This window comes from Marmota monax, unplaced genomic scaffold (genome assembly GCF_021218885.2).
Source record: "Marmota monax isolate L192 unplaced genomic scaffold, Marmota_monax_Labrador192_F-V1.1 WCK01_AAM20220418_F8-fsc00040, whole genome shotgun sequence".
In the NCBI taxonomy this organism is placed as follows: Eukaryota; Metazoa; Chordata; class Mammalia; order Rodentia; family Sciuridae; genus Marmota; species Marmota monax.
Window position 1 is genome coordinate 5,777,282 of NW_026692782.1, and position 202,379 is coordinate 5,979,660.

The 202,379-nt window shown below is 38.7% G+C and overlaps 2 protein-coding genes and 1 long non-coding RNA gene across 5 annotated transcripts; 1 reads left to right on the plus strand and 2 right to left on the minus strand.

The window, feature by feature from the left end:
• The first annotated feature begins 10,294 nt into the window (after positions 1 to 10,294).
• On the plus strand, positions 10,295 to 29,094 carry LOC124094880 (uncharacterized). Of its 2 annotated transcripts, none has more exons than XR_009227058.1 (3): positions 10,295 to 10,480; positions 10,580 to 10,698; positions 26,064 to 29,094. It is a non-coding gene; the product is annotated as an uncharacterized LOC124094880 (long non-coding RNA). The 2 variants fall into 2 exon arrangements; XR_006852357.2 differs by lacking the exon at positions 26,064 to 29,094 and adding an exon at positions 15,540 to 16,040.
• An 11,784-nt stretch (positions 29,095 to 40,878) lies between these two features.
• Cpe (carboxypeptidase E) lies at positions 40,879 to 159,962 on the minus strand. The gene is made up of 9 exons (XM_058580378.1): positions 159,457 to 159,962; positions 66,467 to 66,663; positions 64,164 to 64,331; positions 55,154 to 55,275; positions 53,802 to 53,980; positions 51,324 to 51,463; positions 48,358 to 48,457; positions 44,404 to 44,522; positions 40,879 to 41,672 (listed from the first exon to the last, which is right to left on the minus strand). Exons 1-9 carry the CDS (start codon positions 159,761 to 159,763, stop codon positions 41,574 to 41,576), a joined length of 1,431 nt encoding a protein of 476 aa, XP_058436361.1. The 5' UTR covers positions 159,764 to 159,962; the 3' UTR covers positions 40,879 to 41,573.
• Positions 159,963 to 182,021: 22,059 nt separating this feature from the next.
• Msmo1 (methylsterol monooxygenase 1) lies at positions 182,022 to 196,507 on the minus strand. 2 transcript variants are annotated; one of them, XM_058580379.1, is made up of 7 exons: positions 196,371 to 196,484; positions 193,103 to 193,196; positions 191,863 to 192,148; positions 187,735 to 187,883; positions 186,263 to 186,389; positions 184,393 to 184,547; positions 182,022 to 183,052 (listed from the first exon to the last, which is right to left on the minus strand). In XM_058580379.1, exons 3-7 carry the CDS (start codon positions 192,115 to 192,117, stop codon positions 182,860 to 182,862), a joined length of 879 nt encoding a protein of 292 aa, XP_058436362.1. In that variant the 5' UTR covers positions 192,118 to 192,148; positions 193,103 to 193,196; positions 196,371 to 196,484; the 3' UTR covers positions 182,022 to 182,859. The 2 variants fall into 2 exon arrangements, with proteins under 2 accessions (XP_058436362.1, XP_046303809.1); XM_046447853.2 differs by lacking the exon at positions 193,103 to 193,196 and having other exon boundaries at positions 196,371 to 196,507.
• Positions 196,508 to 202,379: the final 5,872 nt, after the last annotated feature.

Below are 202,379 nucleotides of genomic sequence, written 5' to 3' on the forward strand. Positions count from 1 at the left end.
AATTTTATACTTGTTATGTACCAAATAGGCAACTTGTATAAGCAAGTCCTTGCTAATAAGTCACTTTAATTGGGCCTAAAGGAAATATCCTATTTAGGGGATATAGTCCTTTAATGTCTCTTCTGCTTCTGACTTCATAGCAATAAGGCGAATGTTTCAGGTACTGTGGCCTCAAACACTTTCCTACTCACTACAATGCAGAGTTTCTGAGAGATGATCATGGTAAAGGGAAGGCATAAGCAACTTCTTTCCATTTGATGCATGCGAATAAAAGAATTGTAATGCATTCTGCTGTCATATATATAAAAACATTTCTGCTTATTTTCTAGCATTGACTATAATGATAAAATGCCTAAACTATGTAACCTTACTTATCTTATAATAAATTTACACAATTGGACTTATCTGACTCTTCATTTAGTTAGTTAGTTGTCAATGGACTATATTTATTTATATGTGGTGCTGAGAATCAAACCCAGTACCTCACATATGCTAGGCAAGCACTCTACCACAACCCCAGCCCTTATCTGACTCTTAATTCTGTAAAAATGGCTACTGAGTTCTTGTGAGTAATTTAAAAAAAGATCATAAGATTATCTTCAGGATTAGAATAGACTCCAGAGCATCCTATACGACCATAAAAGCTGGCGAGAACTATGCTCTTTCTCCCAAATAAGCCCAAACTTCTAGCATGTTACTTTCGTTTCTTACCACACTTACTTTGTATAGTAAATGTGACTTGTCCTCTAGATTGACATCATCTTTTTTGCAATAATTCTCATTTTTTTCTAAAGATAACACAGAAAGAAACTGTATGATGCAGACATTGGAATGTATTCATCAGAGGGGCGGGCAGTGCAGGGGATGGGACCCATAATAAATTCTTGATGAACTGGGAAATCTTCAGAGATAAAGATGTTTGAACCCTGAACTTACCAATAAGTTATTAGGTATTGCCAAGAATGCTGAACGGACCAGTTCCTCAGGGGAATTTTTCCATTTCATAGAAAAACAGAGTTTCCAAGTCTCATCTCTATCAGTTTGCACACCAGGCTCTTATCTCTCATTGGTTCCTATCATCTTTGGTAAATTGCACTGCAGTTGTTGCAAAAATGCTCCTCACTCACATATCCATACACACAGTCGCCAATGTGCATAAACACACATACAGAGGCATATTTGCACACCTGCATATATGGCTTCTGATAGCAAAGGGTAGACGTTTGTACGTGCATGTATTCACCGAAGCAAAGCAGCACACAGAGAACCCTGGTACAGATGCATGGATACACACATAGATTCACACAAGGCCGCATCCTATCCCAAAGGAAAAAGCCAGTTCGTCCCTCCAAATAAGCAGTCCCCAAATTATTCTGAGGATGTTAAGAGATGTTATGTGACAAACAGATACAAGATCAGATAAATTTGAAAAACACTAGTAAAGTGTTAAATAGCTGCCTTTAATCTGTATCTTCAAGCACACTGCTCTGCAACAATTTCCACACAAATGGGAGAGATTTGTAAAAATCAAAGTCCTGGTCAAAGATTAAATAAACATTTTACTTTGATTCTTCAGATCCAAATACAAGCAAGGATTCATCCCATTACTGCACTGAGCAGATGTGAGAGATTTCTTCTTTAACCATATCTTTACAGAAATGCTGAAGTTACCAAGGGCAGAAAAAGTCAGGATAAATTGGGAAGAGGAGCAAGCAGGTAGCCAATTTCTGCACCCTCAGAAACGTGACAACACTTTGGCATAGCAAACTTTGCCTCTGACAGTGGAGAACGTAATATCCCTTTCCCTCCTCTTAATGGGACAGTGGTGGTTCTACATCCTGGACATAGTTGCTTCTATTAGTGCTTCCACTCTTCCCAAACCCAGTTAGTGGCTCACAGCTCTGGGCTCCCACAGCACTTTACACAAATCCCAGTGAATGAAACTGCTCTCCTATATTGTTCTTAGTTTGGAGCCCAGGTGCCTGTGGTCTCTCTCCTCGAGGCATGGACAGTCTCTTGCCTAGCACTTGGTGATTACCTAATAAATGCTTATGAATAAAAGAAAAAGAGGGAGGTTAAAATCAGCTGGAATGGCTTAGTTTTCACCCAAGAGGACCCTTCTAAGAAAGAAGATTATTGATGCTGTTCTGGTGACAGGGTGAGCTTGTGCAAGGAAGCCTGGTTCTTACACTTAGAATTCAGAATTATTAAGGACCCATGGGAATGAGTTTAAAACTAAGCATTTAGCAAGCAATAATTGAATCATTAAATCATGTTGTATTACAGATTGAGCTGCTGGAGACAAAGTCACACCTATTGTTGTAGGTGACAGAATATATTTATGTGTATATGAAGAACTGCACCCATTACCACTGCTACCACTGCTACATCTGCTGCTATCTATTATATTACTACTATTACTAATTGTTACTGATGATAACAATAGTAAACCTTTAATCCCTTAGTATGTGCCAGGTATGGTACTACTGGTTCTTCTTGAAATTATTTAATCCTTACAAGACTTCCATTAGGCAGGAAGCCAACACAAAGGGTCATGTTAATGAATCCAACCCTCATGACTCAAAGAATTTACCCAATGTCAAGCTTTACTAAGAATTTTAAGGATACAAGCAATCAAGAGTCACAGGCAAAGCAAGGACAAGTCGGAGGATTCTCAAGTGCCCCCAGATCTCTCTTCATGGTAGCAGATACTTACTGCCACAGTGAAGTAGGTGAGTTTTCTGATCAGGTTTTCAAATCACCTAACAAAGCAGAAAGCATTTAAGCCACAAAGCCTTGTGCAACCCAGAGTGCTGTGCAGCTTGCATGATGTCACTCAGGGAGCCATGTCTCATCAATCTGTAGATACATTTACTATAAATAACCTTAAACCAGAGACAACTCACGCAGAGCATATAGTAGATAAGGGCTATTCCTCTTAGCAAGTATCACCAGTCTATTGCCTAGTGGTCTAGTATTATGAACTAAATGTTTGTGTCCCCCTCCCAAATTCATATGTTGAGTCCTGCCCTCTAATACTATGATAGGAGGCAGTGAGACTTTAGGAGGTAATTAAATTATGAGGGTGAAGACCACATTATTGAGATTAGTGGTCCTGTTTTTAAAAAGAAAAAAAAAGACCCCAGAGACCTCTCTAGCCCTCTTTAGGCCACTTGATAACAAAGCAAAAGAAGACAGCCATCTAGAACCAAGAAGTGGGCTTTTACTAGGTATTAGATCTTCCCACCCTAGATTTTGAAGTTCCTCACCTCCAGAACTGAGAGAAATAAATGTTTGTTGTTTAAGCCACCAGCTAATACCACCTGTGGTATTCTTTTACAGTAGTCCAAATGGACAGAAATACCTGGAATGATGTTCATAAGAATTTCGGACATGGTGACCCCCTTCTCTTGTTTCTCTGTGTATTTCTTTAGTAAGAAGGAGTAGAAGCACCCATGTGCCAGCTACTCTAACTCTGTCCTCAGCAAGCTACAAACCAATATTTTACATATTGACTTTAGAAAAATAAGCTCATGTGGTGAATGCAAGATCCAGAGCTGATACTGGAGTCCCCAGAACCACTACACCACCTTTCCTAACACAGAACACCCTAGATGTGCTTCAGTCGATCAAACACTGTGAGTAAAGGAGAATAGGGCATGGCCTCCGCCATCAAGCTTAGTCTGGAGAAATAAGAATATAAACAAAAAATGAATGAAGTGTGAGACAGTCGAAGAGAGAGTCAGAAGACTGTGAGAGTACAGAAACACTGAATAATTCAGGAAGCAAAGAAGTCCAGAAAATTCCAAGTAGAATAACAGAAAGAGAATCTCTGTTCAAAGAGATAAATAGTAAAGACTCTCTCTCTCTCCCCCTCTCTCCCTCTCTCCTTCTCTCTGTTTTAAAACATTATGACATTTCTAAACATATTTAAAGGCTTTCAAATGGTTTATGTGTATTGGGATTGTAACCAAAGCTGACTTTTTATTTGTGGTTAAAGACTCTTTTGGAGTTGCTCTGGACATTAGAGAAAGGAAACCAATAATTCAGGAGGCTCTAATCTTTTTAACTGGAGTTGGTCAAGATTCCTTGCACAAGGCAGCATGGGGCAAGATGAGGATAAATGGACCCGTGAGAACCGACTATGAAATAAACTGGAACTGATACGGGAGGAGAATCTAGTCGGCAAAAAACTCTTGAGAAAGATTTGGATAAATCGTCTGCTTTTCCAAAATTCCCACTTCCTGTGGGGAACCCTGAGGACAGCACACACTCATTTCTGGAACAATAACAATGAGTTGTTGCTATACATTACACTTAGTATCACAGGTAGAACCTGTCTCTCAATGAAGGAAGGGCAGGAAACTCACCTGTCCCACGTACCCCACTGGAAGCCATCTGCTGCTCTTGAGAGAGGAATATGGGCAGAAAATCCACCTATCCAACCCCCTGATACAAGGCAGTGTTGCCCTGCCCAGGAGGAGACCTGAGAAACCCACCTATACTCCAGACCATGTATTAAGAAGGAAACAGGATGTTTGCTATGGGAAGGATTCTGAATTTTTTTTTAATTCCTATCCCTGAGATTCAGGCATATAAGGAATAAGAAGGAAACTAGAACAGGAAAACCAAGAAACTTCCCTCTCTCCATTGCAAGCCTTATACCCAACACCAAAGAACCATCATCTATAAATAACAAATGGGCCTGAAGAAAGACCCCCTCCAAGACAGACTTAGACTAGAGCTACTGAAATCTGAGGCAGAAAGAAAATACTGAGAGAAAATCTCTTGGTTCATGTCTCATATGAAGCACCAGACAGACAGTGGTGGTTACCCCCACTTAAAGGAGTTAAAGACTGTTCCACTAAAGCACCCACTAAACCCAATCCCAGCTCAACTGCAGTCTAGACCGACTCAGCCTCTCCCCCTCCCCCAAATGCACACACAGATGGCTTTACAGAAGAGGCCCACTTGTTCCTGGGCATCCATATCACTCACCCCATCTTTACTGTTCTTTTACACAATGTCCAGTGTTCAATAAAAAATAGATACATCTAAAAGAAGAAGAAAAAAAGACCCATTGTCAAGAAATAAAGGAATGTCATCTAGACAAATGATGAGTTAACAGAATCAGACTCAAAAATGGCATTATCAACAGGTTCAGTGGTGAACACCTGTAATCCTAGCAGCTCAGGAGGCTGATGAGACAGGAGGATCTTGAGTTCAAAGCCAGCCTCAGCAATAGTAAGGCACTAAGCAACTCAGTGAGACCCTGTTTCTAAATAAAATACAAAAGAGGGCTGGGGATGTGGCTCTGTGGTTGAGTGCCCCTGAGTTCAATCTTGGCCACTCTCCCCAAAAAAGGCATTATCAGGTTGAGACTTTAAAATAACTGTGTCTAATATGTTGGATGATCTAGCATAGCAGGTGTATGGTATGTGTAAGTAAATGAAGAACTTCTGCAGAAAGATTGAACCCTTTAAAAAAAAAAATGAGCCAAAGGGAATTGCAACAAGTGAAAAACAACAAACCAAAAAGGAAAAATTAGAGGAGGGGGATGAGAGGAGAAAAAAAAAATTTTTTTAAAGATGAGGATTTCCAAAAAAAAAAAGAAAAGAAAATCAGTTCTGGGCTAGCTGTTGTACTGCTGAAGTTCTCTGGTATAATCACTCTCACCCATGTCATATCCCCTTCCTTAAGTTGAGGCTGGATGCTAAAAGGTTCAACAAAGTTGAGTTGCACTCTCCTTTGGAAGTGAAGGTAAACTCCATGGCTAGATGAGCAGTTTTACCACATGTCATCAGTTGATGCTGAGTCCAAGATTATGTCCTCAATCACTAGTACTGTGGTGCAGGCAGAGATCAGAGCAAGCAGAGTTCAGAGCAATCAATCAGGGGTGTGTGTAAGAGAATGGGTGCAGTGAACAGCTAGCGTCATCATTTTTGTAAGGATTCAGTCTATTGTAAACAACTTCAATTACATTCCGCTTGCTTGCCAATTCACCCCCTGGTGGGAGGCTGGGGATGTTCTCACTTGCTAATGTGCGCATCACATGGACTAAGTCGGGGACGCCTTCTCCCTGCTTCTTTATGATTTCTTCTACTCTGCATTCCAGGTACTTGTCCAACTCTGCCTCCTTCTTCACTGCTTCTGGTGATACTTTGGGTGCATTTGGAAAACAGCAGCTTCCTACATATAGTAGGAGACTGCCACATTTTTGCTATCATGATTGGCTGGGCCTGCTGCTGTTCCTAGTAAGATATTCTGAATTCCATTTTATCAATAAAGCTTGATTTAACAAACAAGAAATTTAATCATGTATGTGTAATTCCTCTTTTACCCCGGCCTTTTAAAACACCATACCATTGTAAATGAGATGTTCTCAAAGGGAAAGATGTTAGTCTCTTTTAATTTGACAATACTGTTTTAGTCACCGATGAAATTGTTTTCCTTCCATTAGAAAAACTTAAAAGATTTAAGTCTCTCTTGTTCCTTAATTTGTTTTTCAAAATAAGTTTCTTTCAGGCTGCTTACTTTTCATTAAGATGTACATCAGCTTGATTTTGCCTACTGTTTAATTAAATAATTGTCAAAGTTTGACAATCTAACACTCTATGGTAGGTATGTGTGTGTTTGTGTGTGTTTGCCTGTGACTTTTAATTGGCCCATGTCTTTAGAATCCAAGTGGTTAAGATGTATTTGTGATTTGAAATATAGCATGTTGATAATATTTAGCTGTTGGCCTTTAAAAATAAATTTCAAAGCTTAAGGAATTGTAGATATAAACATACCTAATTTAATTTAGGCTTAAATTTTTCTGATTAAGCATGTGAAAGTAAGTTTTACAATCTGTCACATTAAAAAGACTACTGTTCTGTGCCCTTTTGTATTTTTGTCTTTCTAGGTTGAATATTGTATTTATTATCATGTAAATGAATCAGTTAGTAAGCAGATTCCCCACTAGAAAACTACTAAAATGTAAGATTAAAATACAGCATTAAATACAAAATCAAAAAAAAAAAAAAAGATGAGGATTTCCTTTGATGGGCTATTGATAGCAGGGGGAAAAAAGGAAAGAAAGAAACTTGAGAATAGACCACAAAAAAATCATAAAAATTAAAACACAAAGACGAAAAAAGGAAGAAATTAAAAGAAAAAGAGTATTTAAGATCTATGGGACAATATTAAATAATCTGGGTGGTGGGGGGACAGGTAGTTGGAGCCCCTGAAGAGGACGAGAATATCAGGGCAGAAGAATTATTTGAAAATATAGTGGCCAACAATTTTTCAATATTAGTGAAAGATGGCAGCCACAGAAAAAGCTCAAAGAACTTCAAGCAGGGTAATACAAAGGAAATCTCTGTTAAAAGAGATGATGAAGACTCTCCAGAGATATTGAAGATATTCTCTCTCTCTCTCTCTCTCTCTCTCATATATATATATATATATATATATATATATATATATATTTGCATTTATTTTAAAACATAGTAATCCTTCCAAACATACTGAAAAGCTTTTAACTGGCTGATGTGTACTGGGATTACAACCAAAGCTGACTTTTCATTTGTGGTTAAAGACTCTCAGAACCACTGCGGACATCACAGTAAAGAAACTAATAATTCAGGAGCCCCTACTGCTCATCAGACATCCTGTTACAATCTTGATCCACCTAACCTCTTTCAGTCACCACAAATCATTTTCATTTACTCATTCCATAAATATTTATCAAATGCCTACATTTGTGCCAGGCAAGGCATCTCTGGGAAAGAAATATAAAACTGAAAGTTTAAATATAAAACTGAAAGTTTAAAGTTTAAAACCACCATGAGAAGATGAATGGTGGGGGGTAAAAGGCAGAGGAAACAACATCCTCAGATGTCCTCCAGGGAGAAGGAGCCTAGAATGTTCTAGGAACCAAGAGGGCAGAGTGGCTTCGATGCAATCGGCCAGGTCAAGAAGGACAAAGGGTGAAGCCAGAGCCCTTGCAAAACAGCAAGGTCTTTAGCAGGGACTTGAGGACAGACCCTCCCAACTCCTCGCCTGGTTCTGACTCTCTAGGTAACTACTAACATTTTTAGAGCTTTATGTTCTTAACACGTCCATACTCCTGTGTTTGAGAGCCCCTCCACTGAATGGTTGATCCGGGGCTATGGACTCTTTCCCCTGCTAATACCACAGCTTTCCTGCTGAAACCTAAGTACTGACAATACTGACGAGAGCAATAAGCTGAGAAGCTTGCCAACTTTGAACCAAATGCTTCATTGATTAATGTCATGGGTGATAGGGATTTTACAACCCAGTCAGTTGCCTGTGCATGGTGTTTTAACACACCTCTCCCCCCACCCCAAGAAGTTATATGACCAATGGACCCTGAATTAAATGCTTTCCAGACATGATGCCATAAAAAATCATTTGTATTTCCCTGTTTCCTGTCTTGAACAATATTCTGACCACAAATCCTACTGAGCAATACCATGGAAGCAGCTGCACATCCACAGAGGCTCTTATCACTATAAATCATAATATTTACATTAATCTCAGTAGCCACTGCAGAACAGGCACGATCCCTAGATCCTTAATATTGAAATTATTAAAACTTAGAAAGTTGCAGGAGGGAGCCTGCTGTTGATAATTACAACTTCCTTCTTCTATTTCTCATTCTGTGAATTTTTTTCCCCCTTAACCTCGACTTCTGTTGGTTGGTGATTTAGCTTCTTCGGGGTACTATGAAATTAAAATATACCTTAGACTAGGTCATTTATAAACAACAGAAATATATTTCCCACAGATCTAAATACTGGGAAGTCCAAGATCAAGGCACTGGCAGATTTGGTGTCTGGCAAGAGTTCCCTTCTTGGTACACAGATGACACCTTCCTGCTGTGTCCTGATGTTGTATAAAACAAGGAAACTGATCCCCTTCACAATAACTTCACCCCTCATTTCCAGAATCATTGGTAATTCATATTTGTACATTAAAAGAATCCATCTTACAGAAAGGGAAAAATTAGATACATAGCTCTCAAATCATTCAGAAAGATAGTTAGATTAATAAAGTGTGTGTGTGTGTGTGTGTGTGTTTTCCACGCTTATCCTACCTTAGCACACTGTGATATGATCATCAAGTTACCTCAGACCCAACCAAGATACATACTCAAGGACAGGAATTTTGAGGATGAAGGGAGTCACTAGAACAGAACTCCCCAAGGCAGGATGTGGTCTGTTATGCTCAGTGTCGTAGCTCTGGATCCTGGAGCAGTCTCTGAGACATACAAAAATAGACAAGTGTCTCCATCTCCTGAGGGAAGGATACCCTTTGGCAGTAGGCAGAACTCAGTGAAAAAGGAAGGGTTAGGTGAGGTTGTGAAGTGGGGGTTAAGAGTGCTAAATCTAGCAAGCCAGTCTAAGTTAATAGTTATTACTACATAACCAACATCATAGAGCAGAACCCATCTCACAGTGAAACCCTGAGCACACTGTAATCTGTTCATATTCGAGAGGAAAATGCAACACAAATCTGAGTGTAAACTCTGTAACCGACAAAGGAATCACAAGTAAACCACTGCAGTTTATAAATTGGAATCTCCTACAAAAAATGAAAAGACATTGATTATAAAATCCCCCAAATATCGATCATATAACCCATATTTTGTCTAAGGAGAATCAATGGTTGGACAAATCATATTTAGTTAATACTTATTGAATTTATTTATTTAAGTCCTAGGCATTTGAATGATCAGAGAAAAACCGACTTATTAAAAATAAAATACATACACACACACACACACACACACACACCCATAAATCACAAGTTTAGATCATATCTCAGAATTTCTTACTTAGATTCTTAAATTAGTAGTGCCCTGAGATAGTGTGATGGTGTAACATATTTCTTAAATACATTTATAATGGATAGACAGTACGGAATAATTGGAAGATCAAGATGTGGTAGCAGAAAGGTCTGGACTTCAGTGCTGTCTCTGCCATATTTTTTATAACCTTGGGCAAATGACTTGATCTGCCTAAGCTACACTTTTGTTATCTGTAAGGCAGGCATAATTATACATACTCTAACAGGCTATTGTGAGTACAAAATGCAGCAGGGAAAGTGCAGAGTATGCAGTGAGCACCAATGATATCCCAACCCCCATGACCACACACACAGCCCTTTGATACTTTCCAAACCCCCTTTACTTGCTAATGTAGTCAATTAACTCAAATGTTTGCTTTTAACAGAGCAAACATTGGGCTAAACTGACTTTTGTGTGTGTGTGTGTGTGTGTTTACTGGGAACCGAACACAGTGGTACTTTACCACTGAGCTACATCCAGTCCTTTTTTATTTTTGAGACTGTTCTCGATAAGTTGCTTAGAACCTCACAAAGTTGCTGAGGCTGACCTCAAACTTGTAATCCTCTTGCCTCAGCCTCCTGAATAGCAGGGATTATAGGTGGGCACCTCCTCACCCAGCTAAACTAAGTTAGTCAAAATCGTTAAGCTCACAACTTATGAAAAAATTCTTAATTTTAGAGAAGATTTTAGGGAGGATTAAAATTGTTTCTGCTGTTCTCTTTGAAGCGGAGAGCATGGTGCGGCCGAGCACAGATCCTCTCAGTGATCCCGGGCAATTTGGAATGTGAAACTTGTGGAGAGTGAGTGCTTTGCTGTGCTGTAGCACATCTAACATCAACTTCGAGGTGAGCACTGTTACTACTCTACTCTACTCCTTTTGCTGCAATTTTGAAATTTCATGAGAAAACTAGCAACAATTTAGGGTCCATGGGGGGAGGGTAGGTGTGGCACTTTAATCTCATAATTCATCCCACTGGGTTGGAATCGCCCAGAGACCTATGGATATGGGCGTAATCCAAAGATGGGGTGTCTGATTGCCATTTCTGAACCCAAGAGCTCCTGGAAGAAATGCTAGAGAGGCTGAGGCACTTTGGCTTCCTAAGCTGGGCCTGCCAGCACATGTGTAGGTTACAGTTTGAGAAGCAGTACCCTGCCGCCACCAAAGGCCCCCTGGGCCAATCCCAGGTTCTCCCATGTACTCCTGCTTGGTCCTGCTGCTTTGCCGGCTGGTGGGCTGAACCCTCTGCATTTCCTTCCATTGTTCGCATCCTACTTTCTAGGTGCTCCAGTTACCTCTGTTTCTCCTGAAAGATGCCTCAGAAAGGCCTGCATAGTTGGGACATTCCTGATAGCGTACACTGGAGCAAATGACTAAGTGCATTCTGTGTTATGAATAATATACTTATATGACTGTTATAATCATCCAAACCCCATTTCTGGCTCTGGCTCTGGCTCCAGTGACTTGGAACAGGTTATTTACCCAAAGTTTGCTAGACTGCAAAGTTCAAGGGCACAGTGCTCCAGAATGCCTGGTCTGCTCAGCTCTGACACCAACTGCAAGGGGTTAAAGTCCAATTACAAATCTAAAAGGGAGAGTTCACACTAGATCACCCTCACTTCTGATACCTACTGCAAGTTCAGGGGGCTCACGAAACCATGCTCACATTCTCTAATTCACTAGAAGGACTCATGGTACTCACTTGAAGGCTATCATACTCATGGTTATAGTTTATTATAAGGCAAGGACACAGAGGGTTCCAAATGTCTCAGGATATGGTACCTTCTCAGTGTTGATATATATGACTATAGAGAGAGTATTGCCAACCAAGCAAGTTGAACCAAGTCTCCATGTGCAGAAATTTTATTAGGGCTGCATTAGATAGGCATGACAGATTGATTGCCTACATAGTAGAAACTCAGCCCCAGGTTGGCAGATACATGATACAAAGGCCCCACCCTAAAATCACATGGTTGGCATTTCTGGTGTGACCAGTTTCTACCCTAAGATTGCCAGGCATGGCCAGGGCCCTCCACAGAGACATTACTATCAAGTATAACATGAATTAACTTCCAGAAACACAAGCAAACTCTCTTTGAGCAAAGTCAAAATTTTTTTTTTTAATTTTAACACCTGTATTTACTTATTTGGGGTCAAATTCTTAACTATACTTCAATTAACATCTCTGAGCCTCAGCTTTTCATCTCTAAAATAAGGTGATAATCATCCCACCCTAAGACATTTGAGCTCTAATTCATGAAGAGATGCAGCAATGATCCAGATTCTAAAACTTTCAGCTAAGAGGAGACTTTCAGTTTTCTGGCAAAATGGGCTAGTTTCTGTGTCTGATTCAAGTATCATCAAATAGTTCTGTCGCCAAGTCACTTAACTTCTCTCCTCATGTGGATAATATGTATACCTGTGTGCTCTCACAAGGTAGTGATAAGATCAAACAAATGTCAAAATTAATGTATATGTATATGGAAATGCCCACTCATCCAATTTTATCCTAGATAAGGCTTCATCCCACAGGTGCTGCAACTTCTGTACCCCAAGAGAGTGGCTCTCTGAAGTGCTAAAGAAGTGACTGATGTGACAGTATGAAGTGTTCTTAGGTCACATCCAAATAAATGGAAGAGTTGAAATAGGTCTGAATGTGTATGTCCCGCAAAATTCCCCCATATTGAAAGCTAACATGTGATGAATTAAGAGAAAAAGCTTTGGGAAGTGATACAATTATAAAGCAGAGACCGTGTGATTAAGATTAGTACCTTTAGGAAAGAGATATCCTCACCCCATCCACCACATGAGGACATAGCAAGAAGATTCTGCTGTGAGGAAGCAAGCCCTCCACAGACACTGAGTATAGTGGCACCTTGATCTTGGACTTCCCAGTTTCTCAAACAGTGAGAGATCGATTTCCTTTGTTCATAAGCTACCCTGTCTACGGCATTATCTTATAGCCACTGAAAAGGACTAATATGATGAGTAACTGCATATTCTCCCCCAGAATACTCTCCACCAGAGTATTTTTATATGTTTTCCATTTCTTGGTTAAGTTTCTCTAGCAGCAAATACACCCAGTTGGAAGGTACAGTTGGCAAAGATATTTTTAGATTATGCAATACTTGGACTGCTGAGGTTGGGAATCCATCCTCCTATGTGACTTTTATGCCTTCAGGAACTCAGAGACTCCTTTGTTGATGGAACCTGACTCTAGCCTCATTTGCCCCCCCCCCCCACTCCCTGAAACAGCGCACCTCCCACTAGCAGGCCTTGCCTTCCAGCCCTGCTTCCTTTCCTGCTCTGGTGAGCTGGCTGCACACCCGGGAGGGAAGGATTCTCCTGAGCCTTAACAGACAGCTCCTGTGTCTTTTCCAACAGGTCCTGACAAGCATGTTATTATCCATAGAGCCAAACAGACTTGAGAAGGAAGAGAGAGGAGAGAGGGTACATTCAAAGGCCCCCAAAGCCCAGGAATTGCCATAAAACCAAAGATTTCAAAAATCTACAACCAAAGTTCCACAAGCCCATAAAACTTTAGAAAACACTGCCCCACCATGCTATCTTCATTCTTGAGGACCTGGAATGTCTTTTCTACTTCCAGAGTTCCTTTCTCCCAGCCCCATTCCTCCCCTGTAAAATTAGGGAAGATGGGAAAGAAGAACATGAATATTCATCATCGCTGCCTCTCCATGAGTAAGGTTTTCCTTCTTTCATGCTCCCAGAACTTCTTCTGGGGAGATTCCAGTGAATGGGGTCAGTTGTAGCTCCACCCTGGTACCCAAGGAGTTCCATCCATTCTTGGAGACCCTGAGGGAGCCCCAGAGCCCCCGATTTGGTAACACATTACAATGGAGAGTTGCTTAACGGCACCCTAAGTGCCTAAGATTACTATGGACCTACCCAGAAATGCAAGTTCTTTCCATTTTGTTGAATGATTCATAGTCTCTAAATGGTGTGGTTCCAAATGGCAAAGAGGCCAATTTCCTCACCTGTGCTCTGCTGCAGAGGCGGGAAAATAAGATTTCATAAGCAAAACACAAGACAGATGCAAACATGAATTGTTCCTGAAAGGAAAGACTGTTCTCCACACTGTCTGTGCACAAAGACCAGTGCAGCTTCACTAAAATCAATCCAAAAGACTAGACAGGAGGAGACTGTGTGTCTCCAATTGATGTGGCCCAGAGCCAACCTGTCAGAAACTTCATCTGCTCATTTAAGAGATAGGAAAACTATGAATTTGAAACACAGATTTTTTTTTGTAATTTAAACAGGCAATCGCTGACATTATTTCTAAACAAACTATTGCTGTGTTTAGTATTGTAATCCATCAGGGTCTGGCAGAGAAGAGAGGGCAACTAGCTAAGGAGATAGTAACAAAGGGGTGGAAATGCTTGGGAGAAGCCAACAAAGATGACGCACTGTTATGGCTAACAACAGCAGACCCTGAGCCTGGGGCAAGGGAAGATGGGAAAAGCAGCTATATGAAGGTAGCCACCTGACAGGAGATGTAGGACTGGACAGAAGACTATGCCAACATGCAAAGACAGGGCAGGAAGTAGCTCAGGGAATAAATACCATAATCTCAATTCCTGCCTTCCAGTCTACTGTTGATGCATTCCACTGGCATCACCCACTCGTAAGTCTGAGGATAAAGGAGTCATAGGTGCAATCCAGACCAGAGAATGAACAATGGAGAGTGGATTTGGAAGTAGAGGGAAAAGGTAGTTTGCACCAGGGTCCTTTATATGTTCAATGCTATGTGGGCAACCACCATGGTTTCTGGGTTGTTTTAGCATCTATCACATCTTTTAAGTCTTCTAACCCTCCAGGTCTGACCTACATGGCACAAGTGACTCAGTAATATTAATGCTAAATAAATAACCAGTCCTGGCTATAAACTGGCCCACCTTTGAGATTTAAATCATTTAATAAATTACTAAGCATTTTTTTAATATTTCTTTTTTGGAAGCAGAGTTTGAATATATATCATCCTTCTGAACAGGTCATTTTTTGTGTATTTAAACATGCTAAAAATAGAATCTCTTAGTCATGGTAGATTTGCCTAGAATGTTTTTCTTCTTTTTAGCCAAGGTCTTGGAAACCCAAACACTGACATGATTACAAAATTATACAATTAAATTAATTAGAAATGACTTGAAGAGTTATCTAACCGATTCCACTTCAGACAAAATTGTACCCAACTCATTTCCAACAGATGAAAATCTACCCTGAGACTTTTTCTGTCTTTAAATTCTGTCACCTTTATAGTGGGTTAAACAGTAGCCCTCAAAGGATATGCCCATTTCCTAATCCTCAGACCTGTTAGCTTCCTTGAAAAGTAGATATACTAAAATTAAGGACCTGGGATGAAAAGATTATCCTGGATTAACTGAATGTGCCCTAAATCCCAATGACAGATGGCCTTTTAAGAGACAGGCAAGGAAAAGGTGATACAAAATAAAAGCAACACGGCTTCATTTCTGCCTCCTAGCATCCTCCTCACATTTATTCAAGCAATAGGTAGAACTGTGTCCCCCAAAAAAGATGTTCAAATACTAGTTCCTGGTACCTATGATGTGACCTCATTTGGAAATAGGGTCTACACCCTACACTGATGTCATCAAGTTACAGTGAGCCATACTGGATCAGAGTGTGCCCTAATCCAGTGACTGTTGTCCACAGAAGAGAGAAAAGTGGAGACGGACAGACACACATGGGGAGACGCGAGGATATAACTACAGAGGAAGAGATCAAAGGGACATGTCTCAAGCCAAGGAATGACAAAGCTTCTTAGCAACCCCAGAAGCTGGGAAGAACCAAGGAGTGATCTCATCCGAGTCTTTGAAGAGACTCAGCTGTGGCTACACCTTGATTTCAGGCTTTAGTCTCCAAATTTGTGAGAGGATAAATTCCTATTGTTTTAAGTCTTCCAGATTTGTTGCAATTTGTTATTGCAGCCCTAGAGAACTAACGGACCACGTGCACAATGTGTAAGAGTGTTTGTGTCCATGTCAACAAGTGTTACTATTACAAATGAAAAAGTGCCTCCAGATGCCAGGGTTTCAGGAGGGAGGACAAAGGACAGTGTCACTAGTACTCACAAGTTTTATGGTGACCACTATACTAGATAACCAATACTTGGGTAATACAAGATGATTCTATAATTAAACTGTATGTGACATTTTTGTGATTCGTTCAAAAATTTTTCTAAAGATGCCAAAGCAGTGGTTCTCAGCCAGGGGCTATTTTGCACCTCAGTAACCTTGTCCATGCCTGGGGACATTTTTGGCCATTACAGTTGAGAGGTGCTACTGGCGTCTAGTATGTTGCGGCCAGGGATGCTGCTTATCATCCACAAACCCATAACAGTACCTCTACAACAAAAAATGATCCATCCCAAGATGTCAATAGCATCAAGATTGAGAAACCCCACTCTAAAACAGTATTCCAGGAACGTGGGGCAGGAAAACAATGTGTAACTGTAAAAACAATGAGATAATCCAGATTGACCCTAGTAATGGCTATTAGTATAGGGGACACAAGGGCACATCTTAGAGGTGCTAGGTGCCTACTGCTCACTGGGAACCATAGACCAAAGCTTCCTGTTCCACCTCTCAGTAGTGAAACAAAAATGTTTTCAACTGTGATTGGCTTTCCCATTTTGAAATGGGGATTTGAAATAGTACATAGATTATTAGGAAAAAGGAAAGGAGAGAATGTAGCAAATATGCTCAACATGGCCCCGGGGGTCCACAGTAAACCCTCCAGTCATGGTGACTACCATTACCATCCACTGTCACCGGACTGTTATCATGATTGTGACTAATCATGACCAATGGAGGCCACCTCTTCTTTACCTTGAAATATCCCTCTCTTCTGATTTCTGAATTTTCTGTTTTGACATTACCTGATTCCATGTGATCCTTGGAAAAATAAGTTGCTGATCTTGGACAAAATGTTGAAAACCAACCCAAAATTCACTCCACAAAAATATATGGTAATGGAACTAAGTGAAAATAGAAATCTTATTTTATTTGAATTACCAAATATCATTACCAACACATAAGCTTCTCTTCTCTATTTCTTTATTTTGTGAAGAAAAAGAAAAAAAAAATCCTGATCCTTTATTTGGTTTTCTTTTGGTTTGGCCAGAACGGTGCTGGATTTTTCACTACCCAGCTCTGTGTCTGAGAAATGTTTCAATTATTTTATGTAAATTAAGCTGGTTCCACAGTTCTATAAACATATTTAATTATGTTTAGTTTATCATAGCTCTTTCTAAAAGGCAGATGACTGCTTTCCCTAAATCATGCATCAGCCCAGGAAAAAGACTCTGATTTTGTGCACCTGATCTCAAGTAAGTCACATAATGACCAGGCAAGGGAGGTGTCTTTATTTTTGTTTTTAGATTATGAAGCTAAATCTCTGAGGAATTAAACAACATGCCAAACATCATACAGTCTATAAGCAGCTAAGCCCTGGATTTGAACACTGACATGACCCATTCCAAAGCCCCCACCCTTCCCATGACTCATCACACTAGCAACCAGCAATCTGCTCCCTGGCACCTCAGTCTGCATGTAGAAAGAGCAGCTATTAACCACTCAGGACACACTAAAAGGTCATTGAAGTAATTATTCCTCCATGGGCTCTGTTGGGTCCAGAACAGGGTTCTGCCTAATCCTTTTGTAGCCAAAATCTTATAAAAAGCAGTCACTCCGCTCATTATATCTGCATCACTAACAATTTTGATGAGTCAGGAGGCTGAGGCAGGAGGATCTCAAGCTTGAGGGTAGCCTCAGCAACTTAACAAGGTGCTAAGCTACTTAGGGAGACCCTGCCTCAAAATAAAAAATAAATGGGCTGGGGATGTGGCTCAGTGGTAGAATGCCCATGGATTCAATTCCCAGAAAAAAAAAAAAAATTCAAACCCTCCCCATCCTTGCCCTGGTGCCAAATCTATAGCTCCTGTGCCCCTTTCTCTTCATGGGCTATTTGATTCTTGGACTCACCCCTACACCTAGTTACTGATTGTCTTTGAACTCAGAAAGAAAAAAGTATCTGCTGGAGAAAATGTACCAAGCAGAATGGGGAGGGGAGGGGAGGGGAATGTTCCTCTTTCCCTCATGCTCTCAGATGGCCACACCTGAATCCATTCTCTTCCTGTTTTACTTCTGGAGTTGTAGCCAAGGCTCATTTTCCTGATGGTCTCTGCAACCCTTTCCTTCGTACATATCATACTTCATTGTTAAAAGTCTGCAATAAACTGAAGACAGACTGAACAGGTAGTACTTATGGAGCACTCACTGTGACCCAGTCACTTTCCTTAGATCATCAACACATGTCCACATGGAAGAAAGAGGAGAGTTGGAAGGATAGCCTCTGACTTCAGCAAATGTGAAGTGCCAAAAGCTACCTACCATCAGGGTTCGCCTGCTGTGGGATGAGGTTTATATTGGCACCCTGCAATATTTAGTCACCAGCTATCCAGCATCCCCTGGCCGAGTTCTTGTCTCCTAAATGATGGCCTTTAAAGAAAATGAAAACAAGAAAAAAAAAGAAGACATTCACAAGTTCAGTACAAAGTCTGGCATTTGAAAAGTATCAGAAGTCCATGTAAATGGCAATATTTTGAAACTAAAAGGTTGCGTGATCTCAACGCTGCGGGGAGTTGGAGCATAAGGAATATTTGTGGCTGCGTGTTACCACAAAGCAGCCTGAGGCACAGCATCTTTTTCTTGCTTATACGCTGGTGCACCCTTGCTTTTGTCTCTAAGCAAAACAACCCAGTCAAGAAAAAAAATTAATAGTCCTTTTAAAATGCAGGAATACTTTTTCCCTAAGCAATTATGCACAATTTTTCCCCAAAGCACTTAACTGCTTTGCTGTTACTTGGCACATAAATACATGGAAATACACACATCATCATCTCACAAGTACCAGCAGAGGACTAGCCTTTTCATATAATCGGTTCTTCTTTTACACATTCTGTAAAATAAGAAGAAAGCTATTTCCAATACTTCCTAAGTTACGGGGGAAGTTGAAAGACACCTTATTTTGGCTTTCTATAAGAATCGGTCATTCTTAACAGGAAATTATTTAAAAATGAAAAAAGAAGCAAGTCTACCTAATATAGAAAATTTAAAAGGCAGAGAAGCATCTGCTCTCCTAGTCTCTCCCTTCCCACCTCTGACTCCTGGATCCATTCCTGTCCCCTGTATGTGTGGCTGATAATGTAGGACTGCTACCAGCTACTGAGCACAGCGGGACACACAGATACACAGGCATAGAAGGGATTGATAAAACTCCCATATCAAAAGGATATCACTCTAATTTTAGGGGTTTTTTGTTTTGTTTTGTTTTTGAGGAACCTCCATACTATTTTCCATAATGACTGTACATTCCCATGAACAGCCTTTAAGAGGTTCCCTTTCTCTCCACATCCTCCCCAGCATTTGCTATTATTATCTTTTTTTATTTTAGTTGTTGTAATCAGGAGGAGATGTTATTGTGGTTTTGATTTTCATTTTTCTGATAACTTGTGATGCTGCCTGTTTTTTCATATTGTTGGCTCTTTGTAATCTTCTTTTGAGAAATATCTGATCAGATCACTCACCCATTTTTAATTGGATTATTTGGGGGTGGGGGACTCCCCTCCTCTGTTGAGCTGTTTGGATTCCTTGTGTTTCCTGGATAACAATCCCTTCTCAAATGAATGTTTGTGGATATTTTTTCCCATTCTACAGGTTCACTCTGCTGATTGTTTCCTTTGCTGTGCAGTTTCCTGGTTTGATGTGATTCCATTTGTCAATTTTTGTTTTTGTTGCCTCTGCTTTCAAGGGTTTTATCCAAAAATATACCAACATCTTGGAGTCTTTTCCCTATGTTTTCTTCTAATAGTCTCATAGTTTCGAGTTTTACACATAGGTCTCCATCTATTTGAGTTGTTTTTTATATATGGTGAAAGATAAGATCTAGTTTCATTCTTTAGCATATGGATATCCAGTTTTCCCAGCACCATGAATATCCTTTCCTACAAAGTGGGGTTTTTTTATGTTTTTGTCAAAAAATCAGTTGGTTGCAGGCACATGACTTTATTTCTGAGTTCTCTATTCTGCTCTCTTGTTGTGTGTCTGTTTTTATGCCCTTTCCATGCTGTTGGGTTGTTGTAGCTTTTCAGTGTGTTTTGAGGACAGGATTGTTTCAGCTATTCAAAGTCTTCCCCATGAATTTTTTTTAATATTTTTTAGTCCTTGATGGACCTTTATTTAATTTATTTATTTGTAGGTGGTGCTGAGAATTGAACCCAGGGCTTCACATGTGCCAGGCAAGCACTCTATCTCTGAGCCACCACTCCAGCCCCTTCCCTATGAATTTTTAAGATTATTTTTTATACTTCTGTAAAGAATGCCAGATACATTCCTAAGGAAATTGAAATCAGTGTATCAAGGAGACTTGTGGTTTTGATTTTCCTGTGTTTACTGTGGCACTGTTCTCAATAGTCAAGGTATGGAACCAACTGAGGTGTCCACCAACAAGTGAACAGATTTTTAAAAAAGCATTGTGTGTGCACTGTGGAATACTATTCAACCAAAAATATGACCCAGCCATGAAATTTTGTCATTTGTGGCAAAATGGATGGAACTAGAAGACATCATGTTAAGTGAAATAAGCCAGGCACAGGAAGACAAATAGTGCATGTTCTCATTAATAGGAAACTAAAAAAGTAGATTTCATAGAAGTAGTTGAATAGAATAATTGTCACTAGAAGTTGGAAAGGGTAGTGAGGAGGGAGAGAGAGGAAGCTTGAGGAAGCTTGGATAAGAGATGCCAAAAAATAGCTACATAGGAGGGGAAAGTTATAATGTTCCACAGCACAATTTAGAAAGTAGTTTACAAAAAAATCATATATATATATATATATATATATATATATATATATATATAGAGAGAGAGAGAGAGAGAGAGAGAGAGAGAGAGAGAGAGAGAGACTAGAAGAGAGAACTTTGAAACTACCCCACACAATACAATGACAAATGTTTAAGGAGAAGAAATGCTAAGTACCCTGATTTTATCATTATACATTGTATATATATATATGTATCAAATTATCACATGGTACTCATAAATATGCACAATTATTATGTGTCAATTGTTTAAAAATCAAAAGAAGGAGAGGGAGAAGAAGAGGAGAATGGGGAGATGGAGGAGGGAGAGGAAGAGGTGGAGGAGGAAGGAGAGAAGGAGGAAGAAGAGAGAAGGAGGTGGAGAAGAAGAGAAGGCAGAGGAGACGGAGAAGGAGAAGAGAAGGAGGTGGAGGAGGAGAGAAGCAAGAAGACGAGGAGGGGGGAGAAGAAGAGGAGGATATGGAAGAGAAGCTGCAGCAGGAGGAGAGGTGAAAGAAGAGGAGGAGGACATGTAGGAAGAGAAGGAGGAGGAGGAAGGGAGACTCTGGCTGACAGGCTCTTGCTCTCTTGCCATGGGTGCCTTCCACCATGTTATGAGGCAGAAAGGCCCACCAACAGCAGCCCGTTAATCCCTAGGTTCCAGAAGTATTAGCTGAATAGATTTGTATTTTATGTAAATTTTTTTTTTAGAAAAGATAAAGTTGGATGCTGAACACCATCCCACAACTGGACGTGACCCCAACAGCAGGTTCCCTGTTGGTTCTCTGCCTGTTCCCACCACCTTGCTCCCTCCTGCCCTTGCCCTTGCCCTCTACCATCAATGCCAGTTTCTCTGCTTCCTCCCCATAGCTGTTACATCTCACCCAGAGTTTCTTTTGTATTCCTAAAATTCACTCTGTGTGGGGCATGGCCTTGGGGAGGCCATGTCTGAGGCCTTGACTCTCTGTCTTTCTCAGGGAATCGACATTACTGATACTTAAGAGTCCCACCTTTTTATGGCCAAGTTTTGTGTGTAGTATGACACTATTTCTGAGTCATGGTACATTTTAACCCTACTTAACACCGCCTCAAAAAGATTTTAGTTTGCCTTCCATTTTGACTTTCTCTTACATTCCACAGGAAACCTCTTGTGTAGACTGACAAGATTATCAGGAAAAGTACTTTAAAGAATATCTTAATAGCAGATCTACTGTCTTCTAATTAAATTTGTAGAGCTGCCAACCTCCTTTATTAGACAACCTGTAACTGCTGCTCAAGTCTTGTGAGACTAGTCCAGGGCACTTTCTACTCCCCCATACTGCCTGATCTCCCAGGTTAATTCTTTCCTAGATTCATTTACTGGTTGTAGTTTCACATACTTGTCAATAGTGAGGAAAGCAACCTAACTCTGCTAAGTTTCTGTTTCACTCAGGAAACCTGATTTTATATACACCCGGGGAAAACCCAGAGTTAGGGCCTGGACTCTGGGGGTCAGGACTGTGGTTGGGTAGTATTACGGTTTGGATCTGGGATGTTCACCAAAAACTCACATGTTGAAAACATGATCCCCAGTGCACCAAGGTTCAGGGGTGGGGCTTTAGGCAATGATTGGATCATGAGGCCTCTGACCTCATTAGTGGATTAATCCATCAAATTGATAGCTGGATGGAGTATTGAGAGGTGGGATCTAGTGGGAGAAAATAGGTCACTGGGAGTGTGCCCTAGAAGGTTTTATCTTCTCCCTCAGCCCCTTCTTCTCTCTCTGTTTCCCAGCTGCCATGAGCTACCCAGCTTTTCTCTTCCATACCCTTCTGCCATGATGTTCTGCCTCATCTCAGGTCTGGGGCAATGGAGCCAGCCAGCCATGGACTGAATCCTCTGAAACCAAGAGCCAAAATAAATTGTCCTCCTCTAAGTTGTTCTTAGGTATTTTGGTCACCGTGACGAAAAGCTAACTGACACAGGGAGTTGTAAGGGTTGCGTGGAAGGCTTGGGGGCAGTTCTCTAGAAAGCAAGCTGCTTTGAGAGAGTCTGGGGGCAGAAGATCCTCTTTTTAAAAGGGCCCTTCCAAAGGGCGGGCCTATGGGAAGAAAAAAATAATAAGAGAGCTTATGCTGGTTTTCTTCAGACTCTTTCCAAGGCTAAAGTCAGCCATGACAGAGAGAGTCCAGAGAGGCAGAGGCAGTGTGTGAAGGAGGGAAGTCAGATCAAACAGGAAGAAAAGAGGAAAGGGAAGACGTAGAAGCTTCTGACAGATAAAATACCCTGAGGGACAGGTGGCTAGGGAAGTGGTGGAAATGCAAACAAAATGGTCACATATCTTATTTTGAAAAAACATCTCTTAAATATAATATGTGGTAACTTGTCTATGGTTTGAGTGTGTCCTTCCACATGCTGGAAGCTTAGTCCCTAATATGGCAATGTTGAGGTAGTATGGAACCTTTAAGAGATGGCACCTAATACTAGATGATTAGTGCACTGGCCACATGCCCTCAGGAGGATTTAACACGTTCTTCTGGGAGCCTCCTTAGTTCCTGCCGTATGGTTTGTTATAAGAGAGCAATTGTGACCCCACCCCACTCCCCGGCTTCCTATCTTGCCTTGGGATCCCTCTCACAAGCGCTCCTGCCAGGATGCCATTCACCATGCAGTCTTCACCAAAGCCCAGCTGATGCTAGTACCATGATCTTGAACCTCTAAACTGGGAGCTAAATGGTCCTCTTTTAAAAAAAAAAAAAGTAACTAGTCTCAGGAATTTTGTGATAGCCATGAAAACAGACTAATACATAATACTACTAGATTTGAAAGTGATTCCTGAATGGAAAAAAAAAAGACTTCTGCTTTTCCATTTTGTTGTTCTTGTTATCATTGTTTGGGTACAATCTCAAAGAATCTGGGGTGTCTACACTGGACACATTCCCCATTCATCTACGTGGGCTACATAGAGATCATATGGAAGATCACTCCCTGCTACCCCAGGTAAGAAGTTAAGTGTTCAGAATCTTGTGCTGTGATTATAGGGGCCATACCCTCACTTCTGTATTTGTGAATAAAAGGCAGAAGATACAACAAAACTAAGTTTGTGCAGGCTGAGCCTCCAGGATCATTCACCTAGTAAAAGACTGAGCCAACAATCCAGCATCTGATCCTTCCTTTCACACCTGCCCATCAGCTCAGCTTGTGGGCACCTGGATTGACAAAGAACACGTGGTGGTGTGCAGCTAGAGGTGTACACATAAAGCTGGCCCAGTCTTCCTTTAATGACACACATTCTTGGTTTCAAAATACTTCTGTGTATTCAATGCACAAGGAAGTGTATTTTAGGTTTTAAGCAATGATGCTGCACCACCCCCTGCTTTAATCCTCTCTGATGAGACCTCGAATCCCACAGCAGTAGCTCATGTAGCCAGGTAAGCCACAGCCACAAATTGATGGAGCTCTTGTTAAATACTATTTCCTCATCACCTCTTCAAATTTAAGGTTTAAAATAAACATAGGGGGAAGCTGGAGTGGAGATTCTGGAGAAAAATACGATCATAGACAAATGACTAGCGCCAGCTGATTTTCAGATAGTTCCACTGCAAAGACAAGGAATAGAAATGGGCCTGGCAGTGCCAGGCTGATCTCTCAGAAATTTCTAGAATAAGCATTAGTGTCAATGTAAGTAGAAAATACAATGTAGCCAGACAGTTCACTGGAAAAGTTGTAAATCATCTAAGCAGTATAATAAGAAGAATGCATTATTACAACATTCACACTCACGAAATTTGACAAAGTCAAACACTATTCAACCAGCTATTCAAAAACAAAAAAAAAAAAAAACCATAGTATCATTTTCTGTGTTGTGTTTTGTTTTGTGGTAATCAACTAGTGGTTTCTTAGGAATTCATTAAATATCTGCTCATTACAGTTTTCAGTCCATGAATAGTGTTTCTGCTAGATCAATTCTAAAAGCCAGTAATGATTTAATTCTGAATCATGTAGAAAGAAAATATGAGAAAAAAAATCACATTTCTTTCAGTTCTGTAGCAATTGCAGCAGGTAAATTTTAAATGTTTAAAAAGTAAAAGGGTTATGAACTCCCATTTTTACCCCGTATACAGATTGCAGCATCACATCAGTTACACATCCACTGTTTTACATATTGCGATACTAGTGTCTGTTGTATTCTGAATCAAAGTGTGAAATATGATATGTCAAGAACTATGTAATGTTTTGAACAACCAACAATAAAAATTAAAGAAAAAAATTAAAAAATAAAAATAAAAAGTAAAAGGGGCAAAGTTATGGCTACTTCATCAGCACGTTCTTTGCCCAGTAAATTTTCTAAAAGCATCAGATTGTTTGCTGTTGGGAAGGTTCTGATTTTATCAACAGTTCATGAGAAAGCATTTTTGCTCAGGTATCCACAGCTCACCTTTCACCCTGTGCCCGCTCCTCCAACAGCATTCATTCCACAAATATCCACGGGCAGATTCACATTCCAGTCACTCAGAGCAAAAATATCTGGGCAAAGTCCTCTGTCTTCACGCAGCATCACCTCCACACAGGCATGACATTTCAGAAACAAAAACTGTTTCCATCAGCTTTTAACAATGCAGGTGGACACTAATCTCAAAAATCTTCAAGTATAAATGCATTATGTTTTTATTTCTCTTTTTTTCTTTTTATCATCGTGGTCTTAACACTAAATGGTTGGCCATTAAATAGCAATGAACACAAATAATTATTTTAAGTAATTTTTAACTTATTCAAGAACTACTATGGTTGATACTGAAATTATTACCAAAGAATGCCCTTTGGTATGAAGCCCAGCCAGCGTCCTCACCACATTGTCAATGCTCCCCACTGAAGGCCACGAGCAGATACAAGTCCAGTGCAAGTCCCTAGACTCATCTTGATCTAAAATAGGGATAATCAGACCCCAAATTTGTTGTAACCTAATTTTATTCCATCACTCTTCTGATAACTAGGCTTTTTCACCTCACATGTAAGCACTGGTCGCAGTTGTGGGTCTGTAACTGGGTTTCTTCAGGTTCCTAAGTACCAAGTCGTTTAACTTATCTTGTAAACTAGCACTAATAATAAAAATAGCAACATGTCTTTGAGTAAGAGCAACATATTTTTGAATAATAATAATTACACCTCTTTCAAGTGATAATTATAGCAGTAATCGCATTCATGAGCACCTATTTCATGCCAAACAGTTTTTTATTTGTTTGGTTTTAGGTCCTGGGAATTGAACCCAGGGGTGCTTTAACACTGAGCTACTATCTCAGTTCTTTTAAATTTATTTTTATTGTTTTTTATTTTGAGACAGGTCTCACTGAGTGTCCAGAGACAGGATCTTGACCTGTTGATCCTCCTGCCTCAGCCTTCCAAATCACTGGGATCACAGGCATGCGTCACCATGCCCAGCTCTGCTAGGCAGTTTTTTTAAGTGATTTTTAAAATTCAATTAATATGTGCCTATGGTGCCCTCCTCACCAGCCTTACATCTGCACTGCCATTGTATGATGGCCAGGAACCTTTGTCCACGAGCAAAAGCCTCCCTCTGCATGGACAGCCTCCTTGATGCTAAGGATCTCTGTCTCTTTATTTTCAAGTCTCGTCTACCTCGGCCTTCCACCTGACCTCAGCACCCCTGATACTTCACTTTGTACCTGCCACTCCACCTAGCCACAGTTTTCCCTGACTCTACCTTCAAGACCCACTGAACTTCAACAACCAGAACCTGCAGCCAGGCGGCTTCCCAGGAAATCCCTCCCCTCATTGGGAAGTTGGGGGAGAGAGTCGCGCTGGCAAGTCCTGAAACATGTCTCTCTGCAGCATTAACGTCAAAACCAAGCACAGCCACTGTGCCAAACTTCACAGTATCTACAGGGAACTCGAGCAACATAATTGGATCCACAGTGATTCCATGTGGAAAGAAGATATAAAAGAGGTGTTTATTGCATCTATTTGAGCAATGTTTTAAAATCATCTTCTTTTAGAATAGGTAGTAAGTACTTTCCTGAAACCCAAAATATAGCAATTAGCATCTGTCAAGTAGTCAACAGAATATAAAATACAGACACATATGATCAAGAAGAATCCAGCTCTCTCTCGGCTGTGCTGAACAAGGGAGGGAAGGTAGAATTAGGATGGGCTTGAGGTCAGGCAGACATGACTTTTAATCTTGCTCTGCCCTTCACGGGCTGTGTGAGGTAAGGAATTTAACTCTGAACCTCCTTCTTCATCTGTGGCATAGGAATGCTGCGACACTTCTTACCTTACAGTGCTGCAATGGGGTCTCAAACTGCCTGAGTTCAAGTGCCTCATCCAGAATGTGGCACACAATATATGCACAGTAATGGGGAGGGTAACAATCATGGTGTTGATGGAGATTACAGTGACAGTGGTGACGGCCAAAACCCACAGCAGTGTGCTATTCAAATCACTGGTAGAGAACACAGGGTTAGAATTTAGTCATTTGCTGGACAAATCTTCAAAAGAAAAGAATGGAAAAGGAGAAAGGAAACGGATGAAACTATTAGAGTTAAGATACCCTAACACCTAGAAGAGGGAGAAGAAACTATAGCATCCTGCAAAAACTTACATTAAGCCTCTGTTCTGGGGCAGACTACTCAGAAAACATACCAAGTCCATTTTGTCCAAATTGGAGAGTCTTTATTTAGCCGGCCAGCCAGTGACTGCTCCCAGCAGGACCCATAACTGTCTCTGCAAGGAACAGCCTTGAGCCTGAGCATTTTAGGGTCTTTAAAGGCAAACACCACAAAAAACACATCTGGGTTGACATAGCTGCAATCAAGCAAGGGTACAGAAGCTGAATTGTGCAGTTAGGGAAACAATGCAATGGATACATTGGTATTTCCCACAGGACTTTCCAGGTTGGCATAGCAGCAAGCAAGCAGAAGAGAAGTGGGTCAAAATGACCCTAATTGAGTACGAGTTAGAGAATGGTTACTAAAGCCTAGACAATCATCAATCTCTGACAGGGTACATTGCCCAAGAAAAATGGAAACCAAAGAAAACAATTTTACATTGTATAAGAATTGCCATTTTGTGTTGCCAACATGCTATGCTAAGCAACTATTGATAGGTGCAGAGGTGAGGTGTTCCCATGGGAGAAGCATTTCTTATATGACATGGAGTCTTGGGGTAAAATGGAGTCTGTTTGGTCATTGCCTATATAGCATGGCCCATAACAGCCTCATCAAGGTAATATTTCTCTTCTGAGTCATCATTACAGACCATATTTAGTACTAGAGTAAATGGCACTGATGACCCTTAGCCCAACAAAGCCTCAGCCTCCCAAGCTGTTGGGATCATAGGTATGTACCACCATGCTCAGCTTGCCCTGTTTTTGTTTTTGTTTTTGTTTTTTAATTTTTTCTTTTTAGATATGCATGACAGTAGAGTGTATTCTGACATATTATACATACATGAAGTATAACATCCCATTCCTGTGGCTGCACATGATGTGGAGATACACTGTTCACCTATTCATATATGAAGATAGGAAAGTCATGCCCAATTCATGCTACTTACTGTCTTTCCTGTTCCCATCTCCCCTCCCTTCCCTTCATTCCCTTGTCTAATCCAGTGAACTTCTACTCTCCCCCATCCCTCCATTGTGTGTTAGCATCTGCATATTGGAGAGAATATTTGGCCTTTGGATTTGGGAGATTGACTTATTTCACTTACCATGATAGTCTCCAGTTCTATCCATTTACTGGCAGACGCTATAATTTCATTCTTCTTTCTGTCTTAAAACACTGTTTCTTGGTGAATTTTACAGTGATTTAAATTAATCACATAAAACTAGAGTTATATACTACCCTATAAACTCAAGTCAAGATTGAGCTGATTTTATAGTCATCCTCTAGCAGGCAGGAAGGAAGAGAGAGAGAGAAGGGAGAAAGGATGGATGGAAGGAAGGAAGGGGAACACAAAGAAAAAGTGTAAAGAATCGGAGCACGGATAAGTACTTAGAATGATGTTTATTTTAATAACAAAACCAGAATGTGATCTATATACAAGGTGAGATGTAAAAGTCTGGGTCTATTCTATCTTGACATTTTTGAGGCAGAAACTCCAAATGCCATCGAATCATAACCACAGAAGACAATCCTCATGAGAATTCTGCGAAAGGAAGTTGAGTAATATGTTGGAACAGATGATGGCTTTTTCAGCCTCCCACAACACCAAATCATGGAAAGCTTTCAGAGGTTGTCTGTATAAATAAAATATGAATATCCAAGTTCAGAGTTCCCTTTGTGCAAATAATGTTTATCTTTGTTTATGTGAAGAATTGGCAATCAAAATATGAGTTAAGGTTGGCCATTCCTTCCATACTGTGTCTGGTTTTCTTTGTCAATGAGAGAGAGGGAAAAAAAAAATCACCAAAGTTCAAAATGTGTTATTTCATTAAAATCAGCTACCCAGGCCCCTCCATACTTTTGTTGCCTAAAACAATTTGACTCTGCTGTTCATAACCCAGATCTGTTTAACCCTCAGATGCATATCCTCCATGTCCTGGCCCTTCAGTTACAAAACCACATCAAAAATCTCAATGCAGAGTTTCATTTATGCTAATTTCATATAAAGCAACAGTATAACATAACTTCCAACAAATGCTCTATATTAAGAGAAGTACAGTATTCAAATGAGAGAGCTGTTGGTCTTTGTTTCTTGGGGGGGAGGCCACACCTATGATACTAAAGTATCACACCTCTTAAAAAGTTTAAGAATTCAACATAAGATATCCATTTCTCCTATTCCTATGTTCAGAACCAGTTGAAAAATAAGACTAATCAGAGACCTGAACAGGCAGGTTAAACTGTCCCCTTTATTACTGGTAAATTATTGGAGAAAATGATGTGAGACACCAACTCCCTACTCTGTCCCAACACAGACCCAAGTCTACCTCAGCACCCAAGGGAAAGGCTGGAGCTGCCTCTGGGGAGCGAAAGGGGAAGTTTCCACCCCTTCAGCAGATTTGTGGCACCTGATTTGCACCCCTGTCACCATCTACCAAATAGGTAACTGAACTCTCAGCAGGAAGGAGTAAGTAAATGAGTGTTAGGACTAAAAGCCAAGAGTTTTATTCCAATGGAGCTCCTCTAACAAAAGAACATGAAACCAGGGAAAAGGAGTTTCCCTCCTATAGCTCTCAGTTGATACCTCCTTAGGTAAAACAGGAGCTCGGTAAGAGTGTGACCAGAGGAACGAAGATGGTGGGCCAGAGGGAGGCAGCATTCCGTGTCGCTCTGTGATCCAGATCTCACCTGGTCGGAATACTGCATCTCTGAGAACGTTAGAGGACCCCTATACAGCTGATTTCCACAGAAGTCACCAGCGCAGGGCTCTGGGCCTCAGCGTTGGAGCAGAACTCTGGACTCCTAGCTCCCGACACCCTAAGCCCAAGTTCCAGCAAATGTAGAACTAGGGAGCACCATAGCAGAATCTCCTCTCAGCACCTCTACAGAACTCCCAGACGTCGCTCTGCTCCCAAACAGGTCACTCAGCTGCTACCTACCCACAGCACAACACCATCGCCTGGCTCCCCCACCTCAGCAGACACCCCACGTGGGAAGCAGACCGCCTCCATCTTGGCTCACCTCCCTCGCCATGTTTGCTGGGGGCAGCTCCCAGATCTGATCTCCAGCTGGCCAGGTACCAGGTTTCCAACTTCCCCCTCTCCTCCCCAGCATGAGTAACCTAACACACTAACTGCCCAACTCAAAACAACTCGCAGTTGGACAGGTGTGCAGTGCGATCAGGAGCCCTGGTGTGAGAGGTCCCACAGTTGGGAACTGCTAGGGGAGAGGGAGATGGGGCTAAAGTTTGGAGCCTAACAGAGAGACCAGGAACTGGGAAATCTCCAGGCAAGAGAGTGAGATAGTACCAGCCGCTCAAGTCATATGAGCCAGCGGTCCCAAAAAGAGACCCATGAAGTGCAGCCTCCCTGCAGGGACTAGCAGGTACCACTCCCCACTTCTAGGAGCCCTGCACTAGGACCAGTCTTCCCACCTGCTTGCCTCCACCATCTGGAGGGCAGAGACACCAGCTTACAACAGACAACCCCACCTACTGGGTGAGAAGAGAAGCAGGAAAGATATGGATCTCTAAAACTAGCAACAACCCTGGTTTTTTCCTTCGAGTTTTTTTTTCTCTTCTACCCCTCTATCCTCCAGGCCTCACATCCCCAACATTTGTGGAATCAAGAACTTTGCATGAAATAGGATTCTGAGGACTGAGTCATCTGAATAATATAATATAGAGGTGTTGTATATGCCCTTTTTTTCTCTCTTTTTTCTTCTTTCATTTTTCTTTCCCCCTCCAAATTTTATTATTTTAACATCCTGTATTTTTCTGAATACATATATGTGTTTATTTTATGTACTGTACTGTCTTCCCACATACTTGCCTACCCTAAATTACTTCCTGTCTATTCTCTTGCTACCAACCCTCTTCATTAGATTTATCTTTCACATTCCCTAAGATATATTAACTCTATATCCTCACATCCTACCTCCTCAGCATATTGTCCTATGCCCCACCCCCAGTTCATGGTCCACTGTCAGAAACTGTAAACCCTTTTATAAAACTACTGATTATATTATAGACAATAATTGAATCCAACATTTATGTACATTGAGACTAAACTGTAAACGTCTTAATAACAACAAATTGTTCTTAGGTGGTATATTGTTGACATTGGGATCTGATAACATTCTCCTTCCCCAAAAAGGAGAGGTCTTGGAACCCTACAAGAGCACTACAAACCTATAGGGTAAAAACAATAACACCCCAGACCCACAGAGCTGGAAAGGAAGACACACAAGCAACATGAAAAAACAAGGGAAGAAAGTGCCCCAAACAAATCAAGACATCACATTATTAGAATCATAGGAAGCCACAGCAGAAGAAATAACAGAGAAGGAGTTCAGGATGTACATGGTTAAAATGTTCTATGAACTCAAGGAAGATAGAGCAAATACAGGCAGTGAAAGTTCACTTCAACAAGGAGCTACATAAACAAATACAGGAAGTAAGAGATCACCTCAACAGAGAGATACAGAGGTTCTTTAAAAAAAAAAAAAAGAAATCCTTGAAATGAAAGAAACAATAAACCAGATTAAAAGCTCAAATGAAAGCATCACCAACAGAGTAGACCACTTAAAAGATAGGACATCAGACAATGAAGACAATATATATAATCTTGAAAAGAATGTAGACCACACAGTGATAATGGTAAGAAACCACAAACAGAACATTCAAGAAATATGGGATAGCATAAAAAGACCAAATTTAACAGTTATTGGGATAGAGGAAGGCATAGAGGTCCAAACCAAAACAATGAACAATCTATTTAATGAAATAATGTCAGAAAACTTTCCAAACATGAAAAATGAATTGGAAATCCAAATTCAGGAAGACTACAGGATGCCAAATGCCAAAATCACAACAATCCATTATAATGAAAATGCCCAACATACAGAATAAGGATAGAATTTAAAAGCCACAAGAGAAAGGAATCAGATTACATATAGGGGAAAACCAATTAGGATAATAGCAGATTTTTCAACCCAGACCCTGAAAGCTAGAAGATCCTGGAACATATATCAAGCTCTGAAAGAAAATGGATGCCAACCAAGAATATTATATCCAGCAAAGTTAAGCTTTAGATTTGATGATGAAATAAAAACCATCCATGATAAACAAAAGTTAAAAGAATTTATAGCTAGAAAACCGGCACTACAAAACATCCTTGGAAAAATATTCCATGAAGAGGAAACAAAAGACAACAATAAAAATCAGCAGAAGGAGGTAGTACCCTAAAGGAAAAACTAATCAAAGAAGAAAATCAAGTCAAGTTAAATAAACAAATATGGCTGGGAATACAAACCATGTCTCAATAGTAACCCTGAACGTTAATAGCTTAAACTCACCAATCAAAAGACATAGGCTAGCAAATTGGATTTTAAAAAAGACCCAACAATATGCTGCCTCCAGGAGACTCATGTGATAGGTAAAGACATAGACAGACTGGAGGTGAAAGGTTGGAACTAATCATACCACTCACAAGGACTGTGGAAGCAAGCAGGGGTTTCCATCCTCATATCAAATAAAGTAGACTTCAAGCCAAAGTTAATCAAAAGGGATAAAGATGGACATTACATACTGCTCAAGGGAACCATACACCAACAAAACATAACAATCATAAATATGTATGCCCCAAACAATGGAGCAGCTATGTTCATCAAACAAATCCTTCTCAAGTTCAAGAGTCAAATTGGCCACAACACAATAATCTTGCATGACTTTAACACAACTTGCTGACCACTGGGATAGATCTTTCAAACAAAAGTTGAATAAAGAAACTATAGATCTCAGTAATACAATTAATAACTTTGACTTAACTGACATATATAGAATATTTCAACCTGCATCAAGCAGATACACTTTCTTTTCATCAGCACATGGATCCTTCTCTAAAATAGACCATATAATATGCCACAAAGCAACTCTTAGCAAATACAAAAAAGTAGAGCTACTACCCTGCATTTTATCAGATCATATGGAATGAAATTGGAAATTAATGACAAAATAAAAATTAAAAATTACTCCAACACCTAGAGACTAAACTATATGCTACTGAATGAACAATGAGTTGCAGAAGACATCAAGGAGGAGATTAAAAAATTCCTAGAGGTAAATGAGAACATAGACACAACATATGGAAATCTCTGGAACCCTATGAAATAAGTACTATGAGAAAAGTTCATTGCATGGAGTTCATTCCTTAAAAGAAGAAAAAGGGCTGGGGATGTGGCTCAAGCAGTAGCATGCTGGCCTGGCATGCATGGGCCACTGGGTTCAATCCTCAGCACCACATAAAAATAAAATAAAGATGTTGTGTCCACAGAAAACTAAAAAATAAATATTAAAAAAATTCTCTCTCTCTCTCTCTCTCTTTAAAAAAAAAGAAGAAAAAGTCAACAAATAACCAAGCTAACATTACATTTCAAAGCCCTAGAAAAAAAGAACCAATCAAAAGCAGTAGAAGACAAGAAATAATCAAAATTAGAAATAAAATTGAAACAAAAGAAACAATTGACAAAACAAAAAGTTGGTTCTTTGAAAAAATAAATAAAATTGACAGACCCTTAGCAATGCTAAGGAAGAGAAGGATAGAGAAAACTCAAATTACCAGCATACATGATGAAAAAGGTAATATCACAAACAACAGGCACTACAGAAATACAAGGATAGTTAGAAATTATTTTGAAAACTTATACATCAATAAAATAAAAGATATTGAAGGCATCTACAAATTTCTTAAGTCATACAATTTGCCCAGATTGAACCAGGATGATATACACATTTTAAACAGACCAATATCAAGTGATGAAATAGAAGACACCATCAGAAGTCTACCAACCAAGAAAAGCCCAGGACTGGATGGATACACAGCCAAGTTCTACAAGACCTTTAAGGAAGAATGAATACCAATACTCTTCAATTTATTTCAGGAAATAGAAAAAGAGGCAGCACTTCCAAACTCATTCTATGAGGCTAATATCACCTTGATTCCAAAACCAGGCAAAGACACATCAAAGAAAGAAAACTTCAAACCAATATCTCTAATGAACATCGATGAAAAAATTCTCAATAAAATTCTGGCAAATCAAATACAAAAACATATCAAAAAGATTGTGCACCATGATCAAGTAGGATTCATCCCAGGGATGCAAGATTGGTTCAACATATGGAAATCAATAAATGTAATTCATCACATTAATAGACTCAAAGATAAGAATCATATGATCATCTCAATGGGTGCAAAAAAAGCATTTGACAAAATACAGCACCTCTTCATGTACAAAACACTAGAAAAACTAGGGATAACAGGAACATATCTCAACATCATAAAGGCTGTCTATGCTATGCCCCAAGCTAACATCATTCTAAATGGAGAAAAATTGAAGGCATTCCCTCTAAAAACTGGAACAAGACAGGGATGCCCTCTTTCACCACTTCTATTTAACATAATTCTTGAAACACTGGCCAGAGCAATTAGACAGATGAAAGAAATTAAAGGGATACACATAGGAAAAGAAGAACTCAAATTGGCACTATTTGCTGATAACATGATTCTATACCTGGAAGACCCTAAAAGTTCTACCAGAAAACTCCTAGAACTAGTAAATGAATTCAGCAAATTAGCAGGATATAAAATCAACACCTATAAATCCAAGGCATTTCTGTATATCAGTGGCAAATCCTCTAAGAAGGAAATGAAGAAAACTACCCCATTCTCAGTAGCCTCAAAAAAAAATAAATAAAAATAAATTAAATACTTGGGAATCAACTTAACAAAAGAGGTGAAATATCTATGCAATGAAAACTACAGAACCCTAAAGAGAAATCAAAGAAGACCTTAGAAGATGGAAAGATCTACCTTGTTCTTGGACAGAATTAATATTGTCAAAATGACCATACTACCAAAAGCGCTATACAGATTTAATGCAATTCTGATCAAAATCCCAATGGTATTCCTCATAGAAATAGAAAAATCAATCATGAAATTCATCTGGAAAAATAAGAGACCCAGAATAGCTAAAGCAATCCTTAGCAGGAAGAGTAAAGGAGATAGCATCACTATACCAGACCTTAAACTGTACTCAGAGCAATAGTAACAAAAACAGCATGGTATCAGCACCAAAACAGACTGTTAGACCAATGGTACAGAATAGGGAACACAGAGACTAACTCACAAAATTACAATTATTATCTTATGTTAGACAAAGGTGCCCAAAAGATAGCCTCTTCAACAAACGGTGCTGGGAAAACTGGAAATCCATATGCAACAAAATGAAATTAAACCCTATCTCTCACCATGCACAAAACTCAACTCAAAGTGGATCAAGGACCTAGGAATTAAACCAGAGACCCTACACCTAATAGAAGAAAAAGTAGGCCCTAATCTTCATCATGTGGGATTAGGCCCCAACTTCCTTAATAAGACTCCTATAGCACAAGAATCAATAAATGGGATGGATTCGAACTAGAAAGTTTCTTCTCAGCAAAAGAAACAATATGTGAAATGAATAGAGAGCTTACATCTTGGGAGCAAATTTTTACCCCTCACACATCAGATAGAGCTCTAATTTCTAGGGTATATAAAGAATTCAAAAAGCTAAACACCAAAGAAACAAATAACCCAATCAGACACTTCTCAGAAGAGGATATACAATCAAACAACAAATATATGAAAAAATGTTCATCAGATCTAGCAATCAGAGAAATGCAAATCAAAACTACTTTAAGATTTTATTTTCTTTTATTGCTCCAGTCAGAATAGCAGCTATTATGAAGACAAACAATATGTGTTGGCCAGGATGTAGGGGAAAAGGGACACTCATACATTGCTGGTGGGACTGCAAATTGGTGCAACCAATATGGAAAGCAGTATGGAGATATCCTCGAAATCTGGGAATGGAACCACCATTTGACTCAGCTATCCCTCTCCTCAGTCTATACCCAAAGGGCTTAAAAACAGTATACTACAGGGACACAGCCACATCGATGTTTACAGCAGCACAATTCACAATAGCTAATCTGTGGAACCAACCTAGATGCCCTTCAGTAGATGAATGGATTAAAAACATGTGGCATATATACATAATGGAATATTACTCAGCAATAAAAAAATAAAAGCATGGCATTTGCAGGTAAATGGGTGGCTTGGAGAAGATAATGCTAAGTGAAGTTAGCCAATCCTAAAAAACAAATGTTTTATCTGATATAAGATGACTGACTTATAGTGGGGTAGGGAGGGGGAGCATGGGAGGAAAAGATGAACTCTAGATAGGACAGAGGGTGGGAGGGAAAAGGAGGGAGCAGGGTATTAGCAAGGATGGTGGAATGTGATGGACATCATTATCCAAAGTATATGCATGAAGACACGAATTGGTGTGAACATACTTTATATACAACCAGAGATATGAAAAATTGTGCTCTGTATGCGTAATAAGAAATGTAATGCATTCCACAGGCATTCATTTTTTAAAAATCATTTAAATTTTTGTTTTAAAAAAAGAGTATGACAAGCAAATGGTGAGCTTGGAACCCCAATATCATGACAAATGGTTGCAAAGGCAAGTCTATGGATCTGATACCTCCTTCTGACGGTAGAATGGGTGGGAAGTCCACTTGGCACTACGGCCTGTGGCAGAGACTCTCCACATTTCCTGCATTCTGTTCACTTAATCAAGGTCGTACGTGTGACTAATCATTTTCAGACTCAGGCAATGAAAAGTCCACTCTCTTGTTCCCCCTCCAGTGACTGAGGGAGGGAGTGCCCCACCTTCCCAGCCCTGCAGGGTGGGGCCTTGATCAACCTGAGTCCTGAGTGAATGAGAGAGAGTTCAAGAGAGTGAAGTGTTGGCCATAGAAAATAAGAGAAGGAAGCTCTTCTAAAGAGTAGGATCAATTCTGATACCAGTAATGTTTTCCACTCCCAAAACAGAGAGCCTATAAAACCTCTGCTCAGAAAGATTTCAGAGTTGCTATAGACTGGGGAGTGTATGCACCTCTTTTTCTTCACCACTTCAAAAGGGAGTACTGCTGATTTTGTCTTGACCCTATTCTACCACCATGTGTTTGACGTGAGGAGTACATATAGCCTATTTAGTTCCTAGGTCTCGGAGGCAGGAGTGGCCACATGCAGACCTGATCTAAAAAGACTACCATGACACTATCACTCAGAGATCCAAAAATCATAATTGGATTTGACTTTAAATTGCCTCCCTTGTGGGATAAATCCTGTATTTGGGAAACAGGAGGAAAGTTGTGTTGGCAACCAGGATTGGGGACCATGGCAGTGATGTTGTGGTTCACCAAACATTATTGTTAAGCAAGACTGTGGCTAGTTCTGGCCAGTAAGCTGTGGGCAGGAATGACCCCATTCATCTATCCCTGTGACCAAGACAACGGATCATGTGAGACGGCAGAGCCGCAAGGTGGAAACATTCTAAATCACCAAGCAGGACAAATTTCCTGGAAATCTACATGAACCTATAGAGTTCACAAAATATGAATTATTGTTAAGGTTATATAACACTGAGATTTGGGAGTGCTTCTAACCATAACAAATATTCTGTCGTATATAAACCACCACGAGAAAAATTTTGAAGTTCTTCAAAGCTCAGTCCAGACCCTACTTTTCTTCTCACTTAATGGGCTCCTCCTAGGACATTTTATAGGTTCCCATAGCTTTAAGATCACTTATATGTAAGTGACTATTTCCAGGCATTCCCTGGACAGTTCTAGATAATACCTACTATGATGACATAATTAAGTGTACCATTTTCATTCTCAAAAGTGCCCCAGTGTGGACGAAAAAGTTATACGGCCACCTTATCTATATGCCAATATATCCAAATCTCTATCCCCAACCCCAAATTTCTTTTTAGAGCTTCACACCTAACCGTAGCAAACCCAACCATCCACTCAGCACCTCTACACACAGAAAAAGCACCTCAAATTTAGCATTTCCTATACTGAAGCTATTTTCTTCTCACTTCCCCAATCTGTTTTTCCCCCCCCAAAGCACCCAGTTGCTCAAATTAGAAACACGAAATCATTTTTGACAGCTGCCTCTCCCTCATCCCCCACATCCACTTCCTCACCAAGACTTGTCCATTCTACCTCTGAAATATGTCACAAAACCACCTACTTCTCATCTCTACTATCACAACCTGGTCCAAGCCACCCCTCTTTTAGACCCCTGCAATCCCGCCAGGTCTCTACTCTTTCTTCTACTCTCTACACAGGAGCCAGAATGATCTTTGACACATAAATTAGATCATGTCCCTTCCAAGCTCACAAACCTTCAGTGATTCTAAAACAACATCCTAAACCCTCAATCCCGGTCTGTCAGACCGTGCATGATTGTGTTCCTATCTACTTCTTGGACCTTATTTCCCACCTCTCACAACTCTGCCCTCCAAGCATTCTTTATCTAAAAGCCTCCGACAAGCTGTGACCTTTCCTCCCCCAGTGCTTTTCTGCCTGCTGTTCCTTCCATCTGGCAGAGACACTTCAATGATCCCCCAAAGTCCACTATCCTCACCTACCCGAAAGCACTGCTAGACTACACTTCCTGTGCTCCCTCGCAGTCCCCTTGGCTGGGAACCCAAGTCTAAGCAGTGTAAAGCGAGCATGGGTAATGTACACCATTTCCAACCCCATGATGAAAACATCCCCCCGCACCGTTTCTTCCACGCACTTTCCCCTTTCCCATTGGCTGCATGGAGATGGCCACCAGCGCCACACTGATGCACACAGGTGGAAGGTGGCCGATCTTCTGTCAGAATGGGTCCCAGAAGCCAGAGGTGGTGGTGCATGCCTGTAACCCCAACAACTGGGGAGGCTAAGGTAGGAGGCCCACTAGCTTGAGTGCAGCCTCAAAGATTTGTCTCATAAAAATAAAAGAGGCTGGGAGGCTGGATCAGTGGTAGAGCACCCCCAGGTTCAATCCCCAATTACACACACACACACACACACGCACACACACACACATACACATACACAAATAATAATAACAATAATAATTATAATGATAATAAGAGGTCACAGACTATATGGAGAAAAGCTACCTCATCTTTGTCTTCTGCCCAGTACAGTTATCTAAACAAAAAACACACTTCAGTGTGTCTAAGCCATTATGTATTCAGGGGATTACTATGACAGCAGTTGACACTATTTTAACAAAACTTTTACCTGGAGCATTGATCGACCATACCAACACACACACACACTCACACACTCACACACACACACACACACACTTTTTTTCACATTTTTTATTGACGCTTACAGTTGTACATAATGATGGCATTGTTGTCACCTATTTGTACATGCACAAAACATAGCAATACAGTTTGGCCATTGTCGCTCCCCAGCACTTCCTCCCTCCTCCTATCCTCCCACCCATTGGTCCCTTTCCTGTACGGATCTCCCTTTGATTTTCATGAGATCCATTCTCATCTTTCTTTTCCTTTATTCCTCTCTAGATTCTGCATAGGAGAGAACACATATGACCCTTGACCTTCTGAGTTTGGCTTACTTCCCTTAACATGATGGCCTCTAGTTCATGCATATTCCCGCAAGTGACATATTTCCTTTTTCTTTATGGCTAAATAAAACTCCACTGTGTGTACATACCACATTTTCTTTATCCATTCATTTGTTGATGGACACCTAGGCTGGTTCCAGAGTTGGGCTATTGTGAATTGTGCTGCTTTAGACACTGGTATGCATGTATCACTGTAGTATGGTGACTTTAGTTCTTCAGGACAAATACCGAGAAGTGGTATAGCTGGGCCATATGGTGGTTCCATGCCTAACCTTTTGGGGAGCCTCCCTACTGATTTCCAGAGTGGTTGTACTAATTTACAGTCCTACCAACAATGTAAAATTCTTCCTTTTTCTCCACGTCCTACTATTTATTATTATTTGTATTCTCCATGGCTGCCATTCTGACAGGTATGAGATGAAATCTGTGTAGTTTTGCTTTGCATTTCCCCAATTGCTAATGACATTGAACATTTTTTTTCATACATTTGTTTCCCATTTGCAGTTCTTCTTTTAGAAGTGTCTATTTCATTCATTTGCCCATTAATTGGGTTTTTTGGTTCTTTGTCACACACATTTACTCTGCACTGCCCTCACCCACTCCCATTTTAGGTCTAGACTTTACATATATTTAAAAAAAAAAAAAGTCCTAACCATCCTCATCCGGTCCAGTTTAAGTCATTCTGTCATCCTTTCTCTTCACATCCTATTCTTTCTTTTCACTTTATTCATCACAATGCATAATTACATATTAATTTGTTTATATTATTTAAAGTCTGTGTCCACAAGAAGATCCATAGAATCAGAACCTTTCATCCAACACAGCAATGCACAGCCTGCACACTGCTTGGCATATTGTAGTCAATAAATTTTTAAAATGCAGAAGATAAACAAATGAGAAGACATTCTCAAGGGAATACCACTTTTCATATGAGACCACAACTTTTGACCAAAAATCATAGTGAATTAAGATGCACACCTGGAAATGTGTTTTAGCCTTTATTCATTCACAAAGCAATTCTGAGCCAATCTACGACCAAGAGAAAACTCTAAACTCTGAAGGAGTGTTAACAGGCTGAACAATAAAACAATATTGCCCCTACAAGTACAAGCAGAAAGTCAATTTTCATTCTGTTCATAAAACCTTTTGGTAAACATACATTTTCTTTCCATCAAAAATGCATTAATAGGATCATGCTTATATAGCTAGTCAGCACAAGAGATGAATGACAATTTAAACTGAACTATTTAATTCTTGCAGTAGAGTGCTCACAACTCCAAGCTTCATCTGTTGACTTTCTCAATGGCATTCATTCTGTGGCATTGCCACCAATTACATTAAAGAAATCACCAATTTTTAAAAGCTAGAACTACCCAAAAAGTTCCAAACTGTAAATAATATCTGGAATAATGCATTTAAGCCTAAAATGGCAAGATTATTTAAATCTCTTCTATAATCATTTGTGTAATATACGTAGGGAAATGAATGCTATATATGAGAATGAAATAGATTAGGTTCTTATATTTTTACCTAAGAGTCTATTTAAGTAATATTGATTAATATTTAGATGAGTAAAAAATAAATCAATGTTAAATATTAACTGCACAAAATCTAAAATAAAATGGCCACATTACATCCTACATTATATGACAGATTAAAAGCAGCTAGTTTGAAGACTTTTTAAAAGTTTAAAGTTTCTGACATCATTTTCCACCATTCCATCAATTCTTCCTTCTCCTCTTCTTTCCTTTCAGAAAATGACTCCAGTTCAAAATCAACCTAAAGGAGAAAAATTAGTAACATGTTGTTATCAAACTGCGTATTTTTAAAAATTGAAATAAAAATAATTAGAGCAGCTTTAGAGTTTATAAAATACACTCAATACAGCCACCTAAATTAAAGTAGACCCTTTAAAAGTTTTATTTCAACAAAATATACTTTCAGAAGATAAAAACAAAAAGCAATTAGGCCTCAATTGTGCTTTGATCTAATAGCATTAAGGACAGATATGGTTCAACAAAAATCCCCTCCCCAGCCTCTTCCACTCATAAAAAGATGTAACTATAGTGAATTTTATGCCTTTGACATTTAGGGAGCCCCTTCTGTCTGCAGTGAATTTTCTCCTGATAGGAGGGGAATACAGAACACAGTTCAGGGGGCTGGTATCACAGTCCACCAGGCCCTGTTTTCCCGAATTGTGAATGTGTTAAAGAAACTAACAGATGCACATATCTCCACACCACTCTCCCTGGGATGTGGGGGTCTTCATCAGGTCTGTAGGGAATCCACACACTCCTGAATGAAGGGCAAGTCCAAATGTGCAGCCCCCAAACCAGTCCACCTCAGGCTCCCATCCCAGGAACTAAGAGTTCCTTGATGTGGCCACTGGAACCCTGGAATATTTTGGAATGGGATTATGTACTCACTACCTCCTTGGACGACAGCATATTAGAAAAACTAAGGAGTGTCATAGTTGAACATTTTACAACCTGTTCCTGGTTTATTATTTTTTTCCAGATTTCAGTAGCCCAAATTTACTTCCTGATCTTAATACTCATACAGCCCAATATACACATAGACACAACCAAAATCAAAACACCAGTTGAAACACTTGAGATATTTTGTTTGCAAAAATAAAGCACTTGTACTCCAAACTTTGGGTGCATAAACTAAAATATAATACATTTTTCTCAAGTAAACCTTTTGATTGGAAATCCTATTGGCCACCCTACAGGATTTTGACAGCTGTTAAATCCTGCTCTAGAAATTTAGCCACTATCACCACCACCTTCTTAACAAAATTAACTAGCTCTACTTAAATAAGTTATAGTTTTTGACAGTGCTTAGCTCATAGTATATTTTATTTGTTCTTTTTAGGTATACATGATAGTAGAGTTTATTTGACATATTATACATACATGGGGTATAACTTCCCATTCTTGTGCTTGTATATGATGTGGAGTTTCACTGGTCATATATTCATATATGAACACAGAAAAGTTATGTCCAATTCATTCTACTGTCTTTCCTATTCCCATCCCCAATCCCTTCCCTCATTCCTCTTTATCTAATCCAATGAATTTCTATTCTTTGCCACCTGCATCTCAGAGCATTAATCTCCAGGATATATAAAGAACTGAAAAACCTTGACACCAAAATAAATAAACAACCCAATCAATAAATGGGTAAAGGAACTCAACAGACTTCATCGAAGAAGAAATATGAATGGTCAACAAATATATGAAAAAAATATTTAATATCTCTAGCAATTAGAGAAATGCAAATTAAAACTACACTGAGATTTCTTCTCACTCCAGTCAGAATGTCAATTATCGAGAATATAAGTAACACTAAATGTTGGCAAGGATGTGGGGAAAAAAGTTCACTCATACATTGCTGGTGGGACTGCAAATTGATGCAACCACTTTGGAAAGTAGTATGAAAATTCCTCAAAAAACTTGAAATGGAATCACCATTTGACCCAGTTATCCCACTCCTTGGCATATACCCAAAGGACTTAAAATCAGCTTCTATGGTGACACAGCCACGTCAATGTTTATAGAAGCTCAATTCACAATAGCTAAGCTATGGAACCAACCTAAATGTCCTTCAACAGATGAATAGATAAAGAAAATGTGCTATATATACACAATGGAAACTTACTCAGCCATTAAGAAAAATGATAGTATGGCATTTGCCAGTACATAGATGTTCCATGGAGACTATCATGCTAAGTGAAGGAAGCCAGTCCCCAAAATCAAAGTTTGAGTGTTTTCTCTGATATGTGGATGTTAATCCATAATAATATGGTGGTAGGGAATAGAAGTTTGTAGTATGTTCTTTTTTTGTTGGGGAAGTACCAGGCATTGAACTCAGGGGCACTCAACCACTGAGCCACATCCCCAGACCTATTTTGTATTTTATTTGGAGGCAGAGTCTCACTGAGTTGCTTAGTGCCTCACTTTTACTGAGGCTGGCTTTGAACGTGTGATTCTCCTGCCTCAGCCTCCCAATCCCCTGGAATTATAGGTATATGCTACCACGCCCAACCATAGTATGTTCTTAATAAAGGTCAGTTAATGTCTAAAATTACCTTGCAGCTGTCATATTTTTCAAATACTTATTAAGTAAGGTACTATGCTAGGTGCTAGACATAAAAAGACAAGGGGAACAGAATTCCACTTAAATTGAAACCAAGGTTAGCAAATAGAAAATTAAATGTTTTTAAGTTATTTCATTTTCTTGGGAATCTCTTCAAAATTTGAGAAATGGTAATAGAGTTTCACACCAAGTGGTGTTAAATCATCCAATTAGATCTTGGGCCAATCACTTAACTTTTTAGGCCTCAGTTTGCTCATCTGTTAAGTGGCTATAACAAGGATGGAAACTACCTCACAGGGCTATTATAAAGATTAAATATGTCGCTTAAATATGCTGGACAGTGGTGAGTGCTGAAGTCTTATTGGCTTAATAATAATTATAGTCCTTAGCTATTATTATGATCACTTACCCCAACAGCAGGGCTATAAGGAACTGCCACTTTCTTTGTTATTGCTAGATAGCCCGGAGCTGAGGCTGTAAGTTTATAGTTCCCAGGTACAAGCAGTCTCCAGTAATCACCATCCTTTGCTGTAGGAAAAACAGAACATCAAACCACCAGGCAGGTGCACAAGCAAAATGCATAATTATGCCATCCAAGGAATCTTCACTACAGCTCAGTTCAACGTCTTTGAGTCCCCATTTCTAAAGCAGATACATGGCAATGTATGGGCAATGAGATGAAATTCTATGGAAGGAGGCGTGAGGCTCTCCCTCCAGGCCTCATTTCTTAAAACTACGTTATAGACCTTAATGCTAAATTGTCTAATAAATCTTCTAAGATTGTGGATCTTCTACTCATGTCAGGAGTCACACAGATGAAAAAATACACACAGTCCTCAAAGCAGTGAGGTCAGAGCATCTGGACACCATGATTTGATTCTTTCAGGGGAAGATCAATGTTTCACAAAGTATGGCCCAAAGGTAGTCTCATCACAATCCCACAGGCACGGTCAGAAATCTAAATTTCTATAGGAGGGAGACCAGTAGAGGAAAGTGAGGGGGTAGGGAGGCACTGAGGAATGAAATTTACCAAATTATGTTATGTGCATATATAAATATGTCACAATTAATCCCACTGTAATTATAATGTACCCATAAAAATTAATTAATAAAAATCAAAAAATAAAAATTATCTATGAAATAAACCTTTACTAAATTTTATAAAAAGTAGAACTAAGCTTGGCGTCTCCCTTCAACAGGGTTTCTCAACATTGGTGCTATGAAAATATACCCAAATTGGCTGGATAATTCTGTATTGGGGGATCTCCTGTATACCACAAAAGTTTTTTTTTTTTACTATTGTTTTAAAATATTAAATTTTGTTTTTTGTTTTTGGTAGTAAGGATTGAACTCAGGGGCACTTAACAACTGAACCACATCTCCAGCCATTTTATTTTTAGACAGGTTCTCTTTAAGTTTTTTAGGGTCTCACTAAGTTGCTGAGGCTGGCTTTAAACTTGCAATCCTCCTGCCTCAGCCTCCTGAGCTGCTGGGATGACAGGCATGAGCCACTGCTCCCGGCCAAAAACATTTAGATTTCTAAAGATCCAGAAGAATCTGTTAGCCTGGTGCACTTTCCAGGAACCATGTTATCAACAAGGTCTCCAGAGAATTGTTAAGGAAACCTATGATCTAGGCTCCTTTACTCCTCTGGGTTCCTTCCCAACCTATTTTGAGTTCCACGGCCCACCATTATATCACATGCCTTCACCTCACTCGCTTTTCTCCCTTGGCCATACACACCTAGCAAATCACCAGCCTTGGACAATTTCCAACTCCCTACCTCCATGTGGCTAGAAACACACACCCGTGGTGATATTTCTCCAATTTCTAGATACCAGACCTAGGTAGTCATGGTATATTTCTTCTTCACCTCCCTGGCCCATTCAGTCTCCCATTTTCCTAAATCACCACTTGGACTGTAACAGGGATCCACTTCAGGCTTTAAATATAAACCTTGCTGCTCAACCACTGGTAGTTTATTCTAAAGCTGACATTTTATTTCCTTCCTCTTTTTCCTGTTCCCATCCCTAACTTCAGGGGAAGCAAGACTAACATTCTGCCCATCCTAGGCCAAGTTATCTTTCCTTTGGCACACTGACCACAGGAATGAAGAAATCTAGACTTGGGAGATGGTACCAGTGGATCAAAGAAATGGCCATCTCTCGAGCCTACCACTTGAACATGAATTATGAGTCCTGATAGGCACACCTGGAGTTTAGCCTTTGCAACCCCTCTTTAAAGCCCACTGTTCCCCTGGCAGTTAGAATCGCGATCTCTGAGACAGGAGTCCCCTGTCTCATTTCTCATTTGCTTGCTAACCAGTAACACCTCTTTTTCTTTTTTTTCAAAACCTTGTCCTCTTTATTGGATCAGCAACTGAGACAAGGACTTAGCTTCTGGTATCAAGACATAGGTGCACCTCAATAACCCAGGAAACCTGACAAAAGGCACAATCTGATTCACTAGCTCTGGGGTGAGGGGCGAGATTCTGCGTTTCTACCCTCCAGAGTGAAGCTGAAGCTGCTAATAGGGACCACACTTTGAGTATCAAGGTTCTAGTGGTCAATTCATACTTTCTCCTTTTCCCTAAGTCTCTAACACATCCTCATCCTCCTCACTCTTCCTTGGCACTTTACATCTTATTTCACTGTGAAAATAGATACAATCAGGAAAAAAAATTAAGCCCTCATCCCCACATCTTCCAATCTACCTCTAGATCACTCTCCTTTCAGCTAGTGCAACATTTATCTTCTATGCTCAATGCAAAATTTCTGGAACGACTGTCACTATTCTGTGTCACTAAAAGCTCTCTTTTCTTCTCTCTTGGACCCACTTGAATCAGACTCCTACCGCTTGCTCTCCTGAAGTAGGTTTTCTCAAGATTCTCCATACTGCTAAATCTATTCGTTCACTCTCAAGAATCATCTTACTTGGCACTTTTTATTACTCCCTCCCTCCCTCCCTCCTGAAACACTTCCAACCTTCCAGGACCACACACTTTATTTCTATCTTTGACTTCATTGCTAGTTCCTTCTTATTACCCTGCCCTCAAAAAGCTGGAGATTCCTAGAACCCTCAGAAATCATTCCATTCCACCCAGTTATTCTCTCCACTTTTAGATTTTCCTCAACTTTTTAAATCATGGAATGCAGAGAAAATGGTATTTACATGGCACTCCTGGGATAACAGAGAGATCAGGTTTCCGGGAGCCAGAAGGTATCCATGCCTCAGTTCCACCCTCCCTGAGGACTAAGGGGATGAAAGAGAAGTAGCATTTTGGCACAGATGCTGGAGCGCTGGTTGAGAAAGCATGCTGGTACTTAGCGCGATGTTGATAAATATTTGTTGGATGAGTGAATAAACGGAGGTTTAGAGAACAAATGTTAAAGGTTAAAAAAAAAAAAAAACTCCAAGCTATAAGTGTGAAAGTTAGAAAAGAAGTAATGATATACAGTGCTTTGGAAAATAAATCAATGATTATTTAATTGTAAGGTTTGAAAATAGTATTAAAAGTTTATGGCTAGAAAAATATTGTTATTGTTTTAAAAAAAATCCCAATAAGTAACAGTTCAACTAAAATGAATAAGTATTTAACAGCAGGGCTGGGGATGTGGCTCAAGCGGTAGTGCGCTCGCCTGGCATGCGCGGGGCACTGGGTTCTATCCTCAGCACCACATAAAAGGAAAATAAAGACGTTGTGTCCACTGAAAACTAAAAAACAAAAATTTTTTTAAAAAATCCTCTCTCTCTCTCTCTTTCTCTCTCCCTCTCTCTCTCAAAAAAAAAAAAAAATTAACAGGAGTAGGTAGATCTTCTGGGGAAATACACCATATTCTCCAAACTGAGAAAATGAAGATGATGCTTTAAACCTAGAAATAACTAACATCACAGCCCAATTCTATAATATCCTGTATCATCCTGAATAACTCTAGATTTATTTTAAGGGTTAAACAAAGAAATGTGTGAGACATACAATATGTTGGGAGTTACCTTACCTTCTACTCTTTTCACTCCCTCCCGACTCACAGCTCTTTAGAAAAGCCACTCGTGGCTTTACTCCGGCTAGTTCATTTTCCTCTGAACAACTAACTGCAAACCTCAGGCAGTGGACAGCACCAACTCACAGCTCTGGGTGACAGCTGAGGACAGGGCGCCACCTGCTGCACTCAGATTTTTAAACGCAGCATAATTTCACTGTGCCTGACCTGCTCCCACAGCCTACCTAGGTCAAAGCTGGGCAGAGACTGTGTAAAGAGATCTGAGGCATCTCATTGTGTTGCTTATAGTATGAGTTATAATTATGATAATTAAAAAAACATTCTCTTGTACATAATGCTAGATCATGGCAAAGAACACCCACCAGATGTAATATCATGGTCTATTCCTTCCACAGAGATGGTTGCATTGGCAATTGGGTTACCTTGAAGGTCTCGGACAAATCCTTTAACTCCTCGGTGTATCTGTGGAGGTCAAGAACAACCAAAAATCTCATATTAGAAATGACCTAAAAAATATGTTTTATCTTAAGCGTCTTCTTATATTCCTGCCCTGCAGGGAATATGATTCAATGATAGGTCAGGAAACTCAGGAACCTTAGAAGATTCTGATGTGAGTGCCCAGGAACAATTCTCTGGAGAATTTTGAGAATCAGCTTATTCCAAAGATAGAAATGGGAAGCTCTTCTTAGCAAACTATTTACCCTAATTAGCCTGACAATTCTAGTTTCTGCAAACATTCCTTTGAGATTTCCTCTCAACCAATTACAGAATTAGATGTCCAAATTATCTATTTTCTATGAGTTCTAAACTAGTCTTTGCTTAGATTTTAGAACCAGGTGTTCAATTACCATTATCGCCACCATTATCAAGAAAATAGGCCCAAAGCAGGACTTGTGACTGTCTACACTGATCTTCGATCCCCTGACTGCAGTATTCTGGGATGCAAGCAGCTGCATGTGCTCTCATTGTAACTCCATTCCCACTGCTTCTACACAGCCTGCACCCTAACATGATGTTATCTCAAGACTGATCACATAGATCTGTGGACAGAACAAATTTTCATTCAGAGTAGCTTAACGCAGGACTGTGTAACTTTATCCCTCTTCTTTTCAGCTTATTTCTACTATCAGACGATTGGATGCATGTGTACCTGCCACCATAAAGATGACAAATATTATCCCCTGTCCTGATGGCATGAATATGTGTTTTATTTTGTTTTATATTGTGTTTTTCCTCAAGAACTGAGACAACTTAAGCAAGGTGATGATCTTATTAGCACCAACTATAGTAAATCCTATTTATAACTCCAAGAAGCCTTTTCTGAATTCCCAGGACTAGGTCTGGGAATCTTCTGTGTCCTGCCATTGTAGTTAATTCTGGTAGTTAGTCTTTATTTTTCCTTATGATTAGATATTCATGTTTCTGATCCCACTAATATGAAGCCTTGAGAGGATGGTCACTAGCCCCAGTGCCGGGAATATAAAAGTAGCTCAAAACATTTTTTGTAGAAAAAAAAATATGTAAACAAAATGACATTATTTGATATCTAAGAAAACACACCAAATGTCCCCATCTTGCTTCCTTTAACCAAAAGTGCATTTCTTCCGTTAACTTTGCTCTTGTAGGATCCAGTTAAATACAGCTCTCCTCAAAAAAGAAGTTCTATAGGGATTCCCACCAAGGTTATTCTAGAGTTAATATGGTTAATTATTCTTAGCTTTGTGGCAAAAAAAAAAATACCCACCAGTATACTAACACACAGCAGGAACCCACTAATTGAAAAGGTCCTGTGGAGCGGTTGTTCTTTAATCAGGACCTATCATCGGTGGATCTATTCCACAGTAGTTCATTGGTAAGGTATTGTATGAATATATGACATGCATAGAACAATTCTTAAGCTAATTTTACTTTAAAATAAAAAAAGAAGTGGTCTTATACATGTGTGTGCATAGCATATATAGCATATATACAATATATATTCACAAGAGGTATACAATATAAATACACTATATATGTATATCATATATATATATATATATATATATATATATATATATATATATATATATATATATTTAAAAGCATTTGTTTTTGACAAATTGGTTTAACAGATTTTTCTGGACTATTTGCTGGCAAGTAAAATCACATCACTCTACTTAACTTTAGGCCTAAGTGGTCACATACAGAATAGAATTTAAAGATGGTCAAGGCATTGCAGGCAATACACTGAGCCTTTAGATCTTTCACCACTGCCCTGATGTCAATGCCTACCATACTACAGAGAGGAGAAATTTGGCAAGGAGTGACCAATCTAAGTAGGTGAGATATTTTATTTTGACGGGTTGTGAGATCCCCCAAATTCTACACAGATCCCTCTGGAATGATGACATAGTGACCGTGGTACAGATCTAGGATTAACTCATGAAAGGGGGTAGGGCATGGAGATTCCACAACCACACAACCTGGATTCAAATTCTAACTGAATAACTCCAGAAAAGCTGCTGAACCTCTCTGAGCCTCTGATTTCATTTTTTTTTTAATAATTTTTTATTTGTTTTAATTAGTTACACATGACAGTACAATGATCTTGACATATCATACATTTGAACCAGATGGGATATAATTTCTCATTTTTCTGAGTGTACAGGTTGCAGAATCACATTGGTCATGCAGTCGCGTATATACACACAGCAATCATTTAATTCCCAGGTGATAATGGTGGTGATAGTGGTGGTCATATATCCTCCTTCTCGGGTTGTCGTGAGGCTAGGCACATAATTGCTACATGTAAGGCATTACATGTATAACAATAATGATAAATAGTAAATGCTCAATAAATATGCATCGTTGTTATTATTATTACCTGGCCTCTAGCTGAATCTAGGGGAAGAAAAGTGAGGCACCAGGGCACTGAAGGAGACACTCTCAGGAGCTGATCTCATGTTTGTGTGACCCTGAGAGTGAATTTTTCCTTACGTTATGTACCCTAAGTGCCTCATTTCCTCACTCTTGTCCTGCCCTTCCTGGGGTGCCTCATAGGGCCACTGAGATCAGGCTGGGACGTGATCTTAGGACTTCCCTCACCTGCAAGAGTTTGGCTCACTTCTCCACAATTTTCCAGTGTGGTCAGTTCTCAGTGAATAGTCATGAGCCACAAGGTCTATGACAGGTGAAAGGCAAATTGAATATACTGACACCTGCTTTCCAATGACAGGATCTTCACCCAGGCTCAGACGGACCTCCCTGGACAGGACTGCTCCTAGAAGACTATTACACCACAGGTCTAAATACTCCTAAGTATTCATTTGATGCTGGACACTCTACTTACCTGCTCAAGGTAGCTAATGAGGGAGTTTTTGTTATCCTCCCAGTAGTTCTTCAGAGACTCCTCAGGTGGGAACTTTTCACAGCTAAGCTCCACAGTGATCTCAAAACAGTTGCTGCTCAGGTAATTGAAGTCTTGCATTCCTGCAGAAGCAACAAATGACACGTCAATATATGCATGTGGTGGCTAAAACACACAGGCGATTCTGCTGAACTGAGCTAAATAAAAATGTACCATCCTGTGCCATCTGAGGGAGCTCCCTGGGAAACCACAGGGAAATCACCTTCCATAGGGGATCTGAAAACATACTTGCAAGATTAATACATTAACTCTGCTTCCATAGAGCGGAGGGAATTGTCAAGAGGCTGGCCAGTCTGAGGAGGTGAAGTGCTTTATTTTGGCAGATCATGAAATCTATAAAATTCTATATGGACCCCACTGGAATGGCTACATAAGTAATTATTTAACTTAATGCATTGCTGTTGCAAAGTGCAAAAGCAGATGTCAGCCACGGTCCATGTTGCTGTAACAGGCTTCAAAAAAGACAAGGTGAATGACTCGATCCCTACTGACCTAAAAGAAATGCACATCCTTCAAAGCCTTCAACGGAGTGTGAGATGATCTAACATACTACTCTCTCCCTATGTCCAACCAGTACCATAGTGTACACCTGAGGGACTAGGAATCCTGATAATGTACTATATATTAATTCAATAATCATTGAGTGTCCATATAAAGGTCATAAACTTTAATGATACTTCATAACTCACCAAAGATTCTGTATCCAGATAATTTTCATTGAAATTAAATCTAATTCATATTAATAGTGGATACTGTTGGTGCCCACCAGATCACTTTTATGGAGCCAGGGCACCCACCTCAAGCTGCTATAAGTGTGGGCTGTTAGGAGTTCACAAAGGCTGTTCCCCTTTCCTGGAGAATGCTTGATAGGAGCCACCTAATTTGGAAGGTTACACTCTCCCATTTCTCACCCTCACTTCTTTCTGGCAGCACACAACCAATGGCTAACTGGTATGCAGTCACCAAAGACTGTACCTTTACCAGAAAAAGATGACCCTGCCTGTGATTTATGCTCTGGACCCTTCTCCCAATGGCTTTGGCCTAGGCTACACCTCACCTGAGACATCCTTGTTCAGCTCTATCCTTTCCTTTTCTCTGCTTCCCTAAGGATTTTCTTAAAGTGTATTCCCTCAATAAACATCCAAACCACTGTCTCAGTCTCTGTTTCTAGAAAACCTCACCCAAGACATTGATTTTATTCACTATGTGGAGAACTAAAACCATCAAAGCTTCCTTTGACCTTTTGATTACTGTGGAACATAAGCATTAACTAATACTAATATTATTATCATTGCTATTGCTATGCTAATATGATCATCAGTATTTTACTAATATAGTTTATCTGATATTGTATAGACTGTATATATTTGTTCAAAAGTGACTGCACAAGGAATTGCTAAATTTTTATGAAAGCTGACGTATATTTTACTTCCCATCTGATGTATTTGATTTATTCTAAATCCTAAATCTGACATAGACCTTTGTTCACAAGTTACAAAAAAACAAAGTACTAAAACTGGTCTGGTCAAATGCAAACCGTAAATAAAAACAGTATCAACATATACCAGAAAAAAAAAAAAAAAAACAGGAAGAATATTTTTCTCAGGGCATAATGCAACAAAATTAAACATATCTAACCAATCCCTGAAGTCACTGGATGCTGCCCTAATTCTCTTTTTTGTTTCCAGGTTGGCCATAGCAAAATTTTCTTAGGCAAAGTGAAAAAAAAAAAAAAAAAGTATCAATATCTTCACATCTCACCCTCATCCTTGGTCGAGGCCAGTAGCATCCTACAACTGTTATTCTTCTGGGTGGTTACAAAAATATGAACTCTGTAAAGTTCATGTTGGGACAAGGGAAGCTGCCTTGATGGGCAAAAAGGGATTTCCTGCACAGGGCCTTCTCTCTCTTTGCAGACTAAACCCTACCTGATCTGACAGTGTTTACTACACTAGTGAATATAAACTACATAATCCACGTCACATAGTCTCTTTAGTCCACCATTTAAAAAAAATTGAAAGATGTATGCACCAAGATGTGCTAAAGGCCACAGGATGCCCTCTAAAATACACATTTATCTATTGTAAAAGCAAGACTCGTTTATGATAAGGATGCTACCTTATTACCTAAAGCCTGAACTTGAAAAATAGAGCAATTAACAATATTCAATTTATATTTTCCCACTGAATACTTCAGTTTGTTTTCTTTATTTAGCATCTCAATTTTTTTAAATCCACAAGAAAAAAAATTACATATTATTCATGCATAAAATTAATGGAGGAATTAGGGGTTCAGCCTACTTCTTAATGACTGAAGAAGACTGAAGAGTCTCTAGGTGGAAATCGCTCTGTAAATCTAAGGAAGTCAATATCATAATCAGAGAACAAAATGGAAACTCACCGCCAGGTACACTGTACCAAGCGCCACCGTTGGTTGTTCCATCTACAAAGCTACTGTCATCGTCATTCTTGCGACAGGGAGGTCTGTTGGAGTCAGACATGGCCGGGTTGAAAGAAGAGTAGGCCCGAGCCACGCTCTTGAAAATGGCATCATCCGGGCAGGAGCTGTACTCATGGGCACTACCTAGAAAACAAATCCAAGAGACGGAAGGATTTGACACAGATCAAAAGGCAGCACTTGTTTTCTGAAAAGTAATTTGGTGTTGAGCTATTGCTGATGTATTTTTTAGCTACATTGCTAAGGGGAAGAGGTGAAGATTTAACTACCAATTACACTTAGTTACATAATTTTCATTCCTAATACCAAAAAAAAAATGTAAAAATCAGTTAGACTGAACATGCTACTTATGAACTGAAAGTTCACAAGAAAAAGGTGATATGGTTATAGAAGATTGGACCTGGGAGAATAGCAGGATTTCCATTGTTTAAATTTTTCATTTCAAATATGCACACATATCAACCTAATAGCCACTATGAACTACTCTCACACATGCTATTCAGCGTTCGTTCGATTTTAATTCTTTTTTTAAAAAAAATCCCCTATATGTGTTGTATGAGCAAATATTAGGTCTTTTGATCTCATGTATTCTTACTCCTATATTATAAATATGCTTGGCCTACTAGTTTCCCAGCTATTGACAAATCACAAAATCTCTAAGTATATTTAACAGTGTTTTTTTAGCCAGGCCTTCTTCAAATCTCAAAGTTTCTAATATCTAAGATCCTTATCCTTGTTTACAAAGAGCTTACTCTTCAAAGGTCCCTAAGACTAGATTCAAAGCAGGAAATTTCCTGAAGCAACAAAAATTAAGCTGAAACTGTCTATTTGGTTAAAGGGTGCCTTGCGTGAAGCTTAACTAAAACTAGTTAGAAGAAAATAAAGGATCACTTCCCCTCCCTGACACCCTCCGACACGAATCCAATGAAAAAATGCAAGGGATGTTCAAAAAATGTACATGGGCCCTGATGAAGGACCAGAGACTGCTTCCATTTTTAGGCTGGTGCACAAAATTACATGACCTCTGTAATCTCTCCATTTTACCAGGAGCCGGGACTGAACCAAGTTCATTCTGTCTTCTCCCTTTCTCTTCTCTAAGTGTTCTCTTAAGGTCATGTTTCTCTTCACCTCAACTTCAAAGAAAGTTACCAAGTATGCCAACACTACGTGAAATAGGGTATGTATGTTAAACACATGTATTTCTATCAGCAAAACAAGACTACTTCAGAGTCATCTTCTAAACCTTTGTATGGTAGTAGTAAGCCTTAAACCGCTCAGAGAAGCAGGAAGTATACCTACCACTCCGAGTCTCATCGTATGGATAATTGGCGACAAGGTCTCCTCCATGGAGATTGGCGGAAAGCACAAAAGGAATGTCCATAATCCAGTGAATGACAGCCTTGGTCTCAGGGGCAAGCTGTATTCAAGATTAGAGATTAAAATGAGTATTAATTTGATGATCATTGGTTGATCACTTGACAGAAAAGACAGAAAAGGTGAAAGAAAGAGAAAAAGAAAAGAAAAAAAACCCTCAAAATCATTCATATTGAGCCACTTTGTGGCTGTTTTCATAGAAAAACAAAAGTTCCTGTAAGAGCAGCATTCCCTAGGCCTTTCTCAGACTTGTAAAAAAATTGTTCAATCACATTTAAATTTTCTTCAAAGTTCTACTTTTGTGGGATGCCAGTTTTCTCTCTTTGTAGCTTGGAAAACAGCAGGCAAATCACTCAGGGACATCATGTGATCTGTAATGGCTCCCAGGTCTTCATGATTAACAGTTAAAAATAAGACAAGGAGAAAAAAAAATGGTTGGATCACAGAACTAGATTCAACCTCTGTGATGGTTCAGACATGTGGGAGATTTTATTTCCAATTTCAACTTTTGCTTACTATTTTTCCAATTTCCTTCAACTACTTCAAATATTGTTCTCCTATTGTATTTGGTTTCTTGCAGAGCTGACTATAAAATATCAGTTTACTTCAGAATGCTCATCTTAAATTTTGAAACAAAGGCAACGGTTTCAGGAATTCATGTTGTCTTTTGAATGATTCATAGTCCCTCATAACTTGGAAGCAAAATAAAAGAGGGAAAAAAAATTTATACCAAAGAATTAATTTGCAGCCAAAAACTTGATACTTTTATGTGATGAGTTTTTAATAGCAGCAAGAAAGACTATTAAACTCTAAGTACTTCTTTGATAAAAAGAAAAGCTTTTAACGGAGATGTGATCCATACTGTTCTTTTGGACAGAAAAAAATCTAACAGCAATAGCATTTGATGGCTATGAAAAGATCTTGCATTTGTCTGTCTCTGTTCTGTTTAAGAATGGCTTTCACGTGCATTATTTTATGGAGCTTCAGAGCATACCCACTTCATAGAGAGGAATTTGATGGTTGGATGTGTTAAACAACATGTCCAAGTTCACATGGCTAAGGAGTCAAAATCCAGGCTATGAACTGATAAGCCCCACAATATTTTTAGCATATCAGCGTTACTGTATTAAAACTGTCCTATTTTTCACATAATTATAGGAAAGTGTGATTTAGAATAGGTGTTGTCAACAGATACCAAAATAGAGTTACATAGGAGAATCAGTTCTAATGTTCTACAATAAAGTAGGGTGACTATAGTTCCAATTTATTATATATTTCATAATTAACTAGAAGAGTTCGAAGGACAAAGAAATGACAAATGTATAAAGAAATGGAAATGCTAATTACCTAATTTGACCATTATACTTCATATGCATGTATTGAATGGCCACACTGTACCATATCTATATCTCCCATATTTACATTTATATATATATATATATATATATATATATATATATATATATATATATACACGCACACACACACACATTCACACACAATTATGTGTCAATCGAAAAATAGAATGGGATGTTGGTTTTATCAGTTATTTGGTTGGTGTATTTTATCCTTGCTACAAATTAATTCTCATTGTAGAAAATGTAGAGAAGACAAATAAGCCCCAAGAAGAAAATTAAAGTTACTTCATCGGTTTACCATCTAAAAATAGCCACTGCTAATACTTTCATATATGTGCTTTTGGTCCTTTTTCAATCCACTTACATAATATTTAAAATGTGATCATTTACATGCCCTTTTATTTACTGTGTTTTTTTCCTGCTCAACAAAAAATAACATACCATTTCATATGACTGAATACCTTTCTATAATGTATTAACGGCTGAGTAGTAATTATCTGATGTGTGCATCTAGCATTCATAAATAAAATCAATAACATTAATAACATAATGTTAAATACTTTTAAAATATAAATATTAAACACTTTCTATGTGACATGTTGAATTCCCACACCCTCCCAATGAGATAGGGAGTACACTTTCCCCCTTTTATAAATGAGTAAATTGAAATACTGAGAAGTTAGGGAACAACATGACGTTACTCAACTGGTAGTGGTGGAGCCTGGCCTCAAGCCCAGTTTTAGCTGCACAACTACCACTCTAGCACTAGTAATCCCTAATTGTTGAGTATTGGGTTATTTACTATGAAAATTTTTTAAATATTATCAATACCCTCATAGTAACCCTTTGTACAGATCTACACTTTTCAGGGGGAAATCTCTTGAAATAAAATGACTTGACCAAAAGCTAAACACAATTTTTGCTTAAAAAAAAAAAGTTTAAATAAAATTTTATTTTTAACTAACACTGTTTAAATTTTAAAATATTCCAAATTACCTCCCCATAAGTTATAGCAATGTAGTCATCAACATCATATTAAACCTTGTATTTCTAGTCACTCTTGGCAAGAGCACATTTCTGGTTTTTTTTAAAGTTTGGCACTCTAATCAATAATTATTATTGTTATTAATCAATAACAAAAATTTTAATTAGCCAGAGAAAGTTTTTATGTATTAGTTGCTAATTTATATTTAGTCTTTCATGACACATTTATATATGTTTTAACTGATTTTTCTAATGAAATGTTTACCTTATTAATTTATAATAGTTATTTAGTAAAAACCTCTACTATATATTACACATATTTTTCAAATTCGCCATGTGCCTTACAAATTTTGTAATTAAAATGCAGACCATAAAGATATTTATGTTATGAATGATAATATCAAATCTATTGACCTTTTCTTTATGGTCTCTTCCTTTGCTTTTGCATTTCATTCATAGTTACAAAACAGTAACTTTAGTGACCATCATATGCCTATTTCTACAAAGGGAATTTTAAAAGTTCTGTCCTCTTCAAAAATTACATATCTGTTTTTTGTTTTGTTTTTTTTTTGTTTTTTCCTCACATCGTCATATGTATTCTGTATAACAATGAGGGTCTCCTTCCATCTTCCATGCAATTCCCTTCTCCCTCCCTTTCCTTCCCACCTCTCTTCCCTATTTAGTGGTAACCTTTTTCTCATGCTCTTCCTCCCTACCCCATTTTGAGTCACCCCCCTTTTATCAGAGAAGACATTCAGCCTTTGTTTTGTAGGGATTGGCTAACTTCACTTAGCATAATCTGCTCTAATGCCATCCATTTCCCTGCAAATGCCATGATCTTGTTATTTTTTAGTGCTGAGTAATATTCCATTGTGTATAAATGCCACATTTTTTTTTATCCATTCATCCATTAGATTGGGTAGAGAAGTGATGGGAGGGAAAGGGAGGGGAAGGGAGGATAGGAAGGACAGGAGAATAAAATAGACATTATTATTTCTGTATGTATATACTTGACTGCATGACCAATGTGATTCTGCAACCTGTACACTCAGAAAAATGAGAAATTATACCCTATCTGATTCAAATGTATGATATGTCAAGATCATTGTACTGTCATGTGTAACTAATTAAAACAAATTTTAAAAAAAGGAAAAAAATTACATATCTGCCAAAGTTCTCTTTTACTGGTCTCCTACACTTTATATTTAAATTATTTAAGTTGAATGCATCTAGAATTTATTTTGATCTCTGCTATTTGTGAGATGGATCTGTCTCAATTCAATTAAATAATCCTTTCCACATTGATCTGAAATCTGCCCTCATTATATACTAAACTTTTATACATAATTACATCTATTTCTAAAGTTCAAGTAGTTTAAACTAGATCCACTATAACTTTTGATTAAAATAATCTAAAAATAACTTTAAAAGAAATTAAATTTAAAATTCTATAATGCACATTTTTATAATGAATTTATATATTTAAGCTCAATACCGACCTGATATTAGTATTATATGGTATGAATCTAACATAAATTCTTCCATAATATTTTGTTCAAAAGTTTTTCTTTTGCTGCTAAATTTGTTTTCAGTCCTCTTCCATATACAGCTTTCATTCTCTATTTATTCAAATCCAGTGATTGGTCTGACCAATGAATAGAAAAGGCAGAAATCACTGAGGTTTGGAGAATTATTGAGGACTTCAGGAAAGGGGTAGAACTTAGCATGTCTCAGGAAGGAAAAAATAAGATAGGATTTGGATAGGAGGAGAAGGAAAAAAAAAGAGAGAAGTTAAAGTCAAGAAGGAGGGAGGGTAACCTGGCCATCTTTGGGAAGTAAGCATAATATTCCCTGGGGTGAGGTGTCAGTGTTAACAGGCGCTCAGGTGCAAAGTCACTCTGCAACTGACTATTTTGCTATTCATTATTAACCTGCAAGTGTTCAAAACTGTTTGCACAACATACTGCCGTGCGTTTATAGAACAATATTCACATAAAAATAATTTTGAAGGACACATACCAAAATATGAATTTTGCAATAATTGTTTTTATTTTTTAATATTTTTTAGTTGTAGTTGGACACAATACCTTTATTTTATTTATTTTTATGTGGTGCTGAGGATCAAACCCAGGGTCTCACACGTGCTAGGCGAGCGCTCTACCACTGAGCCACATCCCCAGCCCCACCATAACTTTTTTTTTTTTACAACTGCTTTTTGAAATAAGTTCAAAGATACAGTCCTGAATACACAAAGTTGTATAAAGCTCCTTGGCTTAGTTCATTGTTAGTTCTTGTATCTTACATACACCACTGCTAATATTCATGTTACAAGTATATTCAAAAGTAAGCAAGTCAATTCCACAATTTGATAAATTAAAGATGAGTTTCTCTTTGACTCTGAATAGCCTTTTAGGCTGACTATATACTTACTGTAATTATAGGTTTAAGTGATCTACAGAGTGGACCACAGTGGAGCATCCCTAAAAGCAAGGCCCTGATAGTCTCTGAAACTATTTGTGACCTATTTTTAAAACTTCCATTTAAAGACTGTAAGTATAGCTCAAATGTTATGCCCTATAATTAGATGGCTTTGACTCTTAAAATATGTTGAAGCTATATTTATTCTATTTTCTTCACAACTCCAGCCATTAAAGGTTCAGTGTAATCTTAATAACTTATGAAATGCATTTTAATCCATGCTGTTCTCAAGCAATCAAGGCCAAGGTTCACGTGCTAAGCCCAGATCACAGTGAGATGACCAGGCTCACAAGCTCGGGGGCAGATGAGAAATGGCAGCAGGAAGAACTGGGAGTATAGGAAACAGCTTTTATACTCAAAGGTTCAGAAGAGCAGGAGCACATGAGTCTCAAGCATGTGTCTCGAGAGAACGTCACAGCATCTGACGGATATGCCACAAGGTGCAGGTTCCTTCTCACCTCCTCCCCTACAGCACACACAGCCCAGAGCTCCTGGATCAGCCATCACAGGATTCTGCATTCCTAAGCCACGATTCCCGACATACTCAGCAGAATAACCCTTGAACTTTACAAACCTTTACAAGGAATCTAGATATCGGGCTGAGAAGAAGAATTAAGAAAAGGGGAATATATAGCAGCATTAATGAATTGTCTATGTCTCTTACCAGAAGGCTCTAAACACTGTCTCATTTATGATGACAAAAACAGAAAAAAGAGATGAACCGGACACAGGCAATGTGACCTCACAATTGTCAAGCAGATTTACGGGAGACTTGGAACAAAGTCAACAAATACTGTTAATGTTCCAAAGAAGGGTCTAAAAAAATAATTTTCATATTTCTCTTTGGTTTACCTTTATCTAGAAAAAAGTAGTGGCATCAAGATCTTTGAAGTAAAAGTTGTGATTTAAAAAGAGTACCATGAACATCTTTTAATCATATTGCTTAAGCTAAAAATATGAAAACACCTCGTATGGAGAAGGTGCAAAGATGACACAGTTTTAACAGGAAGGAGAAGGTCATGCTGTCTGGAAATAATGGCACCTACACAAAGTTGCCAATCAACCATCTTGTCGACATGAGCTCATTCGCAGTTCTTCCGTAGCAGGTGATAGGAATTATTTTCCTCATTTCTTTAACAAAGATGACATTGACAGGGTAATGCAAGCAACGGGGAGTTTGTGTGCTCATATCGGGACTCGGCTTCCAGAACAGTTTTTCATTCTTGTTCCAATTGCTCATAGTTTATCACTCAGAACTTCCCTCTTTTTCATCCAACCATGGCCTTCGGGCTCTCCCTTCTCCCTGAAGATGGTTGTCAGGAGTGCATGTGAGATGCAGAAGCAGGAAAGTTTTCCTTTTCAAATATTTTGATTTGTTTGCAGGGTTGGATTGTACTTTTTTTTTCTTTTTTTTTTTTTTTTTTTTGGTACCAGGGATTGAACCCACGAGAGCTTAACAACTCAGATAAGAATTGGAATTCCTGCAAGCAAGGGACTGAAAGTGAGAGTCAAAGGGAAAAGCATATGTATAAACAACTACGTATGATATAAACTTGTATGTGACAATAAGCACCCTACTGGGATATATATATATATACACACACCGTAAGGAAGGATTAATAGGATCTGTTTTGAAGAGCAGAGGAAGATCTCAGAGATGAGGAGGCATAGAAGGACAAGGAAGAGTATTCTTGACAGTTGGAATAGCCACTTATACGAAGACATAAAATTATCAGAAAATTATACATGTGAGTACAAATAGAAGATAGGACTATTGGAGCCAAATTCAGGAATGAGTCAAACAGGAGTTTCCAGGGGCCAAGAGACACTTGAATGATCCTGGAACTGGAATGAAATGAAGAAATCATACTTTCTGGTCTCTTAGTTAGGAAAGGCACTAAAAATAATTGACCCAACGGGGCTGCATGTCCTGGAACAATAGAGAAGGGACTGAGAGCTGCTACCAGACATCTTCCACCTGTCCTCCATGACGGGCTCAGTTTCTCCACAAATAATTGAAAGCAATATTGCCTTGAAGGTGCAACAGGGGTTTAGTAAATGCGAACTTGTGTCCACCTCGCCCCCAGGTAACTAGCAGGGAATACTGAGAGAGAATGCTGAGGCAGTAATAATAGTCCTGGGTCCTGAACTCAAGTACTTTGGCTTTAACTTTTTAACTTTTGGCATTAACTTTTTCAATCCTTATAAACATCCTATGAGGCAGACAGTACTATCATCTCCATTTTCCAGATAAGAAGCTGAAGCACAGAAGAATTAAAGAACTTTACAAGTTTACACAGCAAGTATGGAGCCAGGATTTGGTCCAAGGTGGCTGTGTCTAGAATCTTCATGCCTAACCTTCACACTATGCTGCCATGTTAAGTTTTCACTTTATCCTCTGGGCAGTGGTGAACTGGTACGATTTTTTAAGCAAAAGAGAAATAATTTGTGTTTGAACAGATCACTCTGGAGGAAATGAGATGATTGTTATAGTTTGAATGTGAGATGTCCCACTAAAAGCTCATGTGTGAGACAATGCAAGAAGGTTTAGAGGAGAAATGATTGAAGTTACAAGAGCCTTAACCCAATCAATGAATGGATCCTGTGATGGCATTAACTAGTGGAAACTGAAGGTGGGTAGGGTACAGCTGGAGGAGGTGGTTACTGGGAGCATGCCATTGGGGTATATATTTTGTATCTGGTAGATGGAGTCTCTCTCTGCTGCCTGATCATCATGTGAGCCAATTCCCTCCACCATGATGTTAGACCTCACCTTGAGCCCTGAGGAATGGATTTGGCCGTCTGTGAACTGAGACCTCTTGAGCCCCCAAATAACTTTTCCTCCTCTACAATTGTTCTGATGGGGTCTGTTAGTCACAGCAGTGAGAAAGCTGACTAAAACAAAGACTGAATGGAGTTGGGAGAGAAGGGACTCGAAACAAAAATAAAAGGACACGGGGCCTGAACTACAGCCATGGAATAAGTTTTGCAGAGGAAGGGAAGATGGGAGGGAAAGGAGTCAGAGAGGTCAAATAACTGGGAAGTAGGAACCAACTGACAAAGTTGGAAATTCCATGGTTTTGGTGATCAGGATAAATGAAACAATAGTGGTTCTAAGAGAATACTTATTTCTGGACAGTCTGAACCTCAGTCCCAGGTACCACCAGATAAAGGGACCCAGTGAGCAAGTAAAACAGAAAATCTATGCTCCTGGAAGATCTAGAATTAGAGAAATAAGTCTTGGAGACCTGGTATAACAGCTAACATTGCAGGTTCAGGAAAGGATGGAAACCTAGTGCAGCAGAGAGAGGTATCAGATGGGATCCTGAGGAAGGCCAGTATGAAGCCAAGGTAGAAGAAGCAGGGAAAGAAACCAAGCAGTGATTTGAAAGTAGGAGAGAAAAGAGTTTTGTAAAGCAAGAAAGGAAAGAAGAAAGTTCTGTAAGAGAAAAAAGTCCAACAACGTGGAATACTGCTGAGTTGCTAATTAGATGCACTGACAAAGGACCTCTGAGAGGGCCCTGGTGACTTCTCAAGATCTACAACTGGCTTCCTTCCTCCTGTTCCTAGCCCAAACTTCTACTCTACAACCCTCAGTCAATCCTAGGGAGCAAACCTAATATCTAGCTAGGCTCCCCTTCCTCCAGCCTTGGCTTTTGTAGTGATAGGTAACTGCCACATACCAGCATTTATTACTCCTGCGTCCTTCACTATGATAAAGATACTCAAACTTACTTTCTAGGTAGAGGACAGAAGTGGGTCATTGGGGGCATGCCTTTGGGTATATATTTTGTATCTGGAGAAAGGATTGTCTCTCTGCTGTCTGATCATCATATGCACCAAAATTCCCTCCACCATGCTCTTCCACCATGATGCTAGACCTCACCTTGAGCCCTGAAGAATGGATTTGGCCGTCTGTGAACTGAGACCTCTGACACTGTGAGCCCCCAAATAAACTCTTCCTCCTCTACAGTTGTTCTGGTTGGTTCTTTTAGTCACAGCAGTGAGAAGGCTGACCAAAACAGTGACTGAAAGGAGTTGGGAGAGGACAGACAAGAGGTCTGAACTAAAGCCAGGAAATGACCCCAAGAAAACTATACAAGTTCTCTACCTTTGTATTTTGATCCACAATTTTCTTCAGATTTTTTAACAGGTGGTTATTTGGACCACCTTCTTTCTCATTAACATAAACTATCCTATCCAGGTCTGGAAAGTTCCGGTTCAGATCTATTCCCTGGGCATTGCTTCGTCCCACAAACCAGTCCTTGAGTTCACCAGGCTAAAAAAAAAAAAAAAAAAAAAAAAATCAGAGAAAAATCAGTCATTTACTATTATTGTCACTATTTAAGGTCTCAATTAGTGTTTCTGAAAATAATTTACTAAGATTATTTATTTCAACAATATCCTTCCACAATGTCATTCTTACTGTTTTACTGATATAAACATGAAGGTATCAGATTTAAAGGATATTTTATGGGCATCTTAAAAATATTTTCAATGAATAATATTTTAAATATCAATAATAATATTTAAGAGATATTTATAAGATTACAAAAAAGTCAATACATATTCACTAGTAATAGAAGACCTTCTCAAAGCATGCCACTCTAATTCAATTTTAATAAAATTTTCACTGCCTCTATAAATGACAAGTGGCATATGTTTAAATAATCAAAACAATAAATAAGATTAGAAGCTTAAAATGAATTAACACAAGTTTTTATATATTAATAATATGTATCCCTCTTGTACTTTTCATCAAAAAATATATGAGTTTTATTTCAAACTCTGTAAGAAAGTATTTTGAATGTTTTCACCATATGAAATGATAAATGTTTGAGGAGACAGATATATTTACTCTGATTAAACATTACACAAAATATATGTATATCAAAGCCTCACATCATAACCCATAAATATGTATAATTTGATACTTTAAGTATCAATTAAAAATGAATTCTAATTTTAAATAATAATCTTTTAAAAAGTTCTAGAACTTTGAACAAAAATTCTAGGGTTTTGTCTATGTGGGTTTTTTTGTGTGTGTGGAGGGTGGGGAGGGGACCAGGGATTGAACTCAGGGGTACTCAACCACTGAGCCACATCCGCAGCCGTACTTTGTATATTATTTAGAGACAGTGTCTCACTAAGTTGCTTAGTGCCTCACCATTGCTGAGGTTGGCTTTGAACTTGTCATGCTCCTGCCTCAGCCTCCCCAGCTGCTGGGATTACAGGCGCTGGGTGAGGGCTTTGTGGCTGAGGAATTTCTGTTCAACTTAACCCTTTTGCTAATGGTACAACCCGAACAACTGACGAACTTCTAAGACATTCAATTTTACTTTACAATGTGAATTTTGTTGTTTTACTATTAAATTATGTCAAATCTTTGATATAAACAAAGCAATCATCTTTTTAAGCCATGTAAGCTAAGATACCTCAGATGGAGAAATAAAAATCTATATGACAGAAAATAAATAGCAAAACAATCTTTTGCTCACTTACAATTCTGAAACTGACCTCAAATTATTAAATAATTTGATTTTATGTTACTAGAATTTTTCTCTCATAACTTTAGAAATCATATCAATGTTACACTTTATAAAAATTCACTGGGTTTCTGACAATATTAAACTACAGGATTACTGGCTTCACTGTAAAAAACATTATTTAATGTGTCCCAATAAAATAAGAAAATAATTTCAAGCTGTAGACAGCAGCAGATATAATGTTCCCATCCCTTCCTAACCAAAAATGGATGTACAAACCATATTATCTTCTCTTCAAAAGTGGTTAATTTCCAGCCTAAGAGTTAAAATGTAATTTAATAAACTTATTAAAAATTAAAATATAAAATATGAATCAAAATTTATGCCATAAAATTATAACTTAAACTTTATAAATTACTTTATGTTTACAGTTGATTGTTTTTTCCTTTTGATTTTTTAAAATTTTATTCAACATTCAAAAAACTAATGATTAAACATCAGTTGAACATTGATCGGGCCGAAAGTTTTTCTTCTTGATTTCAGTAGAGGGCGCTATGACATCGGCTGATCAGATACAGCCATAGTATTTATTACACTACAGTAGATATTTTCTGAAATTTTTTAGAAGGAAATTTACCAGATCACAAATATGTATACATAAATTATTTATTTAGAAATACAAACAAAACATTATTAAAATATTAACCTATTAACTAAATTTCTTATTTGCAATCTCTGCTGAAAAAACTCTCTTCCCTTCATTCTTAACTCTTTTTCTTACCAACAAATTGATCATGTATCACTTACACTCTCCACTGAACTTTCTATAAGCTTTGTGCCAGGGTGTGATGCATGTATAAACACATACGTGCAAACATACAAAGACACATGAAGAAAGCACGCCCAGCCCAACCTGCCTGTCACTCACCTGAGATGCTGCCTTCTCAAAGCCATCCGGGTTCAGGGAAGGCATGATGTGAATTCGGGTGTTATGGATCAGGTTGACAATTGTCTCATTCCCCTTCTGGTACTCGTTACACAGGTACTGGGCTAAGAAAATGAGCAGTTCCCGTCCAACTGCCTCATTACCATGCATATTCCCAATGTATTTAAATTCCGGTTCACCTAAAAGAACAAAAACAGATAGTGTGAAGACATTTTCTGCAACACCAAAGCAAGGGCACACGGTACCCGATACATAATTTATCTACTAATTTATTATGAATAGGCAACAATTTCTTTTCCCTCTGGAATTGTTGCCTAAGAAAATCTACCTTACACATTAGAATACGCCAAACATCCCTTCCATCTTTCCATCCTGTTCCTCTCTTCCTGCTGCCCACTTATTATGAACTGAATCGCATCCACACAAAATACACGTTTTGGGGGTCTAACACTCAACATGACTGTGTTTGGAAATAGGGCTGTGGGGGAGATACTCAAGGTCAAATAAGGTCATAGGAGTGGGTCTCCAGTTGAATAGGTCATGTGAGGACACATCAAGAAGGTAGTCTGAGCTTGTACAGGAGGAGGGAAGATGGCGGCGAGGGGAGTGCATTACCCCCGTGTGCTGCTTCACTGTGTGGGAGTATGACAAGTCAGGACGGCTAAAGGATATCTTGTTAGGAATTTCCAGCAATAGTGGGGTGCGCCGGAACCTGGAGGAAGGATTTCCATCGCACGAGGATCGGCTACGGGGACTCAAACGCGAGAGGTTTGTCGCACGGAGGGTAACACTGCTTATTAAGCAAATCGCCCCGTGGCTAGAGTCTGCAAGGCGCGCTGGGATAGAGACGCAGGGTTACAGCGCTGCAGTTTCTGCCAGACGCGCAAGCACCGCACTCAGGGCTGAATTCTGGGTTCGAGACGGGGGAAGGAAGCGGTCCATCTCGGTTCTCCACACCGGTCAGACCACAGAGGAGGCCAGCAGCCACCATGTTGGTAAACTGACGTCACCACACCTGTTTTTGACTGACCGCAGCTCATTCAGCCATAGAACAGGTAATTTCAGGCTGCAATTCGCCTGCGGCTTGCAGACAGATTGCTAGGGTTCAGCGCCTGGGGGCTTCTTAAAATCTGATCTTATCGGAGTGAACACGGAGCGCGGGGCGGCCAAGTCCCGGCTCCCGGAACCGTCCCGGAACCGCCCTGGCTCAGGGCTGCGGAGCCTGCGGAGGCTGCTTCTTGGACCCTGCTACTATCAGAGCAAACACGAAGCACCAAGAAGCCGAATTCCAGCTCCCGGAACTGAGCCCGCGGGGACTGCTTCTTGGAGCTTACACTTATAGGAGCTTACACCGAGCACAGAGCGGCCGAGTTCCGGCTCCCGGAACCGTCCCGGAACCGCCCTGGCTCAGGGCTGCGGAGCCCGCGGAGGCTGCTTCTTGGACCCTGCTACTATCAGAGCATACACCAAACACTAAGCGGCCGAATTCCGGCTCCCGGAACTGAGCCCGCGGGGGCTGCTTCTTGGAGCCTACACTTATAGGAGCTTACACCAAGCACGGAGCGGCCGAGTTCCGGCTCCCGGAACTTCCCTGGACCGGGGCTAGGAGCCCGCGGAAACTGTGTCTCGGTCCGGGTCCTGCTGAGGGCAGGTCAGGACTCACCCATTGCTTGGGTTGCCCGGCAAGGGGAACGAAATGCTGCCATTCGCATAGGATACCAACATGGCAGAGATCTGATGTCAGCAGAAAGCGGTGGAGGAGAGATCTTCATCAATACCAGCGGTGACATAAGCAGTTGGTCTCCTGGTAAGGGGGGTGAGGCTCAGTCACCCGAGTCTCCTCAATTTGTCCTCGAGCCAGAGGGAAGGAGCCGGGCCGCTGCCAGCCCCCGGAGCAGGCCCAGCGGCTCGCCAGCGTGGTGACCGCGTGACCCCAATTGGAGAGGGGGCGGAGCGGAGCCGCCACCCACACCCGCCAGGTGGGCAGACCCACAACCCAGTAGTACATGGGCGTGGTAGGAGGGGCAGGGCAGAGCCGCCCTTCACGCTTGCAAGGTAAACAGACCTGTGACAGCCTGGCGGGTCAGGCCCAGTGGCCTGCCAGTGTGGTACATACGTCACCCCAACTCGAGTAGGGGCAGAGCAGATCCTTATCCCACGCCCGGATCAGGCCCTGCCGGTGTGGTGGTCACGTGACCCCAATTGGAGTGGGGGTGGAGCGGAACCGCCACCCGTGCCCGCAGGGTGAGCAGACCAGTGATCAACCTGCAGATCAGGCCCAGGGGTCCGCAGGCGTGGTAGGAGGGGCAGGGCAGATCCGCCGCCCGCGCCTTCAAGGTAGGCAGACCTACAACAGACCGGCGGATCAGGCCCAGGAGCTTGCCGGCGTGGTACAAACACCACCCTAATTGGAGTAGTGACAGAGCAGAGTCGCCTCCCTTGCCAGGAACAGACCCAGCATCCTGCAGGCGGGGTAGTCACGACACCCCAATTGGAGTAGGGGCAAAGCAGAGCCTCCACCCGTGCCCGAAAGGTGGGCAGATCTGCGACCGACCAGCGGGACAGGCCCAGTGGCCTGCTGGTACGACAGACACGTCACCCCAATTGGAGTAGGGGCAGAACAGAGCCGCCACCAGCTCCCAGAACAGGCCCAGTGACCTGCCGGCGTGGTAGCCACGACACCCCAATTGGAATAAGGAGAGAGCAGAGCCGCCGCCCGCACCTGCAGGAAAGATACGCAAGCAGTATGAAAAGACAAGGAAAGAAAGGACCACAAGCAATGCAGGTCAACGCAACTTTAGAAGAGGTAACAGCTGCAGCAGATGGAATGTCAGATAAAGAATTCAGGATATACATGCTTCAGATGATCTGGAGTCTCAAGGAAGACATTAAACAGCAAAATCAGACAATGAAAGATCACTTCGACAACGAATTACGCAAACAAATCCAGGAAGCAAAGGATCAACTATACAGGGAGATAGAGGTTATAAAAAACAAGCAATCAGAAATCCTAGAAATGCAGGAAGCAATAAACCAACTTAAAAACTCAATGGAGAATACTACCAACAGAGTAGAACACTTAGAAGATAGAACATCAGACAATGAAGACAAAGTATTTCAACTGGAAAAGAACATAGACAGCTCAGCAAGACTGTTAAGAAACCATGAGCAGAACATCCAAGAAATATGGGATAACATTAAGAGACCAAACTTAAGAGTCATTGGGATACAGGAAGGTACAGAGCTCCAAACCAAAGGAATGAGCAGTCTATTCAATGAAATAATACAAGAAAACTTCCCAGACTTGAAGAATGAGACAGAATCCCAAATCCTAGAAGCCTACAGGACGCCGAATGTGCAAAATCATAAGAGATCCACACCTAGACACATTATAATGAAGATGCCCAACATACAGAATAAGGAGAGAATTTTAAAAGCTACAAGAGAAAGGAAGCAGATTACATTTAGGGGCAAGCCAATCAGGATAACAGCTGATCTTTCAACACAGACTCTGAAAGCTAGAAGATCCTGGAATAACATATTTCAAACACTGAAAGATAATGGGTTCCAACCAAGAATTGTGTATCCAGCGAAATTAAGCTTCAGGATGGAAGATGAAATTAAAACCTTCCACGATAAACAAAAGTTTAAAGAATTCGCAGCTAGAAAACCATCTCTTCAAAACATCCTAGCCAAAGTATTACAGGAAGAGGAAATGGAAAATAACAATGAAAACCAACAGTGGGAGGTAGGACAGTAAAGGGGGGGGGAAACAATCAAAGAGGAAAACAAACCATGTTTAGTAACAGAAATAAACAAATATGGCTGGAAGAACAACCCATATCTCAATAATAACCCTAAATGTTAATGGCTTAAACTCACCAATTAAGAGACACAGGCTAGTAGAATGGATCACAAAACAAGACCCAACAATATGCTGCCTACAGGAGACGCATTTGATAGGAAAAGACATACATAGGCTGAAGGTGAAAGGTTGGGAAAAATCATATCACTCATATGGACTTCGGAAACAAGCAGGAGTGTCCATACTCATATCAAATAAAATAGATTTCAAGCCAAAGTTAATCAAAAAGGATAAAGAGGGACACTACATACTGCTTAAGGGAACCATACACCAACAAGACATAACAATCATAAATATTTATGCCCCAAACAATGGTGCAGCTATGTTCGTCAAACAAACTCTTCTCAAGTTCAAGAGTCTAATAGACCACCACACCATAATCATGGGAGACTTCAACACACCTCTCTCGCCACTGGACAGATCTTCCAAACAAAAGTTGAATAAGGAAACTATAGAACTCAATAACACTATTAATAACCTAGACCTAATTGACATATATAGAGTATACCACCCAACATCAAGCAGTTACACTTTTTTCTCAGCAGCACATGGATCCTTCTCAAAAATAGATCATATATTATGTCACAGGGCAACTCTTAGACAATATAAAGGAGTAGAGATATTACCATGCATCTTATCTGATCATAATGGAATGAAACTGAAAATCAACGATAAAAGAAGGAAGGAAAAAGCATACATCAATTGGAGAATGAACAATAGGTTACTGAATGATCAATGGGTTATAGAAGACATCAAGGAGGAAATTAAAAAATTCTTAGAGATAAATGAAAACACAGACACAACATATCGGAATCTATGGGACACATTGAAAGCAGTTCTAAGAGGAAAATTCATTGCTTGGAGTTCATTCCTTAAAAAAAGAAAAAACCAACAAATAAATGATCTCATACTTCATCTCAAAATCCTTGAAAAAGAAGAGCAAAACAACAGCAAAAGAAGTAGAAGGCAAGAAATAATTAAAATCAGAGCTGAAATTAATGAAATCGAAACAAAAGAAACAATTGAAAAAATTCACAAAACTAAAAGTTGGTTCTTTGAAAAAATAAACAAAATCGACAGACCCTTAGCGATGCTAGTGAAGAGAAGAAGAGAGAGAACTCAAATTACTAGCATACGGGATGAAAAAGGCAATATCACAACAGACACTTCAGAAATACAGAAGATAATCAAAAACTATTTTGAATCCTTATACTCCAATAAATTAGAAGATAGTGAAGGCATAGATAAATTTCTTAAGTCATATGATCTGCCCAGATTGAGTCAGGAGGATATAGAAAACCTAAACAGACCAATATCAATTGAGGAGATAGAAGAAACCATAAAAAGACTACCAACTAAGAAAAGCCCAGGTCCCGATGGGTATACAGCAGAATTTTACAAAACCTTTAAAGAAGAACTAATACCAATACTTTTCAAGCTACTTCAGGAAATAGAAAAGGAGGGAGAACTTCCAAATTCATTCTATGAGGCCAACATCACCCTGATACCTAAACCAGACAAAGACACTTCAAAGAAAGAAAACTACAGACCAATATCTCTAATGAACCTAGATGCAAAAATCCTCAATAAAATTCTGGCGAATCGGATACAAAAACATATAAAAAAAATTGTACACCATGATCAAGTAGGATTCATCCCTGGGATGCAAGGCTGGTTCAATATACGGAAATCAATAAATGTTATTCACCACATCAATAGACTTAAAAATAAGAACCATATGATCATCTCGATAGATGCGGAAAAAGCATTTGACAAAGTACAGCATCCCTTTATGTTCAAAACTCTAGAAAAACTAGGGATAACAGGAACATACCTCAATATTGTAAAAGCAATCTATGCTAAGCCTCAGGCTAGCATTATTCTGAATGGAGAAAAACTGAAGGCATTCCCTCTAAAATCTGGAACAAGACAGGGATGCCCTCTCTCTCCACTTCTCTTCAACATAGTTCTCGAAACACTGGCCAGAGCAATTAGACAGACGAAAGAAATTAAAGGCATAAAAATAGGAAAAGAAGAAATTAAATTATCACTATTTGCAGATGATATGATTCTATATCTAGCAGACCCAAAAGGCTCTACAAAGAAACTATTAGAGCTAATAAATGAATTCAGCAAAGTGGCAGGATTTAAAATCAACACGCATAAATCAAAGGCATTCCTGTATATCAGCGACAAATCCTCTGAAATGGAAATGAGGACAACCACTCCATTCAAAATATCTTCAAAAAAAATAAAATACTTGGGAATCAACCTAACAAAAGAGGTGAAAGACTTATACAATGAAAACTACAGAACCCTAAAGAGAGAAATAGAAGAAGATCTTAGAAGATGGAAAAATATACCCTGTTCATGGATAGGCAGAACTAACATCATCAAAATGGCGATATTACCAAAAGTTCTCTATAGGTTTAATGCAATGCCAATCAAAATCCCAATGGCATTTCTTGTAGAAATAGAGAAAGCAATCATGAAATTCATATGGAAAAATAAAAGACCCAGAATAGCAAAAACAATGCTAAGCAAGAAGTGTGAATCAGGCGGTATAGCGATACCAGACTTCAAACTATACTACAGAGCAATAGTAACAAAAACAGCATGGTACTGGTACCAAAACAGGCGTGTGGACCAATGGTACAGAATAGAGGACACAGAAACCAATCCACAAAACTACAACTATCTTATATTTGATAAAGGGGCTAAAAGCATGCAATGGAGGAAGGATAGCATCTTCAACAAATGGTGCTGGGAAAACTGGAAATCCATATGCAACAAAATGAAACTGAATCCCTTTCTCTCGCCATGCACAAAAGTGAATTCAAAATGGATCAAGGAACTTGATATCAAATCAGAGACGCGCCGTCTGATAGAAGAAAAAGTTGGCTACGATCTACAGTCGGTGGGGTCGGGCTCCAAATTCCTCAATAGGACACCCATAGCACAAAAGTTAATAACTAGAATCAACAAATGGGACTTACTCAAACTAAGAAGTTTTTTCTCAGCAAAAGAAACAATAAGAGAGGTAAATAGGGAGCCTACATCCTGGGAACAAATCTTTACTCCTCACACTTCAGATAGAGCCCTAATATCCAGAGTATACAAAGAACTCAAAAAATTAGACAATAAGAGAACAAACAACCCAATCAACAAATGGGCCAAGGACCTGAACAGACACTTCACAGAGGAGGACATACAGTCAATCAACAAGTACATGAAAAAATGCTCAACATCTCTAGCTGTCAGAGAAATGCAAATCAAAACCACCCTAAGATACCATCTCACTCCAGTAAGATTGGCAGCCATTAGGAAGTCAAACAACAACAAGTGCTGGCGAGGATGTGGGGAAAAGGGTACACTTGTACATTGCTGGTGGGACTGCAGATTGGTGCAGCCAATTTGGAAAGCAGTATGGAGATTTCTTGGAAAGCTGGGAATGGAGCCACCATTTGACCCAGCTATTCCCCTTCTTGGTCTATTCCCTAAAGACCTAAAAAGAGCATGCTACAGGGACACTGCTACATCGATGTTCATAGCAGCACAATTCACAATAGCAAGACTGTGGAACCAACCTAGATGCCCTTCAATAGACGAATGGATAAAAAAAATGTGGCATTTATACACAATGGAGTATTACTCTGCATTAAAAAATGACAAAATCATAGAATTTACAGGGAAATGGATGGCATTAGAGCAGATTATGCTAAGTGAAGCTAGCCAATCCCTAAAAAACAAATGCCAAATGTCTTCTTTGATATAAGGAAAGTAACTAAGAACAGAGTAGGGACGAAGAACAGGAGAAGAAGATTAACATTTAACAGGGATGAGAGGTGGGAGGGAAAGGGAGAGAGAAGGTAAATTGCACGGTAATGGAAGGAGACCCTCAGGGTTATACAGTGGAGGGGGTAGAGAGAGAGGAGGGGAGGGGAGAGGAGGGGAGGGGAGGGGAGAGGTGGGGAGGGGGGAGGGTGGATGATGGGAAAGGCAGCGGAGCACAACAGACACTAGTATGGCAATTTGTAAATCAATGGATGTGTAACTGATGTGAATCTGCAATCTGTGTATGGGGTGAAGGTGGGAGTTCATAACCCACTAGAATCAAAGTGTGGAATATGATATGTCAAGAAACTTGTAATGTTTTGAACAACCCACAATAAAAAATTAAAAAATAAATAAATAAATAAATAAATAGCTTGTACATGTAAAAAAAAAAAAAAAGAAGGTAGTCTGCAAGCCAGAAGAGAGGCCTCACCAGAAACCTACTTTGCTGGCACCTTGACCTTGGACTTACAGCCTCCAGAACAGTGCAAAAAGAGACTTTTGCTGTTTAAGCCACTCAAGGTGTGGTATTTTTTTATGATAGTCCAACCAGGCTAATACATACCCCAACCCAATAACTAGGAATAATAATATACTTTATGTGCCCTTTACTGGTTAAACATTGTGCTTTGCATTTTTTCTTATTTAATCCTCACCAAACATCTAAAAGGCAAGCGCTATTACAAGCCATCTCCATTTTATAGATGGACAAACTGAAATTCTGACTGCTTAAGAGACCTGACCAATTCTGAAGTCACAATTCAAAGGCTGATCTTCTGCCTTAGTTAAATGTCTGTGTTGTTTGTTTCCAACCAGAGAATTAAAAGGATCCAGAATGCAAGGTTCCAACCTTGTAGCCAATTCTTACTGACTAGCCTTGAACAAGTACTTCAGCTCTCTCTGGCTTTGTTTCCCCATGTAAAAAATAGACAGGATAGGTTCTACCTCATACGGAAGGTTATGCTGATAGAGTTAAGTAGAGCTGAGCACAGTGATGCACACCTGTAATCCCAGCAGTTTAGGAGGCTAAAGCAGAAGGATCACAAGTACGAAGCCAGCCTCAGCAACTTTGCAAGGCTCTAAGCATTCATCAAGACCCAGTCTCTAAATAAAATATTTAAAAAGGAGTGGGGATGTGGCTCAGTGGTTAATTGCCCCTGGGTTCAATCCCTGCTACAAAAAAAATAATAATAATAATAATAATAACTAAGTAGAATCGTGAATGTAAAGGTTTAGAACCTGGAAGTAGCAACTCTTCTATGTGCTTGCTCTACTTATTTTTTAACATTAGTATAATTACATCACATTATCATTGTGAGGTGTTTGTACCTAATCTAATCTTTACAACAGCCCACTAAGTTGTGGAAGGAAGATATTTTTATTGTCATGATGGTACAAATGCAGCCCAAAGAGGATAAGCAGGGCTGAAGGGCTCAGATGGAAATATAAATCAGGCTGCCCACGGCTGCTGCCTCAGTTGCTTTTGGAGAGGCACTGTGGGACTGCAGAGAACACGATTCCCATTCATCCTGCTGTTCTGCTCTTTCGGCTTCATCTATCCCATGGGCTCACCTTCTGCCAGGAAAAGCATTCTCCCACTTATAAAATCACTAGAAAAGAAGTTGGACTTATTTTTCTCCTGGAAATGTGTTATCTAACCATTCTTTGCGTGAGATTCCTGCATGTCTGGTTTAATTGACCTCTCAACTGGGCTTTTGCTAATCTTAATCTTAGTGGAAGCAGCATCAGCGCTATTAATACCCCCCTGTGTTTATACTTTGAAGGAGAGTCTCTAATAATAAAATTACCCTCCTCAGGTCTTGCCCAAAAAGCATGAGAAGAAGTGTTTTCTTTGTTTCTGGTTTGAAAAGTGACAATACCTTTCCCCTTTCTGTTAAATGCATGCCTTTTAAACCTTCCCTTACTGGTTGCATTCATTTGACTTGACAGAGACACAGGGAAAATTGCAACAGCCCATTATTTAAGAGAGAGAGAGAGAGAGAAAAAAAAAAACCAAGCAAGCAGAGGGATATTAAAAACCCACTTTGTAAAGTCGTCTGAGAGACTCACAGCAAGAGGTTCTCTGCTCCCTATCCCAACACAACTTTGGAGCACCAGGTCACTCAAAAGAGTGAGCATGGCCCACAATACATAAGAGTAGATGAGCACAATGGATTCTTTTAAATTACTTATCTCATTTTAAATTTTTAAAAATCATTTAAAGGAGAAATAGCAGCCTCACAGTTACATAGCCAAATTTGGCCCCCAGATGTTTTGATTGACAGAGTGCATTTTGCTTTTGAATGTGAATATTTGGGGGGGGGGGTGAGAATGTGCCCTCCCCAGTTCTGCCCCAGGCCACACTGCTCCCTATTGCTTCTTTACTCATTTATGTATGCAGTTCCAGAATTTCCAGAAAAATTCCAAAATGATTTCTCTTCTTCTTCAACTCTGCAAGAACTTCCTCTCAAAAAAAAAAAAAGAACTTCCTCTCAGAACTAATCTCCCTCAATTTGTCTGTTCTATCTGTGAGGAGATAGTAATAATAATAATGACAATAACCATGTTTTAGGTTGACAAAAACAGCAAAGGTCATTATACTGAAGATACTGATGTCGCAAAGTAAGATTCAAGGCACATAGCACTTAGCAAAAGAAAAAGCAAGTGTATCCTTGCCTTCTTTTATCCACAGGAATAACTTAGATGGCTATATAATGTTACCAAAAGAATTCACAAAAGCTGTGAATTCTGGTGGTAACATTATATAGCCATCACAAGCCTGCTGACATGTCCATGAGATGGAAAAGAGCCATAGCATTTATTCAAAGCATATACACAAATCCCAATGTGAGACACGAAAGGGGGTCAAAGAGCAAATAAGGCAGCATTCCTAAACTCAAGGAATGTCGAATCTGGGAGGAGGACACAGACATGCACATGAACAATGTCAAGAGTGAGGCAACCATGAAGGAATGTTGGATATGTAACTATCCAGCTTCAAGGTTCTAAATTAGAATATTTCCTCAGCCTCTTTGGCTTCCTCTCAACCCTCTTCCCTCCCATAGCCAGAGTTATCTTTTTAAAACACCACTCTCACCAGGTTGTCTCTACCTAAGATCCCACCTATAACTTCCCGTTTTTGCTCATGATCCAGACCAAAATTCTCTGCAAAATCCTTAACTTCCACGTGGCCTGCCCTTGACCACCAACTCCCTACAGATGCCACCCTTCCCTCCTGTGTCTCAGCCATGCTTCCTACAGTGACAGGGCTCTTTCCTCCCACGTTATCTCCTTCTTGTGCACATGTTGTGTTCACACCCTTCTAGTTTTGGATAAATATGGCTCCTTCTTTATTCCCAGCCCTGCTCCCTTGTTAATTTTAATACCTCATTTTGAAAGTATGCATTAATCAGTGGGATTATTTGATTAACCCTCCCACCCTCAGAATGTAAAATCTGTTGGTCCTGAGGTGGTTTCAATTTTAGCTCACTAATGTAGCATCCATGCCCAGCACAGAGTCTGGAGCATAAAGACACAATAAATATTTACTCCATACATTCATGAGGGAGGGATGAATGAACAGCCTTGCTTTTAAATCCCCTCCTCACACTCCCTTGAGATGCAGGTGCAGCTGCAGCCGCCTGAGGAGATTTCTGGAACCAGGAAGGGAACAAATGAATAACTGAAGGAGACTTGAGGAGCGTCAAGGAGTCCGCAACCCGTGCAGAATACCTAGAAGCCTCCATGGCTTGCTGTTCTACCCGACAGCCCCTGGCAGGAATGGAAACTCTTCTTTGAGAATCAAGGCCGTCGTGCTGTGAACAGCTGATTTCCCATGAAGAAGATTAATCTCCATGGTCACCACAAAACCTCTCCAGGCAAGTGCCTCTCTAAGGCTATTTTTGTTGTGCAGTCTAAGCAACTGATTCTGAAGAGACTTCAACTTCAGAATCTCGAATGCAGAAATAGAGGTACTTTGGATTTTGAATGACCTTCTCTGTGTCCGTTTCCCTTCGATTTTTTTTTTTAATGACAGCTTTTCATTATCACTTAATTTTCTTCCGCTAGGAAGGTGACGTGCACAACGGGCTGGCTCATGGATGACATATGCCTTCCTTTGTGCAGTGTTTACATAGAAAAACAAATCCCAGGTGGAACAGGTTGGGACTGCCAGGTACGTCATTGTCATCACTGGTGGATAGGCTGGTGATGCTCGGGGAGCTGTGTGCTGCTCATCTCTCTCCTAGCAACAAGACGTGAAAGGAAGCAAGAAGCACTCTTCTCAGTACGCGTGGGGACGGTTGTTTATATCCATCTTACTTTCGTCACTTACTACCAAATTCATTTTCCTTTTTAGGCAGTAATCCCAAGTTCACAGTCTTGCAGTTGAAAAATGATCCTATGAGCACAAGTTACATTGCTCACATTAGGAAGTACCATTCTCCTGTTATATCAATTTTCCCACAATTTTGCGTAGCTATCAGTATTCTAGGTATTTCACAGGCACATAATTATCAATCAATAGAATATTAAAAGAGAATCATCTCACAAAACTAATCTAACCTGGCTGGGCCAAGTTTCTACCTTTTTTCCATTGGTAACACAGAATACATAACGTACCTGACGAGATTTGCATTCTCAGCAGAACAAGGCAAGAATAATTTCTACCTTTTATAAATGAGATCCACAGTTTTAATGAAGTCAGAAATAACTATAAATCATAAACCAGAGCAGGCAAAGGATTTTAAATCTGTACTTATATTTCTTAATTTGCCCAAATTATGTAATAATATGATTTGAAATAACTTTAAAAACATGTAAAAAAAAAAAAGAAAAAGAAAGAAATTCCTATTTCCTCAAAAGTAAAATGTTAACATTTTGTACCCCAGAAATTCATACCTATTAGGCTTGGCTTGTGGGTGACATTTAAAGCAGAAGGCAAGGTAGCAATGTTCCCAAAGGAAATTTAAAGGTAAAAGGAATTTATACCTCAAAGTGATCGCAGCAGTTCAGAGGACCACTCTGTTGAGGATGAAAGAAATGACCAAATAAAAAGGCAAGTAGACAAAGACATTGTCTCCCTTTCCTACAAAAAAAATAAAATAAAATAAAAATCACTCCTTTATTTGGCCCAGTGGTCTATCTCCCTATCTAATAGTTTCTCCCCCTGGAAACAGTAGGCAGACTGACCTCTGGATATGGTAATTGGTCAGATAGCTTGGAAGACCCCTTTCTAATCTTAGAGTCACTGATTCAATGACCTTGATACAGAAAGAAAACAACAGAGGGAAAATAACTAATGGAAAATGATATGAAAACTAATATGAAAGTGGATTGGAAATTGCAAAATTCTATGCAAGTGTAGCATCATTATTTAGAAAAAATAAGAAACTTATAGGCATTTTTAAGAAAACAACCACAGTAACAGAATTCTCCTTTCAACCTGAAAACAGATGAAATATAGAGATGAATCTATTCTTGCTCCAACATCAAATTTTTGCTAACATATAAGTCCACTAATTCCTTCAGAAGGTATAGTCATCCCTCTGTATCCAAGGAAGATTGGTTCCAGGACCCCATCCCATAAAATATTCCCAAATTTGAGGATGCTCATGTTCTTATATACATGGTATATAGTTTTTATATATAAAACCTAGCCACTTCCTCTCCCATACTTTAAATCATCTCTAGGTCACTTATAATACCTAGTGCAATGCAAATACTTTTTAAACTGAACTGTTTAAGGAATAATGTCAAGAAAAAATTCTGTACGTGTTCCATAGAGATGATTATATTTTTCAAATATTTTTGATCTGCAGTTAACTAAGTCTGCAAATGCCAAACCCATGCATATGGAAGACTGACCATATGTATTTAATTCATTGATTATATAAGTCTTAGAACTGACGAGAATTTCAAAATATATGTTCCCGGTATATGTCTTATACTAAACATAACAATAATATCCATGAACAAAATCCCATTTCTCAAAGCTATCAGGATAAAATGTACACATAAGCAACAATTTTGAGAAATAAACTGAACCAATCGGATTTACAAACTGCTTTGCAAGCAAGTGGAACATCTTTGGAACAGATGGGCCTTTTAATCAATGAGCTTCCTCCCTCAGTGGTAATCTGGGGTAAAGACATTAGCTACTAATTGTTCCCACTTGTTTAACATTGTAACCCATTACATATAGCCTGCAAATCATTCTCACAGAACCCTGTAAACTTCCTAGAATTTGTCAAGAAGAAAGTCGTTAATCAACTCATGTTTTAGCACACTTTAGCAGCCTAAAATGTTGAGCATATTCTTAAATGCAAACCTCCAGGGTTCAAATAAATAATAGATAGGTGTGGTTATAAAAACAGACATCTCCTCTACTTAAGAAATGGAAAAAAATAATAATGAAGGGAAAGAAACCTAGAAAAGACAAAAGAACAGAAAATGGATGCAAAAGAAGTTGCAGAATTTCTTCTCATGTGATATTCTCTCTTCTTGCTTCTTACTTCTTTGGAGTCCTTGTTTTTTTGTCTGTTCGTTATACTTTTGAGGTTGGTGGTGGTACTGGAAATTGAAAGCAGGGGAGTTTTATCACTGAGCTACATCCTCAGTGCTTTTTGTTTTTTACTTTGAGACAGGGTTTCAACAAGCTGCTTGGGTCCTCACCAAGTTGCTGAAACTGGCCTCAAATTTGCAATTCTCCTGCCTCAGCCTCCCAAGTCACTGGGATTATAGGCATGAGCCAATGCACCTTCCTGCAGTCATATTTAAACTAAGTTAATATGACATCTTAAAAATGAAGCCTTGACTTCATCTGATTTTTTAATAGACGATCAGAATAGAATACATTACATAATTATCCTGCAGAGATATATTACAGAATCATTGTTTCAAATATTAATTATGTAACACACATAAGTACAGTTAAAGTTATCTTAAACATGCCATCTAGAATGTTTCTGGTAAAATCCTAAGTGAAGAAAGAGGTCTAAACAAAAGAACAGATGATATTTTCAGCCTCAGAAGTCTATAACAATGTCAGAGTTCCAATATTAACAGAAATGACTTCAATTTTTAAAAATGAAAGTATCTGATGCTTTCACAAAAGTATTCAAGAAACTTCAAAAATACCCATACTCACTGGTTTGCAGGTAAGATGTTCATCATCACCAACTTAAGACGCAGTACTGCTTATTTCCCTGGTGTAAACACTCTTACCCTGGCCAATTTGAAGGTATGAATGTGAAATAACTTGGTTCACAAATTTCCTAAAATTAAGATTTCATCTCACAGGCCAGTACAAGCCTACTACAACACACTGCTGCATACAGAGAACTATTTGGAATAAATAGATTCCAGTGTTTCCATAGGTTCTCAAAAAAGTGAACTGAGGTTTAAGAGATCTGAAGACATTTCGTGTGACAGATATTATCAGACTAACCTCTACCCAACTGCTTTTTTTTTTCTTTCTTTACTAATTTTTAATTTTTTAAATTAGTTATACATGAAAGTAGAATGCATTTATGCACTTTTATATACATAGATGGGGGTATAATTTCTCATTTTTCTGATGTATATGTAGAATCACATTGGTCATACAGTCATATATATACATAAAGTAATAATGTCTTTTTCATTGTACTATCCTTCCTATCCTTCCCCATGTTCCTTCCCCTCCCCTCCCTTCATTCCCCTCTACCTAATCTAAGGTAACTCTGTTCTTCTCTGGTACGCCCCACCCTTATTAAGAATTAGCATCCACATATTACAGAAAACATTTGGCCTCTGGTTTTTTGGGATTGACTTATTTCACTTAGCATGATATTCTCCAACTCAATCCATTTATCGGCAAGTGCCATAATCTCATTCTTCTTTAAAGCTGATTGATATTCCATTGTGTATATATACCAGATTTTCTTTATCCATTCATCTATTGAAGGACACCTAGGTTGGTTCCATAGTTTAGCTATTATGAATTGAATGGCTATAAACATTGACATGACTGTGTCACTGTAGTATGCTGATTTTAAGTCCTTTGGGTGTAAATGAAGAAGTGGGGTAGTCTCACCCTGCACAAAAATCAACTCCAAGTGGTTCAAAAACTGAGGCACTAGAACAGAGAGCCTGAGCCTAATAGAAGAAAAAGTAGGCCCAAATCTTCACCATGTCGGCCAAGGATCTGACTTCCTTAATAAGACTCCTAAAGCTCAAGAAGTAAAATTAAAAATCGATAAATGGGACGGATTCAAATTAAAAAGCTTCTTCTCAGCAAAGGAAACAATCAATAATGTGAGGTGTGAACCTATGGATTGGGAGAAATCTTTACCACATGCAGCTCAGATAAAGCATTAGTCTCTAGGATATATAAAGAACTCAAAAAAACTTAACACTAAAAAAAAATAATAATAATAACCCAATCAATAAATGGGCAAAGGAATTGAACGGATACTTCACAGAAGAAGAAATACAATTGATCAACAAATATATGAAAAAAATGTTTAACATCTCTAGCAATCAGAGAAATGCAAATCAAAACTACAGTAAGATTTCATCTCACTCCAGACAGATGGCAATCATCAAGAATACAGGCAACAGTAAATGTTGGTGAGGATGTGGGGAAAAAGTTAAACTCATACATTGCTGGTGGGACTGCAAATTGGTGCAACCTACTGCTTTTAAGTTCCGTTTCATTCTGGAAGAATTAATAGAAGTTTGTTTGGTTTCAAGTTGTTGTTATTGTGAGCCAGGTGCGGTGGTGTATGCCTGTAATCCCAGCAGCTCAGGAGGCTGAGGCAGGAGGATCAGGAGTTCAAAGCCAGTCTCAGAAAAAAAAAAAAAAGAAGGTGCTAAGCAATTCAGTGAGACCCTGTCTATAAATAAAATTTTTAAAAAACAGAGGGGCAGGGGATGTGGCTCAGTGGTCGAGTGCCTGTGAGTTCTATCTCCATAACCACCCGCCCCCCAAAAATCAAGTTGTTGTTATTGTTTTGTTTTTTTGTATTGAATCATTATCAATTCAACTTAGGAGGAAGGAAAAGTAAAGAGGACTAGGGAATTATTTTGGACTGAGTTAATGAGTCTAGAAGACGATAATTCACCAGATTTTATCACCCTTTGCTCTAAAATTAGCCATAATAAGCCACTGAAGAAATTTTAACCTAATAAGGAGATTTTTCTAAAGTATCTAACAGTAATAATATCATATATCCAAAACACCTTCTTGGTCTCCCCATTAACAAGACAATCTTCATAAAGGTAGAGGCAATAGTAATTTTTATGCCCATTCACAGAAATTCCTAACTTCAAATTCACAGAAATAAACTACTGAAGATTATTAATGCAAACACTTTATTATCGCTATGCAAGAAGAAGTTGAATGTCTTTAGATACAGAAAAACACTAGACTTGTCTAAGGATATCTCACATGAGCAGAAATAAGTTTTAATATGCAAATCAGATAAGACAGAACTTGTCCTACAGACAGAGCCTCATGATTTGAATTCTTCCTGTAGATATTAATCACCAAGAAACACCAAGAAGCATTTATTAAGTACTATAATAATTATAGGGGCTGGGGATGTGGCTCAAGCAGTAGCGCGCTCGCCTGGCATGTGTGTGGCCCGGGTTCGATCCTCAGCACCACATACAAACAAAGATGTTGTGTCCGCCGAAAACTAAAAAAATAAATAAATAAATATTAAAATTCTCTCTCTCTCTCTCTCTTAAAAAAATAATAATTATAGACTTCATCAGAATGCCTCTGTGAATGTATTACTGAAGAGGCTTTTGGGATCTTGTATCTTACAGCAGTATCAGTTTCTAATTATTTTTGATAATTCTCTTAAGAAGATTCTGCAATCTTTCATGAGTATGCTTATCAAATCAAATAAGATGTAGAGAAAATTTTATCTAAGAAGTCAAACATGAAACAGTTTAATGACTGGCTCTAGACAGTGCAGAGAGAAAACACAAGTGCACTTGACTTATGGCAAGTATTATGACCCAGGTCTTCACTGATTTCTCTCATTAATATATTTCGTGTTGGTCTGTATGCCCACTTGTGGAGTTTCATTTCATAGCTTGAGAACTAGAAGTGGCAGTGTCAAGTTCCCAAAGGTTCAAAGTCCCTCAAGGTTTGTTCGTTTGTTTGTTTTTAATATTTTTAGTTGTAGATGAACCCAATACCTTTATTTTATTGATTTAGTTTTATGTGGTGCTGAGATCAAACCCAGTGCCTCACAAGCACTCCACCACTGAGCTACCACCCCAGCCCTCAAGTTTTTGACAGTTGTAATGTGGGGCCAGATTTGATTTCTTCTGCAAAATTCCAGAGACTAAACTAGAGACAGTAACTAGAAGGTTCAGAAACTGAGCATTTAGCACAGCTGAAGAACAAGCTTTCTTTCAGTTACAGCTACTCAGAGGCAGAATGGCTGCGGTGAAGCCATTAACTCCCACACAGGCAGAAAGGTATCTAAGAAAAATGCTACAGAGGTTTCAATGATCTCTTAAATTCTATGATTCTATAAAAGCAGGCTTTATATCTTTCGTTTGACAAACTAGTGGTATTCAAGCTCCCATAAATGTCCTATACAAGTCATGCTTCTTAATAAATGTGGGTTGACAATTTTGATAGTTCTCTGGAACCAAGAGAAAGCCACAGATCATCACAGTGTAAGACATGATTGCAAAATGTAATGGAAAAACACTAGTCCATTGCCACTGATCATCCTGCTTTCTGCTGGTGAATGAACAGCTCATCCATTCAAAGGTAAATAGGCAGGAGATGAGTAAAGGTGATGTCATCAGAGCCTGTGTGGGTGGAAAACGTCAAATGGTTCCAAGAGACATAGATAAATTGAAGAAGAAAAACTTCAATTTGCTAATAAGCAGATAAAGAGGAAGTACAATTAACTACCTAAAATATAATCAATGATTGTAAAAGCTTATTTGAACAATCTCTTCTCAAAAGATCCTTAGAACATTTTTTTTCAATTCTCTCAGGAAGAAGATAAAATAAAAGTCAAATTGATTTGTCAAAACATCTTCAGGATGTTATTTTTCCAACATGGTAATTAAAGTCTTGCAATGTTGAACATAGACCAGTTTTCATACATCAGCACTTGGCTGGCCATGAGTTCCCCATGGAAGTGCTGGGCCTACCCTGGGCCTCTCTCCAAGAGATCATTCCACATCAGGGCAGGCACGAAGCATCCTCTTTTGTTCAAAATTTGTAAAGAAAATTGTGCTGACTTACAGCACTCCAAGTGAAAAGAACTTATGGAGCTACTTACACATGCAGCTTTCGGAGCTCCATTCGCAACGATCAAGTTCAGAAGGTCCCAGAAGAAGCCCAATAAAGACTTGAGATTTGTGATGCTATAATGTTTTTATTAGGATCTGTATTCTATAAAAGGTCTACAGGTGATTGTGATGTCCTGCCGGGATTGAAAAGGAATGATTTGGGAGGGAGGCACCAGGAAAGTCTAATAACGGTTGGGTGTGTAGTAACGGCAGCAGACAAGTGGGAATTCCAACAGCTGAGGGTCACTGGGATATGGGATGAGTTGGGTGATGGTTCAAACAATTTGTGGGTCATGACCTTTTGTAAAAGTTTGACTTAAACAAAATTATGAATTCTCTCCCCCACAAACACATTTGTAAAAAAAATCACAAATTTTGATAAAGATTTTACTTATTTAGGGAACTTTATACTAGACATTTGCAAGACAGAATCAAGAAATAGACACATCACAGCCACCATAAATATCAACACACAACTAAGATATAGGTTTGTTTTCTAATCCCAGACAAATGGGAGTCTCCTTTATCCCCTTATTTCCTGCAAGTAGAACAAAGCACAGACTTCTGTGAGACAGACTTGGCTTCGAATTTCTGCTCTAACATTATATATCTAATCTTGAATAAGAACCCCTTTCTATTATCCTAGTTTTCTTTTCAACAAATTAATTTATTAAAACCTCTTCTGTTGAATTGTTAAGGGGATTAAATAAGATATAGATGAGACATTCTGCACCATGACCTACAACCAGTGAGTAACCAATAAATGGAAATGATAGTGCCCATGACTCACACTGTGGATAATGATATGGGCAATCTTCCCTACCAAAGACACAAAGAAATAAACTTCCACCGGGAATATGAGGAGTCCCTGGGATCTTTCAAAAAGCTAGCCACCCTAAGTGAGTTTGTAAAATTAATCCTTCCAGGAATATAGACAATAATCTTAGCCTGGTCTTGATCCATCCCATATGGCAGGCCTTCTCCCACTTGGATGTGCACATGAATGCCCTGAAGATCCTATTAAAATGTGGATTCCAATTCAGCAGATGGGGAATGGGGCCTGCAATTCTAATAAGAGCCCAAGGGAACCAGGCTGCTAATCTGTGGACCATAGTATGCTGCAGGCCTGTGGATTGCTCTTGAGTATAGAAAGGCTATTTGAAAATTCCAAAAATCAAGAGTTGGGGCAAGAGATACTGACTTTTAAACAGTGGGAAACACACAAACTTTAAAAACTCAAGTGCATTTACTTATTTTTGGCTACTCTAACCATTACCCAAAGGTACAATTTTAGAGGTCACTACATGGCTTCAAATCTAAGACTCACTGTAAGTGCTAACCTCCATAATCAAAAAGTAAGTATCTGCTAATGTATATTAAATCCAACATTAGATGCAGCATAGTGCATACTGACATAACCCCATAATGCATCAAAACTATCCACACTACAGGCAAGTGTATTGCTCTTCTCCATTTTAAATTCAATATTTAAATTTTAAATATACATTAAATAATTATGCATGGTTTTACATTTTTAATGTCTTTGTGAATAAATCATGAGTGATCATGGATCCTTATAGGAGACAGACTAACATATTTTGTTTATGATTCTCTCAATAAAGTACTTGAAAGGCTTTTACCAATTGCAACTATTCTAATTTTACCTCCCATTCAATCTCATCCATCTTCTGCTTTTCTTTTATTTATTTCTTTGGGGACAACAGTAAGATCTTTAGAGAATTTATTTTCCCAGCAAAAGAGGAGTGAATATTAAAACTAAGGACAAAATCTCTTACAATGTCAAGTAGATAACTAAGCAGATTCATAGTTCCCCCAATAAAGACTTGAGATTTGTGATGCTATAATGTTTTTATTAGTTTGTATTAGCATTTTACCTGTCCCTTCCCTTGGAGATCCTTTAATGTTAAAGATAAATCCTATAAAGCATTCAAAACTAAAAATAATATTGAAATGCTTTGCTAAAAATTAAACCCCCTGGCTTCAATGAAGAAAAACAGTTACTAAATATTAACTAATAATCTTTGATTTCATGTTTCCCCCCAAGTAAACATTACATACTATCTTAAAACATCAACATAGAATTTTATACTGACCCTCATGATTGTTTTTGCTAATAAGTTCATGATTCTTTTAAAGCTATTTAGGAATCTTTATTTGGATAGTTTGATATCTACATAGATGTACTCAGCACACATCTCAACTTGGAAGGTAGGAAATACCGTCATTTTCTTCAGGTCTATCACCCTATTTTCAATGCTCACTTCTCCAGTTTATGGATCTCTTATCTCCACCACATCCACAAGATAAAAAGACATGCCTCATAAAGCAACAGAGACAGTCATGGACATCAACTGGAGTCACAAAAGAATTGGGTCCCTCCTAAAATATGCATGTCAGCATTCAAATGTTTCTGAGCCTCTAATTCATCTGACCCTTCTTTAAACTCATGGTGTAAATACATGCAGGTATTACTGCAACAGTGGTGCACATGGAACAATCTTGACAAAGTAAACCATCGTCTTGGATCTAGACTCTGAGGGATGGTGTCAATAATAATAATGACCTGTGTGTACTTGGGCTTACCCTGGGGCAGGCGCTATCCCAAGCGCCTCTATGAGTGAATTCATTACACACACATACAATACACACACACACACACCTCTATGGGTGAGGAACTCTTTTCATCTACATTTTATAAATAAGGAAATAAGGGACACTTAGAGCTTTGCTTTCCCTTTACCAGAGTTTACTGAAAGTGGTCATGGGATTAGACACCCCACGGTTTGGCTGCACAGCCAAAGCACTTAACTGACTTCTTTCTTTGCCTCATTAATTAAGTTTTAAGTGCTCGCCTCTTTCCATTCTGGCTTTCCCTGACTATCCAAATTCCAGTTTACAGAAATGCAGAAATCCCCTGACTAGTGCTCTAAAGCTCATCTGCATTCCATCAAATATATCTTGCCAAATCTCAAGCCTTGCCTATCATGTTGTTTTTTTTTTTAATTTTTCTTAGTGTTTTATAAAATCTCATTCCATGTTAAGTACATTGAACTTTTGTTTGTCATGCAGTTTGGCAAATATTTTCTCACTCAAAGCTTTTATATTTTTTACTTTTTCCATGCATTTTTCAACATAGAAATTCATAATTTTTTTAAATTAAAACCATCTGTTTTCTTAAGTAGCATCAAGATTTTTCCTGTTCTGGTTTTTTTTTTTGGGGGGGGGGACTAGGGGTTGAACTCAGGGGCATTAACCACTGAGCCACATCCTCAGCCCTATTTTGTATTTTTTTATTCAGAAATAGGGTCTCACTCAGTTGCTTAGTGCCTCGCTTTTGCTGAAGCTGGCTTTGAACTCACAATCCTCCTGCCTCAGCCTCCCGAGCTACTGAGATTACAGGTGTACGCCACTGAGCCTGGCTGTTTTTTAAGAAAAGTTAAATAAATACAATAATTTTTTTTCTCCTATTATCTTATATTTTAATTTTTACATTCACATCTTTATTCCATATTCATGCACGTGTGAAGTGGTAGCTTCACTTTGTCTTATTCCGACTGGAAGCCAACTATACCAACATTATGTTTCCTCTAAATTTAAATTCTACCTTTATCATAAATTAGATTTCCATATATACTTTAATCTATTTCTAGACCTTATTCTACTATTATACTTGCTTCTTCCTAAACCTTATACCAGCTATTTTGATAAAAGAATCTTAGCAGTACATAGAAATAGCGGATAGGACTAGTATTCCACTCTAAATATTTTCCCTAAGATTGTCTCTAAAACTCACACAGTTATAAATTTCAAATAAACATGCAATTAATTTTTTTCATTTAAAAAATATAAGATTGGAATTTCATTAAATTAACAATAATTTTAGAAAAAAATTGCTATTTTCATGATAAGCCCTCCTGTGAATTCAATTTCCACTTATTAAAATTCTGTCAACAAAGTACATCTTCTTTCACATGGGAGTTTCACCTTTTGTGTTAAATCTATTCCTGGGTATACAATTGTGAAAGGAACATTTTCCCACTTCTATATCTAACTTGTTATTGCTACTATTTTTAAAAGCTGCTTTTTTTTTTTTTTTTGGTCATGACACTTTTTCAAATCCAAGGAAAATACCAAAATCCACCATAAGAAGGTAGGAGTAGAGATTTTAAAAGCTGAAGGCCAAAATTGACATTTTTAAAAACATTAAAAAAAAATGTAGAACACCAATAAAATAGAAATAACATTAAAATAGAATAGTTCCAATCGTAATTAAGGAGAAAAAATAAAGAGGAAATTAAATGTACATGCTATTAGAGGAATGGAAATGGCATCATAGGAAGAAGTTAAAATAATTTTTTATTCTTTTTATTAAGAGAAAACAAAGTAGAGAAAGCTGCCCAGCTTCCAATAATGAGGACTGGGGTTCTCCGGTTGCTACAGCCATCCTTTATTCAGATGGCCGGGGGAAATGAACTTTGCCATGGCCCAAGGATCACTCACCAGAAGTTTCCTTCTCCAGATAAAACTGGGGAAAGGAAATGAAGATCCGAGAGAGAATACGGCTGAGGTAGCAGGAACTCGGGGAACTGGAGTTGACAAGTGTGACCAACAATAGAAGCCAGTGACTACAGTGGCAGTACCCAGCCTCCTGACCTGGCCATCAGCACCCCAGCGCTCCACCTCAGTATGGCTCTATTCTTTCCTAATTGGTTCAACCCCACATGGATTGCCAACTTAATGAAGATCCAATTCCTCTTCAAGGTGTTTAAAAATGCAAGCTCTAGGTCACACAGGTTGGATTTCTATTTATGTTCCATCATTTATCAGCTGTGAGACTCTGAGCAAGTTATTTATCATCTGGGCCTCAATTTCATGCTAAGGTGTAACTAATAATAATACTTCATAGGTGTTATGAGCTAAACTGTATTCTCCCAAAATTCATACTTTGAAGACAGTCTTAGTCTCATTTGGCTGCTATAACAAAATATAAGATACATAGCTTACAAAAAAAACGAAATTTGTTTCTCACAGTTCTACAGGCCAACATGTCCAAGAACAAGACACTGGCAGATTCAGTGTTTTGTAAGGACTTCATTTCTGGTTCAGAGATGGTGCCTTCTAGCTGCCTCCTCACATAGAGGAATAATCAAGGCAGGTTTCTGGAGTCTCTTTTACAAGGGCACTCATTTCATTTGTGAGGACTTCACCCTCATGATCTAGTCACCTCGAAGGCCCCACCTCCTAATACCATCACATTGGTAATTCAGTTTTCATCATATGAATTTTGGAAGAACACAAACATTCAGACCATAGTAAATCTTTAATCCTAGTACCTAAGGATGTGACTTGCATTCGGAGGTAAGTTCTTTGAAAAGGTGAGTAATTTAAAAGGAAACCGATAGGATTGGCCCTAACTCAGTCCTTTTAAGAGGAACTTGAACACAAAAGACACACCAGCAGTGTGTGTGCTCAGGGTGAGACTGTGTGAGAACACCAGGAGAAGGCAGCCTTGAAGGAGAAGGAGAGAGGTCTTGGGAGAAACCAAACCTTCCAACACCTTGACCTTGGACTACCAGCTTCCAGAACTTTAAAAAATAAATTTCTGTCATTTAAGCCACCTAATCTGTGATGTTTTATTATGGTAGCCCTAGCAAACCAATACAGTAAAGCTGTTTGGAGGATTAAATAAAATAATATGTTAGAACAACTCAAAAGAGTGGCTAGCATTTAATAAACACCCAATAAAATTAACTATTTGATATGATGTTGGATAAGGGAAGGAAGACAGAGAAGAGGTAAAGGAAAAGAAGAAAAAGGAGGAGACACTCAATGACCCATTTTGTGTTCTGGCTTCTAGACATAGAAGATATCTCTCATGTCTACTGCTTGCTCCTTCTCATAAGTTCCAGGGAACCCTAAAAAGTTACTCCAAGAGATGCCTTATGTGTTTATAGTTAGGCCCCTTGAACTGTCTTTGCTGAGCTGTTTCACATATTCATTTACTAAAGTGTTTGTTGAGTGTCTACTTTGTGCCAGGTCCCCAGGTTCCAATGAGGCTGATAAGGTCAAAGAAGACTTAGACCTTACTGTTATGAACCTTAGCATCTCCTAGATCTTGGCTCTGAGTACTGGGACAGCTATGCCACTGTGAGATTTCACCGCTCTTCCCAAAAGGAACACACAGGACATCCCATATTCCTCTGTTGACTAGCACAATCAGGATTAAAAACAGATTAAAGGTCAACTCAACTGCATTTTCCCCAGAGAATAGAAATCATTGTATACAAAGTCTGCCAGTGTCTCAGCACCATGAGTGTCCAGTAGAGCTCTCTGCAGTGGCACCAGTTTTCTGGTCTGTGCTCTCCAGTGCAGTGCCAGTTAGGCACTAGATATGTGACTGATGCAATGGAGGAACCAGATTTTTAATTATACATAACTGCAATTAATTTAAATTTAAATCGCTGTATGTGGCTACCACATTGAGTCATGGAGTTCTAACACTTTGTGCTTTTTTGTTCCAATCTGGAAACTGAAGTTAGTACCTTTGTATAAATTCCCTGTGTGTTGAGTTTATTTACATCTCATGAAGACAAGTTTGAGAGATTTCAGAAGGAAACCTGGAAAGTAGTACCGTGCACATGCTAGTTTGAGCTGCAGTTCTATTGTATAAGAACTCATGGCTTTCCTGTAGGAAGAAACTTTCCCTAATGGGGAAAAATGTTCTGCCAAACCCAAAACACTATTTAAATAACATGAATTTACAAAGTATGGAATGTATTCCTACTACCTTTTATACAAAATATGCTATTTTTTATGGAATATGGAATGGATTCCTACTCCCTTACTGGCAGAAGAGACGATCAGTCATGATAAGAAGCATTTACAAAAGTTGCTTTGAGTGTATCTGCATTCACAATCTAGAGCAGCAACAAAACATTTGGAGCAAGTGGTCATTTTGGTTTGGTCAAGATGCCCACATGTCCTCAACCATAACTCACGCCCTCTAGCTAGGGATGAAAATTAAACCCAAAATTTCCAGTGGCGTCAGAACCAAAAGAATTAAAAAAAAAAATCTGTAAAGGAAAGCCTAAATATAATGGAATAAATAATTGAGAGTAGCTGAAAACAAGATCTTAGGGAAAATACCCTCTCCAAAAATGATAATTACTGGTTCTGGGACAACTTGGAAATAGAGTGAGCCTACAGAGACCTGGCTTGACAGAACCCTGAAAAGTCAGGTCCCACTGGGTTCAGCTCCAAAGGTGAATTGCAACAGAACGTTCCAACCATGGCTTCATTCTATGCCAAAATGGAGCTGAGTCACTGCGATGCCCTGTGTCACAGGAAAGCCAGTGTCTGTCAAGTGTGGCTAACCCAGCTTCCCTAGGAGTTTGGGTTCTACGTGAGCCACCCCTTCAAGTTGTTCCAATTCAGATACACAGTACTCCAAGTTTCTTTATGCTATTTGAGCCATTAAAACAATTTCATGGGCTCGGGATGTGGCTCAAGCAGTAACGCGCTCGCCTGGCATGCGCGGGGGGCTGGGTTCGATCCTCAGCACCACATACAAATAAAATAAAGATGCTGTGTCCACCGAAAACTGAAAAATAAATATTAAAACTCTCTCTCTCTCTCTCTCTCTCTCTCTTAAAAAAAATCATTATTCATCAGATTCCCTACCAAGTCAAGCCTTCTGCACAGGAGAGGGTTCTCAATTTTTTTTAAGACTGGGAAATAGTCATAAACTGGGCCATCATCCTGTGCAAAGTGGCATACGTGGTCACCCAGCAACACAGAGAAAAATGGAGGTCCAGAGTCAAAGTCAGGAGAAGTTACAGCACTCAAGTTCCCCCCACAGTTTGCTTCCCTCCAAATGCACCTTTGTGACAATTCATTTTCCATCCAGGGACATTCTGCAGTTCCTTTGATTTAACAGCATTTTATACTTTTATTATTAAGATCAGGTTGTCAGAGCTGCATTTTTAAGATTTATGTCACACTGACATTTGTGGATGCTGTACATGAGAACGCACTCCAGCTTCTTTGGCAAGGGAGAAGTTCCAAATCTCAGAGGAATTTTCAAGTGCTAGTTAGCCAGTGCCTATCAAGGACTCAACATGCGTTGAGGAAAATCCCTCAAGGCAAATATTCCCAAACTGGAGGAATAGAGACAGAGGCAGATTCTCCAGCTCATTCCTTGGAATTCTCCCTGCATTGATGCTGTTTATTAGGGGCTGTGGGACCTTAATTGGGAAGGGATGAGGAAGAGGTACTGTGAAGTATATTAAGTCTTCAAGCACATAAATTATAGAAGCTTACTCATCCATTCCCATGGTGATTGTATGAATCATAAAATCACTTTCCAAACTCTGCACATCAGATCCCTGGTCCAGAAACCATAGCTTGGAAGGGGTTAGGCAATCACAGGAGAGATTCTGCAAAACACGCTTGATTGTTTCTCTCTGTAAATGACATCTTGGTAGCACTTCCATTTTGCCAGTGTCTGCACTATAAGAAGGATTCAGCTCAAACTGATCCAACTTCTAGATTACAGACAGAGTTAGTTTTTGAGATGCTAAAGTTTAACTGCAAAACCACCTAATTATTCCTGTCTCCCTGATAATGAGTCATTTCTGGCTTCACAGCCTGGGAGACACATTGAAACCTTGGAAAGGATACACAGAGAGTAAAACAGAAAAACAAACACACCTGTCCACAACCGCTTTTAGCAGGAAAAAACAAAGAAGGCAAGAAAGGCTGATGTGGAAGTCTTCCATGACACTATACAAAACAGAATGATTGTATTACACAAATGAGCTAAGGTATTAGATCTGAAGGCACTCCCACCTCATTGATCTTATTAGTCTTTGCGCTTAGATATTAAAACCCAAACATTTCTAGAAAGCAGAGAAATAAACTCCACAAATAAGCGAATTGTGTTTTGTTCGTTCACTGGGTGTATGAGCTGATCTTGGGAGCAGTTTGACCCTTTCAATATTCTACTGGTCCCTGTCACATCAATGTTCTTTTATCTAAAACAATGGCATTTCCTCAGTTTTGCTGTAAGCTACTCCCCTTTTCTGATCAGATTAGACTGCCCCAATCTTTTCAGATATAGACATTTTACAGCAGCAACTGTGCATATGTATTCTCTCATTAGGTGCTGGATCTCCTTTTATTATTAGTTTCTCTGAATTTTTTATGAGTTAGAAATGCAGCTAAGCCTCCTGTCACTCTGAGATATGAGATGTTTGAAAATGAAGTAAATCTTTAGAGTGATATGAGTCACATCCAAAAAACTGCTTCATTGGGCTTCTGCTGCAACATATTGTTCCTTTTATAAATTGGCAATCGAGAACACAGATGGCTCTCCCATGAATAATTTATTTCTAACAATTTAACTAGGAAATGAATTTCTGTTGACTTATATATATCAGAATGATAAACAACAAAGACATGGTCTGATATTCTTCCCTCAGTTAATTCCGCTTTTTTTTTTTTTCACATTTTCTTCTACCTTATCTATTTCCCTGTCCCATGATCTTTCTGTTGTCTTACCAAATGTTAAAGTTGGCTCAACCCCAGGCCACCGTTTGGGAATTACCCGATAACTGGTATTTATTTATGTTGTTATTATTTTTGTTTTGTTGCTGTTGTGGTTGGGGCTTTTTCAAACATGAAATGAAACAAAACTCATCTTCAATGAATTTGGCATAGAAGGTGTTTCTATTTCTTTTCTAGGTCAGAACTGTAAAAGCCAGCTTCTCTGAGGGTTTAAGCCTCTTTTTGACTGCAAATCAGACACTTCTGAAAACAACACTCTTAAAACACCAGGATGCATATTAATCAGGAGCCCTTGCATTGAATCTGCATTAAAGAGACCAGTCCTTGAATTAGATTTTAAGAGCTGAGGATCTCTGCTTTGGCCACTGGTGCTCATCCTTTGAGCAAGTACTTTTTGAAAATCCATTACAAACTCTACCCAAGAAATCTGAAATTCATCCCATATATTGCCCAGTCACAGCTCCTAGCATTAACCTTTGCAATCCTTAACACGGTTTGCCTTGAAGCCAGGATAGACCTTTCTTCTGCACTAGAACAATTTTATTTTTTAGAAAAACTTTTTTTTAATGACTTTGGGGACTTGTAACACCCATGATGTTTGAAATTGCACATTCTGTCTCCCCTACAAGCCTGTAGGCTGCATGACACCACGAGTTGAGATTCCTGTCTTTATATTGGGAACTCAGCACAGTGACAATCATCTAGAAGATGCTCAGTAATCAGAGCTGAAGAAATGAACCAAGAGAGGGGGCTAAATGTGACCAGCATAACTGTGCCTCAAAGAAAGAAGGGGAAATGCCCAGTTGTTTCCCTACTCCTTCCTCTGGGGCCTCTTGCACTCTGCTTTGTCTAGATGTGGATGGCCTTCCTAACCTGTGGACTCATCTGTGAAACAACTCCAGTTACCAAACTTTGCCTATGTTTCCCTTCATCTGTTCTTTTCTGAACATCCTTCCATACATTCTCATCTTCTTCACCAGGTCTGTTAGAACAGTCTCCTAACGTGTCTCTCTTCCCACCTCCAAGGATGATTAGATCCTCTCCTCCATCCTCCACACAGTCTACAGTCAACACCATGAATTTTCTGAAATATGCATCCCCTAAGCAGTCCCTTCAATATCTCCTTATTTCTTGTAGGATGAAATCTAAGCCCCTTTGTATCTCAACTTATTCTAAATGCTTGGTGGTTTGGTGTTGATTTCCAACATCTCACCCTTGCCCACCCCTCCAGCCCCTTCTGGATTCACTCTTCACCCCCAAGCAATGTTAAATGATTTGCAGTTCTGCCCCATCCCCTATGAGGCTCACGATGTTGCTTTGCCAAGGTAACTTGCTCCTCTTTCTTCATCTAGAAACTTCCTCGTACTTCGAGATGAGGAGCTCGATTGGTAGCTCCTCCAGGAAACCTTTTCTGAATTCTCTCCACATCCTACACTCTGCTCCCAGATGGGCTGTCTGTCTTCCCTCCCACAGTCCCCAACACATGAAGACAGCCTAGCAAATGTGCTGTTGTCTGGAATTTACAGATTTATATGTCCTTTATGAGACATAATGGCTGCAAGAGCCATGACTATGCCTCTCCCTTCATCTTTATATCTCCAGATCCAGCGGACTGCCTGAATTATTATTTAACAAGTTTTTGATCCAAATGGTGTCCATTTAATCCTCCCACTTGGATCCAGGTGCTGGGAGGCCGGCAGAACAGAGCTGATGCAGATAGGATCTAGGTCCTGAGTAAAGATGCCTGAAAATATCATATAAATGGGACCTAAAGTACAGATCTTAAGCTTTTTCTAACCAGAATTAATTCCTTGTTAAGTAAAAGCACCATGATTTCCTCCACTCAGTTCTTATGACCCTAGGCCTCGCTGACCAGCACCTTCCATCTCTCTGAATACATCTACTCTCTCAGGTACAAACATGTGACTGACACAAGCCAGACCAATAACTCTGAAGCAGGAACTTGTATGAGAACATATCCTTCTCGGAGAAATGCCCCTCTGAGAAAGGAAGTCCTCAGAATCTCACATTCACTCTGGATCCAGCTATGCCTGAAGCTAATTCTGTCCCAGGACTTGTCATTTCTATGATCAGGACATTCCCTTTTTCTCTAGATTTGGTATGTCTGTCACTTGCTACAAGAATTCTAAGACAGTGTCCAATTTAAATAATCACTTGGAATATCCATAACCAATTTTTGAATTCAAAAAGCAGTAAAGAATGATAATAGTGAAGATTATAACTTCTCCAAAAATAGACTGGCTTTTTTCAGATCCCTAAATTCTGTAACACTACTTTAGTTGAGGTTTAAAAAGGACCATTACATAAATTATTAAAATCTTTTTTTCACTGGACTGTCTCTAAAATAGACTAAATAGGAAATTGGCTGGACTCCGAAAAACTCCGGCCCAATAATAACGTCAAGCTATTCTCTAAATGTGTTTTCATAGGTAACAGACCGAACATCAAGGGGAATTTCAAGCAGAATAAAAGCATCATGCACCGGCCTAAAGAAAAACTGCTTGAGGGCAGAGTTCTAAAGATAGAACCACATACTGGTATGAAATTCCCAAAGGCAAGGTGGACTCTTTCATGAGCCCTGAAAATAGAGGCACCCATGGTGGCTCTAGAGGGACTCTGGTTCAGCAGCCTTCCTCCCTGACCTCTATGCACAGATGGACAGGGGGCCTGGGCTGGGAGCAGAGCGTGGCCCTCATCCTCAGCTTAGGAAACAACTATTCTGAGGTCCCATCAGCAGCCAGATGAACAAACTTAATTGGAGAACAGACCACAGGGGAGCCAGTCAGGTACAGGAGGAGCCCCTCTGGAAGGCAAGGTCAGAAGTCAGCTGTAATGGGGACCATGTCATCCAGCCCGTGACATGGGACTGACTACCCACACACGACAACAAGGGGCATACCCCTTCCCAAATGCTGTTCACATTGAGCAAAGTAGTCGAATTGGTTTTGTCGGAATTCTCAGGACACTCGTAAACTATAGAGAAATAAAAGATAATGCATAATTATTGTACATCAAGCCTATAGCACACATAGATTAAAGGAAGTAAGAGGAAAAAATCCATATAATGCTCTTCAACTTATAGAATGTTTCTGACAAATATCATCATATTTGATGGTTACCTGGCCTCTCCCCAAGCCTCCGATTGAACAGAGCTGGTATTAAATGGTCTCACCCAACATGAAAAAAAATGAAACCACGTGGCCGGCAAGCTGTCATCCTAGAATCCAGATTTTGATCTTCCTATCCCAAAGTACTGGCCTTACTGTGCCACACCATTGCTCTCAAAAATGTCATGTTTCCACACAACTAAAATGCATCTATTCTGACTCTATACCAAAGCATCCTTTCTATGTATGATAGGCAGATACTAAGTGTAACCAGTTATTTACATAACTACATAACCAAGATGACAAAACCAAAGAACACTGTGGGAATTTAGGATTCAGAAAAAGCCACAGAGTTTATTTTAGTTTGGACAAAAAGAAATTTAACAAAAGAACACAAGGGTTTTCCTTCAAGGCAAAAAGCCAGGAAAATGGCTTAATAGTATCCATTATAATATGAAGAGACTCTAAGCAGAGATGGAGAACCAGAACTCTTCTCAGTGGACTAACACAGATTAAAGAAATGGGTTTATGCTCTATGTGTTAACAATGTAGAAAACCAAAGGACCGTGAAATTTAGGGCTGATAGGGGTCGGGGTTATGGCTCAAGTGGTAGAGCGCTCGCCTAGCACATGTGAGTCCAATCCTCAGCACCACATAAAAATAGAATAAAGATATTGTATCCATCTAAAACTAAAAAAAAATAATAATAATAATTTAGGGCTGATAGTCTGAACAGGATTATGAAAGCTTTTTCTCTGGTTCCAAAGGTTTATGTAAAAACATAATTTCTATGCCTAAGATGATTCAAGAACCAGTCTTTCAAAAAGTCTTTGGAACATTCTAGAACAGGGTTCAGCATATCTTCATCCATGGGCTGGCCACCCAATTTTTATAAATAAAGTTTTATTGGAACATAGTCATACAAGAGTATGAGCTTTTCAATATTTTAGCAAAACGTTGTAAAGATCACGAGAGAATCATAGCTTTTCCCCATTGATTATAAAGATTACAGTGTGTGTTTCTGCTGTGCACAGTCATTTTTATGGTCCACACTGTCATGCAGTGAAAACTGTGTGTATATCTAGGTATCATCAGCATGAAAGTGGCATCTAAAGCGGTGAGACTATATAAGACCACTTAGAAAAATGGTTTGTTTGTTTTTTTCAACTGCAAATTGTGACCTACTAAGTGGAAAGTGAAATTTCATTTGGCAGATGTGAAGAGGATATTTTAATGACATAGAAAAGGGAAGAGAAGAAGAAAGGGAAAGGGAAAGGAGGAGGAGATCCAAGTGGATTGTTTTGGGAAGACTAGATTCAGAGTGCCCTGGAAAAGGAATGGTATAAAATATGTTTTTTGTGCACAGAGATCAAAATGAGTTAAAAAGTCACTGAGCTAAAACATGTACAAACCCCGGAAAGGAGGCGCAAGGACGGAGTCCAGGGTCTGTAAATATTTGAGTTTGTTAAATTGAGGAGAAACTATTAAACAAGGCAAACAGAGAATTAGCCAGGAGGAAACCAAGTCCTGAACAACAAGTAAAAAACATGTTCTATGAAGGAAAGAAATGATCAACAGGGTCAACTGCTAATCCACTCACTACACCTTTAACAAGACGCTCAGGATGTTCTTGATCATCTTTAAAGGAGAAGTAGGGTCAAAAGCCTCACTGAAACTGATTCAAGAGAGGAAGGAAAGTGAAGAACCAAAGGCAAAGGTTCTACGTTAACATGCCAAGAGCGATGTCTAAATATACAAGGAACATGAGAATGTGAATAGGTGTCAGTACACATAATACCATACACAGTACACAAAACATGTTCAAATTTGTGTGCAATATTGTTTTTTGTTTGCCTTCTATACCTTTTATGAAATCACAGAACTAAAAAGGCACCCAAGAAGTCATGGTCCTCCTAATTCTGGCTAAGACTTATACCCAATTTTTATAAGGAAAATTTTCTATCTTATTTTCCAAACTTTTCAGGGATTGTTAATATTTTAAATCATGTTTATAATGATTTTTTTCCGTAATTAAATAACCCATAACGGGATCCATTAGTAACTTTGTTACATATCTACTCTTAAAAACGCAAACTTTCTTCCTTCCTTCCTTCTCTCCTCTGGGTTCTTTTCCAAGGTGTTTTCTTCCAGTAGCTTTAAAGTCATTTGCATTTCAAATCCCTGAGAAAGCCATCCCTGTGCAAAATCACGGTGCCTTTTCATTTCACTGAGGCTGTGTGAATTACTTGACACTGTCACTCTCTACCTTTTTCCTACAGCTTTGGCCAACTAGCTCCAAAGACTCGGGTTGCCGTGCATTCAGCTCCTCTTTCTGACTACTTTACCATTGGCAACGGCCCTGTTTCTCACTTCCAGCACCTCACAGCCATCAAGAAGTTATTCAGTACTCTATTCAATGTAACTTGTGCCAGGTGGGCACGGTGGCCCCCTATTAGTGTTCATCATTCCACCCAGTTCTCTAGATGCTGGAAGTAAGCCACCAACAGAGAGAGTCCATGATATTCAGAACTGCATTGAAGTGTAATTGAAATAAGAGAAAATAAGTTTCTTTTACCCTCAAAAAAAAAAAAAAAAAAAGAATTACATTGAAGCGTATGAAACAGCCTTGTTTGCAGGTCAAGACATAATCAAATGGGTTCAACCTAAAAGTTCTTGCAAAATCCGTGTGTTTCCATGGCGTCTAGTTGAATATTACCTCTCTATTTCACCTTCTAGTCGAATACTACATCTCTCTTTCGCCTTGATACAGATTCAAATTTATTTATTTAACAAACAGCTGCTAAGTATCTACCATACAGGACATTAGATTAGATACTGAATTCAGAGTTTGAAACTCAGGCAGGCCCCTGACCCTGGGAGTTCACAGTCTAGGAAGGAGCTAAATGTTAAACAAATAATCACACCAATATTTATTTAGTTAAAAATGGAGATAGACATTATGGGGAAAGTATGAATATAACAAAAGGAACCTAAATTAGTTGGGAAGGATAGGGAAGATTTCCCTGAGAAAGTGACATTTGGGCTGAGAACAGAAGGTAGAGTGGGAGTTTGGAAAGTAAAGTTTTCCAGGGAGAAGAGAACAGCTTGTGTGAAGGTCCTAAGTCAGGAAGGAACTTTTAAGGATCTGAATGAAATAAGGCCAACAGGACAGGCGCACAGAGAGCGAGAGGGAAAGGCTGGAGATAAGCAGGATAAAGAAGCAAGTCATTGCCAATGTATTTCCTTGAGCAGCTGAGAAGCAATTAATTAGCTTTAAGCAGGGGCTTTGCAAGATCCATGTGCATAGAAGAGGGATCACAAGCTACAGTGAGGATCGGATCGGGGCTCCCTAGCAATGACCAGTCCCACTGTGCCTGATGTGTGAACAAAGTGTTCCAGGACACAGCTTGTTTATGCTCCTGCTATGGTGCTGCCTCTACCCGTGGCAGAGGTGAGAAGCTGAGACTGTATGGTCAGCAACATCAGAAATGCACATTATCTGGCCCTGTACTCAAAAGGTTTGCTGACTTCCCATATGGAGACTGCAGGAGGGGACAAGAGGATCACCAGGAAAGGAAGTCAGTGTGCATTGGGATAGTCTTCGCAGGGGACACCGTTGACCTGCACTAGGAGAGTGCTCAGGGTCATGGACAGCAGCAGGCAGATCTGAGGAAAATTAAGAAGCAGAACTAATGGGGCTTGGTGATGGCTTGGGCAGGAGTGGGACACAGCCAGAGAAGTGGCTAGGCAGGGTATGGGTGCCACTTCAGCCCTGTGCAAGTGAAGAGTGAAGGGGTTTAAAGACACTGGCCCTGAATGGGAAGATAAACAAGAACAATTCATCTGGAACCTATTCATCAGGGGTAGGGGTGTGGGTGAGAAACCACACATTTTTACCCCATTTTCTAAATTGTTCTATTGAAAATGTTTTTGCAAAATTTCTGCAGTTCTTTTCTGCTCCTCACGCTGTACCTTCTTGCCGACCACAATGTCCGGAGCCTGGCTGTGCTCACAAAAAACCCTGTGAACAGGATGGGAGCAAGCCAGTATTCCTCCACCAGACCACTTGTGGGTTTTTGCACACCTAAAACACGTCTTGAAATTGCCCTTGTCTTCCACAACCTTTTTTCTCTTTGGTCTGATAACTCAACATAGTTTGTCTTATGTTGACTGATTTCATTTGGTAATGATTTTCTTTTTTAATGGGGTTTTAAGGGAAACAGAAAGGGAGGTGTTTTTGCATCAAATACATCCATCTCTCTTGTCTCTGTTACCTCTGCTCTCTACAGCCACTGCAACAGATGGCAGTGTTCCATTTATTCTGCAAAGCCTTCAATATTATTCTTTCCCTTTGGATCTTTCCTTATATATTTAACCATTCTAATTACTCTCTGGCATCTTTATTACCCTTTACCATATTTTAATGTCTTCGTAGTCAAACAAAAATCTAATCAGCTTTCACACATCACTGCCAAAAATTCTAAGTTCCTTCAGTGTTTAATTTCAGACACCAACATTGCATAATATAGACCAAAAAAAAAAAACTTTCCATTTCACAAGTTGCAAACTTGTGAGGAAGCAGTACGTTGTCGTAGAAAAATCATGTCTTTGTCAGAAATGTTCCTCCTGTTACTAACCAGGCATCCTCATTTAATGGAGATATTAACACCTGCTTCAAAGAGAGCTATAGTCATTAAAATAAGATCATATGTAGAAAGTACCTGACCTAGTGTTTCCTTCACTCTTTCACCTTCCTCTTCCCTCTTTCAGCCAAAAAGGTAGTTCTGCCAGGTGCAGTGCAGCACACCTGTAATCCCAGCTACTCTGAAGGCTGAGGCAGGAAGGAGTATCTCAAGTTCAAGGACAACTTGGACAACTATTATTGAGACACTATCTCAAAATAAAATAAAAATGGCTGAGGAGTTAGTTTAGTGATAAAGTGCTCAGAAGAAAAAAAAATCTGCTTAGCACTTTTTGGAAGTATGATTTTGTATTACCAACACACCTAATCCACAGCTAGACTGTTATGGAACAAATGCTGGAACCAACCCAGGTGGTGTTCGTAGGTGTGGACAGTGGGAACCAGGGTATCACATTAGGACAGGGAAGTCCTACCAGAGCAAGAATCAGTAGGTGTTGAGATAAATCAACACACAGCTTCTGGAGGTCCATAAAACATGGCTTATAGGTCCCATGTGGAGAAGATCTGAGAGGAGAAAATGGAGAGGCTGGCAGAAGGTATCAATGGGGTACAGGCTCCATTCTAGAGTGAACAGGCCATGCAGGAAGCTGGGGCCAGGAGCTAAAGTACCATCTTTACAGCAATCAAGTCCCCACCCATGTGGGTGTGACTTATTGGAAAAGGCAAGAGCATAGGGCTGGTCATGAGCCACCAAGGACAGTTTCTTCTATAAACGGCACATGCTGGGTTAGTAACAATGAGATGGCAGTTCAGGCCTTGTGCATACTCCATTCTATAATTAGTGTCCTTTGAATTGTGCTAGCATCTGTCAGTCTTGGTGTTGACCAAATCCAAATATTTAATCATTTTCTGATTGTTCTTTTTGCTTTTTCTGATATACTACCTTAGCCTACTCTCTCAGTAAGTCTGAAAAGTATATATCCCTTTCTTTTGACTTTTGTAGGACAGTTGTTAAATATAAATAAATTTTCATATTATTTTACATTTTTTCCATTCCAACATGAGATGAAAGCTACATTTTTTACAATCCCACCATTTCTACCATACATTATACTGTAAATTTCAGAAAATCTTGCTTTGGTATTTTCACCAGAAATGATGAATGTTGAATATTAATTAAAAACACTTCTAGTCTGTTATCTTCAAAACAGTACTAAAATGGGATCTTGGAAAATATATCTAAAAATGTCATTCTAAAATCCCACACAAGCACTTACATTTGGAAAGTCAACCTAAAAAAAAAAAAAAGTGTTATTTTGTCACATTGTTGTTTTGTACTTACTTTGAAAATTTTTTGTGCAAATTTCCCAAAGTGACATTTTCTCAGAGAACAAGAAAGTTCTGTAGTATGACTAAGATTACTTCTTCCAAAAAATGAATCAACACATGTAATCAATTTAGCCACATATGGGTACTTACAAGCAGTAATTTTTAAGAAATGAACACTGTCTCTAGGCTATGTGATTTTGGTAGCTATTAAAAATTTGATTTAAAAAAAGGCTTCAATCAATTCATTTTAAAGAATACAGTAACGATAACAAACAGTATTATTTCTTTTCTTTTTTCTTTTTTGGTATTTTCATTCAGCTGTCAAATAATCAAAAACCCTCTGAGGTTCATGGAAATTACCTGCGGAATGATCCTAACACAATCATGACTGTCTCATGCCAACCAAGGTTCTGCCTTCCTAAGGGATTACTTGTTAGACACACAATATTACGTATCTATCAGTCATGCATACAGCATGAAAAATAACCCAAAACACAAGCACAGCATAAACAAGGACTTAAAATTTCTCATGGTTACTCTTTGCTACTATCCGTGTTTTTCCATTCTACATAAACTTCAAGTGTCTGTATATGACAGAGGTTTAGTAATTTTTAAAATATATTTGTAAAAGAATATGCCCAATGTACTTATTCTGGAAATGTTTTTATATAAATTTGGATTGACATAAGTATTAAAAAAGGAGATGCAGAAAGTTGTTAAATTAATTTTCCCCGATGAATCATACCTCTGGAGTCCACACCTTTTGTGGTCCCCTCTGGCCCACTGCTAATACACTACCAAGTGACAACTGGCACCACCAGCCATTCCCAGATGAAGCCCCTGCAGGTGGGACTAGCAGAAGAATCACCTAGCTAAGCCCAGCCCAAATTTCTGACAGAAAGAATTATGGAAAACCTCAAACAACTGCTGTTTTTAAGTCACTGAGTTTGGGGACATAGCTGTCAATAATTTCTCATTGCTTGCGGATGGTTTGTTATGTAGCTATAGGTAAATAATGTAGTGATAAGGTGGGTTAAGAGAAAGAGCAAGCAAATATTGGTGTTATAGGCTGGGAAAAAAAACAGTGACTCCTCAACAGATATCCATGTCCTATCCCTGCAACTTGTGAATGTCACCTTCTATGACAATCACAAAAGGGTCTTCACAGATGTGATCAAATTCAGGATCTTAAGAGGGGAAGATTATCCTGGATTAACAGGTGAGCCCTAAATGCAACTACCTGTTTCTTTGTGAGAGGGAGCCTACACACGCAGGGAGGAAGAAGATAGCAAACCCACAGGTAGAGGTTGGAGTGATGTGACCACAAGCCAAAATGCACTAGCAGCCACCAGACACTGGAAGAAGGAAGGCAGGGATTATTCCTAAGAGCCTCTGGAGGGGCAGCAGCCCTGAGCACACCTTCATTTTAAACCAATGACACCGACTTCACATTTGGACCTACAGAACTGTAGAAAATAAACTTCTATTGTTTAAAATCATCAGGTTTATGGTTATTTGTTACAGAACATACAGGAAACCAATAATATGATCAATACATTTATATGGGAGATGGTTCTCTTTATGTTGTGATATCAAGGGGAAAATTATCTCCCATTACAGGTAAGTCTTTTTTTCTTTGATCAGCAGGTCAATTCTTTGAGTGCTTTCACATTGAAATACTTAAACCTGAACAAAGAGTGTAAGAAAACACAACCTAAACATGCAAAATCTTTAAAAGAATGTAAAGACTAATAAGTAATAAAACATTATTTTTATATTATAGAATAAAATACAAATGCACATGAATTTTTTTCCAGAAGAAAACTATATTCAAATATCAAATGCTCAAGTTATGGGTACCTTAGACTGAACTACACTCAGATTGATGGAGATTCTAAATCCCTGTCCCCATTGCTAGAGGAAAGCCCATGAAAAATACAAGGAAGTTCTGTATCCATTTCTGTTGTGTGACTCATACATCAAAATGCTTCTCACAGCATCCTAGGAGATACAGCATCTTGGACAGGCAGCTCTGTTCAGACTACAGAAGGCAGCATCTCTTTGGAGGATTGACTGCCCAGAGGGGGAAAAAAATTAGATTTTTGTGTGTTGTTATCCAATGCCCGTGTCATTTTTTTTTCTTTAATTTAGAAATTGTACTGCACAAAATGATTAAGCAAATCATGGAATATTATGCAACCGTAGATATGTCCTACAAATAATTGGAGAAAATGGTTGAGAAAATATTTATGATACAATGTTTTAAAAGGCAGGACAAGGGTTAGCTGTGGTTAAATTACTTAGACTGAATTTTCTAACATGCTTGTATGTGTATGTACTTCTTTTGTAAATTGGAATTGGCCAACTTCACACAGAAACAAAGGAGTTTTGAACTTGTCTTACTTCTAAAAGAACTCGAGGCAACTTACACAACTTTATATTACATTAAAAAGGGCACTGTAACTCAAAAAAAGATACACCTCAAATTTTCACATGCATATGAATTACCTGGGGACATTGTTCATGTGCAGATTTTGATTTGATAAGACTGGTCTGGAGTCTAAGAGCCTGCATTTCTAACAAGGTCTACATGTTCCTGTGCTGGTGGTAGAGCAGTAAAGTGGGCATGACCCTTTAAGCAGCAGCAACAAACAACAACAAAACCAGGGCATAGATGTCAGAGAGCACTCCAGATGACTTAATCACCCTAACTGGACCCTGGATTTAGCATTTTCCTATCTAAACCAAATAAATCACTAAGCATAGCAAAGGTTAACTTTAAAATGTAATTCAGCAGAAAGAACTGCTTCAATACCTAACCTTCAATTTTACATTTTAAAACACAGAAACGAAGCTTATTCATATCCTTCTTGAAGGAACAGTATTTATAAATTGACATAAGGTTTTGGTTGAGCCACTAAGAATAGAACCTTAAAAGTCCAGAATTGAAAAGCATTTCCCTAGAGAATGTTTTCAGCGTGGGAAAAGTATCAGTTATTTTGTTTGGTTTAGACTCTAGATCACAGCTTGTGAGAGCCCTGAGCTCCTAACTATACAGTACAACACAGAAAAATGTATTGCTTAAGTCTTCATCCAGGCTCCGATGGGTGTTGCCTAAACTAAAATAGGCACTAATGATCTTTGGGGCCAGGTCTTCCTTTCTGGTAGGAAACTGCCTGAGCATTTTAGGTTCTCAGCAGTGTCTCTGGCCTCTACCTACTAAGTACCAATAGCATGCCTCTCCACTTATGATTTTTGCACAGCCACACAAGTTGTGACAAACAAAAACCTCTGCAGACATGGCCAAATGTACCAAGCAGAAAATGAGAACCATTAATCTAAAACCTCTTCTTGGACTTTATTTTAGACTAATGATACTGGCCTCACATTTGGACCTATAGAACTGTAGACAATAAATTTCTACATGTTATGTGTGTGTATGTGGTTTTATGTTTGCTTGGTACTGAGGATTGAACCCGGGGCACTTTACTTCTGAACTACATACCCAGTCTTTTTATTATTATTATTTTATTTTGAGAAAGGTCTCACTAAATTGCTAAGGCCTGACTCAAATATTGGATCCCCCTGCCTCAGCCTTCCTAGTCAATGCACCACGGTGTCCAGCATTTTTTTTTTAAAGAATTAAATTGGTGAAAAGTAGTATTTCATATTTTCAAAAGATACAATAGCCAGCTAGGAAACCCTGAATAATGCAGCAAGAAAATATATACAACAAAAACCTTTGCAAGAATGAGTAGAAAATAACCAAACACAATTAATTAGAGACCAATCCATCTTCATCTGTTTATCAAGTAGACAAAAGGAAGGATAATGGAGATTTTAAAAAGAAAAATAAAATGAATCAAAACATACCCATTTTAATAATCTAGAAACAGAGAAATCACCTTGTAATGTACATAAGAAATAAAATAGCTAATTAGATAATCAGTCACAGAAATTTTAAAAGGTAAAATTTTACAAATCAGAAAGAATCTAGATCACATTCTCTAATAACCACATAATAAAAAGGAAAATTAATCAAACTTCAAAAAGACACATAGAATAGGAAATTTAAAAACTATTTAGAAAGTGAGGTCAAAGAAAAAATTAAAAACAAATCACTCATGTATAAAATATCTATAATAAGGATGCTAAGTAGCAAAATCCTTAAAAAGACATATTCAGAGATAATGTCATAGCTTTAATTTTTTTCTTTTTCAATATAAAAAACAAATGACCTAAACAGTGTTTAAATTGTAAAAAGATAGAAATATTTTTAAGTGTAAATAAAAATTAAAATATATGTAAAAAGAAATCAGGAGAAAGAAAACAAATGCCTTGAATAAATAAATTCCAAAGTTCCTTATTTAAAGTAATAATAATGATGGTGAAATAAAGTAGCACTTCTCAAATGGGTGTTAAGGAAAAAAAAAAATCAAAATCTATCCCAGAGATAGACTGCTGTGCCAAGAAAAAGTCTTACTCTACACAAGTAAGTTCTTTATTTTAAGTTCTTTTAATCTTTAAGTAGACTTCAAAAGTTTCTCCTTTTACTTTAAAACTTCTCAGATCTTTTCTTATGTTAATATGTACTTTGAATCCTCAAAAAGGGTATTTAGTACAATTTCCCAAGCTTATTTGCCCATTTTTTAGTATTCTGAGGAGAACAGCTTGCAAAATACTGAACTAAACAAACCTCTTGCAAAACTATTATAGAAAAAAAAAAGAAAATCAAGGGAGATCAGCAGAGTAAAGGAAAGGAAATAGGGAGGCTGTTGTTGGGGGAAGAGAGAAAGGAGAAATACTGGGGAAGGATATTGGCCACATTATATTGGTATATTGTGTACATGCAGGAATATGTAACAACCAATCCCACCATTATGCGCGAGTATAACACACCAATAAAAATATGAAAAAAAATAAAATTTATTTTATTTATTTCCATCTATTAATTCCCAGAAATTAATAGATGGAAATAATGCCTAGATGAAAACATATTAAAATGGAATGCTATGTACAATTGCACATTACTTAAAATGGGAGTACACTGAAAAAGCACTATCTATCCAATTATGCTTTCCTGCTTGGGTCCTATGTCAGGATATGATATTAACTAGAATTATAAGACAGATGGAAAGGGGAGAACAAAGTGCTTAGCCATAATCAAACAATAAGCAAGCATTCTATAATTGCAACTCAAATGTACTCTTCTGAAAAAGAAGACCCACTAAAGAAGGATGGCAAGGGAATTTCCCAGGTCCTGCTGTAAGAGCAGGAAGAACACAGAATTAGTAAATGTGAAGGATTCATTGGGCAAACTTGGAGAAGAACAAAGAATTCACCAATCTGGGAATTAGCTCCATCTGTGTCAATAAGACAATGAGGATGGAAGTTATAAATACCAAGTCCAGGAGATAGAATAGAGGCAGAGGTTATTTCCTATCAACCATACAAATGACATCAACTAAGATTCAGCTCCCTCCAACCCCGTCGGAGGACAAAGAGCAATGTCCAGGCAGGAAGTCCTGAAAGTACACATTTCAACATATCTGTCATTCTCTGTCCTGGAGAAACAGTTGCCTAAAAAACACAGCAATGAAAAGCCTCCAAATCCTAATATAGGGGAGTAAGGACTAAAATAAAACCCTTCTCATTTCACATCTTAAAATTTCCATGATCTGAATCTATAAAACAAACTGACAATAGAAAGATCAACAGGAGAAAAGACATACCAATTTCTTAATGTGCAAGGAAGCAGGAGTCACACCAGGTATGAAATTCAAAGAAGGGCCAGATGGTTGATGCTTAAATAACATGCTAAGCTACAGAAAGAAGTACAGACTTGGGGTTTCTGGGAATAGGTGGCAACAAGGATTAGGGGCATGGGGCCTCCAGAGATAGATACAGGCCATGGGAGGGTAGGGAGAGGAATTTCTCAGCTAACAAAGGTTCTCTTGTAAGGCAAAGGAATTATCCCAGGTAACAGCCCTCAGAAAAATAGATGGCTGATCAGTGATATAATCTCTCTGCTGTGAAGCGTTAGGCCTTGGATCTCCTTTTCTTGAGTTAATCTTCCCTGTTTCATGAGATATCAGAGAAGAGATCCAAGGCACCTGCATTCCATCAGGAGAAACTCCTTTAGTCAGATAAGGGAGTTTCCTAGAGAGCACCTCCCTGCACTTCAGGAAAAAAACAGGATTCAGAGTGGGTAGTCAAAAGCCATTTTCTGAACCCAACAGGAGGGTTAGAAAAGAAGCATTTTTAAAGTACTTTCTGCTGTACTACTACATGCTCAATAGGTTTCTGCCTTAAGATTGAGCTTAATTTGATCAGTCTTAGGCAGTAAAGAGGAAGTAACTAATCATCAGAAAAGTGCTAAGAAGTACAAGTTCCTTGTACAACACAGACCTGACATAACCATTACACTAATTGTATTAGTCAGCTTTCTGTCACTACAATGAAATACCTGAGGCAATTAACATATAGAGAAGGGTACTCTATTCAGACTAAACTTGCATTAAATTCAAAGCTCCTTTAAAAAAAAAAAAGTATAAAAATTATTTTTAAAAAGAGAAAAGGTTTATTTTGGTTCATGATTGTGGAAGTTTTAATCCAAGATCCAGAGACCCCAATGGCTTAGGACCTCTGGCAAGGGCAGCACATCATGGTGGGAACCTATGGTGGAGCAGAGCACTGCCCTCATGAGCCAGGAAGCAAAGAGGAAGAGAAAGAGGTTGGGTTTAACTTCAGGGCACTAGGGACTCCCACAAGGCCCCATCTCCTAAAGATTCCACCACCTCCCAATATCACCACCCTAACAATGTAAATTTTAACACATGGTCCTCTGGGGAACCCTTATCCCAACCCATAGCATTAATAAACACATAGATCTCAATGATGTGGTTTTCTGAAAATACAATCCAACTCCAATTCCAAATATGACAAAAAATTTTTAATTTATAAAATTAAAAAGTGCAGGCCAATTTCTTTTATGAACGTAGATATGAAAAGCTAAATGAAATAGCAGAAAATAAATTAAAAGGATAACCTGGCTCAGAGTTTATTCTTAGTATCCTTTAAATAAAAATTCATCTTAAAACAAAATGGCATTTAATAACAACAAATAAATTATTCCAAATACTGAAAATATTTATTCCACAAGATCAAGAGTAGTTATTTACATGTTTGAGTGTGCATATGGGCCATCATACATGACAGGAAAGCTAACATTGGGGGAAGGATACCTACTGGTATCGTCATGTAAAATGCACTAGAAATTCTGAAATATTAAATTATACATATTTGCATTTAGCTTATCAATATATACAAAAATTGATAAGCTAAATGCAAATACTGTGCACAAATTGTGCAATATACTCAGAAAAAAGAATCAACTGGCCAGTAACTGGAATTTAGAGCTCAGAAAAATGGCCAAAAATAAGAAGTTTATATAAAAAATCAATAGTTCTTGTACAAAAATAATGAAAGATAATTCACCCTCAGTGGCAATAAAAATATTATTTGTACAGGAATGACTATAATGAGAAGTATATTCCCAACATTAACAAAATTGTTGTAATTTTCTGAGAAGCAAAAATATAAAATATTGGGGTTGGGGTTGTGGCTCAATGGTAGAGCACTCGCCTAGCATGTGCAAGGCCCTGAGTTCAATCCCCAGCACCACTTAAAAATAAATAAATAAAATAAAGCTATTGTGTCCATCTACAACTAAAAAATAAATATAAAAAAAGATATAAAATATTATCATTTTTCTGAAATTCAAACTTCAGTATATTTTCACTCAAAAGAAAGACAAATTTTATTACATAATTCAATGATTCTGAAGGCCTCCTACAAAAGAAAAACTGGTGGAAATTTTTTGAAGTTATTAAAGATAAAAACATAAGAATGAGGATGAGGACAGCACTAGTCCTTTGAGATAGTGATACCCACACATATAGCTATAAAAGTGAAAAAGGTGTAAAAGCACAAGAAATGGGAAACAACTACGTGCATGTGAAGGCGTGTGTGTGTGTGTGTGTGCATGTGTGCTATTATATTTTTTAGTAACTAATGAAAAAGACACTCTAAACCTTTGGGCAAAATATATTATTCAGTGAAGGAGGTTGGTTCAATTGGCTAGCAACTTGCAAAAAATAATGTTTAGATCATCACCTACCATCATATAATAAAGACTATAATGGTCAGTTAATTGGTTGGTTGGTTGGTTGGTTGGTTGGTTTTTGAAACTCTGGACAAAGCAGGTCCCAGCTAGAGGTTCAAATCAGAATCTCCCTTGGAACTTTTTTAGTGTATGTATACCTGAGCACCAGCTCGGAACAAGTGCAAAGAACAAGGAGACTAATGGACAATGAGATTAAGTGATGTAATGTGCAAAATCCATTAGGAAGCACTGTCATAATGAGAGCAGCTGGAATTCATAAGAACTCAGTTCAAATCCTAACCTTGTTCCTCAATAGATGTGGGACTTTAGGAACTTTGTTTAGATCCTCCAATTTCTCAATTATAAAATGAGAATGATAATAATCACTTTTAAAGGTTATTTTGAGGATTAAATAAAATAACTTATGTAGAGTGTCCAGATTTCATAATTTTCATTTATTCCAAAATATAAGGAAGGCTAGGGTTGTATCTCAGTGGTAGAATGCTTGCCTCGCACAGGTGAAGCACTGGGTTTGATCCTCAGCAGCACATAAAAATAAATAAATAAATAAATAAAAATAAAGATTTTTTTTTAAGTTAAAAATATATATATACTAATATGTGGCTGGGGGTATTGCGTAGAGCACTTGCCTGGCAGGTGTGAGGCACTGGGTTCAATTCTCAGCACCACATAAAAATAAATAAATAAATAATGAGGTCCATCAACAACTAAAAAAAATTTTTAAAAATAAAAATTAAAAACAAGGCTGGGGATATAGCTCAACTGGTAGAGTGCTTGCCTAGCATGCACAAGGCCCTAGGTTCAATCCCCAGTACCACACACACAAAAAAAATTATATACACACACACACACACAAACACATATATATACACATATGTGTGTGTATATATGATATGTAAGTTTGCTTCTCCATCTAGAAAACCATGCCTTTAAAAGTAAAACAAATTTCTTTAATGTTTTAAATTATTTCCCTTCAGTTCTCACTGGACTGAATAATCCCTTCAATTATCAAGGTAAAGGGCAGAAGCAGCACCACACAAACCATCTCCCAGCCTTTTCCTCTAGTCTTTAAGTTTAAAATGTAAAACTTACACTTCAGTAAGTGTGGCTAAAAATCAAAGAGAAAAACATAAAAAATCTCTGAGAAGAATCCAGCATATTAAATTACTACTCCTTCTAAAGAAGAATGGAGCATCTAACATTTCCAATGCATGAAATCAAAGACCCGTGTTGAAGCACATAACTGGAAGGGTTTAAAAACCGGAGCCTATTAGACTTCTCAAGTTGGACATTGCCATGTACAAATGGAATAAGTAGCTTTGACCTAAAATTTCAGCACAGAAAATTAGGTCCTTTCACTTAAAAACTAATCCCAATTGTGAATGTTCAACCACATCTCTCTTAAACATTTACAATGATTATTTTTCAAATCCTCATCATGACTTTGCAAATGATCAGTTTTCTCTGCTATAGTTTTTCTCAACTTTCAAATTAAAGTTCTTTAAAGCTCAATGCTGTTATTTCTCATTTCCATACACTATTCCAAAAATCTTTCCAGGGAAACAGAGAATATCTAGTAATTTCTTTCCATTAGGAAAGTATCATTGCTGCCTTAGGAACCTACTAATACTTGTAGTGGAAAACTTTCTTATATCAAAAAATGTGAAAGAAACAGGTCTTATACAAATCCAACTGTTTGATGCAAAAGAAAACACTTGTTACAATGTCGGTCACAATCTCTAAGTAAACAAAATTTCCATTCTAATGGAAAAACGCATCTTACATTTCTATTATCCTGACCCAAAAACATACTTACTTAATACTCTGTGGCTGTACTATCACCCTTCCTTGCAACACTAGCCAGGAGTTTACTTTTCCTCTAAACCCAACTACAGATGGAGAACTTCATCGTTTTTGTGATTTGTGGCATCATCACCCCTCACTGAACACTTCCTGTTGCCATCTGCCTCTTCTAAAGCCAACTAGGACTTTTCTTGGCTTGTTGATTTTTCTCCCAGTCTGTTGTCTGGCATTTCCCTCACCACCTTCTGGCCTTCTGTGATTTTGGATAGCTGCTCCAATCTGATCGACTCAGCTCTTCCCACTCTCATGTGTCCTGATTTCTCCAACAGGTTTTGAATGTCAATCAGTAGGCTAACTTCTCATTCACACAAAATGCGCTCATCATGGCTGACAGTCGTGTTTTAAAACATTTTGCAAAGCCATGAATCCATGATTCTAAATGACCACCTGCATTGGTGTCCTCTGTCTTAGGATAAAGGCTTCAAAGACAAGAAACTCTCGGTTCCCTCAGAATTGATTCCAAAAGTGAGTATAACAGTAATACATGGATTTGATCTTTGAACTTCTTCATAATTCACACTTAGTGAAATTTCCCTTACACAGAATATGACAACAAGGTCATGTTTTTCATAATAAATGGAAATGATTTATGGTCCTCCACTTTCTCATCAACCATAAATTTTGTATTAAGTGCCCGCCATGTTCCAACCACTACTCTAGGAGCTAGGGATTCAGAGGTTTGGGGAAAGAAAATAGACCAGTTGTTAAAGCTGTAATAAAAGTAACCAAACTTAAGATCCTGCACACTTTGGGTTGAGTAAAAGGAGACTTCGCATTTATACCGATATGATCTGCCTAAGTTAGTTTTCTTTTCTACTTGCCTTTTCTGGTGCTGAGAGCCATAGCTAAGTAGGTACGACACATGGCAATTTCCTTGTCAGCCTACCCCATGTTGCTTAGAGGAAGGACTCTCCATTGTTGAAATGGGCTTGCCTTGGACCCAGGTCATTTGCAATGAGATTGCATGAAATTTGAGTATGGTGACCCTGCTCAAGGACCAGGGCGGATCCAGGTTTACAGCGGGTCAGGGTTTAGGGTGATCCAGGTTTAAGGTGATTCCTGCTGGGAATAGGGCGTATCCTGCTGCCTCAGGCGCCCACCCGCTCCTTGAGTTCCCGTTGAGTTCTCGCGGGATTGAGAGAGTATTTGGGATGTAGAGTGCCGGTGGATTTCCCCCAGAACGTGCTTGTAGAGTGCCAGTGTGAGTTCGGGAATAAAGAATTGCTGTTTGAATCTACAAGGCTGTGAGTGGCTAGTGATTTTGTGCCCAGCCAGACTGCGGCACTCTGGATTAAAAGCATAGTTAGAAGTGAAAAGCAATAATTACCATCAAAACAGACAAAGCAATAATAAAAAGCATTTACTAAGTGCTGGGGAGTGATATTAACCAAATTATGTTGTTATATTTTATATTGTGTGCATGGAACGAATACATACCAACAAATCCCATCAGCATGTATAACTATAATGCGCCAATTTAAAAAAGTATGTGGGGGAAAAAGCATTTACTACCAACAAATATTTGTGGAATGAAAGATGAATAACTATTAGCTCTACTGTTTGCTAGCTTTTTAACTCTAAAGTTAACTAATCCCTCTGAGCTTGTTTCCTTAACTTTAATGGAAGTATAATTCCTACTTCATTACATTGTTGTATTAAAGGAGATAATCCTATGAAGGCCTGGGCCTGTAGAAATTGCTCAATAGTGGGTATCCCTAAGTCAAATGTCATTCAACAAGATGAAGGGAATCATTTTTAAGTTAGTTCAAGTAATTTTATAGACCTACTTTGACTTCTAGAAAATTCACTCCCTTCCCCCCCAAAAAAAGCCCAAACTAAGTAAAATTGGACAAATGTCAATAATCACCAACACCACACCTGCTGCCTGCTGATCCGCCATCCCTTTCACCCTCTCCCTCCTCCACCCCTTAATCAATTTCATATTACTTTCTGACTGAGAAAATGGCCCCATTATCTTCTCCCTATTCCCAGTGGTTGATTTGCATCTTTTCTGAGGAAACTTCCTGGTTTTCTAAATAAAACCTAGCTATAGTCTTGCAAGGTTACAATGAAGGAAGCATCCCTTATGGTGAGGGGAAGCTGAGTGTCAGCATTCTGACTCTTAATCTGTGCCCCCACCCCCGACCCCCATCTATTTATTGAGGGCCCACTGTGTGTCGGGGACTGTCCAAGGTGCTGAAAACAAAATAGTGCCACAGAGTGTATGGCTTAACAGGATCAACAAGTGCAAAACAGGAAGATGAGGAGGCATATCTAGGACAACTGTATACCATAAGGGACAAACTGAATCCAGGCCTCGAGAAGCAGGAAGATGTGACACCCACACAGAAATCTAGTGAGTGAAAAGAAAGAGCCAGGCAATGCTGGAGAAGACAAGGGAAATAGACAGGAAATAGCATGTACAAAGCCTGGAATGGAAGAGCTGGGGCCACAGCTCAGTTGTGCAGTGTTTGCCTACCATGCACAAGGCCTGAGGTTTGATCCCCAGCACCACATAGAAAAAAAAATCAGTAAAGCAAAACCTAGAATCAAACAAGAGTTTGGGGGAACTCTGGAGATCAAGAAAATTGTATTGAAGAACCTAAATTGTCTACTGTATTTTCTCCCCTTGATGGTTTCTATTCTGCTACCCCAAATCCTACAGCACCCTTTTGAATAAGTGCTTCACCTTCCTGTGAGCTACACTAAATGCAGAGCATTTGAGAGGAGGAGGGTCCTCACCCCATCCCCAGCTATCCTAGGGATGAGAGGTCCTAGCAGGGTAGAGAATGGAGGAAGGGTGGGTAGTCAGGGCCAGAAACTAGTTAAACCTTTCCCTTGTCCCTTGTCCATCCACTGCCAAGCTTGAAAAATCAGGATTGGCCTTATTAACAAGCTGGAAAGCTCCCTTACACCTTACCTTAAGGCATTGATTCACACATTTAAAGTCATGGCTGAGTTGGCACCGAAGCACGGAAAGGGCTGAGTTGGCAGGAAAGTACAGATGGGATCTTGACTAGTCCAGCACCTAAGTTACAAAAAAACACTGATGCCATGCCTAGGACTGAGAACCAAAGCCAGGTTCCAATTCCCTTTTTACATTTGGTTTTTACCTTTGGTGGATATAGCTCCCAGAGAAAATTAAACTAAACAAAGAAGATCTGCCTCCTTTGAGGACCAGATTCAATAAAATTACAATGTTTAAATCACTATCCCATATTACTCAAAAGGAAGATGAAGAGCTATATGCAACAACATGTCTGGTTTCAGAGATTTTCATCCCTAGACAGTAGGCTCCATTCCTTGGGGCTGGAGGTAAGGCAGAACATCACGGTGGAAGAGTGTGGCAGAGGGAAGCAGCTCACATGATGATCAGAAAGCAGAAGGTGGTGCATTAATTCTAATCTATACATTTATATATAATTTAAGTTATACACTTTAGAGTTATGAAATAATTAGGCAATGGAAGTGAATAAGAGAGACACAAGAATTAGAAATGTTTCACCAAAAGTCTTATTCATGGTGAAAATTGAAGTATTAGTCATTACTAATTGTCCCATATATATAACATGGGTGCCTTGATTTAGTTTCTGATTTAATTAAATTTTATTTAGCATTCCTACAAGAATATACAAAAGCCACAAATAACTGAGTCTAACAAACCATGTATGTATGTTTTCCATAGAAAGGCCGAGAGAGAAGACAAAAATATCATGAGTCTTCAGAACTTATGAATGAAGTAAATGGTTTTCTCAAACAATCTAGCTAAGTGCAATTCCCAAATTCATTTTGGGAACCCTATCAAGATTCTACCAGTCCAGATGTAATCAACAAGTCAAGATCTCCTCCTTGGTATACATATACTTCCTCATTTGGTACAGGAGTCACAGACTTACAAAGTTCTACAGGACTCTGGCCTACAGTTTCCCAGTTTACTCTTACTGAAGAGGCAAAGGCAGGTGTATATTATTATGGCTTCAGTATGTCTTGCTTTATATACTCTCTGAAGATATCAAATAAAATCCTTTTAATAGTTTCTATTTCTTCATATCGACATTTCTTATTTCAGGATTTCCTTCTAGTTATTTTCAAAGTAATTGGCTTGCTACAGTACAGACATTCACCAAAGATGATTTTAAAAATCTGTCTACTAGTGAGTAGTCCTCTCAACCACTCCTATAAACATATTTGATGGAAAGTCTGTCCACACTGGGGATTACTACACACTTGATCAGGAATGGTAACACCAAGTTTATAGGCATAACAAATTCCACAATCCATAGTAAAATCAGATTTTTCCAGGAAACTACAAGCTGGAAAATCAATTTCTAAAACATCTTTCAAATTTTGTAATAGACTGTTTTCTGGATCCCCAATGTAATTCTGTATACTGTTGCACCCCATGTAGGGTTTTCTGACTCAAGTACCCAAGTCTTCTCATCAATTTCATCCATAACATCTCAGAATGCCTTCAGTGATTCTAATGCTGCCAAAAACTGACTATGAATGCTTTAAGGAGCTGGTTTGACAGATCTCCATCTGTAGACAGTAGGCTCCATTCCTTGGGGCTAGAGGTAAGGCAGAACATCATGGTGGAAGAATGTGGCAGAGGGAAGCAGCTCACATGATGATCAGAAAGCAGAAGGTGGTGCATTAATTCTGATCTATACATTTATATATAATTTAAGTTATACACTTCAGAGTTATGAAATAATTAGGTAATGACAGTGAATAAGAGAGACAAATGAAATAGAAATGTTTCACCAAAAGTCTTATTCATGGTGAAAACTGAAGTATTGGTCATTACTAATTGTCCCAAAACATACAATAAGATAAAATAATATTCAAAAAGTATTAAAGATTATGGTGACAGATCCTCTGAACAAGCTCCTCTGCTTTCATTTTGCTGTACTTAGTCCAAATGATAAAAGAACTTATTAAAATTACACTCTATGTGACAGTAATATTAAAAGGTAATCCAAAACAGCTCTTATACAATAGTTCCCTAGAGAACAACAATAGATCCTACAAAATGACTGGGAAAAACACACCTGTCTGCTGCCCCCATATTAAGATAAGAAAGAGATTAATTCACTGTCTTGGCAACCTGTAAAGAGCTTTCTCCAGAGACTTTCCATCAATCAGAAAGTCAGTGATCCAGAGATAATTTCAGGATGGGCACTATGAATGTTTTCATTAAGGCTGAGGATGAAATAAATCAGATTCAAAACCAAGGTCTCATTCAAGCATACCCAATTGGAATTAATTCATAGCAATGAGGTAATTATGAGACTCGTTCTTCTAGTGTTAAATATATTTTGTTTTTTAATAAGTCCTACTCTTTCAATGTGGCACTTTGCAAAGTCACTATAACTCACTTCACAATGTAAATTCCTGCTAAGATAATAACCAGCTGGCCCTGCAGTCATGTGAGATGCTACTTTTCAAGTTCAATTCTATTTCTACATGCATTCTTCTTTTCAATTTATATATTACCTATATTTTGTTCAGAATTTCTTCAACTCATGTGAATCAGTCACCAAATTACCTTAGTAATGAAGCCAGGTAGGAGCCAGGTACCTTACAAAGAAAGACTGCTCAGGCTGTTAAAACACACACACACACACACACACAATTTATGCAAGAAAATATTCTTAGCTTCCTGGTTGCATCATTGCTTTTATTTTTTATATATAGAAACTATCCTTAGAAGCATAACAAATTTTGTTTTATAGGAAAGAATGCCTGACTTTAGGGTAGGTACAAATATACTCTGACTAAACTCTCATTTTTTTTTAAAGCAGGTCATCCTATTCGTTGTAAGATTCCTAAAAAATTTATTCCTTTGTTTTTCCCCTCTGTTTGTGTTATTTTTTAAAAATCCTTTCTTTGGAATAAAATAGATTTTTATCCAAAGACACAGACCTATGTTCAAGATAACTTCAATATGACCAACCTGATAAGGACCCTCTTCAAATGGTAATTGCACAAATAATTTTAGTAATTCATGAAGCAGCCAAGATGTAAAACAAGAATTACAGAGATTTTTCTAAATACTTTGTGGATTTTATTTTTGCTATTATGTTGCAGGAGAAAGACAAGTAAATTTTCTATTTTTGAGAAAAAAGCAAATTTTTTTCCAGTTCACTATAAGCAAACTTAGGAAATGCTTCAAATTAAACATTCTTCTTGTCCATAGTTAAATAGAATATTTCTCAAAGGCTATTAATAATTGGACTCAGAATAGAATCATAAATATGCATGAATGGAAGATCACTAGCTCTATCCTTAGTTCAGAAGGACCTTGGACCACGCATTTCCAGAAAGATCAACAACACCTGCCCAACTCTCAGGTCTCTCCAGGCATATCTATGCCAGCAGCTCTGAGAAGACAAAGGAGAGGCCTCAATGACATCTCCTCTGACCCCTCGAGCTGTCTTGGTTGCCTCCTCCTCTGTGTTCCCACAGCACTCTGTTCATGCCTGTGTCGTAATACCTACCATGTGCCACAACTATCTATTTCCATGTCCATTTCTCCCACAAAACTTTCCAGGACATTTTAGTGAACTCCATTTTTTATATGAGAAAGCAAGCTCAGTAAAGTTAAATAACTTATTTAATGTCTCATAGGTAAGATGTGATATCTGATTCCAAAGCCCCTTGAATTCTCCATTATACAACATCCCTCTCTCTCTCTCTCTGTGAGGAATTGGTTTCAGGACCCCCTCACCATAGATACCAAAATCCCTTCTAATGGCATAGGGTTTGCATATAATCTATACACATTCACCATTATAGTTTAAATCATTCTATATTGCTGAACAGTGCTTAATGTAATGTAAATGCTATGAAAATAGTTTTTTGCACTATATTGTTTAGGGAACAGTGAGAAGAAAAAAGAGCCTGACATGTTCAGTATAGATTGTAAAAATTCTGCACATATTTTCAACCTGCACTTTGTTGAATCTGGGGATATGGAAGTCTATGGATACACAAGGATTACTGCCCTAGCTTCTGCCCACACCTAGCATTGCAGCTGACAAAGTCTGACAATGAGCTGCTCAAAAGATGCTGCTCATTGATTAAATGTCCTGGCACATCCCCTTCTGTGTGCTACAGAGGACTGTGTGATGAGATCCCCATTCTATATCCCCCTACTCTCCCTTCTGTCCCACCATCATGGGGTTTCCAGTGGAGTGAAGTCAGGAGTGAACAGGCATCTACAACACATAGTGGAGAGGCAGCATCTCGGTGGAAACTGAGAAAGGAAACAGGAGTGGCATGCATGCCTGTAATCCCAGCAACTCCGGAGGCTGAGGCAGGAAGACTGCAAGTTGGAGGCCAACCTCAGCAACTAAAATCCTAAGCAGCTTGAAAGGAAGGAAGGAAGGAACCACATATGCAAGAAAGAAGGGGCCAGAAGTGGTGACACATGCCTGTAATACCAGCAGCTCAGGAGGCCAAAACAGGAGATCAGGAGTTCAAAGCCAGCCTCAACAAAAGCAAGGTGCTGAGCAACTCAGTGAGACCCTGTCTCTAAATAAAATATAAAATAGGGCTGAGGATGTGGCTCAGTAGTCTAGTGCCCCTGAGTTCAATTCCCGGTACCTCTCCCCAAAAAAACAAAGAAAGAAGGTACAAGTAAGAGAGGAGAAGGAAGGGAAGAAAAGAACATGTGAGGCAGAAGGAAGAGCATCTGTAACATGTGAAAGGGAAGAAAGAGAATGTCTTGTTAAAATGAGAAGAGTCACCAGGTACAGCAGTGTGCATTTATGATCCAGCAACACAGGAGGCTGAAGCGGGAGGATTCCAAGTTAGAGACTAGCCTCAGAAAATTAGTGAGAGACTGTCTCAAAATAAAAAAAACAGACACCCATCTTTTTAAGAAAAGATTTTTAGTATCAATAAAAAATAAAATACAATAGAAAAGATTTTTAGTATCAATAAAAAATAAAATGCAATAGAAAAAGCTGGGGATGTAGATCAGTGGTAGAGTGTCCCTAGGTTCAAGTCCCCAGTACCACAAAAAGTAATGATAAAAATGAGAAAAGTCCAAGTAGGACCAGAACTCAGAGGGGAAGAAGATGCACGTAGTAAATTCAGTGCAGGGGTGAGCAAGGACCCATGAAGGGTCTCACAGGCATGCTAAGAAGTTTGGGTTTGGCTCTGGCTCTAAGTATACAAGTAAATAACAGGTTTTAAGCAGAACAACATAGATTTTATGTTTAAGAAAAATCATTCAGATTATAAGGGTGAGGTTGAGATGCCAGTAAATGAAGCATTAATCAAGACAAGAGGTGAGGGAGATGAATCTAGAACTTCTTCACAACATACAGCTTTAACCAAGGCAATTTAAAATTTTCAAAATATTTTTGTATTTGCTAATGCAAAGGGAACAACCCACTAAGCCTTCTTTGCAGTGTTAATCTTAAAATGAAGTCTGCAGTGACAGAGCTGACTGAATGAGATGGCCAGGCAGTGGTTACAAGCACAGGATCAGATTAAAAACAATGTGAGTTTGAATCCTGACTCCCCCATTCCCTGACTATGAACCTATGGGCAAGTGAGAGAGCTTCTCTCTGCCTCAGTCTCCTAATCTGTAAAAGAAAGATAATAACAGTACCTGGGCAGGGCGGGGTGGTGCACATGTGTAATCCCAGCAGCTTGGGAGGCCAAGGAAGGAGGATTTCGAGTTCAAAGCCAGCCTCGGCAATTTAGCAAGTCCCTAAGCAACTCAGCAAGACCCTGTCTCTAAATAAAATGCAAAAAAGGGTTGAGGAGGTGGCTCAGTGGTTAAGTGCCTGTGGGTTCAATTCCCCAGTACCAAAATAACAACAACAACAAAAGTAGCTGATTCATAGAGTTTATTGAGAGGATGTAATTAAATAACGCATGTTTTATTTATTCTCTTATCCAGCATCTAGCATTGTACCTGATGTATACTAAGCACTTACTAATGTTAGTATTTATTGAAAAAATACAAAGTAGTATGTAAATATAAGGTGTAAATATAACAGGCATTTAATATCTACAATTTTTCCACCACCAAGAAAACCGTATTTTCTAAAATCCATAGTCCACATAACTGTTCTTCTAAACATCAGGATAAGTTTACCTCTTTCTCTTTTGTTTCTTCTTCAACTTTTCCATAGTGTGCTTCACCCTTTCAAACAAAACCTCTTTTGTTTAACGTATTTATAAACCCTAGCTTTCAGGCTGGCTGGGGTCCAAATGCTCTCTAAAAATACCTAATTCTGCGCTGCTTATAGACAGAGGCTGTTCCACTATAAAAGTCGTCCCTTGGGGTTAAAGTGTGACGCTTTTGAAAAACATCTTAGCTCAGCCAAGGGTAGCAGCTCAGCAGCCGTTTACTGTGGCCAAAACAGTTACCAATGATTACCAAAAAGATGGCGCCCTTGTGAATAGGAGTGCTTTCAGTTTCAAGAGATGATTTCAAAAATTCTAAAAATGACTATATAGGCACTACAGTATATGTGTAAGTATAATTTTTTGTACTCAAGCAATTACCTTGATTTTTGTGATGATATCAAAGATGTTTGCATATATCCAAACTCATCAATTTATACATATTAAATGTAGGCAATTTTTTTTTGTATATAAAATTTACCTCAGTAAAACTTTAAAAAAAAGAAAGATAGTTTTCAATCTCTCGGAGGGATTAGACTCCAGCCCCCAGTTTTTCCCCATACTACTCTTCTGCCCACTTTTTCTGGTATAGGAAAGTTTTCTCCCTGAACCACCAGCAGCGGGTGTAGCATTTCATTTAGCAGAATTAGGATAGTAATAAGAACACATTTTTCTTTTTATTGCATTAATCATTTGAGTAAATTAATAAAAGCAGTTTGCATAGACCCTATATCCTGACCCATATCTAAAAACTCATGAGAAAACACCCTCAAGCACAACACAGGGTTTCTATATATACCAGAAAGAGTTAGCAGGCTGGGGTTGTGGCTCAGTGGTAGATCACTTGCCTCCTATGTGTGAGGCACTGGATTCGATCCTCAGCACCACATAAAAAATTAACAAATAAATAAAATAAAGACATTATGTCCATCTACAACTAAAAAATAAAAATTTAAAAAAATTTTAAATAGTTAGAATTAAAATGGCCATACCCCAAAGAGCAGGGGAAGCTATTTCTCATTTTTCATTCAGTGGAGAATTTGAAGACGCATTCATTGATCAAAGTTGTTCTTGGCCAACCATTTAGCAATTTACATGGTACTGATTCAGCAATTGTGTACAATGTCAATTGTACCAGATGGTTGACAGTGAGCTCTGCAGAATAAGGTAAACTAAATAAAACAAGGGTTCAGGGAAAGAGTGGGAGAAGGGAAGATTGAAACAGAGAGAAGAGAGACGGAGAAAGAAAGATAGAGAAGGAGAGATGAAGGGAAAAGTTCACAAAAAAAGTCCATTTTTAAGTAAACAAGTCCAGATAGTTCCTGTCCTGCTACTAAAAACTCCTTTTCCAATAATGCATTTTTGTTTTAATAATTTCTTTCCTCAGAGGAAAAAGAAAGGGGGAAAATTCTCTTTGGAGAAGAGAAAGAAGCCAACTCTCAGAAACAATGGGCTAGATTTTTATCTTAAGTTAAGACTGTGGTGGAAGTCTCCTAGATAATATTGAAATAATCACTTTCCGGCTTCCTTTGGGGTTGGAAAGAGATGCGGTATCCTCCATTCACCTCTCTCTGGCGCTGGGGTTTATCTATAAGTGCAGCCAGGAAATTACCACTGACGTTCCCTGATCCAGCCTCTGCTGAATGTTGTCCTTAAGCCTCCTGTTTTGAAGTAGCCATAGCAAAGAAACCCCAAAGTGCATGAGCACGCATGCATACACACACACACACACACACACACACACATCCTCCTTCCCTATCTCACTAAAATTAAGAGGCACAGTGACATCATAAGGGAAAAGAAAATTAATTTTGAGCTAGAAGTTCTCATTCTCTAAGCTAACTTCAGGTTCTCAATTAGATCTTTGAAATATCTTCTCATAAATTATTCTACCTTCCATTTTTGGAAAGGAACAAACACAAAGACAAATATGGTTCCCTCTCTTTGTTATCCTTACTTTCTTTTTTTTTTTTTTAGATAAGCTAAAGTCTTATAAGTTTGCAGTTATTAAATGAAGTACTAATGAGTTTCTATTTCAAGACCTTCTTGCATGACAAGATTCTAAATGTGTAACAGAAATACATCACCATTAATAGCTGGTTCTTTGACAACAGAGAGACCTCTGGTCTCTCATTTACTCACCCAGCGTGACTATGATTTTTCTCCTTTGGACACAGCTGTGAATAGAACCATTAATAATAAGGCTGCATGCAAAAGGAGTCTGTTCAAAGCTCTGCAAGTCAATGATTTAGTTTTTGACCTTGACCTTTTAAATTGAAATTGTTCTTCTCAGTAAGTCATTCATATAGTTTAAGACTAGCCCACTGGGCTGGGGTTGTGGCTCAGCAGTGGAGCGCTCCAGGGCCTGGGTTTGATCCTCAGCACCACATAAAAATAATAAATAAAATAAAAGTATTGCGTCCAACTACAACTAAAAGATAAAAATTTATATTTTTTAAAAAAAGACTAGCCCACTAAGATCTCTGATGGGGGAGGGAGGGTATTGACAGATAAAATGACTTCAGAAAGAGAACCAACCAGTTCACAATCTTAGATTCCATAAATCCAGTTAATTTGGGATCTGAAATGAAATTTTACATAATTCAACAATATGAAGGTCCCTGGGTAAACACAGCGTACAAATAAACTATACTGTAAAATAGTTAATAAAAACTGGCCCATCCACGTTTATTCCAGGATGAGATCACCACAGTACTTAATAGTTTCTCAGAAAAGCATTAATATCCTGCTGTTATTGATATTTTCTTTACCAAGATTTCATAGAGTAGATTGAAAGACTCAGAGTTAAAAATAAATTATCAATTAAGCCCATTAAGTAATTTAATTCTCTCCACACAAATGGCATCATTTCACTGGAGCTGACTATAGGATATAAGGGTAGCGAGACGATTCTAACACACTTCACTCATATTACTTTCCTGCATTTGGAGTAACAATCTGGCTGTCCTCTCTGTACTTCTCACACTAGCCATTCTAGGATTACTAGTCACTGAAAAACAGCTGCTTAAACATATTTGTAATAAACAAAAGAAGGGACAGTTGCTCTTCTGTGATTTCATCATTCAGAGGAAAAGATATTATTCATAAACCAATTCATTTCCATAATGTCTCCTGCAGGAATATTTTCCCAGTCTATGTATACTTCACCCTTTGTAACTATTATTGACTTTATATTGTTTCCTCTACCACAACTGGAAGCTCTTTGAATATCATGAATGACACACACGGGAAACATCGCAGTGTGCTACAGTGGCTCCAAGTGTGGTCCCTGAGCCAGCAGCATAAGCATCTCTGGGAACAGAACTTAGAAATGCAAAATCTCAGGACCCACCACAGATCTGAATCAAAAACTCTGGTGGTAGGGTGCCATCAATATTTGTTTTAACAGCCCTCCAAGGCTTTACCACAGGCTCTCAAGATTGAGAACCACTGGTATATTGCAACAAGTCTAGATATTGGAAGGAGATCTTTGGTTTTTAAGTTCCTATTGCACCACTTTTTAGCTGATGATGTTAAGCAAGCCATTTTTCTGTCTCTGAGTTGTCTCCCCTCACCTATGAAGTGGAGAGAAAACTAAAAAATGACTGACAATGAATAAATCCTCAATAAATGCTACTGTCTTTATATCTTTAATCCCTTGTATCTAGCTAACAATCTGAAAATACTTTACCTTCCATACCTGTTCACTTAAGTCAGCCAGTTGAACTGAATGGAATGAGAATAGACAAAACCCTCCGAAACCAAACTTTTAACTCATCTGAAAACACTATCGCTGCTAGACACAGGTAATGGGTACAAAGGAATCACATATAAAATAATGAGGGAATATGCTAGGTCAATAATCCTGTCTGCTTTGTCACATGGTGACCCTCCCATCATCTCCAAATTCCTGCCATATCTTTGTCACAATGGGAATTCCACTCTGTTACAAATAAATACCTCATCCATCTCCAAAATTCTGCCATACTCATTGGGAATAAGTATGGTACCCATTTAAACTTTAAACAGGGAGGGAGTTTGCATAAATCAAATTATCTGATAAGGGACTTGGTTCCAGAATACATAGGCAACACTTACAACTCAATAATAATAAGACAAATGGCCTCATTAATAATGAAGACATCTCTCCCAAGAAGGTAAACATAGGCCAGTAATCACATGAAATGATATTCAATATCTTTAGCCATCAAGGAAATACAGATCAAAACAATGAAATATCACCTCACACTCAGCTGCATGACTATAATCAAACTCACAGCAAATACCAAGCTGGTGAGAACATAGAGAAATTTGAACCTTCATATATTTTTGTTTTGTTCTTTTTTTCTGAGCTTAGGTCAAGTGTAAAAATTTTCATAGTTACTTTATACACTGTTGATAGGAATGTAAATGGTATAGTCACTTTGAAAACAGTCTCACAGTTCTTGAAAATGCTAAACAAAGATTTAAAATATAACCCAACAATTCAACTACTAGGTATATGCCAAAAAAGAAATAAAAACATATCCACACAAAACTTAACTCAAGAATGTTCCCAGCAGTATCATCCATAATAATTAAAAAGTAGAAACAGTCCAGATGTCCATCAACTTATAAATAAATAAATAGAATGTGGTATTTCCATATACTGGAATATTACTAGGCAATAGAAATGAAGTTATAATACATGTTACAACATGGATGAACCTAGAAAACATTATGATAAATAAAAGAAGCCAGAAAAAAAAGACGACATAGTGTGTATGATTCCATTCTCATAAAATGTCTAGAATGGCACATCTATTAGGACAGAAAGTACTTTGGTTGCCTAAAGTTGATGGAGGAGGGTTGGGAGGATATAGAGCAATAGTTAGTGTCTGCTGTTTGGAATGGGGCTTCTTTTTAAGGCCATAAAAAAAAATGTTCTAAAATTGGGGTGATGGTTGCACAATTCTGTGTATATACTCAAGAGCACTTAATTTTTAATCCTCTTTGTGAATTGTTTTGCTGTGAATTCTTATCTTGATAAAGTTGTAAAATTTAATAATAATAGGCTGGGGTTGTGGCTCAATGGTAGAGCACTTGCCTAGCATGTGTAAGGCACTGGGTTCGATCCCCAGAACCACATTAAAAAAACTAAATAAACAAAAGAAAGGTATTGTGTCCATCTACAACTAAAAATATTTTTAAAAAAAATAATAATAATAACAGGAAGAATTTTTTTCCAGCCATTAAAATAAAAGAGGCAAGTTTTAGGATGGAGATTGAGACAGTCCGACTCTGAAATCTCAGAGAAAACCATGAAGTCAGTTCAATTATATTGTCCTGGATTATAATGAAATCCCAAAAGAGGAGAAACAAAAGATGAGAACTAAATTAAAAACATGAATAACAAGAGACTTTCCACCTCCTCTTTTAATGTTGTTAGCAAGCCAGAAAAGCACATTCCCCACGGCATATGCTGCAATTTAAATTTGGTACAACAATTAAATCATTGTCACATTAATAGTAGTGGCAGGATTTTACAGCTGGACCTTAATGAGCATCTATTCCAGTTTCCAGGTTTTACAAAAACAGTATTTCCTCATCAGCATGTACCTATTAGTTTTTATTTAATACAATGCTCGTAAATTGTTTTCTGGAAGATGTACTTCATTCCCTCAAGAGTGATTATTTTATTTTGAATTTCTTACTCTGCTTTCTTTTCACACAGCGAGCCTTTCTTTGTTTTAATGGGAGATGGTGGTGGTTTTCCTACAATATACACACATCATAAACCAGACACCCTTCAGCTATTTCCTTTTAATAGCTTTCTCGGAGCTATAAAAGAACCAAGTAAAAATACTCTTCATGATCACCATGAACTTTCATCAATTCCCAGTATTGACTTCTTTAATCAGAGCTCAAATTTGGTGTGCCCACACTTGAGTACAGGACCAAATACCTCCCAGTGTCTGCTGGTTTCAAAGTGAGAAAAGGGGAACAAGAATGTGGCATTTCACTTTCCAGATTTCAAAACAATAATCTTATTCCAAAGGAAAAAAAAAATCTTAAGTATTATAAAGATGAAAATGGTTTTCCCCTTTCCATTTTTCAACTTGCCAAAGTTCTTAGGTTTTTGTACCGATTCTTCTTAGTAGGAGAATGAATCTTTCTGTGATATATTTGAAGTTTATATTTTAATTCACATGAGCCAGAGTCATCTGAAGCACAAACAGCCTTCAAGAGTGAATGATGCATCTCAAGAATTCTCAGGAACTCTGAGAATCATGAGGTGTTACAGATGGGACTAGTTGTTTTACAAAATTCATTCAAAGACGTAAAGAGGTAAAGGTCTAAGTGAAAACTGAGCAAATTGGGCTAAAAATGTTGCCACCATTATTATGAACACATCATCCTTTTCTATCATGAATATACTGACTCAAACTAAAAGTGGTGCCTGATCCGTAAAGATACTTTCATTGAGTATTAAATGTCTTATTAACGAAAATTAATTCTAACTAAAGTAGAAAGAACTGACACAAAAAGTAAAAAATCTATACATTTACTGATTTTTGTCTGTCTTTTCCATCGTTTCCTCTTCTTTCCATTGTTACCACTCTTCCAAGTCCTGATTGAATTATTCCAGCATCGATTTAACAGCCTCTTGGCTACTTCCCTGCCCCAACTTTTAATACATTTGGCTTAATATTCAAATAAATAATTTTACTCTAAGACCACTTTCCAAGAACCATTGGTACTTAGGAGCCCACAGAAGGCCCAGTTGCAGACCATTACGTCTAAACTCCTCTCGCCAGCTTTCGGGGGCTCATACGGGGTACCACCAAGTCTTTTCAAGAGCATCTTGTGTTCCCCTAAACAAACACTTTCTTCCACTCATATAGGCAAGTGTTCCACACCTCATCAATACAGGGAGTCATGGGAAGGTGTTACAGTTTGGAGACTAATAATAATCCCCTTGATTTATCAAGCGCATATTGTGTGCTATGAAATGTGCAAGGCTCATTACATATACTATTTTATCCCCACATAAACCTTATGGGACAGGTTTTATGATGTGATAGGATAGAAATTAAGCCACATAGAGAAGAGATTAGATATTCTCCAAGACCTTTAGCTATTAAATGGCAGAGATGGCAACTTTTGTCTAAGACCGGAGGAAGAAAGCTATAACCTCATCCATCGATTAATCCATTTGGTGAAGTAATAGTTTGATGGACTACTGGGTGGTAACTGTAGACAGGTGGGGCGTGACTGGAGGAAGTCACTGGGGATGTGCCCTTGGGGATTATATCTTTTCCCTGGCTTCTCTCTCTCTCTCTCTCTCTCTCTCTCTCTCTCTCTCTCTCTCTCTCTCTCTCTCTCTCTCTCTCCATTTCTGACTGCCATGAACTGAACGTCTTTCCTTCACCAGCACCTTCCACCATGCTGTTCTTCCTCACCTCAGGCCTAGAACCGTGAAGCTGGCCACCCATGGACTGACCTCTAAAACTGAGCCCAAGATAGACTTTCCTCCTCTAAACTATTCTTGTCAGGTATTTTGATCACAGTAACAAAAAGCTGACACATCATCCAAACTAGGGCAGTTTTTTTTTTGTTTGTTTATTTGGTTTTTGCAATACTGGGGATTGAACCCAGGACCCTCTACATGCTGGGTAAATGCTCTACCACTGAGCTACATCCCAGCCCTTCAAACCAGGACAGTTTGAGAGCTAAAGAGTATTCCATTTACTCCTTATCTCTATGTCTCACTCTTTCCTCTTAACCCTACTGAAGCTGCTTTACCACATGTCCTCAGTGACCGCAAACCAGCCCTGGAGTGAGTGACTTGTACCAATTCCTCCACTTCTTCAGCTTCCATGGCACCTGGCATTGTCCTAGGCCCACAGTTCTGCCTTGAGACTCTCTCTTTTTCCATGATTTCTTTGGCACTGATTTACATCACTGTCACTCTTTGTCTACTTCTCTGTGTCTTTTCATGCTTCTCTTAAAAAAAAAAAAAAAATGCTGGTGCCTTCTAAGGAGGTGTCTCTTCCGGGAGACACCTTCTCCCTCTATCTCCCTACCATGGCAGTCTCATCCACAATCACCACTTTCACCTTCACCGGTCAGGCAAATGACTCCTAAATATTTTCCTCCATCTTTAAACTCTCCCCTGGAATGAATCTTCATTTCAAACCAAGGACCATACAGTGTCCTCCAGATGGGCAGTATATAACATCTCCTTAAACTTGCCAAAGGCATGCATTACCTTTTTTACAAGTTAGTGACTCATCTAAACCCTTAGTCTAGCATTTAAGGACATCCATGATGTAACCAAAGTCTATTAAAATTGTTTTTCCTCTACCTGCACAGCAAGCTCTATGCTCAAGGCATTCCAGTATTATTTTCTAAACATTATCTTAGGGCCACTCTTGGAAAGGAAGGGCTTCTATTACTGACGAATATTGTTGCTTCTCATAGAATCCCCCTCTCTCTTCAACTACACTGGCCAAGGCTCAGGCCAATCAGAGACCACTTCTTCCACAGAGGCTTCTAGCTGTCATTTTTAAGTATATCCTCCTCCATTCTTTAATCTCAGGCCTCACTTTGTATTTCTTGGTTTTATGGTACTCACCATCTTCTAGCTCAATTACTACATGCATGTGTCTGTCTTAACCTCCCTACATATTGGAAGCTCCTTAAAAAATGAATGTCTTTCAATCAAAACACAACAGATATTTATTGTTCAAAATAACAGTTTCATTATTATACAACATGCATTTCTCACCTTCATATATCCTTCTGAAAATCCATAATTTTTATCACTCTCAAATGTAAAAACTGACAACTGTTCATGCTCTGACATATTAAGCATTTTCAATAATCACTGTTTTTAAAAATCTTTCTATTTAACATTACACAGTGTATACATGTACCAAAACATCTCATGTCACCTGTTGTAGCCAGGTTCTTCACTGCTGTGACCAAAAGACTTGACAAGAATGTTTTCAAAGGAGGAAAGGTTTATTGGGGGCTCAGTTTCAGAGGTCTCAGTCCATAGATGCCCAACTCCACTGCTCTAGGCCAGAAGTGAGGAAGACTATCGTGGCAGAAGAGCATGGCAAAGGAAAGCAGTTCAGAACATTGCCCCACGAAGCAGAAAGAGAACTGTGCTCACCAGGGATGTCCCCCAATGACCCACCTCCTCCAGCCACAACCTACCTGCCTACAGTTACCACCCAGTTAATCCCTCTAAGGGGATGAATGCACTGATTAGGTTAAGACTCTCATAACCTGATCATTTTCCCTCTAGACCTTCTTGCATTGTCTCACACATGAGTTTTCGGAGACACCTCATATCTAAACCATAACATTACCATAACATAGCCATAACATTAATGTATATGATCTTTATGTTTTATGTATCCATTAGAAATAAATTCAAATATACACTTATACATATAACAATTTGGTTTATGGATATCTAATGTGAGAGAACAATCTATCAAGTGAAATAATCTGCAGGTACATCAAGATTAACAATGATGATGTAGTGCAGTGTATTTAGTCAATTAAATTTTGTAACATAAGGCTGGGGTTGCGGCTCAGTGGTAGAGCACTTGCCTAGCATGCATGAGGCACTGGGTTGAATTTCCAGCACCATATAAAAAAACTAAATAAACAAAATTTTGTAACATAAATAAACTCAATAGTAAAGTCCTTTAATTCCTAATGTCAAAGCCTAGAATCGTGAATTAATTGGCTATAATTATGATTTTAAGTGAAATTTCTTAGTCATTGTTTGGTTAAAACACCTAATGCCTGCAAAAGCTATGTTTGACACCTTAATGTTACCTGGCATTCTAACAGAACTGTACCTTTAAATGCAGCTGATGACAGATGGTCTGTTCAATTAAAAAAAAAAAAAAAAGCAGGAGCCAACATATAAATTCAACAAGCAAGTTCACAGATACTCAGCCAATGAAATCAATCGGCAGTTGCTAAGCTGTTTTATCACCATGGCAACACTACTTCAGAAGAAATACTGAATTTTCAAGACAAATGAGCCACCCATCTTAAAATTTCAGATCTCTCAAGCTATAATGATCAGGTACTTTAGGTGAAATAACTGCTTATATTTTTTCACTGACCTCAAATTAGGGACATCTTAAAAAGTCATTTGCCCTTCCAGTCTCACTTTCTAGTTTTCTTGATTTCCCAAACATATTCTATTTAAAGACGTGTCTGTATTTGTATCCACAGATACTTATAAGCTAATGGTCCTAAATATAAAGCCAAATGTAAAAGTCTTAGAAATTTTCACTGACACACACTCTGGTTTTTTCCTGATATTACATCTGATTTGAATGAGCAATCAATGAAATAAATAACACACAAAGAGTAGGATCATATTGTTACCAGCCTCCAAGCTACTAATAAAAATGTTCAAAATAACAATTAAATATTATTTGTGATACAGCTTCATTTATTTGTTGACAAGATAATTTGTCCCATAAAAGAATAATGATCTTGTTTTACCTGATGAAGATGCAGAGAACCTGAGATACTGTTTGGAAATATATTCTAGAATCAAGATAACGTGGGAGATTGATGAAGGGTATTAAGTTACAGTTAGAATTAAGAAATTCTGGTACACTAGTGAACAGTAGGGTGGCTACACATAGCAGTAATGTACATTTAAACAGTAGAATAAAGGATTTTGAATGACTTCACTATAAAATAATAAATAGTTAAGAAGATAGATTTAACTTGATTGAAAGATTACGCAATGTATTCATGAACCAAAATATCACACGGTACCCCATAAATATCTACAGTTTCATGTTTTTATGTATGTTAACTTTTAATTTAAAACCAAAGGCAAGCCAGGCACCGTGGTACACACCTGTAATCCCAGCAGCTCGGGAGGCTGAGGCAGGAGGATCATGAGTTCAAAGCCAGCCTCGGCAGAAACAAGTTGCTAAGCAACTCAGCAGGGCTCTGTCTCTAAATAAAATATAAAACAGGGCTGGGGATGTGACTCAGTAGTTAAGTGCCCCTGAGTTCAGTCCCCAGTACCACAAAAAAAGGCAAGATGGTTGGGTAGAAAGGATGTTGACTTTAAAAGCATCGAGAGAGGCTGTCTAGGAAGACAGGAGCAGCGCCCCCTCAAGTCACATGTCATGAAGGAAAATTTCGCTGAAAGGGGAAGGGAGGACAGAAGTGTTTTAGGCAGCTTTTTTGCTGCTGTGACTAAAGGACCTGACCAGAACAACTGTAGAAGAGGAAAAGTTTATTTGAGGGCTCACAGTTTCAGAGTTCTCAATCCACAGACAGCAGCTCCATTCCTCAGGGCTCCGGGTGAGAGTACACCTCACAGCAGAAGAGTGTGGTGGAGGGAAGAGGTTCATGATGATCAGAAAGCAGGGAAAGAGAGACTCCACTTGCCAGATACAAATATATACCCTAAAGCCACGCCCCCTATGCCCCACCTCCTCCAGCCACACCCCACCTGCCCTCAGTCCCCACTCAATTAATCCCATCAGGTACTTAATTACTGATGGGGTTAAGGCTCTCACAACCCAATCCTTTCCCCTCTGAACCTCTCATGTTGTCTCACACGTGAGCTTTTGGGGGCCCCTCACATCCAGACCATAAGAAGTGTTAGGTGCACGACAGGCTGAACTAAGTTGTCTGCAGGGCAGGCTGAACAAATGTTAGCTGCAGGATGACCCACGCACTCCAACCCTCCTCTGTCTGGTCCTTTATCACCTGTTTGCATCAAGTCTGAACTCAACCCACTCAAGGCTGAACACTCAACCCCCCTTGTGCCAACAAGGCAGCTTGCAGACCCAGAGACCCCATTAGATTTGGGCTATAAAAACTCCCTCCTGCCGAGCCCCTCTCTCTTGCTCTGTCTCCCTCTCTTGCTTTCACTCTCCCTTGCTCTTTCTTCTCTCTCTCTCTCTCTCTCTCTCTCTCTCTCTCTCTCTCTCTCTCTTCTCCTCTGTTGCACTACTGCAATAAAGATCTCTTGGTCACTCCGAGTGTTGTGGTCACTTTCCTTTCATTGGTGCCGAAACCTGGGAAGAGGGTTAAAACCCACTTTTGGGTCCCTCTTCCTTCGGAAGTGCCACTCACCGGACGGCCTGAACCCATTTTCTCGACCGCCAGAACTCCATCCACCACCGGCCTCGATTGGCGAGTTTCCCCTTCCTGGAGCCCTAAACCCAGTGGTGGTGTCAGGAGGATTTGACCGTGGATTGTCCGGCAAACCTCTTTGCCCACCTGCGTGGAGGAAAGCACCCCACCACAGCCTTGAAGACCATGGTGGCCCTCAGGGACTCCTTCCTTGGGCAGATTAGACTCCTGGGTTCAAAATTATTCCCTTCCCTTCCCAGCTGGTAGTTTCCCAGCATAGGCCTTGTAGGTCTCCCTCGGAGGACTGTGTAACCTCCGGGGACACACAACAGAGAACTGAACATCACCCCACCCAGACCTTCAAGGTCTCCGTGGCTCATAGTCCTAGTCCTCGCACCTTCAAGACTCGGCCGCTAGAGAGACACTTCCCCTCCCCTTCCTGCCTCTTCCCCTGCCTCTCTCTCTCCCCTCTTTCCGTCCCTGAGAGTCTCCAGCCTCTCCAGGAGAGGCCTCGACCAAGGTCTCCCATGGCTCCGCCCCGTCCAGGATGGGAGCCTCGGCTGTCAGGATTTGGTGACGACCAATCTCTGCAGCTTGAACCTGCCACTAGGCACTCCTGATTTTTGGCTCTAGAGGGGACGCCCCTTTTGCCAATAAATCAGTTTCCTCCTTCTCTCTTATCTCTCTTATACTGTCTCTTACACTGTCTCCTTCCCTCTCCCTTATACTGCGTTTGCGACATGGGTAATGCTCCTCTCTGCCGGTCGACTCTCCCCTACAATGCCTCTTGGATAACCTCAAAACCCTCTCCTTGCCACCAGACATCAAACCCCCAAAACTGATCAAATACAGCACCCAGGCCTGGCCCACTTATCCCCTAGACAACCAAAGCAAATGGCCCCCTTTTGGGTCTCTGAATCCCCCCATTCTAAGGGATCTCTACAACTACTGTGAGCATTTGAAAAAAATGGGTAAACATCCCTTATGTCCAAGCTTTCTTCTTGCTTGTGCTCTCTGCACCTCTTGCAAACCTCTACAAATTTTTCTAGCTTGCAAACCAACCCCCACAACCACCGATCCCCAATCTTCTCCTCCTCCAGACTCATCCACTACTTTTGACCCTGCTGATGAACCTCCACCCTATCGCCCGGCTCCAATAAGTCCTCACCCTCAACCTTCTGCCCCAGCCCCTCCACTGTCTCGCCCACCTCAATAACCTGCTTTCTCCCCTCCAGTTACTAGATCAAAAACCCAAACCACCGCCCTTCCTCAAACCATTGCCCCCTTACTGAGGTAGCAGGTACTGAGGTACCCCTCCACCCACTCACTCCTCTCTTCTCCTGTCAGTACCCACACCAGATCCCACCAGGTCCTCTTACCAGCTAACCCAAAGCTCAAACTAGCTGAGGAGGCCCTCAGACCCCTATCCAAGATCTGGTGAAAATGGCCTTTAAAGTTGCTTTGTAATCACTGAAAACAGGTTACTAAGAATTTAAAGTCCCTTACAGGCTTTTTGGGATATTCACTCCTGTCTTCCCCTCTACTCTACCTGTTCTGCTGCTCAAGTTTTCCTTGCTAGGGAAAATCCCAAACCCCTTTCCCATTATTCTTTTACATCTTCTTCCTCATTCTCAGATCCACAGGGGCTGCTCTCAGCCCCGCCTTCCCGTCTTCCCCCTCCCTACCCGGCCCACAGAAAAGTCTTCTCCAGAATTCTTCACCATGGCTGATTTTAGGACTGTCAGCAAAGAGTCCCTACAGAAAAGTTTAATGTAGATAAACTTCCTATTTTCATGTTGCCCTGTTTTACTTGGTCACTTGCTGGAAAAATCAGCACTCCAAAAGCTAGACACCCCCTTACTAGTTTTTCACAAAATATGTAGACAAGGTCTCTGGCCTTGAGCTGGGCTTCACAGTGATGACTACATTTCTAAGATAAAGAAGTTACCAACTGGGCTCCATGGTAACAGCTGGCAGGGGGAGGAAAGAAAGGGGAGAAAAAGCTCTCCCCTTCTCAGGTGTCCTTGAAGGGTTAACTTGCCCAGAACAGAGGGAAAAAAAAAAAAAAACTGTTTTTTGTGAACTTCTGCAAACTGTGAACTTCTGAGCCCCATCCCTTACATGCTGGGTGCAAAATTCTGAAACTACCTAAATTTGGGGTTCAGGGGATTAATTGATTACAGCAGAAGCTGTGCCCTCTGCATCTGACTGCAACCAAATAAAACTGTTTCCCTACCTTCGGTGCTATCTTAGGTGCCTTGTCTTGTCCGTCCCTACAACAGTATAATTCTATACACTTAAACATTGTTTATGTTTTCAGAAATGGTCAACAGATGTGATTAACTGTGTACTGCAAATAATAAAATATCTCTTATTAAAATGGAATAACTTGCCTAAATTCAGAAATTTACAAGGATTGTTTCAAAATGTGAATAAAGAAGGAGTTAAAGGTGGGAAAGAGAAATTAGAAGGTTCTAGGTATGGATTTAATAGAAGGAAAATGTGTTTCTAGATAAGACAGTCTATATGATTAAGTAAATAAGAGGGTTTAAGCAAGTGATAAAGAAGGTCTGTGTAAGTTAGTTATATATGTAAGTTTTTTGAGCAAGTATCTTGAAGGAATTAAGCATTATCAACTATGGTTAAACAACAACTGTTATTTTGCAATATTGTGATATGTTATTCTTTAAGAGCTAAACTTGATTAATACAAAAATATCAATGTAAAGGTGGTACTATTACTCTTCTTTATATATTAAATGTGTTCATATTTTCCAGGCATAAAAGTCATTAAGATAGAAGCTTTAAAAAAATATTATATCAAGCTGATGTTCTCCAAAAGGTTGCATGGTAATTTTAGGCTAATAAAAATAACATATTGGAGATTTATTTATATCATTTAATGTTCTTTAACTGGACCTTTTATCAATAAGATTAATATAAAGTTCTATAAACTGGGGTACAATTTAAATGTAATATCATATTGTGTTAGCTAGTATTCATGTGACATCAGGCAACAATATATGTAAATTTTATAAAATGATATTTAAGAAACAAAAATCAACTTCAATACTAGAACACTTGACCTAAAATTTCCCCGCCTTACCTGAGATAAGGCTGTGCCTCCCATCTTACTACATGTCAGAATGACTCCAAAGTAGGCCAGACTTCAGCTAAAGTCCAGTACTTTTAATTTAAGGTGAAACTGACTTTGCTGGATGTTTAAGATCAAGACTTAAAGTTAAATTAAAATGGCCAAGAAAACCAATATTTGGCTCTGGCCCTCTGAGTCAGTCTGAATCTAGGGAACAGGGAACTTCTCTAAAGAGCTTTGCAACTCTGGGCCACATAACCTCTTGATCAGGGAGATTAATGAGACCATTGGAGAATGAAAAGCCTGTCAATAGGAAGGTCATTGGAGACAGGAGACATCCCTGATGCTTCCAAGGGAAGCCACATGGTCAAGCAAGACCTGGACCCATCCTAACGTAAATGGCACTAGCAAAACTAAGAAGCTGCTCTCAAGTTCCCCCACAAGTGACCCCTATGGGAACTCGGCTGACTCTTAACAATAGATAGAAACAAAGTCAATTTTGACCAGCTTGATCTTAAACACCTACCAAAAACAGTTAAGCCAAAACACAGTCATTCCTGGGAGTAATGAAGGACAAGAACAGCTAGAAAAGAGGAGACAGCAGCTAGGCCAACAGTCTCCATGTGGAATGTTCAGTCAAGTATGGCCTTGGCTCCTCTCCCTCACAGGACCACTATTAGTCCTCTTAATGTTTCTCCTAATAGGACCACATCTGTTAAATTGCCTACAGAAGTTCCTGCAAGATCAGATACACAAATTCACCAACCAATCAGTCAATCAACTACTTCTTTAAGACTACCAGCCCTGATGCCCAAGACATGCCCAAGGAATTGACTCATGACCAACTCCTCCAGCTCCAGAGACCCTGCCCCCACATAAAACCCTCTCTAACCTCTTTCCCATGTTTTACAACCCCTCTTTCACTTCCTAGGAATGAGAACTACTCTCCAGCAGATCCACTGTGATTGCCCTGTCTGCTCTATAGTATCACCACAAGGAAGTATCAAACCTAAACTCCCCACACATCAGATGCAGAGCCACCAGCCAGACCGAAGACTGGTAGATCAACTTCACTCACATGCCTAGGCACAAAAAGCTTCGCTACCTACTTACTTTGGCTGATACTTTTTCAGGTTGGATAGCTGCCTTCCCTACATCCAGGGAAATTGCTGACACTGTTGCCTCCATCCTCATTCCCAGGTTCGAACTTCCTGCCTCCATCCAGTCAGACAACAGTCCAGCCTTCACTTTTCAGGTTTTTTCAACTAGTCTCCAAAGGCTTCAACATCACTTGGAGGCTCCACATCCCCCACCAACCCCAATCCTGGAGTAAGGTTGAGAGGCCTAACGGCATTCTCAAGAGTCATCTCACTAAACTTGCTATTGAACTTAGGCTCTCCTGACCCAATCTCCTGCTGTTGGCCCTCACCTGAATTCAGGCAGCCCCAAGGGCCCCCTCAGGCCTTAGCCCCTTTGAGCAACTCTATGGGTGCCCTTTCTTAATCAACCAAAGCTTTCCAATCACTCCTCCTCCCCTTGTGTCCTACCTGCCTAATCTCACACTTCTACGCAAACTCCTAAGTGAACATGCAGACGGGTGCCTTCCTGTACCATTCAGTGCCTCAATCCCAGCATAACCACAAACTGAACTGGACTCTCTTCAACTGAGTAACTCAGTCTTACCTCAGGAACTGCATCTCAATCGTTGGAACCTCACTGGATGGGACCCCATACAGTCATACTTACTACCCCAATGGTGACCAAGCATTTAGCACTCCCCCTGGTTCCATGTCTCCTGCCTTAAAACGGCACCTGTTCCAAATGTCCATTCCTGGACTTCCACCACGCCCACCAAACTCAAAATTTCTCACCAACCCTCTTCTTTTACTAATCATTAATCTCTCTCAAGTTTCTATCCCAACCACAGATGGTGCTTTAACATCCAAGCAACTTGGCACCAGGATGACACCACTCACTCTCAGTTTATGGGACAAGGCAATTACCCTTCCACTGGCTGCAATTGGGCTGTCACCCTTAACATTACTGAATTCAACCAAGCCACCTCCGATACTTCCTAGAGTCCCTACGACAGGACCAATGGCTGATGCCAATGATCTCTCTGCTCAGAAATGGTTTGATGCCGTTGACAACCTATGGCTTCAAGGAACCTTTATGGACTTTGCCCCTTCCAAAATAACTGTCTATAGCCACTGGGTGTTATTTCTGGCTGCCCTGGTGTTCCCAGACCTGTCCCCCCACATTCCTCCACTTTCCCTCCTAGGTCCCACGCCACCCACCATCAAGCAGGAAGTAGCCAGACAATTTTACACCGCCCCCATGTCGCCTAGAAAAACAAAAAAGGAGGAATGTTAGGTGCAGGACAGGCTGAACTAAGTTGTCTGCAGGGCAGGCTGAACAAATGTTAGCTGCAGGATAACCCATGCGCTCAAAACCCCCTCGGTCTGGTCCTTTATCACCTGTTTGCATCAAGTCTGAGCACTCAACCCACTCAAGGCTGAGCACTCAACCCACTCAATGCTGAACACTCAACCCCCGGCTCAAGGCTGAACACTTAACCCCTCTTGTGCCAACAAGGCAGCTTGCAGACCCAGAGACCCCATTAGATTGGGGCTATAAAAACTCGCTCCTGCCAAGCCCCTCTCTCTTGCTCTTGCTCTCTTGCTCTTGCTATCTCTGTCTCCCTCTATTGCTTTCGCTCTCCCTTGCTCTCTCTTTCTTCTCTCGCTCTCTCTCTTTCTCTCTCTCTCTCTTTTCTCTTCTTTTGCACTGCTGCAATAAAGATCTCCTGGTCTCTCCAAGTGCTGTGGTCACTTTCCTTTCAAGAAGGAAGAGAGGAGCCAACCTCAGAGGCAAAAAGAGAGAGCAAGGAGGTGTCTAACATACTGATCCCATGAATTTACTTAAGGGTAGCTATGTATCCACATATTCCACTCTTGGCTTGGCCACTTGGTTTTTCCACAGGTTTACCCATCTGTGATTTCAAACAAATCAATCTTTCTGTGCTTCAGTTTCTCAATATTTTTAGAATGGGGATAATAATCAGGGTTATGAGGCTGAGTTAAGATTTTAAAGAGTGCTTGGTATACAGTAAGCATTATCTAAGTAAAAACAAAAATATGAAGTGAATTCATATTTGCTTTGCAACATTATATGACTATTTAATCTTGAAGCTTTACTTTCTTTGTTTTCTAACTTACACTATGTTTTAATGATTTTGTTTCCAGTTGGCTTCATTTTCTCCTTTTATTTCAAATGTTTTATTTTGGTCTGCCATAATCTTTTTAGCCAGCTTCATTATGTTACTTTCTTATCTGATATTTACAAAATTCAATAGGTCACTTTTTAAGAGCTTTCTCAGATCCAGGTTGTAGGAGATACATAGAGACTCCAGGCCACAAACCACAGTGGGTCTGAAACCAGCAAGAACTTGTTCAGGGATGTGGTGTAATGTATTCCCAAGGGACCAACAGCCCTACTGTGCCAAGAACAAATTTGATGATCTGAATTACATTTTTTCATAAAAAGTCTGCTAAACTTGAAATTTCCAAGTTTCACAGCACACACAGTTTCTCCTTTGGAGGAAGGAAAAAAAAAAAGCAAATGGAACATCTTTAGGGAAACCCCTTTTTGTAAGAAAAAAAGTTGCAGCAGTGGTCTTAACTGCGTGGATAGAAGTCAGTCTAGTTTTTATTTACTTCAGAGAAGGGAAGTCGGGTATGGTGGCACATGCCTATAATTAGTGCTACTCAGGAGGCTGACACAGGAGAATCCCAAGTTCAGACCAGCCTGGGAAATTTAGTGACACTCCTGTCTCAAAGTAAAAAATAAAAAAGGCTGAGGATATAGCTCAGTGATGGTAGAGCTGGTGTTCCATCCCCAGTACCAAAAGGAACAAAGAGAAGGTAAGATTCTTCATTTTAGAATTAGCATAGCCTCACCCAATAGGTGCAAGATTGGGTTCAAAACCATTTCAATGTAAGTTTATTAAATAATCCCACTTCTGAAGTATTTGGGGCATCTACAAGTCTTACATGTAGCCAGTGAGCATTCTCTAAAGGTTAAAAAAAAAATTCCCCAACAGTCCTATACAATTCTCTACATGTGAATTAACATATAAACACCTTTGAACTACTTATAATGCACAGAATTTCTAATTTCAAGTTTTACCCTATGCTGACTTTAGTTTCTAGGCTGAATATAGATTTAATAGGAAGCAAGAAACAAGATCAAAGTTAGTCCACATTCCTTTCATTCAAATCAAGTTTTATGAGAATGTGGAGGTGGACCCTAAAAAGTTATTATTTTTATTGGTGTGTCAAAGAAATAGATGCTGATAAAATGGACCAACCAAGTCATGACCAATGTTGTTCATTGACCCTCGATATACATAGAACTCTCCCTCACCTTTTCTTCCTAATCCCACGTGTGATTAGGCTCTGGGCCCCCTCCCTTATTGACACTCTTGTTATGACTATACACAGATCAAATGAGGGAGTAAAGCAACAGTGCAAGGGATCCAGACCAATACTCCCACCAGAAATAATATGACAATCAAAAAGAAAGTTATTTCATCCCAAATCAGCTGTAAAATTGTCTCAAGTTTTTTCATTGCCTTATTAGCTCCTTGCCTGATGATAGGTGTACGCACCCTCTCACCAAAACATCAGCCCGAATACATTGGAATATTCTACTTACTCATATACTGACTATAAATTTCCAACAGAATTTATCATCTAATCCATCTGGTAGAATTTCTCACGGGGCAAAAATCAAAACAAAAATTTCACTTATATGTATTTCATATGTATTCTTAAATGCTTACAATAATGCATACTATTTCTCTATAATAATTTAAGGAGAACCTTTATTCCAAATATAGTTCTTATCTTAATATATGCCATTTATCAAATATACAATATATCAATAATTCTTATAGCATTTTCATGAGTTTTATATAACAGTCTCAAATATGGAATAACATCCTTTGAGAAAATGTGTGCTGATTTTTGGCTTGGAAAACATTCTCAACAAATACATGATTCCCTGTTTAGTACAAATGACTTTCTACACATTGACATTTATGGAGACGTAGGAACAGGTCAGCACAGGTACTATTTTTTTAAAAGGAAACCTCACCCAATTTTGGTTATTTATATTCTCCGCTCTAACCTCCAACCACACAACCCATGATTCATTCTGCAGGGGATGCACACAAACCTGGAGTTACCCTTACAAACCACAATGCCCTCCTCAGAGGGCCTCTCCCAGTTCATATTCTCCCCGGGGCGAGGATTCCGGGTTGGAATACATAACAGGAACCTTCACTTAGAGTTAAGTGAGATGGGAGATGCCTGGCTTCTATCCTCCCACCCTGAATTACTTTCATATAATTCTTTCTAGAATCTACTGTGGCATAGTGGGAATCTGATCCCCATTAATAAGTTCTCATAATTGTATGGTAATTTCTGTCCTCCCATGGACAGTCTTAGCTTTTCCCCATGACTATCTTTCTCTTTTCATTTTTGTTTTTGTTTTTTATTGGAGATCGAGCCCAGGGCCTCGTGCACACTAAGCACATGCTCAGCCACCGAGCCACACCCCCAGCCCTTACCAGTGCCTCTTCTGAAGCAAGATTGAGTCCTTCATCCTACACCACCACCACCCCTCACCCTGTAATCTTCTCCACAAAACATGATGGAGCCTGGTACATTCTGCTGATGCTCCCATCCAACATTTCTGTTATCCCACAGTTTCCCTTGAGTCCCCATCCCTTAAGTCTTTCTCTTCCTCTGTGACTCCCCACAGCCTCTCTTTTCATTCTATTTAGCTAATTCCTTAGCCCTGAAGGCCCAGCCCTCCAAAGAGTTCATCAGAGCCATCTTCCAACAAAAGCTTGTTTCTTCCTAGAGAGTCGATTTTGCTGCCAAGAAAAATAACATTTTCTTCGGGTGCTCATGGTATGCGAGAGTGATTTATTTCCATCCTTTCCTGACTTTTCACTACCCCAGGCCCTGGTCCATCCCACTCTGGCACAACCGTCGCCATCCACAGCACACAGGTCAGGAAGCTCTGCTCTAAGGAATGGAAAACATACTGATAAGTTACATTCCAGGGTCCACACAAACAGTTCACAGCCACGTCAGAAACATTTGTGTTCACTCCCCTCTGTGTACATCATGGTAGGACATGCTCTAAAAACAATACCCAACCGAACACCAGGAAATGAGTTCCAGGGACCCTAGGCTTCCCAACCTCGTGCAGGTCATTGAATCTCTCTCTGAAGCTCAGTTTAATCATCTATAAAATGAGAGTATTCCTTTCAGCTAGGAAAAAAAATCTATAATTCTAATGTTTCACAATTCTATGGAACACTAATGAAGATTGGTTTCGACATTAGGAGTGATTCAAAATAAATTGACCCTAATCAAAAACCTATAATTGGAAAAATTAGTTAAATACTAAATATTTCCACACAGTGAATTTCTCTCCCCAAAACATCTGACAAACTATATGATCATTATTCAAGTGATAGACAAATGCAGCTGGATGGATGCTCTAAAGCAGCTGCCAATTCGCAGAGAAAAGCTGTGGGCTGGATTTTCCTCCAGAAACTCAACTACTTCACTTTCGTTGTTGTTCTTTTTGTTTGTTTGTTTGTTTTGGTTGTCATTGTTGTTTTGTGTTTGTTGCTATGTTATTCAGACTGGCCTTGAACTTCTGGGCCCAAGTGATCTTCCTTACCTCAGCCTTCCAAGTCAAGAAGCGCAAACCACAGCACCCAGCACCCAGCACTAAACATCATGCTTTAATTGCATAGTTGAAACAGAACACAAATTGAGCATCTTTTTACTCCGTGACTTACTAAGGAGTCTTCAATAATAACTACCTAGGAAATAATATTGGTAACCAATTATTGCTTACTATACTACAATATATATTTAATATAATTATGTTTATAATTATATACTATAATATAGAAAAATAATGTGTAATATAATCATATTTTAGTATGTTCTTTATTTGAATATGTATAAATAAAATATTGATTTACTCTCTATCCCAAATAGTTTTACTATCCTGATGAGGAAAATTGACCCCCAAAGGACAACAACCCCAACATTTTATTCTCACATTAATGGAATGTAATTAGCTGGTATAATCTGTTTTGAACACTTATATGTCACCACGTTGAGGACAATGAAGAAAAACACACAAGAATCATTAATGGTCTTTTACTGGCAGAATGAACTTCTCTTTTACTTTACAGATTTTATTCACCTTTCAAGTCCTACTCAAATCCCCAGCTCCTTTTGAAAGATCTACTTTCTCTCTCCCTCTCCCTCGCCCTCTCCCTCTCCCTCTCTCTCTCCCTCTCCTCTCCCTCTCAACTCCAGTAGAAAAAAATTCAATACCTCCCTACTAGGTACTTGGTAAAACACTGCTGCCTGTTTCTCCTTTTTGAAACATGTCTTCAATTTACAGAATGTCACTCATGTGGTAGGCACTTAGTTATTATTCTTAAGTAAGAACGTCAGAACTACAAATATAATAACACATTCAGGAATGAAAGACACAGTATTTTATTTACTGCCCTCTACTACTCAGAGTTTGATTTCCAAACGTGAACTAGTATTTCCAAACATCAGGTAAATGAATGTCTTTATATTTTTCTTGGTGATCTGTCCAATTAGGGTGATTTATACCTATGAGTTGTTAAAAGGGCCCTTCTTATAATAAAGAATTCTTACTACCCTGGTCTAAGAACTAAGAACAGCATGGAAAATGTGGCATGGTTTAAAAATTAGAGCCTTCTTGGCTTTTTGGAAAAGTTGGCCAAAGTGTGAATGTTTTCCTTATGCTACTGTCTTTATAGAGTCCATAAAAACATTACCTGCATCCAATGAATTTTTGAGAAAATACCAGTAACTCTCAGCCTTCTGTACATTCATTCAAGAAAAACATTCCCATTTATTCCCTCTCCCTGTCTACAGAATATACAGACCTCTCCCTGGTCACAGAATTGTAGCAACCAACACGTTCAGCTTCGACATTAAAACAGCAATAGCAACAAAAATACAAGTTTTTAAATACTTATGAAAAATATCTTCAAACTCACACTAAATTGATGCTCCTTAAAGCTACATGTAATTTTTTAAGATACAATTTGTGAAAACTGAAATAGAATTGAAGCAGAAAGGAAAATGTTAAACTATTACAAAATGCCTCCAACTCCCATCTATTCAATAGTCTGATTCAACCATAAAGAATGCACCCAGAAGTCTAGAAATAATGGAAAAGGGGTCTCAAAAATGCTAAAAACAATTATTACATAGTTCATGGTTTGTACTGTTAGAGTAAAGCCCAGGGCTGTCCTTAATCTACAACACACTAATTTAGACACAAATACATTTCATAGACTCTTTTAATGATGTGTCTCCTAATGGTCCATAGTGACCAGTGGAGAGCAAATTAGGAGCTGCAATGAGTTTAAGAAGTGCATAAAACTGGATTTAACTCATAAAAACATTAAGCTCAATTAATCCCAGATACTACAATGGACAGCAGAACACTGGAACCAACCAAAGACATGTTATGTGCTTTAAGGAAACACTTCCAAGAAACATTTAACCCAGATGCTATTCTAAGCTGAAAAAAGCTAATGTGAGGAAAGCTTGTACAACCCTTTTCTACAATGACACATAGAAGGATGCATTTTTATAGGATATTTTGCATGTTTAACACCACCAAATTTTTCTGCAACTCATGCATTTAAAATCAAGAAATAGCAAAAAAAAATTTTCAGAAGAAACCTCCCTACTTTAAGAATTGAGCTCTGAGGGCTGGAGATGTTGCTCATCGGTAGAGTGCTTTCTTAACTTGCTCAAAATCTTAGGTTCAATCACTGGCAACATTAAAAAAAAAAAAAAAAAAAAAAAAAAAAAAAAAAAGACTTGCGCTCTGAATCACTGCATGCAGAAACCAATGTTCAATGCAAGTTTTTGTGATGTCCTGAAGAGTGACTTATGTGACTATTGAGAATTGTAAATTAATTTGTTGTTTTTAAATAATACTCAACTTACTGAGTTGTAAATTGTAAACTCAAAATCCTAGTTATTCCATAAGCAGTTAAGTTCTGTTTACAACTCTTAATACTCTATGAAGAAATCTGGCAGATTCTCTATTCACCTTAAAAGGAGATTTCCTTTTCAGTTAATCAAATTGTTTTAAATTCAATGCACTCAATTCTATTAAACATGACATGGTTTAAAAGTACTTAAAATTCTAACTACATACATGTTATTTCTAAATTTCCTTGAAGTTAAAGATTTTTTTCCCCAAAAGAAAAACAACATGTCAGGCTACACAATTTTAGAACTACCTGCCCAAGGATAATGGAGGGTTGGGAGTGGGGAGGAAAGCTGATACTATTACTATGTTCTATCACTACTTCATTTTCAAATTGAATTAGAATCAGAAATTCCCTCCCAGGTGACTATATGGCTAACTTTCATTTGCATTTTTTTGGCTCTTAAAATATTTATTTTTTAGTTATAGGTGGACACAATGTCTTTATTTTACTTTATGTGGTGCTGAGGATCGAACCCTGTGCCTCACACATGCTAGGTGCCCCACGCTCTACCTCTGAGCCACAACCCCAGCCCATTAAAACGATTATTTTCCATCTCATTCAAAAAAATTTTTTTTCTTCCTTTTCATTTTCATCCTCTTTGCTAGTACTACACAAGTCTTACAAATATTAAAATGATATTCGATAAATGTCATTAAAAGTCACTCATGGCCTTGACCCTTCCTTTACAACTTCCAGGTTTGTCCTCCTGATAACTGGAAGCCCTTAGTACCTTGGTTCTCTTATAAGAAAGCAGCCAGAATGATGTGGCTCAGCATAGAACAAGGACCCATGTCTTAATAAGAAGCAGATCCGGAGGCAACACAGAGCCAAGGCTCTATGTAGAAAGGACCAGAATAAGAAACAGGACCAGCCTAGGGTAGAGTGTTAACAGAGGATCCTGTTGGGAACCAAATATGAGTCAGGCACTATGGCAGAGATGACCCACTTCTCTTCCAGCTCCCAGGAAAGGAGAACAGAACTGTTCATTGATATACTATTTGGCTTGCAGGTGCAAGAAGAGGTATGCTTGCTCACCCTCAGTTAAAGGTATGGCAGAGTATCTGCATATCCAACAAGTGCGTCATTCATTCTGAAGTGCCTATTTATTCATTCATCAATTCATGGAGAGCTTACTACAGACTCAGTAGATACACTGGATAATACACAGCAAAATGTGTAGTCAGTATCTAGGTTCCAGGAGAGGGTAGACAGGGTAGGACACCTCCTCTTAAGAAATGGGAGGAGAAAAAAAAAAAAGAAATGGGAGGAGGGGCTGGGATTGTAGCTCAGTGGTAGAGTGCTTGCCTAGCAGGTTTGAGAGGCTTTGGGTTTGATTCTCAACACAACATATAAATAAATAAAATAAAGGTCTATCAACAACTTAACAAATTAAAAAAAAAAAAGAAAGAAACAGGAAGACACATCACTTTATCATTTGGCAACTTGGAAAATGAATCACCAATGTTACAAAAAATATGTCCTGAATTTAATTTTAAGTCTGATTCTCACTAGATGTTTTGACTTGCTCATGTATTCCTTTAATGACATTTGAAGAAAGTTTATTTGCCAGGTGTTTTTAGAAAATTTAATCCATAAATGATTATAAGTTCCACAATCTTGCAGAAGTTTTAGTATGTTTGGCTAAGAAATTAGCAAGAAGGATGGTCCTCCAGAGAGAAGGAAAACTACAGAAAGCAATATTCAAATCATGAACTGTAAATGAATTTACAGCCATGTTTTTGAAGCCTCATTTTACAATTATGATTTTGTCAGAAATGAATATGAAAGTGTTAAGGACATCAACTAGAAGAAATGAGGCTCTTTTAGGTACGGATAGCTTGTCCCTGTCTGATACCAAGATGGGCCTATATTAACACTTGTTTCTTCTGGAGCTCCATAGAACCTCTTAAAAATAACCCCCTTAAAAAAAAAAAAAAAAAAAAAAAAAACAAGCTCCTTAAGTAACCTCTCTCAGAGTATAACTATCCTTAGTACACCTACTAAATAACAAAAATTTATGTGCATGTTTGTACGGAGGAAATTAAAATCATCCTGACAAGATCATCTTTTCAAAAGAAAGAAATTTACGTGTTTGACTTTTGCTGGTTTGTTTGTCGCAGTGCTGGTAATTGGACATTGGGCCTTGCATGTGCTAGGCAAGTGCCCTTCCACTGAGCTACATCCCCAGTCCCTGTTTGTTTGTTGTTGTTGTTGTTTAAGCGCTTCCACAAAAGAAAAGTTCTATGTGCATCAAGTTCTTATAAATATTAAATATGTGTGTGTATATACACACACATATATAATCTAATTCCTTACACATGACAGATACAGAGCTACTGTTAATATAGGACCAAACTGGAGGATGTTTCTAGAGATGAACAGCTATGGATAAAAGGTTGGCCGTAAATGTGTTGAACACATCCCATGTGCTTATAACCCAAGTTCTTCAGACAAAAGCCTGCCAATTAATATGCAGAGCCACTCTCTTCCTTCATTATCTTAATAACCACAAAAGAGTAGGAAAGCTACAGGGAGGGAAGAGAAAAAAAAAAACATGGAACCACTTTAATATTCACTACACTCTCCATACCTACTCCAGAGGATACCCAGTAAGCATCTTCACAAAAACAAAGGCAATTCAAGCCCAACTATTTAAAATCCTGGTAGAATATCTGACCAAATTTGGAGAAGACAATAATAAACAAAAAAAAAAAAAACTTCCTGAAAGAAAAGGACTTTGAGAAAGAACTTTTAAAAATAATAAAATAATAAACAATTTATACAAAAGAGAAAGCTCTCAATTCCTGATAATAGCCATGAATAAAGAAAGACTGGGAAAAAAAGAGGCTATTTTATAGATGTAAGTGAAATCTATAAATACTTTTAAACCAATTTGAAATTTAAAATAATTTGAGATGATTTATTTATTCCCAATTATTTTGTCACCATCAAAATCTATATGTGTATATAGTATTTCAGTATATATAGCTACATGTATTATCCTTCGTATGTCTAACTGGTATTCACATGAGAACTATCTATTATATTTTTATCGTTTCAGTATTTTTGGAAAAGTGAATATAAGTCTTGAGAATATGCATTTAGCAAGCTGATTTGTCTTTGCACAAGCTTTCTAAAGATCCTGTTGATTTGCCAGGTTAATATAGTTTTTGAAAGTATGCAAAATTAATTCTAATGGTGCTGATTATACTGAGAATCTGGCTTAACATTTACTGAGTTCCCACAATGAATAAAACCAATTTCCTTTACTAGTAAACTTAAAAAAGAAAAATTTGTGCTGAGCAATGTCACAATTTGAGACAATGAAAACTATTTCAATAGGACTGTTGTATTTTAAAATCAGATGTCCAACACTGCCCCTAAAACACAAAAAGGACAATTTTTTTTTCTTTTGCAAATGTCTTTAACATTTCCAGTAGTTTCCTCCATACATGCTGTCATCATATTTGCTACATTAAGAAAGGAGGGGGAAAACATTTCACCCTTGCATCTATATGCAGCAGACATTGTGCAGAATCAAGTCATGCACCCACTGGTTATACAGTATTCAAACTAATTGCACCCACTGTAAAAGAGCGAATCCAAAGCAAGAAGTGAAATAACACATCCCAAGATATGTGAAGGCATTGCCTCCAAGGGTGACTGACAGATAAACTAAAATGGCAACCGGGCATGATTTCCAGGGATTCAGGAGGCTGTTTCAGGAGGGCTGCTAGCCTGAGGCCAACCTTGGCAATTTAGCAATACCCTGTCTCAAAATTAAAAATAAAAAGGGCTGGGATGTAGCTCAGTGGTAGAGCACTCCTGGGTCCAATCTCCAGGAGAAAGAAAGAAAGGTGGGGGGAGGGAGGGAAGAGAGAGAGGGAGAGAGAGAGAGAAAGAGAGAGAGAGAGAGGAAGGAAGGAAGGAAGGAAGGAAGGAAGGAAGGAAGGAAGGAAGGAAGGAAGGGCATACATATAATGTGTATTCATTAAATATTCCCTAAATTAATTCAGAAGTATTACTCATATTAACAAAGGCCAACATTTTCTTTTTACCCCTGAAAGCTGATTTCAATGTGGAATGCCACATAGCAATATTTCACAATGGTTACTATAAAAGGTTGTCTTAGAAATTACTCCTTGGCTAGATAAGAGAAACAGAAAAGGGTTATTAAAATACTGGTTGGGTAACAACCCCAAATTTATCATTTCATTATTGAAATTTTTCATGGTCAAGGGTTATGATTTAAGAAAGTTGTTGAACTTTGCTCTAGATATAGTTCTTGGGGGAAAAAAATTACACAACCACAGTGAATAACAGCTGCATAGCCAAGGAAAGATTTTCTGGATTTAAATATTTAGATGATATAGGGAAAGAAACTAGGTTAGATCCAACTAAAAACCCTCACTTCAGGATCAGAACACATGAGGAGCTGCCTGCGGTGAGCAAATAAATGAAGTAATCATTTCTCCCAATTACCTTGACATGCATAACCTCAGCAAGGGAATTTTAGCAACCTGAATTTAAGTTAAAAGTTTTCTTTAGGCTCATTTAAAAAAATAAATGATCTACATCCATTTTTTAAAATAACCAGTCTTGTTTGGAATGTCTTAAGATGAAGGGTTTTATTTATTTTATTTATTTATTTATTTGATATAGTGATTAAACCCAGGGACACTTAACCACTGAGCAACATCCCTAGTCCTTTTTCTATTTTATTTAAAGACAGAAATTCACTAAGTTGCTGAGGTTGCTTTGAACTTGCAATCCTCCTACCTCAGCCTCCAAAGCCACTGGATATACAAGTATGCACCACCATGCCTGGTGGTTTTTTAATTATTGTTACAGAACTATGATGCTTAATAGTGTTTTATAGTTAAACAGGTTTCTGTAAAAAGCAAAATATTTACTAGCAGTGGAAAATTGTTCCAGGGTGTATTATCACAATTAACAAGTTTATTTTTGTTTAAGAGTTGGTCAGTGATACTCTACATATGCCACCTTATCCTGCAAAGATTACTTATTTGGCCATAGGTAGATCATTTGAAATAATAAAATGCACTGGAAACATAAATGGGCTGTCCTCTTTGCCCACGTTTTATTAGAAAGAGCTGGCTGTTAATAGAAAGAGCTTGCAAAACACCATATCATGAATTTTAAAAGAAACATTTGCAGAGCAATGAACCCAAGGCAATTCCTGTAATTAATGGGAAGAGAAGGAAGGAGCGCATTTAAACATGTTGTGTATTTAGGGTTGTTTGGTCCATTGGTTTGAATACCAATTTGAATACCATTTCATGAGGAAAAGGAAACTTAAGACCTGGAGACACATGACTTCGGTGTTAAAAACAAGCACACATGGGCTGGGGTTGTGGCTCAGTGGTTGAGCACTTGCCTCACATGTGTGATGCACTGGGTTTGATTCTCAGCACCACATACAGATAAATGAGTAAAATAAAGGTCCATCAACAACTAAAACATTTTTTTAAAAAGAAAACAAGCACACAATTTTTAGCATGCAACACTAAAAACTCAGACAGATTTTTTTTTCCAGTACTAGGGATCAAACTCAGTGCGTCTTACCCCTAAGAAACATCCCTAGTTCTTTTTTATCTTTTTATTGTGAGACAGAGTCTCCTTAAGTTGCTGAGGGTCTTGCTAAATCGCTGAGGCTGGCTTTGAACTAGCCCTGCTCCTGCATCAACCTCTGAGTCTGGGATTATAGGTGGGTGCCACCAACCCGGCCTCAGGAAGATTCTTTAAAGATTGAACTTCAATAAATAAATTTTGATTGATTATCTTTAAAACTTGGATTTAACATTTAAGAAAGAGCTTAACTGTCTAAAATGTGTGAAGAATGAGGAGGCCAAGAGGTAGTGTCTCCTACTGGTGAAGCTATTACAGATAACAAAGCAAGTGCATCCCTGAAACTTGAGAAGACAGTAGTTGGTGCATTTCTCTTTTATGCAAACCTAGATTGAACACAATTAGGTATAAGCATACACATCCGGAAAATACCACTTATCTCCTTTTTTGTTATCACACTTCTGGCAGGCTAACACGGATAATGTCAACATCGACCTTCACCATGGCTCTGTTTTACCATATGCACTTTTATCTGTTTGAGAAATTGCATTTATTCAATAAATATTCACTGAGTGACAACTATGTCCTAAGCATAGTATCACATTTGTGATAAAGAAACAAAATGCAATCCTTTAGCACAAACTTATAATCTACTGAAGGAACACACACACCAAGAGTGAAAAGGGCCAGATAGAGGTAATACTAACTGCTACCACACACTGAATTAAAAACTTCATATTTAACACCTCATTTAATTACCACATCATATTCTTTCCATAGATGATACACTTAGGACTTACGAGAGAAATCGACTTTCCTAAGAGCTCTCAGTTGAAAAATAAGAACCAGGATTTAAACTTATGGCCCCTGACATCAAAGTCTATACTGTATACCTTTACCTTATGGACCTCCAAAGAACAAACAAACAAACAACAACAACAACAACAACAAAAACCCAAAGGAAAAACCCCACTTAATCAGTATCTAAGCACTTTCATTGTAAAAATTTTTTAGGAAAATAAGTTAGATTGCCAATAAAAATGTTCAAATCATCCTAGATCTATTTAACCACCTAAAGTAACAACCAGAAAGACATTCTCAGATAATGATGAACATTTGGTTCCTATGAAGCAAAATAGGATGTCAAAGAGGAAGAAGAGAAGGAATGTCCCACATTTTAAAAATTGGTAAAAGACAAACATTTGTGTGCAAGAAAATAGTATTAGCAGGGAAGAACACTTTTAGAGTTGTCAACTAGGTCTGTGCAATACCATCCTAAAAGGTGAGCAGATGCCTTAGGATGACATCGGCAACAGCTCCTAGTCTAAATAAAAGCCCATGGAGCACATTTTGCAGAGCAACTGAAGGGAAGAAAAGTTGTTACAAATTAGCCCATCTTATTAATAATTAGATGCAAGCAACTTCATTAGATTCTTTTATATATCCTGTATTACTTGGGCCTCACAGCAATCCTGTGAGGTAAAGTTTTATAGATGGGGGAAAATGGTAAACAGGATTTAAAATCAGGAAGCCACTTAACAAGAATAGAATTGGAATGCATTAGCCTAACTTTAATCTTGTCAATCAAATTGTTTGTCCTTGCCTCATCGCCTCAGAATCATGCTCTGAATTAAATGAATATATCTTAGAGTCTACTGTACATAAATCACATTCTAGCTGTTTTTAGGTGGAGGAAGAGGAGGAGGAGGAGGAGGAGGAGGAGGAGGAGGAGGAGAAAAGACATTCTTTGTCCTCCTGAAGAGCCTGCTAGAGAACTGCCAAATGAATCCTTAATAACATGATGATCAATAACAATGGGTTAATCCTGTATCTCAAGGTAGGATGATATTAGTTTCATGACAAGCTCCTTTAAAAAAGAAAGAAAAGATTTTATTGTCAAAGAAAATTGGAAAGCACTGCATTATATGCATCTAACATGGAAATTTGGAAATGTCTGTTAGCATATTTTTTTAAATATTTTTATTAGTTGTTGACGGATCTTTATTTTATTTAGTTATTTATTTATATGTGGTACTGAGAATCGAACCCAGCACCTCACACATGCTAGGCAAGAGCCTACTACTGAGCCACAACTCCAGCCCCATGTCTGTTAGCATATTAAGGACTATAATGAATTTTGCAAAATATAGTGTTTAACTTCATTTATCTTTGTTTACCTAATACTTACCAAATCATACTAAACTAACGTTCTATCAAATACACTCCAGAAAAGCTGGGTTAATGTGTCACCCCTTATGCCTTTTCCTAAAGGAGGGGATTTCACCCCTCATGGTAAACCAAGATGGCAGATGATTCACTGACCACCTCTCAAACCAGGTTCATAGAAAGTCTCTTGTTTTGTCTGAGCCCAGGATATAAAAATAGGGACCAATCTAGTTTCTCCTCTCTTCCATTAGCCAATCACAAGTCAATCAAGAATGTTACTTCTGGCAACACTGTGGTGACTCATTCAGATCTAAAAATAACTCTTGACCATGTGAGGTTTGATCCAGATTCTCCTTCAGAATCTAATATCTATCTTCACATACTATAAAATGTTACTTAGTTATAATATTTCACATGAATACATCCTAATCTGTTAGGAAAAGAGGCCATACAAATAATTTAAATTTCCATTTCTTTTTTTCAAGTTGTATAGAAATTTTTCCAGCATTAAATGTTCCATCACAATATTTGGCAAATACATACTGGCATTCACACGCTCTAAATTTTAACAGATTTTGGGGGGGAATGGGTCCAAAATAATCATTCCAATCTTTGAGAAAGGAAAATCCATGCTCTAAAGAATGTGTTTAAGATAACATTTCAGCTATAAATCAGATTCACTTCCAAGAAGCAATCTTAAACTACATGTGAAAGAATCAATGTTTTAAACAAAGGAGTCTTAACTTGTATTTAACTCTGATAGGAAAGTTCTGGAAATACAGATTTCATTACTTAGACAGAAATTGATAGATGTTTCTTTTATGAATATTTCAGACAGTCAAACATCAAGCTGACTCCTATGGTGTTGAGACAATAGGTATAGATATTCATCCCTCGTCCATTAAAAAGGGAATTTTCTTTCCCTTTTGATGACTTCAAATGTTGAATATCTGAGAGAATCATTTTCAGAAGATAAGTTCAAGTTCACCGCACAGCGTATACCAAACAAAGAGATCATTTCTTTCAACTAAGGAAGATAACTGGTGGTTTTAACAAACATCTGGCCATAAATTGCTAATCTCACCAAGTGAACCTCTTGCAGGTTTGATTGCAGGGAGAGGCACTTCAAGTTTATATTGTTTTGTTTTGTTTTGTTAGAGTTCTTCTACTATTCTACCTAAATCCTTAGAAAATAGCTAGGTTCTTCTCCTTCTCCTCCTTCTTCTTTTCTTTATTTTATTTTTTTTTCCCTTGCCATTCTAGGCAAGTGCTCCACCACTGAGCCACATTTCCAGCTCACTACTTTTTTTTATGAATTCTGAAAAAGAATTTAGATTAAGAAAACTAACAAACTCCACACTTCTCTCTTGCTAGAAAATAAAGTATAACAACTTCATCAGAGTTTCAGTCAAGTAAATGAAATGAAGTTAAACACTATTTCCTAAAACTGAATCAAAAATGTTATTTTGAACAAACCAAAAGGGGGGGGGCACCTATAAGGGAAAAGTAATTAAGGCAGTTGCTGTCTTTCCAGAGCTTTCTGAGCAATACTGGGGATTAGAAATTTCAGTAATCTGCACCCTTCTGGTCTTCTGTTCATACACTCTTCAAAAACCCAGTCCTCCAGCCTAGTGTCCCTAAACTGCTTTCTCCAGTCTTCTCTCAGCTGTTCTTACACCCTACATACCTTTATGTTGTCAAACCCCCAACTCTCCATTCTCACGAGGGCAAGCAATATCTTCTAGATAATCCATGGAACTTGACTCACCTTGAGTACACATTGTGCTTAAAAAAAAAAACACCGAATGTGTTGAGCATGGTGGCACGTGCTTATAATCCCAGTGATTTGGGAGACTGAAGCAGGAGGATCCAAAGATCAAGGCATTTTGTATAGACATGTTGTATTCTATTAGTAAAGTAATACCTGAACTTAAAATTAAGTTTCCTGCATTTAATAAAGAATTGCAAAGCACATATTATACAACATTCTGAGTATCTTTGTAAATGAAATGAGAAATAAAACTTTTTTTTTAAATACTATGTTGCCCAGATATTGACTGATCATTTTTCTTTTTTATTTGTTCTTTTTAGTTATACATCAGTGATCATTTTTCTATGATAATGTTGAGTATTTTTCCATAATGTGTATTATTTCTAATGTGTATTCAGTCCCACTGTGTGCCATACCTTAACTGAGTGCTGGAGACAGACCATACCTCACAGAGCTTGCAATCTACAAGAAAGATCTGCAAATCTTGCTGGACTATCTATTCATTCCAGATATTCAAGCAAAAGAATCATTATATTCATTTTCAAAAGCATATTATCTCCTTACAGCATTATCACTTATAAATTTTATTTCTAATTTTGAAACAAGACAAGATAAACATTAACTTTCACATAATCTCTTTGAAATAATAATGTATCAAACTCTAAGAAGCAATTTACAAAAAAAGTAAAATAACAAAGGGTTCTAATTAAGTAGGAAGCAGGAGAATCAAAAATATTTAGATTAGCTTTAGTTGTCTGGGATATCTTGGCTTTGGTTATTTGACTTAGGTGAAAGTGAGTCATCACATTAAATTTTTTCTTTGTGTTCAGATAACAGTATCAAACTAATTTTCCAAATTTCCAATTCTACATGCTGAATTCTGCCAGAGTACATTGCATTTAATGTTTTCTGGGGCCTCATTTCAGGATTTTGAGAGCAAATTTATTCAGGAATTATTTGAAGGTAAGAACTATTTTTTGTTTACATTATTTGAAGGTAAGAAGTATTTTCTAAAGATTTATTTTTGATTAAGCCATATGCTACACAAAATCAAAATGTTTCTATTGGTCACAAATTTCAATCCCTTAGTTTGGTTCTCATGTATCATTATAAAACTATTCTGGCACTGCATTAAGAATGGTTATCCTATTTTTCTTGCTTTCTTTGTCATTAAAAAATAATAAAGCATTGAGTGCTGATATCATTGGTTCAGATTACCTTTACTCTCAGAAGGAAGATCAGGCCTACCTCATTTCCAAAAAAGCAGAAACATTTTTAAAGCTCCAACACATTTTAAATACCTCTTCACTAATACTAAATGAACGGCATTTAACATAAATTAAAATATGCTTTAACATACTCTCAAGGAAGGTGCATAGGATCAGTATCTGGGAACAACATTTGGAATAAAATCCAGTCACAAACTGTTCATTCCAACGTGGTTAAAGCAGAGAAAATGGACTACTCCTTTTTCCTTAAGTCATGTGCAGTTTCAAAATCTGAAAGCTTGTCAGAGACCACTTTTCCACCCTGGTAGGAAGAGCTGCGTGTCTGAACAACCAAGGCCCCAGATTGGCAGTATCCTTAAAATTCCTGAGCATCCAAAGCAGTGAGTGTGCCGAACGCGGCGCGTACAGGTAGAGATGGAGACGCCGAGCCCACAGCACCCAATAAACTGATGCTCTGGAAATTAGGCAACAAATGATAAATGACTTTTCCCGGTTTTCTCTAAAACCCCGCCCTCTGCACCCTATCTTTCCACTCCTGTCTGTAAGGACGGGCGGCCGCCTTCCTGAGGACTCGCAATCATTCCTTGGGGTGCTTGATACAGCTGTAAGAGTGGCCGCCGGGTTGGCGCCCACGGGGATTTGCTTGCTCCGTACTCTTGTCCCCCACCCTCTCCAGCGTCTCTCGCTGGGGCTCACCCAACAGTGGCCGTAAGGGCTGTGGTGGTGGCTTGGGGCTGGGGGGATGGGAGAGGGGGACAGAGATTAGGCTCCCGGCCATCCGCCGCGGTCTAGGTCCGATTCTTCCCCATTTCCAGCCGCCTTCCGCTTCCCACCTACGCTAGGCACCCCTTACCAGGAGGCACCCCTGGGCCCACCTTTCCCTCCGTCCCCCACCGCCACCAGTCCGACCCTCTGCCGCCCTCCGGGACGCCTCCAGGGCTGGCAGGGGGCATCGCCCTTACCAGGCTCATGGACCCCAGGGTTGTCGGACAGCTCGATGACCAGCAGCTCCCGACCCTCGAAGCTGCGCCCCACGGTGTAGATCCTGCTGATGGCGGTGCACTGCAGCCACACGGACACCAGCGCCTCGCGCAGCTCGGGGTAGCGGTGGTACTCGAAGGAGATGCCGTCTTCCTGCTGCAGCCTCCGGCGCCGCCTCATGCCCGCCGCGGGCGCCCCGGGTTCCTGGGCTTCAGCACCCAGCAGCCACCCGCAGGCGGCCAGTGCCACGCTCAGCGCCAGCAGCGCCCTGCCTCCTCGCCCGACCATCGCCGCGCTCCGCCGCCGGCCGTGCCTTCCTGCCCTGGCGGCCTCTTTTGTCTGCCCGGCTCCGGGTTCAGCTGGCAGGCGCTGCGCGAGCGGCGACAAGTTCCGCACCAGCCTCGCGTCGCCTCACCTTCTGCGCTGAATGAGTGTCACCGCGCGCTGGGGCCGCCCAGAGGAGAGGGGCGACGCGGCGGCTCTGCGGGCTGCACTACTGGCCGCCGAACCCAGGGGAGCTGCAGGAGAAACCACTGCAGTCGGGGGGGCCGGCCGAGAGAGCTGCAGCCGGCGCGCGTCGGGGAGGGCAGCGGGCGCTATCTGTTGGCTCCAAACCTCGGCCAAAGCCGAATGGAGCCTGGGGCAACCCAGGTGACAGGACAGCGTAGGTCTGGGCTCCCGGACGTTGCTGTCATTGAGAAAACCGTGACCCGTGACCCTGCACGTGGAATATAATTCTTGGATTGTTAGTGGAACCTTTTAAAGAAACATCTATTCCAAGCAGAACGGGGTTTCCATCTTGATGCATTAGAGAATTAGAGAGTATTCCAGGAAGAAAAAGAACAGAAAGGAAGTGTTTGCCTTCTCTTCCTGAAGCATCACTGTATCAGTAATTGAAATGCAAACCCAAGGGTGGGGATTTCATTTATAGCAAGGCCTGGCTAGAAACCAGAACATCGTGCACTTCGATTTAGAGATTTAAAAGAATAGAAATGCTTTCTACCAATTTGCAACTACTGTCTTTAATTGTATTTATGCACATTCTCACAGAGGGGGAAAATGAGACAATGTCATTTGGCAGTGCCTGTAAGAACATCGTCTATAAACACCTCCTGGGAAAACAAAATACAGCTCTGCTGGTGGCTTAGACAAAAGATTTAGTTTGGCATTAAGATTAGATCCTGATATAGCGAAAACTGATTATGACTTGCCACCTCCAATCCTTCCACAAATTGTAAAAATGTAAAGATCATTTACAGCTTTAAATATCCAGTCTTAGGTAGGATTTATATTCATGGACCATGTCTGGAACAGATGTTACCCTGTAGAGGTTGCCTTTTATATTTAAGAACAGCACAAACCAGAATAAATAAATAATCCATTGGCAATTGCAACCAAGAAGAAAAACTGGACCCTAGATGGGTAATTTTTTACCTTAAGACATTTTTTTCTAAGTTTCCTCTTTCTTCATCTGTCTAGTAATGCATTGCACTAAATAAAAACTCTTTCCCGTGTGTTACCTTTTTCATCACTATGACAAAATACCTGAGAAAATCAACTTAGAGGAGGAAAGATTTATTATGGCTCATGGTTTCTCAGGTTTCAGTCCATGGTAGACTGGTTCAACTTTGCTGGGGGGACCTGTGGGAGACAGAAACATCATGGCAGAAGGGTATGATCAAGCCAAGCTGCTCATCTTAAGGCAGTCAACAAGCAAAGAGATAGAAAAGGACTGGGGACAAGGGCCTCGTCCACCAAGCACCCACACCCCTCCACTAGGTCCCACCATATACAGTTTACACACACACACACACAGAGAGAGAGAGAGAGAGAGAGAGAGAGCATTCAAATTATGACTCCATCAATGGATTAATTCAATGGTGAGTTTAGACCTCTCATGTTCCAATCATTTCCTAAAAGCCTCACCTCTGAACATTGCTATATTGGAGACCAACCTTCAACACATGAATCTTTAAAGAGAAACCATAACAATCTATAAAAGGATCCAGATATTCAAATGATTTTATTGGATCAAAAAATAAAAGCTCAGATATGGTTGGTAAGGTGCTACTGGAGAGGCAAGCTTCAAAGCCTCCTGACTGTCTACATTTCCTACAGTAGCATATATCTTCTTTGGGGGGCCTTGAGGGGAAGCTGCCACTTTATAAAAGCTCTGTAAACAACTGCTTAGTTGAACTGATTTGGGTCCACCCATTTTCCCTGTCTATGTAAGCAGAGCTAAAAACTATATTTTCCACTATGACTAGTCTGTGTTTGATTACGTGGTCCAGAAGTTTGAAACCAGAGTTATAATTACATTTCTAAAACCATGCCCAAAGAAGCAACCTTGTAAATCTAGAAAAAAGAAAATAGAGTAGCTAAAACCCATAACTTCAGAAGTGGGAGGTTAAGATTTTCATGTTAGCAATTTAAAATAACCATACTAATTTGTGGTGAGGTGGGCATATTGAATAGTAACTGCACATATAAACAACGTATTTTCATTGAGGTCCTGTGTTGCTCCTTAACTGTCTCTTTAAACAAAGAATGTTTTTCTATTTTCTCCCAAAATGTCAACTTTATGGGTTATGAGTTTTTTATTTGGTTGGTTTTTACTTTTCTTTAGTAGGTGGGATTATATCTGCTACATGGTCTTACTTGTAAAGACTTCCTTACATTTTAGATGCTTGTTTCCCTAATGTATAAAATGAGAGGTTTGAATCAGATTATTAGTCTTCTAATGTTTATATGCAACAGAATCATCTGGATAATTTATAAAAATATGCAAATTCCCAAGCCCCAACAATTCATTGAGTCTAAGGTGAGTTTCAGGTTTTAATGAGATTCTACATGCTAACAAGAAAATCAGTTCTTTCTGATTTTAATGTTTGATTGGCAAACATACTTTGATAAATAATGACCTGTATGTTTTGTAAGGTCTCGTTCCAATTGAAAATGCTATGATGCTGGAAGTTTTCCTTTTGAAATAAATTTCTACAAGCCAAATGGATGGTAGTGTTCCTCAAACATTGTAGGGCATACAACATACACCAAGGCATCAGTTCAAAGAAACTAAAACTTGGTGTTTGGATTTCTGAGCTATTTTTGGTGAAGGTCAGCTGTCCCAACTTCACTAGAGCATATATTATTTGTGGCTTCATAGATAATTATGCAGTTGCCCATCTTGATTAAAAAAAAAATCTTGCGTGCCAAATCTTTAATGTGTTTGTGTTCCCATAGTTAAGTCCAACGTGCAATTCCTATCTCAAATTGTGTGTAGATGTGCACATACAAGAAAAAGAAAGAGACGGAGCTCCTTTTTTTCATGTCACATCTGGACCTCTGGGTGGGTCTATTTAGGCTCCCCAAGCCTCCACTTTCAGCTTCACCTCTGTCATCAAATCCAGAAACCATCTCTTCTTCTATTCATAACCTTGTCTTCTGTTCTTTCAAAGCCCTAAAATTCATCTACTCCACAAAAATTCTGTGAACATATAATTCCACATCCATCCAGTCGTGTGTTGGTGAATGTTAAACAGTCAGCTCTCTGGTAGGGAAAAAAAAAAAAAAAACACTTGACTTACAGTGTTTGCTGATTCACATAGTGTAAATATTCCCACCATGGCAAGTTTCAAATTTACCAACGTGACATTCCTGAACACATTCCTGCATTAGGAAGAGATATGCAGTAGCATAAAATAATATAGTATAGCAATGGGTACAAATTCTTTATACTCCTCCCTTTCAAGAGTTGGAATTACTTCCTTTCTATATGTACATAGACAGGACTTAGTGACTCACTATAATGCACATAATACAGCAGAAATCAAGATGTTTCTTCTAAAGTTATATTATTAAAAAAAAAACTGCAGCTTCCATCTTAATTGCTCTGAGTGCCTTCAATATCTCCCTGCCCCCATCACTAATCCCAGGGAAGTTGGCTGCCTGTTATGGAAAGGTCCATGTATCGAGGTACTGAGACCTCTGGAAAACAGCCTGAGATCAACTGACATCCTCAGTCAACAGTCAGTAAAGAGCTGAGCCTTGTCAACCACCAATCATGTGAGCAGACTTGGAAGTAGATCCTCATCCCAGCTGATCCTTGAAAGGATTCCATCTCTGACATCTACCACCTCTAAGGTTTGCTACAACCTCCTTAAAGACCTGGAGCCAGAACCACTCAGCTCTGCAGCTCCCAATTCCCTAGCCCATAGAAACTGCTAGACAATGAATGTATGCTGTTTTAAGCTATGAAATTGGTAATTTCTTATGCGGCAGTGGATAACTAATTTATAGAGCATCCCCCCGATTCAGATATCCTCAAGCAAAGGGTAGAGTGTGTCAGCAAGATAGCAGAGTAGAATATCCCATTCCTCATTCTCCCACAGAAACACAGATTTAACAATGGGAAAAGTAACCAAATTCCTTTGTGAGAAGTCTGGAATCGAGTTAGAAAGTTGCAGTACCCCAGACAAGCTCAAAATCAAGGTCAGTCACACTGAAACAGGTAAGAAGATCTATTTCACTTTACCTATAGCAGTCCCTACCCCAGACTAGCACAACTCAGCATCCAGAAGATTACAACTACCCCCTGGGGTGGAAGTGGGGAGAAGTGAGCTGTTCAGTACACCACCTAAGGGGCCAGCTTCTGTCTTGCTTCATGTGGAGTGATCAAAGAAGTGGTGCAAAGATGCAAGGAATGTGAGCAATCAGAAAAACAAAAATCATGCTCAAAAAAATAAAAGAAATCTCCATAACTGGCCCTAAAGTAATGAAGCTCCATGAGCTATCTGCCAAAGAACTTGAAATTATTACCTTAAAAAAAGCTCAGTAAGTTACAAGAGAATAGAGATAAGACAACTAAACAAAACAAAGTATTACAAAGAGAAACAAAAAGAAGTTTTTTCTAATTTTAAAGTTATTGAATACAATAACAGAGCCAAGAATACTAGAGGGGGGCTGGGGATATGGCTCAGTGGTTTAAAGCACTTACTTAACATGTGTGAAGCCCTGAGTTCAATCCCCAGCACCACAAAAAGAAAGAGAAAGAATATCAGAGGGATTCAACAATAGATTTGATCAATAAAATGAAAGAATTAGTGAACTCAAAGATAGGTCATTTGAAATTATCCAACCAGAGGGTAAAGTAATGAAAAAAGTGAAAAAAGAATAAAGAAATCATGATATAGCATCATGCCAACCAATATAAGCAATATGGAGAAGAGATAATTAAAGGGGGGCACACTTAATTGAAGAAATAATGGCTGAAAAATTGCCAAATCTGAGGAAGGAAACACAAGTCCAAACAAGAAATAACGTCCAAATTCCTGAATTCAAAAGGGTCCCAAATAGGACAAATTCTGAGATATATCATAATCAAATTATGAAAGATCAAGGATAAAGAGAATTTTTAAAAGAAATAAAAGAAAAGTGACTCATCACATACAAGGGAATTTTCAGAAGATTCATAATGGATTTCTCAGCAGAAACCTTGCAGGACAAAAAGAAGCATGTGACATATTGAAAGAACTGAGGGCTAGGGATACAGCTCAGTGGCAGAGCACATGTCTGGCATTTGCAAGATTCAATCCCTGTACTACCAAAAAAAAAAAAAAGTTAAAAAAAAGAAAACTACTACCAAGACTATGTTATTTAACTGAAGGAGAAAAAAACACTTTTTAAACAAAGAAATGTTGAAGGAATTCATCACCAATAGAACTTTCTCCAAAAAATGCTGATATGATTCCTTCAAGTTGTCATGAAAACAGGATGAACTACAACATGAAAGCATATGACAGCAAATAACAAAGCCAGGTGGCTTTCATATGCAATTGAAGTTAAGTTTCCACCAACTTAAAATGGTCTACTATATGAGACTTTACATAAACCTTGGGGAACCATTCACAAATACCCATAATAGGTACAGAAAAGGGGAAAAAAAAGAATTAAAGCATATCACTGTGAAAATGAACAAATTACAAAGGAAGACAGCAAGAGTGGGGGAAAAAAGGGACAAGAGAACTACATAAAGCAGATAAAAAACATTAACAAAATATCTACAGTAAATCCTTACCATCAATCATTTAAACATAAATGTAAATGCTATAGACTCTCCAATAAAAAGACATAGAGTGATTGAATGGTAAGAAACCCAAAGATGTGCTGTCTATAAGAAATACATTGGTTTGTTGTTTGAGATCGGATTTCACTCTGTTACCCAACCTGGCCCCAAACTCATGATCCTCCTGAGTAGCTGAGATCACAGGTAGGTACCACCACACCCAGCCTATAGACATACTTTAAAATCAAAGGTACACATAGGATGAAAGTGAAGGGATAGAAAAAGATATTCTATGTGAATGCTAACCGAAAGAAAGCAAGGATGACTATAATCACATCAGACAAAATAGACTTTATGTAAAAAACTGTCACAAGGGACAAAGAGAGCATTATTTAATGATAGAAGGGACAATTCATTGGGAAGACATGACAAATATAAATATATATGCACCCAACATCATAGAATGAAACTAAATAAAGCAAACATTGCCAGATTTGAAGAGTAGATCTCAATACAATAACAGTAAGAGATTTTAATACTTTACTTCCAATAAAGAATAGAACTCCCAGACATAAAATTAATATGGAAACAGCAGACTCAAACAATGCTACAGACTAAAGGACCTAACAGGTGTATGTAGAACTTTCCACCCAACGGCAGCAGAATACATATTCTTCTCAAGAGCACCCAGGACATTTGCAGGCATAGATCAGATCTGAAATCACAAAAGAAGTCTCAACAAATTTTAAGATGATTGAAAGCATACCATGTATCTTTCCCCCAATGCAGTGAAACTAAAAACTAATAACAGAAGGGAAACAAAAAATTTCACAAATATGTGAAAGTTACACAACAGTCTTAAAAATAACCATTGGGTCAAAGGAAAAAAAAATTAAAAAAGGAAATTTGAAAATATCTGAAGAAAGATGAAAATACATCATACCAAAACTTATGGGATGCAGAAGAAGTAGTACTATGAAGGGGGTTTTAGTGATAAGCAACTACATTGAAAAGGAGGAAAGATTTCAAATAAACTATCTGACATTACACCTAAGAAATTAAAGACCAACCAAACTCAAATCTGGCAGAAGGAAGGGAATGATTAGAGCAGAAATAAATTAAATACAGAACATAAAAACAAGAAAAAAATCAACAAAACGAGGAGTTCTTTTAAAGGATAAATGAAATCAACAAAAACTTTTAATAGAATAACTTAAAAAAAGGATAGCCAACTCAAATTGTAAAAGTGGAAGGGGAGGAAATCATAGCTTTTGCGCAAAGATTTTTAAAAATCATGAAATAATTACAAACAACTATATCCAACAAATTAGATAATCACAAAGAAATGGATAAATTCCTAGAAACATGCATCCTTACAAGACTGAATCAAGAAGAAATAGAAAGTTTGAACAGATCAATAGTAAACAAGGCAATTGAATCAACAACTAAAAACCTCCCAACAAAGAAAATCCATGAGCAGATGGTTTTGCCAGTGAATTCTACCAAACATTTAAAGAATTAACATCAATTTTTCTGAAACTCTTCCCCCAAATTAGCAAGAGATACTTTCAACATCATTTTATGAGACTGGCATTGTTCTGATACCAAAGCCAGACAAAAGCAATGCAAAATAAAAGGGGTAGAGGTGGGGGGGAGAACTATATTCATTATCTCAATAAATATGTATGGAAAAATTCTCAATAAAATACTAGCAAAACACATTTGATAGCACATTAAAAGTCTCAGTCATCACAATCAAGTGGGACTTAAACTTGGGATGCAAGAATGCTTCAACACACGTAAATCTATGGATGTGATATGCCACATTAACAGACTGAAGAATAAAATCACATGTTCATCTCAATAGACACAGAAAAAAGTTTTGACAGAATTCAACACTTTTCCATAATTAAAAAAAAATTATAACAAACTAGGTATAGAAAGAATTTACATCAACACAATAAAGACCTATATGAAAAGTCATAGCTAACTTCACATTCAACAGTAAACAATTGAAAGTCTTTCCTCTAGGATCTGAAGTAAGACTAGGATGCTCACTCTATCACTTGTATTTAACATAGCACTAGAAGTCCTAGCCAGAGCAATTGGGCAAGAGAAAGAAAAGAAAAAGGCATCCAGATAGGAAAAGAAGTCAAAGGCCTCTGTTTGCAAATCTCATGATCTTATACATAGAAAATCTCAACGTATAACATAAAAAATGTTAGAACTACTAGGGATTTAGCTCAGTTGGTACAGTGCTTTTGCCTAGCCTGCGTAAGGTCCTAAGCTCAATCCATAGTACCCCAAAATAACAATAGAAACAAATTCCTAAAATTCATAAGGAATTACAAATGGCTTCAAATAGCCAAAGCAGACTTGAGCAGGGAGACCAAAGCTGGAGGCATCACACTTGCAAAGCTATAGTAACTAGAGTATATAGAAGTAGCATAAAAACAGACATACAGACCAATAGGACAGAACAAAGAGCCCAGAAACAAATCCACACATATATGGCCAACTGATCTTCATCACAGAGGTCAAGCGTACACAGTGGGGAAGAGATAGTCTCTTCAGGCGGGTGTTGGGGCTCAGTGACAGAGCATTTGCCTAGCATTTGATCCTCAGCACCACATAAAAATAAGCAGATAAAAAATGTTGTGCGCCTCTACAACTAAAAAATATATACTTTTAAAAAATATAGTCTCTTCAAACAATGCTGGGGAAACTCAAGATCTACATGCAAAAGAATGAAATCAGACCCTTGTTTTATACCATATTAAAAAAATTCAGTGAAAATGGGCCTCAGATTTAAGTGTAACACCTAGAACTGTAAAATTCCTAGAAGAAAACGTAGAGAAAAAGCTTCACGGCATTGGAATGGGCAATGACTTCTTGCATATGACATCAAAAGCACAAACAAAGGAAAAATTAGAGAAGTGAGACTACAACCAACTAAAACTTTCTACACTGCAAAGGAAACAGCAGAATGACGGGACAACTTACAGATTGAAAGAAAAGGTTTGCAAAATATTTATCTGACTAAAAATGGATATCCAGAATATATAAGGATCCCAAACAACAGCACAAATCAAATAATACAATTAAAAATGGACAAATGGCCTAAATAGACATACACAAATGTCCAACAGGCTCAACCACTAGTCATCAGGAAAATGCAAACTAAAGCCACACTGAGGAATCATCTCCCTGCAGTTAGAATGGGCATTACCAAAAAGACTGAAAAATCAACAAAATTCAAAAGTTGAATGCATAAAAGAAATGTGTATACACACCCAATGGAATATTATTCATCCATAAAAATGATAGAATTCCATCATTTGCAGCAACATGGGTAGAACTGGAGGACATTAGCTGAAGTGAAATAAGTCTGGCACAGAAAAACAAAGACCACATATTCTCACTTACATGTGGAAGCTAAAAAGTTGATCTCATATGAGCAGAGAATAGAATAGTGGCTACCAGAGCCTGGGAGGGATGGAGAATGGGTAACACATACAAAGACAGGAGAAATAACTTACAAGGTTATGTAACACAGTTGGATAGCTACGGTTGACAACAATTAACTAAATATTTCAAATAAGCTAGTAGAGGATTTTGTGTTTTCCCAACACAAAGATTTCAGTGTGTGAGGTGACAAATATGTCAATTAGCCCTGATTACACATTGTATATGGGTATTGAAATGTCACACTGTATCTCATGAATTTGTGCAATTACGACGTGTGAAATCAAAGTAAAAATAAATGTTTAAAGTTGTTTTATTGAGGATTCTTCCAAACTTCAGTTTTTTGTTTGTTTTTTTTCTAGCACCTTGCCTCAACAAATTAATGTTTTGACTCCTTGACTATTGTTATGGTTTAGAGATGACGTGTCCCTTAAAAGCTCATGTGTCAGACAATACAAGACTTTTCAGAGGCGAAACGATCAGATTATAAGATCTTTAACCTAATCAGTGGATTAATCCATTGATGTGGATGAACTGGCTGGTAACCATAGGTAGGTACAGTGTGGCTGGGAGAAGTAGGTCGCGAGAGGCTATCTTTGGAAGCTCTCTCTGCTTCCTGGTGGCCATGTCCTGAGCTACTTTCCTGCCCCAAGCCCTTCCACACACCAGGTGATGGTCTCCCTCACTTGAGGCTCAGACCTATGGAGCTGGCCAACTATGGACTAAATCTGTGAGCCCAAATAAACTCTCCTCCTCTAAATTGTTCTTGCAGGGTATTTTGTTCGCTGACTAAAACAACTATGTTTATATTTTATTGAATACTTACAGAAACCCTAACAACCTGATGACTGTCCCTTCTCTAATCTAGTTTTACCTTTTCCTAGGAACTAATTTGTTATCACCTCATCTTATGCAGGCTGCTTCCCAATACTTCCATGATTCAATTAGTCATTTTATTCTTCCTGCTCTAGACACATATGATGAAACCATGTGTGGCTGGGCATCCAACAAGGTGCTGGGACAACTTAAAGGCTCAGTCAGAACTTTGGATGGGTCAGATTGTGAAGGAGATGAAACAGTGCAGCTGGTGGAAGACAAGCCACCAAACCCCACAGTGAACACTTCACTAGAGTTTGCCTCTGTGCATGACCTAAGGCTACCTTAAACACTTCAGAATGGGAGGGCTGGGGCTGTAGCTCAGTGGTACAGCGCCTGCCTCACATGTGCAAGGTACTGGGTTCAATCCTCAGCACCACATACAAATAAACAAAGATATTGTGTCCATCTACAACTAATATATATATATATATATATATATATATATATATATATATATATATATATTAAAAAAATACTTCAGAATGGAACTCCAAAGAACATCATGATCTAGAAACAACAGGTTGTCTGACCATCTCCCCAGTCCCTCTAATCATCCTGACCTTCTTTCATTATCCTCCTACCTTCATTTCTAGGTAGCTTATAGTTGTCATTCAGGTCTCACATTACCCATCACTTTCTGTGGGAACCTTCTCTGAGAGCCTCCACCAACTAAGAAATGTCCTGCAGCTACAGAATTCCAAAACTTCTGTTCCTCTCTCCCCTTTCAGTGATTTTAAATAATCACTTAATTAACTACAAGCTCCCTTATATCCTCAATTGTGAGGACAGGAATCATGCCTCTCATGCCCCCTAGTGTACCCTTGTGCTTAGTAGAGTTTGATACATGATTGAAACTAGGTAAACATTTATGGACTAAATGAATATCTAAATTCTTGTAGTGATCAAGCCTCAGTCCTCTGATACTCTGCCATTTAATTGGAGCTTCCACAATTCAAAAATAATTCGATCAAAACATCTACATTCACAAGCTGCAACCTCTTCCATACTTACAGAAACAACTGGTGGCTGTGCATATATGCAGGTCGGAGAAAGGTATCGCTATGAACTTGAGGAAGAGCCCAGCATACCACCCACTTCTGCCAGTTCACATGGAAATGCATGTTGTCACCAAGGAGAACCGTCAGTGCTACTGACTTTGAAGTCCTAACTGGGTGAACTAGTCAGGACTTGCTTTGTTGCAATTGAAATAAACTGAATTCAAATAGATTAAGTAAATAGGAAGGAAAGAGGGAAGGGAGGGAGGGAAAGGAGAAGAAGAGAGGGAGGAAGACTGACTCGCTATCTCAATAAAGGCCAAGAAATGCTTTGTGACTTCTTTCTAAAATGCTCTTATTTCTGGAAGAGAGTCTCTACTGACGTTCCTTGGCCAGGAATAGATGTTCATTGCTGCCAAGTTTCCAGTCTGCAACTCTTCAGGCTGTAAACAATTAATGCTGCAAAGCAGGCATGCTGCCATATTAAAAGAGAATACATCTTAATAGTGGGGTCTCAGAATACTGCTGCTGTCCTGTTGCCTGTCTCACCGCCTAGGCTTAATGCTTTGGAGAACAATTCTCAGTCAATCTTCTTAGTCTTGTCTAAGGAATGCTTTCTGATGTATGAACTTAGTGCAGTAATCAAGGGATAGCTAGAGGAAACTATTTAAAATGATAAAAATAAACAAAATTTTTTTAACATGAAAAGGTTATTCATCTGGGTAAACCAAATCAAAAGGGGAAATAGTCTATCTAATTTTAAAGTTATTTTACTCTTTCAATACAGCGCAGCACTCCGCACAACAGGAAAATCACTTTGATTTTGGAGGTGTAAAAAGAATTTTTACATTAGAAAGGGTGAGAGAGAAGGAATGTTACAAAATAAGACATGATTCATTTGGACTACAGTGAGAAGACTAATAAAATGAGGAACATCATTTTTATTGGGAAATTTCTAATAAAGTTGAAAACAAACTCGACAAGTCTTTGTTGTTGATAAAACTACGAAGTTATATCTTATGGACTTAATATATCTCTTAAGTTGAAACGTATACTTGTTAGTTACATCAGATTATTTTAATGCATTGAATATGTCTTCCCATCACATGTTCCATGAAACAATTTACAAAAGCTATAAATATTTGTAGGTGTGTCCCTGGCAAAGTGATAGTATACAATGAAAAGAATCAGCAGTGGTTCTTCAATTTTCCAATATCTTGGATCTAATTGGTTGGCAGCTCATTTGAAAAATGCTATGAAAGTAATTTATAAAATCAAACCTCAGTTCCTCTCTTTAATTTGCCTGTTGTTGCTTTCAGTGTTTCTATTACGAGTTGGATACCTTGCTGATTTTTTTTTTTTTGGTATAGTTAACTGTGTTTACTTCTTCAGATTCAGCAAGGTACGCATGATTATTTCCATTTGACGTACAAGGAAACAGAAACTCAGTCCAACAACTTGTCTAAGGCGATGATAGGCAATTTAGGCAATAAATGGCAGAGTCTGGCTCCAAATTGAGGTCTATGCAGTTCTTGAGCCCTCTCCTCAAGACCCACAGCTTCAGGCAAAATCCTGTTACCAGTGGGCAAACACATACTGCCGGATGGTGAGGTTGCTTTCCAAGTTGCAGCCCCCTCCCTTTTTTTTTTTGCCACAGCAAGGAGATTCAAACCCTGTGAAGGTAACTAAACCAAATGACTTTTACAATCATCAAGGACATAGAAGCATGGTGAAATGTTTTCACCAATCCCAGAGAATGTCACTTCCGTCTGAGTGAGTATTCAAGCAAACAAGAGGTAAAAAAATAGCTTCCCTCTGTATTACAGTCTTTAAAACGGAACATGATAAGCTATTTTTAAGTAAGGACTGTTCTAGCATCAATTCCTAATCATCTACTTAGAATTAAGAAAATAAAATCGCTAATGTTTGTTGCAGATTGAATTTTGTCCCCCAAAGGAATGCTGAAGCCTTAACTCCCACTACCTATGATCATGACCTTATATGTAAAGAGGATCTTTGCAAATGTTCAAAGTGAGATAAGGTCATAAGGGTGGGCCATAACCCAATACCATTTGACTCATGTTCTTACAAAAGGGGAAATTTAGACACACAGAAAGACACACACTCCCACATGGAATGTCACGTGAACATTCATGTTCACAGACACTGGAGTCATACCTCTGCAGGCCAAGGAAGCCAATGATTGCCAGCAAACTATGAGCAACAAGGAAAGAAGCAAGAACAGATCTTTCCCTCTGAGACCTCAGAAGAAGCCAGACCTACCAACACTCTCATCTCAGGCTGGAAATCTCCAGAACAGTGAGGGAACACATTTCTCTTGTTTAAACTACCTAGTCTGTGGTGCTTTGCTATGGAACTCTGGCAAGCTAATACACTATTAACTGATCTAAACAACAACAAAATAGCTTTATTGAGATATGATTCCCATACTCTACCACTCACAATCCATTATCTTTCAAGCATATTCATGAAGTTGTGTCATCCTCATGACCAAATTTGGGAGCATTTTCATCGTCCCTAATAGAAACTCCATAGCCACCAGCAGGCAATCCCTGTTTCTCCTGCTAACCCCCCACCCTCACCCTAAGCAACCACCAATTCACTTTCTATCTCTAAAAATGTGCCTCTTTTGGATCTTTCATATAAATGGAATCATACAGTGTGTGGACTTTCGTGACTGTTTTCTTTTACTTAGCATCACATTCTCAAGGGTCATTCATGCTATAGCCTGATTCAGGGCTGGATTCATTTTTATGGCTGAAAGTGTTCCTTTGTATGGATTGTCCGTGTTTTGTCTGTTCATCAGTGAGTACGCTTTGGGGTTGTTTCCTCTTTTGGTCTAGTACAAATGATGTTGCTATGGACATTCATGCATGAATTTTTGTGTTTACATCCACTTTTATTTCTCTGGGGTACATACCTAGGAATGGAATTGCTGGGTCACATGGTAACTTTCTGTGTGATATTTTGAGGAACTAACAAACTCTTTTCAAAGCAGTTGCACAATCTGACATTCTCACCGGCAATTTAGGGAGATTCCTCTCCACATCCTTTCCAACACTTGTCACTGTCTGTCTTTATTAGAGCCATCCTGGGACTATGAAGCAACATTTTGTTGTGGTTGGGGTTCCATTTTTCTCATGAATAATGTGGAGCATCTTTTTATGTTTATTGATTGTTTTTTTTTAATCTTCTTTGAGGAAATGACTGTTCAAATCATTTGTCCAGTTTTGTCCATATTATCTGTTGTACTTTTATTATTAATATTGAGTTTAAGTTCTTTGTATAATTGGATACAAGACCTTTATCAAATCTAAAATATGCCCAATCTGTGGATTGTTTTCATTTTCTGGATGGTATTATTTGTAGTAAAAATTGTTCTTAGTCTTGACATAGACTAATTCATCCATTTTTAAATTTGTTGCCTGTACTTTTGGAGTTCTAACTACTAAGAATCATTGCTCAACCCAAGACTAATTCTTAAATTTTCTCTTAATAGTTTTAGCATTTGGGTATTACAGTTAGTGCTATGATCTATTTTGAGTTAATTTTGTGTATGGAAAGAGGTAGGGGTCTACTGTCATCCTTTACTGTTGGACATCTAGGTGCTCCTACACCCTTTGTTGAAGACTATTCTTTACAGCTTGAATTCTCTCCATACCCTTATCAAAATTAGTTGACCATCAACATGAGGGTTTCCAGCTGAATTTCAAGCCTATTCCCTTTATCTATGCATATCTCCTTAGATCTTAATACACTGTCTTGATACGCTATAATTTTGTAGTAAGTTTTAAAACTGGGATATGTTAGTCTTTCAACTTTGTTCTTCTTGTCTAGATCATGTTGACTGTTCTGTCTCCCAAACTTCCATATAAATTTTCAGATCAACTTGTCACTTTCTATAATAGGGTAGCTGGGATTTTCAAAGGGATTGCACTGAATCTGTCGATAAATTTGGGAAGTATTATTATCTGAGCAATATTAAGTCTTCTGATCTAAAAATATGTAATATCTGCATTTCTTTTCATCTAATTTATTGAAGCAATGTTTTGTAGTTTACAGTATATAATTTCCTTATTATATTTGTTACATATGTATCAAAAATATCTCATGCTTTTAAATGCTCTTGGAAATGCAGTGTTTTCTTAACTATATTTGTTGAAATGTTAATTGTTATTGTCTAAAATACAATTTATCATTTGTATATTGATTTTGTATTCTGCAAGCTTGCTGAACCAATTTATTTATTCATTCTAACAGATTTTTTAGTGAATTCCTTAGGGTTTTTAAAATATAAACAATTGTGTGATCTGTAAATAGGGATCATTTTACCTCTTCCTTTCAGTCTAGATACCTTTTATTTCCTCTTCTCATTCAATTGCACTAGAACCTCCATTAATGTGAAAAGTAAAAGTGAGAAGAATGAAAATCCTTGCTTTTTTTCTTGCATTTTTTTCTTGATCTGATGGATAAAAACATTCAATTTTTCTTACAGTTAAATGTTACCTATGTGTTTTTAGAACTCTTCATCAGTTTCCCTGCTATTCCTAGCTTCTTGACTATTTTCATCATGATAGATTTGGATTTCATCAAATGCCTTTTTCTCCATCTATTGAGACGATCATGTAGTTTTGTCTTTTATTCTATTAATATGGTTATTACATTACTTGACTTTTGGATATTAAACTAACCTTACAGTTTGTGGATAAACTCCATTTGGTAATAGAGTATATTCTTTTTTACGTTATTGATTTGGTTCACTAATATTTTGTTGTGGATTTTCGCATCCACACTTCTGAGGAACATTGGTCTGCAATTTTCCTCTCTTGTGCCCTATCATCAGGTTTTGATGTTAGAGTAAGTCTGGTCTCATAGAATGAGTGTTAACTGAATTTCAAACAGCTGCTATGCTTCCTCTCTCTCTCCCAACGTCTCTGCTGAATTTCACTCTCTCTCTCTCTCTCTCTCTCTCTCTCTCTCTCTCTCTCTCTCTCTCTCTCTCTCTTTCTCTCTCTCTCTGTCATCTAAAAGATTACTATCAAGTGTTTTCACTTTTTTTGCAAAGACCCTGTACCTATGGATATTCTGATTTGGGTCATTTATGATTTATGAAACCTTCATTCACTCAATAGATACACTGAAATCATTTCCTCTTAGACATTTTTGTTGGCCTATTGTGCTTTCAGTCTAGAGTCATGTTTTTATCTAGCACTCAGAGCAAAGGCAGGTACTGTGTGAAGACTAAGGGTGCTCCATGAATAAGATGGTCACCGTGACAGTTCCTGTAAAGTTTAGTCTAGGTGGGGGATACATGCAGATCCCCTGGCCTCTGCAGTCCAGTGTGCTACACACAGTGACTGGGAAGTAAACAGTGTAGTGAGAGACAGCAGAGAAGTACCCAGACCAGGCTTGGAGAGGAGACGTTGGAAAATGATCACTGAGGCGATGTCTGAGCCGAGAAATCACCCGTGGGAATTATTCGGATCAAGGGGGCAGAAGTGCATGGACAGTTCTAGGCTTCATGAAGATAAATCAGAAATGCTGAGAAATGCTGAGAACATGAATTTTTGCAGAAACCAAAAGCAGCTGAGTGTGGATTATGATAGAGCAGTGCAAATAGCACCCATTAAACAAAACCTTGTCGTGCCATTAACAAATTAACTAAAATATGTACATTAGAACCACAGAGCTGAAAGAATCGCTTGACATAACCTAGTTCAAACTCATCCTTATTACAGGGGCTTCTTCCTTTGTGTACTGATTAACATCCTACAGATGTTGCCTAAACCATCAATGAAGGAGCAGATAACCAGCTCTAATTGTAAGAAAATTCTTCCAACAGTTGGCACACACCTTCTGTAACTTTAATTTCTGGTGAAGTTCTTCTTTCTATGACAATAAAGAATGTCCACCATGAGGCTTGGGGTACATGTAGCTCAGTGGTAGATGCTTCCCAGCAATGGGTGAGACCCTGGGTTCCATTTCCAACGTTGAAAGGGGGAGGGGGGAAAAAGGAGAAAAGAAAGATAGAAGGAAAAAATACCCACCCTCCCTTCTTTTACACAACACCATTTCAGGTATTTGAAGGTTATTTTAGTCAGCTTTTTGCTGCTTGACCAAAAGACCTGACAAGAACAATATAGAAGAGGAAATGTTTATTTGGGGGCTCACGATTTCAGAGGACTCAGTCCAGAGACAGCTGGCTCCATTCCTCTGGGCTTGAGGGTGAGGCAGAATATTGTGCCAGAAAAGTATAATGGAGGAAGGTGGTCCACATAATGATCAGGAAGCAGAGAGAGAGGGACTCCACTCACCAGATACAAAATATATACCCCAAAGGCATGCTCCCAGGGACCCACCTCCTTCAACCAGACCCTACCACCTGCAGTTACTTACTCCTCATTTAATCCCTATCAGGGATTAATTCACTAATTGGGTTAAGGCTCTCATAACTATCATTTTACCTCTGAATGTTCTTACATTGTCTCATACATGAGCTTTGGGGGGACACTTAACATCCAAACCATAACAAAGGCACTTTTAATATTTCTAATTAGGCCTATTTTCTTCTAGCCAGTTCTGTGTGATAGAACTTCCTGCAATATGTCAGTGACCACCTTGGTTAATGGTTACTGTCCTTGAGACAGCTGTTCTAGACTATCCCTCTAAGTTTTCCTTCAAATCTTTTGTGGCATTATTGCTAAATCATCAACAATCTCTGATTACTCTTCTTTTGAACGTTAGTTGAGATAGGATGCATGAAACCTAAGATGCTCATCCACGCATGGCCAATCAAAACAGAGTCAAAAGAAAATGTTGCCTTCTCTGTAATTTAGACTTCCCTCTAGCAATTCAGTTTAAAACTGTCTTAACAAGTTGGGGTGAGCATGGAGTTAGCACTATGCAGTCTGCAAAAATCCATGAGGCTTTTAGGTTTATATTGCTATTGATCCTGGTCTGTAACTTCCATCCTCCATCTGTGCAGCTGAACTTCAAATCAAGGCAAGTATTTATTGGGGGGTCTAGATTCTGTCAGGCAGAATGAAGTACAAGCTTCCTTTCCCTCCATCTCAGTCATCAATTTGACAAGTGTGCCTTAGTGGTCTCATCCAAGTCAGCAACATGTCTAATAGGACAGGACTATAGGGGAAGCTTCAAGTTACAACACCAGATACCCTCACTGGTGAAGATAATTTGGACTCAGTTGTCCAGCCAGCTAAGAATCTCAACTGTATTTCTGGCCACAAATAGAAAATTGATAAAAGAGGTAGTCAAGCCCTTGATCAGGGTAGTGATGAAAGAGATATGATCACCCATCAAGCTGTGGGATGTTATTCTGTTTGCATGAGGTACATCAAATAAAAATCTAGTACCATGGTATTGTGAAATATTGAATAGCAGCATTTCAATCTTTGCTCAATACTCTTACAAACCTTTAGGCCCAAGGTTCCTTCTGCAACTCTATAGAGCCACCCTTTTAGAGAGAGCAGGTGCATTCTTTGGAAAAACTCAAGAAGTTTGGGACTCTCTGGACACTGAGGAACCTTTGGATGTGGTGAGCCTGTGTCTGAGAACACAGAGATTCTGTGACAGGGAACCCAGTGACTATGGGATCCTCAGCCTCTTTCCCACATTTGATGCCCAGAATGGCTTCTGAGCATTTTCTATTCCATGCAGAGATTGGAAGATGGTTCTCTGAAGAAACTGAAACCAACACACAGAAAAAGACTCACTTGCTGTCTGGTCACCTAAAATGGTTTCACAATCAATTTGCAAATTCTTTTCCTGATGAAAATAATTTTTTTCTGAACTCAGAGACTCCAAAGATCACTTAAAGGTATTGGGCACTTTATTAAATATTTCCTCCTCCATACTGGAATTCAGTTCCCTCCTGACAGAACCACTTTGCTTTCCTTTTCCAACTTGAAGATTATTTTCCTGTGATAGAGTAATAATCAAGTAGTTCAGATCCCACTCCATTATACTATCAGTGTACCATCTACTCCTGAGTAGATATTCCTTGATTTTCTTCCTTTATGCCCTCATGGTACTTCATTATTATCAGATGAATTACTTTATAGCAAAAGAAAGCTCAGAGAATCATGGAATACAGAACTCTGATTCAAACTTGCCAAAAGACTCAACAGTTATAAATTTTCTTTATAGGGTAGACAGTCTTTTTTATGCTAAATGGACACAAGTGCTTTCTAATATATAATCTGTTCCCTTAAAGAATATATCAAACTGGATATTTCATAAGAACCTGAGCCAATGAAATCAAACTTTAAGATGCCAAAGCTCTAAGATGAGACAGACTTTAACTGAGGCAGGCAGCCTTTATGCCTGGTTCTAGCTTGGCATGTACTTCAGGAATCCCCTTCTTGTGGGAATGGTGACTCATGCTTTTAATCCCAGTGGCTTGGGAGGCTGAGGCAAGGAGGATCCCAAGTTCAAGGCCAAGAGGGCTAGGGATATAACTCGGTGGTAGAGAAAGACAGTGAGGGGTGAGGAGGTAGGGAGGGAGGGGGGAGAGAGAAAGAGGAAGAAAGGAAGAAGGAAGGAAGGAAGGAAGGAAGGAAGGAAGGAAGGAAGGAAGGAAGGAAGGAAGGAAGGAAGGAAAGCAGGCTTTTCTCTCCGTGCCCTTTCTTCCCTCTACTATATTCTGTTATTACTTAAAACTTTCTGAATTGGTTATTAAGCTGGCAGCTTAACTGCCACCATGACATTAAGTTGGCTATTATGTTCTCTTAGTTTTAATCACAGACATTATTGAACGTCTACCGTGCATGCACAAGGCACTACGCCAGATGTGCAGAGGACAGAAGGGAGAGAACACGGAGTGAGAAATCCCAGCTTTGCCACTCGCTACTTTTGACCATGTTAATAACCCTCAGTGGCTGAGGGATAAGCCTGAGCAAAGGTACAGAAGGGTGAAAGTACAAAGTGTGCAAGAGACGGCTTTGGCTAAAGATAACAACACAAGGTGGTGCATGCCCAGGAGCAATAAAGGTGTCACTGAACTCTGAGTGAGGGAGTGGAATTTCAGTCATCTGAAGTAAAAATAAGACCTTTGTTAGAAAAGTAAAAAATAAATAAAAAGGCAGCAGTGGTGGAGTGAGCCTGTTGTCCTTCCTTAAAGTGAATTTAAAGTAACAGCTATCATTTATTACATCCCACACTCACAGGAAGGGTCCTTCTTATTCCCCAAACTCCCTAGGAAGTGTTATTCTCATTCCATAGATGAGGAAACAGGTTGGGGCTAGAGGGGAAAGGTTTTGAGAAGTGGACCTATTACCAGCAGCAGAGGAGTGAGGCCTGCTGTCAGCATATGCAGCTTTGTCCCCTGACATTATCCCTACGTGTAGGTATGAGTCTGCTGCAAGCACTGGCATGGTTATCGTATGCTCTTATTCTATTGTGGTCCCTTTCCTCTGTGAATGCAGTGAACCCACATGTGGCCCATGAGACAAATTGCTTATCTTCTTAAGTTAGAAGGCACAATTTCCTGTATCAGTTTGCAGCCTCTCACTCTTTTCAGAACTCAGCAGTGCTCTAAGTGTATACCTTAAAGACACAGGAAGGCCTCCTGGGGATTCTACCTAAGAAAGACAGCCTTTGTCAGTCACCTGCCAGAGAGCATTCATTAGACCAAGGGCACATCCTTCTTCTGAATATTAGCTGAAAATTCTCTTTTGGAAGAACGTATTAGAAACTAAATCTTCAGAGATGAGGAGGGGGTTCACTCTTTGTGAAGAACATAGGTACTATCTTACCCAGCTGTGGAGAGAGAGGATGTGAATATGGAATTTAAGTGCCCTAGGTTTCTCGGGTCTGTGATATAAGAGATTGTTAGCCCATATCCCAATGAGGGAGGAGGATCCCAAGTTCCAGGCCAGCTCCCAGTCATTTGGGAGTTGAGCTAACAGCCTATTATTAAATATCACAGGCCTCATCTTGTCCAAAGGTCTAAATAATTAGCTAGTATTTTAGTCTTCTACATATATATAAACATAGCCTACTACTTGTTTTTAATTATGTTAACTGTAAAATTTCAAACTGTTACTTGAAGTCTATTTTGCAGTAACATGCTTGGATCTGAGTCTTGGTGCTTCCTGGCTGGCTACTGCAAGGAACTGTCTTCCTTTTTTGAATACCACTCTCCTTAAAAAGTATCCTGATATTTTTACCCATCTCTGGAGTGACCATAGCCACAAATGCAGCTTCTAAAGTCAGAAAAGACAACCTATGACCTTGCCCTCTCAGCCAATTCTCTTACCTTTTAGAGAAAATGGCACCTAAGTGATTAAATGAGAACATGAATTAGAAGCCCATACAACAGTTCAGGGTATACAAAAAGGCTTGAGAAGCTCTAATTAGTATGAAGAATGGGCTGGGGGTGTAGCTCAGTGGTCGTGTGCATGCTTGGCCTGCACAAGGCTTTCTTTCAATCCCCAGCAATAACAAAAAGGTGAACTGGAAAGAACCAATTTGTTAAAGAGTGTTAAGCACCATTTCTAGCAGTAGAGGTCACTCTCTCCCCAAACGCTGAAAGGGAATCACCGTTTATTGCTAATTCAGATGTATGTGTTGCATTTATATTGGGGGTGAAAGGCAGATTTTAAAAATATTATAACAGCACCAATTTAAACACAGATCCAAAATTGATATTTGAGAATTAAGAGCTCACACATAGGTAGAGGGGCATGTACAAATTATATAACATGCCCTAAAAAATGACCATAGTTTAAAAACAGTAACTATAACCACCACCATATACTAAGAATTTCCAACTCTCCATTTGATACATGAGAATCTAGAATCTTGAGATTTTTATCAGTCCTAGAAAGTTTAGCTTCATTCATCCACCTGCATGAAAAACATGCATTTTCTAAGCATAATGGACTTCATTATCTGCTACTTTACTAGGTCAATGGAATTTCCCACAATAGAGAGATAATCCTGATAAACACACTTTGAAACTGTCAGGAAACAGTGAGGCACTTCAGAAAATAGAACTAAGTCCTTTTATTATGAAACAATAATTTAATGACTTCTGTACTTTTCCTTATAATAAAAGTTGACAGTTAATGTTCAAAACTGGAAACCAGATAATCAAACCAGATAATCAGACAAGAATCACATTTATTTCAATAGCTCAAAGTGCAAATACAGCAAGTCAGTTCACAAAATTTCAAAGATACATCCTTAATGAAAACTTGATAAACAAAAATGAAAGGTTAAATAACAGAAATAAAGCTCCTTAATATTTTTTTAAAATTTCAAGTTTTCAAAAAACTTTAGACCAAAATATTTCACTTATATCTGAAGTCAGAAATACTATTTATAGATGCTTATGCCGCATTGCAATAAATAATGACTCTTCAGAGAAGGATTCACCCCAGAATCGTCAGTTCCAAATGAGAGTAGAAGGTGTTGATGTTGGCCATTTCTGATTTGGCAGGATCCATCACTCACTGTTATCAGCTGATGTGGGTTTAATTCATGATATTTCAATTTTAGGCAAAAATCTATAATAAAGGTTTCAAGTTAAATATAAGGCCAGGACCATTATTAAAAATTTTCTAAAATGACAAATATCTAAAAGACCTAAAGACCCAAAGACCAATGTCAACTTCAGGCCTCTGGTATTACCAGGGAAAGGTGAGGGGTAGGGGAGTATATTTCTTCCATCACTGAAAACTTTTTTGTAAGGTTAACAACACGGCCTTTAAAACTTCCTCATGAAAATTATACTCAAATATATATTTATTTATTCCTACATATACAGAACTTGTATGTAAAAGTAGAAAAAGTTCCCACTAGGAAGATAATTAAAGGTTGTTAATGTTGTTGTATCATTTAGCAGCCAAGACACATGCTTATTTCTGCTCCCCAGAAGCAATGTTAGCTACCAGTTTCAATTCAGGAAAAAGTGAATCTTCAGGGATGTGTACAAGAGATATTTATTCAGTCTTTTTCCCCATCTTCTTCTTTTCATAATAGGCATGAAACTGAGAGTCTGTTCCAAAAATCCTATCCCACCACGTAAATGTTGAAGCATAATTTCCAACAAAGTTCATGTGGTGGAAATCGTGATGCCGAGAACCAGCGTAGAAAGGGATGAGGTTTAAAGGGTTCAGAGGAATATCATAACCACTGAAACAAAATGACAAAGATTGTTAAGGAAAAAGAAACACCTCGAAAAAACTGACATTTTCATCAAGTCATGTGCTCATTAACTAATTCAAGGAACATTCCACTTTGCCTACATCATTTAATTTGTGACATGTTTGCAAAGACTGAATGGAAAAAGGTGCATGTTTTAGAAACCACTTGAAGAAACTTAAAAACAAAAAAAGCAAAAAGCTTAAGGGATGGGGACATAGTTCAGTGGCAAACCACTTCCTAGCATGCATGAGGTCCTTGGAGTCTATCCTCAGCACCATTAAAAAAAAAAAAAAAAGAAAAACAACAATCTATGAAAATTCTATATTATACATCAGAGGATGAAAGAGAGGAGTTATAAAGCCCATACCACTATGCATTTTTAGGAAAAGTTACATGAAATTAACATCAAGTATCAAAGCACCTTCTTTGGATTTCTGAGTCAGTTGAAATTAAATGTGCCACAATTAATTAAAATACTAGTGTGCTGTTCTAAAGAACATAAATGATTGGACGAACATAAATGATTTCAAAAAGAGCCCCCTTTATATGATGGTCTTATAGCATCCTCCTTTATTTAACACCACATATCCAAAACGGGATATCTATAGTCATACTAGTCTGACTCACCCCAAACTCTCCCTCCCTTTAGGAGGCTGAAGAGCAGGAAGGAGACAGGAGTAAAAGAATAAAAAAAAGAATGACAGGGATATTGGTAATCATTTTTCTACTGGAAGATATTCTCTGCCTAGGTCTGGAAGCATTAATTTTGCCACTTGAGTCATTCAAAAACAATTCTCAGGATCTGATATTCTGCATTCCCTGTTTTAGTTCAAAGTCCCAAGTTAAAATGCAATGAGCATGATTTTAAAGTAATGAAAAATTAGGATATTAAGCATTTAAAATGACATTCAATATGAAAAATTTATCACGTCTTCCTCAGAAAGGAAGCATCCAAATATGTCTATGCTACAAGCAGGACTCTCATCTTGTGCTTTCATCAGTGCTGAGGAGCAGAGGCTAGAAACAGCTTTATTCAGTGAAAGGTAAAGGTTTCAGTATATTTATTCAAATCAGAGTTAGATTTAGGTTTAATATAGAAGGATATAGAAATTGATGGTCTTATTTACTTTGCCTAAATAATACACTACCACTATACTATAAAAACAATAACATTGGGATATAAAAACATCTCAATTACTTGAACTTTTATCTCGTGATTATGTTCTTAAAAAATCAACTTCTATTAGTCTACTTAGAAATAAAGATAATCTTATCACTGTGAAAATAAATATATTTAACATCTTCTGCCCAAAGAAACCACAACTCACCTATGGACATCAATGGTTTCTATCAAGCGAATGGTCACCCATGCCCAAAGAAGAATCACATGATCACACAAAAGCACGATTCCAATGAAAAATCCAGTTCCAAGAATTAAGGTTTCCAGAGGATGTGCATATTCAGCTTCCATTCCAAATGGAGCCTAAACAAATAGTGCACAAATTCATTAATACATTGTGATGGACAACTTCACGTGTCAACTTGGCTAGGCTATAATGCTCATTGTGTGGTCTAACACCACTTAGTTTTTGCTGTTATGATTTTGCTATGTGAAGGTATTATTTAGATGTGGTTAATACTGAAATCAACAGACTTTGAGTAAAGGATATTACTCTCTACAATGAAAGCAGGCTTCATCCAATCAGCTGAAAGCCTTAGGAGCTAAGGTTGGCTTCCTGGGCAAGAAGGAATTCTCAGGAGTGTAATACAAAAACCCTGTTTGGGTTTCCAGCTTCTTGCTCTGTGGAATTTGAACCCAAAATTGTAACATCAATTCTTACCTGAATTTCCAGCCTATAACCTTGCCCTGCCAAGATTTCAGACTTGCCAGGGACCAACAATCCCACAAGCCAATTCCTTAAAATAAATCTTTCTGCATGCATATGTATGTGTAATTGATTTCACTCCCTTACTAACACATTTATTCTATTTATTCATAGTTTTATAAAATTACATTGTTTCTATATGTAATAATGACATCTATCAACAAATATAAACAATGGTAGTTCTCAATAATAAGCTTCTTTTTGTTCCTACCAATCAAAAGGTGTAGGGATATAAAAATCTTTAAAACTGTCTTTAATGGTTTAAGATAATAGCATTAAACAACTGACTTTGAACTTTTTTTTTTTTTTTTTTTTTTGTAGTAGGGATTAAACCCTGTGGCACTCTACCATGGACAGGGTCTTGCTGAGTTGCTGAGACTGGTCTCGAACTTATGATCCTCCTATCTCAGTCTCTAAGTGGCTGGGATTACAAGTATGTGCCACCCTACCTGGACTCTAAGTTTTTATTTATGAATTTGTATTTATTCGGCCAAGAAAGGGATGCCTGATTTAGCACACCATGTACCCTCTTCACCCACTGTTTCATTTTTTAAGATTTCAGTTATCCTAGGTCAACCACTTTTCAAAAATATGAATTGTTTATTTCTGGAATTTTCCATTTCATAAGTTCTTAAAATTGTGCACCATTCTGAGTAGTGTGATGAAATAAATGTTGGTTCATTCCTTCTAAGACTTGAATTATCCCTTTGTCCAATATATCCCATACATTTTTCCATGTATGCATGACTTAAAGGTTAGTCACTTAGTAATTGCTTCAGTACTTAGTATAGTATCCCATCTATGGCATCCTCTGGGGCTCTTGGAATGCACCCTATGGATGAGGAGAGACCACTATAATCCAATTGTACAGTTATTGCAAAGCAGTTTGGATTTTTTTTAACTGTTTCTGTTAGAATCAGCTCTGTGATTAAAATTATGTGAAAACTAAGTCAATAATTGTTTTAGAAGTTTAAACATTAAAGATTTATTACCTGGGGGTCTCATTTAAATGACCCTACCATTACTACAGCCATTATCAAATTGCAAGGTATCTGTGTCAATATAGCATTCAGGGAATGAGATAAAAATCTGAACTTTTTCCTATAATGTTTTTCTGTAAGGTCTCAATTTACCATGAAATTAAGAAACTGAAGAAAATTTTTAAAATTGCTTGTATATGTGTGCTATGTTCTTAATAATGATGATGAAAGAAAAGGAACTAAAACATCAACAAGTTTTTGAAATGTTCAGGCAATAAAAGTAGACATTTTGTCTTTAATAGAAAAAAGCATTAAATATGATTCTAACATACCTGAAACTCATGATGAATTTTATGAATATATTTATATATTCTTTTATGGTGTAAAAGTCTATGCAGGAAATAGTGCCAAGTATCCTCAATGACTGCACAGCCAAAGCATCTTGCCAAAAGCATACACCTTTGGGATGAAAATATTGTAATATTATGAATATGAAACAACTCAAACAACCCAGACTTTTACTTGGAATCACTATTTGAGATATTATTAAAAACCAAATACCCAGCTACCTGTTTGACCTAATTGTATACATATTAATCAACAAATTCTCAAAACTGCTAGGTACAGCTATATGATATAACCTGAAGTAAAGTTCAAGACCACTAGTCAGGCTCAGAGGCACATGCCTATAATCCCAGTTACTCAAGGCTGAGACAGGAGGATTCCAAGTGCAAGGCCAGCACAGCAACTTAATAAGACCCTATGAAATTTAGAACCTGTTTCAAAATAAGAAATAATAAGAAATTAAAAAGGGTGGGAAATGTAGGAAAGCATCCCTAGTTGGGGTGCACTTGTAATCCCACAGGTGGGATTTGTGAGGGTGAGGCAGGAGGATTCTGAATTCAAGGCCAGCCTGAACAACATAACAAGAGCCTATTTCAAAATTAAAAAAAAAAATTAAATTCAGATTAATAATAGTAAAATCACCTTTCCAACCAAAAAACATAATTGAAATGAAATGGTAAAAAATAATTTATAATACACATGCACAATACTTAGGACTTCTTTTGTATGATGAATACCCATGAATGTAGAAAAAACATAGTCATCCCTCAGTATCTGCAGGAAAACTGGGTCTAGTACACTCCACAGATACCACAATCCACAGATGCTCAACCTACTTACATAAAATGATGCATATCCTCCATCATTTAATTCATCTCTAGATTACTTATGATACCTAATCTAAATAATTGCCATACTGTATTATTTAGTGAATGAGAAGTGTTCAGTAAAGGTAATATTTTTTTAAAAAATATTTTGCATCTGCAGCTTGTTGAATACATATTCTCCCATCTTCCATTGATTTTTATACTTACATGTATGTGCCATTTCTTAGGATAAGCATGTGTATCTGTACACAATTATGTAAAGGCTGCCACAGAAACTTGTAATGCCTGTAACTTACCTTTCAATAAAATATTACATTGAAATACAGAAAACCTAGGAATCCTTTAAGTTTCTGCAAGAGTTTATTTTTCTTTTTTTTTAATACCTGTATTTATTTATTTATTTATTTATTTTCATGTGGGGCTGAGGATTGAACCCAGTGCCTCACACATGCTTAGGCAAGTGCTCTACCACTAATCCACAAACCCAATAAGAAGATGCTCAATCGTTTACTTTCCTAATACTTATTTACTTCCAATATTTAGAAGAAACAAACAAAGATTAAATATTAAGCATAATTTAATTGGATAATAAGCCAGAATTGAGTACAAATATCAAATTTTTATGGACATACCATCTTGGCATTCTTTCCCAATCATAAGGAATATTGAAATATTCTGTAAAATAATAGGTTCCACAAATCAAAGGCAGTTGGATACAAAAGTGATTAAAAAGAAGTACTTTAAAGCATTTCCATTGGTTTTCCAATGTTTCTGGTTTATCCTAAAGAGAAAAATCACAATATTTAATATTAGTCTCTTTAATATTTTCAACAGACCTTAATTCTATCTTAGTTATGTGAATTTTATGTTATAGTAGCTAAGACTCTGGAATGACAACATCCTTTCTTCTAAGTTCTTGACAATTACTATCGCTACTTTAAACAGGTAAAAAATAATTGTTAATAGTTATACTGATCTGAAACAAACCAAAGGAGTACTGCAGAATGAATTAATTCTCCAGTCTGCTGCCAAGATATTATGCAGTTATTCTTGCCAGAAATTTCAAAGAAATAAGTTATGCTAGGATTACAGCTGGGTGACCCCAAGTGATGCAACTGTACACACAACATCAGAAGCTTTATTACTCAGGCAAACTGATGTGCCCAGCATCTGGCAGTATTCATCCCAAGATATAAATACATTTTGTTCACATACAATGGCAGAATTATATTCAACTTTGAGTTGGAAGAACTTCAGAGATGTTCCCTGAAGATGAAGTTCACAGCTTTAAGTAAAGATGAAAAGAGAGATCAATGTAATGAGATGTTCAGAAAAACTCATAAGGATCCAACTTGCTTAGCAAATCATTATCAAAAACACTAAATCTATTAATTTAAAGGGCTGCTTGAGAAAAAGTACTTTTGGTTTTATAAAAAGATGGTGATAACAAATATTAGTTATCAGTAGTATTGCTTTAAACATTCATACTTAAAAAAATCTGGGCTGGGGATATAGCTCAGTAGAATGCTTGTTTCATATCACAAGGGTTCAATCCCCAGCACCACAAAAAAAAAAAAAAAAGAAAGAAAAATTAAGAAATCTGCCAATAAAAATTTAACCACAATATCCTCACAATATCCAAAATATGGGTACTACTGCTCATCAGAGTCCCAAAAGAGGTCAACCATCTTGACCAGGACTACACAGTTATTAGCAACAGAAATCTAGGTTCTTGATCCAGTTGTTTTTGAAATTCTTAAGCTATCTTCCCAACAAAAGAGAAATCTTTATCTAAGATTTAATCCAGAGACCTGGGCTCTAATACCAGATTGCCACTAACCAATTAACTAACCTGGGATGCTCACTTCCTCAACAATAAATGTGGAGATTATACAAAATAATTTACAATTGTATTTCTACTCTGAGCTTTATTTGGTCCCATTGCTCTAAAACTTCAGTCTGTGATTGAGGACAAAATAAACTGAAGATTCGGGATTGGGGTGGCGAAGGTGCTTCTAATTTCCTAGATAGAAGCTGATGCGCAGGTAGCTATAAAAACTAAAAAGTTTAATCAATGATAGTAAATAAAACCATAATGCTTATACTGTTTAGTTTATATTAATTAGAAAGATCATTAACAATAAAAAAATTCAAGCCAACTGCAATATCAAAGATTACTATATTTTACTTTAAAATATTGCTTTTTCTATTTTTGTCAAGAAGATATCTCTTAACTGTACCCTAATAAGGAGGAATACCTTCTTTAGGGCCACAGATTTCAGAAGTTTTTAGCACATATATCTTTGAGAAAAATTTTTGGAGAATTATAACAATGTATGATTTTCTAAAAGAAAGAGATCCTACAAGGCCTACTTCACTTTTTCATTCCCATAATCTTTCTTTCTAACTAGCAAACACATGTGTTAACTGTTAAGTTGTCTACTCCTTTGGAAAGCAGAAAGTATTTAGTACTACTTCATTACCAATTAGCAGCTTCTGTTGGGGGGGGGGGCAATTTTAAAAAGAAAAATGCTTTTTCTCTGTGTTAAATAATATAATTTAAAAATATTCTATCTTAGAATTTATATAGCACTGGGAAATCTTCTTGTAACTTCAATGCTAATCAGAATATTTGCTTTCAAAATGCAAAATCTGCCAGGTGTGGTGATTCCCAGCTACTCAGGAAGCTATGGCAAGAGAATCACAAGTTTAAGGTCAGCCTTAGCAATTTAGTAAGACCTTTTCTCAAAAAATAAATAACAAGGGATAGTGATGTAGCTCAACGGTACAGCACCTCTGGGTTCAATACCCCGTACCAAATAAATAAATAAATAAATAAATAAATAAATAAATAAATAAAAAGAAGCCTACACTGACTTTTTGGGATATATTTTGTTGTTGTAAACAACCCTCTACTGTGATAAAACCCCTAACACGTGGTTTTATATTGCGAAAACTTGTGCTGATTTGACATTACTCTTTTAGTACTAGGTAAAAAGGAGGATGTGCTAAGCAATGCTTGTAGCCAGACTAGTCAGTCTTTTAATCTGTTTATAAAGAACTAGTTGTACCTAACTTGATCACTACTTGCTCCTTCTTCTCCACATATCATTTTAATGCTATTCACATACCCAGGACTGAAAAAGTTTTGTTTCTCTGTTAAGATTACTTCCTCTGATCAATGAGTCAACTGCAGAGGCCAACAACGAAAGAATAGGATGCTTCTACCTGCCCAGCCATACAGTGAATCAGCCCTATAAATAAATCCATGGATGACCTGCCAGCAGCCAGAATCACCCCCAGATTCATCAGACCTTAAGACAAATAAAGTAAATTCCACCTTTCATAGAAGGCATCTTTATTAAAAGTACCTTGGAACTTATGTGACCTTCAATGAGGCTGATAGAACATTCTCCTTTGGGCCATATCCCTTTTAATTCCCTTCATCTTTTCCTGACTCCCCTGCATTATCCCAAGAGAGAAAAAGTGGCTCACTAGGAGATGTGATGAAGTCAACAGACTGATGACACAAAATGCACACACTCAGCAAATGCAAATTGCTCTCCACGGATGAACACCCTCATGTGTCTACTTCATACCAAGAGTATGTGCCCTCGGGTTTTAGTTAGATGTGACTTTTTAGGGCAACGAACAGTGGCATCAAAAACTATCATTGCACCAGGCACGGTGGCATACGCCTTGAATCCTAGCAACTTGGGAGGCTGAGGCAGGAGGATGAGTTCAAAGCCAGCCTCAGCAAAAGTGAGGTGCTGAGCAACTCAGTGAGACCCTGTCTCTAAATAAAATACAAAATAGGGCTGGGGATGTGGCTCAGTAGTTGAGTGCCCCTGAGTTCAATCCCTGGCACCTCCCCACAAAACAACAACAACAAAAAACTATCATTGCTTTACCAAGTACCGATAAATCCTTTCTCTCTCTACGCTTGTGCAAATTCTTTACAGCCTATGCATTAGTACAGCTTATTCTATTCATTTTGCCTAGAATTGAAAAGAGGCACTGTGTATGTCTCACCACCTAGCCATCTACACAGTGTGCTTTCTAGAGACACTGAGCACCCTGAAGCAAACACTATACCCTGGGATCACCCCCTTACCTGAGATGATTTAAATATTTAGGGAGTGAAACAAAACTTCCAATAGCCCTGATCAAGGTTTTTGCACATAAATATATACTTAAGATTGGTTGGGACATCAGAGTTTGGGGTGAACTGTGAGGTAATACTATCAAATGCCTATACCTTTTCTTTTCTAGTGTGTGTGTTCTACACAAACTAAGTACACACTCTACCACTGAGCTACACTCCTAGCTGTCCAGCCAGTTTAAACATGAAACATTAGAAGCCCAAATTAGACAAATATCCCATCTACTTAAAGCCCAATTTAATAAGCAATTCCCGAAATATTATCAATAATGATCTAAGGCAGTGATAGCCAATATAGAGTATCAACTAACAATGTGACTACTGAATACTTTAAATTGAGATGGGTTAAAATAAGTGCAAAGTACATGCTGAATTTCAAAACTCATGAAATAGCAACATATTCGTTAAGCATATTTTTATTTTGATTGCTTGGTGAGATGATAATTTAGATTTATTGGATTAAAAATTCTAATTACATATGTGGCTTCAGTATATTTCTACTGGATAGTACTGATTCAGAGTTTTTCAAAACAAAACTATATTCACATTAATAATATTCACCAATACTAATTATAATACTTTAGTCCATCATACTTACCTTTTGAATTTTGTACTTTCTCATGTAAGGTATAAATTGAAACAAAAATCCAGGTAAGCAGAACAAGAAATAAAGGGCTTCATGAACTATAAGGGATCCCCATGTTGCAATCTGGAACTTTGTATAATTATTCAACATGTAGTTCCAAGCATTTTTAAATGGTTCTTGTAGAGGATTCTCAGGTAAAAGTGAATCTACATACTCCACAGCCAGTGATGCTGAACTAAAGATGCCGACACTTTCATTTGTTGCCATTTTTCAAATCTCAGCAGGTAGCCTTACAATTCTGTAACAAGTGAACAAATAAGCTGAATAATGAAATTCTAAAAAACAGTTTTCAAAACATACTTTCTGATAGTTATACAAAGGATAATTATTAAACAAATACCAATTTCTCAGGTTCTAAACACGTGATTTAAAAAAAAAAAAAAAAATCAACTGAGTTGTGCATGGTGGCACTCCTGTGCCAGTAATCCTAGCTACTTGGGAGGCTGAGGTGGTAGGGTCATAGGTTCGAGGCCAGGATGGGCAACTTAGCAGGACTCTGTCTCAGAATAAGATGTGGGGAGGGGGTTAGCATGAGCACACACCTGGCAAATATAACTACCTAAAAATTAAATTCTTCTGACTGGAGAATAAAGGTACTCATAACCAAAGTCAGAGATCAAATGACAAACTCAGAAAACTATTTCCAATATATGCTACAGGGTTACAAAGTATACTTGGGTATTTTATCTAAGCACTCTCATGCTTGTGCACAGAAATACACACAAATTTTAAAAATGTACACAAAGACACAAAGGGAACAATTTGGAGTGGTAATCTACTAAGAGAGATTATATAAAGAGAGAATGTCTCTCTTTCTAGGGGGTGGAGTGTTATGGAAGAGAAGAGGAAAATCTCACTTTCCATTTTGTACCTTCTGTACAATTTACATCTTTAAAACTGTCATGTTGTATTATATATGACAAATATTAGTTTCATAGGTTAACAACGAAAAAGAATCAGCAAGATATGGTGACACACACCTGTAATCCCAAACTAATCCCAGCTACTCTGGAGGATAAAGCCAGGAGGTGGCTGGAGCAGTACCAAGGTCCCTAGGTTTAATCCCCAGAACCACACACATATTATGACAAACCTTATTAAGAATGTCACCTTCTGAAAATGTTCACTGATGTACCTAATTTATGACAGTCCACTAAAAAAATAAATATTTCGTCAGTGCAGTGACACACACCTGAAATCCCAAGGACTTAGGAGGCTGAGGCAGGTGGATCCCAAGTTTCAGGCCAACCTTAGCAATAGCAAGACTCTCGCAACTCAGTGAGAACCTGCCTCAAAACAAAAAAATTGACAAACAAGCTGGGATTGTAGCTAAGTGGTAAAGCACTCCTGTGTTTGATCTCTAGTCCAATAATAATAATCATTTTAAAACCATGGAAAAGTTCTTAATAGTTCTTTAAATGTTTTGAACTCTGACCTCTCATTCCATTTCACATGGGAGATAAGAGAAAGCATAGCTAACTTCTTCTAGGTCTCTGAATTCACTTTCCATCCTATTCTCATCGCTTGAACTTCCTCTTCCCTGAGCCTATTCCCTCAATCAAGTCTTCCTTTCTGGAGAAAAGCTTTCTTAACCTCTATCACCTCTCCCAGGCCACTGCTGCATTTCTCTTTTTGGACTCATAGCCTCTTGAGCTGGGCTTCAAGCTTGAACTGTTCCCCACACTGGCACTGGACTCCTGGCACTCAGCCATCCTCCCACACCAAGAATGTCTCCACTGTCCTCTGAAGTTGCATAATAAGACAATCATTCCCATCTTCATTTTTCTTGAGGTCACTGCCAAACTCCCCAATGCAGTGTGACCTTGAGCAAGTTAGGTAACCTCTCTTGAGCCCAAGTTTTATCATCTACAAAAATAAATAATAGCTCTTTCAGCAAGTCCAAGAAATAATACATGTAAAGTACTTTGCATAGGACCAGGCACATAGCAGCTACAAGAAGCTAATAATTAATGAGCACTTTCTATGTTCCAGGATCTGTGTTCTAAGAGTGCTACACGCTTTATACATTTTAACTTTAATCCTTACTACACCTTCATGAAGTAGGTACTTTTGCCATCTTCACTTTGTAAATGAAAAACTGAGATTTAGAAATCTTAAAGAACTTATACAAATGTTAAGTGGAGGAAACCCTGATTCATTATGCTATACTGTTATTTTAAATAAGAAATAACAATAAATAAAATGGACATCCTTCCTATAGTTTACTACAGGCTCCTGAACCAAGTATTCTATGTGAGCTGTCTTCATTTTCTCATTTCCCATTTACTTCCTACCAAACTGCAATCTTTCTCTTTTTTCCTTTTTACAGCACTAGGGATCAATCCCAGGGCCTCATGCATGTCAGGCAAGTGTCCTACCATTCAGCTACATTAAAAAAATTCTTAATTTTATTTAGAGACAGGGTCTCACTAAGTTGCCCGGTCTGGCCCCAAACTAGGGGATCCTCTTGCCTTAGCCTCCTGAGTAGCTGGGATTACAGGTGTGTGCCACCTTGCCCAGGTAGTTTCTATACTCAACACTACACTGAATTTATTCTAGTGAAAATCTTTAGGCTCTCCTAGCTGCCTATCCAATAAGCATTCTTTGCTGTTTATTGTACTTAACCAAACTGGAAGATTTGATATTAATTCTTTAATTTTCTCTCAGTTCTTGGGATTCACAGGTATTCACCCTATAAATATTCAGTTTGTGCTTACTAAGTGCAGTCACTGTGCTGTAGCTGCCTTCACCCAACTTCCCAAAACACAAAATCTAGTCAGGAATGCAAAGAAGTAACCACATCATGATAACATTAAGTGATAAGAATAATACAGGAGAGAATGTACAGAGTGCTCTGAAGACACAGAAGAGCAAGTAAGTTTCTAGAGAAAGGTGCTATCTCAACTGAGACATGGAACATGAGAAAGAAGTGACCAGATTATAACAGTAAGGTGGGGTGGGGAATCAAGGAGATGTTTTGAGTAGAAGGAACAGCAGATCAAAAGACCCCTCAGGATGAGTGTTTTCCAATTTCCCATGTGTGTGGCATAGCTTCTGAGGAAGAAGTGAAGCTGGAAAAGTTTCCAAGTGATGCCAACGATGCAAGCTTACCATGGGCAAACCATTTCCTGTTTAAAAAAGATACACTGATTGCTGCCATCTCTATTTCTAACCCTCTCCCCAAAACTCTAGGTTCTGATTACCCAAAAGACCACCAGCCATCTCCACCTAAGACAGTTCAGAGGCACCATCACACTCAACATACAAAAGTTCAGCAACTGCTTCCCCACCCCTCCCAAATGTTCTACTTCCTTAAATGCCTAACTGGGTGAATCACACCTTCACCTACTAAATCATCTCAAAGGAGCTTCTAAATCTCTCCCACCTGAGCTGCCCCCACTAATGTCCTCCAGCTCTCACCAATGTTGAGACACTTGGTTCAATTAACGTTCAGGAGTTTACCCGCCATAAACAAGGGAGGGAAACAGATACTTTGCCGTCAACTGGACAAAGGCAAAAAACAGGAATTAAAGAGGAGAAAGGAAAAAAGCTTTTACAAGAATGATTTTTCTGTTTTCTCACCCTTGGGCCGCCTGCTTGACTGAAAGCTGCTCTGGAGCAGGCTGATTAGATTCTCAGGAAAAAAGAAGAAGAAACTTAGTTACTGTTGATTCTCTGAGAAACCTTCAAGTTTAGCTGTCTGCCAATGTCTGTCCTGTGGCACTTTACCTTAATGAAACCCAGGTTGCACCAACGCCCTCATATTTTGGAGATGCTCGGTCTCGGCCTCTTTAGATAGATACTGGCATTCAACACTAGGGTTAAAACACTCAAGGTTCAAGGGGCAGCTTCCCCACAGATAAAGACTAAGGCCTTTTGAGAAGCACAAGAGGCCCAGTCAGACCTCTCCGCTCTTCATCTCTCCCATTCTCACGATCCTACACTTCATATAACTTCTGAGCACTACAGGTTTTTGAGCTTCTTCCTTCCATACCCAAGGAAACAGCATTCGGTAGGGTCCTCCTAACGAACTCCTGTTCATCCGTCGGTAACCTCTCAGCCGCCCTTCCAGTCGCACTAGCCGCACGGCAGACACAACACATCCTATTTCCCCTGTAGTGCTTCTCAGTTTCAAGACTCTTACAACTCCGTGCTTCAACTACCTTCTAATGTGCCCGGTCAAGAAACATGCTCCGCCCAGTTCCAGCCCTCGGGAATGTTTTCACCTGTTCCTTTCCAATCAAGCGGCATCTACCCGCTTTCCCTGGCACCTGAGAATCCGTCACAGCGATTCCATACACTCTGCTCCTAACCCCACATCCTGCGGGCACCGGTGACCGGTCCCGCCCAGCGCGCGAATCCACAACCTGACCCCGCTCCTCTCCATCTCGCGGATCACCGGGTCTGAGCCGGCCCGCTCCCCGTTCCTCGCGCACGAGCCGCTCTCCCGGCCCCCGTACCTGGACGTTCGCGAAGACACCGCGGGCCACCGTCGCCCGCACTCGGCCAGGTGCCGCGGCCTCTGAACCTAACTCTCCTAGCTCGGGGGTGGAGCCTAGAGGGTGAGCCTGGATCCTCCTGTCGTTATTGGCCTGCAAGAGCTCTAGCCCCGCCTTCTCCGCACGATGATTGGTCAGTGCCGTTGCCGGCAGCGTGTGACTCGAGCCAACGAATCCCTGGCGGTTCCAGCCATTGGCTCCGCGGATGGAGTGAGGATAGTGAGATCCGGACGTCCAGCCAGTGGCCGGGGCCGCAGCGCGCCTGGAGGCGGGGAAGCGCAGAAGCGCCTGACAGCGTGAGGGGGCGGGGTCGAACTCCGCCCCGCTCGCCGCCTGGCGTTGCCTTGGCAACTGCGGTCCAGCCAAGTCCCTATCCTGCGCTAGCGCTGCCCGGAACAGAGTACCAGGCCACAGTCCCGTGAAGGTTATATCATCAAAACCCAGGAAGATAATGGTACAAATGAGTTTTTTGGATGTTTTTCTTTACAGACGGTGTAGCCTTCCTTGGTCACCAGCAACAACAGCTTTCTGTTCTGAGTACATTAACATGCATCCTTTCTTAAAATGCCACGATAACTTAGTGACATAACACTACTGTGCCATTTTAGTGATCACAAAATAAGGATCAGAGGTTAGATAATGTAAGTCACAGCTAGTGACTGGATTTTATTTTTCCACCTTGTTTCCCAGCCCCAGGTATCCCTTAATAAATCCCTGAACCAAGTAGAGAATTTCAAATGCCACATAAATCCTGCAACAACCGAGATAGGTAGTCGCCATTATCCCCATGTTACAGATGAGAAAACAGGCTCAGAAAGGTTAAGAAGGTAATTCTACATCAAAGGAGATGGCAATTAACCTGGGTTCGTTGAAGCCTCGACCTAACCCAGAAAGTGAGCTGAGCATGCCCATGTGCGGGCATTGCAATTCCTTTCCAGGACAATGATGGCCCGAGGACTTGGGCTGGGGCTTAACATACTTTGTCTTCAGCTCTAGGCATATTTCATACCATTTCTTCATACTGTGTGTAGATGTTATAATACATATTTAGAGAACCAAAGCTTTTACTTAAGAAAAAGGTGCATTTAAAAATACAGATAGGGGATGGGGCTGTAGCTCAGTGGCAGAGCGCCCTTTCCCACCTGTGAGGCACTGGGTTCGATCCTCAGCACACATAAAAATAAACAAAATGATATTAAAAAATACACAGATAAATATTCCCTAGTGTATATATGCCACATTTTTTTTATACATTCATCTATTGAAGGGCATCTAGGTTGCTTCCACAGTTTAGCTATTGTGAATTGTGCTGTGATATGACTGTGTCCCTGTAGTATACTGGTTTTAAGTCTTTGGGGTATACACCAAGGAGAGGGATAGCTGGGTCAAATGGTGGTTCCATTCTCAACTTTCCAAGAAATCCCCATACTGCTTTCCATATTGGCTACACTAATTTGCAGTCCCACCAGCAGTGTGTGAATGTACCTTTTACCCCACATCCTCGCCAACACTTATTGTTGTCTGTCTTCATAATAACTCCCATTCTGATGAGATGAAATCTTAGAGTAGTTTTGATTTGCATTTCTCTAATTGCTAGTGACGATGAACATTTTTTCATATATGTGTTGATTGATTGTACATCATCTTCTGAGAAGTGTCTGTTCAGGTCCTTGGCCCATTTATTGATTGGGTTATTTGATTTTTGGTGCTTAGCTTTTTGAGTTCTTTATATACCTTACAGATTAGTGCTCTAAAAGAGAATAAAGTCATGGCATTTGCAGGTAAATAGATGGAGTTAAAAGAAAATAATGTTAAGTTAGCCAATCCCCAAAAACACAAATGCTGAATGTTTTCTCTGATATAAAGAGGCTGATTCATGGTGGGGTAGGGAGGGAAAGGGAGGGGGTATGGGGTTGGAAATGATGGTGGAAGGAATAGACAAACTCTAGATAGGGTGGGTGGGAGGGAAAGGGAGGGGGTATGGGGTTAGAAATGATGGTGGAATGTGATGGACATTATCCAAAGTCCATGTATAAAGACATGAATTGGTATGAATATACTTTGTATACAACCAAAGATATGAAAAATTGTGCTCTATATGTGGAATAAGAATTGTAATGTATTCCGCTGTCATTATAAATTTTAAAAATTATTAAACAATAAAATAATCTACCAAAAAATACACAGATAAAAATAAATTGCATAAGGGCACCATTTGAGCCATTGAAAACCCCTTTTTTTTTCATATAAGGTATAATTGACATATAAAATTGTAAATACATACAGCATGCAATGTTTTAATACATGTATATCGTGTAAAGGCCCTTTCTATGGTTTCTTAGTTTCTTGCTATTACTCCTCTCCTTGCTTTTGAACAGACCAGCCCTTCCTCCTGGAATAATCAGCCATCCTTTCCCTTCCCTATCAACTTAGGTACCATCTCCTTCAGGAAGTTTCCTCTTGAGAGGTGTCTCTCATAGGTCCAGTGCGGACCTATACCCACTCATTTAACTATTCCATGTGTTTGGTGCACACATTCTTTGTAAATTATCGTGGCAGGGGTCATACCAAAGGAAAAGAAATGGGATCTGTCCCTTGGGTGGTCAAAGACAGAACCCTGTCTTTAGGATGCCCACAGAAGGTGAGTCAAGTCCTATAGTGCATGTTCCAGTGCCCCACATAGAACCTTCCTTCTGCACTTAAACAACACTCCTCCAGAGCGCATTGCCAGAGCCACCCCCACACCCACCCCAGGGCACACAGTGGGCTACCTGAGTACAATGCTGATTGATGCAGAGGCATAAACATCCAAACTTTCACCCTAATTTAAGACTGCTTTACTTGGCCATTCCAGCTTCAGAGCTCTTCAGTTATTGGCCAAGTTTGTGTAACTGCACTGCAACCCAATTTTTCTCTCTGCCTAAACCTGCTGCCCTGTCAAACAACAGTAACAAAATACACAATGGGGTCAGACTTACCAGGCTTCTCATTTACTAGCAAGTGCAGTATCTGATATAGAAAGTGTTCAGTATCACATACAAGGGGTCAGGGGTATAACTCAATGGTAGAATACTTGCCTAGTATGCACAAGGTAGGGTTCAGTTCCTATCCAGAACCAAAAAAAAAAAAAAAAAAAGTGCTCAGTAAATGTTGGTTATTAGTTCTGATTTAGAGAGCTCAGAGAACAGTAACATCAGATGCAACGTACTGAGGGGCCCTGCTTCACGCACAATAATATGCATATTTTTATCAAATCCCACAATAACTTTGTGACATAGTACTACTGTTGTCATTTTAGCAATGACAAAAATAAGGGTCAGAGGTTAAGAATGTGTTCAAAGTCAGCAGCTGACACAGGGGAATGCAAACCCAGATGCATCTGATTTCAATGACCATGAGCTTTCCAATGAGCCACACAGCACTTTTCCTTAGAGTGGTGAAGCCTAGAACTAGAATCCCAAAATCTTGACTCTAAAGTATGGTTCCACTCTCCCATACAGCTTCCTCTCCAAAAGGAGGCACTGGCAGTCAGTAGAAAGCAATTTGCTTAAGACCAAACTGAAATAAAGCAGCCTTAGCACATTGCTGTGTTATGTTATGCTACACTGTGCCCCTAACTCATCAGTGGCTGAGATTACAAATACTAGGGTCCTTGTGCTGTAAGGGACAGTGAGGAGGTAAGTACTAGAAATCATGTATCAGTCTTCAAGAAACAGGAAGAGAGCTGAGTCTTCTAGCAGCATTTATACCAATCTTCTTAACCCTAACCATCACAACAGCCAACAAAGCAAATTAAGCCAAGTAGGAGGCAGAGCTACTTCACAACACAGGTACACTAATCAGCCCTGAACTCTGCTCAAACCTGGGACTGATTTCTTGATGAGGTTTCCAAGATACCTTCTGACTTAACTTCTGATCTCTTTTTTTCCCATACAATAGAACAGCCGGGAGCACTTCTGTGTTAGAGGAATAAACAAAACACAACACAACAAGCAAACAAAAACACATTCAAGCTGGAAAGACAGATTGGTCTGGGGAGGGGAGGTATGTGTAAGGCCTTTGAAATCAATATTACAAATCCAGCTACTGACAAACTTCTGCAAACTAATATGTTTCAAAGACAAAATCAAGACAGAGGTGTTAGACATAAGTAGTTAAGACTTCGTTACCCTAATAGATTATATTTTAAGAAAAAATTTTAAATAAATCTTTAATTCACATTCATAGTTTCATGGAACATCTGTGTTTAGAACTGTGATATAATATGAAATATGCTTGGTCTTTGTCCTGTTCCGGTCACCAACAGTTCATACTAACAGTGCCCCTAAAACCCTTGGTATTTCCTGAGTAATAATGTCTTGCTATTTATTTATAATGAACAATATTATTAATAGTTATTAATAATTAATACATAGCATAATGATCACACCTGTTTATGCTAATGAGATAACTTAGGGTGGGATCCCTAGATATCCTCAGGATGGTACCAGTCACCAGAAAGACAGCTGATTAGAGAATTAGAGAATTGAAACTTTCAGCCCCACCCACCAACCTCTGGGAAGGGGGTCAGGGCTAGAGAGCAAGCTCTGTTAAAACTCATGAACAAGGTTTGATAAGCTTCCTGGTTGTGAACACAGAGGTGCTGAGGGGGCAGTGGGCCCAAGGAGAGCATGAAAGCTCCGTGCTTCCCCCACCCCCACCTTCCCTTTCTTTTAATCTGTATCCTTTATAATACCTTTGAACCAGTAAATGTGTTTCCCTGAGTTCTATGAGCTATTTTAGCAAATTAATCTAACCAAGGAGGATGTATGGGAATCCCAGTTTGTGGCCAATTGGTCGTTAAGTACTAGTGGCTCAGACCTGCAATAAGCTTCTGATGTGGGGGCAATCTTCTAGGATTGCAGTCTCAACCTGGGATCTGACACTATCTCCAAGTAGGTCTTCAGGCAGAGGCTGAAGTGAATTTTAGGGTGTCCACCGGAGAGTCAGATGGTATGGGGAAAACTCCACATTCACCTGATCATAGAAGTGTTCTGCATTGAGAGTACAGTAGGAGAAACTGAGGGTTTTTTTCCCTACATTTTTAAAGGAATTATTAGAAAAGATAATATCCTCACCCTTTTCTTGGTTCTGCTGTCAGAAATATCTAACAGAACTCCAAATTTATTAGACCTATAGCATGTTTATTGACAATAGGCCTGCCAGGAGTCATACTAATGCAGAAATTGATATTTTCAAAGTGAACACAGCTATTTTCTGGCTAAATTCCTTATATTTTCATTTATAATAGAAGGTTCAACCAAGTAGGTTCTGTTTAGATTTGAAGAATCTATATTAACTAAGTAAAAATCCTCTTTCCTCATGATTACCAACTTTTTAAAGCTTTTATTAGTGCATTATAATATAAAATTTACATTTTAAAATTTATTTTCAATGTTTTATAAAAAATATATTTTTAGTTGTTGTTGGACATAATACCTTTATTTTATTTATTTTTATGTGGTGCTGAAGCTCAAACCCAGTGTCTCGCACGTGCTAGGTGAGCGCTCTACCATTGAGCCATAACCCCAGGCCCTTTTTGATGCTTTTAATAGTGCATTTGGTCATATATAATAGTTGGGTTCATTTTGACATATTCTTACATTTGCTGCATTTCAGTCCCTGGTGCATCTTCTTTCTCTCCCCTTCCCCCTCCCCCTATTCCCTTCCTCTGTTCTAACAGTCATTCTACTTATTTATTTATTTACGATGCTTTCTTCTTATTAACTTTTCAAGTGATTCTCATGAGAAATGTCCACAGTCCTCTCTCACTTCCTTTCCTTCTTACTCTGTCTGGCACCACAGCTGTCTACCCCAAGATCCCACTCACATTTCCATGATTCTTTTTTATATATTTCTTAGTTTCTTAGGTATTCTTACATAATGTTTTCTTTAGAGAGGGTATTTTGCCTTTGATCTTCTTTTTATCCA

What these genes read in the sequence shown, in the direction of transcription:
- Msmo1 (XM_046447853.2), bottom strand. Translation starts at nt 192,117, where the DNA reads ATGGCAACAAATGAAAGTGTCGGCATCTTTAGTTCAGCATCACTGGCT. An exon ending in TGGGAAAGAATGCCAAGATG is followed by an intron (nt 186,390 to 187,734) that starts GTATGTCCATAA and finishes TTCATCCCAAAG; the next exon opens with GTGTATGCTTTTGGCAAGAT. An exon ending in GAAACCATTGATGTCCATAG is followed by an intron (nt 183,053 to 184,392) that starts GTGAGTTGTGGT and finishes ATTTTGTTTCAG; the next exon opens with TGGTTATGATATTCCTCTGA.
- Cpe (XM_058580378.1), bottom strand. Translation starts at nt 159,763, where the DNA reads ATGGTCGGGCGAGGAGGCAGGGCGCTGCTGGCGCTGAGCGTGGCACTG. An exon ending in TTGTGGATCAAAATACAAAG is followed by an intron (nt 55,276 to 64,163) that starts GTAGAGAACTTG and finishes TCTTGAATACAG; the next exon opens with CTTGCCCCTGAGACCAAGGC. An exon ending in AGACCATGATATTACATCTG is followed by an intron (nt 44,523 to 48,357) that starts GTGGGTGTTCTT and finishes TTTTTCCTACAG; the next exon opens with CAAAGGATGGTGATTACTGG.